The sequence below is a fragment of the Elephas maximus genome, chromosome X, assembly GCF_024166365.1.
Source record: "Elephas maximus indicus isolate mEleMax1 chromosome X, mEleMax1 primary haplotype, whole genome shotgun sequence".
Taxonomy (NCBI): domain Eukaryota; kingdom Metazoa; phylum Chordata; class Mammalia; order Proboscidea; family Elephantidae; genus Elephas; species Elephas maximus.
The window spans coordinates 93,528,234-93,816,591 of NC_064846.1; the positions used below are offsets into that span (position 1 = coordinate 93,528,234).

Sequence of the window (288,358 nt, forward strand, 5' to 3'; positions counted from 1 at the left end):
AAGAAATTACAATAGGCAAAAGCTGGGTGGTAAACCACTCTCGTCCAAAGGGAACCAGTCTACTCCCTTTACCCCCTCCCCACCCAATGTATGGCCATATGGAGATGGACTTCATTTGTACCTCTTGGGTTGCTGGCATTGGGTGGGCAGTAGGTGAGACCAGCTTTCCAAGCCCAAGACTGCATAAAGGCCTGGAGTGCTTGGAATGAGAAAATACCAAAAGCATATGTCGATCGAGGGGTGGAGGTAATGGTGAAGAGTTAAGGTATGCTAAAAGTCCGACTTTGCTCAGTTTTCATTTTTGCTCAAGGTTGGTACTGCTGACACCCTGTTGGAAATGGGCTCACTACATAGTTGTTGAATGAATCAAGTAGGCAAATCAATTTCCCCTCCTTGGGCCGGTTTCTTCATCTGTAAAATGAAGGGTTTGGAATGAACTGGAAATCAATTGCCTGAGTTCAGGTTTCAGCCTGCTCTTTCACTGATAAACTGTGTGAACCTGTGGTAGTTCTTTCCTCTCTCTGGGCCTCAGATTCTCCACTTAAACTCAATGCAGAGGATGAACAAGGAGATCTCTAAGGTTACTCCCAGCTTTGCCATTCTTTTGCATGTCTTTCTTTTGCATCACCCTCAATTCTAAGCTCTGCCACTGCCTGGATGTGTGACCCAACTACACCAGTCCTTTCAGAATCCCATCCATAACGTAACGGAGAGAAAAGGTGACTTGGATTGGATTATTGCTAAGGTCTTTGCCAATTTTCAACATGGCATATTTGTAACAAGGTGGTTGTCTTTTGGGGGCCTTTACTCTGACTCAACCAGTAACCATGTTTCTGTTTTGTGAAGTAATGGCTTTTCCACTTCAGAACTCCCTAAAAAAATCCAATCCCTACCAGCCCACCCAACTCCAATGCTCTGTATAACTTCTTTTCCAATTTCTGCTCTCACAGAGACTATAAAAAAAAAAAATGTAATGATCCTGACAAAATTTTGATTTGAAACGAGATTTCAGTCCTTATGCCAAACTTCTTGCAGTTAACCAGGTTAAGATCATTTCACCCTTATAAACAATGTACGTACAGAAACTAAATTTTTAGATTTTTAGATCAGTTTATTTTGTTCCAAACCCCTTGAGGATTTAAATGTCCCAGGTCTCGAGCTCCCAAATTTTGTTCATTCTCCTAGAATTCTTTATGGCGCATAAAAGGCTGCATCCTACCCTAAATATTAATACTGTGCCACTTTCACCAACCAGCATTCTTCAAAAGCACACAAGCCCACATGTGCACATGCACATGTACGGAAGAAGTAATGTGACATCCCGACATTATGTGACATCTGAATAGGCAGATTTTGAACCTGTGAGAATCTTTCCTTCATCTGGAGAGAAGTGGGTGGCAGTCTGATTCTTAAGAGCTATCTGCACCATGAACAACAAAAGAGGCCCAGGAAAACCACTCTCTGGTGACATAGTGGAGACGAAGCAGGGAGAAATGAAAGCAAGGGCTTTGCTGCTACAGCATTTTCAATGGTCTTTCCTGGGAGTTACAGGATTTATGGGGCCCAGCTTCTCCTGCTCCACTGTTGTTTAGGCTGACAGAATAGTAACTGGGCTCCCTTCTCATCCACAGAGCCAAAAACCAGTGAGTTTTCCTTTGAGGAGCTGATAAGAGCTGGACTGAGACCAATGTAGGGGCTCAGGACTTTGGCCTTGAATGAAACCATCAGGGACCAGCCATGCCCCAGCTGCCTGTTTGTAACGGAAAAAAACAAAAAACAAAAAAAACCATGGATGTGAACCATTGTCCTCTTTGGAGCCCCTTACAACCAACCTCATCCTCCTGATCCTAGGATGGCCCTGGCTTGGGGTGGCAAGTCATTGTTGCCTCCTAATGATAGCCAGGGATGCCTGGCAAAAAGATGATAAAATGTTGGGGTGACAGGAACACAAAAGACAAAGGGTCAGAGAAGGGAGAAAAAGACACAAAGATTCAAAGTGAATGAGAGGCTGAGCTCCTAATGAGCTGAGCTGTGCAAGTTGGATACAGTCTGGCAGTGCCTTCCGCCCCTAGCCAAGGGCACTGGGAATGCTCTTAAGCAAGACTGTTGCCCAGAGTGTAAGCACAGAAAAGGAGCTGGCACCTACTTCAGAGGGATAAAAGTGGCCTACAGTCCACCTTTCTGGCCCACTGGAGATGTGCCAACCTCCTAGGCAGAGTGGCACAGTGTGTTCAGTATTGGTGACACACTGGGGGTAAAGGCTGGGATGGCTTCCCTTTCCTAAAAGAAATTGTCCAATTCTATGTGCAGTTGCTGCCTGTACCTTTTTGGGACCAAGGTTGGGAATGAGATTTTTCCTAAAGTAGTCCCTTCCTTGACCTGACTCAGGTGGAAATATTGACATGTCATGAGTAATGAGAGATGGAGTAGTTGGTCCTTCACTATGTCAATAACTACTGCCCTTCCCCTCCTCCATGCCATTTCCCTGTCATCAGTCCTCCTCTGCCTGCTGAGATGAAAGGAGTTTCTTCACATATTGCACCCATGGATACAAGGTTAGAGAGCTGTGAGGGCCTCCGGGTTAACACATTGGCTTGGGAAGTCTATAAAATTGGTGAGCAGAACTCTATGCTGTTTAAGGCCCCTTCCCAAAATGATACTCTACTTTTCCAGTGTATTCTATCAGCTTGAGCCCAAAAGTGAGATGTGGTTCTGTCTGAGATGAGTGGGATTGATTCTAGTGTCAGGGGTGGGTTGGGCCAAGGTGAGGCTGATTGGTTTAAGCTCTGGGTCCCTCCTTTCTCCAAACACCCATGTGTCTATGACAGTCATAAAAAGAAATAGGGAAGAGAAGGGAGAGGAGGCAATAGAGGACAAAAGGAAAAAAGCAGAAGGAAACAGAGTATTAACCAGAAGTGTGATAGGGAGACTGCTTGTACACTTGTAAAGTGATGGCACGCACAGATCTTAGGAAGCCAAGGCCTTCAGAGACTCTGAGACTCCTTGTTTCATTTTGCTTCCCCAACATCTCCCTCCCCCTTGATAACAGCTTGCAAGGACAGATGGCAATAAACTCCTTGGAACATGGAGGTCTGGGTCTCCCCAGTAGGCTCCTAGGGACACAGTAGCACCTTTAGGAATTGCTTTTAGTAGGTGACTAACAAGTCAAAGCCAGGAGTTTCCATCCCCTTAGCCCCCCCCCCACAGGGGTTAGAAAATATATGGAGAAGTTCCAAAGGCCAAGCAAGGGATAATCCCAAGTTTCCCCATATCCTGGGAGGAGAAGGGCCCTGGCAAATTTAAAGGCATTCTTGGAAAAGTTTGGTTAGTGAGTTTGGAACACCTGGAGTTTTGGCTCCAAGGGGATGGTCAGGTGACTAAAATGCTATGTGCACAGGTTTGGGAACAAGTGTGCTGGTGGCAAAAATGTAAATGCTGAGCAGAGTGGAGTGAAGGAGAAGGGCTGGGGAGAATCACACAATGGCAAGAATGAGGCATTAGATGGGTTCCTCAGGGGTGGGGGAGCCTGGCAGCAGCTCCCCGTTGGGGTCTGGGTCAGGAGCCAACATCTTATCCTTGCTGGAATCCCTCTGCTCTTTCTTGAACATCCTTTGATGCATCAGAGGGACGAAGAAGAGGATTACAGCCCCAATGATGGGGGGCACACCGGCAAAGTAGAAGGCCACATGGTAGTCCCCAAAACAGTTGCGGAGAAGGCCTGCAATAGTCAAGAGAGACAAGTCAATCTCAGCTTTGCCTTACTGCTCAAAAGTGCTCTCTGCCTCTTGTAGGGGCCATTACAGTGTCTCTCCAGAGATCCTTGACCTGCACTGCCTTGACTCAGGAGCCCTCTCAATTCGAACACTCCTAGAAGGAAGAAATAAAGCCTCTATTACAAGGGCAGGTGGCCCCTCACTGAAGTACTAGGGCTGCAGACTCTTGGGGTTAATACTTATTATGAAAGAAGCTAATGAAACATCTCTTGAATTTTTTTTTCCTTTGTGACTTTCATAAAGCTACAGCTAACTTCCTGTCATTCCCAGGTGTGGAGTTAGGAGAAAATCTAGTTTAAAAGGACTCCACAGAAGATATATGGTATGGACTAAATTTTGTCCTCCCAAAATATATTAAAATCCTAACCCCTGTACCTGTAAAGCAGAAACCCTGGTGGCGTAGTGGGTAAGTGTTATGGCTGCTAACCAGAGGGTCAGCAGTTCGAATGCGCCAGGCACTCCTTGGAAGCTCTATGGGAGCAGCTCTACTCTGTCCTATAGGGTCGTCATGAGTCAGAATCAACTTGACAGCACTGGGTTTGGTTTTTTTGGTTTGGTACCTGTAAATATGACCTTGTTTGGAAATAGCGGTTTTCTTTCATTATGTTAATGGGGTCATACCAGAGTAGGGTAGGTCCTAAACTTAACCACTTCTGAATTATAAAGAGAGCAGAATAGATACAGAGACACACACACACAGGAGGGAAGACAGACACCAAGGAATGCCAAGAAGCATCGGGAATGCCAAGGATTGATGATCATCACCGGAAACTAGGAGAGGGACCCAGAGAAGGAATCGACACAGCAAAGACCCTGATTTGGACTTCTAGCCTCCAGAACTTTGAGAAAATAAGCTTCTGTTCTTTAAAGCACCCGCTTGTGGTATATTTGTTATGGTAACTAAGACAATGACTAAGTCTTGCCTTAGCTCATTGGGATATACCTTTCTCCCTGACCTCAACTTGCACTAGAATGTTCTTGTGGAACAATTCAGCTGAATTCACATTTGCTTGAAGGGAGGCTGTATGTGTACCCTTCCTTCCAGCTACAGAAATGTTTGGCCCCTCTGGGTTCCTCCAAGCTATCAATACCATGGATGTGATTGTCATGAGACACAGGCCTCCCCTGCTCACCTCTGGGAGCTAATATGGGGAGGATGAGCCAATAGATACTGGTCAGGAAAGGCAAGAAGGCCCTTGGGCTGCTCAGGAAGTAAGCAAAAGGGAAAGAGATGTGGAGATGGGCACTGTTGGGTCTAGGGATAGGTAGAAGCTCTTTTCCCCCAGTGAGCAGTGTTGCCTAAGGGAAAGCTCTTGACACTGTCATACAGAATGACCAGTGCCCTCACAAGACCTTGCACAGTATTTGTTGAGTTAGCACCATTGACCAGCCTAAGAGAGGCTAGCCAATGAATCAATATTTACAATAAATCATATAGAAAAGAAACGAAGTTCTGCTTTCATTGGTTTTTCCTTGTTTCCTATGTCCCCCTGGGATACCAACAATGTCCTTCTGGGACAGTGGAGGCAAAAACTGGGAGTTCTGAAAGATGCCAAGCCACCACTTAGTCTGCCACTTAATGGAGGTGAGAATCACTGACCCAGTCCTAGGGTCTGACCTTAGTCAAATCTCACCCACAGTTCAGAAGCCAGTAGAAGAGAGGAATGTCTCTAAATCTTAATATAACCAGGACCCACTTTCTCTTCTCTTTCTACCCTTGCAAATAATCACTTACCTGTGGAGAGAGAAAGAGGATGCTGGATCAATAGAATGGTCAAGAAGGCAAAACCCATTTCTTTCACTTACCCTCCTTGCAGCAGCCATGTTGTTTACAGTAAAACCCCATTGAAACAGATATACAACCATGCAAAACTCATTCCCTAAAATGAATTCATGCATGTATATTGTGCTTAGCCTCTTCCGCCAGTAGTGGTAAGGCATTTCATGCATTCTGATAAGGCTGCTTAAACAGAGAATAAGAGAAAAAAAGGCTTTAGGCAGAGGTGCTCAGGAGAACTAAAGCCCAAAGAAGACAGGACTCCCCCACTTATGCCCTCCCTAGAATATCAGCCTCACCTGCAATGGGGGGCCCAGCAATCATTGGCAGGGCCATCATGCCCAGAAGGTAGCCAATGGCCTGCGAGGCCTGCATTGGGCCCACCAGCTCAAAGGCGATGGGGGCCATGATGGTGATGAAGAAGCCATCACATAGGCCCAGGAAGAGGCAGACAACGATGAGGCCCCCAAAGCCCCGGCACAGAGGAATCATCATGGACATCAGGCCCAGGAGCAAGAAGGAGATGACCTGTGGGAGCAAGGGTCTGAGGTCATGCTGTGCTGGTCAGCCAAGGCCACATAGCAAATCACATCTCCTTTCTCAGCGCCTCATTTCTACCATCTATAAAATGGGGTAGGAAGTTGTCAACAAGGAGAGCAGTTGAACTAAATGGTGACTCGGGCCCCTTCTAAGTTTTGCACTGACAGATTCAAAGTCTTTAACAGAGTCCCTATTTGACTATGATGATGTCAGGATAAAAAAGGCGGGGGGGTTGGGGCATGGGCCCTGGTCTCAAGAAGTTTGTCTTTACATTGGACCATGAGATAAAGGGTGTGTCTGCTTTCTGATCCTGTGTTTGGCTGCCTCAGGAATCAGGGTCTGAAGACTAAGCCACGTTGGTGTTCTTAGATCCAAGTAAGGGATTGGAGGAGGAAGGGGGAGAGGGAGCGAAGACGTCTTGCATGATGAGTAGATGGGGGTTTGAATGAAAGGCACATCTTCCTGAAATGGGGAAGGAGCCAGTGCTCATTTTTATGGAGATCTGATTTTAGAAAACACCTTAGCATGAAGGAGACCATTGGGAGGTTCATCCAGGCTTCTTATGGCTCTGGGAGCCTCTGGGTTTGGCTGGGTACCCTGAGAGGGCAGCAAATGGGCCTTTCAGGAGAACCAAACCACTGGGCAGGTGTCTAGGCAGGCTGACTTACCGAGGAACACATGGAAGGAGGGGATGATCAAGGCTATTTCATACTGTAAGTATTTTCTGTGTTTTTGCTGGCCGTGAGTTTGTTAGGTTGATCAGTTGGTTTTTGGAGAGGAGAAGAAATGTCCTGGCCATACTATCTGAGGAAATTTCTTTGTTGGGAGGCCTTTGAAGTTGGGGTAGCTAGCCAGAAGCTAGGAAAAAGAACCCAGGCACCCCAAGCTTCTCCTCTAGGAGATTCATACCACACAACTATGAGATAAAACCAGACCCACCTATCGGCTAAGCCCATTATGGTAATTAAGAGTTAATACCATTATATAACACAAAGGACTGCCATTAACTGACTTTAACGGGCTCTAATTGCTACCTATTGTCCTAGCTGTTTCTTAACATCCTCCAGGGAGCCTTGCCAAGGTTCTGAAGTTGAAAATTCATCTTGGAACTGAGAATCAGTCCTCAAGAACTAGCCCAAAATGAGGCTGTCCTGCAGGTTGTCGCCATTTTCTTTTTGGACAGATAGGCAGACAGACTGTCCAGGAGCTCAATGCCAGACACATGTGCCTGTCCTTACCAATGGCAGGAACCACAGGGTCTAATGGATATGGGCTTGGTGTGGGTGGCTCTTCAGAACCTGGAGCTGTGTGCACTCCTTCTCTCCCCCAGGACTGTGTGCCTACATTTGACCCAGGGAGAGAGGGAGGTAGGGGTTATAAAAGGCCACCCCCAAATTCCTGTGATGGAATCTTAAGGAGTTCTAGAGAAAGAAGTTTATCCTTTGTCTTGTGCTCTCAGCCTGAGACACTCACTAGCAGGATGAGCTTGGACAAGTCACCTTCCCTTTCTGGGCCTCAGTTCTCCAATTTGTAAATGAGGGACTTAGACTACAAGTTGATGAAGATACATTTAAGCTATAATGTTCTAAGATTATTTTTATATTATTCTAAGTGGTAACACTGGGCCAAGTAAGAGTGCAAAAGGGAAGCAGGAGATAGGTGGGTGGGGGAGAAGCGGTCAGCAGAAGCACTAGGTCCTAAGCCTAGCTGATGCTTCCCCCTCCCTTGGAACACCTTCTGCACAATAGAAAGCAAAGATTGCTCAGACCCTACTTTCTGAGGGACCATTGTGAGAATCAGATGAGCTATATGGCTAAGCAGAGCCTTCTGTCTCTCCTTAAGATAAAGCCCTGGCCCAAGGCCAGCTTGCATTGATTTCTAGAACACTTTAGCATCTTGGAGCTGCTGACACTGGCAGGGGTGGCATGTAGAAAAGGCTCGCAAAGCCACAATTATGAACAAAGACATGCAGAAAAGGCATTTGCTGATATCTACGTAGAAATTCAAATGTTCATAGTTGGTTTGTCTCAATCACAGTTTCTTTGTTTGACCTAGGTCAAGTCACTTATCATCTCTGGGACTTGTCTCTGCTATCTATCACTTAGGGTTAAGTGGAATATGAGAAGAGTATCGCATGGGAACTCAGTTCTGCCATTACTGGCCGTGTGACCCTTTCCCTCTGTATCTCCATCAGGATAAGTAGAGGCTGAACTAGATGAGCCATAAGAGCTCCCCTAGCTTGCACAAAGCAGATTCACCAGCTCCTGCAAACTGAACACAAAGTTAAACACAAAAGAAAATCTTAATCATATCCTTGATTAAGACATCTGAGGGTTATTTGGGAAAGCACTTGGGGCTGCCAGAAGAAAGAGAAATCCCTGCTGTGAGTATAGTCAGGGTTCCTTGGAAGTGTTTTTATGGCTTCTCCAGCAGACAAGTGAGTCAGAACTCAACCACCTTCCTGATGGATTATTTGTGACCACTTGTTTTCTGGTAATGCCTTCACCTTTCCACAAGGTTCCACACTTGGTCACCTCCTGGTATGCCCGGCTGCAGGAGCAAAAAGCACGAGCCAGGTCAGAAAGGCAGTATTGCTGCCACATAGACAAAGACACAGTCTGAGCAGAAATCTATATTCAAAACCAGACTAGAGCCTAGTTCGCACATCCGTGTGGCTACTTCCCATAACATGAGGTTACCTGTCACCATCAGAAAGATTAAAGACTTGTATGGCTACAACAAATTTTACTTCCCAAAGTCTGCTCACACCTATATTTCTTTTGATACTTACCTATGAAGTGAGATAGTAAAGATAAGCATTATTCCCATTGAAAAATGAGGAAATAGGCCCAAAGAGGAGATGGGAAGTCTAGCCTCTTCTGGCAACTTTTTTGTGTCCATTGATAGCATGGTGTTTGGGAACCAATGCTTGGTGCCCAGTAGCACTGAAAGTATGATGATGGATCTGGACCTGGACCTAGAAGAGACAGACACTGGGCCACAGAGGGCTACAGATGTCCAAGACCCTCCAAGACAGTGTAGGATAGCAATGAGATCAGTTCTCACTGGAGACAGCATCTAGCTCCTGGCCTAAGTTTCCCCCTTACAGATGGAGGAGCCACTGTTAATAACTTCTTCTTTTTTTTTTTTTTGGTAATTTTTATTGAGCTTTAAGTGAACATTTACAAATCAAGTCAGTCTGTCACATATAAGCTTACATACACCTTACTCCATACTCCCACTTACTCTCCCCCTAATGAGTCAGCCCTTCCAGTCTCTCCTTTCGTGACAATTTTGCCAGTTAATAACTTCTTTTTAAAGTGTTCTAAAAGTGGATCTGGAGTCCCTGGGTGGCACAAATGGTTAAGAGCTGGGCTACTAACTGAAATGTTGGTGGTTCAACCCCCCGCCAGGGATGCCTCAGAAGAAAGGTTTGGTGATCTGCTTCCAGGAGAACTGTATGGAGGAAAGTTCTACTCTGACACACATTGGGTTGCCATGAGCCGGAATCAACTTGATGGCAACTAGTTTTGTTTTTAAGAGGTCCCATACACACTGCTCTCATTGGCTCCTCACTCCATCTTGGTGAGGGTAGGCTGAACAAAGATGATTGTCTTCATTTGAAAGCAGGAGAACCTGAGGCTCAGGTAATTTGATTGTCTTTCCCATGTCACACAACAAGCTGGTGTCAGAGCTGGGGCCTAGGGCACAGCAGTTGCACATCCTACCATGCTATCCCAAAGGCTGGCAATAACCTAACATCTGTGGCAGGCTGTTTCTTCCCACAGTGGACAGGATGGCCACACTCACCTGCAAGTAGATCTTCTTAAGTCCAGGAATGGAGTCGCTGATACGGCCCGACACAAGACGCCCGAGGCCTGAGGTAGCCCCAATACACACCAAGAGCACCCAGGTTTGCTTGATTTCCGAGAATTCCTCTTCCACATACTTCATCTGAAAAGCATAGCACCAGGCCCCCAAGGGCAGGAGAAGGAAGAGAAGCTAACTGGTTAACTGTTGGCATATCCAGAAGCCTCCACTGCTTACTTTCTAAGACCAGGGCAAGAGCCCTTTCCCCTGAAGCCCTAACTCCAGGACAATCTTTCTGGCTGCTTCCAACAGCCTAAAAGGTTGCATAGACCTCCCTTGGTTACCTGGATTCTGGGCTTCTGAGCAGCAGCTGAAAGGGGTGGTGTATCTCCAAGCCCCTTCCAAGCCCCAGCAGGACAGAACACAATCCTAACAGCTGAGAAAATCCAAGGGTTCCTCTACAATCTCCCTAATCTCCTAACCCGACTTGATAGTCTGGGGCAACAGCAAGTCAGCAGGGGATAAGGATCCACCAACTTCTAGGCAACTCTTCCAAAAGCATGTTCTAAGAAACATGAGATCTGTAGAGGACAACAACTGGGCTACAACCAAGAGTTCTGTGGCCACATAAGTTTAGTGGATGCTGAGTTAAACAAAGATTAATAGGTTCCTTTACTGCAGAATTTTTTAGAACATTTAATTGATTATTACACATTATGAGAGAGAGAGAGATCTTGTGTATGTTGTTTCCCAAACAAAATCATCTGACCACAAAGACCTTGGGAAAACTTGTTGTTGAGTCATCTGGGCTAGTCCTCTGCATCCAGACAATACTTATCTCCTCCTAAAAATCTATCTAGATTTATCAGTGGGGAAACCACAGCCCATTGGCCTTCCCTTGAGGAACTCCCTCCATTTCCCATTAAGGTCCTCCCTCAGCCTGTGCCTTCCCCTCCCTGGGTCTCTCCAACCACTGTTTTGTCCCCTTTTCCAAAGGTTTCAGCTCTGCCCTTTCAATATCCTCCACCCCCACGCTGTAGACTCCAGGCAGGTTGAGGGCAGCTCCCTGGGGCCAGGTGGGGTGGGCCCATGTTCATATTCCTCACCAGGTGTACATAGGGAATGAAGTAGCCAAGGGCAGCAGCAGCAATCCCGAAGGCCCAGATGCGGTAGGTACGTTGGCGGAACACTCGCATGTTGAAGTACTTCCTGAGCTGAGCCAGAAAGCGATGGCGCAGGGTGCGGACACCCCTCTTGCTTGGGGTGTCCTGGGAGCTGGGCAGGAGGGGCCGGTAGGTGAGTGAAAGCAGCATGAGAACAAACATAAAGGTACTCAGCACCTGGAAGGTTTGGGCCAGCTTGATCTTGTCCCCCAGCATATTGATGAGGAAGGGGAAAGACATGGAGAAGATGCTACTCCCAGCAGACACCACACCATTGGCCAGACCCAGGCGGCGTTGGAAATAGTGGCCCAGGATGACGAGGGATGGCTGAAAGGCGAAGGAACAGCCACAACCAAAGAGAATCCCATAGGTGAAGTAACGCAGGCTTAGGGAGCTGTGGGGGAGACACCAAGAGCTGTTCTCAACAGCCTGACCAGCAATCCACCTGCCCTTCTCCCTTCAGACCTCCCTCCCCCACCCTGAAACCCATAGCCCCACCTGCCACTGATCCTCAGAGAAGACAAGGAACAGGGCCATCTGATCCCCATTTTGCAGATGGTGAAGCAGAGGCTTAGAGAGGTAAAGTATTTGCCCAGGGTCACATAACCAAGGATAAACAAAGCTTGGACTTGAATCCAGGTCTCTGTGACTCTAGTATGCATTCCATAGTACCCCATCAAAGAGGATTGTTCAAAAGAAAGCCAGAACCAGCCTATGCAAAGGCCAGATGAGGTGCCTTAAAGAGAACAGTTTCACGTCACTGCTCACCTAGACTTGGATAAGCCATGGCCACAGCCACTATCCACCATGGATAGGCTGGTGGCCACAGGTTTATCAAAAGTAATAATAAAGGTTTGCAAATATCCAAGATCTTGGAAGGTTGAGACCCTCCGTAGGACTCTTCAGTGTCTGTCTCCATGCTCCGGGCTATTAATACTTAAGAAAAATGGCTGATGGTCTCTTCGGAGACACCCCCTTGGGGATCCTGAGGTGAGAAGTCCTTTTAACTTCCAGATTCCCTGCCTCTGATGCTGAACATGGTGTGGATTATCTCCCCAGAGTAGCCTGAGGTTGAGAGACCTAGGTTGGCTGCATGATGAGAAGTGAAGCCTCAAAGAAGTTGTGGGTCTGACCACTAAGACAGCTCCTGGCATAAAACTCTTACACCCTGCTGTGGCCATAAACCTCTGTAACAGAATGTAAAGTGTCAGAAGGGAAAAGGACATGTGAAGGTCAGCTTGGCCAGCCCTCTGCCCTGAGACAATATTGGTACAACCTAATGAATTCTGTCCTTTTGATGCCTCTGCATATTTTGCAATAGTCCTTATCTGCCCACTTAATTAATACTCTCCATGGTCAGGTAGTTGTACCCCATGGATAGACCCAGTCCTCCTACTAAAGAACTGAGCCTATGCTGCAGAGATGATGTGGTGCTAGCATCCATGTTTCTAAGACATCTCTTACCATCATTTTTCTCCATCTGCTAGCATTAACTGGACATAAGCAAGGGCCTTGATTTCAAAAATGTAGTCTCCACTTGGAACACAGAGATAAGTCAACTAATCCTCTCCTGTCAAGTTCCTTGGAGCCTTATCCAATTAGATTCTTGAAATACCCTTTGGGGTTGGCCTGGGCTGGGGCTTTGTCTAAGGAAGAGGAGTTAGAACTTTGGGAAGGTGGCTGGTGAGGACAAAGCATGGGATTCAATTAAGGGTGCTGTGTGGTGGATCTATTTCCAGCTGGGCTCCAGGGCAGGAGGCCCCTGAGTTGGGCTTGCCAGAGCCTCATTACCTCTGCCTGCACTCTGCCCCATTCCATGCCATCCAAAGGAACATAGAGCCCTGACTCAGACAACTGCAAGGATGACTTGGAGCACTAGCCACAGGCAGAATCACTTTTCCTCTGCATGTGAAGCCATCCAGAAAGCTTCTTGCCTTTGAAGATGTTCTTACAGAAAGAGAAAAGGGGATGAGGAGGGAGTTAGGGGCTGGAGAACAGAATGCCTACTCCAGTGTGTGTAGAGAAGAGTGTCAGAAGAAAATATATCTGAGTTCCTTCTCTTCCTGTAACTGACCCCATATGGATTGGCAGGAAAATGGGATCCATATGTTGCTAATTTGTTTACACTTTGCTCTGCTCAGCCATACAAAACAGGCCTCTGCTGTGTAGTGCTGGGACTGGAGACTCTTCTCAGGCCTAGCTCCTCCTCACAAGGAGCCAGGAACCAGCTTTGCAGAGGACAAATGAAACTGGCCACTAGAGCAGTCCTGGAAAGATTTTGAGCTGCTTGCCTGGGAGGGTTGAGCAGATTCTAGGTAGGACACTGGTTTTTCCCTCCTCTGTACCAGTCGACTCGACAGCAATGGGCTTGGTTTTGGTACCAAGCGAATGTGACAGCACCAAGAAATCATTGCAGGTCAAATCTAAGCTCTGCTGGAGGGTAGGCAGGGCAGCTGGAAATGCTTGAGTTATACAGAAAGTTGGCTTACCCTCACAGGACCCAGTTGTGGCAGGACATGACATTCTTCACTGTTAGGCCTAGATAATATAATCATGGTCCTTCTCTGGGAAGCCAAGCTCGAAAAGCAAGTCTCTGACAAGTTATCTCTGCCCTCATTCCAGACATGTCACTATGGTCACTCCCATGTCTCCAGGCCTGTATTTTCGTACACCAGCACAGGAAGACTGGAAGTAAAACCAAAACCAAACCTGTTGCCATCGAGTTGATTCCGACTCATAGAGACCCTATAGGACAGAGTAGGACTGCCCCATAGTGTTTCCAAGGAGCACCTGGTGGATCTGAACTGTGGACCTTTTGGTTAGCAGCCATAGCTCTTAACCACTTTGCCACCAGGGTTTCCAGATTGGAAGTAGGATGTACCAAAACTTCCAAAATGTCTTTGGCAGAGACTCAACAGAGTTTTTTTTTAAGGAATCCCACATTCCTCAGGCTGTGCTGTAGGATCTTCAATTATCCTCTCCCCTACAGACATGTTTCTGCAGGGCTGGCAGAAAAGAAAGCAGAAAAAAGAAACTTGTGGCCTGCTCCTCTCCTGACTCAACCAAGTTCTGCCAGTGGGACTAGGGATTAAGTTTAGCCTAGGCCTAGCTGGATAGCTGAGTTCTGGATCTGTACCTCAGTGGGGGACACTATTAAACATCCTTTTTCATGTCCAAAACGTGAATCTTTCTCCAAAATCATCCATGCATTGTCAGGTACATGTGCCTGGAAAAGGGCCAGAAATGCTAAACATCCTTAGGCTTAGCAGACTATTTTTCAGCATAAGATTCCCTCAGAATCCTGGAATGCTAGGTGTTCGAATAGGTGCCACTTGAGAAGGCTCGTTTCTGGGAAGGAAGGTGAGGTAATGAGGTGTGTGGCATATTGGAGAAGAATAGAATAGCAGGGCTGGAAAAGACCTGAAAAGATCAGCCGGTCTAATCCCCTCATGTTACAGATACAGACATAGAGTTCCAGAGAGGGGAATAAAAACCACCAAACCCACTTCCGTCAAGTCGATTCCGACTCATAGCAACCCTATAGGACAGAGTAGAACTGTCCCATAGGGTTTCCAAGTAGCGCCTGGCAGATTTGAACTGCTGACCTCTTGGTTAGCAGCTGTCACACTTAACCACTATGCCACCAGGGTTTCCAGAGAGGGGAATAGACTCATCAATTTTTCCATAGCCAAAACTGGTTTTAGGCCCAGTTGTATGAACTCCCAGTATTGGGCTCCTCCTAACACTTCGAAACTCTTGGGACTTCTCTGGGGATATTACCTAACAATGTATACTAAGAGCCCTATCTAGATGAGTCCCATTGAACACTGAATCCTGGAGCAGGGAGCCCTGGTGGCGTAGTGGTGAAGAGCTCGGCTGTTAACCAAAAGGTCAGCAGTTCAAATCCACCAGCTGCTCCTTGGAAACCCTATGGGGCAGTTCTACTCTGTCCTATAGGGTCGCTGTGAGTCGGAATCGACAGCAAGGGTTTTTTTTTTGACATGGCCAGGGCCACAGGGGATCTGCAATGAGAAGAGTGTCTCTAGCTGAATCCCAGAAAGAAGCCAACCCTCAGCCTTGGGGAAATGGCCAGCAACCCCTAGCCTTACCTGGTGAAGGAGCTGGTATGAAGGCCAATGAAAGCAACAGCAGCCCCTGCAGTCGCTGTGATTCGGCAGCCCAAACGGTCAGTGAATATACTCACAATGGGAGAACAGAAGAAGATCATGCCCATTGCAAGGGCTCCTACCCATGCTGTGGAGACAAGAAGCACAAAGACACCTTAGTTTAATGTGGTGCCTAGTGGCACGGCTGGTATCTGTTTTTCTTCTTTGGCATCTTGGAGGGAGCATTCCGTTGGGCTGACTTGCCAGATTGCTGATCCCTAAAGATCAGAGAGGTTAGGCGACTTTCAAACCACCTGAAGCAGGGCCATGTGAGAGCCAGAAGCCTAGTTCATAAATACACCTAGAATTTTAGAGCTGGGGCAGGGGGCCTTTAGAGATCATCAACTCTATGGCAGAGGCCTGTTTTGTGTGGCTGAGCAGAGCAAAGAGTAAACAAATTAGCTAGCCACCAAAATAAATTCTTTTTTTTTTTTTTAATCTGGCACACAGCTACAGTACATTTCGCAGCATCTTTAGAAGTTTGGTGTGACCATGTGACTGAAATCTGATCAATAGAATGTGGGTAAAAGTGATATGCACCAATTCCAGGTCTGGATCATAAAAAAACTCCCATGAGGTTTCTGTTCTCCTGTAGGCTACAGTTGTAGCTTGGCCTTGGAAGCCATGTATTGATACTGGCAGAACTGTCATCGGTCTGCCTGGGTCCTTGAATAACTACATGGAACAAAGTACCCCCTCTCTTGTTAATATGAAACCCCTACCCTGAATGTTACATGAGAAAAAGAAGTTTTTCTTGTTCTTTTAGCCACTGAATTTTTGAGGACTTTTTGTTATAGCAGCTAAACCAACAGAAACTAAAACAAAGAGACTCCTTCATCACCATCTTATTGATGAAGAAACAGGTCCAGAAATGTGAATGGACTTGTCAAAGATCACACTTAGTGACAGACTTGGGCAAACCCAGCTCTCCTTATTCCTAGTTCCAAGTTTTTTTCATTATATCTTCTATTGGGGGGAATAAAGCTTCTCATCACTGGAGGTGTGCAAGTAGAAATTAGACATAAAATGGAATTTAAGGCAGTGGAATCATATTTGGACTAGACAACAATGCAGGCCCTTTCAGGGACATTAAGCCAGCTCCATTGCCTTAGGCACTGGGCTACTTGGCTGCAGGGGCAAGGAATATGGAGGTTAAGCCTTCAGGAACTCAGGTCTGGCTTGTCTTAGACATTGGAACTGCTCTGTGAAGATGCTACAGGGAAAAGCCTCCTGGAATTTTACTAAGACAAAGGCTAGGTTCAGTAGCCACCCAAAATTTTCTAAGGACACTGGGCAGAAGGTCATGCTTAAATCCTTTACCAGAGGCTATACTTAGCAAATCCCTGACTCCAAATTAAAAAAAAAATTAAAAAACCCAAACTGCTGTGGAATCGATTCCAACTCATAGCGACACTATAGGAGAGAGTAGAACTGCCCCACAGGGTTTCCAAGGAATGGCTGGTGGATTAGAAGTACCCACCTTTTGGTTAGCAGCCGAACTCTTCACCACTGTGCCACCAAGAGTTTGTTCTGTTTTTTAAGGCTTTTAAGTGTCCATAGCAATCCTTACCAGAGAGAAAGAAATTTGCCCTCTTAGATTCTTCCAGCCCATTTCCCCTTGCTTAGCCCTCAGAAAGAAAGCTCAAGGCTTTTTATGTTTGAAGGCTGTTATCAAGTTTCATCTTGGGTCTCTTTTTTCTAGGCTAGATAATCTTAGTTCCCTTAACTTTTCTTCCTAACTTTAATTTCTAACCCTGTAATTACTTTTAGAGCTCTCCTCTGAACACTTTCCAAGTCTTCATCATCATCATCACCAAAAGGCATTTACTGAATGTCACCTGAGCAGAACGCCAGGCCAGCTTCTGGTTCCCTTAAGTTGTGGAGCTCCAAGCTGAGCCAGGGAATGCAGTCTGAGTGAGGTCAGGGCTAGTCCACCACCTGTGTCTGTTACCCCAGTGCCAACTAGGTTGGTACTCAGATTCTCACTGGGATATTGGCTTTCCTGGAGCCCCAACCTGAGCCCCAGCTCTCTGGCTCCAAAAATACTGGTGTGGGACGGCAAAAGACCTGGGCTCTCATCTTAATTTTACCTTGAACAAGTCACACAGCACTTTTTGATCCTCAACTTTTTCATCTGTAAAATGAGGATTAAAATTCCTGTTGTGCCTTCCTCAAAGTTTTTTTTAAACGATTATCAGAGGCAATTTTATATATAAGAGAGCTTTGTAAATACCAATAATCACAACCATATGTAAAAATTAACACAAAATGGATCATAGACTTAACTGTAAATTAAAATTATAAAACTTCCAGAAGAAAGCATAGAAGAAAATCTTTTAGACCTTTGATTAGGCAAAGGTTTCATAGATATTCATAAAAAGGAGGATCCATAAAAGAAAAAACTTGATTAAATAGACTTCATCAAAATTAAAAACTGCTTGCCTCAGTGAGTTTCTTATAATGGTGATGGGATGATTTAGAAAAACATAGTGGTGATGGTTGCACAACATGGTGAACATCATCAGTGTCACTGAAGTGTACACGTAAAAATTGTTGAATTGGCAAATGTTTTATTCTGTGTGTGTATATATATATAATCACATACATATACAATCTCAATTTAAAAAACAAAAAAAAAATTAAGAACTTCTGTTCTTTGAAGGGGACACTGGTGGTTCAGTGGTAGAATTCTCATCTTCCATGTGGGAGACTCTGGTTAGATTCCCGGCCAATCCACCTCATGTGCAGGCACCATCTGTCTGTTATTGGAAGCTTGCATATTGCTATGATGCTGAACAGATTTCAGCAAAGCTCTCAGACTAAGACTAGGAAGAAAGGCCTGGTGATCTATTTCTGAAAATCAGCCAGTGAAAACTTCATGGATCATAACTGTCCAATTCCTAGCTGCTCATTGGGATGGTGCAGGACCAGGCAGCATTCCATTCTGTTGTGCATGACTGTCAGAGACTGAGTTGCGTCCCTCCAAAATATCTGTCAACTTGGTTAGGTCATGATTCTCAGTATTATGTGGTTGTCCTCCATTTTGTGATTATAATTTTATGTTAAAGAGGATTAGGGTGGAATTGTAACACCCTTACTAAGGTCACATCCCTGATCCAATGTAAAAAAAATTTTCCCTGGAGTGTGGCCTGCACCTTTTATCTTACAAGAGATAAAAGGAAAGGGGAGCAAGCAGAAAGTGAGGAACTTATACCACCAAGAAAGCAGTGAAAGGAGCAGAGCACATCTTTTGGACCCAAGGTTCCTGCATGGAGAAGCTCCTAGTCCTGGGGAAGACTGATGACAAGGAACTTCCTCCAGAGCTGACAGAGAGAAAGCCTTCCCCTAGAGCTGATGCCCTAAATTTGGACTTCTAGTCTACTAGATTGTGAGAAAATAAATTTCTGTTTGTAAAAGCCATCCACTTGCAGTATTTCTGTTATAGCAGCACTAGATAACTAACACAATGACATCACCATGAGTTAGGGGATGGTTTGATGTCAGCTAACAACAACAACAACAACAGCTCTTCAGAAGACACTATTAAGAAATTGAAAAGACAAGCCATAAACTAGGAAAAATATTTGCAAAACTCATATCTGATAAAAGACTTGTATCCAGAATACGAGTTGACTGTCACAAATAAATAAGAAATTAAACAGACCAATGTTTTAAATGGACAGAAGACTTGAAAAGACATCTCTCTCTCTCTCACTCACATAATATGAATAGCAATTAAGCACGTGAAAAGATGCTCAACACCATTGTCTTAGTCATCTAGTGTGGCTGTAACAGAAATACCACAAGTGGATGGCTTTAACAAAGAGAAGTTTATTCTCTCACAGTCCAGTAGGCTAGAAGTCCAGATTTAGGGTGCTGGATCCAGAGGAAGGCTTTCTTTCTCTGTCAGCTCTGGAGGAAGTTCCTTGTTACCAGTCTTTCCTTGGTCTGGAAGTATCTCAGCACAGGAACCTCAGGTCCAAAGGACTGCCCTGCTCCCGGCACTGCTTTCTTGGTGGTATGAGGTTCCCATGTCTCTCTGCTCACTTCTGTCTTTTATATCTCAGAAGAGATTGGATTAAGACACTATCTAATCCTTTAGACCTCATTACTATAACTGCCACTAATCCATCTTACTACATCCTAGTGATAGGATTTATGACACATAAGGAAATCACATCAGAAGATAAAATGGTAAACAATCATACAAGGGAATCATGACCTAGCCAAGTTGACAGATTTTTGGGGGGACAAAATTCAATACATGACAACCATTAATCATTCAATAAATGTAAATTAAAACCACAATAAGATACCCCTACACACTCATTAAGAAAACTTTAAAAAACTGAAAATATCTAGTACTTTGGAAAACATATGGCTTCTTATAAAGCTAAACACACACTTACCATATATCTCACTCCTAGGCATTTACCCAAGATTAACAAAATCTTATATTACACAAAAACATGTACCCACGGAGGTGGGATCAAGATGGTGGAGTAGTCAGACACATCTGGTGATCCTTCTTAAAACAAACAAAAAAAAGACCCCCCAAAAATAAGTGAAACAATTATATTTATGACAAGCTAGAAGCCCTGAACATCAAAGACAAAGTTAGAAAATGGACTGAGAGGCAGGAGGAGGGAGAGATGGTTCAGAAGCGGAGAGGAGTTGCTGGACCTGAATCACTGGGAACCCTCAGGCACCATTCCCTGGAGTGACCACAGCGGGGCTGGTGGTAGCATCCTGGACTCGGTTTTCTAGGGTAGAGACAGCAAGCCGCACAGCCTGCTCACACCTCCGGAGCCAGAGAAGAACAGTGCTCTCGGCAAACGCTAAGTACTTGAGTTTATTTTACTGTGCCCCAGCACCCAAGCTGGTTTCAGTGGCTGTTGATTTCCCTGGGCCTGAGGCAGGCTCTGCTGAAAACTCTGAGCCATTCTCCCGGCCTTGGAGATGGAATAAATTCACAACTGGGGGAAAAGATAATCTGCCAGCTTCACTAATCTGGAGAGCTCAGGACAGAAGTGGCTCCTGTCCAGGCATAAAGGATCAATGGTCCTTGAACACCTTTCCCCCCTGCATGGACCTGTGTGGACCTATTACAGGAGAATAGGCCTTTATTGGCAGAATGCAAATGTATCAGAAGTGTGGTGGAGAGGGGGGTGTTTGATGTTTGAGAATGCTTTGCCAATTAAACAGGGCCCTCACCTGAAAAAAAAATTTAATAAGCTGCAAGAATCCATAGAGAGAGAGCAATCAGAAATTCAGAAGATTAACAATAAAATTACAGAATTAGTCAACTCAATAGAAAGTCAGAGGAGCAGAATTGAGGAAGTGGAAGGCAGAATTAGTGAGACTGAAGATAAAATACTGGGCACCAATACATATTCGAAGAAAAATCAGATAACTACAAGACACTACTGCAAGAAACAAAAAGAGACCTACATAAGTGGAAAAACACCTTGCTCATGGATAGGAAGAATTAACATTGTAAAAATGTCTATTCTACCAAAAGTGATCTATAGATACAATGCAATTCGGATCCAAACTCCAATGACATTTTTTAATGAGATGGAGAAACAAATCACCAACTTCATAAGGAAGGAAAAGAGGCCCCAGATAAGCAAAGCATTACTGAAAAAGAAGAACAAAGTGGGAGGCCTCACACTACTTATTAGAACCTATTATACGGCCACAGTAGTCAAAACAGCCTGGTACTTATACAACAACAGATACATAGACCAATGAAACAGAATTCAGAATCCAGACATAAATCCATCCACATATGAGCAGATGATATTTGACAAAGGCCCAAAGTCAGTTAAATGGGGGAAAAGACAGTCTCTTTAACAAACAGTGCTGGCATGACTGGATATCCATCTGCAAAAAAATAAAACAAGACCCATACCTCACACCACGCACAAAAGCTAACTCAAAATGGATCAAAGACCTAAATACAAAATCTAAAATGATAAAGATCATGGAAGAAAAAATAGGGACAACAGTAGGAGCCCTAATACATGGCATAAACAGTATACGAAACATTACTAACAATGTACAAACACCAGAAGAGAAACTAGATAACCGGAAGCTCCTAAAAATCAAACACCTATGCTCATCCAAAGACTTCACCAAAAAGGTAAAAAGATTACCTACAGACTGGGAAAAAGTTTTTAGCTATGACATTTCCGATCAGCGTCTGATCTCTAAAATCTGCATGTTACAGCAAAAACTCAACAACAAAAAGACAAATAACCCAATTAAAAAATGGGCAAAGGATATGAACAGACACTTCACTAAAGGTGACATTCAGGTAGGTAACAGATACTTGAGGAAATGCTCACGATCATTAGCCATTAGAGAAATGCAAAGCAAAACTACAATGAGATTCCATCTCACTCCAACAAGGCTGGCATTAATCCAAAAAACACAAAATAATAAATGTTGGAGAGGTTGTGGAGAGACTGAAACACTTATACACTACTGGTGGAAATGTAAAATGGTACAACCACTTTGGAAATCGATTTGGCACTTTTTTTTAAAAAAGCTAGAAATAGAACTACCATACAATCCAGCAATCCCACTCCTTGGAATATATTCTAGAGAAATAAGAGCCTTTACACAAACAGATACATGCACACCCATGTTCATTTCAGCACTGTTTACAATCCAAAAAGATGGAAGCAACCAAGGTGCCCATCAATGGATGAATGGATAAATAAATTATGGTATATTCACATAATGGAATACTAGGCATCGATAAAGAACAATGATGAATCCGTAAAACATTTCATAACACGGAGGAATCTGGAGCGCATTTTGCTGTGTGAAATTAGTCAGTTGCAAGAGGACAAATAATGTATGTGACCACTATTATAGGAGCATGAGAAATAGTTTAAACAGAGAAAAGAATATTCTTTGATGGTTATGAGAGGGGAGCGAGGGAGGGAGAGGGGTATTCACTAATTAGATAGTAGACAAGAACTATTTTAGGTGAAGGGAAAGACAACACGCACTATTGGAGAGGTCAGCACAACTGGACTGAACCAAAAGCAAAGAAGTTCCCTGAATAAACTGAATGCTTCGAAGGCCAGTATAGTAGGGGCAGTGGTTTGAGGACCATGGTTTCAGGGGACATCTAGGTCAATTGGCTTAATAAAATCTATTAACAAAACATTCCTCATCCCACTTTGGTGAGTGGCACCTGGGTTCTTAAACGCTAGCAAGCGGCCATCTAAGATGCATCAATTGGTCTCAACCTACCTGGAGCAAAGGAGAATGAAGGACACCAAAGGCACAAGATTATTGTGAGCCCAAGATAAATCAGAGACTACATCAGCCTGAGCTCAGAAGAACTAGATGGTGCCTGGCTACAACCAATGACTGCCCTGACAAGGAACACAACAGAGAATCCCTGAGGGAGCAAGAAAGCAGTAGGATGCAGACCTCAAATTCTCGTAAAAAGACCAGATTTATTGGTCTGGCTGAGACTAGAAGGACCCCGAAGGTCATGGTCCCCAGACCTTCTGTTAGCCCAAGACAGGAACCATTTCCAAAGCCAACTCTTCAGACGGGGATTGGACTGGCTCCTTGGAAACTCTATGGGGTAGTCCTACTCTGTCCTATAGGGTCGCTATGAGTTGGATCGACTCGACGGCACTGGGTTTGGTTTTTTTGGTTACGGGATAGAAAATGGTACTGGTGAGGAGTGAGCTTTTGGATCAAGTAGACACATGAGACTATGTTGGCAGCTCCTGTCTGAAGGGGAGATGAGAAGGCAGAGGGGGTTAGAAGCTGGCTGAATGGACATTAAAACAGAGGGTGGGGAGGACTGTGCTGTCTCATTAGGGGGAGAGCAACTAGGACTATACAGCAAGGTGTATATAAATTTGCATGAGAGACTGACTTGATTTGTAAACTTTCACTCTAAGCACAATAAAAATTTCAAAAGAAAGAGTACCCACATGTTCATAGCAGTTTTTCTTCATAATCACCAAAAAACTGACAGCAACCCAAACGTACTTCAACTGGTGAATGGATAAGCGAACGGGATTCATCAATACAATGGAATAAAACTCTGCAATAAACAGGAATGAACTATTGATAAGGCAACAACTAGGATGATTCTCAAAGGCATTACACTAAATGAAAGAAGCCAGACTCAGATGATTCCATCTATATGAAATCCTGGAAAAGGCAAAACTATGGGGAAAGAAAAACAGATCAATGGGTGCTGGGGCAGAGTGGAGGGAGAAGGTCAATTATAGAGGGGCACAAGGGAAATTTTGGGGCGATGGAAATTTATATATCTTAACTATGGTTATGGCATACTTTTGTCAAAATTCATAGAACTGAGCATATAAAAAGGGTGAATTTACCATATGTAAATTGTACCTCAATAAATTTAATGTTCTAAAAAAGGGACGAGGACAAGAAAGCATGAAATGTCAGTGAAAGATCTCATTTACAATGCATGGACTTTTATTCCACTAGATTTCCAAGAAAAGAGCCCTGATGTTTTGTCAAAGAGGAAAAAAAAATTAATCTAGTAAATCATCTTCCTGCCATCTATCAACTAGAACTAGCCATTATATGGCTCTTCTGCATATCTATGATACAATACGAACTGGCGATTAGGCTTGTAAGCCATCTTTTGTACAGTCAAGGAAAGTTTAAATATTTGTTATAGTTTTTTTAATTAATCTTTTTTTTTTGTTTTGTTTTTACTTTCAAATTTTGAAATAATTACAGATCCATGAGAAATTGGACATAGTCCTGAGAGATCCTATGTACCCTTCACCAAGCTTCTGGTTACATCTTACATAACTATAGTGCAATATCAAATCCAGAAAATTGGCATTGGTACAATGAGTGTGTGTAGCTGTTATTTTAAAACATGTATAGACTTGTGTAACCATCATTAAGATAAAACCAAACCAAACCGGTTGCTGTTGAGTTGATTCCGACTCATAGTGACCCTATAGGACAAAGTAGCACTCTCCCATAGGGTTTCCAAGGAGCGCCTGGTGGATTTGAACTGCCATAGCACTTAACCACTATGCAACCAGGGTATCCATTAAGATAATGATACAGAACGATTTCATCACCACAAAGGTTCCCTCTGTGCCACCCCTTTATAGTCATACCCAGCGCATTACCCCGCTCTTCCACCATCCCTTACTCCTGGCAACCACTAACTTGTTTCCGATCTCTATAATTTCATTACTTCAAGAAAGTCATATAAATGGAGTTATACAGTATATGACCCTGACATGTCTGTCAGTTTGTCACACTGTGGTGGCTCGCATGTTGCTGTGATGCTGGAAGCTATGTGTCTTAGTCATCTAGTGCTGCTATAACAGAAATACCACAAGTGGGTGGCTTTAATAAAGAGAAATTTATTTCTTCACATAAAGTGGGCTAAAAGTCCAAATTCAGGGTGTTAGCTCCAAGGGAAGGCGTTCTCTCTCTGTTGACCTTCTCATCAATCTTCCCAAGGACCAGGAGCTTCTCTGTGTAGAGACTCCAGGTCCAAAGGATGTGGTCTGCTCCCTGCACTGCTTTCTTGATGGTATGAGGCCCCTGTCTCTCTGCTGTCTTCTCTCTTTTATATCTCAAGAGATTGTCTCAAGACACAATTCAATCCTGTAGACTGAGTTCTGCCTCACTAACAACTGTTGCCCATCCTCCCTCATTAACATCATAAAGGCAGGATTGCTAGTATTTGAAATACTGGTGGCATAGTGTCATGGATTAAATTGTGTCCCCCCAAAAATATGTGTATCAATTTGGCTGGGCCATGATTCTCGGTATTGTGTGATTTTCCTCAAAAACTCAATTCAATCCATGACATTATGCCACCAGTATTTCAAATACTAGCAGGGTCACCCATGGTGGACAGGATTCATCTGAGCTTCCAGACTAAGACAGACTAGGAAGAAGGACCCAGTGATCTACTTCTGAAAAAATTAGGCAGAGAAAACCTTATGAATAGCAGCAGAACATTGCTAATATAGTACTGAAAGATGAGCTCCTCACGTTGGATGGAACTCAAAATATGATTGGGGAAGAGCTGCCTTCTCAAAGTAGAGTTGACCTTAATGACATGGATGTACCCAAACTTATGGGACCTTCATTTGCTGATGCAGCATGACTCAAAATGAGAAGAAACAGCTGCAAACATCCATTACTAATAGTAATGTGGAATGTACGAAGTATGAATCTAGGAAAATTGGAAATCATTAAAAATGAAATGGAATGAATAAACATCGATGTCCTAAGCATTAATGAGCCTAAATGGACTATTATTGACTATTTTGAATCAGATAATCATATATTCTATATGCTGGGAATGATGAATTTCATCCATCATCAAAAAGAACATTTCAAGATGAATCCTGAAGTACAACGCTGTCAGTGATAAGATAATATCCATATGCCTACAAGGAAGACCAGTTAGTATAACTATTATTCAAACTTATGCATTGATAATTACTGGTGATTGGAATGCAAAAGTTGGAAACCAAGAAGAAAGAACAGTAGTTGGAAAATATGGCATTGGTGATAGAAACGATGCCGGAGATCGAATAATAGAATTTTGCAACTCCAGTGACTTCATTGCAAATACCTTTTTTCACCAACATAGATGATTACTATACAGGTGGACCTCACCAGATGGAATATGCAGGAATGAAATTGACTACTACTATGGAAAGAGACAGAAACCCTACTGGCATAGTGGTTAAGTGCTACGGCTGCTAACCAAAGGGTTGGCAGTTCGAATCCGCCAGGTGTTCCTTGGAAACTATATGGGGCAATTCTACTCTGTCCTATAGAGTTTCTATGAGTCGGAATTGACTTGATGGCACTGGATTTGGTTTGGTTTTTTGGCTATGTAAAGAGATGATGGAAAAGCTCAATATCATCAGTCAGAACAAGGCGAGTGGCCGACTGTGGAACAGACCATCAATTGCTCATGGGCAAATTCAAGTTGAAGCTGACAAAAATTAAACAAGTCCATGAGAGCCAAAGTATGACAATCTTAGTTATTTAGTGCTGCTCTAACAGAAATACCACAAGTGGCTTTAAGAAAGAGAAATTTATTCTCTCACAGTCCCAGAGGCTAGAAGTCTGAAATCAGGGGGCCAGCTCAAGGGGAAGGCTTTCTGTCTCTGTTGGCTCTGGGGGAAGATCCATGTCATCAATCTTTCCCTGGTCTAGGAGCTTCTCAGTGCAGAGAACCCAGATCCAAAGAACACACTATTCTCCTGGCTCTTGTTTCTTGGTGGTATGAGGTCCTCATGTCTCTCTGCTTGCTTCTCTCTTTTATATCTCAAGAGATTGATTTATAATACAATCTAATCTTGTAGATTGAGTCCTCCCTCATCAACATAACTGCCTCTAATACTGCCTCATTAACATCACAGAAGTAAGATTCACAACATATGGGGAAATCACATCCAGTGACAAAATGTTGGACAGTAACACAATACTGGGAATCATGGACTAGCCAAGTTGACATATATTTTTTGGGGACACTATTCAATCCATGACAATGACCTTCAGTATATTCCACCTGAATTTAGAGACCATTTCAAGGATAGATTTGACTCATTAAATACTAATGACCTAAGACCAAACCAGTTGTGGAATGACATCAAGGACATCATACATGAAGAAAGCAAGAAGTCATTAAAAAGATAGGGAAGAAAGGAAAGACCAAAATGGATGTCAAAAGAGACTCTGAAACTTGCTCTTCAATGTAGAGTAGCTAAAGGGAAAGGAAGAAATGATGAAGTGAACTGGCTGAACATAAGATTTCAAAAGGGAACTTGAGAACACATAGTAAAGTATTATAATGAAATGTGCAAAGACCTAAAGTTAGAAAACTGTCTTAGTTATGTACTGCTGCTATAACAGAAATACCAAAAATGGATGCTTTAACAAAGAGAAATTTATTTTCTCACAGTCTATTTTTAGTAGGCTAGAAATCCAAATTCAGGCTGCCAGCTCCAGGGGAAGCCTTTCTCCCTCTAATGGCTCTGGAGGAAGGTCCTTGTCATCAATCTTCCCCTGGACTAGAGCTTCTCAGAGCAGAAACTTCAAATCCAAAGGACATGTTCTGCTCCTGGCATTGTTTTCTTGGTGGTATGAAGTCCCTCATCTCTCTGCTCACTTCTCTCTTTTATATCTCAAAAGAGATTGGCTTAAGACACAACCTAAACTTGTAGATTGAGTCGTCTCTCATTAGCATAACTGCCACTAATCCCACCTTGTTAATATCACTGAGTTAGGATCTATAACACATAGGAAATTCACATCAGATGACAAAATGGTGATTATCCACAATACTGGGAATCATGGACTAGCCAAGTTGGCACACATTTTTAGGAGACACAATTCAGTCTGTAACAAAAACCAAAAGGGAAGAACATGCTCAGCATTTATAAAGTTGAAGAAACTGAACAGAAAATTCAAGCATTGTGTTGCAATATAGAAGGATTCTACTGGGAAAATATTAAACAACAAAAGAAGATGAAAAGAATACACAAGTCATCGTACCAAAAAGAACTGGCCGATGTCCAACCATTTCAGGCGGTAGCATATGATCAAGAACTGATGTTACTGAAGGAACAAGTCCAAGCTGCGCTGAAGGCATTGGTGAAAAACAAGGCTCCAGGACTTGACCAACTGAAATGTTCCAGCAAATGGATGCAGCACTGGAAGCATTCACTCGCCTATGCCAAGAAATGTGGAAGGCAGCTACCTAGCCAACCAACTCAAAGAGACCTATATTTTTGCCCATTCCGAAGAGACAAGGCCCACCAGAATGGGGAAATTATTGAGTAATATCATTAATATCACACAAGTAAAATTTTGCTGAAGATCATTCAAAAGTGACTGCACCAGTACATTGGCAGGGAACTTCCAGAAATTCAAGCCAGATTCAGAAGAGAACCTGGAATGAGGGATATCATTGCTGATGTCAGATAAATCTTGACCGAAAGCAGAGAACACCAGAAAGATGTTTACCTGTGTTTTATTGACTACGCAAAGGCATTCTACTGTGTGGATCATAACAAATTATGGATAGTATTGTGAAGAATGGGAATTCCAGATCACTTAATTGAGCTCATGCTGAGCCTCTACATAGAACAAGAGGCAGCCACTTGAACAGGACAAGGGAATACTGAGTGGTTTAAAATCAGGAAGGGTGTGTATCAGGGTTGTATCCTTTCACCATAGTTATTCAATCTGTATGCTGAGCAAATAATCTGAGGCACTGGACTATATCAAGAAGAACAGGGCATCAGGATTGGAGGAAGACTCATTAACAACCTGGGATATGCAGATGACACAACTTTGCTTGCTGAAAAATGAAGAGGACTTGAAGCACTTACTGATGAAGATCGAAGACCACAGCCTTCAGTATGGATTACACCTTAACATAAAACAAAAATCCTCATAACTGGACCATTAACCAACAACATGGTAAAGGGAGAAAAGATTGAATTTGCCAAGAATTTTATTTTACTTGGATCCACTATCAACGCCCATGGAAGCAGCAGTCAATAAATCAAATGACATACTGCGTTAGGCAAATCTGCTGTAAAAGACCTCTTTAGACTGTTAAAAATCAAATATGTCACCCGAGGACTAAGGTGCACCTAACCCAAGCCATGGTGTTTTCAATTGTCTCATATGCATGTGGAAGCTCTTCAGTGAAAAAGGAAGACTGAAGAAGAATTGATGCCTTTGAATTATTGTGTTGGCAAAGAATATTGTATATACCATGGACTGCCAAAAGAACAAACAAATCTGTCTTGGAAGAAGTAAAGCCAGAATGCTCATTAGAAGCAAGGATGGTGAGACTTTGTCCCACATATTTTGGACATATTATCAGAAGGGACCAGTCCCTAGAGAAGGACATCATACTTTGTAAAGTAGAAGGCTAGCGAAAAAGAGGAAGGCATTCATGGAGATGGACTGACACAGTGGCTACAACAACGGGCTCAAGCATAAGAACAATTGTGAGGATGTTGCAGGACTGGGCAGTGTTTTGTTCTGTACATAGGGTCACTATCTGTCGGAACCGACTCAATGGCACCTAACAACACAGTATACGACCTTTTGAAATTGTTTTTTTCACTCAGCATAACTCCCTGGTGATTCATATTTGAAGTGAGTTTTTATAGACAGCATATAGTTGAGGCCTTTATTAATCCACTCTGCCAATCTCTATTTTTCAATTGATGTGTTTGTACCATTTACATTTAATGCAATCATTGATGTGTTAGGACAAGTCTGCCATTTTATTTTTGTTTTTTGTTTGTTCCATTTTTTGTTTCTCTGTTCTCTTTTTCTTGCTTGCCTGTGGGGTACTTTAACATATTTTAGAAATCCATTTAAATTTATTTTTAGTGTTTTTGAGCATATATCCCTTTTGTAGTAATTGCTCTTGGAATTAAATTATATGTATATATTTTCTCCACTACTCATATGTCAGTTTGTCATACTCTGGTGGCTCGCATGTCGTTGTATTGCTGGAAGCTTGTCATAGGTATTTCAAATAGCAGCAGGATCACCCATGGTGGATAGGTGTCAGCAGAGCTTCCAGACTAAGACAGACTGGGAAGAAGGACCTGGTGATCTACTTCTGAAAAAACTGGCCAGTGAAAATCTTATGGATGGTACTGGAACATTTTCTGAAATGGTGCCAGAAGATGAGCCCCTCAGGTTGGAAGGCACTCAAAATATGACTGGGGAAGAGCTGCTTCCTCAAAGTGGAGTCGATCTTAATGTGGATGGAGTAAAGCTTTCAGGACCTTCATTTGCTGATGTGGCATGACTCTAAATGAGAAGAAACATCTGCAAACACCCATTAATAATCAGAATTTGGAATGTATGATGTATGAATCTAGGAAATCTGGAAGTCGTCAAAAATGAAATGAAACACTTGAAGATTGATGTCCTAGGCATTCCACCACCACCACCACCCCATTGCCTAAGAGTCAATTCTATCTCATAGTGACCCTACAGAGTAGAACTGCCCCATAGAGCTTCCAAGTAGTGCCTGGTGGATTCCAACTGCCAACCTTTTGGTTTGCAGCCGGAGCACTTAGCCACTATGCCACCAGCGTGTCCTAGGCATTAGTGAGCTGAAATGGACTGGTGTTGGCCATTTTGAATCGGACAATCATATGGTCTACTACGCCAGGAATGATAAATCAAAGAGGAATGGTGTGTTCATCTTCGAAAAGAACATTTCAAGATGCATCCTGAAATACAAAGCAGCAAGTGATAGGATAATATCCATAGGCTTACAAGGAAGGCCAGTTAATACGCCTATTATTCAAATTTACACATCAACCACTATGGACAAAGATGAAGAAATTGAAGATTTTTTAACAACTACTGCAGTCTGAAGTTGATTAAACATGCAATCAAGATGCACGGATATGAAGAAGACTAAAGACGCAGAGGAAAGATTATTCCAAAGGACTAATGGACTACAACTACACAACCCCCACCAGACTGAGCCCAAAACAACTAGATGGTATCCTATTACCACAACTGACTGCTCTGTCAGGGATCGCAACAGAGGGTCCCAATAGAGTGGGCCAAAAATGTAGGACAAAATTCAAATTCACACACACACACACACACACACCAGGCTTTGGTCTCTCTGGTCTGACAGACACTGGAGAAACTCCAAGAGTGTGCCCCTGGACACACTTTTAACTCAGTACTGAAGTCACTCCTGAGATTTGCTCTTTGGCCAAAGATTAGACAGGTCTACAGGGCCAACAATAGCACGTGTAAGGGACTTGCTTCATAGTTCAATCATGTATACAAGACTAATGGACACACCGGGCCAAAAGCAAAGACAAGATGGCATGAAGGGACAGGAATACTGGATAAATGGAAACAGGGAACCCAAGGTGGAGAAGGGGAGAGTGTTGCCATATCAAGGGTTTGGCAGCCAATATCAGAAAACAATTTGTGTACTAAGGGTTTAGTGAGAAACTAATTTGGTCTGTAAACTTTCACCTAAATCACAATTTAAGAAAAAAATCACAAAAAAAGGATGAACTGATAATTAGTGTTGATTGGAATGTGAGCATTGGAAATAAAGAAGGATCAGTAGTTGAAAATTATGGCCTTGGTGACAGAAATGACACCAGAGATGGCATGATAGAAATTTTCAAGACCAACAACTTACTCATTGCAAATACCTTTTCTGAACAACATAATTGGTGACTATACATGTGGACCTCACTAAATGGAATATACAGGCATTAAATCCACTACATCTGTGGAAAGAGATGTTGGAGAAGCTCAATTTTATCAGTCAGAACAAGGCCAGGGGCTAACTGTGGAACAGACCATCAATTGCTCAAATTGAAGCTGAAGAAAATTTAAACAAGTCCATGAGAGCCAAAGTACGACTTTGAGTATATCCCACCTGAATTTAGAGACCATATAAAGAACTGATTTGACACATTGAACACTAATGTCCAAAGAGCCAATGAGTTGTGGGATGACATCAAGGACATCAAAAATGAAGACAGCAAATGGTCATTAAAAAGACAGGAAAAAAAGAAAACCAAAATGAATGTCAGAGGAGACTCTAAGGCTTGCTCTTAAATGTAAAATAGCTAAAGCAAAAAGAAGAAATGATGAAGCAAAAAAGTGAACAGAAGATTTCAATGGTGGCTAGAGAAGACAAAGTAAAGTATTATAATAAAATGTGCAAAGACCTAGAGTTAGAAAACCAAAAGGGAAGAACACACTTGGCATTTCTCAAGCTGAAAGAACTGAAGAAAAATTCAAGCCTCGAGTTGCAATTTTGAAGGATTCTATGGGCAAAATATTAAATGACACAGGAAGTATCAAAAGAAGATGGAAAGAATACATAGTCACTACCAAAGAGAATTGGTTGATGTTCAAACATTTCAGGCGGCAGCATATGATCAAGAACTGATATCACTGAAGGAAGAAGTCCAAGCTACACTGAAGGTATTGGTGAAAAACAAGGCTCCAGGAATTGATGGGATACCAGTTGAGATGTTTCAACAAATGGATGCAGTGCTGGAAGCACTCACTCAACTATGTGAAAAAATTTGAAAGACAGCTACATGGTCAACCAACTGTAAGAGACCCATATGCGTGTCTATTCCAAAGAAAGGTGATCCAATGGAATATGGAAATTATCAAACAATATCATTAATATCACATGCAAGCAACATTATGCTGAAGATAATTCAAAAATTGTTGTAACAATCCATTTACAGGGAACTGCCAGAAATTCAACCGAATTCAGAAGAGGACGTGGAATGAGGGTATCATGGCTAATGTCAGATGGATCTTGACTAAAAGCAGGGAATATCAGAAAGATGTTTATCTGTGTTTTATTGACCATGCAAAGGCATTCAACTGTGCAGATCATAACAAGTTATAGATAACATAGCAAAAAATGGGAATTCCAGAACACTGAATTGTGCTCATGAGGAACTTGTACATAGAACAAGAGGGAGTTGTTCAAACAGAACAAGGGGATAGTGCATGGTTTAAAATCAGGAAAGGTGTGCATCAGGGTTGTATCTTTTCACCATTCTTATTCAATGTGTATGCTGAGGAAATAAGTTGGACTATATGAAGGAGAACGTGACATCAGCATTCCAGGAAGACTAATTAACAACATGCAATATGCAGATGACACAACTTTGCTTGCTGAAAGTGAAGAGGACTTGAAGCACTTACTGACGAAGATTGAAGACTACAGCCTTCAATATGGATTTACCTCAACATAAAGAAAGCAAAAATCCTCACAACTGGGTATATAATCAACATCAAGATAAATGGAGAAAACGTTGATATTGTCAAGGGTTTCCTTTTACTTGAATCCATAATCAAGGCCATGGAAACAACAGTTAAAAAATCAAACAATATATTCCATTGGGCAAATCTGCTGCAGAAGACCTCTTTAAAGTGTTGAAAAGCAAAAATGTCACTTTGAGCACTCAGGTGCACCTGACCTAAGTCTCATATGCGTGTTAAAGCTGGACAAAGAATAAGGAAGACTGAAAAAAATTGATGCATTTGAATTATGGTGTTGGCAAAGAATATTGAATATACCATGGACTGCCACAAGAACGAACAAATCTGTCTTGGAAGAAATACAGCCAGAAGCCGCCTTAGAAGTGAGGATGGCATGACTTCATCTCACTTACTTTGGACATGTTATCAGAAGGGACCAGTCCCTGGAAAGGATATCATGCTTGGTAAAGTAGAGGGTCAGAGAAAAACAGAAAGGCCCTCAGTGAAATGGATTGACACAGTGGCTGAAATATTGGACTCAAACACAGGAACCATTGTGAGGACAGTGCAGGACTTAGCAATGTTTCTTTCCATTGTACATAGGGTTGCTATGAGTTGGAACTTATTGATGGAACCTAACAACAACAGTTGGATGGCTAACCCATACACCATAGCCTCTTGCTCCGATTTGCTATCATTTTATCATACTGTGCACCTTTTCAGGAAGAAGGGGCTCTTAATTGAACCCTCTCTGCTCCCGTCACCACTCTGTCCCATCTATGCCTTCCCCAGTTTTGGCACTTTCCTTTCGCTTTGTTCCATCATTCCCTTATTCAAACCAAAAAAACCCAAACCTGTTGCCATCAAGTCAATTCTGACTCATAGCGACCCTATAGGACAGAGTAGAACTGCCCCATAGAGCTTCCAAGGAGTGCCTGGTGAATTTGAACTGCCGACCTTTTGGTTAGCAGCCATAGTTCTTAACCACTACGCCACCAGGGTTTCCTACCTCATTCAAGCTTTTGTTATTCCCTCACAACGATAGGAATTTGTGAAAGCCTGTAATTTATTTGAAGAGTTTGGCTCTTGGAGTGCCCTCTCTCCCTTTCAACTCAGTGGGAGAGTTCAGAGAGGTTGGCTATTGGCAGCCAAGGAATGAGGAATCTTGTCTCATATTTGAGCTCTTTTCTGAGCAGTCTCCCTGCACTTCAAAGACATTAGCCTGAGAGCCTGGGTAAGAAAGCCAGGCCACTAATTGGGTACTTGAGTGAAAATACTTTGAGAATAAGGAATCTTAGGGATAACAGGCCCAGGACAGAGCTGGGAAGGCTAGTGTTCTGCCCTTGTACTGCCCAGGACCAACAGAAGCCCAACTGGCTGTATGTGGTGAATGGAGAATAGGAAGGAGTGCCTGCTGAATACACACATTGTGTTCACTCCCGGTACAGGCCTTTTGGGTCCAACTCTCTGGGAGTACTTCACTCACCTGGGCATAGTGGTTGAGACTGAAAAGAACCTTGGGAACCACTGAATGAAATTTGTAGATGGCATATTTATATAAAGTTTACCTTTAAACTCTCAGTGTGTAACCCCAAATACTCCCCAGCATGTTTTTTCCTATTTCAAAATGCACAACTGAGAGCTCTACATAAGTAATGGCATGATGAACCTGTAAGTTTTTCTCCTTCTTCTGCCTGCCCCCTCCTTCACGTACCTCTGTTAATGACTTTGTTTTGACTAAATGTTAATGACTTCGTTCTTTGTTTTAAACTGAGGCAAATAACCTTTTGTCATGTCTGACCACCTGTGGCACACAACCCCCAAGGAAAATTGGAGCCCAAGTATCTGATATGTATATCTTTAGCCTAATAAAGAAATGTCTGGCAGATATCTTTTGTCACTATCCTGTAACGAATAACTCCTCTTGAGCACACCTCTGGGCTGAGCCAAAGACACTTCTAACCCTTGTAAGATTCTATATAAGCGCTAATGTAAAATTGCTCTTTGGAACTCCATAGAGATAGCCTGTGTTGCTGCTGGGTCCCTGGTGATGTATGCATCTCCTTAATAAATGTTCTCACTCTTTCTGACTTGGAGTATGTTTCATTGGCTCGACTGCTCCAGGGCATGGGCCCTAATCAGGTAACAAATTTTTGGCATACAATGTGGGGCTCGAATTACTCAGGCCCTGGTTCCATCTCCCTAAGGACCGAGCTCCTGGGACAGACCCGGGAAGAGAGAAGATGCACCTTTCCTTGAATTGTGGAGGTCTCTCAACCTGTGGTGGCCCAGAGGTCTGGTGACAGGGAAGGACTCCACGGCAGCGAGCTCCAGACAGAGGGAGAAAGTTCCTGTTGGCCATGGTAGGTAACTGGGCATTGGGTGGTAAATCCTCTGTAAAAGTCACAGGGGTGTCGGTTCTCATAGACTCCCTCCAAGAACTGGTGACTAGGTCCTGTGAGGTTGGACGAGAGACTGGTGAGATTCCCCGTTGCTAGTGGGTACCCAGGAGGTAAGGTTCCGGCTGAGAGTCTGGATCTGGACTTATTTAGGATGGGATTCCCTAAGAGACATCTTAATATTTTGCTTAATCAAGTGTGGTCTGTAAAGGTTCTGGAGATTTTAGAGCTATTGTGAAGCTTAATCTGTTCTGTGCTCGAACTAATAAGTGAGAGGAAAAGCTGTATGTAGAATGTTTTATGACTTTATAGCATGAAAAAAGGATAAAGCCTCTGTTTTAGCCCCTCTTGTGCAGGTGAATGATGATGATGAGGTAAGAGATGAAGAGCCTGAGGATGTTCTTATTCTCCCACCTGGAAAATCCCCGTTTGTGACCCCTCCCGGATGGTATCAGAAGATGAGGACTGGAAGGTGTTGGGGGGGAGCAGAGCAGGTGGGACAGATATGGTTTCCTCATTCCACACTAGCAGTGGGGTACAATTCGGCCCAGTTCCCTCAGGAAGGCTTTACCCATTCCAGGAGGTGCCAGTCTCCTGTTGCAGAAAGGCCACCTGAGATAATGTGAGTCTATAATCTGTTCCCAGAGTCTGAATGCATTTAAGGTCTTTACCAACAGAGATGAGGTAAAAGAGGCTGAGAAAAAGGAAGGAAAAGACCAGGACATCAAGAAACAGGCCAATCTGCTGGCCACTGCTCTAAGATCTTCTGAAGAAGATGACGAGACCAAGGTAAGGATGGGCCCCGACTGAAAGAAAAACCAAAGTGCATTTTGCAAAGAGGAGAGACACTGAAAAAAAAAGAGTACCCCCAAAAGAAGAATAGAAAAGGGCCAGACAAGATTGAAAGGGGGGAAGAAGCTTTTTCAAGAAACTATGAAAGAGCAGGAGGAGGACAGCCAGTAGACTTTTTGGTTGATACCAGTGTAGCCTTCTCGGTACTCACCTAGAAGCCTAAAGGGACTGCCTCTACCAGCAGTACTTAAGTTGCTGAGTTGACTGGAAAAGAGGTGATTCGACCGTTTTTGCAGCCAACAGACTGTGAAATAAGAGAAACTAAGCTATCCTGCCAGTTTCTATACATGCCCAAATTCTCGGTCCCCCTTTTTGTGATGGGATTTCCTAAGTAAAGTGCATGCTGAAATCTCTTTTGATGAAAAAGGCCTGTCTATGACAGTGCCACCAGTGAACACCTGGAATGTACAAGCAGCTTTCAGCACTCACCCAACCAGTGCTATCCCACAATTCAAAAGGTGGCTGATGCTGTGGCCCTGTGGGTTTGGGCCAGTAGCCGGCCAAGACGAGCTCAGACTGTCTTCCCAGTGACTGTGGGGCTGTTATGCAATGTCATGCTTCCTAGGATCAAACAAGTTGAGGCTCACCTGGGGCTGCAGGGACTCACCACTGGATATCTAGAGTGAGGACTGTTGCAGGAGTGCCAATCCCCATTCAATACTCCTGTTCTCCAAGTGAAGAAGACATTGACTGGTGAGTACCATTTTGTTCAAGATTTGCAGGCTGTTAACAAAGTTGTGAAGACCTTATACCCAGTAGTCCTGAACCTACATACCCTCCTATCGACCCTTCCACCTTCCAGTACTCATTTTACTGTTTTGGATTTAAAAGACTTTTTCATTTGTATCCTGCTGACTGCAGAGAGCCAGCTAATCTTTGCTTTTGAGTGGGAAGGGGAAAAAAGAAAGAAAAATCTCTGTTAGACTGTGCTCCCTCAAGGGTTTTTAAGAACTCCCCACTAATTTTGGAACAGCGCTGGCCGGAGATCTAGAGCGATTAAAATTACCTCCCTTCAACTAAAGAATAGTCCTACAATATGTGTACCTCTTGATAGGGAACAAGTCTGAGAAAGACTCTTACAAATACTGTGACTGTCTTAAACTTTTTAGACCCAGTGTCTTTAAGAAAGTTACAAGCTAACCTCTATCAAGCTACTCAGGGGGCAGAGAGAGATGCTTTCAAATGGACTCCTGAGTGTCAGTGAGCCTTTTGTGATTTAAAGTCCCAGTTGAGGAAAGCCCCAGCCCTGGGGCTGCCAGATTATCAAAAACCTTTTTAATTATATATAAATAAAGGAAAAAGAGTATTAACCCACTTGTTGGACCAGGGGGAGGCCCTGTTGCCTATTTCTTCAAAAATCTGGACATTGTCTTAAAAGGCTGGCTGGCCTGCCTCCCAGCAGTTGCCAGAGCTAACATTACTGTTAAAGAAGCTAACAAATTTACTTTCAGACGTGATACTATCACTTTTGTCCCTCACGCAGTGACTGTAGTACTGGAACAAAGACAGACATTTGTGGCTCACCTCCAGTCGGCTAACACTGTATCAAACACAGATTTTGAGAGAAATCAAATTTAACTTTAGTGAAGTGTTCAAAACTAAACATTGGATGAAATATTTACCGGTGTGTGTAGATTCTTTTTCAGGATGGGTAGAGACTTTTCCCTGCTGGACCAAGACAGCTAGAGAGAGGTAAAACACGTTTCAACCACTTTAAGAATAAAGCAGAAACTCCACACAACATGGAGACCTCAATCTATCAGAAAAGGGTGAAAGAATGAATCAGGCCATAAAACGTCATCTTAGTAAACTGTGCCCTAGACAGACAGATGTTCTACCACTGGCCCTCCTCTGAATTCCATATTGCACCCTGGGGAAAACTTAAAATCAGTGTTTTTGAGATACTTTATGGGAGACCATATTGTTTCAACCAACTCTCTCTGCAATCCTACACCCAGCCCCTAACGTATGATATCTAAATATTTGCTTTCTCTAACGAAAATTCTTTCCCAGTTATATCGGGCAGAAGTTCCCTCTTGAGATAGCTGTGACCAGGTGCTTCTCCGAAAGTAGAAGGACTTCCCGTTATAGCCTAACTGGACTGGACCCTTCACCGCACCACTCAGCACTGACACAGTTGTAAAGCTTGCAGGAGTCAAACCATGGATCCATCATTCCAAGTCAAGCCCTGCCTGGTCTACAGTGACAAGGAATGGAAAGCCCAAGCCATCGACTGCCTGAAGTTAAGACTTTCTAGTGTTAAAAAGCAAAAAATGTTTTTGCTAACTTGGATGGGTCTACTGTTAGGGGCCAGAGAGACTTTTGCCCAGGGAATCTTTGTCCCTGAGAAAAATGTCCCCCAACCCCTTGTTAGAAGATAAAAATTTTAAGATCTATTTTGCTAGAGAAGTGTTAAACATTACTGATTTTGGTCTGGACAGAAGATTGCATGCCTAACTCAGCCCTCAAATCCTGTCTCATCAGGGTTTGTACTATTGTACACAGAGTTAAAATATTCTGATATTTATAACTGGGGGCCTGTTATTCATGAAAGATTTAATTTTTTTTGACTGACCTCTTGGCTGTCGGATTTTACCTGACTAAAAACCTTATTCATTGGTGGAATTGGATTTGTTGTTACAGGCCTGTTAATCTGCTGCTGTCTCCAATTTATGCCTATATGTGGGATGGCACTCTCTGTCCTGAGTCGAACTGTCCAATGGATGGCTCAAACTCGCAGCAGGCAGAGGGCCCAATCCTTTCTCCTGAGACTTTCTGACCTAAAAGAATAGGTTGAAACTTGGTACAGGTATATGTAATCATCCAAGTTTCAAAGGGGGAAATATGTGACCCCAAATACTCCTCAGCATGTTTTTTCCTATTTCAAAGTGCACAACTGAGAGCGCTACATAAGTAATGGCATGATGAACCTGTAAGTTTTTTTCCTTCCTCTGCCTGCCCCCTCCTTCACATACCTCTGTTAATGACTTTGTTTTGACCAAATGTTAATGACTTCTTTCTTTGTTTTCAACTGAGGCAAATAACCTTTTGTCATTTCTGACCACCTGTGGCATACAACCCCAAAGGAAAATTGGAGCCCAGGTATCCAATATGTATATCTTTAGCCTAATAAAGAAATATCTGGCAGGTATCTTTTGTCACTATCCTGGAATGAATACTTCCTTTTGAGCATACCTCAGGCAAGTCACAAAGACACTAATAACACTTGTAAGAGTCTATATAAGCTCTAATGTAAAATTGCTCTTTGGGACTCCAAAGAGTCAGCCTGTGTTACTGCTGGGTCCCTGGTGATGTATACATCTCTTTAATAAACTTTCTCACTCTTTCTGACTTGGAGTGTGTTTCATTGGCTCGACTACTCAAAGGCATGGACCGTAATCAGGTAACATCAGTCTTATCACATCTGTCTGATCAGAGCCTGGATGCATGGTTGTTGTCGTTGTTAGGTGTTGTCGAGTCGTTCCGACTCATAGCAGCCCTATGCACACCAGAATGAAACACTGCCCTGTCCTGAGCCATCCTTATAATTGTTGTTATGCTTGAGCTCATTGTTGCAGCCACTGTGTCAATCCACCTCGTTGAGGGTCTTCCTCTTTTCCACTGACCCTGTACTCTGTGAAGCATAATGTTCTCTTCCAGGGACTGATCCCTCCTGACAATATGGCCAAAGTATGCAAGATGCAGTCTCGCCATCCTTGCTTCTAAGGAGCATTCTGGTTGTACTTCTTCTAAGACAGATTTGTTCGTTCTTTTGGCAGTCCATGGTATATTCAATATTCTTCGCCAACACCACAATTCAAAGGCGTCAATTCTTCTTCGGTCCTCCTTTCACATGCCCAGCTTTCACATGCATATGATGTGATTGAAAATACCATGGCTTGGATCAGGTGCACCTTAGTCTTCCAGGTGACATCTTTGCTCTTTAACACTTTAAAGAGATCCTTTGCAGCAGATTTACCCAGTGCAATGCGTTTTTTTATTTCTTGACTGCTGTTTCCATGGCTGTTGATTGTGGATCCAAGTAAAGTGAAATCCTTGACAACTTCAATCTTTTCTCCGTTTATCATGACGTTGCTCATTGGTCCAGTTGTGAGGATTTTTGTTTTCTTTATGTTGAGGTGCAATCCATACTGAAGGCTGTGGTCTTTGATCGTCATTAGTAAGTGCTTCAATTCCTCTTCACTTTCAGCAAGCGAGGTTGTGTCATCTGCATAACACACATTGTTAATGAATCTTCCTGCAATCAAAATGCATTGATAACTACTGGCGATTGGAATGTGAAAGCTGGAAACAAAGAAGAAGGATCAGCAGTTGGAAAATATGGCCTTGGTGATAGAAACAATGCCGGAGATCGAATGATAGAATTTTGCAAGACCAACAACTTCTTCATTGCAAATACCTTGTTTCATCAACATAAACGGCGACTATACACATGGATTTCGCCAGATGGAACACACAGAAACCAAATGGACTACATCTGTGGAAAGAGTTGATGGAAAAGCTCAATATCATCAGTCGGAACAAGGCCAGGGGCCGACTGTGGAACACACCATCAATTGCTCATATGCAAGTTCAAGCTGAAACTGAAGAAAATCAGAGCAAGTCCTCAAAAGCCAAAATACGACCTTCAGTATATCCCACCTGAATTTATAGACCATCTGAAGACTAGGTTCGACGCATTGAACACTAGTGACAGAAGACCAGACGAGTTGTGGAATGACATCAAGGACATCATACATGAAGAAAGCAAGAGGTCACTGAAAAGACAGGAAAGAAAGAAAAGACCAAGATGGGTGTCAGAGGAGACTCTGAAACTTGCTCTTGAGCATCGAGCAGCAAAAGCAAAAGCAAGAATTGATGAAGTAAAAGAACTGAACAGAAGATTTCAAAGGTTTTTTTTTTTTATCTCGAGAAGACAAAGTATTATAATGACATGTGCAAAGAGCTGGAGATGGAAAACTAAAAGGGAAGAACACTCTCAGAGTTTCTCAAGCTGAAAGAACTGAAGAAAAAATTCAAGCCTCTAGTTCCAACCGTGAAGGATTCCATGGGGAGAATATTAAACGATACAGGAAGTATCAAAACAAGATGGGAGGAACACACAGAGTCACTATACCACAAAGAACTAGTCGACGTTCAACTATTTCAAGAGGTGGCATATGATCGGGAACCGATGGTACTGAAGGAAGAAGTCCAAGCTGCTCTGAAGGCATTGGTGAAAAACAAGGCTCCAGGAATTGATGGAATATCAATTGAGATGTTTCAACAAATGGATGCAGCGCTGGAGGTGCTCACTTGTCTATGCCAAAAATATGGAAGACAGCTTCCTGGCCAACTGACTGGAAGAGATCCATATTTATGCCTATTCCCAAGAAAGGTGATCTAACCGAATGTGGAAATTATAGAACAATATCATTAATATCACATGCAAGCAAAATTTTGCTGAAGATCAAACTGATGCCTGCTAGCATATAGAAAATAGCTTTTATTACATACAACAAGAAGCAGATAGCACACCAGAACAAATTCGAATCCACTTTTTAGTCCCCCCCCGAAGAAGGCTGTCTGGGTAGAGATGGTGATGCTTCCATGTGCACCCCACTCTGTGGCATAGGTTGGTGTTTTTGTTAGGTGCCATCCAGCCAGTTCTGACTCATAGTGACCCTATACACAACAGAACAAAACACTGCCCGGTTCTGAGTCCTCCTTACAATTGTTGTTATGCTTGAGCTCATTGTGGCTGCCACTGTGTCAATCCACCTCGTTGAGGGTCTTCCTCTTTTCTGCTGACCCTGTACTCTGCCAAGCACGATGTCCTTCTCCAGGGACTGATCCCTCCTGACAACTTGCCCAAAGTATGTAAGACAGAGTCTTGCCATCCTTGCCTCTAAGGAGCATTCTGGCTGTACTTCTTCTAAGACAGATTTGTTTGTTCTTTTGGCAGTCCACAGTATATTCAATATTCTTCGCCAACACCACAATTCAAAGGCATCAATTCTTCTTTGGTCTTCCTTATTCACTGTCCAGCTTTCACAAGCATAGGTAAGGTACTTAAAAAAAAGGGGGGCCTACCTTCTACTGGTCTCCCCCTGGCCAGGTAGGTTCAGTTAGTTGGACTGTAAGTTTATTCTATATGTTCCCAACCTGCATCATAGGTGAGGAGAGTACAAGGTCCCTCAGGCAGCCATTTTTATACCCCCAAGCCTATGTGCCATGCTACATGGGCAAACATAAGGCCTCAGGGGGAGTGTTGGATGCCTCACTTTCTGATGCTCATTGTCAAGGTGATGAGTTGGGAGCTTTCAATTCATTTACATATGTGTAAGTGTGGCCTGGCTGTTCTAGAAAGACAAAGAGGAGAGGACATCAGTTGCTTGGGTTATTTTCAGAAATGAAAGACAAAAGGCTAAACTTGGTTCTTTGTCCCACAAGCACTAATTTATCATCAACATGATTATGATTGCCATTATTATTATCATGACTATTGATTCCTCCTATTTAAATATAGACTTCACTTGATAATTTTTCTCTTACTAGATTTCCTCTGGTAATCTTTCCCACTAACAATCCTTTATGTCCTTTTTCTTATATCATGCTAATCTTCAGTCATTAATCTAGCTATTAATCTAGCCATTGGATTATATTTTTCTCCCTTAATATAGCAATTTTCTTTCTTTTGGAATGTCTGACTTCTCTGAAAATCTTTAAATAGGAAATTTTACTCGGTCATTAATGATAGAATTTATAGATATTAATTATTGCCCTATTTAAGAAAAAGTGTGTTTCCGCACCCTGCTATGAACTCCTTGAAGGCAATGAATATTGCCACTCATTTGGCATCTTCAGCACTTGTGCAATAGCCTGTTATCTGAACCAGAGAAGACGTTAAATAGTTGTTGAATAAATGAATACTATACATGGATAAAAATTTTTTAAAAATTTTTTATTTAGCTTCATTTAAAAAAATATATGTTTGACATTAAAACTGTATCAAGGTACTTTTCCCTATTTTTCCAATAAAAAAATACAGCTAAAAGAGCTGGACATGTATATAAAACAAATATAAGACTTAAAAGAAGGAGCAGAGCAAGATGTAAGGTATGCAGTAGTACATTCCCATCCTCCCACAACAAATCCAGAAGAAAATAAGCAAAAATTGGTTAAATCAACACTCTCAGAACTCTGAACACCAGTTAAAGGGTTAGCAGACCAAAATGAACACTTAATCAAGGAAAAGTAACATACAAATGGTGGAAGAGCAGTGGTTCTCCACATGTCCATTCCCCACCCATCTCCCCAGCTCAGCATCTCTCATGTTTTGGAGAGGCACAGTTAACACAGTGTGGGTCAGCACTCCTGAGATGGGTGTCTTGTGTTGAAGTGGCCCAATCAGTACAGTGTGGGCCAGCATTCCCCAGCAGAGAATTTTGTGTTGGGGTGGCACAGTCAGCATAGTGTGGGCCAGTGCTCCTGCGCAGAGAGTCCTGTGTGGAAGTGGCACAGTGAGCACAGCACAGGTTGGTGTTCCCAGGCAGGAATCTCAAGTTGGAGTGGCAGAATGTAAGCCAGCAGAGTGTGGGCAACCACTCATGAGTGGTGACTCTCAGGTAATGTAGCACAGCCTGCGCCTCCCGGGCAGGAAGCCTATTGGTGAAATAGCTACATCTGGTACTCCTGGCCAAGATTTCTGGTGTCAAATCTGCCACTCCCAGGTTGGGAGTATGGTGCTGGAGCAGCACAACTGGTACCCCCAAGTGGGGAGTCTTGTGGTGAGTTTGTAAGAGCTACAGCTCCCAGGTGGGTAGACTGGGATGTAGATTCACAGTCCATGCTTCCAGAAGGGGGAGTCATGTGCTTTAGCAATCAGCAACAACCTGTAATTCCAGACAGGGAGTCTGGTGCTGAAGTGGTACAGAAAACTCCCCCAGATGGGGTATCTGGTGCCAAGGTGCAGAGTCAGCATCCTCAACTGGGGAGCCTAGTGGTGAAGGGGCTACACCAGGTGTTCCAAGCAAAGAATCTGATGCTGGTGTGGCAAAGCAGAGGTGAAGCAGTGACAGCCAGTGCTCCAAGCAGGTAAGGCAATAGTGAAGTGGCCATAGTGGTGCAACAAGACAAGGAGTCTGGTGTTGAAGCAGAGAACTACATTCAATAACTTAAGCAATAATAATAATAACAATAAGAAGAAAAATAGCAAATCTTAGTAAAGGAAAAGAAGTTGTCATGGATTGAATTGTGTCCCCCAAAAATATGTGTACCATTTTGGCTAGGCTGTGATAACCCAGTATTGTGTGATTGTCCACCATTTCATCACCTATATGATTTTCCTGTGTGTTGTAAATCCTATCTCTATGATGTTGATGAGATGGGATTAGTGCCAGTTATGCTAATGAGGCAAGACTCAATATACAAGATTAGATTGTGTTTAAGCCAATCTCTTTTGAGATATAAAAGAAAAGCGAGCAGAGAGACGTGGGGACATCATACCACCAAGAAACAAGAGCCAGAAGAAGAGCATGCCCTTTAGACCCAGGTTCCCTGTGCTGAGAAGCTTCTAGTCCAGGGACAGATTGATAACAATGACCTTCCCCCAGAGCCAACAGAGACAGAAAGCCTTCCCCTAGAGCTGTCTCCCTGAATTTGGACGTCTAGCCTACTAGACTGTGAGGGAATAAATTTCTCTTTGTTAAAGACGTCCACTTGTGATATTTCTGTTATAGCAGCACTAGATAACTAAGATAGAAGCTTAGTAACCACAGTATAATAGCTAAATGTCCTGGTTTCACCAAAAGATCACAAGGCATATGAAGAGACAGGAAAAGGTGGCCCCATGCAAAGACCAAAATAAAGTGACAAAAACTGTCCCTGAGGAAGGACAGATAATAGACTTTAAATATGCTCAGAAGGTTAAAAGAAAATAACTAAAGGAAATCAGAAAAATGATACAAAAACAAAACAAGGATTTCAATAGAGACAGAAATACTAAAAAAAGAACCAAACGTCAAACACCTACGCTCATCCAAAGACTTCACCAAAACAGTAAAAAGATTACCTATAGACTGTAAAAAACATTTTTAGCTATGACATTTCCAATCAGCGTCTCATCTCTAAAATCTACATGATACTGCAAAAACTCAATAACAAAAAGACAAATAACCCAATTAAAAATGGGCAAAGGATATGAACAGGCACGTTACCAAAGAAGACATTCAGGCTACTAATAGATACGTAAGGAAATGCTCAAGATCATTAGCTACCAGAGAAATGCAAATCAAAATGACAAATGAGATTCCACCTTGCCCCAACAAAGCTGGCATTAATCCAAAAACACAAAAAATAATAAATGTTGGAGAAGTTGTGGAGAGACTGGAACACTTATACACTGCTGGTGGGAATGTAAAATAGTACAGCCACTTTGGAAATCTATTTGGCGCTTCCTTAAAAAGCTAGAAATAGAACTACTGTACGACCCAGCAATTCCAATCCTTGGGAAATACCCTAAAGAAATAAAAGCCTTCACATGAACAGATATATGCACATCCATGTTCATTGCAGCACTGTTTACAATTGCAAAAAGATGGGAGCAGCCAAGGTGTCCATCAACGGATGAATGGATAAATAAATTGGAGGCAAGAAGGTAATAGAACAGCATATCTAAAGTGCTGCAAGAAAAGAACTGTAAACTAAGACTACTAAACCCACCCCACTGCTGGGGGGTAGGTGGGTTTAGTACTCTTAGTTTACTATATGTGGTAAAAATTGTCATTCAAAAATGAGGGCGAAATTAAGACTTGCCCAGTTAACAATAACTGAGGGAGGGAATTTGTTAACTATAGGCTTGCCCCACAAGAAGTGCTAAATGGAGTTCTTTAAATGGAAAGGACAGAACATTAGGCAGTAACTTGAAGGCATACATAGAAAACAAAACAAACAAAAAAAGACCTCCATTAAAAGTAATTTCTCAGCAAGTATAAGTGCCAGATTTAAGATATTTTGGGTTGGCAAATACTGTTGTTATGTCTTTTGTGTTTTATAATGACAAATGCATAAAAAGTATAAATTTATGTTAAAGGGAACATGATGTATGAAAGTGTAATAGGTTATTAAAAACATAAACAGGGGAGAGGAAGAGGTAGAGCAGTACAGAAACAAAATTTTTGTATGTTATTGAAGTTAAGTTGGTATCAATTTAAACCGGGCTGTTATAAATGTAAGATGTAAAACATAGCCCTCATGGTAACCACAAGAAAATAACTAAAATATATACACAAGAGGAAAAGAGAAACAAATGATTCACTACACAGAATTTGGCAATACACAAATGAAGGCAGTCCTGGAGGAAATGAGGGACAAAGAAGGTATAAGACATACAGAAAACTAATAACAAAATGGCAGAAATAAGTCCTCCCTTATTGGTAATTACTGTGAATGTAATAGATTAAATGCACCAATCAAAAGGAAGACAGTAGCAAATTGGATAAAAAAATGGCCCAACTATATGCTGTCTACAAGAGAAAAACCTAAGTCATAAGGACACAAATAGATTGAAAGCTAAAGGATGGGAAAAAATAATTCATGAACATAGTAATCAAAAGAGAGCTGGCATACCAATTTAATATCACACAAAATAGACTTCAAGTAAAAACGCATTATAATTGGCAAAGAAGGTCATTATATAATGGTCAAAGGGTCAATTGATCAAGAAGATATAACAATTACAAATATATATGCACTTAACTTCAGAGTGCTAAAATATATAAAGCAAACTCTGACATAATTGATGGGAGAAGTAGGCAGTTCTACCATAATATTTTAGATTATAGTAATAATAGAAACATGGAATGTCCGAAGTATCAATCTAGGAAAATTGGAAGTTGTTAAAAAAATGAAATGGAATGCTTGAAGATTGATATCCTAGGTATTAGTGAGCTGAAATGGACTGGTATTGGCCATTTTGAATTGGATGACCTTATAGTCTACTATGCTGGGAATGACAAATTGAAGAGGAATGGTGTTGCATTCATTGTCAAAAAGAATGTTTCAAGATCTACCTTGAAGTACAACACTGTCAGTGATAGGATAATATCCATACACTTACAAGGCTAAAAGGAAGACCAGTTAATATGACTATTATTCAGATTTATGCATCAACTGCTAAAGCCAAAGATGAAGAAATTGAAGATATTTACCAACTTCTGCAGTCTGAAATTGATCAAACATGCAATCAAGATGCATTGATAATTACCGGTGATTGGAATGAGAACACTGGTAATAAAGAAGGATCAGTAGTTGGAAAATATGACCTTAGTGATAGAAACGACGTGGGAGATTGCATGATAGAATTTTGCAAGATAAATGACTTCTTCATTGCAAATACCTTTTTTCACCAACATAAACGGTGACTATACACGTGGACCTCACCGTGGAATATATTCAGGGAATCAAATCGACTACATCTGTGGAAAAAGATGATGGAGAAGCTCAACATTATCAGTCAGAACAAGGCCAGGGGCCAGCTGTGGAACAGACCATCAATTGCCCATATGGGAGTTCAAGCTGAAGTTGAAGAAAATTAGAGCAAGTCCATGAGAGCCAAAATATGACCTTGAGTATTTCCTACCTGAATTTAGAGACCATCTCAGGAATAGATTTGACACATTGAACACTAACGACCGAAGACCAGATGAGTTGTGAAATGACATCAAGGACATCATACATGAAGAAAGCAAGAGGTCATTAAAAAGACAGGAAAGAAAGAAAAGACAAAAATGAATGTCAGAAGAGACACTGAAACTTGTTCTTGAATGCAGAGAGTAGCTAAAGCAAAATGGAGAAATGATGAAGTAGAAGAACTGAACAGAAGATTTCAAAGGGTGGCTTGAGAAGACAAAGTATTATGATGAAATGTGCAAAGACTTGGAGTTAGGAAACCAAAAGGGGAGAACATGCTCAGCATTTCTTAAGCTGAAAGAACTGAAGGAAAAATTCAAACCTTGAGTTGCAATTTTGAAGCATTCTACGGGCAAAATATTGGACGACACAGGAAGCATCAAAATAAGATGGAAGAAATACACAGTCACTGTACCAAAAAGAATCGGTCGACATTCAACCATTTAAGGAGGTAGCATATGATCAAGAACCGATGATATTGAAGGAAGAAGTAGAAGCTGCACACAGGCATTGGTGAAAAACAAGGCTCCGGGAATTGAAGGAATACCAACTGAGATGTTTCAATGAACGGATGCAGTGCTAGAAGTGCTCACTTGCCTATGTCAAGAAATTTGGAAGACAGCTGCCTGGCCAACTGACTGGTATAGGTCCAGATTTGTGCCCATTCCAAAGAAAAGTGACCCAACAGAATGTGGAAATTATCAGACAATGTCATTAACATCACACGCAAGTAAACTTGTGCTGAAAATCATTTGAAGTGGTTGCAGCAGTACAGTGACAGTTAAAAAAAAAAATTTACAGTACACTGCTAGAAATTGAAGCCAGATTTAGAAGACATAGAACGAGGGATAGCGTTGCTGATGTCAGATTGAAAGGCTGAAAGCAGAGAATACCAGAAATATTTGTGTTTTATTGACTATGAAAATGCATTCAGCTATATGGATCATAAGAAATTATGGATAACATTGTAAAGAATGGGAATTACAGAACATTTAAATGTGCTTATGTGGAACCTGTATATAGACAAAGAGGCAGTCGTTTGGACAGAACAAGGGGATACTGCATGTTTTAAAGTCAGGAAAGGTGCGTGTCAGTGTTGTACCCTTTCGCCATACTTATTCAATCGGTATGCTGAGCCAATAATCAGAGAACCTGGACTATATGAAGAAGAAAGAGTCATCAGGATGGGAGGAAGACTCATAAAAAACCTGCGATATGCAGACGACACAACCTTACTTGCTGAAAGTGAAGAGGAGTTGAAGCACTTACTGATGAAGATCAAAGACTACTGTCTTTAGTATGGATTACACCTCAACATAAAGAAAACAAAAATCCTCACAACTGGACCAATAAGCAACATCAAGATAAATGGAGAAAATATTGAAGTTGTCAAGGATTTCATTTTACTTGGATCCATAATCAACACCCATGGAAGCAGCAGCCAAGAAATCAAATGACATATTGCATTGGACAAATATGCTGCAATAGATGTCACTTTGAGGACTAGGGTGTGCCCGATTCGTATGCATGCTAAAGATGGACAATGAAAAAGGAAGACCAAAGAATTGATGCCTTTGAATTATGGTGTTGGTGAAGAATATTTAATATACCACGGACTACCAGAAGAACAAACAAATCTATCTTGGAAGAAGTACAGCTGTAATGCTTCTTGTAAGTGAGGATGGCAAGACTTCATATCATGTATTTTGGACATGTTATCAGGAGGGACCAGTTCCTGGAGAAGGACATCTTGCTTGGTAAAGTAGGGGGTCAGTGAAAATAGAGGAAGAATCTCAATGAGATGGATTGACACAGAGGCTGCAACAATGGGCTCAAGCATAATAATGATTGTGAGGATGGCACAGGACCGGGCAGTGTTTCGTTTCATTGTACACAGGGTCACTATGAGTCAGAACAGACTTGATGGCACCTAGCAACAACACAATAATAGTTGGATACTTCAATATACCACTTTCAATAATGGACAGAACATCTATAAACAAGATCTATAAAGGAATAGATAACTTGAACAGTGCTATGTACCAACTAATCCTAACAGACATATAACACTCCACCCAACAACAGCGCAATAGACATTCTTCTCCAGTGCACATGTATCAGTCTCCAGTATAGGCCATACGTTAGGACATAAAGCAATCTCTATGAATTTAAAAAGATTGAAATCATACAATTTATCTTCTCCAACCATGATGGAATAGAAATAGGGATTAATAGCCAAAGGAAAATTGCAAAATACACAAATATGTGGAAATCACACACAAAAAAACCCCACATACTATTAAACAATGAATGGATCAAGGAAAAAAATCAAGAGAGAAGAGTTGAATAAAAATGAAAGCACAACATATCAAAACTTATGGCATGGAGAAAAGGCACTGCTCAGAAGAAAATTTATAGTTATAAATGCCTACACTAAAAAAGAAGAAAGATCTCAAATCAATGACCTAACTTTACTACTCAAGGAAGTAGAAAAAGAGGAGCAAACCAGTCCAAAAGCTACTAGAAGGAAGGAAATGATAAAGATTATGGCAGAGATAAATGAAACAGAGACTAGAAAAACAATGGAGAGAAACAACAAAACCAGAAGTTAGTTTTTGAAAAGATCAATAAAATCAACAAACCTTTAGCTAGACTGACAAAGAAAAAGAGAATAGGTAATTGTATAAAATTTGAAATGACAGTGGGGACACTAAAACCAACCCTACAGAAATAAAAAGGATCCTAAGAGAAAACTATGAGCAATTATATGTCAACAAAATAGATAGAGGAAATGGACATATTCCAAGAAATGCAAATTACCTATATTGACTCAAGAAGAAACAGATCTCAACAGACCCACAACAGGTGAAGTGACTGAATCAGTAATCAAAAACCTCCCAAGAAAGAAAAGTCCTGGATCAGATGGCTTCACTAAGGAATTCTACCAAACGCTTGTAGAAGAAATGACCCCAATACTTCTTAAAAGTTTCCAAAAAGTAGAAGAGGAGGGAACACATCTAACTCCATCTATGAAGCTAACAATACCCTGATACCAACCAGACAAAAACACCACAAGAAAACTACAAACCAATATCTGTTATGAATATAGATCCAAATATCCTCAACAAAATACTAATAAACCAAATTCAAAAATTAGTAAAAAGATTATGCACCATTATCTTAGTTATCTAGTACTGCTATAACAGAAATACCACAAGTGGGTGGCTCTAACAAACAGAAATTTCTTTTCTCTCAGTTTAGGAGGCTAGAAGTCTGAATTCAGGGTGCCGGCTCTAGGGGAAGTCTTTCTCTCTGTCACCTCTAGGGAAGGTCCTTGTCTCTTTTCAACTTCTGTTCCTTGGCTCCTTGGTGATTTTCATGCTGCACGTCATCAATCTTCCCTCATCTCTGCACCTCTCTGTACCTAATCTGCTGTCTTTATATCTCAAAGGCTTAAAACACACCTCACACTGATATGGACTCTTAACATAACAAAGAAAACCCATTCCCATACGGGGTTATAACCACAGGTATAGGGGTTAGGATTTACAGCACATATTTTGGGGGGATACAATTCAATACATAACAACCTTGATCAAGTGGGATTTATCCAGGAACGCAACATTAGAAAACCAATCAATGTAATATGCCCCATTAATAGAATAAGGAAAAGAACCACATGATCATCTCAATCCACACAGAAAGGGCATTTGAAAAAATGTCTTTCATGATAAAAACACTCACCAAGCTAGGAATAGAAGTGGAATTCCCTGATAAAAAGCAGTTACGTAAAGCCCACAGCTAACATCATAATGAGTAAAGCCTGAGAGTTTTCCCTTATTATCAGGAACAAGACAAGAATGCCCACTCTCACCATTGCTATTCAGCATTTTACTGAAAGTCCTAGCCACAGCAATTAGGCAAGAAAAAGAAATAAAAGATATTCAAATTAGGAAGAAGGAAGTAAATTGTTCTTTTTTGAAAATGATATGATCCTATATAGAGAAAATGCCAAAGATTCCACAAGAATGCTATAAATGAATTCAGCAAAGTGGAAGGGTACAATGTCAACACACAAAAATTGGTCAGGTTTCTGTATATCAGCAATGAACAAGCTGAAAAGGAAATTAAGGACATATATTTCCATTTACAATAGCATCTAAAAGAATAAAGTACCTAGGAATAAATTTAACCAGGAAGGTGAAAGACTTGTACACTGAAAATTATAAAATATTACTGAGACAAATTAAAGAAGACCTAAATAAACGGAAGCACATTTCATATTCATGTTGGAAGGCTTGATATCGTTAAGATGTCAATAATACCAAAAGCAATCTATAAATTTAATGCAAACCCCATCAAAGTTCCAACAACATTTGCAGAAATGGAAAAGCCAAACCTCAAATTTATATGGAATTGCAAGAGGCCTCAAATAGCCGAAGCAATCTTGAAGAATGAAGTAGGAGGACTCACACTTCTCGATTTCAAAACATACTATAAAGCTACAGTAATCAAAACAGCCTGGTACTGGTAGAATGATAGACATATCCACCAATGGGATAGAATGAAAAATCCAGAAATAAATCCATAAATCCATGGTCAATTGATTTTTGATAAAGGTGCTAAGTCCATTCAATGGGGGAAAGAAGCGTCTCTTTAATAAATGGTGCTTGGACAACTGGATATCTACATGCAAATCAAAACCTCAATGAGATACCATTTTACCCCCACTAAGGTGGCTATGATCAGGAAAATGAAAAACAACAAACGATGACAAAGATGTGGAGAAATTGGAACCCTCACCCATTGCTGGTGGGATTGTAAAGTGATACAACCACTACGGAAAACATTTTGGCAATTCCTCAAAAAGTTAAACATAGAATTACCATATGATTCAACAATGCCACTCCTTGGTATTTATCCAAAAGACTTGAAAGCAGGACTGCAAGCAGATACTTGTACACCAATGTTCATTGCAGCACTATTCACAATAGCCAAAACGTAGAATCAACCTAAATGTCCTCCAACAGATGACTAGATAAACAAAATGTAGCATATACTACAATGGAATATCACTCAGCTGATTAGGGAACTGACACTTTCACCATTGCTCAGCGCAGTGTCAGTTGGGGCATGTGGGAAGCTGTAACAAGGAACCTCTACCGCTCCAAGCCAGGAAGGTATTAGAGGAGGCCTGTTGGGGATCCTAAATACCTACACCTGCCCAGCAGTAACAAGATACCCTCATTCCCAGGGTGTCAATGAAGGCTGAACAGGGCACCCGGACTTCCATCCCATCTGGCAGTTATGAGTTGGTGCCTCACTGGCATGATGTAAGAGATCTGTTAAACACAAGATTTAAATAAGATTCAGAGATTCATTACATAAGGTCTGAAATATCCAGGATACAATAATTACTTGTCATATCAAGGGCCAGGGGAAATCTCAACTTTAATGAGAAAAGACAATCAACTGACAACAACACTGAGATGACACAAGTGTTGGAAGTATTTGACAAGGATTTTAAAGCAACCTTCATAAAAATGCTCCCTGAATAATTATGATCACACTTTAAACAAATGAACAAATATATCTCAGCAAATAAATAGAAGATTAAAAATATATATAAATTTTAGAGCTGAAAATTACAATAATTAAAAAAATTTTCAACTCACTGATCCACAGCAGAATGGAGTGGGCAGAGGAACGAATCAATGAACTTGAAGTTAGAACAAGAGAAATTATCCAATATGAACAACAGAGAGAATATAGACTGAAAAAATATGGACAGAGCCTCAGGGGTCTATGGGGCTATAAAAAAAATTCTAATGTTCCTGTCATCAGAGGTGTCCCAGAAGGAGAGGATAAAGAAAGTGGGGCTGAAAACGTATTCAAAGAAATAATAGTCTATACACAGAGTCCTCATGGGCACAATTAAGTGTTCTGGAGTTCCTATTCTTTGCAATGTTATCCATAATTCATTATGATCCACACAGTCAAATGACTTTGCATAGTTAATAAAAACAGGTAAATCTTTCTGGTATTCTCTGCTTTTAGCCAAGAACCATCTGACAACAGCAATGATATCCCTCATTCTACATCCTCTTCTATTTCTGGCAGTTCCCTGTCGATGTACTGCTGCAACATTTTTTGAAGAATCTTCAGCAAAATTTTACTTACATGTGATATTAATGATATTGTTAGACAATTTCCACATTCTGTTGGATCACTTTTCTTTGGAATGGGCACAAATATGGATCTCTTCCAGTAAGTTGGCCAGGCAGCTATCTTCCAAATTTCTTGGCATAGATGAGTGAGCACTTCAAGCATTACATTTGTTTGTTGAAACATCTCAATTGGTATTCCATCAGTTCCTGGAGCCTTGTTTTTCACCAATGCCTTCAGTGCAGCTTGGACTTTTTCCTTCAATATCATCTTTCTTGATCATATGCTACCTCCTGAAATGGTTGAATGTCGACCAATTCTTTTTGATACAGTGACTTTCTGTTTCTCTCATTTTATTTTGATGCCTCGTGTGTCATTCAATTTTTTGCCCGTAGAATCCTTCAAAATTGCAACTCTAGGCTTGAATTTTTTCTTCAGTTCTTTCAGCCTGAGAAATCCCAAGCGTTTTGTTTCCTTTTGGTTTTCTAACTCCATGTCTTTGCACATTTCATTATAATACTTTACATTGTCTTTTTGAGTCACCTTTTGAAATCTGTTCAGCTCTTCATCATTTCTTCCATTCACTTTAGCTACTCTATGGTCAAGAACAAGTTTCAGAGTCTCTTCTGACATCCATTTTGGCCTTTTCTTTCTTTCCTGTCTTTTAAATGACCATTTGCTTTCTTCATGTATGATGTCCTTTATGTCATCCAACTGTTGTACCCAACAATAAATTGGAGTCTTTGTTGCCAGAAATATTCTCCTGCTTCTTCCCCATCTCTACCCCTTTTCAGAGTCCCCAGAACCTTATTTAAACAAACAAACGAACCCATTGCCATGGAGTCGATTCTGAGTTGGGATAAGTGGGGGTGGTTGGAATTGCATAGGTAGGGCATGGAGACAGTGTGGAGTAAGCGGCAGGCAGCTTAAGACTATGACGACCATATGCTTGCCTAGCTTGATGGTCAGTAAACATTATTCAGCTGACTGAAAAAACTCAATGAACCCATTTAAAGGCAGGAAGTTGAAGGCAGTTCAGGGGTCAGCTGGAGAACTTTAGAGGGGAGAAACACAACACCCTGTTCTTCCTTGGTGACTGAGGCGTCAGGATCCTTGACCTCCATTTTCTCTCAGTGGCTGATCAGGACAGTAGCCTCCAGCTGAGCTTCATTTATTACCTATGTCTCTAGCCTTGTGCAGGGTCCAGAATAAGTGCTCAGTAGCTGTCCAGTGAACAGATGAAACATGCTTGTTCAGAAAAGCTGATTCGAACCTTTCCCTGTTTTCTGAGAAATGCTATATTGAAAAGCTCTTTATTCCAGCTGATCTCAGTCTCTCTAAGCCCATTTACACTGGGACCTACTCACCATCATTAACCCAACTACACTAGGTCCAAGATGAAGTCACTTATGCTAAGTTTCATGTCAGCAAACTGAAACCTAGCTAGTTTCCATTCCCTGTAAATGCCTGACATTCCCAGGAGCCAAAACCTAGCTCAACCAATCCCCTCTTGACACCTCAGCTATGGTACGACCTGGCTATGAAAGTTCCCAATATGCCATATAATGAAAGCAGTTTAGAACTAACCAACCACTTTTCGTCCAGTGTTACTTTCCTTTTCTTATACCACCTTGTCTGTATAATTTTGGTCTCTTCCGCTTGTCCTTCAGAGCTCTTGTCTGACTTCCAGACAAGACACTCCAATTCATGAATTGCAAATAAATCTTATAAGTTTGTACACAAATTTAATCTTGTGGATATTTTATTTTTAGCACTATCCACCCATTGTGCCAGTAACTCCACTCCATATTTGTACCATGCCTTTATTTTAAAAGTCCAAAACTACTTTCATGTTTGTCCTGGCATTGGACCCTATTATTTTCTTCATTAGAATGTGGTGGTGTTTTTCTAGTGTGGCAAAGCAATACTGTAAAACATTATTTTTTTATTTTAATTTTTTTGTGGTAAAATATATATAAAATTATATATAACAGAAAGTTTGCTATTTTAACCATTTTTCATGTACAATCCAGTGACAATAATTACATTCACCACATTATTCAATCATCACTGTTTTCATTTCCAAATTATTCCATCACTCTTACCAAAGACTCGGTGCCCCTTAAGCAATGACTCCCTTTTCCTCTCTCCTGCTCACCCCTAGTAACCACTAATGAACTTTGGTCTCTATGCATTTGCCCATTCTAGATATTTCATATAAGTGGGATCATACAATATTTGTCCTTTTGTATCTGACTTATTTCACTTAGCATAACGTTTTTAAGGTCCATCCATGTTGTAGCATGGATCAGAACTTCATTTCTTTATGACTGAATAATATTCCATTGTATGTATATACCACATTTTGTTTATCCACTCATCTGTTGATAGACAATTGGATTATTTCCACCTTTTGGCTATGGGGAATAATGCTACAATGAACACTGGTGTACAAGTATCTGTTGGCATGTTTGCTTTCAATTCTTTTGGGTATACATGTAAGAGTGGAATTTCTAGGTCATATGGTCATTCTATGTTTGACTTCTTGAGCAACCTCCAAATTGTTTTTCATAGTGGCTGAACCATTTTACAATCCCACCAGCAATGGATGAGGGTTCCAATTTCTCTATATCATCGACAACACTTGTTACATTCAGTTTCTCTGATAATAGCCATCCTAGTGGGGTTGAAGTGATTAGTGGGGTTGAAGTGATATCTCATAGTGGTTTTAATTTGCATTTCCCGTAGACCTTGGCTTGCTTACCTTCAACACATCATCAGAAAAGACCAATCTCTAGAAAAGGACATCAGTTCAGTAGATGGTCAGCGAAAATGAAGGAAACCCTCAATGAGATGGATCGACAAAACAGCCACAACAATGAACCCAAACATACAAATGATTATGAAGATGGCACAGGACCAGGCAATGCTCCGTTCTGTTATATATAAGGTCACCATGTGTCTGAGCCAACTCGATGGCAACAACAGCAACAACAATGACTAATGCCACCACCCATCTGTCAGTTCAATGTACTGTGTTGCTTAAGTGTTGCTGTGATGCAGAAAGCTATGCCACTGGTGTTTCAAATACCAGCAGGGTCAACTCTGCTGGACAAGTTTCAGTGGAGCTTCCACACTAAGATAGACTAGGAAGAAAAGCCTGGCAATCTACTTCCAAAAATTAGACAATGAAAACCCTATGGATCATAACAGAATATTGTCTGATATAGTGCTGGAAGATGAGCCCCCTAGACTGGGAGGCACACAGTGGCTACAACAATGGACTTGAGCATACCAACAACCATGAAGATGGAATGGGACCAGGCACCATTTGGTTCTGTTGTACATGAAGTTGCTATCTGTCAGGGTCGATTCAACAGGAACTAACAACAATAATGATGAGCATCTTTTCATGTGCTTATTCACTGTGTATCTTTGGTGAAATGTTAATTCAACTCTTTTGTCCATTTTTGGTTGAGTTGTTTATCTTTTTATTGTTGAGTTGGAAAAGTTCTTTATATATTCTAGATATCAAGCCCTTATCAGATACATGGTGTCTTAGTTATCTAGTGCTGCTATAACAGAAATACCACAAGTGGATGGCTTTAACAAACAGAAGTCTATTTTCTCACAGTCTAGTAGGCTAAAAGCCCAAATTCAGGGCATCAGCTTCAGGGGAAGGCTTTCTTTCTCTGTCAGCTCTATAAGAAAATCCTTGTCATATATATTTTCCTGGTCTAGGAGCTTCTCAGTGAAGGGGACCCAGCACTGCTTTCTTGGTGGTATGAGGTCCCCCCTTTTCCTAGTCCATCTGAGTGGTAACTCCACCCTTTGACACCCCAGAAGTCATGGCCCTACCCTTTGAGACTTAGGCAGCTCTGTTTCCTGTGTTCATTGTCTCTTCAGCTTCCTGTTTTTTTGGCCTCTCGGCCCCTCAGGCTTCACCATTTATGTCTGCCTTGCTGGGGCAAGTGTTCCAAAGCTCTTTAGCTCCACCAATATGTGCCGGGAGGCACCCCACTCCTAATAGCAATTGTCTCAGGCTGGGTTCTCTAGAGAAGCAAAACAAGTGAAACATATATAGAGAGAGAAAGAGAGAGAGAGAGAGAGATTTATATTAAGGAAATAGCTCACACAATTGTAGAGGCTGAAACGTCCAAAGTCCATGGGTCAGGATAGAAGCTTCTCCTGATTCACGTAACCACAGGGGCTGATGAACCCAAGATCGGCAGGTCAGACAGCAGGGCTCTTTCTCATAGGCTGCAAAGATCGTTGAATCCCAAGATCCGCAGGCAAGATGACAGGGAAACTGCTAGCTCAAGTCCCAAGAACCAGAGGTCAGATGAACAGGAGCCAGTTGCAGGATATAGAGCAAGCAAAAGCCCACGAGTCTTGCCCATGGGTCCACTTATATTTGATGCAGGCTGCACCCCCAAGAAAACTCCCTTTCAACTGATCGGCTACTCATAGCAAATCCCATCATGGAGATGATCACATTATATCAAATCTTATCATGGAAGTGATCACATTATATCAAATCTTATCATGGAAGTGATCACATCATCATAGGACTGCCAAACTACATCATAACTGTCAAACCACTGAGAATCATGGCCCAGCCAAGTTGACACAAAACCTTAATGATCACACATGGTTCTCAGATATTTTATCCCATTTGGTTGGTTGTCTCTTCACTTTCTTGATAAAGTTCTTTGACTCACAAAACTTTTAAATTTTGACTAAGTCCAATTTATCTATTTTGCCTTTTGTTCCTCATGCTTTTCATGTCATCTCTAAGAATCCACTGTCAAAACCAAGGGCCTGAAGCATTACTCCAATTTTTTGTTCTAATAGTTTTAGCTGTTTTTCATAGGTCATTGATCCATTTTGAGTTAATTTTTATATGTGATGTGAGGTATGGGTCCAACTTCATTCTTTTGCGTATGGAGATTCAGTTTTCCTAGTACCATTTATTGAAGAGACTATCTTTCCTCATTGAATGAACTTGGTGCCTTTGCTGAAAATCAATTGGCCATAGATGTATGGGTTCATTTATGAACTTCCAATTCAATTCCATTGGTTATATGTCTATTAATATACCAATATCTGACTGTTTTGATTGCTGTAGCTTTATGGTATGTTTTAAAATCCGGAAGTATGAGTCCTCCTACTTTGTTCTGGTATTTCAAGATTGTTTCAGCTATTCAGGGCACCTTGCAATACCATTTGAATTTGAGGACTGACTTTTCCATTTCTGCAAAAAAAGGCTGTTGGAATTTTGATAGGGATTACATTGAAACTGTAGATTGCTTTTGGTAGCATTGTTATCATAGTAATATTAAGTCTTCTAATCCATGATTATGGAATGTTTTTCCATTTATTTAGTTCTTCCTTTATTTCTTCCAGGTACCTTTATACTTTTCAGTGTACAAGTCTTTCACCAACCTGGATAAATATATTTCAAAGTATTTTATTCTTTTAGATGCTATTGTCTTTTTTAAAAATTATTACTGTGGTACATATATATATATATATGTATAACTAAAACAAATCTTTGCCATTTCAACATTTTTTACATATACAATTAAGTGACATTAGTTACATTCATCATGTTGTGCAACCATCACCACTGTTTCCAATTTTTTCCATCATCCTTAATAGGAACTCAGTGCCCCCGAGTCAAAGACTCCCTCTTTCCCTCTCCTTCCCACCCCTGGTAACTACTAATGGGCTTTGATCTCTATGCATTTGCCTATTCTAGATATTTCGTATCAGTGGGATCATACAATATTTGCCCTTTTGTGTCTGACTTCTTTCACTCAGCATAATGTTTTCAAGATTCCTCTTTGTTGTAGCATGTATCAGAAATTTATTTCTCTTTATAGCTGAGGACTATTCCATTGTGTATATATGCCACATTTTGCTTATCCATTCATCTGTTGATGGACATTTAGGCTGCTCTTACCTTTTGGCTACTGTGAATAGTGCTGCAATGAACACTAGTATACAAATATCTGTTTACATTACTGCTTTCAAGGCTTTTGGATATAAACCTCGGAGTGGAATTCCTGGGCCATGTGGTAATTTTATGTCTAATTTTTGAGGCATAGCCAAACTCTTTTCCACATTGGCTGCAGCATTTTACAATCCCACCAGTAATGGAAAAGAGTTCCAGTTTCTCCACGTCCTCGGTAACATTTTTGTTTTCCATTTTTCGCATCACAGCCATCCTACTGGGGGTGCATGGTATCTCACTGAGGTTTTCATTTGCATTTTTTTTCCATGACTAATAACATTGACCATCTTTTCATATACTTGTTGTCATTTGTATATCTTCTTTGGTGTAATGTCTATTCAAATCATTTACTCATTTTTTAATTGGATTGTTTGCCTTTTTTTTTTTTCCTGCTAAGTTGTAGGAGTTCTTTATATATTCTGGGTATTAAACTCTCATCTGATATATGGCTCCCAAATATTTTCTCCCAATCTTTATACTGTCTGTTCATTTTGTTGATAAAGTCTTTTTATGAACAAATTTTTTTAAGTCTGATGAAGTCTCATTTATTTTGTCTTTTTCTGCTTTTTGGAGCCATATCTAAGAATTCATTGTCAAAAACCAGATCCCAATGCAGTATCCCTAAGTTTTCTTCTAAGTTTTATGGTTTTAGTTCCTACATTTAGGTCCTTGATCCATTTTGAGTTAATTTTTGTATAGGGTATGCTGCATGGGCCCAGCTTCATTTTTTGGCATGTGGTAATCTAGTTGTTCCAACATCGTTTGTTAAAGACACTCTTCTTTTCCCATTTAATGGACTTACTGCCATTGTCAAAACTCATTTGACCATACATGTATATATGTTTTTTTTTGGGGGGTTATTTTTGAACTTTCAACTATATTCCATTGGTCTATATGTCTACCATTATACCAGTATCAGGCTGTTTTTATTATTATAGCTTTAAAATATGTTTTGAGGTCAAGAAATGTGAATCCTCTTAATTTGTTCTTCCTTTTAAATGTTGCTTTGGCTTGGGTTTTTCATTGCTGCAAAGAAAGTTGTTGGAATTTTGATAGAGATTGTACAGAATCCATATCAAGGGATAGCTTTACTTCTTCCTCCCCCAAATGGATACCTTTTATTTCTTTTTCTTGCCTAATTTCTCTGGCTAGGACTTCCAGTACTATATTTAATAGCAGTGGTGATAGTGGGCATCCTTGTCTCGTTCCTTAAGGAGAAAGCTCTTTCTCCATTGGTATGATTTTAGCTGTGGGTCTTTCATAAATGCCCTTTATCACGTTAAGAAATTCCCCTTATAGTCCTAGTTTGCTTCATGTTTTTATCATGAAAGGTGTTGGGTTTTGTCAAAGGCCTTTTCTGCATCAGTTGAGATGATCATGTAGTTCTTTTCCTTCATTCTATTGTTGTTGTTAGGTGCCATCAATTTGGCTCCAACTCATAGCAATCTTATATAACACATATTACAGAAAAAATATCGCCCCATCCTGCAGCATCCTCACAATTGTTACCATGTTTGAACCCATTGTTGCAACCACAGTGTCAATCCATCTCATTGAGAGTCTCCTCTTTTTCACTGACCCTCTGTTTTACCAAGCATGGTGTCTTTCTTCAGCGGGTGGTCCCTCTTGATGACATGTTGAAAGTGAGCAAGAGGAAGTCTCACCATCCTTGCTTCTAAAAAGCATTCTGATTGTGCTTCCTCCAAGACAGATTCATTTGTTCTTCTGGCAGTCCATGGTGTATGCAATATTCTTTGCCAACATGTATGTATGTAAAAAATACATACAATTGACTTGATCAAAATTTAAAACTTTTGCTCTTCAATTCACTTTTAAGAGAATTAAAACACAAGCCACAGACTGGAAAAAAATATTTGCCAAATGTACATCTAATAAAGGAGTTGTATTCAGAATATATATATATTTCTCAAAACTCAAAAATGACAAAAGAGCCCAATAAAAAAAATAGACAAAAGATGTGAACAGATACCTTCACCAAAGAAGATATGTGGATGGTAAATAAATGCGTGGAAAGAGGCTCATCATTAGTAATTAGAGAAATTCAAGCTAAAACCAAAATGCAATGACACTGCATACCAATTAGAATATGTAAAATTAAAAAAAGACTGACCAGACACGAAAAGAGAGAGTGGAGGGAAGGAGTGGGCTGTCTCATTAGGGCCAGAGCAATTAGGAGTATATAGCAAGGTGTATATTAATTTTTGTATGATAGGCTGACTTGATTTGTAAACTTTCACTTAAAGCACAATTAAAAAAAAAAAGACTGACCATACCAAGTGTTGGTGAGGATTTAGAGCAACCGTAACTCTCATGCATGGCTACTAACAATGTAAAATGGTGTAGTCACTTTGAAAAACAGCCTGGAACTTCCTCAAATGCTTAAACATAGAGTTACCATATAACCCAGCAAGTCCACTTCTAGGTATTTACCCAAGAGAGCTGAAAACATATGTTCATACCAAGATTATAGGTAAATGAATGTTATAACAGCTATATTTGTAATAGTCAAAAACTAGAAACAACCCAAAAGTCCATTGACATGTAAAAATGGATAAACCAATTGTGGTACATCCATACCAAGAAATACTACTCAGCAATAACAAGAAATGAGCTACTGATACATGCAACAACTTGGATGAATCTCAAAACAATTATGGTGAGTGAAAGAAGCTACATTAAAAGAGTACCTACTTTTTATTCCATTCACATAAAATTCTAGGAAATATAAACTAATCTACAGTGATAGAAAGCAGAGCAGGGTTGCCTTTGGCATAAACTTTTAAAGGTGATGGATATGCTCATTATCTTGATTGTGGTGTTAGTTTATGATGTACATGTATATCAAAACTTCACATTTTATACTTTAAATGTAGGTAGTTTATTCTGTCAATTATATCTCAATGTTGTTGTTCTTAGGTGCCGTTGCCATTAGGCTCATAGGGGCCCATGTGACAAAGTAAAATTGCCCCCATAGGATTTTCTAGGCTGTAATCTTTATGGGAACAGATTGCCAGGGCTTTCTTCTGCACAGCCAATGGGTAGGTTCAAACTACCGACCTTTGTCTTTCAATAAATGATGTTGGGAAAATTGGGTTTCCACATGCAGAAAAATGAAACAGGATCCATGCCTCATAGCATACACAAAAACAAATTCAAAATGGATTAAGTACCTAAATGTGCAAACTAAAACCATAAAATACTTAGAAGAACAAGCAGGGGCAATGCTGTCAGGCCTTGCTTTCAACAATGGATTATCTAATAAACCACAAACATCAAAAGACAAAATAAATAAATGGGACCTCATAAAATTTAAAAATTAAAAAAAAAAAACTTGTTCATCACAAGACTTTATCAAAAAGGTAAAAAGACAAGCTACCTACTGGAGAATATCTTTGGAAACCATATATCCAACAAAAATATAATAACCAAAATATATATGTGATGGTTAAGGTTGTGTTTCAACTTGGCTGGGGCTTGATTCTCAGTAGTTTGGCAGTTACGTAATGATGTAATCATCCTCCATTTTGTGGTCTGATGTAGTAATCCTCTTTTTTGTGATCTGATGTGACCAGCCAATCAGTTAAAAAGGGAGTTTCCTTAGGAGTGTGGCCTGCATCCAATATATATGATATTCTGGCAAAGCTCACACAGTTCAGATTCTGCAACCAACTTAAAATCCTCTGATCTCTGGTTCTTGGGATGTGAACCAGCAGCCTTCTGTCTGACCTGTGTATCTTGGAATTCTCCAGCTCCTGCAACCCCATAAGCCAGTAGCTTTCCACCTAACCTGCCAATTTGAGGTTCGTCAGTACCTGCAACCACGTGAGTCAGTAGAAGCCTCCAGCCTGATGCCTGACTCATGAATTTAGGACTTGCTAGTCTTTTTTTAGCCTCCACAATGACATGAGTCATTTCCTTCAGATAAATCTCTCTCTCTCTCTCTATGCTCCGCTAGTTTGCTTCTCTAGAGAGCCCAGCCTGAGGCATTTGGTACCAAGAGTGGTTTTAGGGGAACAAAATCATAAGAATGAATTTTCTGAATTGATTCTCAAGTCTGAATAGCCTTAAAGGCATTGATGACTCTGACTCTAGTAGTAAAGAGGGCACTGTTAATGGCATGAGATGGCAATAGAAAAATGCAAAATACCACCACCAATGGATCAAATATTTGTGAGAGACACGGCTGGAGTGATTGCATATTTGACACTTTTCTACAATTTTTCAGAATGAGAGGTATAAGAAAGTTGGTTGGTTGGTCTTGCTTTTGTTTGACAAAGTGGTATAAAGCAAGAGATGCCCTCAGGACTTCAGAGTCACAGCTCAAGCACCACATAAAAGACCTGAAAGTTCTCACTTGTGCCCTGAAAGAATGGATTTAGGACTTGCTAGCCTCCACAATGGAATGAGTCATTTCCTTCAGATAAATCTCTCTGTCTCTCTCTATATACATATGCTTCGCTAGTTTTGCTTCTCTAGAGAACGTAGCCTGAGGCATTTGGTACCAAAAGCCTCATTTCTTGTAGTAACAGAGCTAATTTTGTCGAAAACCAAACCCAGCATCTTATCGTGAGTGGCTGAATTACAATGCCAACTGAATTCCCAAATTTGAATGGTGTCTGAAGGTAAAGTGAGGGCATTGATTGGGAATAAATGGAATCCTGAAACTTGAGATAGAGACATACAGGCAGATAATCTGGAAACTGGGAATACTGAGCCCCTAAATTCTGTTGAATTGCTCCTACGAACAGAACCAGTCCTCTTAAACCCATCTGAAGAGATTACTACATCTTTGTCTGCTAAGCCACCCTCTCAAGTAAAACCATTATCTCTCCCACCCCCATCTGATTAGATTAACCCAGATGTGTCTCAAAAGCCTTTTTCAGTGATATTGCATGGTGCAGTGTCTGCGGCATTGCCTGGGGAATAACCTGAGGCAGATGCCTTACAAGGCATTCCTGAATGTCCCCAGAACCCACCCCAATCACCTATTACTGCTTGTAAATTTATAACTAGACTTAAGTCCCAGTGAGCCCCAAAAGGTGAAGTACAAAGTGTGACCCAGGAGGAAGTATGCTGCACTCCAAAAGAACATGGAGGGATAACAGAAAACAGAGAGAGAACTGTTGAAGATTGTTGGCACAAAACTTTCCTGATATTGTGAAAGATAAGAAGATGTCTATCCAGGATGCTCATCGAACTCCACATAAGGTAGATTTTAAAAGAAAGCCACCAACATATTATTTTCAAACTGGCCAAAACCAAAGATAAAGAGAGAATTTTAAGAGCCGCTAAGAATAAATGAAAAGTCACCTACAAAGGAGAGACAATAAGAATAAGCTCAGACTACTCGGCAGAAACCATGCAGGCAAGAGGGCAATGAGATGACTTATATAAAACATTGAAAGAAAAAAATTGCCAGCCAAGAATCATACATCCAGCAAAACTGTCTCTCAAACATGAAGGTGAAATTAGGGTATTTTCAGATAAATAAAAGTTTAGGGAATTCATAAAAACCAAACCAAAACTAGAAGAAACACTAAAGGGAGTTCTTTGGTAAGAAAATCAATAATATCAGGTATCAAGCCAAGACTACAGCACTGGACAGAGCAATCAGATGTCAATCCAGACAGGGAAATAGCAAAAATAAAGCAAGATAAAAAAAAAAAAGCTCAAAACACGGAAACAATGATATTATTCGGTAGAAGAAGACAACATTAAAACAGTAAGTAGGGACTAAGAAATATAGTCACAGATCTTTCATATGGAGAGGAAGACAAGGCAATACAAAGAAATAAAAGTTAGGTTTAAGTTTACAAAAATAGGGGTAAATATTAAGGTAACCACAAAGGAGACAAACTCTCCTACACATCAAAATAAAATACAAGAAAAAAATAGAGACTCAGCAGAAACAAAATCAACAGAAACGAACATCAGGAAAAGACAATATACAAAGATAATCTACTCAGCACAAAAAATTAAATGGGAAAAAGAAACTCTCAACAGCACACAAAAAAAGACCTTAAAATGACAGCACTAAATTCATACCTACCCGTAATTACACTGAATGTAAATGGACTAAATGTGCCAGTAAAGAGACAGAGAGTGGCAGAATAGATTAAAAACACGATCTGTCTATATGCTGCCTAGTAGAGACACACCTTAGACTTACAGACACAAACTAAAACTCAAAGGATGGGATAAAATATATCAAGCAAACAACAATCAAAAAAGAGCAGGACTGGCAATATTAATTTGTGACAAAATAGACTTTAAAGTTAAACCCATCATAAAGGATGAGGAAGAACACTATATAATGATTAAAGGGACAATATATCCATTTTTTTTTATTTCAAGAAGATATAACCATGTTAAATATTTATGCACCCAATGACAGGGCTACAAGTTACATAAAACAAACTCTATCAGCATTGAAAAGTGAGATAGACAGCACCACAATTATAGTAGGAAACTACAACACACCACTTTCGGTGAAGGACATCCAGAAAGAAGCTCAATAATGACATGGAAGATCTAAATGCCACAATCAACCAACTTGACCTCATAGACATATACAGAACACTCCACTAAACAGCAGCCATGTATACTGTCTTTTCTAGTACACATGGGACATTCTCTAGATCACATATTAAGTCATAAAGCAAGTCTTAGCAGAATCCAAAACATTGAAATATTACAAAACATCTTCTCTGACCATAAGGCCATAAAAGTAGAAATCAATAACAGAAAAAGCAGGGAAAAGAAATCAAACACTTGGAAACTGAACAATACCCTGCTCAAAAAAGACCGCATTATAGAAAACATTAAGAATAGAATAAAGAAATTCATAGAGTCCAGTGAGAAGGAACCCACTTCCTATGAGAAGCTTTGGGACACAGCGAAGGCAGTGCTAAGAGGTCAATTTATATCAATAAATGCACACATACAAAAAGAAGAAAGGGCCAAAATCAAAGAATTATCCCTACAACTTGAAGAAATAGAAAGACAGCAACAAAAGAAACCCTCAGACACCAGAAGAAACAAAATAATAAAAATTAGAGCAGAATTAAATGAAATAGAAAACAGAAAAACAATTGAAAGAATTAACAAGATCAAAAGCTGGTTTCTTGAAAAAATTCCCCAAATTGGTAAACCACTGGCCAAACTGACAAAAGAAAAACAGGACAGGAAGCAAATAACGTGAATAAGAAATTAGATGGGTGATATTACAACAGAACCAATTGAAATTAAAAAAAAAACTTGTAAGATTACTACGAAAAATTATACTCAAATTTGAAAACCTAGAAGAAATAGATGAATCCCTAGAAACACACTACCTACCTAAACTAACACAAAAGGAGGTAGAACAACTAAATAGGCCCATAACAAAAGAAGAGATTGAAAAGGTAATCAAAAAAATCCCAAGAACAACAAAAAAAAAGCCCTGGCCCGGATGGCTTCACTGCAGAGTTCAACCAAACTTTCAGAGAAGAGTTAACACCACTACTACTAAAGGTATTTCAGAGCATAGGAAAGGACGGAATACTCCCAAACTCATTCTGTGAAGCCAGCATATCCCTGATACCAAAATCAGGTAAGGACACCACAAAAAAAGAAAATTACAGACCTATATCCCTCATAAGCTTAGATGCAAAAATCCTCAATAAAATTGTAGCCAATAGAATTCAACATTATATCAAAAAAAATTCAGAACGACCAAGTGAGATTTATACCAGGTATGCAAGGATGGTTCAACATTAGAAAAACAATTAATGTAATCCATCATATAAATAAAACAAAAGAAAGGAATCACATGACTTTATCAACTGATGCAGAAAAGGCATTTGACAAAGTTCAACATCCATTCATGATAAGAACTCTCAGCAAAGTAGGAATTGAAGGAAAATTCCTCAACATAATAAAGGGCATTTACACAAAGCCAACAGCCAACATCATCCTAAATGGAGAGAGTCTGAAAGCATTCCCCTTGAGATCGGGAACAAGATATGGATGCCCTTTATCACCACTCTTATTCAACATTGTGCTGGATATCCTAGCCAGAGTTATTAGGCTAGATAAGGAAATAAAGGGTATCCAGATTGGCAAGGAAGAAGTAAAAGTGTCTGTATTTACAGATGACATGATCTTATACACAGAAAACCCCAAAGAATCTCAAGAAAACTACTGAAGCTAATAGAAGAGTTCAGCAGGGTATCAGGACACAAGATAAACACACAAAAATCAGTTGGATCCCTCTACACCAACAAAAAGAACATCAAAGAGGAAATCACTAAATCGATATGATTTATAGTAATCCCTAAGAAGATGAAATACTTAGGAATAAATCTTACCAGAGATGTAAAAGACTTCTACAAAGAAAACTACAAAACACTTCTGCAAGAAACCAAATGAGACCTACATAAGTGGAAAAACATACCTTGCTCATGGATAGGAAGACTTAACATTATAAAAATGTCTATTCTACCAAAAGCGATCTATAGATACAAGGCAATTCCGATAAAAATTCCAGTGACTTTTTTTTAGTGAGATGGAGAAACAAATCACCAACTTCATGTGGAAGGGAAAGAGGCCCTGGATAAGTAAAGCATTACTAAAAAAGAACAAAGTGGGAGGTCTCACTCTATCTGATTTTAGAACGTATTGTACCACCACAGTAGTCAACACTGCCTGGTACTGGTACTACAACAGATACATAGACCAATGGAACAGAACTGAGGATTCAGATATAAATCCATTCACATATGAGCAAATGATATTTGACAAAGGCCCCAAATCAGTCAAATGGGGAAAAGACAGTCTTTTTAACAAATGGTTCTGGCATAACTGGATATCCATCTGCAAAAAAATGAAACAAGGCCCATACCTTACACCATGCACAAAACCTAACTCTAAATGGATCAAATACCTAAATATAAAACCTAAAATGATAAATATCATGGAAGAAAAAATAGGGACAATATCAGGCAACCTAACACATGGCATAAACAGTATACAAAACATTACTAACAATGCAGAAGAAAAACTAGATAACTGGGAGCTCCTAAAAATCAAACACCTATGCTCATCCAAAGATGTCACCAAAAGAGTAAAAAGATTACCTACAGAATGGGAAAGAGTTTTTAGCTATGACATTTTTGATCAGTTCCTGATCTCTAAAATCTACATGATACTGCTAAAACTCAACTACAAAAACACAAATAACCCAATTAAAAAATGGGGAAAAGATATGAACAGGCATTTCACTGAAGAAGACATTCAGGTTGCTAACACATACATGAGGAAATGCTCACAATCATTAGCCATTTGAGAAATGCAAATCAAAACTACAATAAGGTTCCATCTCACTCCAACAAGGTTAGCATTAATCAAAAAAACACAAAATAATAAATGTTGGAGAGATTGTGGAGAGACTGGAACACTTATATGCTGCTGGTGGGAATGTCAAATGGTACAACCAATTTGGAAATCAATTTGCCACTTCCTTCAAAAGCTAGAAATAGAACTACCACATGATCCAGCAATCCCACTCCTTGGAACATATCCTAGAGAAATAAGAGCCTTTACACGAACAGATACATGCACACCCATGTTCATTGCAGCATTGTTTACAATAGCAAAAAGATGGAAGCAACCAAGGTGCCCATCAACGGATGAATGGATAAATAAATTATGGTATATTCACACAATGATACTCTGTGCATGGATAAAGAACAGTGATGATTCTGTGAAAGATTTCATAACATGGAGGAATCTAGAAGGCATTATGCTGAGTGAAATTAGTCAGTTGTAAAAGGACAAATATTGTTTAAGACCACTATTATATGAACTCAAGAAATAGAGAAGAAAATATTTTTTGATGGTTATGAGAGTGGGGAGGGAGGAAGGTTGAGAGGTATTCACTAATTAGATAAAAAAAATTAGATAGTATTCACTAATTAGATAGTAGATAAGAACTACTTTAGGTGAAGGGAAAGACAACACATAATACAGTAGAGGTCAGCACAACTGGACTAAACCAAAAGCAAAGAAGTTTCCTGAATAAACTGAATGCTTGGAAGGCCAGTGTAGCAGGGGCGGGGGGTTGGGGACCATGGTTTCCGGGGACATCTAAGTCAATTGGCATAATAAAATCTATTAAGAAAACATTCTGCATCCCACTTTGGAGAGCAGTGTCTGGGATCTTAAAAACTAGCAAGGGGCCATCTAAGATGCATCAATTGGTCTCAACCCATCTGGAGGAAAGGAGAATGAAGAACACCAAAGACACAGGGTAATTATGAGCCCAAGAGGTAGAAAGGGCCACATAAACCAGAGACTACATTAGCCTGAGACTAGAAGGACTAGATGGTGCCTGGCTACAACCGATTACTTCCCTGATAGGGAACACAACAAAGAACCCCTGAGAGAGCAGGAGAGCAGTGGGATGCAGACCTCAAATTCTCGTAAAAAGACCAGACTTAATGGTCTGGCTGAGACTAGAAGGACCCCGGTGGTCATGGCCCCCAGACCTTCTGTTAACCCAGGAGAGGGACCATTTCCAAAGGCAACTCTTCAGACAGGGATTGGACTGGGCAATGGGATAGAAAAAGATGCAGGTGAAGAATGAGCTTCTTGGATCAAGTAGACACTTGAGACTATGTTGGCATCTCTTATCTGGTGGGGAGATGAGAGGGCAGGGGGTCAGAAGCTGGCAGAATGGACACGAAAAGAGAGCCTGAAGGGAAGGAGTGGGCTCTCTTGTTAGGGGGAGAGAAATTAGGAGTATATAGCAAGGTGTAGGAAACCCTGGTGGCGTAGTGGTTAAGTGCTACAGCTGCTAACCAAGAGGTCAGCAGTTCGAATCCGCCAGGTGCCCCTCAGAAACTCTATGGGGCAGTTCTACTCTGTCCTATAGGGTCGCTATGAGTTGGAATCGACTCGACGGCATTGGGCTGGGTAGCAAGGTGTATATAGATTTTTGTATGAACGACTGACTTGATTTCTCAACTTTTATTTAATGCACAATAAAAATTAAAAAAAAATTCAGGCACCTTTCACCTCAGTGAAATGTCTAGGGGTCCAGTGGTGTGGGGCATGTCAAGACATTCCTTCTAAAGTGAAGAATAAATTGTTGCATCTGGCCCCTCCTACAATTAAAAAGCAGGCACAATGCCTGGTGTGCCTCTTTGGATTTTGGAGGCAATATATCCCTCATTTGGATATGCTAGTCTGGCCTATTTATCAAGTGACTCAAAAAGCTGCTAGTGTTGACTAGGGCCCAGAACAAGAGAAGGCTTTGCAACAGGTTCAGGCTACCATGCAAGCCACTCTTGCACTTGGGCCATATGATCTGGCTGATCCAGTGGTTCTTGAAGTGGCATTGGCAGATAGTGATGCTATTTGGAGTCTTTGGCAGGCCTCTATTGGTGAATCACAGCAGAGACCCTTAGGATTTCGGAGCAAAGCTCTGATATCCTCTGGAGATAACTGCTCTCCTTTTGAGAAACAGCTTTTGAGTTGTTACTAGGTCTTAGTAGAGACTGAACGCTTAACTGTGGGCCGCCAAGTCACCATGCAGCCTGAACAGCCCATAATGAACTGGATATTGCCTGACCCACACAGCCAAAAATTTGAAGGTGCAAAGCAGCACTCTATGATTAAATGGAAGTAACATAGATGAGATTGGACTCCAGCAGGAACTGAAGGTACAAGTAAGTTACATGAGGAAGTGGTCCAGATGCTCATGGTCTCCACTCCTGTCGCATTATCTGCCCTCTCCCATCTGCACCTGTGGCCTCCTGGGGAGTTCTTTATGATCACTTGACTGAGGAAGAGAAAATTCATGCCTAGTTTACAGATGGTTCTGCACGATATGCAGCCACCACTCAAAAGTGGACGGCAGCAGCACTGCAGCCCCTTTCTGGGATGTCCCTGAAGGACAGTAGTGAAGGGAAATCCTCCCAATGAGCAGACCTTAGAGCAGTGCATCTGGTTGTTCACTTTGATTAGAAAGAGAAATGGCCAGATGTGCAACTGTATACTGATTCATGGGCTGTGAGCAATGGTTTGGCTGGATCATCAGGGACTTGGAAGGAACATGATTGGAAAATTGGAGACAAGGATTTATGGGGAAGAGGTATGTGGATAGACCTCTCTGAATGGGCCAAAGAAGTAAAGATATTTTTGTCTCATGTGAATGCTCACCAAAGAGTGACCTCGGTAGTGGACGATTTTAATAATCAAGTGGATAGCACGACCTGTTCTTTGGAAGCCAGTTACGTTCTTTCCACAGCCACTTCTGTCTTTGCCCAATGAGCTCATGAAATGAGTGGCCATGGTGGCAGGGATGGGGGTTATGGATGGGCTCAGCAACATGGACTTCCACTCATCAAGGCTGACTTGGCTACAGCCACTGCTGAGTACCCAATTTGCCAGCAGCGGAGACCAACACTGAGTCCCCGATATGGTACAATTCTTCAGAGTGATCAGCCAGCAACCTGGTGGCAGGTTCACTACATTGGAATGCTTCCATCATGGAAAGGGTAGTGTTTTATTCTTACTGGGATAGACACTTACTCTGAATACGGATTTGCATTCTCTGTATGCAGTGCTTCTGCCAAAACTACCATCTGTGGACTTACAGAATGCCGTATCCACCATTTTGATGTCCCACACAGCATTGATATGGATTAAGGGACTCACTTCACAGCAAATGAAGTGTGGCAATGAGTTCCTGCTCATGGAATTCACTGATCTTACCATGATCCTCATCATCCTGAAGCAGTTGCTTTATAGAACAATGGAATGGCCTTCTAAAGACATGATTATGGTGCTATATAGGTGGCAATACCTTGCAGTTTTGGGGCAATGTTCTCCAGGAGGCTGTATACGCTCTAAACCACTGTCCAATATATGATGCTTTTTCTCCCATAGCCAGGATACATGGGTCCAGAAATCAAGGGGTGGAAATGGGAGTGGCACCACTCGCTATTAGCCCTAGTGACCCACTTGCAGAATTTTTGCTTCCTGTTCACACCACCCCATGCTCTGTGGGTCTAGAGGTCTTGGTTCCAAAGGGAGGAATGCTCCTGCCAGGAGACACAACACTGATTCCATTGAACTGGAAGTTAAGAATGCCACCTGGCCACTTTGGGCTCCTCATGCCTCTGGATCAACAGGCAAAGAAGAGAGTTACCATATTGGCTGGTGTGATTGATCCTGATTACCAAATGGAAATCAGAATGATATTACATAATGGAGGTAAAGAAGAGTATGTCTGGAATACAGGAGATCCCTAGAATGTCTCTTAGTATTACCATGCCCTGTAATTTAAGTCAATGGAAAACTACAACAATCCTATTCTGACATGAATACTAACAGCCCTGACCCTTCAGGAATGAAGGTTTGTATCATTCTCCAGATGAAGAACCACAACCACCTGAAGTGCTTGCTGAGGGTAAAGGAAATACAGAATATGTGGTGGAAGAAGATGGTTCTAAATACCAGCTATGACCACGTGACCAGTTGCAGAAATGAGGACTATAATTGTTTTTAGTATTTCTCCATTGTATTGTTATGCATGCATGTGTATAAAAACTGTTGCTGTCGCATCAATTCCAACTCATAGCAACCCTATAGGACAGAATAGAACTGCACCATAGAGTTTCCAAGGAGCGGCTGGTGGATTCAAACTGCCGACCTTTCGGTTAGCAGCTGTAGCTCTTAACCACTATGCCACCAGGGTTTCCGTGTGTGTGTGTGTGTGTGTGTGTATGTGTGTGTATGGTGGTGCAGTGATTAAAAGTTTGGCTGCTAATCAAAAGGTGAGTGGTTTGAATCTACCAGCCGCTCCTTGGAAACTCTATGGGGCAGTTCTACTCAGTCCTGTAGGGCCACTAACAGTTGGAGTCGACTCAACTGCAAGAGACTTGGTTATATATATATATACATAAAAAAAATACACACATATATATAACAAATATTTTTTGTTTTCTCACCTCCCTTAGTCCATTATTCCCTTACCCCTTTATAAAAGAGAAGTTGTAATGAGATAGTTCTTTTTTGGTTGTGCATGTGTTAGTTGTATCATGTTACATGGAAGTATGATTTTATAGTTGTCTTTATTTAGAGATTTTGTTTTAAGGAGGTGTGTACAGGTGCCAAGTTGAGAAGGGGTGGACTGTGATGGTTAAGGCTGTGTGTCAACTTGGCTGGTCCATGATTCTCAGTAGTTTGCAGTTATGTAATAATGTGGCTTGGCAGTTATGTAATGATGTAATTTAGCAGTTACGTAATGATGTAATCATGCTCTGATTTGTGATCTGATGTCCTCTCCCATTTGTAATCTGAAGTGCAATGAATTACTTAATATGGCCCTTCTAGCTGTGGTCTGGATACCCTGGTGGGGTAGTGGCTAAGTGCCACAGTTGCTAACCAAAAAGTCGGCAGTTTGAATCTACCAGGCAGTCCTTAGAAACTCTATGGGGCAGTTGTACTCTGTCCTATAGGGTTGCTATGAGTTGGAATTGACTCGGTGGCAATGGGTTAATGGGTTGGCCATGGTCTTTGTGATTCACACACGATGATTGAGTGGGACTATGTAAATAAGGTATATGAAACCTGTGACGATTGGGGTTATGTGTCAACTTGGCTGGGCCATGATTCCCAGTGTTGTGTGGTTTTCCTCCATTTTATGTGTTGTGAATCCTGACATCTGCATGTTGCTGAGGCACAAATGGTATAAGGTGTGTCTTGGGATGTAGCATTGCAGGAGGATGTGACTCAAGCCTCACCCTTATTCATGTTACACCCTTCCCTGGGGTGTGGCCTGCATCTAAGATATATGTGTGTGTCCTGGTGAGGCTCTATCTCTCTGCATCTGGATCCTATGCCTGGTTTGTGATCAGCTGACCTCCCCAGAGGCCTACTGTCTCATCTGCTGATTCTGGGATTCCCCAGCTTCCACAGCCCCTTGGGGCTATCATTGGCCTGATTTGCCTGCTTCCATAGCCTTGTGAACCAGCAGCCTGTGGTCTGAACTGCTGGTTTGGGTTCATCAGCTCCTGCAGCCATGTAGGCTGGGAGAAAACTACACCTGACCCATGAATTTGGGGCTTGCCAGCTTCCACGACCACGTGAGCCATTTCATTTATACGGTTCATGAGTTCTGTGAGAAGTTGCAACGAATTACAGAACCCAAAGACGGGTGGGAGAGTGCTGAGGGGAGAGAGAGTAGTTGATGTTAGAGATGTGGAGTGGTATATAGCAGCTTGGAAAAGTTGGACATTTGGGACAACTTTAATCTCCACCTCATAGGAACCAGCTTTGTGCTGAACCTTATAAAAGAAATTATTTGTTTAAATCTGATGTGATCAGCCAATCAGTCAAAAAGGGAGTTTCCTTGGAGGTGTGGTCTGTATCCAATATATATACATGTTCTGGCAAAGCTCGAGTGCTTTGGAACTTGCAACTGACTCATCATCCTTTGACATCCTGTTCTTGGGACGTGACCCAGCAGCCTTCCGCCTGACCTGCAGATCTTCAGATGCATCAGCTCTCATAACCCCATTAATCAGCAGCCTTCCACTTGACCTGCTGATTTTGGGTTCATCAGCCCCTGCAACCACATGAGTCAGGAGAAGCCTCCAGCCTGACTCCTGACCCACAGATTTGAGACTTGCCAGTCTCCACTACTGCGTAAGCCATTTTCTTGAGATAGATCTCTCTATCTATATATTTATATATATACACTTCACTGGTTTTGCCCCTCCAGAGAATCCAGCCTAAGAAAATATATAAAACTTTGACAACTTAACAACAAAAAGACAAATAACCCAATCATAAAATGGGCAAAGGACTTGAATAGACATTTCACTAAAGAGGACATTCAAATGGCCACCAAACATATGAAAAGGCGCTCAGCATCATTAGCCATCAGAGAGATGCATATCAAAACCACAATGAGATATTATTTCACTCCCTTTTTAGGATGGCTAAGATAAAAAAAAACAGAAAATAACAAATGTTGGCAAGAATGTGGTAAAATTGAAACCCTTTTCTATTGCTGGTGGAAATGCAAAATGGTACAGCCGTTGTGTAAAACAGCGTGGTGGTTCACACAAAAAAAATAGAACTATCATATGATCCAAAAATTCCATTTCTAGGTATATGTCCAAAAGACTTGGAAGCAGAGACTGAAACAGAGACTTGTACACCAATGTTCATTGCAGCACTGTTCACAATAGCAAAAAGTGGAAACAACCTAAATGCGCATCAACAGATGAATGGATAAACAAAATTCAGCACATACATACAATGGAATACTAATCAGCCAGTAGGAGAAATGAAGTCTTGATACATGCTACAGTATGGATGGCACTTGAAGACATTATGCTGAGCAAAATAAGCCAATTGCAAAAGGACAAATATTGTATGACCTTTTTATCTATATAAAAAGACAAGAAAAGGCAAACGTATAGAGACTAAAGCTTATTAGTGGGAGGGATGGTAGGGATAGAGAAAAGGGGGGTTAACCGTGGTGGAAACATTGCATTGATTAAGTGCAGGGTTGCACAGCTGATTATTACAATTGCTGTTAATAAGTTGTACACCTGTAAAAAGCTGAATTTGCAAAAGTAGTGATAGTTATATTTACAGCAATGACAAAAAAAATAAAAACAAGAGTAGCTGCTGAGCCTGCTTGCATACAACCAAACACCTCATGGGATTTGGTTCCTTGGCTTGGAGGTTTAGGGTCATGGTTTCATGGGACATCCCAGTTAATTGTTTAGTGCTTCTGTTTTATCTCTGAGTTTATTACGTAGTACCTGGGGTCTTAAAAGCTTGCAAGAGGACATCTAATACAACAATTGGTCTCTATTCACCTGGAGCAACAGAGGAAGAAGTACAGTCAGGAATAGGAGGAGGATATGGAATATGTGGCTGACTGTTTCTATGAACCACTGCTTCCTTTGCCACAAGACTAGAAGAACTGGATGGTGCCTGGCTACCGTTACTGAACATTTCAATCAAAGACTCTATAGAAGAATACTGATAAAAAGTGGGAAAATGCAGAACAGAATCTCAAATTCTCATCGAATGTAGACTTTCTGGAGTCATGGAGGGTGAATGAATCCCTGGAACTATTGCCCTGAGATAATCTTTAAACCTTAAACCAAAAATATCCCCTGAAGTTTTCTTAAAATAAAACAATAATTCCTGTAACTAGTAAAAAAGGTCTGCCTTTTAAGAACTATCTATGAGGGGATCAAATTGACAAGAGCAACTCGAAAGATTAGATAGGAAATTTAGGGGCAGTGAGTTCATGTTAATGAGAGAGAAACAACTCAGTAAAAGAGGATGAGAATGGCTGCACAAGTCAAAGAATGTAATCAAGGTTATTAAATTGTACATGTAGAAACTATTGAATTGATGTATGGTTTACTGTGTATATTCTCAATGACAATAACAAAATAAATTAAAATTTCTTAAAAAAGGCATTCATACCCAGGGCCAAGATGGCGGACTAGGTGGACGCTGCCACGGATCCCTCTTGCAACAAAGACTCGGAAAAACAAAGGAATCGATCACATACATAACAATCTATGAACTCTGAACAAGCACAGACTTAGAGACGGAAAACGAACAAATACGGGCAGACAGCGACTGTTTTCAGAACCAGGAGCCAGCGCATCAGGCAGGTGACCTTCGGAGCCCGATCTGGGGCAGAGCCCAGGGGGGCAGACGGCACAGAAAGGGGGCCCACCCCTTCCCCCCCCCCGAACCCATCCCGGGAGGAAGTCTAGCGGGTTGGCGCGGGAGGCATAGAGGCGCAGCCGGAGGGAGAAGCACCCGGGAGGCAGTGACTGATCTGGGAGGGGGGAGAACAGCATCCCAGCTGGGGTGCCGTCCCGGCGGGAGTTAGGCGAGAAGCCGACAGGGCGCGAGCGGGGTTGGGGTCAACTATATTTCCCTAAAGTGATCCCAGGGCGGGGCCCACACGTTCGTGCAGGAGGACGCACACCCAGTCCGCGCGTGTGGCGCGGCACACCAGAGGGAGAAATCCCCGGAAGTGTCTGGTCTCAAAGCAGGGAAAGCAGCATCCCAGACGGGGAGCCATTCCGCTGGGATCTGGGCGCGCACGCGGGCGCGGGCGGGGCATGAGCGCGGGGTCCATTTTTATTACCCTGAATTGACCCAGGGGGCGGGCCCACCTGGTCGTGCGAGTGACGCCCTCCCAGTTTGCGCGAGAGGTGTGGCACACCGGAGGGAGAAGCCCCCGGGAGGAAGTGATTGGTCCCGAAGCGGGGAAAGTAGTGTCCCAGATGGGGTGCCGTCCTGCTGGGACTTGGGGCGCGCACCAGCGGGGCGTGAGCGCGGGGTCCATTTTTATTACCCTGAATTGACCCAGGGGGCGGGCCCACCTGGCCGTGCAGGTGACGCCAACCCAGTTCGCGCGAGAGGTGTGGCGCACCCGAAGGAGAAGTCCCCGGGAGGAAGTGACTGGTTCCGGAATGGGGAAAGCAGCATCTCAACCCGGAAGTCATCCCGCTGGGATTTGGGTGCGCGCACGGGCGGGGCGTGACCGCGGGACCCAATTATAATAGCCTGAATAGACCCTGGGGGCGGGCCCACCCGTTCGTGCGGGAAAAGCCCACCCAGTGCCCACGAGCGGTACCGCGCACCAGAGGAAGCCCCCAGGAGGAAGTGACTGGTTTCCGAGCAAGGAAAGCAGTGTCCTAACCAGGGACCCGTCCAGCCCGGATTTTGGCGAACGGGGGCGGAGCGTGAACGTGGTGTTCAGCTCTATATTCTGTGGTGCTACACTCCTAGCTCTCAGATCCCTCCCCCACCCTCCCCAGGCGACCCCATTAACATCCGAATACCCGGAGCCAGAGAGAGAATTCAGATAGGGATCTGATTGCATTTTTTTTAGCCAACTACTTGGAAAATCTAGTATCCCAGTGATGGCTCGGAGACAGCAGTCCATATCAAACCACATAAAGAAACAGACCATGACAGCTTCTCCAACCCCCCAAACAAAAGAATCAAAATCTTTCCCAAATGAAGATACAATCCTGGAATTATCAGATACAGAATATAAAAAACTAATTTACAGAATGCTTAAAGATATCACAAATGAAATTAGGATAAATGCAGAAAAAGCCAAGGAACACACTGATAAAACTGTTGAAGAACTCAAAAAGATTATTCAAGAACATAGTGGAAAAATTAATAAGTTGCAAGAATCCATAGAGAGACAGCATGTAGAAATCCAAAAGATTAACAATAAAATTACAGAATTTGACAACGCAATAGAAAGTCAAAGGAGCAGACTCGAGCAATTAGAATGTAGACTGGGACTTCTGGAGGACCAGGGAAACAACACTAACATAGCTGGAAAAAAATCAGATAAAAGAATTAAAAAAAATGAAGAAACCCTAAGAATCATGTGGGACTCTATCAAGAAGGATAACTTGCGAGTGATTGGAGTCCCAGAACAGGGAGGGAGGACAGAAAACACAGAGAAAATAGTTGAAGAACTCCTGACACAAAACTTCCCTGACATCATGAAAGACGAAAGGATATCTATCCAAGATGCTCATCGAACCCCATTTAAGATTGATCCAAAAAGAAAAACACCAAGACATATTATCATCAAACTTGCCAAAACCAAAGACAAACAGAAAATTTTAAAAGCAGCCAGGGAGAAAAGAAAGGTTTCCTTCAAGGGAGAATCAATAAGAATAAGTTCAGACTACTCAGCAGAAACCATGCAGGCAAGAAGGGAATGGGACGACGTATACAGAGCACTGAAGGAGAAAAACTGCCAACCAAGGATCATATATCCAGCAAAACTCTCTCTGAAATATGAAGGAGAAATTAAGATATTTACAGATAAACACAAGTTTAGAGAATTTGCAAAAACTAAACCAAGACTGCAAGAAATGCTAAAGGAGATTGTTTGGCCGGATGACCAATAATATCAAGTACCAGCACAATACAAGGTCACAAAATAGAACGTCCTGATATCAACGCAACTCAAATAGGGAAAGCACAAAAACAAACCAATTAAGACTAATTCTAAAAAATAAATAAATAAACAAAATAATACACACAACAGGAAATCATGGAAATCAATAGATAAACGATCAAAATAATCAAAAAGAGGGACTAAATATAGGAGGCATTGAACTGCCAGATGGAGAGTGATACAAGGCGAAATACAAGGATACAAGTTAGGTTTTTACTTAGAAAAATAGGGGTAAATAAAAAGGTAACCACAAAAAGGAATATCAATCGCATAACTCAAGAAAAAAGCCAAGAAAAACGTTAACGACTCAATAAACACAAAGTTAAACATTATGAAAATGAGGATCTCACAAGCTACTAAGAAAAACGTCTCAGCACAAAAAAGCATGTGGAAAAATGAAATGGCCAACAACACACATGAAAAGGCATCAAAATGACAGCACTAAAAACTTACTTATCTATAATTACGCTGAATGTAAATGGACTAAATGCACCAATAAAGAGACAGAGAGTCACGGACTGGATAAAAAAACACAATCCATCTATATGCTGCCTACAAGAGACACACCTTAGACTTAGAGACACAAACAAACTAAAACTCAAAGGATGGAAAAAAATATATCAAGTAAACAATAAGCAAAAAAGAAGAGGAGTAGCAATATTAATTTCTGACAAAATAGACTTTAGACTTAAATCCGCCACAAAGGATAAAGAAGGACACTATATAATGATAAAAGGGACAATTGATCAGGAAGACATAACCATATTAAATATTTACGCACCTAATGACAGGGCTGCAAGATACATAAATCAAATTTTAACAGAATTGAAAAGTGAGATAGACACCTCCACATATATAATAGGAGACTTCAACACACCACTTTTGGAGAAGGACAGGACATCCAGTAAGAAGCTCAATAGAGACACGGAAGACCAACTTACAACAATCAACCAACTTGACCTCATAGACTTATACAGAACTCTCCACCCAACTGCTGCAAAATATACTTTTTTTTCTAGCACACATGGAACATTCTCTAGAATAGACCACATATTAGGTCATAAAACAAATCTTTGCAGAATCCAAAACATCGAAATATTACAAAGCATCTTCTCAGACCACAAGGCAATGAAGCTAGAAATCAATAACAGAAAAACTAGGGAAAAGAAATCAAATACTTGGAAACTGAACAATACCCTCCTGAAAAAAGACTGGGTTATAGAAGACATCAAGGAGGGAATAAAGAAATTCTTAGAAAAGCAACGAGAATGAAAATACTTCCTATCAAAACCTCTGGGACACAGCAAAAGCAGTGCTCAGAGGCCAGTTTATATCGATAAATGCACACAGACAAAAAGAAGAAAGAGCCAAAATCAGAGAACTGTCCCTACAACTTGAACAAATAGAAACTGAGCAACAAAAGAATCCATCAGGCACCCGAAGAAAACAAATAATAAAAATTAGGGCTGAACTAAATGAATTAGAGAACAGAAAAACAATTGAAAGAATTAACAAAGCCAAAAGCTGGTTCTTTGAAAAAATTAACAAAATTGATAAACCACTGGCTAGACTGACTAAAGAAAAACAGGAAAGGAAACAAATAACCCGAATAAGAAACGAGAAGGACCACATCACAACAGAACCAAATGAAATCAAAAGAATCATATCAGATTACTACATAAAATTGTACTCTAACAAATTTGAAAACCTAGAAGAAATGTATAAATTCTTGGAACAATACTGCTTACCTAAACTAACACATTCAGAAGTAGAACAACTAAATAGACCCATAACAAAAAAAGAGATTGAAACGGTAATCAAAAAACTCCCAACAAAAAAAAGTCCCCGCCCAGATGGCTTCACTGCAGAGTTCTACCAAACCTTCAGAGAAGACTTAACACCATTACTATTGAAGGTATTTCAAAGTATAGAAAAAGACGGAATACTACCCAACTCATTCTATGAAGCTACCATCTCCCTGATACCAAAACCAGGTAAAGACATTACAAAAAAAGAAAATTTTAGACCTATATCCCTCATGAACATAGATGCAAAAATCCTCAACAAAATTCTAGCCAATAGAATCCAACAACACATCAAAAAAATAATACACCCTGATCAAGTGGGATTTATACCAGGTATGCAAGGCTGGTTTAATATCAGAAAAACCATTAATGTAATCCATCACATAAATAAAACAAAAGATAAAAACCACATGATCTTATCAATAGATGCATAAAAGGCATTTGACGAAGTTCAACACCCATTTATGATAAAAACTCTAACCAAAATAGGAATTGAAGGAAAATTTCTCAACATAATAAAGGGCATATATGCAAAGCCAACGGCCAATATCACTCTAAATGGAGAGAACCTTAAAGCATTTCCCTTGAGAACGGGAACCAGACAAGGATGCCCTTTATCACTGCTCTTATTCAACATCGTACTTGAAGTCCTAGCCAGGGCAATTAGGCTAGACAAAGAAATAATGGGTATCCAGATTGGTAAGGAGGAAGTAAAGCTATCACTATTTGCAGATGACATGATCGTATACATGGAAAACCCTAAGGAATCCTCCAGAAAACTACTGAAACTAATAGAAGAGTTTGGAAGAGTCTCAGGATATAAAATAAACATACAAAAATCACTTGGATTCCTCTACATCAACAAAAAGAACACCGAAGAGGAAATAACCAAATCAATACCATTCACAGTAGCCCCCAAGAAGATAAAATACTTAGGAATAAATCTTACCAAGCATGTAAAAGACCTATACAAAGAAAACTATAAAACTCTGCTACAAGAAATTCAAAAGGACACACTTAAGTGGAAAAACATACCCTGCTCATGGATAGGAAGACTTAACATAGTAAAAATGTCTATTCTACCAAAAGCCATTTATACATATAGCGCACTTCCAATCCAAATACCAATGTCATACTTTAAGGGAATAGAGGAACAAATCACTAATTTCATATGGAAAGGAAAGAACCCCCGGAGAAGCAAAACATTACTGAAAAAGAAGAAGAAAGTGGGAGGCCTCACCCTACCTGATTTCAGAACCTATTATATAGCTACAGTAGTCAAAACAGCCTGGTACTGGTACAACAACAGGCACATAGACCAATGGAACAGAATTGAGAATCCAGATATAAATCCATCCATGTATGAGCAGCTGATATTTGACAAAGGACCAGTGTCAGTCAATTGGGGAAATCATAGCCTTTTTAACAAATGGTGCTGGCATACCTGGATATCCATTTGCAAAAGAATGAAACAGGACCCATACCTCACACCATGCACAAAAACTAATTCCAAGTGGATCAAAGACCTAAACATAAAGACTAAAACGATAAAAATCATGGAAGAAAAAATAGGATCTACCCTAGGAGCCCTAATACAGGGCATAAACAGAATACAAAACATTACCAAAAATGATGAAGAGAAACCAGATAACTGGGAGCTCCTAAAAATCAAACACCTATGCTCATCTAAAGACTTCACCAAAAGAGTAAAAAGACCACCTACAGACTGGGAAAGAATATTCAGCTATGACATCTCAGACCAGCGCCTGATCTCTAAAATCTACATGACTCTGTCAAAACTCAACCACAAAAAGACAAACAACCCAATCAAGAAGTGGGCAAAGGATATGAACACACATTTCACTAAAGAAGATATTCAGGCAGCCAACAGATACATGAGAAAATGCTCTCGATCATTAGCCATTAGAGAAATGCAAATTAAAACTACGATGAGATTCCATCTCACACCAACTAGACTGGCATTAATTCAAAAAACACAAAATAATAAATGTTGGAGAGGCTGCGGAGAGACTGGAACTCTCATACACTGCTGGTGGGATTGTAAAATGGTACAACCACTTTGGAAATCCATCTGGCGTTATCTTAAACAGTTAGAAATAGAACTACCATACAACCCAGAAATCCCACTCCTCGGAATATACCCTAAAGATACAAGAGCCTTCACACAAACAGATATATGCACACCCATGTTTATTGCAGCTCTGTTTACAATAGCAAAAAGCTGGAAGCAACCGAGATGTCCATCAACGGACGAATGGGTAAATAAATTGTGGTATATTCACACAATGGAATACTACGCATCGATAAAGAACAGTGACGAATCTCTGAAACATTTCATAACATGGAGGAATCTGGAAGGCATTATGCTGAGCGAAATGAGTCAGTTGCAAAAGGACAAATATTGTATAAGACCACTATTATAAGATCTTGAGAAATAGAAAAAACGGAGAAGAACACATACTTATGTGGTTACAAAGGGGGGAGGGAGGGAGGGAGGGAGAGGGCTTTTTATTCATCAATCTGTAGATGGGAAGTGCTTTGGGTGAAGGGAAAGACAACACTCAAAACAAGGAAGGTCAGCCTAATTGGACTGGATTAACAGTAAAGAGGTTTCCGAGATAAAATGAAAGCTTCAAAGGTCAGCGAAGCAGGGGCTGGGGTCTGGGGAACTTGGTTTGAGGGGACTTCTAAGTCAATGGGCAAAACAATTCTATTATGAAAACACTCTGCATCCCACTTTGAATTGTGGCGCCTGGGGTCCTAAATGCCAACAAGCGGCCATCTAAAATACATTAATTGGTCTCAACCCACCGGGAGCAAAGGCAAAGGAAAAACACCAAGGTCACACGACAACTAAGAACCCAAGAGACAGAAAGGGCCACTTGAACCAGACACCTACATTATCCTGAGACCAGAAGAACTAGTTGGTGCCCGGCCACAATCGATGTCTGCCCTGTCAGGGAACACAACAGACAACTCCTGAGGGAGCAGGAGACCAATGGGATACAGACCCCAAATTCTCATTAAAAGACCACACCTAATGGTATGATTGCGACTAGAGGAATCCCAGAGACAATGCTCCCCAGAACTTCTGATGGCACAGGACAGGAACCATCCCCGAAGACAAATCATCAGGCATGAAAAGGACTGGTCAGTGAGGGGGAGAGAGATACTGATGAAGAGTGAGCTAATTAAATCAGGTGGACACGGGAGAGTGTGTAGGCAACTCTTGACTGGAGGGGGGATGGGAAGATAGAGAGAGAGGGAAGATGGTAAAATTGGCAGGAAACGAGAGACTGAAAGGGCTGACTCAATAGGGGGAGAGCAAGTGGGAGAAGGGAGTAAGATGTATGTAAACCTACATGTGACAGACTGATTGGAATGGTAAATGTTCACTTGAAGCTTAATTAAAAAAAAAAAAGGCATTCATTATTTATTGACTCTCTGCTAGTATCTGAAGGCTGGAATAATGGACTTGAAATGTTTCACAAAACTTTGATGGACACATAGGGATTTAAAAATATTTTGTATAACAAAAAAGTTAAAATATTTTGAGAAAAATTACAAATTTAAGTAAGACTATCTTGAGAAAAGCTGGAATTCTTAATAATTTTGTTTTTCCTGAGTTTTCCAGGTTTTGTTTTTATGTCGTTGTATGTTTGAATGACAATTAGACAGGATTTAGGAAGAGAAATAGAGTTGGGGAGGAGAAATTGTGTTTTATTAAAAGGTAATTAAATTGTTTCAAAGGCAAAAAACAAACAAAAAAAGGCATGCATGAAAAATCCACATACTCTATGAAGAAAGACTGAAAGGTATCCCCTTAAGATCAGGAACAAGACAGGGATGCCCACTCTCACCTCTGCTATCCAAATCTTTCTGGAAGTCCTAGCCAGAGCAATTAGCCTAAAATAAAAAAATAAATAAAAGGTATCCAAATAGGAAAAAAGGAAGTAAAACTATCCCTTTTTGCAGACAATATGATCCTAAACATAGAAAACCCCAAAGAATCCACAAGAAAAATATTAGAACTAATAAATGAATTCAGCAAAGTGGCACTTCACAAGGTTAATATATAAAAATCAGTCAGGTTTCTATACATCAGCAGAGTATGCTGAAAAGGAAATTGAGGAATTATTATCATTCTCAATAGCATCTAAAAGAATAAAGTACTAAGGCATATTTTTTATTTTACTTTAGATGAAGGTTTAAAGGGCAAATTAGTACAATTAATACACGCATTGTTTTGTGACATTGGTTGCCAACCCCATGACATGTCAACACTCCCCTTCTCAACCCTGGGTTCCCCATTACCAGCTATCCTGTCCCCTCCTGCTTTCTCGTCCTTGCCCCTGGGCTGGTGTGCCCCATTTAGTCTGTTTTTGTTTTATGGGCCTGTCAAAAAAATTTTTTTTTTTTTTTTATGGCTGAAGGGTGAACCTCAGGAGTGACTTCAATACTGAATTAAAAGGGTGCCCAGGGGCCTTACTCTCGGGGTTTCTCCCTAGGAATAAATTTAACCAGGAAAGTGAAAGACGTGTACACAGAAAACTATAAGGCAGTACTTAAAGAAATTAAATAAAACCTAAATAAAGGAAGGACATTTTTTTGTGGATTGAAAGGCTCAGTATAGTTAAGATGTCAATACTACCCAAAGCGATCTGTAAATTCAATGCAATCACCGTCAAAATTCCAAGAGTCTTCTCTACAGTACTAGAGAAGCCAATCCTCAGATTTAAATGGAATGGCAAAGGACACCCCAAATAGACAAAGCACTGTTGAAAAGCCATAATAAAGTAGGAGGATTTGCATATCCTGATTTCAAAACATACTTCAGGCATACCTTGGAGATATTGTGCGTTCAGTTCCAGACCACCGCAGTAAAGTGAATATGGCAATAAAGTGAGTCACAGGAGTTTTTTGGTTTCCTGCTGTTGTTGGAGCCCTGGTGGCACAGTGGCTAAAAGCACGGCTGCTAACCAAAGGAAAGATAGTTTGAATCCACCAGCTCTACTCTGTTCTAGGGTCGCTACGAGTCAGAATCACCTCGACCGCAATGGGTTTGGTTTTAGATTTTGTTGTTGTTAGATGCCATCAAGTCAGTTCCAACTCATAGCAACCCTAGGTACAAAAGAACGAAACACTGCCTGGTCCTGCACCATCCTCACAATTGTTGTGCTTGAGCCCATTGTTGTTATGCTTGAGCCCATCTTGTTCAGGGTCTTCCTCTTTTTCACTGACCCTCTACCAAGCATGACGTCCTTCTCCAGGGACTGGTTTCTTCTGATAACATACCCAAAGTATGTGAAATAAAGTCTTGCCACACTTGCTTCTAAGGATCATTCTGGCTCTACTTCTTCCAAGACAGATTTGTTTGTTCTTCTGGCAGTCCGTAGTGTACTCAATATTCTTTGCCAACACCATAATTCAAAGGCATCAATTTTTCTTCTGTTTTCTTTATTCACTGTCCAGCTTTCACATGCATATGAGGCGATTGAAAACATCACGGTGTGAAGCTCTGGTGGCAAAGGGGTTAAGAATTATGGCTGCTAATCTAAAGGTACACCCAAGCAGTTCAAATCCACCAGCTGCTCTTTGGAAACCCTATGGAGCAGTTCTACTCTGCCCTATAGGGTTGCTATGAGTCAGAATTGACTCGATGGCAACGGATTTGGTTTTTGGTTTAGGTCAGGCACACCTTAGTCCTTAAAGTGATATCTTTGCTTTTGAACAATTGTACAGCGGACTTGCCCAATGCAATGCATCTCTTGATTTCTTCATTGCTGCTTCCATGGGTGTTGATTGTGGATCTAAATAAAATGAAATCCTTGAAACTTCAACATTTTCTCCATTTATCATGCTGTTGCTTATTGGTCCAGTTGTGAGGATTTTTGTTTTCTTTATGTTAAGGTATAATCCAGACTGAAGGCTGTGGTCTTTGGTCTTCATTAGTAAGTGCTTCAAGTCCTCTGCACTTTCAGCAAGCAAGGTCGTGTCATCTGTGTATCACAGGTTGTTAAAGAGCCTTCCTCCAATCCAGCTGCCGTGTTCTTCTTCGTATAGTTCAGCTTCTTGGATCATTTGCTCAGCATACCGATTGAATAAGTGTGGTGAAGGGATACAACCCTGATGCACACCATTCCTGATTTTAAACCACACAGTATCCCCTTGTACTGTTTGAATGACTGCCTCTTGGTCTATGTACAGGTTCCTCATGAGCACAATTAAGTGTTCCAGAATTCTGATTATTTGCAATGTTATCTATAATTTGTTACGAGCCACACAGTTGAGTGCCTTTGCAACGTCAATAAAACACAGGTAAACATCTTTCTGGTATTCTCTGCTTTCAGCCAAGACCCATGTAACATCAGTAATGATATCCGTCTTTCCAAGTCCTCTTCTGAATCCGGCTGGAATTTCTGACAGTTCTGTGTTGATGCACTTCTGCAACTGTTTTTTGAATGATCTTCAGCAAAATTTTACTTGTGTGTGATATTAATGATATTGTTCAATAATTTCCACATTCTGCCAGGTCACTTTTCTTTGTAATGGAAACAAATTTGGATCTCTTCTAGTTGGTTGGCCAAGTAGCTGTCTCTCAAATTTCTTGGCATTGACCACTGAAAGCGTCTAGCTCTGCATCCATTTGTTGAAATATCTCAGTTGGTATTCTGTCAATACCTGGAGCCTTGTTTTCTGCCAATGCTTTCAGCGCAGCTTGGACTTCTTCCTTCAGTACCATCAGTTCTTGATCATATGCTACCTCCTGAAATGGTTGAAAGTCGACCAATTCTTTTTGGTACAGTGACTGTGTATTCCTTCCATCTCCTTTTGATACTTGCCGGGTTGTTTAATATTTTTCCTGTAGAATCCTTCAGTATTGCAACTTGAGGCTTGAATTTTCTCTTCAGTTCTTCCAGCTTGAGAAATGCCAAGTGTGTTCTTCCCTTTTAGTCTTCTAACTCTAGGTCTTTGCCCATTTCTTTACAATACTTTTTTTAAAATAATTTTTATTGTGCTTTAAATGAAAATTTACAAATCAAGTCAGTATTTCACACAACAACCAATACACACCTTGCTACACACTCCCAATTACTCTCTCCCTAATGAGACAGCCCGCTCTCTCCCTCCACTCTCTCTTTTTATTCACCAACTTCTAAACCCCTCCACCCTCTCATTTCCACTCCAGGCAGGAGATGCCAACATAGTTGCAAGCGTCCACCTGCTCCAAGAAGCTCGCTCCTCACCAGCATCCCTCTCCAACCCATTGTCCAGTCCAATCCATGTCTGAAGAGTTGGCTTCGGGAATGTTTCCTGTCCTGGGCCAACAGAAGGTCTGGGGGTCATGACCACTGGGGTCCTTCTAGTCTCAGCCAGACCATTAAGTCTGGTCTTATGAGAATTTGGGGTCTGCATCCCACTGCTCTCCTGCTCCCTCAGGGGTTCTCTGTTGTGTTCCCAGTCAGGGCAGTCATCGGTTGTATCCAGGCACCATCTAGTTCTTCTGGTCTCAGGCTGATGTAGTCTCTGGTTCATGCGGCTCTTTCTGTCTCTTGGGCTCGTAATTACCTTGTGCCCTTGGTGTTCTTTACTGTCCTTTAATCCAGGTGGGTTGAGACCAATTGATGCATCTTAGATGGCTGCTTGCTAGCTTTGAAGACCCCAGACGCCACTCTTCAAAGTGGGGTGCAGAATGTTTTGTTAATAGATTTTATTATGCCAATTGACTTAGATGTCCCCTGAAACCATGGTCCCCAGACCCATGCCCCTGCTACACTGGCCTTCAAAGCATTCAGTTTATTCAGGAAACTACTTTACTTTTGCTTTAGTCCAATTGTGCTGACCGCCCCTGTATTGTGTGCTCTTTCCCTTCACCTAGAGTAGTTCTTATCTACTATCTAATTAGTGAATGTCCCTCTCCCGCCCTCCTTCCCTCCCTCCCCCCTCTTGTAACCACAAAAGAATGTTTTCTTCTCAGTTTAAACACTATTTCTCAAGTTCTTATAATAGTGGTCTTATACAATATTTGTCCTTTTGCAACTAATTTCACTCAGCATAATGCCTTCCAGGTTTCTCCATGTTATGAAATGTTTCACAGATTCCTCACTGTTCTTTATCGATGCGTAGTATCCCATTGTGTGAATATACCATAATTTATTTATCCAGTCATCCATTGATAGGCACCTTGGTTGCTTCCATCTTTTTGCTATTGTAAACAGTGCTGCAATAAACATGGGTATGCATATATTTGTTCATGTAAAGGCTCTTATTTCTCTAGGATACATTGCAAGGAGTGGGATTGTTGGATCATACGGTATTATTATTTCCAGCTTTTTAAGGAAGCACCAAAACTATTTCCAAAGTGGTTGTACCATTTGACATTCCCACCAGCAGTGTAGAAGTGTTCCAATCTCTCCACAGCCTCTCCAACATTTATTATTTTGTGTTTTTTGGATTAATGCCAGCCTTGTTGGAGTGAGATGAAATCTCATTGCAGTTTTGATCTGCATTTCTCTAATGGCTAATGATCGTGAACATTTCCTCTTATATCTGTTAGCTACCTGAATGTCTTCTTTAGTGAAGCGTCTACTCATATCCTTTGCCCATTTTTTAATTGGGTTATTTGTCTTTTTGCAGTTGAGTTTTTGCAGTATCATGTAGATTTTAGAGATCAGGTGCTGATGAGAAATGTCATAGCTAAAAACTTTTTCCCAGTCTGTAGGTAGTCTTTTTACTCTTTTGGTGAAGTCTTTGGATGAGCATAGGTGTTTGATTTTTAGGAGCTCCCAGTTATCTAGTTTTTCTTCTACATTATATATAATGTTTTATATACTGTTTATGCCATGTATTAGGGCTCCTAACATTGTCCCTAGTTTTTCTTCCATGATCTTTATCGTTTTAGATTTTATATTTAGGTCTTTGATCTATTTTGAGTTATTTTTTGTGCATGAAGTGAGGTATCGGTCTTGTTTCATTTTTTTGCTGATGGATATCCAGTTATGCCAGCACCATTTGTTAAAAAGACTGTCTTTTCCCCCATTTAACAGTTTTGGGGCCTTTGTCAAATATCATCTGCTCATATGTGGATGGATTTATGTCTGGATTCTCAATTCTGTTCCATTGGTCCATGTATCTGTTGTTGTACCAGTACCAGCCTGTTTTGACTACTGTGGCAGTATAATAGGTTTTAAAATCAGATAAAGTAAGGCCTCCCACTTCGTTCTTCTTTTTCACTAATGCCTTATTTATCTGGGGCCTCTTTCTCTTCCATATGAAGTTGGTGATTTGTTTCTCCATCTCATTAAAGAATGTCCTTGGGATTTGGATCAGAATTGCATTAAATGTATAGATCGCTTTTGGTAGAATAGACATTTTTATAATGTTAAGTCTTCCTATCCATGAGCAAGGTATGTTCTTCCACTTATGTAAGTCTCTTTTGGTTTCTTGCAGAAGTGTACTGTAGTTTTCTTTGTATAAGTCTTTTACATCTCTGGTAAGATTTATTCCTGAGTATTTAATCTTCCTGGGGGCTACTGTAAATGGCATTGCTTTGGTGATTTCCTCTTCGATGTTCTTTTTGTTGGTGTAGAGGAATCCAACTGATTTTTTTATGTTTATCTTGTATCCCGATACTCTGCTGAACTCTTCTATTAGTTTTAGTAGTTTTCTGGAGGATTGCTTAGGGTTTTCTGTGTATAAGATTGCGTCATCTGCAATTAGAGATACTTTTACTACTTCCTTGCCAATCTGGATGCCATTTATTTCTTTATCTAGCCTAATTGCTCTGGCTCGGACTTCCAGCACAATGTTGAATAAGAGTGGTGATAAAGGGCATCCTTGTCTGGTTCCCGATTTCAATGGGAATGTTTTCAGGCTCTCTCCATTTAGGGTGATGTTGGCTGTTGGCTTTGTAGAAATGCCCTTTATTACATTGAGGAATTTTCCTTCTATTCCTATTTTGCTGAGAGTTTTTATCACGAATGAGTGTTGAACTTTGTCAAATGCCTTTTTTGCCTCAATTGATAAAATCATGTGATTCTTGTCTTTTGTTTTATTTCTGTGCTGGATTACATTAATTGTTTTTCTAATGTTGAACCATCCCTGCATACCTGGTATGAATCCCACTTGGTCATGCTGAATTATTTTTTTGATATGTTCTTGAATTCTATTGGCTAGAATTTTGTTGAGGACTTTTGCATCTACGTTCATGAGGGATATAGTTCTATAATTTTCTTTTCTTGTGGTGTCTTTACCTGGTTTTGGTATCAGGGATATGGTGGCTTCATAGAATGAGTTTGAGAGTATTCCGTCCTTTTCTATGCTCTGAAATACCTTTAGTAGTAGTGGTGTTAACTCTTCTCTGAAAGTTTGGTAGAACTCTGCAGCGAAGCCATCCGGGCTAGTGCTTTTTTTGGCTGGGAGTTTTTTAATTTCCTCTTCAATCTCCTTTTGTTGTGGGTCTATTTAGTTGTTCTACCTCTGTTTGTGTTAGTTTAGGTAGGTAGTGTGTTTCTAGGAATTCATTCATTTCTTCTAGGTTTTCAAATTTGTTTGAGTATAGTTTTTCATAGTCATCCGATATGATTCTTTTAATTTCAGTTGGGTCTGTTGTAATATCACCCATCTCATTTCTTATTCAGGTTATTTGCTTCCTCTCCTGTTTTTCTTTTGTCAGTTTGGCAAGTGGTTTATCAATTTTGTTGAGTTTTTCGGAAAAGCATCTTTTGGTCTTGTTAATTCTTTCACTTGTTCTTCTGTTTTCTATTTCATTTAGTTCAGCTCTAATTTTTATTTTTTGTTTTCTTCTGGTGCCTGTGGGTTTCTTTTTTTGCTCTGTTTTTATTTGTTCGAGTTGTAGGGACAATTCTTTGATTTTGGCCCTTTCTTCTTTTTGGGTGTGTGCATTTATTGATATAAATTGTCCTCTGAGCACCGCTTTTGCTGTGTCCCAAAGGTTCTGATAGGAAGTGTTTTCATTCTCATTGGATTCTCTGAAATTCTTTATTCTATCCTTAATGTCTTCTATAATGCCGTCTTTTTTGAGCAGGGTATTGTTCAGTTTCCAAGTGTTTGATTTCTTTTCCCTGCTTTTCCTGTTATTGATTTCCACTTTTATGGCCTTATGGTCAGAGAAGATGCTTTGTAATATTTCAATGTTTTGGATTCTGCTAAGGTTTGCTTTATGGCCTAATATGTGGTCTATTCTAGAGAATGTTTCATGTGCACTAGAAAAGAAAGTATACTTGTTTGCTGTTGGGTGGAGTGTTCTGTAAATGTCTACGAGGTCAAGTTGGTTGACTGTGGCATTTAGATCTTCCATATCTCTATTGAGCTTCTTTCTGGACGTCCTGTCCTGCACAGAAAGTGGTGTGTTGTAGTCTCCTACTATTATTGTGGAGCTATCTATCTCACTTTTCAATGGTGATGGAGTTTGTTTTGTGTCTTAAAGCCCTGTCATTGGGTGCATAAATATTCAATATGGTTCTATCTTCTTGGTGTATTCTCCCTTTAATCATTATATAGTGTCCTTCCTTATCCTTTCTGATGGATTTAACTTTAAAGTCTGTTTTGTCGGAAATTAGTATTGATACTCCTGCTCTTTTTTCATTGTGGTTTGCTTGATATATTTTTTTCCATCCTTTGAATTTTAGTTTGTTTGTGTCTTTATGTCTAAGGCGTGTCTCTTGTAGGCAGCATATAGACCGATCTTGTTTTTTAATCCATTCTGCCACTCTCTGTCTCTTTATTGGTGCATTTAGTCCATTTACATTCAAGGTAATTATGGAGAGGTATGAATTTAGAGCTATCTGTAATGCTTTACTGTTTTTTCTTGAGGTGCCCTTTGAAATTTTCTGTTTAGCTTTTTTACTTCATCATTTCTTCCTTTCGCTTTAGCTACTCTATGTTCAAGAGCAAGTTTCAGAGTCTCTTCTAACATTCATTCTGGTCTTTTCTTTCTTTCCTGTCTTTTTAATGACCTCTTGCTTTCTTTATTTACGATGATGTCCTTGATGTCATTCCACAACTCCTCTTTTCTTCCGTCACTAGTGTTCAGTGAGTCAAATCTATTCTTGAGATGGTCTCCAAATTCAGGTAGAATATACTCAAGGTGATACTTTGGCTCTTGTGGACTTATTCTAATTTTGTTCAGCTTCAGCCTGAAGTCACATACAAGCAATTGATGTCTGTTCCACAGTCATCCCTGGCCTTGTTCTGACTGATGATATTCTGCTTTCCCATCGTCTTTCCACGGTACAATCAATTTGATTCTGGTGTACTCCTTCTGGCAAGGTGCATGTGTATAGTCACTATTTATATTGGTGAAAAAATGTTTTTGCAATGTAGAAGTCATTGGTCTTACAAAATTCTATTTTGTGGTCTCCAGCATCATTTCTGTCACCAAGGTCATATTTTCCAACTACTGTTCCTTCTTCTTTGTTTCCAACTTTCACATTCCAATCACCAGTAATTATCAATGCATCTGGATTGCATGTTTGATCAATTTCAGATCGCAGAAGTTGGTAAAAATCTTCAATTTTCTTATCTTTGGCCTTAGTGGTTGGTATGTAAATTTGAATAATAGTCATATTAACTGGTCTTCCTTGTAGGCATATGGATATTATCCTATCACTGAGAGCATTGTACTTCAGGGTACATCTTGAAATGTTCTTTTTGATGGTGCAAAAGCATTCCTCTTCAATTTGTTATTCTCAACAGAGTAGACCATATGATTGTCCAAATCAAAATGGCCAATAACCATCCATTTCAGTTCACTAATGACTAGGATATTGATGTTCATGCATTCCATTTCATTTTTGATGATTTCCAATTTTCCTAGATTCATACTTCATTCATTCCACATTGCTAATATTAATGGGTGTTTGCAGCTGTTTCTTCTCATCTTGAGTCTTGCCACATCAAAAAATGAAGGTCCCCGGTTGACTGCATGCATGTCGTTAGAGCTGACTCTCTTTTGAGGAAGCAGCTCTTCCCCAGTTGTATTTTGAGTGCTTTCCAACCTGAGGGGCTCATCTTTGTCACTACATCAGACAATGTCCCACAGCTGTGCATAAGGTTTTCACTGGCTAATTTTTTCAGAAGTAGACCGTCAGTTTCTTCTTCCTAGTCTGCCTTAGTCTGGAAGCTCAGCTAAGCCTCTCCACCATGGGTGACCCTGCTGATATTTGAAACACCAGTGGAATAGCTTCCAACATCACAGCAACGTGCAATCCACCACAGTATGTTAAACTGACAGACGTGTGAAGCTAGGACCAGGAAGTGGCATCCAGAGTGTACCAGCTGCCCCCTGTTAGTTTACCACCGTCCACACCTTCCTTGGAAACATGTGGCTGCTCTCGTGATCTGTATAGCCACCAGAAAAGGGGTGGCAGAGGGTCAGATGCCTAATTTTCCAAGCTCTGCTTTCAGGAAGCATCAGTGATAGTGACTTTGCACAGAACAACAAGAAACAAATGCAGAAAAAATAAGCCCCTTCCTCCCTGACACTGTAACTGGACGGGCCCCTCCCCTTACCTTTGAGGACACTTTTGGGCTAAGGAGGGAGACAGTTTTGGCAGTTCCTTCCAGAGGGCACTGCAAGAAGACAGGTGATCATTCTGTCTCAAAGAAGCTCTCCCCATATTTGCATTCCAGCCAACAGCATCAGGAAGGGAAACTTAGTTGGTCTGCCTGGGGCAGATGATATGTAATCAATCCAGAGAAGACTGGCTGCCAGGATCAATGTGGCTTTGATTCTCAGAGCTAAGCCAAGCACTAATGTTGTCTCCACAGTTAAGGGCCTGCTGTGGATATAGCTCATGAAGCATCAAAGCCCAGAGGAAATCTCAAGAGACACTTAGACCATGTTTCTGCCTCTGAGCAAGAATCTGATGACAATCTTTACCACCTCTGGATTTCTTGTCAGAGAAGAGGGATGGAGGTAGAGGTAAAGATGACAGAGAGAGGGACTGGAAAATATGGGTAGAGGTAATTTTTTTCAAATCTTAAATGCCTTTTCTAGGGAAACTGCCCCTTTCCATTAAGTGTTTTCTGAGAGAGATGGGAAAAATAAGGGAAACGGCAAAGGAATGAAAGCAAGGTTTCCTGCAAACCAGAGTATATTACACTGGTTTGCAACTTGCTTACAAGCTGAGAAATTCCCTTAAGCCTCAGCTTGGTCATCCTGGAACTAGACTGGCACCTCTGCCACTACAGGAAGGTTCTAGGTTGCCTTTCTATAATGTCTATATATTATAGCGGGCCCTGGAGTCAGTCAGACACGGGTTTAAGACCAAGATCTTCCACTTACTTGCTGTTTGACCTTGGCTAAATTATGACACAACTCTAAGCTTCAGTTTTCTCATCTGAAAAATGAGAAGTATTAAAGTACCAACTAAATGTTTTGTGAAGATTAAGTGAAGCAATGTAAAAGAGCTGGCATGTAGAAAATAATATCCTGGGGAAAGCATTCTTCTTGGGCTGCTACTGAAGTGAACCCCACTCTCACACACATTCATCCCTCCTTTGGCTAGCTCAGGTTTGCTGACTGGCCATCATACAAGGGTGTGGCTTCGTGAGCAGAAGTTAATGATTGCCCAGAGCAGTGGGTCCTAACAGCACCTATGGGCTCCAGCAGCAAAAACTTACCTACGCATTGGCAACCCAAAAGCCAGGCCCTCAGTATGGCAAAGGCAAGGTAAAGTCTGAGCCTTTCAGCCTGAGCTGAGAGCACTGATGACTTGTCTGAGTGGTACCTCTGCAGTAGGCGTGGGAGTAGTAGAGTTGGCAGAGGGAAGGATTTTAAGGTTTCTAATCCCTTCCTCCAACTCAAACAGACAGGAGGAGCAAATTATCATGATAGTAAAAATGGGTAGATGGGAGGGGAAGACAATAGCTACTCAGGTCAACACTGAGCAAACTAGAGCCCAGAGGCTCAAGATAAACCTCTCCGGGGAGGGAGGAGGTCCCAACACTTTTGTCATTTAATTTCAATCTTACCTCCCCTTTGAAGAGTCCTTTTATCTTCCAAAATTCTTCTCCAGCACTTATCTCCTTAAAGCCTCATAGCAATTGTGTAAGATAGATAGGTAGCAAATGTCCTCCCTCACATCTTCCTTCTAGTTGTCATAGCAGCAGCAGCAGCAGCAATAATTGAAGTAACACAAATAGCAACACTTACTATGTGGCAGGCACTATGTTAAAAGATTTACATGTATTATCTAAGTTATCTCATTTAATCCCCATGATACCCTCATAAGGTAGATACTATTAATGTCCCCATTTACTCACCCTCAAGTAAGTGAACAGACTTAGAGATATTTGGTGACTAGCCCAGGTCACTCAGCGAGTAAGTGGTAGAGCTGTAACTCAAACCCAGGTCTGTCTGACTTTAAAACACTTATTCTTAGTTATATACACCTTATTTTGCATAGGAATTAATCGGGGCCAGAGAGCTTGAAAGGCTTGCGCATAGACACAAAGCAAACTAGTGCCAGACAGGCCTAAACCTGGGTCTCCTGACCCCTATTCTAGTGTTCTTTCCCTTAATCCCAACTGTATCTCACATCTTCAATGCCATATTTTCTCTTCTGTTGGTAATATGCTCCAAGTATGCTGTGGTCACCATGTGCTTGGAATACCAGAGACTAGGTAAATATGCCATCTCCCAGCAATGTCAGAGTTTAATCTTTCATTATTTGTAATGCTTGCTCTGTAGATGAGGTAACCAGGGTGCAATGAAGACAAACAGCTTGCCTCAGGCTCCCCGCTGTACCAGGAACAGAGAAATTCCTCAGAATTCTTAACTCATGTCTGGGCTTGTTTCACTTGAATACCTAAGCATGTGCCCACAAGCAGCAAAGAAAGCAGTCTGGGTCAAAAGAAAATCAGACAAAAGCAACCCAGTATACTTCTTCTCCTTTTAATTGGGCCTGTGGAGCCCTCAGGCAAAAGGAAGCTGACACAGAAGTGAGGAGACAGAAGAGAAGGTTGAGGGACTGCAAAGATAGGAAAGGAGAGGTTTCAGTTGTAATTTGGGTAGAGGTGGAGGGAAGGCAATGTCAGTGTCTTGAAGGCTTGGAGTATCTATTTATAGAAGCTGTGTAGTGGCTCTGAAGGAGCTGAGAAGAAGACAGGAGCATAGGCAGAGTTGTAAACACATTTCTACCCTGATCCTCTGTCATGAAACCAATACTGACCAAAAATCTGTTGAGGCTTTTGCCTGGCACGAGGGGCTGAGTTGGCTATGGAGTGATGCAAGCCAAAGTCTGGCCAGTCTAAGCAGGAGACTAACACACAGGCAAAGGAAGCTTTTTCAGGGGCTCCCAAATGCCAGCCTGGGGACCATGCTTGGTTGGCTGCATGCACATCACCTGATAATTCAAGGACACTTTCAGGTTTGGGAAGCCCTATATTGGATCAAGTAGTGTTTGCCATTGTCAGGGTCCATTATCGGGAATGGTAGAGTAGGTTGAGGAAGTCAAAAGGACCATTTGGCTGGGGCTTCCATTCAGAAAAAGTCTGCAATGTAGACATTTTAAATCATGTATGTTGTTAAAAGTAAATATTTAAAAAGTTTCACAATTTCTGATATCATATTTTGGCATTTCTTCATTTTAAAATATCCAGAAAGCCTAAACAATGGACACGTCCTCATCCAAAAAGAAGAGAGGGCTAAAATAAAAGAATTATCCACACAACTTGAACAAATAGAAAGAGAGCAACAAAAGAAACCCTCAGGCACCAGCAGAAAGCAAATAATAAAATTAGAGCAGAATTAAATGAAATAGAGAACAGAAAACCAATTGAGTTAACAAGACCAAAAGCTGGTTCTCTGAAAAAATTAACAAAATTGATAAACCATTGGCAATCTGACAAAAGAAAAACAGGAAAAACCCAATCCAGTGCCACTACGCCACCAGGGTTTCCAGAAAAACAGAAGAGGAAGCTAATAAACCTAATAAGAGATGAGATGGGTGATATCACAACAGACCCAACTGATTAAAAGAATCATATCAGATTACTATGAAAAACTGTACTCTAATAAATTTGAAAACCTAGAAGAAATAGATGAATTTCTAGAAACACACTACCTACCTAAACTAACACAAACAGAGGTAGAACAACTAAATAGACCCATAACAAAAGAAGAGATTGAAAAGGTAATTAAAAAAACTCCTGACAAAAAAAAAAAAAGCCCTGGCCCTGACAGCTTCACTGCAGACTTCTACCGAACTTTCAGATAAGATTTAACACCACTACTACTAAAGGTATTTCAGAGCATAGAAAAAGACGGAATACTCCTGAACCCATTCTATGAAGCCATCATAACCCTGATACCAAAACCAGGTAAAGACACCACAAAAAAAGAAAATTACAGACCTATATCTCTCATGAACTTAGATGCAAAAATCCTCAACAAAATTCTAGCCAATAGAATTCAACACCATATCAAAAAAATAATTCAGCATGACCAAGTGGGATTCATACGAGGTATGCAGGGATGGTTCAACATTAGAAAAACAATCAATGTAATCCATCACATAAATAAAACAAAAGACAAGAACCACATGATCTTATCAATTGATGAAGAAAAGGCATTTGACAAAGTCAAACACACACTCATGATGAAAAATCTCAGCAAAATAGGAACAGAAGGAAAATTCCTCAACATAATAAAGGGCATTCATATGAAGCCAACATCACCCTAAACAGAGAGTGGCTGCAACCATTCCCGCTGAGAACAGGAGCCAGACAAGGATGCCCTTTATCACCACTCTTATTCAACATTGTTCTGGAGGTCCTAGCCAGAGCTATAAGGCTAGATAAAGAAATAAAAAGCATCCAAATTGGCAAAGAAGAAGTGAAGGTATCTCTATTTGCAGATGACATGATCTTATACACAGAAAACCCCTAGGGAATTGTCCAGAAAACTACTGAAACTAATAGTTCAGCAGAGCATCAGGGTACAAGATAAACATACGAAAATCAGTTGGATTCCTCTACACCAACAAAGAGAACATCAAAGAGGAAATCACCAAATCAATAGCATTTACAGTAGCCCCTAGGAAGATAAAATACTTAGGAAAAAAACTAACCAGAGGAGGCAGGACCAAGATGGTAAACTAGTCAGCGGCTTCCACTGATCCCTCTTACAACAAAGACCCCAAAGAACAAGTGAATTGATTATACATATGACAAGATAGAAACCCTGAACATCAAAGGAAAATTAAGGAATTGGTCTGAGTGACAGGGACGGGAGAGATGGTGCAGAAGCAGGGATGAGTTGCCATGCCCACGCAGTGCCTCAGCTCCAATTCCTTGGTGAGACAGTGGTGGGGCTGATGTAGTTTCCTGGGGTACAGCAGCTTCAGTAAAAGAAGGCAAGTGTGGGATGCAGCCCTAACCCTCTGGGGCAATCTCAGCGAGGTCCCATCCAGAGCACACAGGAAACCCACGCCTCTGGAATCTGAGATAAAACAGCACTCTCAGCACAAAATAACTGATTTTGTCTAATTTTCAGTGCAGATCTAATAGCTCCTTCTTTTGAAAGAACTCTTTCATATCTATCTGATCCCTCCTCCCTCTGCTGCAGCCGGCTTCGTTAACACTTGATTTCCCTCCATGAATAGGACCTGCTGTGCTCCTGAGTCATTCTCCTGGCCTGGGAGAAGGAACAAATTAACAAACAGGGGAAAAATACTCTGCTGACTCCCCTAATTGGGAAGCTTAGAACAGAAGACGCTCGTGTCCAGGCACAAGAGATCCACAGACTTTGTCTTTCACCCCTGCATGGATGCAGGTGGCCATTATGTTGCAAGGGTGAATCTGTTTGAGGTCTGACTGTAACTTTTTCAGCTGTGTGGTGGAGAGATCTGATACCACTCTGCCTGTAAAACAGGGCCTTCACCTACCCAGAGCAGGGGCCTGAGGTCTGGAGGATCCATCTGCACGACCTAGCCACCCTGGAAAGGGGTTCAAGGATAGTGGAGCCTAACAGTCCTTACAGCAATAAGTGTTGGGTGCCTAAGGTACAGCAGCAGAGCCCACCCACCAGCGTGCTCTAGAGAACAGAGATGCTCCTCAATCTCTGACACTTGGAGAAAGGCTGTCAGCCCCCTACCTTAGTCAGAGTGTGACCCCCTGCCATTACCAGAAACCAGTGCATACACCCATCACCACTGCTCCTCTAAGATACTAGGTGAGAGCCTACACCACACACTAGGTGACTGACTATCAGGACACCTGAGCTGAATCTATACAAGAATAATGAATGGACTCCTAGGCTCATATACCTGGTAACAGCTCTAGCCATCTGGCAACAGGACATTAGTGCTTCATAGGTTCCGATAATCAAGTTAGCTCACTCTAGTAGTCTATTTGGGTATATCAAAACAAAACAGAGCAAGAAACTAGGACATAGTGAGCAAACATAAAATAAATTAATACAATAACTTATAGATGGCTCAGAGACAACAGTCAATATAAAATCACACAAAGAAGCAGATAATGACTGCTTCAACAAAATCCCAAAACAGAGAATCAAGGACTCTCCCGGATGAAGATGTATTCCTGGAATTTCCAGATGTAGAATACAAAAGCTTAATATACAGAACTCTTCAAGACATCAGGAATGAGATCAGGCAACACAGAAAAAGCCAAGGAAAACACAGATAAAGCAGTTGAATAAATCAAAAAGATTATTCAAGAACATAATGAAAAATTCAATAAGCTGCAAGAATCCATAGAGAGACAGCAATCAGAAATTCAGAAGATTAACAACAACAACAAAAAAAAAACGGAATTAGACAATTCAATGAAGTCAGAGGAGCAGAGTTGAGGAACTGGAATGGTGAATTAGCGAGAATGAAGATAAAACACTTTGCAACAATATATTCGAAAAAAATCAGATTAAAGAATTAAAAAAAAATTAAGAAACCCTAATAATTATGTGGGACTCTATCAAGAAGGAGAACTTCTGAGTGACTGGAATACCAGAACACCAAGGGATAACAGAAAATACAGAGAGAACTGTTGAAGATTTGTTGGCAGAAAACATCCTCGACACCGTGAAAGATGAAAAGATGTCAATCCAAGATCCTCAACTAACCCCATACAAGGTAGATCCCAAAACAAAGACACCAAGACATATTACCATCAAACTTGCCAAAACCAAAGATAAAGAGAAATTTTAAGAGGAGCCAGACATAAGCAAAAAGTCACCTACAAAGGAGAATCAATAAGAAAACCTCGGACTAGTCAGCAGAAACCATGCAGGCAAGAAGGCAATGGGATGACATATATAAAGCATCGAAGGAGAAAAATTGCCAGGCAAGGATCATATATCCAGCAAAACTGTCTCTGAAATATGAAGGAGAAATTAAGACATTTACAGATAAACAGGAGCTTAGGGAATTTGTAAAAACCAAACCAAAACTGCAAGAAATACTAAAGGGAATTCTCTAGCTAGAAAATCAATAATATCAGATATCAACCCAACACTAGCACACAGAGCACAGCAACCAGATATCAACTCAGATCGGGAAATCAAAAAAATAAATGAAGATAAAAAATGCTCAAAACAGGGAATCAGTGATGTCATTATGTAAAAAATGACATTGAATCAATGAAGAGGGACTAAATAAAGTAGGCATAGATCTCTCATATGCAGAGGAAATCAAGGCAATATAGGGACATAGAAGCTAGGTTTAAACTTAGGAAAATAGGGGTAAATATTAAGGTAATCACAAAGAAAGCTAACTTTCCTACACTTCAAAATAAAAAACAAGATAAACATAAAGACTCAGCAAAAACAAATTCAACTACAATGAAAAATAGGAGCATACAATTTATGAAGAAAAAGTTCTCAGCACAAAAAAGTGGAAAAATGAAACTTCCAACAACACACAAATAAAGGCATCAAAACTACAGCACTAAACACATAGAAAAAAACCCCACATACTTATCTATAATCATGCTGAACATAAATGGACTAATGCACCAATAAAGAGATAGAGAGTGGCAGAATGGATAAAAAAAAAAATGATCTGGCTACATGCTGCCTACAATAGGCAAACTTAAGACTTAAAGACACAAACAAACTAAAATTCAAAGGATGAAAAAAATATATCAAGCAAACAACAGTCAAAAAAGAACAGGAGTGGCTTTACTAATTTCTGACAAAACAGACTTCAAACTTCAATCTACCACAAAGGATAAGGACAATATACCAGGGACAATATGCCACGAGGATATTACCATATCAAATATTTACGCATGCAATGATAGGGCTTAAAGATATACAAAACAAACTCTAACAGCACTAAAAAGTGAGAAAGATTGCTCCAAAATAATAGTAGGAGACTTCAACACACCACTTTCAATGAAGGACAGAACATCCAGAAAGAAGCTCAATAAAGACACGGAAGAGCTAAATGCTACAGTTAACAAACTTGACCTCAAAAACTTATACAGAACACTCCACCAAACAGCATCCAAGTATACTTTCTTTTCCAGTGCACCTGGAACAATCTCCAGAATAGACCACACATGAAGCCATAAAGCAAGACTTAACAGAATCCAAAACATCAAAATATTACAAAGCATCTTCTCTGACCATAAAGCCAAAAAACTAGAAGTCAATAACGGAAATATCAGGGAAAAGAAATGAAACACTTGGAAACTGAACAATACCCTGCTCAAAAAAGACTGGGTTACAGAAGACATTAAGGACGGAATAAAGAAATTCAGAGAATCCAATGAGAATGAAAACACTTCCTATCAGAACCTTTAAGACACAGCTAAAGCAGTGCTCAGAGGTAAAGTTATATTAATAAATGCACACATCCAAAAAGAAGAAAGGGCCAAAATCAAAACATTAACCCTACAACTTGAACAAATAGAAAGAGAGCAACAAAAGAAACCCTCAGGCACCAGAAGAAAGCAAATGATAAAAAATTAGAGCAGAATTAATGAAATAGAAAACAAAAACAATTGAAAGAATTAACAAGACCAAAAGCTGGATCTTTAAAAAGATTAACAAAATTGATAAACCATTGGCCAGACTGACGAACGAAAAACAGGAGAAGAAGCAAATAACCCGAAGAAGAAATGAGGTGGGTGATATTACAACAGACCCAACTGAAATTAAAAGAATCATAACAGAGTACTGTGAAAAGTTGTACTGTAAAAATTTGAAAACTTAGAGGAAATGAATAAATTTCTAGAAACACACTACCTACCTAAACTAACACAGACACAGAACAACTAAACCTACAACAAATGAAGTGATTGAAAAAGTAATCAAAAAACTCCCAACAAAGAAAAGGCCTGGTCCTGACGGCTTCACTGGAAAATTCTACCTAACTTTCAGAGAAGAGTTAACACTACTACTACTAAAGGTATTTCAGAGCATAGAAAAGGATGGAATACTCCCAAACTCATTCTATGAAGCCAGCAAAACACTGCTACCAAAACCAGGTAAAGACTTCACACACAAAAAAAAAATTACAAATATCCCTCATGAACTTAACGCAAAAATCCTCAACAAAATTCTAGCCAATAGAATTCAACACCATATCAAAAAAATAATTCACCACGACCAAGTGGGATTCATACGAGGTATGCAGGGATGGTTCGACATTAGAAAAATAATCAATGTAATCCATCACATAAATAAAACAAAAGACAAGAACCATATGATCTTATCAATTGACGCAGAAAAGACATTTGACAAAGTCAAACACCCATTCATGATAAAAACACTCAGCAAAATACTAATAAAAGGAAAATTCCTCAAGATTATAAAGGGCATTCATATGAAGCCAACAGCCAACATAATCCTAAACAGAGAGACTGAAACCACTCCCATTGAGAACAGGAGCCAGACAAGGATGCCCTTTAGCACCACTCTTATTCAACATTGTGCTGGAGGTCCTAGCCAGAGCTATAAGGCTAGATAAAGAAATAAAGTGCATCCAAACTGGTGAAGAAGAAGTAAAAGCATCTCTGTTTGCAGATGACATGATCTTATACACAGAAAAACCTAAAGAATCCTTAAGAAAACTACTGAAATTAATAGAAGAGTCCAGCAGAGTATCAGGATACAAGATAAACAAATATAAATCAGTTGGATTCCTCTACATCAACAAAGAGAGCCACGAAGAGGAAATCACCAAATCGATACCATTTACAATAGCCCCTAAGAAGACAAAGTACTTAGGAATAAATCTAACCAGAGACATAAAAGACCTATACAAAGAAAACTACAAGACGCTACTGCAAGAAAGAGAGACATACATAACTGGAAAAACCTACCTTGCTCATGGATAGGAAGATGTAACATTGTAAAAATATTTATTCTACCAAAAGCCATGTATAGATTTAATGCAATTCTGATCCAAATTCCAAAGACATTTTTTAATGAGATGGAGAGACAAACCATCAACTTTATATGGAAGGGAAAGAGGCTCCAGATAAGTAAAACATTACTGGAAAAGAAGAACAAAGTCGGAGGCCTCACACTACCTGATTTTAGAACATATTATATACCACCACGGAAACCCCGGTGAAGTAGTGGTTAAGGGCTACAGCTGCTAACCAAAAGGTGGGCAGTTCAAATCCGCCAGGTGCTCCTTCGAAACCATACGGGGCAGTTCTACTCTGTCCTATAGGGTCGGTTTGAGTCGGAATCGACTCGACGGCAGTGAGTTTGGTTTTGGGTTTATAACGCCACACCTCCACATGTCCGTCAGTTTGTCGTACTGTGGGGGCTTGCATGTTGCTGTGATATTGGAAGCTATGCCATTGGTATTCAGATACCAGCAGGGTCACCCATGGAAGACAGGCTTCAGCTGAGCTTCCAGACTAAGACAGACTAGGAAGAAGGACCCGGCAGTCTACTTCTGGGAAGCATTAGCCAGTGAAAACCTTATGAAGAGCAGTGGAACATTGTCTGAGATAGTGCTGGAAGATGAGCCCCCCAGGTTGGAAGGCACTCAAAAGATGACTGGGGAAGAGCTGCCTCCTCAAAGTAGAGTCAACCTTAATGATGTGCATGGAGTAAAGCTTTTGGGACCTTCATTTGCTGATGTGGCACAACTCAAAATGAGAAGAAACAGCTGCAAACATCCATTGATAATCAGAACCTGGAATGTACGAAGTATGAATCTAGGAAAATTGGAAAACGTCAAAAATGAAATGGAACGCATAAACATCGATACCCTACGCATTAGTGAGCTGAAATGGACTGGTATTTCTCATTTGAATTGGACAAACATATAGTCTACTATGCTGGGAATGACAACTTGAAGAGGAATGGTGTTGCATTCATCGCCAAAAAAGAATGTTTCAATATCTATCCTGAAGTACAATGCTGTCAGTGATAGGATAATATCCATACTCCTACAAGGAAGACCAGTTAATACGACTATTATCCAAATTTATGCACCAACCACTAGGCCAAAGATGAATAAATAGAAGATTTTTATCAGCTGCTGCAGGTGATAGAAACAATGCCGGAGATCGAATGATAGAATTTTGCAAGACCAATGACTTCTTCATTGCAAATACCTTCTTTCACCAACATAAACGATGACTATACACATGGACTTCGCCAGATGGAACACACAGAAATCAAATGGACTACATCTGTGGAAAGAGACGATGGAAAAGCTCAATATCATCAGTCAGAACAAGGCCAGGGGCCAACTGTGGAACACACCATCAATTGCTCATACGCAAGCACAAGCTGAAACTGAAGAACATCAGAGCAAGTCCTCAAAAGCCAAAATATGACCTTGAGTATATCCTACCTGAATTTAGAGACCATCTGAAGAAGAGATTTGATGCATTGAACACTAGTGACTGAAGACCACATGAGTTGTGGAATGACATCAAGGACATCATACATGATGAAAGCAAGAGGTCACTGAAAAGGCAGGAAAGAAAGAAAAGACCAAGATGGATGTCAGAGGAGACTCTGAAACTTGCTCTTGAGCTTCGAGCAGCAAAAGCAAAAGCAAGAATTGATGAGGTAAAAGAACTGAACAGAAGATTTCAAAGGGCCTCTCGAGATGACAAAGTATTATAATGACATGTGCAAAGAGCTGGAGATGGAAAACCAAAAGGGAAGAACACGCTCAGCATTTCTCAAGCTGAAGGAACCGAAGAAAAAATTCAAGCCTCAAGTTGCAATAGTGAAGGATTCCATGGGGAAAATATTAAACGAAGCAGAAAGCATCAAAAGAAGTTGGAAGGAATACACAGAGTCATTATACCAAAAAGAATTAGTCGATGTTCAACCATTTCAAGAGGCGGCATATGATCAGGAACAGATGGTCCTGAAGGAAGAAGTCCAAACTACTCTGAAGGCATTGGCGAAAAACAAGGCTCCAGGAATTGATGGAATATCAATCGAGAGGTTTCAACAGACAGATGCAGCACAAAAGGTGCTCACTTGTCTATGCAAAAAAATATGGAAGACGGCTTCCTGGCCAGCTGATTGGAAGAGATCCATATTTATGCCTATTCCCAAGAAAGGTGATCCAACCAAATGTGGAAATTATAGAACAATATCATTAATATCACACGCAAACAAAATTTTGCTGATGATCATTCAAAAACGGCTGCAGCAGTATATCGACAGGGAACTGCCAGAAATTCAGGCTGGTTTCAGAAGAGGACATGGAACCAGGGATGTCACTGCTGATGTCAGATGGATCCTGGCTGAAAGCAGAGAATAGCAGAAGGATGTTTACCTGTGTTTTATTGATTACGCAAAGGCATTCGACTGTGTGGATCATAACAAATTATGGATAACATTGTGAAGAATGGGAATTCCAGGACACTTAATTGTGCTCATGAGGGACGTTTACATAGATCAAGAGGTGGTTGTTCAGACAGAACAAGGGGATACTGATTGATTTAAAGTCAGGAAAAGGTGTGCATCAGGGCTCTATTCTTTCACCATACCTATTCAATCTGTGTGCTGAGCAAATAATCCGAGAAGCTGGACTATATGAAGAAGAACGGGGCATCAGGTTTGGAGGAAGACTCATTAACAACCTGCGTTATGCAGATGACACAACCTTGCTTGCTGAAAGTGAAGAGGACTTGAAGCACTTCCTAACGAAGATCAAAGACCACAGCCTTCAGTACGGATTACACCTCAACATAAAGAAAACAAAAATCCTCACAACTGGACCAATAAGTAACATCATGATAAATGGAGAAAAGATTGAACTTGTCAGGGATTTCATTTTACTTGGATTCACCATCAATGCCCATGGAAGCAGCAGTCAAGAAATCAAAAGACACATTGCATTGGGCAAATCTGCTACAAAAGACCTCTTGCAAGCGTTAAAAAGCAAAGATGTTACCTTGAAGGCTAAGGTGTGCCTGACCCAAGCCATAGTGTTTTTCAATCCTTTCATATGCATGTGAAAGCTGGACAACGAATAAGGAAGACTTAAGAAGAATTGAGTCTTTTGAACTGTGGTGTTTGAGAAGAATATTGTATATACCATGAACTGCCAAAAGAGCAAACAAATATGTCTTGGAAGAAGTACAACCGGAATGCTCCATAGGAGCAAGGATGGTGAGACTGTGTCTTGCATACTTTGGACGTGTTGTCAGAAGGGATCAGTCCCTGGAGAAGAACATCATGCTTGGCAGAGTACAGGGTCACCAGAGAAGATGAAGACCCTGAACAAGGTGGATTGACACAGTGAATGCAACAATGAGCTCAAGCATAACAATGATTGTGAAGATGGCTCAGGACAGGGCAGTGTTTTACTCTGTTGTGCATAGGGTCGCTATGAGTCAGAATCGACTCAATGGCACACAACAACAACATACCGCTACAGTAGTCAAAAGAGCCTGGTACTGGCACAACAACAGATACATAGACAAATGGAACCCAATTCAGAATCCAGACATAAATCCATCCACACATGAGCAGCTGATATTTGAAAGAGGCCCAAAGCCAGTTAAATGGGGAAAAGACAGTCTCTTTAACAAATGGTGCTGGCATAACTGGATATCCACCTGCAAAAAAAAAAAAAAGAAACAAGACCCGTAATTCAGACCATACACAAAAGCCAGCTCAGAATGGATTAAAGACTAAAATATAAAATCTAAAATGGTAAAGTTTATGGAAGAAAAAATAAGAACAGTGCTAAGAGCCCTAATACATGCCATAAACAGTATACAAAACATTACTAGAACTGCACAAACAGCAAAAGAGAGATTAGAGAACTGAAAGCTCCTAAAAGTCAAACACCTAGGCTCATCCAAAGACTTCACCAAAAGAGTAAAAAGACTACCTACAGACTGGGAAAAAGTTTTTAGCTATGACATTTCTCATCAGCGCCTGATCTCTAAAATCTACATGATACTGCAAAAACTCAATAACAAAAAGACAAATAACCCAATTAAAAAATGGGCAAAGGATATGAATAGACACTTCACTAAAGGTGACATTCAGGTAGTTACCAGATACCTGAGGAAATGCTCACGATCATTAGCCATTAGAGAAATGCAAAGCAAAACTACAGTGAGATCCCATCTCACTCCAACGAGGCTGGCATTAATCCAAAAAACACAAAATAATAAATGTTGGCGAGGTTGTGGAGAGACTGGAACACTTCTACACTGCTGGAGGGAATATAAAATGATACAACCACTTTGGAAATCGATTTGGCGCTTCCTTAAAAAGCGAGAAATAGAACTACCATACATTCTAGCAATCCTGCTCCTTGGAATATACCCTAGAGAAGTAAGAGTCATCACATGAGCAGATGTATGCACACCCATGTTCACTGCAGCATTGTTTACAATAGCAAAAAAATGGAAGCAACCAAGATGCCCATCAATGGATGAATGGATAAATAAATTACGGTATATTTACACAATGGAATACTACTCATCGATAAAGAACAACAATGAATCTGTGAAACATTTCAGAACCTGGAGTAATCTGGAAGGCATTATCCTGAGTGAAATTGGTCAGTTGCAAAAGGACAAATATTGTATGAGACCAGTATTATAAGAACTCAAGAAGTAGTTTAGACAGAGAAGAAAATATTCTTTGATGATTACAAGAGGGGGGAGGGTAGGAGGGAGGGAGACGTGGATTCACTAATTAGACAATAGATAAGAAGTAAGTTAGGTGAAGGGACGGACAACACACAATACAGGAGAGGTCAGCACTAGTGGAATAAACCAAAAGCAAAGTTTCCTGAGTAAACCAAACACTTCGAAGGCCAGTATAGCAGGGGCGGGGGTTTGGGGACCATCATTTCAGGGGACATCTAGGTCAATTGGCATAATAAAAACTATTAAGAAAACATTCCATATCCCATTTTGAAGACTGGCATCTTGGGTCTTAAACGCTAGCAAGTGGCCCTCTAAGATGCAACAATTGGTCTCAACCCACATGGAGCAAAGGAGAATTAAAAACTGCAAAGACACAAGGTGAGTATGAGCCCAAGAGTCAGAATGGGCCACATAAATCAGGCACTACATCAGCCTGAAACTAGAAGTAGATGGTGCCTGGCTAAAACCAATGACTACCACAACAGGGAGCACAACATAGAACCCTTGAGGGAGCATGAGATCAGTGGAATGCAGACCCCCAATTCTTGTAAAAAGACAAGACTTAATGGTCTGACTGAGACTAGAGGGACCCCGGGGGTGATGGACCCCAGACCTTCTGTTAGCCCAAGGCAGGAACCACTCCCAAAGCCAACTCTTCAGACAGAGGTTGGACTGGATTGTAGGACAGAAAATGAAACTGGTGAGGAGTGGCCTCCTTGACTCAAGCAGACGCATGAGGCCATGGGTGCAGCTCCTGTCTGGAGGGGAGATATGAAGGCCAAGGGGGACAGAAACTGGCTGAATGGACACGGAAACATAGGATGGAGAGAAGGAATGTGCTGTCCTGTTATGGAGAGAGCACCTAGGAGTACACAGTAAGGTGTATATGAGGTTTTGGATGCCCTGGTGGCGTAGTGGTTATGTTCTACGGCTGCTAATCAAAAGGTCAGCAGTTCAAATCCACCAGGTGCTCCTTGGAAACTCCATGGGGCAGTTCTACTCTGTCCTCTAGGGTCTTTATGAGTCGGAATTGACTTGACGGCAGTGGGTTTTGGTTTTATATAAGGTTTTATATGAGAGACTGACTTGATTTGTAAACTTTCACTTAAAGCACAATGAACATATATAAAGGAAAAAAAAGAACTATCTACATGGGATCAAAGTGATAACAACAACTGGAAAGATTAGATAGGAACCTTATCGGGCAGTAAGTTTATGTTAATAGGGGAGAAATGACTCAGAAAAGGAGGGTTCCACAACTCAAAAAATGTAATGAATGTCACTGAATTGTACACACAGAAACTGTTGAATTGGTGTTTGTTTTGTTGTTTATTCTCAACAACAAAATAAAATTAAAAAGAAAAAAATCTAACCAGAGACGTAAAAGACCTATACAAAGAAAACTACAAGACGCTGCCACAAGAAACCAAAATAGACTTACGTAAGTGTAAAAACATACCCTCCTCGTGGATAGGAAGACTCAACACTGTAAAAATGTCTATTCTACCGAAAGCCATCTACAGATACAGTTCAATCTCGATCCAAATTCCAATGACTTTTTTAATGAGATGGAGAAACAAATCACCAACTTCATATGGAAGGGAAAGAGGCCCCAGGTAAGTAAAGCATTACTGAAAAAGAACAAAGTGGGAGGCCTCACACTACCTGATTTTAGAACCTATTATACCACCACAGTAGTCAAAACTGCCTGGTACTGGTACAACAACAGATACACAGACCAATGGAACAGAACTGAGAATCCCGACATAAATCCATTCACATATAAGCAGTTGATATTTGACAGAGGCCCAAAGCCAGTTAAATGGGGAAAAGACAGTCTCTTTAATAAATGGTGCTGGCATAACTGGATATCCAACCGCAAAAAAAAAAAAAAAAAAAAATGAAACAAGACCCTTACCTCACACCATGCACAAAACTAACTCAAAATGGATCAAAGACCTAAGTATAAAATCTAAAATGATAAAGATTATGGAAGAAAAAATAGGGACAATGCTAGGAGCCCTAATACATGGCATAAACACTGTACATTACTAACAATGCACAAATACCAGAAGAGAAACTAGATAACTGGTGGCTCTGAAAAATCAAACTCCTATGGTCATCCAAAGACTTCACCAAAAGAGTAAAAAGATTACCACAGACTGGGAAAAAGTTTTTAGCTATGACATTTCCAATCAGCGTCTGATCTCTAAAATCTACATGATACTGCTAAAACTCAACAACAAAAAGACAAATAACCCAATTAAAAAATGGGCAAAGGATATGAACAGACACTTCACCAAAAAAGACATTCAAGCACCTAACAGATACATGAGGAAATGCTCATGATCATTAGCCATTAGAGAAATGCAAAGCAAAAATACAATGAGATAACATCTCACCCCAAGAAGGCTGGCATTAATCCAGAAAACACCAAATAATAAGTGTTGGCGAGGTTGTAGAGACACTGGAACACTTACACACTGCTGGTGGAAATGTAAAATGACACAATCGCTTTGGAAATTGATTTGGCGTTTCCTTAAAAAGCTTTCGCTAGAACTACCATAGAACTACCACAGGATCCAGCAATCCTACTCCTTGGAATATACCCTAGAGAAATAAGAGCTTTTACACGAACAGATATATGCGCACCCATGTTCATTGTAGCACTGTTTATAATAGCAAAAAGATGGAAGCAACCAAGGTGCCCATCAACAGATGAATGTATAAATAAATTATGGTGTATTCACACAATGGAATACTAGGCATCGATAAAGAACAATTATGAATCTGTGAAACATCTCATAACATGGAGGAATCTGGAAGGCATTACGCTGAGTGAAACTCGTCAGTTGCAAAAGACAAATGTTGTACGAGACTACTACTATAAGAATTTAAGAAATAGTTTAAACAGAGAAGAAAATATTCTTTGCTGGGTACGAGGGTGGGGAGGGAGGGTGGGAGAGAGGTACTCACTAATTAGACAAGAACTATTTTAGGTGAAGGGAAAGACAACACACAATACAGGAGAGGTCAGGATAACTGGACTAAACCAAAAACAAAGAAGTTTCCTGAATGAACTGAATGCTTCGAAGGCCAGCATAGCAAGGGCGGGGTTTGGGGACCATGGTTTCAGGAGACATCTAGGTCAATTGGCATAATAAAGTCTATTAAGAAAACATTCTGCATCCCACTTTGGAGAGTGGGTTCTGGGGTCTTAAATGCTAGCGAGCGGCCATCTAAGATGCATCAATTGGTCTCAACCCATCTCGATCAAAGGAAAATGAAGAACACCAAAGACACAAGGTAATTATGAGTCCAAGAGACAGAAAGAGCCACATAAATCAGAGACTACATCAGCCTGAGACCAAAAGAACTAGATGATGCCCAGCTACAACCAATGACTGCCCTGACAGGGAACACAACAGAGAGTCCTTGATGCAGCAGGTGAGCAGTGAGATGAAGACCTCAAATTCTCATAAAAAGACCAGACTTAATGGTCTGACTGAGTCTAGAGGGACCCCAGAGGCCATGGTCCCCAGAGCTTATGTTAGCACAAAACTGGAACCATTCCCAAAGCCAACTCTTCAGAGAAAGACTGGACTGGACTATAGGCTAGAAAATGATACTGGTGAGGAGTGAGCTTTTGGCTCAAGTAGACACATGAGACTATGCATACAGCCAGCTCCTGTCTGGAGGGGAGATGAGAAGGCAGATGGGGACAGAAGCTGGTTGAATGGATACGGAAATAGACAGTGGAGAGGAGTACATAGCAAGGTGTACATAAATTTTTTTTTGTATGAGAGACTGGCTTGATTTGTAAACTTTCAGTTAAAGCACAATAATAATAATAATAAAATGATGTGTCCTGAGTCTCCAACTCCACATGTTAAGAGCATTGGATGATAAGGTCAGGAATGGACTTGGATCTTTGGTTATTAGAGAATCCACAAAAGGTCCAAGTGGAAAGTTAAAAAGATGGCTGTGGTCATTGTGTTCGTAAGGTGTGGAAACCACCACTGAGAAGCCTGGTAATAAGAGATTTTAAGGATGGTAGATGGGAGCCTGGAATGGGGCCCTGACAATGGAAGAAGAGATAAGACTGAATCACATACACAAGACTTTGGAATAACAACAGTTTGTGCTCATCTAGACCAACCTCCTCATTTAACAGATGGAGAAACTGAAGCCCAGAGAGATTAAAGTGTACTGCCCAAGGTCACCAATCTGTTAGTGCCAGAGCCTGAAGTAACATGTTGTGTTTTTTCTACTACACAAAGACTTCAGTCATTCAGAGAGGCAGAAGGGGAAGAAGAAAGCTGGGGAGGGCTCCAAGGTTTCAAGCCTGTACCTGTATTCCAGATACTGCTTGGACGTAGGACCCCACAGATGTTCCCTGGACCCTGCCTACCTTTTTGTGCATTTTGGGGAACACTTCAAAAAAGAGTAGCTGAGGTCTTACCCTCAGGCCCAGGTGTCTTTTCCACACAGTGGGCCTGGAGCTGCTCTGGGCTCTGGCTTGGGTTCCTACCTTCTGTGTTTTGGTGGAGCAGCAGGTATTATTAAGAGCCAGGCTGCCCAGATCCCACTGTAGCCTGTTCCATTCTTCTATGCGGGTGGCATTACCTGGGGGCTAGGGTGGGGGCAGGGGTGAACAAGCTAGGAAGTATCGAGGTGAAGAGGAGGAGCAAGATCTGTTTGTTAAGACATGTGCTCTTTGGAGGGGTTGCCTCTTTGCCAAGACAAACTCCTTCAGAAATAAATATTTTACGTAAAAGACTAATTATGGGTTTGGTGTATAGTATGAGAGAATTTGGCTCTGTTCAGGATGAACTTTCACAGTCTGCAGTGCCAGGCTACAGCAGGGGAACTAATGGGGATGGGAGTGGGAGAAGGCAGGGTGGGAGGTGGGTGTCTCCAGTATCCCCCAGTACTCCCCTCTGGCAAAGAAGTGATTTTTATCTAGGGAGAGGTAGTTTTCCAAAGTTGCATTGCTTGGCGATTGAAACCAAAGGGAGTCAGAGCAGAGGTAAGGCTTACCAGAGATGGAGCAGCGGCATCTGGTTCTTGCCCCTTGCCCTACCTACTTGCTCGAGGGGATGTGGCTGTACACTCTACAACCTCCCTACTCTGCTGATTTGTGCTATTGTCATCAGCTGCCACTAAGGCTCTTCACCACCGGGCCTAGGGATAAACAAAAGGCCAAACCCATTATGTTGAGTTGATTTCGACTCATAGTGACCCTATAGGTCAGAGTAGAACTGCCCCATAGCGTTTCCAAGGAGCAGCTGGTAGATTCAAACTGCCAACCTTTTGGTTAGCAGCCATAACTCTTAACCACTATGCCACCAGGGCTCCAGGCCTAGGGATAGTAGCCCTCTATCTCTTCCTGCCCTAGACTGCTTTCTCTCTGCATTGTCTGCCAAGTGCAAGTAAATAACATCTCCACAGGGCACAAGCTGAGACCAAGCATCTTTTTTATGCCCAGCCCAGGCCTTGGAGTTGCATCTCATCTCTGGTGATAGCTTGGTCTGCAGACAGTAAAGAATAGCGTGGCAATTGAGTACCCAGTTCTAGCTTCAACAACCTGAATTTGAAGCCTAGCTTCACCATTTACCTTCTATATACCTTCAGACAAGTAAGTTAACCCCTTTGAATCTCACTTATCTACTCTGTAAAACAGGGGTAATGGTACTGACCTTATAGGGTTATTGTAAGTATTCTATAAAATAGCTGAACTATATGAAGAAGAACGGAGATTAAGGATTGGAGGAAGATTCATTAACAATCTGTGTTATGCAGATGACACAACCTTGCTTGGTGAAAGTGAAGAGGACTTGAAACACTTGCTGATGAAGATCAAAGACTGCAGCCTTCAGTATGGATTACCTCTCAACCTTAAGAAAACAAAAATCCTCACAACTGGACCAATAAGTAACATCTTGATAAACAGAGAAAAGATTGAAGTTGTCAAGGATTTCATTTTACTTGAATCCACAATCAACAGCCGTGGAAGCAGCAGTCAGGAAATCAAATGACGTATTGCATTGGGCAAATCTGCTTCAAAGGATCTCTTTAAAGTGTTGAAAAGCAAAGATAGATGTTGCCTTGAAGACTAAGATCTGTGCCTGACCCAAGCCATGGTATTTTCAATCGCCTCATATGCATGTGAAAGCTGAACAATGAATGACGAAGACTAAAAAAGAATTGACACCTTTGAATTGTGGTGTTGGTAAAGAATATTGAGTATACCAAAAGAAAAAACCCCAAACCTGTTGCCGTAGAGTCGATTCCAACTCATAGCAACCCTGTAGAACTGAGTAGAACTGCCCCATGGAGTTTCCAAGGAGTGCCTGGTGGATTCAAACTGCCGACCTTTTGGTTAGTAGCCGTAGCTCTGAAACACTAGGCCACCAGGGTTTCCATGGACTGCCAAAAGAATGAACAAATCTGTCTTGGAAGAAGCACAACCAAAATGCTCCTTAGAAGCAAGAATGGCAAGACTACATCTTACATACTTTGGGCATGTTATCAGGAGGGACTGGTCCATGGAGAAAGACATTATGCTTGGTAGAGTAGAGGGTCAGTGAAAAAGAGGAAGATCCTCGATGAGATGGATTGACGCAGCGGCTGCAACAATGGGCTCAAGCATAACAAAGATTTTGGGGATGGGGCAGGACTGGGCAGTGTTTTGTTCTGATGTACATAGGGTCACTATGAGTTGGAACTGACACGATGCAACCTAACAACAACACTGTATAAAATAATGTGTATGTATCGATTGGTCTCAACCCACCTGGATCAAAGGAGAATGAAGAACACCAAGGTCACACGATAACTATGAGCCCAAGAGACAGAAAGGGCCACAAGAACCAGAGACTTACATCATCCTGAGACCAGAAGAACTAGATGGTACCTGGCTACAACCGATGACTGCCCTGACAGGGAGCACAACAGAGAACCCCTGAGGGAGCAGGAGACCAGTGGAATGCAGACCCCAAATTCTCATAAAAAGACCAGACTTAATGGTCTGACTGAGACTAGAGGAATCCCAGCAGTCATGGTCCCCAAACCTTCAGTTGGCCCAGGACAGGAACCATTCCCGAAGACAACTCATCAGACATGGAAGGGACTGGACAAGGGGTAGGTGAGAGATGCTGATGAAGAGTGAGCTATTTGTATCAGGTGGACACTTGAGACTGTGTTGGCATCTCCTGTCTGGAGGGGAGATAGGGTAGAGAGGGTTAGAAACTGGCAAAATTGTCACAAAAGGAGAGACTGGAAGGGCTGACTCATTAGGGGGAGAATAAGTGGGAGTATGGAGTAAGGTGTATATAAGCTTATATGTGACAGACTGACTTGATTTGTAAACGTTCACTTAAAGCTCAATAAAAATTATTTTAAAAAATGTGTATGTAGTAAAATGAACGCCACATGTATAGAATGGGTACATAATTTATACTCCAAACCATGACAATTTTTGGAGTTAAAAAGAGCACTTTTAAAAATTAGAATGGGACTACATGTATAACTAGGACACAGAGTCATTCTCTCTCCCCACACTAAGCCCCACCACTGTTAGAGTTTGGATGAGAGAGACAGCACAGATGTGGGACTTACTGTGGGGAAAGAGAAGAGAGGTAGAGCCCTTGGGCCCCAAAGGGCTGGAAACCCACTGAGATCACTCTTTACTGTTAGCATAAGCCCCTTACCAAGGCCAGCAGCAAAGAGAGCGCATCCCCAGGTGGATGGGGAGTCTGGGGGAGGAGGAGGGTGGGAGTACCAGGGACCAGGGGGCCCTTTCTCTTTTCTTCCAAGAAAACATACAACTCCTCAATAGATCAGTACTTACAAAACACCTGGAAAATAAGACTCTGAAATAAAACAATGTGAGTAACCAGGCAGCTAAAATAAGGCATTTCCTTATTTTTTCCCTGAAAGTTTCACTTAAACATCTCTGCATTTCACTGAGCTCCATAAATATAGAATCCCCAAGAAATTTTTCCTTGCTTCTTCCCGCTTCCTTCCTGTGTCATTCCCCCAACCCCATCCCCCCCACCCCACACGTACATAGGAGAAGAGCAGCAGGGATGTACAAAAAGGGGCAACTTTGCTCAATGATCTTTATGTTAATTGTCAAAGTCAATGGAAGCTAAATCACAAACACAAGTTTAAGGAAGGAAACATCTTGGCCCTCTGCATCAGTGGGGAAGAAAACTTTTTTTGAGAACAATTAAATTTTGCTGTTTTTTGAGGATCCACAACCCACAACTCATCACCACAACCAACAAGAGAAAGGGCGCCCAGCTCATATGCAACTACTGCTCAAGGAAGCCATTGAGGCCTCAACAGTGAACTTTGGGGTACCAACCCACTATTTGGAGAACCCCTGGTCTAAAGAAAGGGAGTCTCATCTCTTCTACAAGCCCCAGAATCCACCCAATTTTCACTGAGATGACCAAAAGTTCCTGAGGTTCTTCACACCCTCGACCTTCTTTGCCTTACCTGAAGAGGGAAGACAATTAGTTCCCCAAGGCTACCTTTCCCAACCACCCAGGACTGACTCTTCAAGAAATGGTCACAGCCAGGACAATGCCTGCAGCACAGGACTGTCCCTGAGCCACTGAGATGGGATCCGGTGGGCTCCCATATCGCCCTGGGTTTACATTAGCCTGGGGAAGCTCCCTAGGCTGGAAATACCTCTTGAGCATCTGCCTCCCTCATTAGGCTGCAAGCTTCAAGAGCACAGGGACTATGTCCCTCTTGTTCACTGTTCAATTCTGTCATTACTTGTTGAATAAATAAAGCTGCCAAGAGACTCAGTTCTCCTGGTTGGGGTGGTCAAGTTAGAATCTCAGCTCAGGCACTCAGTAGTCAGACATGCTTGTGGCCTCTTCCCCTGTGATGTGTGTATGTGAGTATATGAGTGTGTGTGCCTCTGTGTGTGTGTGAGAGAGAGAGAGAGAGTGAGTCTTGTCTTTCTGCCTCACAACCCAGGAGCTCCCTGAGGGTGGGCTTCACAAGCTGGTTTTAGTTCATGCCCCAACTCTGTTCTTTAGGTGACCCATGCTGGCCAGGGACTGGCTCTCCTCCTTACCATTCCCACCCTTGCCCAGGAAAGATCCCTCCTGAGGGAGTCCTCAGCTGCTCCCCACCTCAAGTTGCTTCTTGCCCCAGCATTGTGTGACCTTGGGCAAGTCCCTGTTTGCTTGTCTGGAACATGGGAGAGTTGGGTTAATAGAAGGGCAAGGAGCCAATCAATTTTATGATTGTTTATCTGAACACTGCTACTTTCCACACACCTCAGAGACCAGGACCCATGACTTCAGGTGTTTAAAGCCCACTCTCCGCCACGCGTCTCGTACAGTGGTGGTTTGTGTGTTGCTGTGATGCTAAGAAGATATGCCACTGGTATTTCAAATATCAGCAGGGTCATCCATGTTGGACAGGTTTCAGTGGAAGTTCCAGACAAAGACAGACTATAAAGAAGGATCTAGTGGTCTACTGAAAAGAATTGGCCAGTGAAACCCTTATGAATAGCACTGGAACATTGTCTGATATAGTGACAGAGGGGAGCCCCTCAGTTTGGAAGGCCCTCAAAATATAACTGAGGAAGAGCTGTATCTTCAAAGCAGAGTCGACCTTAATGATGTGGAAGGAATAAACCTTTTGGGGCCTTTATTTGTTGTTGCGGCAAGACTCAAAATGAAAGAAACAGCCGTAAACATTCATTAATAATCAGATTGGAAAATGTACGAAGCATGAATCTAGGAAAACTGGGAGTTGTCAAAAATGAAATGGAACACATAAAGACCAATATCCTAGGCATTAGTGAGCTGAAGTGAACTGATATTGGCCATTTTGAATCAGACAATCTTATGGTCTACTGTGCTGGGAATGATAAATTGAAGAGCAATGCTGTTGCATTCATCATAAAAAGGAACATTTCAAGATCAATCCTGAAATGCAATATTCTCAGTGATAGGATAATATCCATATGCCTACAAGAAAGACCAGTTAGTACAACTATTATTCAAATTTACATACTAACCACTAAGGTCAAAGATGAGGAAGTTGAAGATTTTTAGCAACTTCAGCAGTCTGAAATTGATCAAACATGCAATCAAGATAAATTAATAATTACTGGTGATTGGAATGGGAAAGCTAGAAACAAAGAAGATGTAGTTGGAAAATATGGCCTAGGTGGTAGAAATGAAGCCAGCGATTGCATGATCGAACTTATTCATTGCAAATACCTTTTTTGAACAACGCAAACAGCAACTATACATACGCATGAGCCTCACTGGATGGAAAACACAGGAATCAAATCGACTACATCTGTAGAAAGAGACAATCGAATAGCTCAATATCATCAGTCAGAACATGGCCAGGAAACTTCGGAACAAACTATCAATTGCTTCTATCCAAGTTTCAGTTGAAGCTGAAGAAAATTAAAACAAGTCCATGAGTACGAAATATGACCTTGAGTATATCTCGCCTGAATTTGGAGGCCATCTTGTAACCCAACCCTACCAATGCCAGTAAATTTCCATTAGTCCTTAAAATAGCCCAAACCAAATTTGGCCTACCCCACATGTGCAGAAAGGACAGCTGTGACCGCTAATTGACCTCAAAAAAGGACGAAGCAACAGGAGGAACGAATTAGAAGGAAAATCATCACCGGACCCTATTCCAAAGCAAGAGATCCGACAAGAACCTCATCACCCCCTGTTTTCTGCCCACCTTCTAGAATTTTCCCTCCCCAGTATACCTTCACAGCCACCACCTTGCTGCCCAAATCACATATAAGCCCTACTTCCCTGTAGCTCAGGGTGTCAGATCTGAGGAACTTTATCCCGGCTCCTCACTCTGTGCATTGCAATAAAGTTACTTTCTCCTTCTCAAAGACTGGCTTCCAAATTATTGGCAAGTCTGAGTGCCGGACAAGGACCCACCTTTCTAGGCCTGGTAACAATCTCAAGAATAGATTTGATGCATTGAACACTAGTGACCGAAGGACAGACCAGTAGTGGGATGATATCAAGGACATCATCCATGAAGAAAGCAAAAAGTCATTAAAAAGACAGAAAAGAAAGAAAAGATTAAAATGGATGTCAGAAGAGACTCTGAAACTTGTTCTTGAATGTAGAATAGCTAAAGGAAAAGAAGAAATGATGAAGTAAAAGAGCCGAACAGAAGATTTCAAGTGAAGATTGAGAAGACAAAGTATTATAATGAAATGTGCAAAGACCTGGAGTTAGAAAACCAAAAGAGTAGAACACGTGCAGCATTTCTCAAGCTGAAAGAATAAATTCAAGCCTCGAGTTGCAATTTTGAAACATTCTATGGGCAAAATATTGAACACTACAGGAAACATCAAAAGGGGATGGAAGGAGTACACAGAGTCACTGTACCAAAAAGAAGTGGTCGACGTTCAGCTATGTCAGGAGGTGGCATATTATCAAGAAGTGATGGTACAGAAGGAAGGAGTCAAGCTGAACTTCTTAGACTTTCACTGAAAGCACTGATGAGAAAACAGGCTCCAGGAATTGAAAGAATACCAGTTGAGATGTTTCAACAAACAGATGCAGTGCTGGTGGTGGTCACTGATCTGTGCCAAGAAATTTGGAAGACATCTACCTGGCCAACCAACTGGAAGAGATCCATATTTGTGCCTATTCCAAAGAAAGATGATCCAACAGAATGTGGAAATTATAGAGCAATATCATTAATATCACATGCAAGTGAAATTTTGCTGAAGATCATTCGAAAAGGGTTGCAGCAGTACATCGATAGGGAACTGCCAGAAATTCAAGCCAGATTCGGAAGAGGATGTGGAATGAGAGATATCATTGCTGATGTCAGATAGATCTTGGCTAAAAGCAGAGAATACCATAAAGATGTTTACCTGTATTTTATTGACTATGCAAAGGCATTTGACTGTGTGGATCATAACAAACTATGGATAATATTTAAAAGAATGGGAATTCCAAAACAACTGTGCTCATGAGGAACCTGTACATAGACCAGCAGAGCAACAGAACGAGGGGGAACTTCGTGGTTTAAAATCAGGAAAGGTGTGTGTCAGGGTTGTATCCTTTCACCATACCTGTTCAATCTGTATGCTAAGCAGATAATCCAAGAAGCTGGACTATATGAAGAAGAACGGGGCATCAGGATTGGAGGAAGACTCACTAACAGCCTGTGTTACATAGAGGACACAACCTTGCTTGCTGGAAGTGAAGAGGACTTGAAGCCCTTACTGATGAAGATCAAAGACTATAGCCTTAAGTATGGATTACACCTCAACATAAAGGAAAAAAAAATCCTCACAAGTGGACCGATATGCAACATCATGATAAGCAGAGAGAGAAAATACTGAAGTTGCCAATGATTTCATTTTACTTGGATCCACAGTCCATGCCCATGGAAGCAGCAGTCAAGAAATCAAACAACGTATTGCACTGGGGTAATATGCTGCAAAAGACCTCTTTAAAGTGCTCAAAAGCAAAGACATCACTTTGAAGACTAAGGTGCACCTGACCCAAGCCATGGTATTTTCAGTCGCCTCACATGCATATGAAAGCTGGACAATGAATAAGGAAGACCAAAGAACTGATGCCTTTGAATTATGGCTTTGGTGAAAATATTGATTATACCATGGATTGCCAGAATAACAAAGAAATCTGTCTAGAGAGAAGTAGAGCTAGAATACTCCTTAAAAGCATGGGTGGTGAGACTTTGTCTCACATACTTTGGATGTGTTATCAGAAGGGACCAGTCCCTGGAGAAGGACATCCACATCGTGCTTGGTAAAGTGGAGGGTCAGCAAAAAAGAGGAAGTCCCTCAATGAGATGGACTGACACAGTGGCTGAAACAATGGTCTCAAACATGGCAATGACTATTAAGATTGCGCAGGACAGAGTAGTGTTTCATTCTGTTGTACATAGAGTCATTTGAGTTGGTACCGACTCAATGGCACCTGACAACAACAACAAATCCTACCATGGTGACTTCAATTATGGCGATGAAAATGCCTGCCACCCACCCAGGTAGCTCTGTGACAATCAACATGCTTATCCAGACATAAGCTAGAGGAAACAATGATCAGGGACAGTAGGAAACAGGCAGAAGACCCTCCTGACTGTAAAGAGAATTAAGACCAGAAACCATTTAGCAAGGAATGTTGTAGGTCTCTCCTTCCTGGAGATTATAGAAACTTGGAAATTAATGGGCCCCTAGAGATCATCTGGAAACCCTGGTGGCATAGTGGTTAAGAGCTACGTCTGCAAACCAAAAGGTCAGAAGTTCGAAATCACCAGGCGATCCTTGGAAATTCTATGGGGCAATTCTACGCTGTCCTATAGGGTCGCTATGAGTTGGAATTGACTCGACAGCAAAGGTGTTTTTTTTGGGGGGGTTAGAGATCATCTGGTCTAGCCTCTTCAGAATCACAGAGAGGAACCTGCCTGCCCAGCCTCACAGAGCAGCATAACGAAAGAGCAGAGACAAAGACCTGCTGGCCTAGAACTTTTGGGCCAGAGTGGTTTCTACTAGCCCAAGCTGACAGGCCTCCTTCAACTACAGGACAGCCTGGGCCATTCTCTGGAATGTCTTCGCTGTACAGATGAGGACTACCTGAGGTCCTCAAAGTGTAAATGGTCTGTATGAGAGGGAGGGGAAAAGTCAAAGACATATCTCCCTAGGATGCCTATATCCAGGCTATTCCCTGGACTCTTTGTTGCCACCTCTAACAACAAGAGGGAACATTATCACCCTGAAGTGTCTGATGGCTGGGTCCTGTCTAGAGGCTGAGATCTCATCCCAGAGACCACCTGTACTTCCAGCTGACCCACCCTCCAGAAGCCCCCTCACTCAGTCAGTCGACCACCCTTTGGGAGCACTTTCAAAATGGCTGTGGCTGAGGCTCAGTTGGGGGTGGGAGTGGGTCACAGATGTCAAAAGGAGCCAAGGTTCCTGCCCCCAGGAGCTTCTAGGTGAGGGGAAACTGAGGTACATACACCCAAGGGCAAACACTTGGGAGGAGAGAAATGGGCCAGGGCAGTCCGAGCAGGTGGGATTGCATTGTTTTTTTGTCATTGCTGGGTAGAACCTGGACTAGTTTAGGGGTGGGAGAGATTCTGGAGGGGGGGCAGGGAGGGGTGGCAGACTATGGTAGACAGTACATAGACTGTTAGGACTTTGGACTCCGACATGTGCTCCCGGCCTGGCCCAGTCACTCAGTAGCTGGGTGACCTCGAGCTAGTCATTTCATTGCTCTGAATCTCAGTTCCCTCATCTCAAATCTGGGAAGCAATAATGCCTCACATATCTCAAAGCTGGAGCACACAGAAGGTCTCAGGAAGAGCCCGGGGTCGGTGGTTTCTGGGACTATTTCTACCAGTTGCCCTGGAGTCTATTAGGACACCATGTGTGTCAGATTGGAACTGTGCTCCATAGGGCCTTCAGTGGCTGATTTTTTGCAAGTAGATGGCCACGCCTTTCTATCAAGGTGCCTCTGGGTAGATTCCAACCCCCAACCTTTTGGTTAACAGCCAAGCATGTTCACTATTTGCAACAACCAGAGACTCTTGGACAATTCCAGTTCCTTGTAATTTCAATATATTCAGGAGAGGGGGTCTATAGATTAATGTGTGGACTCTATTTAGACCCTGATTCAAATAAATTGCAGAACAAAAAGTCCTTCATGATGCTGACGAGACACTTAAGCATTTGAAGTTTGAACACCGACTGGATATTTGATGATCTTATGGAATTAATGCTAATTATTTTAGGTGTTATAATGGCACTGTAGTTATGTTAAAAAAGAGCTGTTATCTTTCAGAGCTACATACTAAAATAGTTGGGAATACCACGTCTGGCCGGGAATTCATAAGATTGGCCAGAAGTTGATGACTGTTGAAGCTGGGTGATGTGTATATGAGGGCTTATTGTGCTATTCTGCCTACTTTTGTATAAAACCAAAAAACCCAAACCCAGTGCCATCGAGTTGATTCCGACTCATAGTGACCCTATAGGACAGAGTAGAAGTGCCCCATGGAGTTTCCAAGGAGTGCCTGGAGGATTTGAACTGCCAACCCTTTAGTTAGCAGCCCGTAGCACTTAACCACTACACCACCAGGGTTTCCTACTTTTGTATAGGCTTGAAATTTTCCATAACAAAAAGTTTTAAATATGAAATAGTGGAGGGTGGCTCGAGAAGGTGTTTAACCAAATATGGCTCATTCTATTTGCCTTTGGAAGCATGTTCATATAGAGAATTACATTAAATTTTTTGAGAAAAGCTTTGTATCTGATTTGTGAACACCAGTGGCTTTGCTGGCAGCCGGCTTATGCCTGGAGACAGAGAATTCGCCCCCTCGTTCGGCAGCATCTGTGTTGCTCCTCTCAGCCTGTGGCAGTCGGTTTGGTTGCCAGGCAATGGAAGACAGAGGCCAGAAGCCCTTTTCATGGGAGGGATAAAGGGAAGAAAGAGGGGTGAGAAGTGAGAAGGGAGGGAAGGTAGAAAGAGGCTGCCCAGAGGAAGGCTTATCCTTGCCTCAGAGCCTGGCCCAGAAGGAGAGATGGGGATTATAGAATTCTGATTAGATGCTGGTTTCCTACAGCCCCCACTTTCCTGGTTTACACCTGGGGGGTGGGGGGCAGTTCCACTGTCAAAGCTTGAAGCCTTACAGAGAGTTCCTCCTGTGATGACTGAAGGAGATCTGTGATTAAGGAAGATCCAGTTAGCACCCATTCACAGACTCAGGATTCAGGACAGGCCTCTCCTGGAGAACACTTCTGAACTGCTAATAAATTTAAAAATTCTAGAAAAGCAGCTTATCAAATGGAAAATATGTACTGGTGATTACCCTGAGCTGGGACCACCCCAGAAGGCAGGATGGCAGGGGGGCTTCCTCTAAGGGGGTGGAGAAACCTCTCCCGGTTGTCCTTTGGGGAGGGGTGGCAGGAGCCTCTGGCACTGCACAGTGCCTTGGCAGTCTCATGGATGCTGTGTTGCGATCTCTGCTTTCTGGCATTGGTTCAGACCCAGCTGTCACTGAACGGTTGTGTAGGCCTGAGCTGGTCTCCACCCTGTTTCCTGATCTGTAGAAGTTGGGAGTTACCCTATATGGTCCCTCACATCCCTTCAGACTCAGATAGGCTAGGATTATAATGCACTCCCCACCCCCCCTACACACACCTATGGCTGAAGTTGCTCTTAGTGGAGCCTGGCTCACCCCACCCCCATCCACCAGGCCACACTGAAGGAAGAAACACAGCCAGTGACCTGTCTCCATTCTCAATGAGGGCAGTTCCTAGAACCACCCTGCTGTGGTCACAAGCTACCTCCTGCCTGCCTTGGAGGCAAGATGGGGACTGAGGTCAGGTAGCTGCCTCAGGGATCAGCCTTTTAAGACCTGACATCTGAGAGAGGAAGGGTGTGTGTCCTCGATGAAAAAAACACTGAGGAGGCCAGCAGTCAGGAGCTGGTAAAAGCAGGGCCCAGACAGCCCCCTCTTTCTGCAGCATCTTTGTGGCTTCCGGTTGCTAGGAGCTAGTGCTTCCGTTGCTAAGCAACTAGAGCCTGGTGGATTAAAACCAATTTCCTGAGTCTCTGGAAGGGGTAGGGAGAGAAGGTGGAATGCAGCTGTCCTGGTGGGAAGCTCATCCCTGCTTCCAGGCTTAGCTGGGTGGTGTGAGTTGGGAGGTGAAGGGAGGGTAAGGCATAGCTGGAAGCTGAACTCCAGGGATGCGGGGGGGGGGAGTGGGGGGGCTATTACCAGGTATTCAGTATAAAGACCATCTGAGTGAGACTGGCAATTAAGATGCTGATTAGAGCACTAATGAATGCTAATACCGAATCTTTTCAAAACTTCCTGAAAGGCCTACAGTCTCTGGGGGGAGCCCTGGTGACACACTGGTTAAGAGTTCGGCTGCTAACCAAATGGTCAGCAGTTCAAATACACCAGCCACTCCTTGGAAACCCTATGAAGCAGTTATACTCTGTCCTATAGGGTCGCTATGAGTCGGAATCAACTCGATGGCAATGGGTTTGATCACGCAAGATAGGACTTGGCAGAGTTTGTCCCCCAAAGACAGAGGTACAGGATTTTAGGGTCATTGGGTCCCCAAGGTTCCTGGGGTCCAACTTCTCACCAAATGCCAGAGCCCCCTGGATGCATGACCTTCTTCTTTCCTCTGCTTAAATAATAGGCCCAGTGATGACAGGACACTCACATCCCCCGAGGCACCCCTTTCTGTGTTTTACCCTTAGAAAAGAGCCTTTTCCTGTGGAGCTTTGTCCTGTGGCTCCTTCTCCTGGGGCCAAGGGAGCTAGTTCAATTTGCCTTTGTATGGGGGTCCTGTAGCCTCCCAGGCCCTTCCTCCTGACTGAACTCCACTTCCAGCCAGCTCTCAGGGATCAGGCTTCTGGGCCCCTCACCATCACTTACTGCTCTCTGATCCTCCAGCCCACACCTAGTTAGCCCCCTTAAAGGACAAGCCACTGGGACTGACAAAGTGGCAAAGAGCATCCAGGATCCAATTCCTGCCCCAGAGCTTCTCCCACTGCCCTGCTTAAGTAGGGAACTCCTGGCTCAGGGCAGGGTCAGTGGGCAGGCCCTCCTTCCTCTGGTGGAGTATCTATTTTAGGTTGGGCTGGCTTTTCAGGAGGTGAAGGGCAATGGGGTCTTTTCCTGCTGGGTATCTGTCTCCTAAACCTGAAGCCCTTCAGGCCTTGTCTCCTGCTTCCTGAACAGGGCCACTCCCTGCTCTTGAGCCTGGCCATACAGCCTGATGAAAGTAAATGATATCATTAAAGAGTGCACAAGTAAAAGGACCTTTTGGTAATTGCTATCACATATATGGAAACCCTGATGGTGTAGTGGTTAAGAGTTTGGCTGCTAACCAAAAGGACGGCAGTTTGAATCCACCAGGTCCTCCTTGAAAACTATATGGGGCAGTTCTACTCTGTCCTATAGGGATGCTATGAATTGGAATCAACTTGACAGCAACTGGTTTGGTTTTGGTTTTATGGTATATATAATTTTGAAACAGCAGCAAAAACAACTAAAAAATATATGTGAGGGTATATATGTATGTAGGCATATATGCATATAGGTATGTATGTATGTGTGTATATACAGGGTGTATGCATATGTATATCTGACTGTATGCACATATATTCATATATATAATAAAGCACATAGTAGGCACTGTTACAGACACTTCTTAGACATAACCAAACACCTAACGGGATTGGATTTCTGGGTTTGAAGGATTAAGACCATAGTCTTGTGGGACATCTCAATCAACTGGCATAATATAGTTCATAAAGTTATATTCTACATCCTAGTTTGGTGAGTAGCATCTGGGTCTTAAAAGCTTGCAAGCAGCCATCTAAGATACAACTATTGGTCTCTACTCATCTGGAGCAAAAGAGAAAGAAGGAAATTGAAGACTCAAAGATGAAACTAGCCTACAGGACAAATAGTCCACACGAACCACAACCTCATCTACCCTGAGACCAGAAGAACTATATGGTGCCCAGCTACCACTACCGGCCATTCCAATCAGGGCCACAATAGATGAATCCTGATAGAATGGGAGAAAAATGTGGAACGGAACCTCAAATTTCTAAAAAGAAAGAAACAAAAAAACAGACCTACTGGACTGGTTGAGAATGGAGGACTCCCTGAGACCACTGCCCTGAGGTACACTTCAAACCTTGAACTGAAACTAACCCCAGAGGTTGCCTTGCAGCTAGATAACAAATTGGCTAAAAAATATCACCTGTAAGAACTGTGCTCCTTTAAAAAATCACCTATATGTGTCCAAACAATTAACAATTACTTCAAAACACAAGACAAGAATGTAATGGGGCAGGGAGACTAGATTAACAGAAATGAAACAACCAAAACTGAAATAATGAGAATGTTCATGTATTGTGAAGGATGTAACCAATGTCACTGAACAACTTGTGCAGAAATTGTTGAATGGGAACCTAAACTGTTGTGTAAACCTTCACTGAAAATACAATAAAATATTAAAAAATAGTGATGGGTCAACTGGATATCCACACACAAAAGAATGAAGTTGGAGCCCTACATCATACCATATAAAAAAATTAGCTCAAAATGGAGCATAGATCTAAATGTAAGAACTAAAACTATATTCATAACCTTAGAATAGGCAATGTTTTCTTAGATATGACACCAAAAATACAAGCAACAAAAGAAAAGAAAGAGATAAACTGGACTTCATCACAATTAAAAACTTTTGTGCTTCAGAGGACACCAGCAAGGAAATAAAAAGACAATCCATAGTATGGGAGCATATTTTTGCAAATTATATATCCGGTTAGACACTTTTGTCCAGAATATATAAAGAACTCAGTAAAAAAAGACAACCCAATTTTAAAATGGGCAAAGGATTTAAACAGACATTTCTCCAAAGGAGACATAGAAATGGCCAACAAGCACATGAAAAGATGCTTAACATCTTTGGTAATTAGGGAAATTCAAATCAAAACCAAAATGAGATAGCACTTCACATCCAATAAGACGGCTATAACTTTTTTTAAAAATGCAAAATAAATGTTAGTGAAAATGTGATGAAATAGGAACTCTCATCCATTGCTGGTAGGAATGTAAAGTGGACAGCTACTTTAGAAAACAGTTTGGCAGTTTCTCAAAATGTTAAACATACAGTTACTGTATAAGGCAACAATTCTACTCCTAAGTATATACCGAAGACAAATGAAAACAGATGTCCATGAAAAACTTGTACATGAATGATCATAATAGCTAAAAGTGGAAACAACTGAAATGTCCACCAAGTGATTAATGGATAAACAAAATATGGTTTGTCTATAAAATGGAATATTCTTTGGTAATAAAGAGGAATAATAAGATAATATCCATATGCCTTCAAGGAAGGCCAGTTAATAGGACTATTATTCAAATTTATGCACCAACCACTAATGCCAAAGATGAGGAAATTGAAGATTTTTACCAACTTCTGCAGTCTGAAATTGATCAAACATGCAATGACGATGTAGTGATAATTACTGGTGATTGGAATGGGAAAGCTAGAAACAAAGAAGAAGAATGTGTATTTGGAAAATATGGCCTTGGTGACAGAAAAGTTGCCAGAGATTGCATGATAGAATTTGGCAAGACCAAAGACTTATTCACTGCAAATGCCTTTTTTCAACAACACAACTGCGACTATACACGTGGGCCTCACCAGACGGAAAACACAGGAATCAAATCAACTACATCTGTGGAAAGAGACAATGGAATAGCTCAATGTCATCAGTCAGACATGGTCAGGGGCCAACTTCAGAACAGACCATGGATTGGTGCTAGGGAAGTTTAAGCTGAAGTTGAAGAAAATTAAAACAAGTCCATGAGTACAAAATACGACCTTGAGTTTATCCCACCTGAATTTGGACATCATTTCATGAATAGATTTGATGCATTGAACACTAATGATTGAAGGCCAGACCAGTTGTGGGATGATGTCAAGGACATCATACATGAAGAAAGCAAGAAGTCGTTAAAAAGGCAGGAAAGACACCCTTCAAAGACTGGACAGACCCTTAAATAAAAGAAGACAAAAGGGGCAAACCAGCCCAGGGGCAAGAACTAGAAGGCAGGAAGGAACAGGAAAACTGGTAATAGGGAACCCAAGGTTGAGAAGGGAGAGTGTTGTCATGTCATGGGGTTGTTAACCAATGTCATAAAACAATATGTGTACTAACTGTTTAATGAGAAGCTAGTTTGTTCTGTAACCTTTATCTAAAGTACAATTAAAAAAAGAAAAGAAAGGCATGTAAAATAAAAAATCAGCCAAAAAAGGACAGGAAAGAAAGAAAAGACCAAAATGGATGTCAGAAGAGACTCTGAAACTTGCTCTTGAATGTAGAGTAGCTAAAGCAAATGGAAGAAATGAAGTAAAAAAGCTGATCAGAAGATTTCAAAGGGCGGCTCGAGAAGGCAAAGTATTATAATGAAATGTGTAAAGACCTGGTAGAAAACCAAAAGGGAAGAACACACTCAACATATTTCAAGCTGAAAGAAGAAAAAAGTCAAGCCTTCAGTTGCAATTTTGAAACTTTTTGTGGGAAAAATATTGAACGACCCAGGAAGCATAAAAAAAAAAAAGATGGAAGGAATATACAGAGTTATTGTACCAAAAAGAACTGGTCAACATTCAATCATTTCAGCAAGTAGCATATGATCAAGAACCGATGGTACTGAAGGAATAAGTTCAGGTTGTACTGAAGTCATTGGTGAAAAACAAGCCTCCAGGAATCGGAGGAATACCAACTGAGATATTTCAATAAATGGATGCAGTGCTGGAGGTGCTCACTCATCTATGCCAAGAAATTTGAGACAGCTACCTGGTCAGCCAAGTGAAAGAGATCCATATTGATGACCATTCCAAAAGAAAGGTGATCCAACAGAATGCAGAAATTATCAAACAATATCATCAATAACATACAAAGTAAAATTTTGCTGAAGATTATTCAAAAACGGTGGCAAGGAACTGCCAGAAATTTAAGCCGGATTCAGAAGAAGATGAAGAATGAGGAATATTATTGCTGTGTGTCAGATGGATCTCGGCTAAAAGCAGAGAATACCAAAAAGATGTTTACTTGCGTTTTATTGACTATGCAAAGCCATTTGACTGTGTGAATCGTAACAAATTATGGATAACATTGCCAAGAATGGGAATTCCAAAACACTTAATTGTGCTCACAGGGAACCTGTGCATAGACCAAGAGGTTACGTTCAAACAGAACAAGGGGATACTGTGTGGTTTAAAATCAGGAGAGGTATGCATCAGGGTTGTATTTTCTCACCATACTTATTCAATCTGTATGCTGAGGAAATAATCCAAGAAGCTGGACTATAGAAAGAAGAACGTGGCACCAGGATTGGTGGAAGGCTCATTAGCAATCTACAATATGCAGATGACACAACCTTTCTTGCTGAAAGTGAAGAGGAAGAAGTGCTTACTGATGAAGATCAAAGACTACAGCCTTCAGTATGGATTACACCTCAATGTAAAGAATACAAAAATCCTCACAACTGGACCAATAAGAAACAACATAATAAGTGGAGAAAATATTGAAGTTGTCAAGGATTTCATTTTTCTTGAATCCACAATCAACGCCCACAGAAGCAGCTATCAAGAAATCAAATGATGTATTGCATTGGGCAGATATGCTGCAAAAGACCTCTTTAAAATGTTTAAAAGCAAAGATGTCACTTTGAGGACTAAGGTGCACCTGACCCAAGTCATGGTATTTTCAATTGCCTAATACGCATGTGAAAGCTGGACAAAGAATAAGGAAGACTGAACAAGAATTGATGCCTTTGAATTATGGTTTTAGCGAAGAACATTGAATACACCATGGACTGCCAGAAGAACAAACAAGTCTGTCCTGGAAGAAATACAGCCAGAGTGGAAGCAAAGATGATGAGATTTCATCTCTTGTACTTTGGGCATGTTATCAGGAGGGACCAGTCCCTGGAGAAGGACATCAAGCTTGGTGTCATGGATTGAATTATGTCCCCCCAAAAATGTGTGTATCAACTCGGTTAGGCCATGATTCCCAGTATTGTGTAGCTGTCCTCCATTTTGTGATTGTAATTTTATGTTGAGAGGATTAGGGTGGGATTGTAACACCATGCTTATGCAGGTCACTTCCCTGATCCAAGGTAAAGGGAGTTTCCCTAGGGTATGGCCTGCACTACCTTTTATCTCTCAAGAGATAAAAGGAAAGGGAAGCAAGCAGAGAGTTGGGGACCTCATACCACCAAGAAAGCAGCACTAGGAGCAGAGTGCATCCTTTGGATACGGGGTCCTTGCGTGTGAGAAGCTCCTTGACCAGGGGAAGATCGAGGACAAGGACCTTCCTCTAGAGCTGACAGAGAGAGAAAGCCTTCCCCTGGAGCCAACACCTTGAATTTGGACTTGTAACCTACTAAAAGGGTGAGAAAATTGATTTCTCTTTGTTAAAGCCATCCACTTGTGGTATTTCTGTTATAGCAGCACTAGATAACTAAGACAGAATTTGGTACCAAGAGAGTGGAGTGCTGCTCTAACAGATACCTAAAATGTGGAAGCAGTTTTGAAACTGTGAATGGATAGAGTTGCAACAGTGGTAGAGGACCAGCGCAGCAGAGAATCGTCCAGAGAAGCGCCAGAGCGAGAGAGCTGAGTGCCTCTGCACAGGAGGCTTCCTGGCAGAGTGGAGTGTCTCCAGGCACTTATCGGTGGCGCTAGGCTTGCCAACCCACGGAACCAGAGAGCTGAGTGCCTGTGTGCAGGAGGCTTACTGGCAGAGTGGGGTGCCTCCAGGTACTTAATGGTGAAGCTACAGAGCTTTGGAACCCTTGCCCCAGCAGAGCAGATGCGGGTATGAGGCCCTAGGAGCCAAGAGGCCAAGAAATCAGGAAGCAGAAGATGAAGAGACAAGGAACACAAGAAGCTGAACTGCCTCAGTCTCAAAAGGTATGGTCATGACTTCAGGGGTCTCAAAGGGTGGAGCCATGGCCTCTGGCTTTCTGAGGGTGGAGTTGCCACTCAGCTGGGTGAGGAGAATGGTGCGCCAAAGCTGAGGGGGCAGAGTTTCCATCCCAGTGGGCCTGGAAGGTGGAGACGAAGCCCAGGGCCGAGGGGCCTCCACTCAGAATTCAGAGAGTGTGGCCGATACCTAGAGTCTTAAGGGCAGGACCATGGTGTAAATTGCCTCAGAGAACAGGGGATTATTTTCAAAGCTTTGAGGGCTAATGTAATGTGTTCTGCTGACTTTCTTGGTGCTGTTATCCCTTCTTTCCCTCCAGTTTCTCTCATTTGTAATGGAAATGTCTAGCTTCTGCCTGTTCTGCCATTGTAGCTTTGGATGCAAATAACTTGTGTTCTAGATTTTACAGATGAAGAGGAATTTTTGGATTTTGGACTTGGAGTTAAGACTTTTGCTATGATATGATGGGGTGAATATGTTTTGCATGTTGCAAGGATGTGGTTTTTTGGAGGCCAAAGGGTGGAGTGTCAGGGATTGAATTATGTCCCCCCAAAAATATGCATGGCCATGATTCCCAGTATCATGTGGTTGTCCTCCATTTTGTGATTGTAATTTTATGTTGAGAGGATTAGGATGGAATTGTAACACCACCCTTACTCAGGTCATCTCCCTGATCCAGTGTAAAGGGAGTTTCCCTGGTGTGTGGCCTGCACCACTTTTATCTCTCAAGACATGAAAGGGAAGCAAACAGAGAGATGGGGACCTCATACCACCAAGAAAGCAGCACCAAAAGCAAAGCGTGTTCTTTGGACCTGAGGTCTCTGGACCTGAGAAGCTCCTCGGCCAGGGGAAGATTGAGGACAAGGACCTTCCTGCAGAGCCAACAGAGAGAGAAAGCCTTACCCTGGAGCCAACTACCTGAATTGGGACTTGTAAACCTACTAGAGGGTGAGAAAATAAATTTCTCTTTGTTAAAGCCATCTACTTGTGGTATTTCTGTTATAGCAGCACTAGATAGCTAAAACACTTGGCAAAGTAGAGGGTCAGCAAAAAAGAGGAAGGCCCTCGACAAGATGGACTGACACAGTGGCTGCAACAATAGGATCAAACATAGCAATGATTTTGAGAATGACACAGGACTGGTAGTTTTTTGTTCTGTTGTACATGGGGTCACTATTAGAAAACCTCAAGAGCACCTAACAATGCTACAACATATCTGAACCTTGAAAACATGCTGACTAAAGAAGCCAGTTACAAAGGATTACATATTGCATGATTCCATTTATATTACATGTCCAGAATATGCAAATCTATAGAAGCAGAAAGTAGATTAGTGTTTGACTAGGGCTGGCTGGGAGGGGAGGAGAGGGGCATGATGTGGAATGGGGAAGTGGAGGGATGATAGCTAATGGGTACAAATGTCTTTTTGGGTGATGACAAGGTTCTAAAATTGATTGTTATGATGTTTTCACAACTCTGAATATACTGAAAACCATTTCTTTTTTTTTTATTGTGCTTTATGTGAAACTTTACAAATCAAGTTTCTCACACAAAAACTTATATACACCTTGCTACATACTCTCAATTGTTCTCCCCCTAATGAGACAGCCCGCTCCCTCCCTCCACTCTCTCTTTTCATATCCATTTCCCCAGCTTCTAACCCCCCCTACCCTCTCATCTCCACTCCAGGGAGGAGATGCCAACATAGTCTCAAGCGTCTACCTGATCCAAGAACCTCACTCCTCACCAGCATCCGTCTCCAGCCCACTGTCCACTCCAATCCCTGTCTGAAGAGTTGGCTTTGGGAATGGTTCCTGTCCTGGGCCAACAGAAGTTTTGGGGGCCAAGACCACTGGGGTCCTTCCAGTCTCAGTCAGACCATTGAGTCTGGTCTTTTTTACGAGAATTTTGGGTCTGCATCCCACTGCTCTCCTGCTCCCTCAGGGGTTCTCTGTTGTGTACCCTGTCAGGGCAGTCATTGGTTGTAGCTGGGCACCATCTAGCTCTTCTGGTCTCAGGCTGATGTAGTCTCTGGTTTATGCGGCCCTTTCTGTCTCCTGGGCTCGTAATTACCTTATATTCTTGGTGTTCTTCATTCTCCTTTCCTCCAGGTGGGTTGAGACCAAATGATGCATCTTAGACAGCCGCTTGCTAGAGTTTAAGACCCCAGATGCCACTCTCCAAAGTGAGATGCAGAATGTTTTCTTAATAGATTTTTTTTATGCCAATTGACTTATATGTCGCCTGAAAACATTTTTCCCAAACTCCCGCCCCTGCTTCATTTCCTGATGTGGTGAGACTAAAAATGAGAAGAAACAGCTCAAACATCCATTAATAATCAGAACCTGGAATGTACGAAGTATGAATCTAGGAAAATTGGAAAACGTCAAAAATGAAATGGAACGCATAAACATTGATGTCCTAGGCATTAGTGAGCTGAAATGGACTGGTATTGCTCATTTTGAATTGGACAAACATATAGTCTACTATGCTGGGAATGACAGCTTGAAGAGGAATGGTGTTGCATTCATCGCCAAAAAAGAATGTTTCAATATCTATCCTGAAGTACGATGCTGTCAGTGATAGGATAATACCCATACACCTACAAGGAAGACCAGTTAATACGACTATTATCCAAATTTACGCACCAACCACTAGGGCCAAAGATGAAGAAGTAGAAGATTTTTATCAGCTGCTGCAGTCTGAAACTGATCGACCATGCAATCGAGATGCATTGACAATTACTGGCGATTGGAATGCGAAAGTTCATATATTTTGCCCACTTTTTAACTGTATTATTTGTCTTTTTGTACTTGAGTTTTTGAAGCATCATGTAGACTTTAGACATCAGGTGCTGATCGGAAATGTCATAGCTAAAAACTTTTTCCCAGTCTGTAGGTAATCTTTTTACTCTTTTGGTGAAGTCTTTGGATGAGCATAGGTGTTCGATTTTTAGGAGCTTCCAGTTATCTAGTTTTTCTTCCGCATTGTTAGTAATGATTTGTATACTGTTTATGCTATGTATTACGGCACCTAATGTCCCTATTTATTCTCCATGATCTTTATTGTTTTAGATTTTATATTTAGGTCTTTGATCCATTTTGAGCTCGTTATTGTGCATGGAGTGAGGTATGGGTCTTGTTTCATTTTTTTTGCAGATGGATATCCTGTCATGCCAGCACCATTTGTTAAAAAGACTGTCTTTTCCCCATTTCACTCTTTTGGGGCCTTTGTCAAATTTCAACTGCTCATATGTGGTTGGATTTATGTCTGGATTCTCAGTTCTGTTCCATTGGTCTGTGTATCTGTTGTTGTACCAGTACCAGGCTGTTTTGACTTCTGTGGCCGTACAATAGGTTCTAAAATCAGGTAGTGTGAGGCCTCTCACTTTGTTCTTTTTCAGTAACGCTTTACTTATCTGGGACCTCTTTCCCTTCCATATGAAGTTGGTGATTTGTTTCTCCATCTTATTAAAGAATGTCTTTGGAATTTGGATCAGAACTGCATTAAACCTAGAGATCACTTTTGGTAGAATAGACATTTTTTAATGTTAAATCTTCCTATCCACGAGCAAGGTATGTTTTTCCACTTACGTAGGTCTCTTTTGGTTTCTTGCAGAAGTGCTTGTAGTTTTCTTTGTATAAGTCTTTTTCACCTCTGGTAAGATTTATTCCTAAGTATTTTATCTTCTTGGGGGCTACTGTAAATGGTATTGATTTGGTGATTTCCTCTTCGATGTTCTTTTTGTTGGTGTAGATTAATCCAACTGATTTTTGTAAGTTTATCTTGTATCCCGATACTCTGCTGAACTCTCTTATTAGTTTCAGTAGTTTTCTCGAGAATTCCTTGGGGTTTTGTGTGTATAAGATCATGTCATCTGGAATAAAGATAATTTTAATTTTCCTTGCCAATCTGGATGAACTTTTTTTCTTTATCTAGCCTATTTGTCCTGTCTAGGACCTCCAGCACAATGTTGAATAAGAGCAGAGATAAAGGACATCCTTGTCTGGTTCCTGATCTCAAGGGGAATGGTTTCAGACTGTCTCCATTTAGGATGATGTTGGCCGTTGGCTTTGTATAAATGCCCTTTATTATGTTGAGGAATTTTCCTTCTATTTCTATTTTGCTGAGAGTTCTTATCATGAATGGGTGTTGAACTTTGTCAAATGCCTTTTCTGCATCAATTGATAAGATTGTGTGGTTCTTGTCTTTTATTTTATTTATATGATGGATTACATTAATTGTTTTTCTAATGTTGAACCATCCTTGCACACCTGGCATGAGTTCTGCTTGGTCACGGTGCATTTTTTTTTTGACATGTTGTTGAATTCTATTGCCTAGAATTTTGTTGAGTAGTTTGGCATCTAAGTTCAGGAGAGATATAGGTCTGAAATGTTCTTTTCTTGTGGTGTCTTTACCTGGTTTTAGTATCAGGGATATGGTGGCTTCATAAAATGAGTTTGGAACAGCTTCTACAACCCCCCAAACAAAAGAATCAAAATCTTTCCCAAATGAAGATACAATCCTGGAATTATCAGGTACAGAATACAAAAAACTAATTTACAGAATGCTTCAAGGCATCAGGGATGACCTCAGAAATGAAATAAGGCAAACTGCAGAAAAAGCCAAGGAACACACTGATAAAACAGTTCAAGAACTCAAAAAGATTATTCAAGAACATAGTGGAAAAATTAATAAGTTGCAAGAATCCATAGACAGACAGCATGCAGAAACCCAAAGGATTAACAATGAAATTACAGAATTAGACAACACAATAGGAAGTCAGAGGAGCAGACTCGAGCAATTAGAATGCAGAGTGGGAAATCTGGAGGACCAGGGAATTAACACAAACATAGCCGAAAAAAAATCAGATAGAAGAATTAAAACAAATGAGGAAGCCCTGAGAATCATGTGGGACTCTATCAAGAAGGATAATTTGCGTGTGATTGGAGTCCCAGAACAGGGAGGGAGGACAGAAAACACAGAGATAATAGTTGAAGATCTGCTGACAGAAAACTTCCCTGACATCATGAAAGACGAAAGGATATCTATCCAAGATGCTCGTCGAACCCCATTTAAGATTGATCCAAAAAGAAAAACACCAAGACATATTATCATCAAACTTGCCAAAACCAAAGACAAACAGAAAATTTTAAAAGCAGCCAGGGAGAAAAGAAAGGTCTCCTTCAAGGGAGAATCAATAAGAATAAGTTCAGACTACTCAGCAGAAACCATGCAGGCAAGAAGGCAATGGGACGACATATACAGAGCACTGAAGGAGAAAAACTGCCAGCCAAGGATCATATATCCAGCAAAACTCTCTCTGAAATATGAAGGTGAAATTAAGATATTTACAGATAAACACAAGCTTAGAGAATTTGCAAAAACCAAACCAAAGCTACAAGAAATAGTGAAGGAAATTGTTTGCTCAGAAAAACAATAATATCAGATACCAGCACAACACAAGGTCATAGAACAGAACGTCCTGATATCAACTCAAATAGGGAAATCGCAAAAACAAATTAAGATTAATTAAAAAAATGCTCATAACAGGGAATCATTGAAGTCAATATGTAAAAGATCACAATAATCAAAAAGAGGGACTAAATACAGGTGGCATAGAACTGCCATATGGAGAGGGATGCAAGGCGATATAGGACAACAGAAGTTAGGTTTTTACTTAGAAAAATAGGGGTAAATATTAAGGTAACCATAAAGGAGTATAACAACTCCTTAACTCAAAATAAAAACCAAGAAAAACGTAACGACTCAGCAAACATAAAGTCAAATACAATGAAAATGAGGATCTCACAATTTACAAAGAAAAACGTCTCAGCACAAAAGAGTAAGTGGAAAAATGAAATTGTCAACAACACACATAAAAAGGCATCAAAATGACAACACTAAACACTTACTTATCTATAATTACATTGAATGAAAATGGACTAAATGCACCAATAAAGAGACAGAGAGTCTCAGACTGGATAAAGAAACACGATCCGTCTATATGCTGCCTACAAGAGACACACCTTAGAGACACAAACAAACTAAAACTCAAAGGATGGAAAAAAATATATCAAGCAAACAGTAAGCAAAAAAGAAGAGGAGTAGCAATATTAATTTCTGACAAAATAGACTTTAAACTTAAATCCATCACAAAGGATAAAGAAGGACACTACATAATGATAAAAGGGACAATTGACCAGGAAGATATAACCATATTAAATTTTATTTATGCACCCAATGACAGGGCTGCAAGATACATAAATCAAATTTTAACAGAACTGAAAAGTGAGATAGACACCTCCACAATTATAGTAGGAGACTTCAACACACCACTTTTGGAGAAGGACAGGACATCCATTAAGAAGCTCAATAGAGACACGGAAGACCTAATTACAACAATCAACCAACTTGACCTCATTGACTTATACAGAACTCTCCACCCAACTGCTGCAAAGTATACTTTTTTTTCTAGCGCACATGGAACATTCTCTAGAATAGACCATGTAAAGTTAGGTCATAAAACAAACCTTTGCAGAATCCAAAACATCAAAATATTACAAACCATCTTCTCAGACCACAAGGCCATAAAAGTGGAAATCAATTCCAGAAAAATTAGGGAAAAGAAATCAAATACTTGGAAACTGAACAATACCCTCCTGAAAAAAGACTGGGTTATAGAAGACATCAAGGAGGGAATAAGGAAATTCATAGAATGCAACGAGAATGAAAATACTTCCTATCAAAACCTCTGGGACACAGCAAAAGCAGTGCTCAGAGGCCAATTTATATCAATAAATGCACACATACAAAAAGAAGAAAAAGCCAAAATCAGAGAACTGTCCCTACATCTTGAACAAATAGAAAGTGAGCAACAAAAGAATCCATCAGGCACCCGAAGAAAACAAATAATAAAAATTAGAGCTGAACTAAATGAATTAGAGAACAGAACAACAATTGAAAGAATTAACAAAGCCAAAAGCTGGTTCTTCGAAAAAATTAACAGAATTGATAAACCATTGGCCAGACTGACTAAAGAAATACAGGAAAGGAAACAAATAACCCGAATAAGAAACGAGATGGGCCACATCACAACAGACCCAACTGAAATTAAAAGAATCATAACAGTTTATTAAAAAAATTGTATTCTAACAAATTTGCAAACCTAGAAGAAATGGATGAATTCCTGCAAAAACACTACCTACCTAAACTAACACAATCAGAAGTAGAACAACTAAATAAACCCATAACAAAAAAAAGAGATTGAAACGGTAATCAAAAAACTCCCAACAAAAAAAAGCCCTGGCCCGGACGGCTTCACGGCAGAGTTCTACCAAACTTTCAGAGAAGAGTTAACACCACTACTACTAAAGGTATTTCAAAGCATGGAAAATGACAGAATACTACCCAACTCATTCTATGAAGCCACCATCTCCCTGATACCAAAACCAGGTAAAGACATCACAAGAAAAGAAAATTACAGACCTATATCCCTCATGAACATAGATGCAAAAATCCTCAACCAAATTCTAGCCAATAGAATCCAACAACATATCAAAAAGTAATTCACCACAACCAAGGGGGATTTATATCAGGTATGCAAGGCTGGTTTAATATTAGAAAAACCATTAATGTAATCCACCATATAAATAAAACAAAAGACAAAAACCACATGATCTTATCAATTGATACAGAAAAGGCATTTGACAAAGTCCAACACCCATTTATGATAAAAACTCTCAACAAAATAGGAATTGAAGGAAAATTTCTCAACATAATAAAGGGCATCTATACAAAGCTAACAGCCAACATCACTCTAAATGGAGAGAGCCTGAAAGCATTTCCCTTGAGAACAGGAACCAGACAAGGATGCCCTTTATCACCGCTCTTATTCAACATTGTGCTACAAGTCCTAGCCAGAGCAATTAGGCTAGACAAAGAAATAAAGGGCATCCAGATTGGCAAGGAGGAAGTAAAATTATCTCTATTTGCAGATGACATGATCTTATACACAGAAAACCCTAAGGAATCCTCCAGAAAACTACTGAAACTAATAGAAGAGTTTGGCAGAGTCTCAGGTTATAAGATAAACATACAAAAATCACTTGGATTCCTCTACATCAACAAAAAGAACATCGAAGAAGAAATCACCATATGAATACCATTCACAGTAGCCCCCAAGAAGATAAAATACTTAGGAATAAATCTTACCGAAGATGTAAAAGACCTATACAAAGAAAACTACAAAGCACTACTACAAGAAAGTAAAAAGGACATACTTAAGTGGAAAAACATACCTTGCTCATGGATAGGAAAACTTAACATAATAAAAATGTCTATTCTACCAAAAGCCATCTATACATACAATACACTTCCGATCCAAATTCCAATGTCATTTTTTAATGTGATAGAGAAACAAATCCCCAACTTCATATGGAAGGGAAAGAAGCCTCGGATAAGCAAAGCATTACTGAAAAAGAAGAAGAAAGTGGGAGGCCTCACTGTACCTGATTTCAGAACCTTTTATACAGCCACAGTAGTCAAAACAGCCTGGTACTGGTACAACAACAGACACATAGACCAGTGGAACAGAATTGAGAACCTAGATATAAATCCATCCACATATGAGCAGCTGATATTTGACAAAGGCCCAGTGTCAGTTAATTGGGGAAAAGATAGTCTTTTCAACAAATGGTGCTGGCATAACGGGATATCCATTGGCAAAAAAATGAAACAGGACCCATACCTCACACCAAGCACAAAAACTAACTCCAAGTGGATCAAAGACCTAAACATAAAGACTAAAACGATAAAGATCATGGAAGAAAAAATAGGGACAACCTTAGGAGCCCTAATACAAGGCATAAACAGAATACAAAACATTACCAAAAATGACGAAGAGAAACCAGATAACTGGGAGCTCCTAAAAATCAAACACCTAATGCTCATCTAAAGACTTCACCAAAAGAGTAAAAAGACCACCTACAGACTGGGAAAGAATTTTCAGCTATGACATCTCCGACCAGGGCCTGATCTCTAAAATCTATATGATTCTGTCAAAACTCAACCACAAAAAGACAAACAACCCAATCAAGAAGTGGGCAAAAGATATGAACACACACTTCACTAACGAAGAGATTCAAGCAGCTAACAGATACATGAGAAAATGCTCTCGATCATTAGCCATTAGAGAAATGCAAATTAAAACCACAATGAGATTCCATCTCACTCCAACAAGGCTGGCATTAATCCAAAAAACACAAAATAATAAATGTTGGGGAGGCTGCGGAGAGATTGGAACTCTTATACACTGCTGGTGGGAATGTAAAATGGTACAACCACTTTGGAAATCTATTTGGCATTATCTTAAACAGTTAGAAATAGAACTACCATACAACCCAGAAATCCCACTCCTCGGAATATACCCTAGAGATACAAGAGCCTTCACACAAACAGATATATGCACACCCATGTTTATTGCAGCTCTGTTTACAATAGCAAAAAGCTGGAAGCAACCAAGATGTCCATCAAAGGATGAATGGTTAAATAAATTGTGGTATATTCACACAATGGAATACTACGCATCGATAAAGAACAGTGACAAATCTGTGAAACATTTCATAATGTGGAGGAACCTGGAAGGCATTATGCTGAGCGAAATTAGTCAGAGACAAAAGGACAAATATTGTATAAGACCACTACTATAAGATCTTGAGAAATAGTATAAACTGAGAAGAACACATACTTTTGTGGTTACGAGGGGGGGAGGGAGGGAGGGTGGGAGAGGGTTTTTTACTGATTAATTTGTAGATAAACTGCTTTAGGTGAAGGGAAGGACAATACTCAATACATGGAAGGTCAGTTCAACTGGACTGGACTGGACCAAAAGCAAAGAAGTTTCCGGGATAAACTGAATACTTCAAAGGTCAGCGGAGCAACGGTGGGGTTTGGTGACTATGGCTTAAGGGGACTTCTAAGTCAATTGGCAAAATAATTCTATTATGAAAACATTCTGCATCCCACTTTGAAATGTGGCATCTGGGGTCTTAAATGCTAACAAGCGGCCATCTAAGATGCATCAATTGGTCTCAACCCACCTGGATCAAAGGAGAATGAAGAACACCAAGGTCACACGACAACTAAGAGCCCAAGAGACAAAAAGGGCCACATGAACTAGAGACTTACATCATCCCGAGACCAGGAGAACTAGATGGTGCCTGGCTACAACCGATGACTGCCCTGACAGGGAGCACATCAGAGATCCCTTGAGGCAGCAGGAGATCAGTGGGATGCAGACCCCAAATTCTCATAAAAAGACGATACTTAATGGTCTGACTGAGACTAGAGGAATCCTGGCGGTCATGGTCCCCAAACCTTCTGTTGGCACAGGACGGGAACCATCCCCGAAGACAACTCATCAGACATGAAAGGGACTGGACAGTGGGTAGGAGAGAGATGCTGATGAAGAGAGAGCTAATTATATCAGGTGGATACTAGAGACTGTGTTGACATCTCCTGTCTGGAGGGGCAATGGGAGGATAGAGAGAGTTGGAAGCTGGCAAAATTGTCACGAAAGGAGAGACTGGAACGGGTGCTCATTAGGGGGAGAGCAAGTGGGAGTACGGAGCAAGGTGTATATAAACTTATATGTGACAGTCTGACTTGATTTGTAAACGTTCACTTGAAGCTCAATAAAAGTTAATTAAAAAAAAATGAGTTTGGGAGTATTCCGTCCTTTTCTATGCTCTGAAATATCTTTAGTAGTAGTGGTGTTAACTATTCTCTGAAAGTCTGGTAGAACTCTTCATCGAAGCCATCTGGGCCAAGGCTTTCTTTTTTGTTGGGAGTTTTTTGATTACCTCTTCAATCTCTTCTTTTTTATGGGTCTATCTAGTTGTTCTACCTCTGTTTGTGTTAGTTTAGGTAGGTAGTGTGTTTCTAGGAGTTTATCCATTTCTTCTAGGTTTTCAAATTTGTTAAAGTACAATTTTACATAGTAATTTGATATGATTATTTTAATTTCAGTTGGGTTTTTGTTCTGTTGTAATATCTCCCATCTCATTTCTTATCCGGGTTATTTGCTTCCTCTCCCGTTTTTCTTTTGTCAGTTTGGCCAGTGGTTTATCAATTGTGTTAATTTTTTCAAAGAACCAGTTTTTGGTCTTGTTAATTCTTTCAATTGTTTTTCTGTTTTCTATTTCATTCAGTTCAGCTCGAATTTTTGTTATTTGTTTTTTTCTGGTGCCTGAGGGTTTCTTTTGTTGCTCTCTTTCTATTTGTTCAAGTTGTAGGGATAATTCTTTGATTTGGGCCCTTTCTTCTTTTTGGATGCTTGGATTTATTGATATAAATTGACCTCTGAGCACTGCTTTTGCTGTGTCCCAAAGATTCTGAGAGGAAGTATTTTTATTCTCACTGGATTCTATGAATTTCCTTCATGTGTTCTATAATCCAGTGTTTTTTTGAGCAGGGTATTGTTCAGTTTCCAAGTGTTTGATTTCTTTTCATTGCTTTTTCTGTTATTGATTTCTACTTTTATGGCCTTATGGTCAGGGAAGATGCTTTGAAATATTTCAATGCTTTGGATACTGTTAAGGCTTGCTTTATGACCTAATATGTGGTCTATTCTAGAGAATGTTCTGTGTGCACAAGAAAAGAAAGTGTACTTGGCTGCTGTTAGTGGAGTGTTCTGTATATGTCTATGAGGTCAAGTGGGTTTATCGTGGCATTTAGGTCTTTCATGTCTTTATTAAGCTTCTTTCTGGATATTCTGTCCTTCACCAAAAGTGGAGTGTTAGTCTCCTACTATTATTGTGGAGCTGTCTATCTCACTTTTCAGTGCTGATAGAGTTTGTTTTATGTATCTTGCAGCCCTGTCATTGGGTGCATAAATATTCAATATGGTCATATCTTCTTGGTATAAAAAACCCTTGGTATATTCTCCCTTTAATCATTATATAGTGTCCTTCCTTATCCTTCATGATGGATTTAACTTTAAAGTCTATTTTGTCAGAAATTAATATTGCCAATCCTGATCTTTTTTGATTGTTGTTTGCTTGATATATTTTTTCCATCCTTTGAGTTTTAGTTCGTTTGTGTCTCTAAGTCTGAGGCATGTCTCTTGTGGGCAGTGTATAGACGGATCGTTCTTTTTAATCTACCCTACCACTCTCTGTCTCTGTCTTGGCACATTTAGTGCATTTACATTCAGCGTAATTATGGATAGGTATGAATTTAGTGCTGTCATTTGATGTCTTTTTTTTTGTGTTGTTGACAGTTTCTTTTTCCCACTTCATTTTATGTGCTGAGTAGATTATCTTTAGATATTGTCCTTTCCCCATATTTGTTGTTGTTGATTTTGTTTCTGCCGAGTCTATTTTTTTCTTGTATTTTATTTTGATGTGCAGGATTGTTTGTCTCCTTTGTGTTTACCTTATTATTTACCCCTATTTTTCTAAATTTAAACCTAAGTTTTATTTCTTTGTATCACCTTATCTTTCTCTCCATATGGAAGATCTATGACTACATTTCGTAGTCGCTCTTTATTGTTTTCATGTTGTCTTCTTTTCCGTGATAACATCCATGTTATTCTGAGTGTTGTTTTTTTTTTTAATCTTGTTTTGTTTTTTTGGTTTCCCTGTCTAGGTTGACTTCTGATTGCTCTGCCCAGTATTCTAGTGTTGGGTTGATACCTTATAGTATTGATTTTCTAACCAAAGAACTCCCTTTAGTATTTCTTGTAGTTTTGGTTTGGTTTTTACCAGTTCCCTAAACTTCTGTTTATCTGGAAATGTCCTAATTTCACCTTCATATTTTAAAAAATTTTTTTTTATTGTGCTTTAAGTGAAAGTTTACAAATCAAGTCAGTCTTTCACACAAAAACCCATATACACCTTGCTACACATTCCCAATTACTCTCCCCCTAATGAGAGAGCCTGCTCTGTTCCCTCCACCCTCTCTTTTTTCCTACAGTCTTAGAGAAACAGGGGTGATTTGTGTAGGTACTGTTATCTGGTTGCAGCAGGGGGTCACACTCTGAACAAGGCAGGTGGCTGAGAATTTTCCCCCACATGTCTCTGAGGAAAGTGTGTCCCTGATTCCCAGAGAGTACAGGTAGGTGGGTTTTGCAGACAGAGCATGGGCACCAAATGTTTTTGGTTGTAAGACCTGGGAGGTACCATTTATCCTTGGTCCCCTGTCAAGGGTGGCTGGGTGACCTGACTGGAGCTACCAGTCCTTAGGCCCCTGATGTGGGTAGGTGAGGACCGTATTTAATAGGCAAAGCAATGTCAAACATCAAACACACAACTCTCCACCGCACAGCCGAAACAGTTGTAGCCTGCCAACAAGGGCTTATTCTCCTGAAATAGGCCCACAGAGGTCCATGCAGAGGGGAAAGGTATTCTAAACCAATGGACCATTTATGCCTGGACAGGAGCCACTTCTGTCCTGAGCTCCCCCACTTAGTGGAGCTGGCGAATTGCAATTTTTTTTTCCTTTTCCAAGGCTGGGGGATGGCTCTAGGTGCTCAACAGGGCCTATCTCAGGCCCAGGGAATTCAGCAGCTGAAGCGGCTTGGGGAGTTGTTAAAACATTCAGAAGTACTTAGCTTTTGCTGAGAGCACCGTTCTTCTCTGGCTCTGGAGGTGTGAGTAGGCTGTGTGGCTCGCTGCTTCTCCCTAAGGAAACTGTGGCCGAAAGCTAGTACCAGCCTGGCGCTGCTCCCAGGAATGGTGCCTGAGGGCTCCCAGCACTTCAGGTCCAGCAACTCCTCTCCGTTTCTGAACCGTGTCTTCCTCCCCCTGCCCCTCAGTTCGTTTTCTAAGCTTGTCTTTGATGCTCAGGGCTCCTAGCTTGTCATAAATATGCTCATTTCACTTATTTTTTTTTTGGTCTTTGTTGTAAAAAGGGCTCACTGGAAGCGTCTGTCTGTTCCACCATCTTGGCTGCATCTCCCAAAACCATTTCACTGTACACTTTAAATGGGTGAATTGAATGGTATATGAATTGTCTCAGTAAAGCTATTATTAAAAAAAAATTTACAGAAGGCCATCTTTGAGTTAAGCTCTGAAGGATAATCAGATAATTCCAAAGCAGAGAAAGGTATTTCAAATGATGGAGCATCATGAACAATGGTTTGGAGGCTTGAAATGTGAATGATATTGTGTGAATGATATGTTGTGAGTGAAGAAGGTATGTGTGAGTGGATTAGGTAAGGGTATGGTGGGAGAAGATGAGCTTCAGAACATATCCTGGGAAGTTAAATGGTATGCTTGGTGTCCTAGTTATCTAGTACAGCTGTAACAGAAATACCACAAGTGGATGGCTTTAACAAAGAGAAATTTATTCTCTCACAGTCTAGGAGGCTAAAGGTCCAAAAATTCAGAGTGCCAGCTCCAGGGGAAGGCTTTCTCTCTCTTTCAGCTCTGGGGTAAGGTCCTTTCGTCAATCTTCCCCTGGTCTAGGAACTTCTCAGCACAGGGACCCTGGTCCAAAGGACTCACTCCACTCCTGGTTCTTCATTCTTGGTTGCATGAGGTCACTCTGTCTCTCTGCTCAGTTCTCTCTTTTATATCTCAAAATAAATTGAGATTGAGTCCCTCCTCATTAACATAAGCGTCTCTAATCCCGCCTCATTAACATCATAGAGGTAGGATTTACAACACATAGGATAATCATTTCAGATGACAAAATGGTGGACAATCACAAAATACTGGGAATCATGGACTAGCCAAGTTGACACATTTTGGGGGGACACAATTCAATCCATGACACTTAGGAACTTGGATCTAATCTCACCAAGTTAATGGGGATTCATGAGTGGCTTCTGGGTTTGTGACTGAAAAAAATCAGCTTTCCATGTTATGACAACAGTCTATAGAATATATCAAAGGAGGCAAGGAGACCAGTTAGGGTTTTGTAAACTGTGTAGTTTGCAAAAGCTGTCATTGAGGGCTTTCTCAATTGCCTTCTTTGAGTTTTCTCTCTCAGGGTCTGCTCTGAGCCTTGATTCCACAAGCCGTTGCCTATACTAGGATTTTATTAAGTGTGCCAAAAGAATTACTTAGAGGTGGCATTTCTGTTTCTGAGCAATACTTTGGGCACCAGTGCCAGAAGCCTACCAGATAACCTTCAGACCAACCCTAGGTATGGCCACAAAATCCAGGTTATGGGTCTTGACCTCCTTTTTGCACCCCCCCCCCAGTTAACCTAAGATTTCCTTTTTGTTTTAGAAGCTACCCTTCCACCTTCAGCCCTAGGCCTTAGTTACAGCTATACCACTAACATGCTGTGTGGCCTTGGTGAAGTCCCTTACTCTGTCTGAGCCTTTGGTTTGTTTGTGAAAATTACCAGGCGTTCTTAAAAGATTATCTCTAAGGGCCCTTCCAGTTTAGCTTTCTCTAGAAGGATCTAGGCCAAAGTAGAAAAATGAAGGGCAGAAAGATGGAGAAGGGAAGGATGATGGAGGTGAGGAGTAGGCCTTAGAGGGCCTTAGACATCTCTCTTTGGCTGAGAGCTGTCTGGGCATATGGTGACCTAATCAGCCTGGGAAACGTGGGGGGGTGTCTCCAAGGCAAACAAGCTCCCCTTAACCTGGCATCTGCCCCTAGAAGCATCCCACTTTTGCATCCAAAATACACTCATATTTTCCAAAGCTCTATGTGTTCCCAAATCTCAGGAGAGCATATTGTTTCAGGTATGGTAGGAACCCATAGGAAGCTTACCCTTCATTAACAACCTGAACAGTTCACTGAACAATGACAGGCAGACCAAAAATGCCTTGGAGCTTGGGATTAACTGAACTGTAGTGAGGATCCATGCCCTGGTCCCACTCTTCTGCCTTAAGGGGTTTCTAGGCTCTTGCCCATGCTTCACACAGGCACTACAGCTGGGGAGAAACAACCAGAGAAAAATGCCTACCAGTTCCACAAGGGAGCCAGAGCTTGGAAGGCTGGTATGGCAGTGCCAAATTTCAAGGCAGCAAGTGGGAGTAGAGCAGGCACGAGAACGGGAATTCCATGGGGGCATTCACAGGGCTGAGGGGAGCTTAGATACCATCTACTGAAGCATCTTCTAACTGAGAGTGGTTTGTTGTTAGGTGCCATCCAATCGATTCTGACTCATGGCGGCCCTATGTACAACAGGAGGAAACACTGCCCAGTCCCATCCAATCCTCACAATCCTTGCTATGTTTGAGCCCATTGTTGCAGCCACTGTGTCAATCCATCTCATTGCGGGTCTTCCTGTTTTTACCTGACTTTCTGTTTACCAAGCATGATGTCCTTCTCGAGGGACTGGTCTCTCCTGATAACATGTCCAAAGTAAGTGAGATGAAGTCTCTCCATCCTCACGTCTAAGGTGCATTCTAGTTGTACTTCTTCCAAGACAGATTTTTTTGTTCTTCTGGCAGTCCATGATATATTCAATATTCTTCACCAAAACCATAATTCAGAGGTATCAATTCTTTATTCATTGACCAGCTTTCACATGCATATGAGGCTATTGAAAATACCATGGCTTGAGTCAGGCACACCTTAGTCTTTAAAGTGACATCTTTGCTTTTTAACAGCTTAAAGAGATCTTTTGCCACATATGTGCCCAATAAAATACATCATTTGATTTCTTGACTGTTGCTTCTGTGGGTGTTGATTGTGGATCCAAGTAAAATGAAATCCTTGACAAATTCAATATTTTTTGCACCACTTTTCTGTCAGTTTGTTGTACTGTGGTGGCTTGGTGTTTCTGTGGTGCTGGGAGCTATGCCACCAGTATTTCAAATGCCAGCAAGGTCACCCATGATGGACAGGTTTCAGCGGAGCTTCTAGACTAAGAAAGACTAGGAAGAAGGACCTGACAATCTATTTGCAAAGAGAAATTAGCCAGTGAAAATCTTATGGATAACAGTAGAACATTGTCTGATATAATGCTGAAAGATAAGACCCTCAGGTTGGAAAACACTGACTCAGCATATGATTGGGTAAGAGCTTCCTCCTCAAAGTAGAGTCAACCTTAATGACATGGACAGAGTAAAGCTTTTGGGACTTTCATTTGCTGATATGGCATGACTGAAGATGAGAAGAAACAGCTACCTGAGAGCTCCAAAATCGAGGCACTTGTCTCTGTCAAACTGATTGGCCTGGGACTGAGCCCTGACTCCATCTTAAGATTGTGCTTGCTTTCCCAGAACCATTAAGCTTTGAACAGACTTGGTCATGCAGCTAAGGAAATGTTTTTCTCTGTGATTGAACTAAGAAGAGATGTCGACAGAACTTTCCCAGAGGATCTTGATGCAAATGGCTCATCAGAAATCTCCTGCCCAAGCTACCCCCAGGAAATGGTTTGCTTGAGAATGCTATTTCAACAGAATGTCTTCAGAAAGAATGTTCTGTGATTGTCTTGCAGCCACCCTATAAACACCCCCATAGTCATGTACCTCTGCAATTTTCAATAATAACCAATCTAAAGAGCCCACATATCTCCCTTAAGCCAATCACATTATTATCCCCACTTCAAATTATCCTGCCTCCCACTTCTTTAAATGTTTGAAAATCAATAAGAAAAATTGTATTATGTCATTTATTCCATTATATAAATATGTCGCTATGAGTCGGAATTGACTCGACGGCACTGGCTTTGGGTTACATTTGACTTCAGTTCCTTGGAACATTTGGTTTCATTTTTTTGCGAGCTAGTATTTCCCCAGTCTGAACTATCTCAAACCTTCAATAAATTTATTTTAACATAGTACTCTTTCTTTACTATTTGACATTTCTGGTGTCAGAAGTGGGATCTGAAGGTGCATTTTCTTTGGCAGCACCTGGGACACTGAGGACCTGGAAGCTTTGGTACTGGCACAGTTTCCTTCTTTCCATCTCCATGGATTCCTAGGAGTCATCCCAGGTAAAAAGCCTTTTGAATCGAGCCCTGCTTCCTTGCATGATGCTCTTTGGGATTTATTGTTGGCTTTCCTTTTTGTACCTTCCTTTTCAGTTTATGTTCTGAATGTTTTGATGAGTTTGTTGCCACATTAGGTTTGGCAAGGCTGATATCTAGCAGAAAATCCCTGATAAAACTCTGCTCTGATCTAGGGAAAGCCAGAAGGTTCACTCACTAAATTTGAACTCTTCTTCATTGCACATTCAGATTTCATTGCAAATTTCAGCCTTGGTACACATTCAGGTTTTAAGTAGCACGTGTGATTCACTGTTTCAAAAAAATGGGGAACGCCAGTTCCAGAGATTCAGAAGGGCCACCTCTGGGCTCCCCAGCTGCTTATATGAACAAAAACTTTGGCCCTTGCACTTGCATGTTTTTGAATTGCTGGCATGCCTTTATGAATGACAGTCTAGAAAATCAATGTCTGCGAGGGGGCTCTTTTATCCTGGACAAACTAGTTTTTCTGCACAGTAAATTAGAAAAGACATTGCTCCCAAATTCAGCAACTGCAATAGGATCCCTATTTTTATTGGTATCTGAAAATCTCTAAAAGACATCAGGAAAATAAACGTCTAGTAAAATGTCTTCTATGCAAGAAAGGATTCCTAAATTGAATAAACAACAAAAGGAAATGCTTCCATTTCCTCTGCTCCTCTGCTGGCTGGCTCTTCTTTATAGCCATCTCTGCCTTCTTATTCCCCCAATAACACCCTCTCTGAATTCCCTTTTTATTCTGAAGAGGCTACAACAGAACAACTAGATAAACCAATCACTACAGTTCTTCCTGAAATGCTCTTTAAAACAAAATACCTGGAGAACCCAAACAAGCCTCCACAAATGACCTTTTCCCCTTGGTCTAAAACCAAGCTTCATGCTATAATAAAAGAATTCCCCCACTCCATGTGAAGACCCTAAAAATTTAGGACTGAATTCAGGATTCTAATAGAAACCTATGAACCTGGGTTGTCAGATTTATATCAATTAATATATATATTAGCATGACCTGCGGAAGCCCAATTATGGATGAAAGAAGCCCGACGGAGAAACCTTGAAAGATCTTTAGCTATGGGAGCAAATACTTCTGGAATTGAAACAGTAAATTGGCAAAGACTATATCTAAAGACATTTTAGATGCAATACCCAAAGTGTTTCACAAGAAAATAGACTGGAAAAAGGCTTAAAGGTGCAAACAAGAAAAAGATGAAAGCATTTACAATTACCAAGATTGGTTGAGTAAAATTTTTGCTGAACGTTTTGGTTTGCTTATGGAAGAAGAAAGAGCTGAGATAGCTACTAACTCTATATTTATAAATAGACTACTCCCAGAGTTGTCTGACCTGGTCAAACTCTGTAGATTAGACTGAGAGACTGCTCTCATCTCAGAATTAATTAACCTGACTTATAAGTTAGCTGAAACATTAGTGTCTTAGTCATCCAGTGCTGCTATAACAGAAATAACACAAGCGGATACCTTTAACAAAGATAAATTTATTCTTTCACAGTCTAGGAGGCTAGAAGTCCAAATTCAGGGTGCCAGCTCCAGGGGGAGGCTTTCTTTCTCTGTCAGCTCTTGGGGAAAGTCCTTGTTATCAATCTTTCCTGGTGGAGGAGCTTCTCAGCACAGGGAACCCAGGCCTGAAGGATGCACTCCACTCTTGGCTCTTGTTTCTTGGTGGTATGAGGTACCCAGGTCTCTCTGTTGACGTCTGTCTTTTATATCTTGAAAGAGACTGACTTAAGACACAACCTAATAGTGTAGATTGAGTCCTGGCTCATTAATATAACTGTCACTAACCCCACCTCATTAACATTATAGAGGTAGGATTTACAACACATAGGAAAATCACATCAGGTGACAATCACACAATACTGGGAATCATAGACTAGCCAAGTTGACACACATTTTTGGGGGGGACACAATTCAATCCATGACAATTAGAAAAAAAGAAACAGGCATTAGAACTACCACACAAGCTAACAAATTAATGACACTGAAGTTGTAGCAGCTACAAACCCAAGGCCAAAAGAAAATCCCAAGAAATAATGAGTCCAGAACTATTGTCTGCTACTATTTTAAGAAGTCTGGACATTTTAAGAAAGGTTGTATAAAATTAAAAATTAAATTGAACAGTTCCCCAAAGCCCAACCTAAACTGAAATGAAGGGGCTCCAGGGACAATACGGGGGCTTTTCCAATGGTGGCTATACATTCTCAAGGAAAAATGATTATTAAAGTTAATGGAAAATGCTGCATATTCTTAATTGACACAGGTACCACCCTGTCAGCAATAAACCCCATATGTCTTACAGACGACTCTGCCGTGGAGTACCAAAACGTCCAGAGTTCTGGTTGCTAATAAAAAGCAGACTTTAATCCATGCTAAACCTGTTGTCCCCCCACGTGTCTGTCAGTTTGTCGTACCGTGGGGGCTTGTGTGTTGCTGTGATGCTGGAAGATATGCCACCGGTATTCAGATACCAGCAGGATCACCCATGGAGGACAGGTTTCAGCTGAGCTTCCAGACTAAGTCAGACTAGGAAGAAGGACCCGGCAGTCTACTTCTGAAAAGCATTAGCCAGGGAAAACCTTATGAATGGCAGCGGAACATTGTCTAATATACTGCTGAAAGATGAGCCCCCCAGTTTGGAAGGCACTCAAAAGATGACTGGGGAAGAGCTGCCTCCTCAAAGTAGAGTCGACATTAATGATGTGGATGGAGTAAAGCTTTTGGGACCTTCACTTGCTGATGTGGCAAGACTCAAAATGAGAGGAAACAGCTGCAAACATCCATTAATAATCAGAACCTGGAATGTACGAAGTATGAATCTAGGAAAATTGGAAAATGTCAAAAATGAAATGGAACGCATAAACATTGATATCCTAGGCATTAGTGAGCTGAAATGGACTGGTATTGGCCATTTTGAATAGGGCAATCATATAGTCTATTATGCTGGGAATGACAACTCAAAGAGGAATGGTGTTGCATTCATTGTCAAAAAGAATGTTTCAAGATCTATCCTGAAGTACAATGCTATCAGTGATAGGATAATACTCATACACCTACAAGAAAGACCAGTTAATATGACTATTATCCAAATTTACCCACCAACCACTAGGGCCAAAGATGAAGAAATAGAAGATTTTTATCAGCTGCTGCAGTCTGAAATTGATAGAACATGCAATCAAGATGCGTTGATAATTACTGATGATTGGAATGCAGAAGTTGGAAACAAAGAAGAAGGACCAGTAGTTGGAAAATATGGCCTTGGTGACAGAAACAATGCCGGAGATCGAATGATAGAATTTTGCAAGACCAATGACTTCTTCATTGCAAATACCTTCTTTCACCAACATAAACAGCGACTATACACATGGAACTCACCAGATGGAACACACAGATATCAAATTGACTACATCTGTGGAAAGAGATGATGGAAAAGCTCAATATCATCAGTTTGAACAAAGTCAGCGGCCGACTGTGGAACAGACCACCAATTGCTCATACGCAAGCACAAGCTGAAACTGAAGAAAATCAGAGGGGGTCCACGAGAGCCAAAATATGACCTTGAGTATATCCTACCTGAATTTAGAGACCACCTGAAGAAGAGATTTGACGCATTGAACACTAGTGACCGAAGACCAGACAAGTTGTGGAATGACATCAAGGACATCATCCATGAAGAAAGCAAGAGGTCACTGAAAAGGCAGGAAAGAAAGAAAAGACAAGATGGATGTTAGAGGAGACTCTGAAACTTGCTCTTGAGCGTTGAGCAGCTAAAGCAAAAGCAAGAATTGATGAAGTAAAAGAACTGAACAGAAGATTTCAAAGGGCCTCTCGAGATGACAAAGTATTATAATGACATGTGCAAAGAGCTGGAGATGGAAAACCAAAAGGGAAGAACATGCTCGGCGTTTCTCAAGCTGAAAGAGCTGAAGAAAAATTCAAGCCTCGAGTTGCAATAGTGAAGGATTCCATGGGGAAAATATTAAATGATGCAGGAAGCATCAAAAAAAGATGGAAGGAATACACAGAGTCATTATACCAAAAAGAATTAGTCGATGTTCAACCATTTCAAGACATGGCATATGATCAGGAACTGATTGTACTGAAGGAAGAAGTCCTAGCTGCTCTGAAGACATTGGAGAAAACAAGGCTCCAGGAATTGATGGAATATCAATTGAGATGTTTCAACAGACAGATGCAGCGCTGGAGGTGCTCACTTGTCTATGCCAAGAAATACGGGAGACAGCTTCCTGCCGAACTGACTGGAAGAGATCCATATTTATGCCTATTCCCAAGAGAGGTGATCCAACCGAATGTGGAAATTATACAACAACATCATTAACATCACACGCAAGCAAAATTTTGCTGGAGATCATTCAAAAATGGCTGCAGCAGTATATCGACAGGGAACTGCCAGAAATTCAGGCTGGTTTCAGAAGAGGACGTGGAACCAGGGATATCACTGCTGATGTCAGATGGATCCTGGCTGAAAGCAGAGAATACCAGAAGGATGTTTACCTGTGTTTTATTGATTATGCAAAGGCATTTGACTGTGTGGATCATAACAAACTATGGATAACACTGCGAAGAATGGGAATTCCAGAACACGTAATTGTGCTCATGAGGAACCTTTACATAGATCAAGAGGTGGTTGTTCGGACAGAACAAGGGGATACTGATTTGTTTAAAGTCAGGAAAAGTGTGAGTCAGGGTTGTATTCTTTCACCATACCTATTTAATCTGTATGCTGATCAAATAATACGAGAAGCTGGACTATATGAAGAAGAATGGGGCATCAGGATTGGAGGAAGACTCATTAACAACCTGCGTTATGCAGATGACACAACCTTGCTTGCTGAAAGTGAAGAGGACTTGAAGCACTTACTAATGAAGATCAAAGACCACAGCCTTCAGTATGGACTACACCTCAACATAAAGAAAACAAAAATCCTCACAACTGGACCAATGAGCAACATCATGATAAACAGAGAAAAGATCGAAGTTGTCAAGGATTTCATTTTACTTGGATCCACAATCAATGGCCATGGAAGCAGTAGTCAAGAAATCAAAAGACGCATTGCATTGGGCAAATCTGCTGCAAAGGACCTCTTTAAAGTGTTGAAGAGCAAAGATGTCACCCTGAAGACTAAGGTGTGCCTGACACAAGCCATGGTATTTTCAATAGCATCATATGCATGTGAAAGCTGGACAATGAATAAGGAAGACCGAAGAAGAGTTGATGCCTTTGAATTGTGGTGTTGGTGAAGAATATTGAATATACCATGGACTGCCAAAAGAACTAACAGGTCTCTCTTGGAAGAAGTACAACCAGAATGCTCCTTAGAAGCAAGGATGGCGAGACTGTGTCTTACATACTTTGGACATGTTGTCAGGAGGGATCAGTCCCTGGAGAAGGACATCATGCTTGGCAGAGTACAGGGTCAGTGGAAAAGAGGAAGAGCCTCAACGAGGTGGATTGACACAGTGGCTGTAACAATGAGCTCAAGCATAACAACGATTGTAAGAATGGCGCAGGACCGGGTAGTGTTTCGTTCTGTTGTGCATAGGGTCGCTATGAGTCAGAACCAACTCGATGGCACCTAACAACAACAACAAACCTGTTGTCATATCCCTTGGTCCTGTAGAGGATTTATAACCCTTTTTACTCAGTAATGATAAAAAAAAGAAAAGATTTGTTATTTAAATGGAATTGTTATATACAATTTAGTGAACAAGAGGAGATGTTATTAGAGCTCCCTAGCAACCATCACAAAGTTGAGAAGATCTAAAAAAAGAAGCTTTTTGCTATTTACAAGCACTTATATTCTCCTGCAGGTATGTGAGTCTATTGCCCCACCCACTCATTTAGACTGATTTCCTTAGTGGCAGAAACTCTCTGGGCCTCCACCTCTCCAGATGTTGGCTGGATACAGTCTGCAGATCCCATTAAGATTCAAATTGATACCTTCATGCCTTTGCTAAAACTTCTCACTACCTCTTAAAAAAGGAAGCAAAGGGAGGGCTTGTTCCTATAATCCAAGATTTCCTTGCTAAGGGTTTAATTATTCCTTGCACTAGCCCTTGCACTACCGCTGTTTTCCCAGTAAAATAGCCCCACAACCAGAGATGGAAGTTTGTGCAAGACTTGCATGCCATTAACCACATTGACATCCCTAGATTCCCCGTAGTCCCCAATCCACATTTGCTCCTTTGTAACGTCCCATCTGAGGCTACTTCTTTTACAGTTGTCAATTAGTGAAGTGCTTTTTTAGTATCCTGGTACATCTTGACAGAAGCCCTGGTGGTGTAGTGGTTAAGAGCTATGGCTGCTAGCCACAAGGTCCGCAGTTCGAATCCACCAGGCATTCCTTAGAAACCGTATGGGGTAGGTCTACTCTGTCCTATAGGGTTGCTATGAGTCAGAATCAACTCGATGGCAATGGATTTGGGTTTTTTTTTTCCGTACATCTTGATAGCTAATATTTGTTTGCCTTTACTTGGGGTGACCAGGAGTATACCTGGACTGTGATGCCTCAAGGCTTCACTGAATCTCCCACTTAGCTTTCTCAGATTTTACATGCAGATTTGCAGCCTGTGCAATTTGCCCACAGATCTACAATATTACAATATATAGATGACTTACTCGTCTGCTCTAACTCTCAGCAAGCTTGTCTTGAAGACAACATTCTCTTATTGAACTATTTGGCCAGTGGTGAGCACAAACCCTCTAAAGAGAAATTGCAATTGGCCCAGAGACAGTTAAATATTTAAAACATATAATCTCAGCAAAGGGGATCACTACTGATCCCACAAGAAAGGAAACCATCTTAGCTTTTCCTGTCCCTAACACAAAGATAACAATTGAGAGGGTTTTTAGAACTTCATGGATATTGCTGAACTTGGATACCAAATTTTAACTGCTGGCACAACCATTGTATCAATACTTAAAGGTTTCAGAGCTTGATCCTTTTCAATTTTCAAAGAATGGTAAAGAGTTCATATTAAAACTAAAAGAATCACTAATCAACATACTGACCTTAGGATTCCCTAATTATAATTTGTATTTTTCACTTTTTGTTCATGAGGTATATGAGAATGCCTTAGGGGTCCTCACTCAGAAACACGGAAGACAACAGAGACCAGTTGGCTACTATAGCCTCCAACTAGATTTAGTTGCCAGTGGTTATCCTCCTTGCCTTAGAGCAGTTGCTGCCATTGCCCGACTAGTGGGAACAACAGCAGATATAAAACCCAAACCAAACCCGTCGAGTTGATTCTGACTCATAGCAACCCTATAGGACAGAGTAGAATTGCCCCATAGGGTTTCCAAGGAGTGCCTGGGGGATTCAAACTGCCGACCTTTTGGCTAGCAGCTGAACTCTTAACCACTATGCCACCAGGGTTTTCAACAGCAGATATAGTTTTAGGAAATTTCCTGTGTATTTATGGTCCTCATGCAGTATCTGCTATTTTAAGCTCCACTTTAACACATTGTTTGTCAGCTAGCAGACTGACTTCTTACAAGGTCCTCCTCCTCTGCCTCTAACATTTGGCTACATACTGTAGCCTGTTTAAATCCTACCACTCTTTTCCCCTCCCTAATGATGATAACCATCCCTCTCGTGACTGTTCAGATTTAAGAGAACAACTTTTGTCCCCAGGAGAGATTTACAGGAGACTCCTCTTGTTAACCCAGATCTGGTTCTATTGGTAGATGGGTTATATTTGAGACCCGACCCCCAGTTATAATTACCAGGGAGGATACACTGTCACCGTTTCCACTGAGTTCTTGAAAGCAGTTCCCTCCATGAAGTTAGTTTGGCTCAGCAAGTTGAATTAATCTCACTCATGAGGGCTTGCAAATTGGCTTCTGAATGATCAATAAATATTTACAAGGACTTCAGGTATGGATTCAAGGTTACTCATGAGTTTAGCATGTTATGGAAACAGAGGGGATTACTCACCTCTTCAGGGACTCAAATTAAAAGTGGTCTTTTAGTGGCAGACCTCTTAGAAGCCATTTTGCTTCCCTCTGAGATCGCTGTGATTAAAATACAAGCCCATCAACCTAAAGGGATACCCCAAACAGGAAATTAAGGGAAACAACATAGCCAATAGCACAGCCAAACCAGCTGCTTCTCAATGGCTTCTTGCTTTAAATGCACCCCACAATGTCTTCATCCAAAATTGCAATGTTTCTAACCTCAATCGTGATGAAAAGGAGGAATATAATTCACCAAAAACCACGAAATACAATCATGACATTCATGCAGTTTTAGAGCCTCTTTTCAGGCACCAGCAAATAGCCCCAAAGGATGAAACTGAGACTTGGGGAAAAGCTGGCTTCTACCAAAACCCAGTAACAAAGTTGTGAATAGGGCCTGATAATACCATTATCCTACCAACATTTTCGCATGTTGTCATGATTCAAAATTTACATGAACAGGCATATTTAGGACAAGATGAGATGATTATTACAAAAGTCTTGGTCAGATGAATTTTCTGGAGCTACAGAACACATTGTTTCTCTTTGTCCTACCTGTTCTCAACATAATATTTTAGCTCCTGTAATTTGAGGCACTTTATCTCATGATCATGATAAAAAGGATCCTTCTTATTATCCTTCTCAATTACTCATAGAAGATGACTGTACTCCAGGCAGAATTTCTTTTGAACACCTTTTTGTAAATCAGAGATTAGCTTCAAAAGATGAAACTGATATGTGGAAAAAAGATGATTGCTTCCAAGAATCTACTTCAAAGATATGGATGGGACCCAATCACCTGCTCGTCCTTCCCAAATCTCTCCAAATTCCCATGATGAAGGCATTACACATGAACTCCCATTTGGGAAGAGATGAAATGATGGAGACATTATAAAAATACTGGTGGGGGCACTTCGTTGAAGCAGCAGGCTATTTACTTCAAATTGTTCTATTTGTTCACAATTTAACTCAGGCAAACCTTATCAAGTCCCACTTGGAAGATATCCTTACCCTCAGGGCCTGTGCTTGAATCGCAAATTGATTTTATTCAATTTCTACATTCCAATGGTTATAAATTTGTATTACTAATGATTTGTAGATTTTCCCATTGGATGGAAGCCTCTCCCAGTCATTGGGCCACTGCAACCTTTGTAGCAAGGAAACTTTTTGAAAATATTATTCCCACTTGGGGAACTCCTAAAACTCTCTGCAGTGACTGAGAAACCCATTTTACTGGACAAGTAATCAAGCAAATATGTAAAATTTTCCCTATTTTTCAAAGACTCCATTGTCCTTATCATCTTAAATCATCAAGCCTTGTGGACAGGACCAACAGAATCATAAAAACTCAGTTAGCCAAACTTTCCACATCTTTACACTTGTCATGGGTTCAAGTACTCCCTCTCATCCTTTTGAATTTAAGATCTACTCCATTTGAGCCCCACAAATTGATTCCACAAAAAATTATTGCTGGGTGGCCTATGGCCCTCCCTTATTGGTCAGCCTGGACTGACTATAATTTAATTCAAACCAACCTGATGAAATATTGTCAGTCCTTAGACCAGTACCCTAAGTAGTATTCCTCACAAATAAGAGCACTTTTGATAATCAGAAAGTAGATTTATCCCATTTACCTCCTGTTAAACCTGGAGATTATGTCTATTGGAAAAGACATCACTTAAAAGACTCTCTAGAGCCTCACTGGAAAGGACCATACCTGGTCCTTCTCACTAACGCTTGTGCCACTAAATTACAGGGTGTTAAGACTTGGATTCCGCTGTCTCCACTGAAGAAGACCAGAGCTTCTACCTGGACTGTTCATCCTAGAGAGGGGCTAAAGTTGAAGTTCAAATGCCCTTGTGGCCAGGGCAGATGACTTCAGAAGCAGATAGTTCCTCCCAAAATCATGGGACAAGACTTCATGCAAGCTATTGAAGTTGTTGGGCTTTGTTTAATACTTATTGCATTTCAAGTTGCCTTATTTTACAAACTTGGGTTTATTAATTGGTAAGAGCTTTCCATGCAGGCCATTGATATTTTTGCACTTTGTTCATACTCTTAGCTATTCTGTTGTTGATTGTAGTTCTACATTTTGTTGGCATTATTGCCTGTTTTAATATCCTCTTTTTCCCATGCAAATAACTGAAGGAGGACCTTGTTTCATTACAACCATTATTTTTATGACATTTGCCTGGTTATACTATTTTTGGTTTGTCTTCTGCCATTAAGAAGCCTATCTCAGGAATCCTCTTATTGTATATCATGACTCTCACTAATGCATGGCAGGAAAATGCCTTCGTCAGATTATCCCAAGCAGTGGCTAGTGCCAGTATTTGACCGACTGCCGAATTTGGCATCAGATTCCAAAATCTGGACATCAAAATTCAGATTCATTAGTGTCCCCTATATTGAATTATAATTTTATATCCAGTACAAACCCATTGCTGTCAAGTCTATTCTGACCTACAGGGTGGCTATGAGTCAGAATTGACTTGATGGTAGTGGGGTTTTGAACCAATGCTACTGTTAACCTCAACATCATCTTTAAGCAAGCTATACATGTTAGACTATGGCATCCTCCTGGATTGTCAGCCCAATCTTAGGTATCATGCTTTAATTTAACCCAATCCATAACACCCAACCAGGTCGTGGAATGCTTGAGAGCTTGTTTTGTAAAATGCAGAGGTGTTCATGTTTGCCAAATTAGCTATTCATGCTAACATGGAGAATTCCCTAGATACGTTGGGATTTTACCAAGTAAGACAAAGGAATTATCTGACTGCATAAAGAATGACTCATCCCCACTTCGTACTAGACTCTGGAACCCTCTAAAATAGGAACAGGTATCTATTTGCAACAATTGTTTAATAGAACATTGGCTTGAGCAGGTTAATCAAAACATTCCTTTCCCACACAATTATACCAGAAATAACATGATCTGCGCTCCTTATGGATATATATTTTCATGTGGAGGATTGGAGCATCCCACTAAAAAAAAGACCAAACCCAAGTAATGAACCCTATGCTTGGATATTACCCTGCCTAGATGAATGGAACATGATGGCCCAATGTACTTTAGGCCTTGTAGAGGTTCCTTTAAATATTAATTCCTGTGATGAAAGTGTTTATTGAACCAGTAACCTAAAACTCTTTCCTCAGTACAAAAAAAAATTATGAGAATGCTATAATGGATGTATGGGTATTCCTTTGAGGTCTTCTACCACTTGTAAGCATCCCTGAGCTTGAGAAATTCATTCACAATTTATCTGCTACTATGCTACAAATAACTAATGAACTAGCTGATAGCATAGAAGCCCAACAGAAATCTTTAAACTCTCTTGTTAAAGTTGTATTAGGTGATAGAATTGTCCTTGACTTTCTGTTAGCCCAGCAAGAAGGAGTTTGTGCAATGGCTAATACATCTTGTACCTGGGTGAATACTTCAGATGAAGCAGAGCAAGACCTCGAACAAGTCCACCAAAAGGCTGCATGGCTTCAACTGCCCCCTATGTCACACTCCCCTTTTCTTGATGTTTTTTTTTGGCTGCCTTCTGGAATAGGATCTTGGATTAGATCAATATTGCTAATGGGTTAATGACACTTATTGTTGTAATTATTATTGGAACAATCAAATATTGTCTGAAAGTTACATCCAATGTTTTGACTCAAAGAACCAATTCAATGCTTATGAGGATAATTATGTATATACATAAATCTCATTTCCCTGATGAACTCAAACTCACACCCTGACTGCTCTTTTAGTTGTCAAGTTGTTCCTCCAATGTGACCAATACTGCACACAGACCTCCACTTAAGATCAAAGAAGCTGAATGTTAAGCTATGCCTGCGTGAAGAGTTTAGATGTTTCCTAACTACTAAACGGTAGTGTCTGGGGCCTTGAAGGCTTACTTAAGTAAGCAGCCATCTGAAGGATAATGTACCAACATTGCAAGTTCCTGCAGAAGAAAGCATTCATATAATGTGATTGAAGTATGTCAATGAGAAGAGGGGATGTGTGAGAGCTCCAAAATTGAGGTGCTTGGCTCTGTCAAAGTGACTGGCATGGGTCTAAGCCCTGACTCTGTCTTAAGATTGGGCTTGCTTCCCCAACAATCATTAACCTTTGAACAGACTTATTCATGTAGCTAAGGAAATGTTTTTGTCTGTGATTGAGCTAAGAATGATGTCAACACAACTTTCCCAGGGAGTCTTGATGCAAATGGCTTATCAGAAATCACCTGCAAAAGCTACCCGCAGGAAAAGGTTTGCTTGAGAAAGCTATTTTAACAGAACGTCTTTGGAAAGAATGTCCTGTGATTGTCTTGAGACCACCGTGTAAACCCCCCTATAGTCACGAACCTCTGCAATTTTCAGTAATAGCCAATCTACGAAGCCCACATTTCTCCCTTAAGCTAATCACCCTAAGATCTCTGCTTTGAATTATCCTGCCTCCTACTTCCCTAAATGTTTGAAAACCAATCATAAAAAAATGTATTGTAAGTCCCTGATTCCATTATATAAATATACCTATTTGCTTTCAGTTCCTTGGAACATTTGGTTTCACTTTTTTTGTGAACAAGAGTTGCCCCAGTTTGAAGTGTCTCAAGCCTTCAATAAATCTCTGCTTTTATTTTAACAGAGTACACATTTTTACTCTTCAACAGCTGCAAACATCCGTTAGTAATCTGGAAGGGGGAATGTACAAAGTATGAATCAAGGAAAATTGGAAGTTGTCAAAAATGAAACGGAAAGTTTGAAGATTGATATCCTAGACATTAGTGAGCTGAAATGGGCTGGTATTGGACATTTTGAATTGGACAATCATATGATCTACTATGCCAGGAATGACAAATTTGAAGAGGAATGGTGTCACATTCGGAAACCCTGGTGGTGTAGTGGTTAAGTGCTACGGCTGCTAACTAAAAGGTCAGCAGTTTGAATCCACCAGGTGCCCCTTGGAAACTCTATGGGGCAGTTCTACTCTGTCCTATACGGTCGCTTTCAGTCGGAATCGACTCAGTGGCACTGGGTTTGGTTTTTTGGTTTGGTGTCACATTCATCATCAAAAAGAACATTTCAAGATCAATCCTGAAGTATAACACTGTCAGTGATAGGATAATATCCATACACCTACAAGGAAGACCAGCTGATATGACTATTATTCAAATTTACACACTGTGATTGTTAAGGTAGTGTGTCAGCTTCGTTGGGCCATGATTCTCAGTGGTTTGGCAGTTATGATGCACTTTGGCAGTAGTATGATAATGTGATCACTTCCATATAATGTGATCACCTCCATGATGGATCTGCTGTGACTAGCCAGTCAGTTGAAAAGGAATCACCTTGGGGGTGTGGCCTGCATCCAATATAAGCCAACTTTCTGGCAAGGCTTGTGGGCTTTTTCTCACTCTGGATCCTGCACAGTGACCTCCGGTTCTTGGGACTTGAGCTGGCAGCTTACCTGCTATCTTCCCTGCCAATTTTGGAATTTGATGGTCTTCACAGCCTGTGAGCAAGAGCCCTGCTGACTCACCTGCTGATCATGGGTTTGCCAGCCCCTTTGGCTATGTGAATCAGGAGAAGCCTCCAGCCTGACCCACAGATTTGGGACATTCCAGCCTCTACAGCTGCGTGAGCCATTTCCTTCAAATAAATCTCTCTCTATAGATATTTATATGCTTTATTAGTTTTGCTTCTGTGGAGAACCCAGCCTAAGGCACACACCAACAGCTAATGCCAGAGATGAAGAAATTGAAGATTTTTACCAACTTCTGCAGTCTGAGATTGATCAAACATGCAATAAAGATGTATTGATAATTACTGGTGATTGGAACGCAAAAGTTGGAGCCAAAGAAGGATCTGTAGTTGAAAAATATGGCCTTGGTGACAGAAATGACACTGGAGATCCCATGATAGAATTTTGCAAGACTAATGACTTATTCATTGCAAATACCTTTTTTCAACAACATAGACTACTGTACACATGGACCTCACCAGATGGAATACACAGAAATCAAATAGATTACTTCTGTGGAAACAGACAATGAAGAAGCTCAAAACCATCGGTGAGAACAAGGCCACGGGTTGACTGCAGAACAGACCATCAATGGCTCTTATGCAATTTCAAGTTGAAACTGAAAAAATTAAAACACGTCCATGACAGCCAAAGTACTACCTTGAGTATATCCCACCTGAATTTTGAGACCATCTCAAGAATGGATTTGACTCATTGAACACTAATGACCGAAGGCCAGACAAGTTGCAGGATGGCATCAAGGACATCATACATGAAGAAATCAAAAGGTCATTAGAAAGACAGGAAAGAAAGAAAAGACCAAAGGAATGTCAGAAGAGACTCTGAATCTTGCTCTTGAATGTAGAGTAGCTAAAGTGAATGGAAGAAACTGAGAGTGGTAGAGAGTAAAGTGGGAGTGGAGGGAGGGAGAGAAGTCTTTGAGTAAATCCAAAACCCTCAAAGAAATTCTAGGTTGACCCAGGATAAGGTGGCACATGATCAATAAATTGCAAGGTTTCTTTCTTTTTGGCCCTAAAAGTTATCTTTTACTGATCAGAAGTTCCAATTAGCAGTTATGTCTCTGGCTAATAAGATGAAGAAATGAATTATCATGTAAGCATATATTGATTAGCCAAAAAAAAAAACTTGTAAAATACATGCCCCGGGGGGGGGGCGTGAATATTTTATAGGGTAAAATACATGGGGACCGCTAATCAAACCCAAACTTTTCATTTTACTATTGAAGAAATAGACCCAAGGAGGAGGAGCAACTTGTCTAAAGTTACACATTGAGTGGTCCAGTAAGAACTGGAGCCCAGGTCTCTTAACTACCAGCCAGAATCCTTTTTCTTCTACTTCACTAAACTCTAGGACTGCCAATTCTCCCACAATAAAGTAACTTTTCAGGAAAGATCTGTTGAACTGAATGTAACCCATTAGTTTTGTCAGGAAAATATCTGGCTCAGTTAGTTCCATGGCTGTAAAGTGATCTAATTTGTCAGAACTAGGTCAAAATAAAATGGAACTTGGGCAAAAAAAGCCTAAAACTTCTCTAGGGCCACATCACTAAGTACTGAGTATTGTGACAATAAAGTAACTGCTCAGAAAAGGTTTGTTGAATTGAATGAAACCCATTAGTTTTGACAGGAAAATATCTAGCTCAGTTGGTTCCATGGCTGTAAAGTGATCTAGGCTGTCAGAACTAGGCCAAAATAAATGGAACCTGGGCTAAAAAGCCTAAAACCTCTCTAGGGCCACATCACTAAGTATCAAGTATTGTGAAAAAGCTGTGGTCTTCTGGACCATGCTAAACTCATGGCAACCCTAACTTAGATCAGTACGATATCATGGTCTCCACAAAAAACACAGGTTCCAGAATTCCCAGACCCTTTTACCAGGTTAGTGTTTTATTGTGCCCCTAACACTTGGGTTGGAGCTCTGGTGGCACAGTGATTAAGCATTCGGCTGCTAACCAAAAGACGGGCAGTTCGAATCCGTGAGCTGCTTCTTGGAAACCCTATGGGGTAGTTCTACCCTGTTCTATAGGATCACGATGAGTCGGAATCGACTCGATGGCAATGGGTCAGGCTTGGTTTGAGTTTAACACATGGGGTCACCATGAGTTGGAATCAACTCAATGCTAACTAACAACAATGCCGTCACTAAACTGGGGCTCAGGGTGGCTGTGGCTGGGATGTAGCTTGGTAAAGTAATTCAGGGAAGAGCAACTTCTTTGCAGCAAGAAGAGACAGAGGATGAGAGCCCTGGAAGAAGTATGTGTCTACAACAGATCACAGATAAAATGCATCCCCATGAGAGAGAATGGCAAGTAGGAAGTCAAGGAAAAGGGTAGAGAATGCAGTAGCCTGAGCAGCTGTTTGTCTTTCATAGCTTTTTAAGGACCATGTCTAGAAAAAGCTCGTAAACAATGAAAGTAAAAAATTCACAATAGCCACAAGCAGCAGGACTTTTAAACATCCCAGGGAGAGCATGGAGTCTGAATACACCACCCATCCATCACGGCTCCCTTGCCCCTTTTTCCTAGGCTTCCCTCAAGAATGGCACCACCTTCTTCCATTATCTACCTCTCCTTGGAGGTGGTATTGACCAGCCCACTCCCACCAGATAAGAACTTCAAGTTCTTCCGGATCTAGGAGAGCAAAACAGCTCGCATTCCCTGGGGGCTGGGAGGGCCGGGGAGGGGAAGTTTTGATGTTTGTAAGTAGATCACTCAGCAGGACACGGCAGCCCTGGGAGCTCCTGGTCCCTATATCTTCTACCACATCCCTAACTGTCCCTTCCCCATCTTTATCCTTCCCACTCACATAGCCTTTGACTATCTGTTCACTGCCCAGAGACCCCACAAGCAAAGAACAATGCATCCTATTTCCCTAGAAATCCCATCCCAACACGGGGGTTGGCTGGTGAAGAAAACTGCAGTGTGCTTTTCACTAGACCTCTCTTCAACTCTCTAGTCCTTTCCTGCCTGTCAGGAGGGACACCCCTGGTGCACAAATGCTGTCTCCAGCCTACAGAATGTGCTGAGCACCACCACCACCCCCTGACCACCCAATGCTGTTCAAGCTGGTCTGAGTGGCCTCCAGGCCCAGGGGAAAAGTTCAAAGGGTGTGCAAGGGCAGCAAGGACCTGTGGGGTTGCAGCAGCTGATGGGTCAATGCTTTCAGAAAATTTCTGCTTCTGCCTTTCTCTGCAGTAATATATTCTCAAGGACATGTCCAGGGATTCCAGAGTCTAGGGCAAAGTTTTTGTGTTTGAATTCCTTAATGCAGGCTTCCTCTTCCTGCACTGGCAAAATCTACTCAAGTTACACCCTCCTCACTGTCCTGAAGAGTCACCCTTGAATTCCAAATAGCCCCATGGGGCCATTTTAAATTTTATTTAGGAAAAATAAAATACAAATGAAATAAAAGTATGGCAATTTCCTTGGGGAGGCCTGGAAGGAAAATATTACATGGATCTCACATTCCACTATATTAACAGTTTTCACACCATGAAATCTCTCCCTGAACTCCTCTACTGAAACACCAGCTGTTTGCTGGCCATGGCCCAGCCCAGCCCTGGAGGTCAGATTCCTCTTTGTTGCCATATTCCTTGACTCAATACTGGAGCACTAGGTCTGAAATTATCTTAGAAATGTGTCTCCTGTCCCACTCATGAACTTCTTATCTCTCCTAGTTGGGTGAAGATTCTGGCCAGTGGTTTAAAAAAATTAATGCCTTCTTTATTAGGTATTGTATTTATTGGTGTATTTTAGTAATTATAAAATATTTACTAGGACTTTTGCCTTTCATTCCTCCCACCCAGTACAACTTTTTATAGAGTCCCTGGGTGGTGCAAATGATTAACACACTTGGCTATTAACCAAAAGTTTGGAGGTTTGAGTCCACCCAGGGATGCCTAGGAAGAAAAGCCTGGTGATTTACTTCTGAAATATCAGCAATTGAAAACCCTATGGAGCACAGTTCTACTCTGACACACATGGGGTCGCCATGAGTCAGAGTTGGCTTGATGGCAACTGGACTGAACAACTTTTTATAGTGAAGCCTTAACTTTTTCAACTGCAATTCTTCCTTCATGGATTTTCTGAAACCCCATGCTTGAGGAGGTCCTACTGTTAGAATCAACAAAGCGTAATAACATCAAAAGGATGTAAAACATCAATAACAACAAAAACAACCAAAAATAGCCTTGAGTACAAAAGAGAAACACAAATGCAATGTTTGCCAAGTCAGTTTCTGCCAAAAACATTTTGAAAACAGAACTCATCAGTTAAATAAAAAAAATGCTTGTAAGTGACTTGTGCACAAATGTTCATAACAGCTTTATTTGTAATAGCCAAAACCTGGAAACAACACAAATATCCACCAAGAGATGAATGCATACTTCGGGCACCCTTATAACCCAGTAATGAAGTCATTCCTGAGGTTCAACCTTCAGCCAAAGATTAGACACACCCATAAAACAAAACAAGACTCAATGGGCACACCAGCCCAGGGGCAAGGACAAGAAGGCAGGAGGGGACAGGAAAGCTGGTAACCAGGGACTCAAGATTATGAAGAGGAGAGTGTTGACATGTCGAGGGGTTGGCAACCAATGTCAAAGAACAATATGTGTATTAATTGTTTAATGAGAAACTAGTTTGCTCTGTAAGCCTTCATCTAAAGTACAATTTAAAAAATTTTTTTTAAAAAGAAGTGAATACATAAACAAACTGGAATATATACATTTTAACAATAAAAACCAAAATATTAATACACATACTATTTTGAACTTCAAAATAATTATACCAAGTGAGAAAATCCAGACAAAAAGAGTACATACTACATGACACCATTTATATAAAATTCTAAAAAATGCAAACTAATCTATAGTGACAGAAAGAAGGTCAGTGGTTACCTGGTGTTGGTAGTGGAGGAAGAGATGGACTGCAAAAGGACACGAAGAAACTTTTGGGGGTTATGGATATGTTCATTATCTAGATTATTGCAATGGCTGAATGGGCATATACATTTGTCAAAATTTATCAAATTATACACTTTAAATACGTGTTGTTTATTTTATGTCAATAATGCCTTAATAAAACTATAAAAAAGTAATTAGATTTAGAGCAAAAATACTAATCATAGTAGATGCTGTTGGGCTAATTTAACATACATTTACAACTCTCTTCTCTATTTCTGCCACCATTATAGAAACTACAAAAGCTAAATGGTTACTTTTCTATACTCACTTGAGGCTAGAGATTAGAAAATTTAAAACCTTTCTAAATTCATGGAACCCCTTTTCCTTTCTAGTTGTAGTAGTTCACTGAGGCACATTGTATAAATCAGATAAAAGTCAGGCTGTTTTGGTTCTATTGGAGGGCTTGTCAGGGTACTAAAACCTCCACTGACATTTTGTTTTCATTTACTCTCCCCCCTGCCTATGCTCCCTGGTCCACAGTGGTTCCTAAAGGGTTCTGAATAATCTCAGATCTCCTCTTTTCTAGGCTAGCTACTGTCTCACTATCTGTCCTAAAAGATGATATAGTCCAGTCCCTCATTTTATATGTGGAAAAATTGAGGCAGAAATTGGTGAAGAGATCTGAGCTTGGCCCCAGAAGACAGAAGCCAAATTTGGTGTGCCATGTGTTTGGGAAGTCCCAGGCCAGGTTTTCTCCTTGGCCTTGTGGGTGGTGTTTCTGAAGGGCTTTTATTTTGAAGGTATTTTATCTTAAGTTTCTTCACCGGTGTCTTGAACTCCTACTGAATTCCTGCTATACTAGTCCTAAGCATAACTTTTTCTCTGTTCCCTGCTCAGTCCTCTTTCTCTTTGGTCACGGTCTTCCAGGCCAAACCTTTGAAGGTCTCCCTTCCTGTCTCCATTCTCCACGGGTCTGCAGTAGTAGGCATGGTAAAAAAGAAAAAAAAGTTGCAACATGCTGGGACAAGAACATCAAACCAGAACCAAAAGCTCTGGGTGAAACATTAGCAGTCAGGAGGCTAACCTTGAAATAAATACCTCAGACCCACCTCAAACGAAGAGAACCTCAAATCTCCAAAGGAGCCTGGGAAGCACAAACAACCTCAACTCCCAATCTTACTCTGGATGCCTGCAAGGGACTCCACCCAAACTCAGAGGGGCAGTTCAGTACCTTCTTCAAAGATGCTGGGTCAACAGAGGTGGGGTTTCCGGTATTATAGGGAAGAGGAGACAGGAAAAGGTAGTTTAGGGGAGGGGCAGCTGTTAAAGGAGCTGGCCAGGGTTGAAGGGCTCAATAGGAGACTCTCCACTGAGGTGTGAGAGAGTGGAGGCCACTGCAGGGGAGACAGTTAGATTTAAAGGAGTCAGGGGCTTGGAAAAAAGCATTCTGGCCTCTCCAGACAAGGCTGAAGATGGAATTAAACCTGAGTCCCTCTTAGGAGGAGTTGGAAGTGATTAAGTTTCAAATCTCTTGGGTGCTTTCTCGCAACAAAAAGCTAAGAGCTGCTAAAGGTTTTGCAAGAAAATATAGGGACTTAAAATTTTTCAAAGATAGATTATCAAACACAAAATGAATGCATGAGCAGCAGAAAACAAAATAGATCACTAGGACCTCCAAACCCAAAACCAAGCCCATTGCCTCTGAGTCGATTCTGACTCATAGCAACCCTATAGGCCAGAGTAGAATTGCCCCATAAGGTTTCCAGCTGGTGGATTTGAACTTCCGTCCTTTTGGTTAGCAGCCAATCTCTTAACCACTCTGCCACCAGGGCTCCAACTAGGACCTCGTAAAAGTTAAATACTTATGTTTATCAAAAGACTTTATCAAAGAGTAAAGAGACAACCTATAGACTGGGAAAAAATCTTTGGGAATGCTATAACTGATAAGGACCTAATATCTAAAATACATAGAAAATTTCTACAACTTAACAACAAAAAAACAAATAACCCAATCAAAAAATGAGCAAAGGACATGAACAAACACTTTATCAAAGAGGATATTCAAATAGCTACCAAATACATGAAAACATGCTCAATCTCATTTGCCATCAGAGAGATGCAAATCAAAACCACATTGAGGTACCATTTCATCCCCATTAGGATGGCTGAATAAGGAGCCCTGGTGGCACAGTGGTTAAGCACTCAGCCACTAACTGAAAGGTTGGCAGTTCGAGCTCACCAGCTATTCCACAGGAAAAAGATGTGACAGTTTGTTTCCATAAAGATTTACAGCCTTTGAAACCATATGGGACAGTTCTACTCTGTCCTTCAGGGTCACTATGAGTCTGTGTCTTAGTTATCTAGTGCTGCTGTAACAGAAATACCACAAGTGGATGGCCTTAACAAACAAAAGTTTGTTCTCTCACAGTTTAGGAGGCTAGAAGTCTGAATTCAGGACACCAGCTTCAGGGGAAGGTTTTCTCTCTCTGTTGGATCTGGGGGAAGGTCCTTGTCATCAATCTTTCCCTGGGTCTCAGAGCTTCTCTGTGCAGGGACTCTGAGTCCAAAGAGTGCACTCCACTCCTGGCTCTTCTTGCTTGGTGGTAAAGAGGTTCTCTGCTCAATTCTTTCTTTTATATCTCAAAAGAGATTGATTCCAGATACAACCTAATCCTGTATATGGAGTCCTGCCTCATTAACATATCTGCCACTAATCTCGCCTCATTAACATCATTAACATCATAGAGGTTAGGATTTACAACACATAGGATAATCACATCAGATTACAAAATGGTGGACCACCACACTATACTGGGAATCATGGCCTAGCCAAGTGGACACACATTTTTTGGGGATGCAATTAATCTATAACAGTCGGAATTGACTTAATGGCAGTGGTTTTAAAATGGCTAAGATTTAAAAAAAAATGGAAAATAACAGCTGTTCAAGGGGATGTGGGGAAATTGAAACCCTCATCCATTGTTGGTGGGAATGCAAAATGGTACAGCAGTTGTGGAAAACAGTCTGGTGGTTCCTCAAAAAAACTAGAGGTAGAGCTACCATATGACCTAGCAATTCCACTCTTAGTTATGTATCCTAGGGATCTAATAGAAGTGACACAGACATATGCAGCCCTATGGTCATTGCAGCACTCTTCACAATAGCAAAAAGAAGGAAACAACCTAAATGCTCATCAACGGATGAATGGATAAGCAAAATGTGGTACATACATGCAGTGGAATACCACTCATCAATGAAGAAAAAATGAGTTCCTGAAACATCTTACAACATGGATGAACCTGAGAGACATTGTGTTGAGAGGAATAAGTCAATCACAAAAAGACAAATACTGTATGTTCTCACTTGTATGAAATGACATGAATAGGTAAATATATAGAAACTAATGTTCTTTAGAGGTTTCCAGAGGTGGGGGGAGGGAAAAAGTACTCCCTAGGTAGTAGTCACTTTTTGTTTATAGTAACAGGAAAGGTGGTACCAAATGTGGGTGAAGTTTGCACAGCATGACTGATGTAAGTGATATCAATAAACCGTACATAAGGAAAAAGGATGGTGGGCAAATGCTAGGTTGTATATGGTTTTGCAAAAATAATAACCAAAAAAAGGGGGTGGCTACAGATGCTGATACTAATTAGAGATAACCAATCACCTCATGAGATTAGTCCTCTTGGTTTGGGGGCCTAAGGCATAATATAGTCAATTGGCATAATATAGTTAAAGTTTATGTTCTACCTCCCAGTATGGTGAGTAGTGTCTGGGGTCTTAAAAACTTTATGAGTGGCCATCTAAGATACAACTATTGGTCTTTATTTGTCTGGAACAAAAGAGAAAGGAGAAAACCCAAGAATCAGAGAAGGAGCTGGATTACAGGACTGATTTTCTCCATGAACCACTGCCTTCTCTACCGTGAAATCAGAACTAGATGGTGCCTGGCTACCACTACTAAATGTTCTGATCAGGGACACAATAGATGAATCCTGACAAGATGGGATAAAAATATGGAACAGAACTTCAAATTCTCAAAGGATCCAGACTTACTGAACCTTTTGAGGCTGGAGGAGTCCTCCAGACTATGGCCCTGAGTTACTTTTCAAACCTAGAATTGAAATTACCCCTGAAGTTGCCTTTAAACTAGGTAACAGTTTAGCCCAAGGAGTAAAGAGTGTCACCCTTGAGTATTGCATTTTTTGGTTTGTTTTGTTTTTAATTAGCTATATGAGACCTCTATGAGTCGAGTTGACTTGACGGCAAAGGGTTTGGTTTTGGTTTGGTTATATGAGACCAAGGAGCCCTGGTAGCACAGTGGTGGAGAGCTGGGCTACTAACCAAAAGATCGGCAGTCCAAGTCCACCAGCTGCTCCTTGGAAACCCTAGGGGGGCAGTTCTACTCTGTCCTACAAGGTCACTATGAATCAAAATAGACTCGAAGGCACCTGACAACAACAAATATGAGACCAAAGAAAGGGTCAACAGTCATTTTAAAGCATAGATGTGAGATAGAAAGTTTAAGTAAGAGAAACAACTAGAACAGAAATAAAGAGAATGTCCACAAAAAGTGAAGAATGTAACCAATGTCACTGATCATTATATCTAGAAACTGGAATGGGAGCTGGTTTTGCTGTGTACATTTTCACCAAAAATGAAATTAGATATTTAAAAAAAATTGTAAGGACAAATATTGTATGACCCCATTATATGAAATATCTAGAATAAGCAACTGTATGGAGACCAAAGTTTATTAGTGGTTACCAGGCAGGAAGGAGGGGGAAAGGGGAACTCATTGCTTAGGTGACACTGAGATTCTTTTAAAGGTGATGAAAGAATTTGGAAACGGATAAGGGTGATGGTTGAACAACATGATAAACAATTAATGTTATTGAATTGTACATGTGAAGGATGTTGAGATGACAAATGTTTTGTTACATATACATTTGCTACAATAAAAAAAATTCTTTTTAACAAAAGCTAAGAGCTGGAATGCCTTTCAACCTTGTAATTTCTTTAATTTGATAATGACACCCAGGGCCACAGGTCCTCTACTTCTTACATCTATATCTGTTGTTTAGTGCCAGATCCAAACCAGGTCAGTATCAAGGTAATGAAGACCGTAACTCCAAAAAGAGCCTTCTTATAAAAGTAAGGTTACCATGTGTGTTGTCTAGTACTGCATGTGAGGGAACCATCAAGCAAAGCTGGAAACAACTGCATTGAAGGGATGCCTCATTTGCTCACCCTCTCTGTTACACACACACGCCTTCTCTTTCACACATACACACACACAGACACATAAACACACACTGCTTTTCCAACACACTGCTGTCCTTTAGAAGAACTTAAACATATAATTTGCATAAGAAAAGACTGAGGAAACAGAAAAAGTGTTAGTCACAGAAAATGAGAGCTGAGGCCCAGAAAGGGAAGGTGATAGAGAGTGTAGGGACTTGTCCAAGGTGACACAGTTTGTCAGTGGCAAATCTGAAGCTAGTTTCCATGACCCCCAGTCCAAAATGGAGAACAAGAGGAAATGAGTGCTTTTTAGGCAGCACTATAGTCAGACTAAAGAAAGATACTCCCTCATAAGAAAGCACATAAAACACTGAATTGGAACAATAAAAAAAAACTTATTTGTCTGAGATATTGATGCAGAATAATGATGCACGGCAATAAATTTTGATCACTCACCAACTCTAGGGATTCTTCTCCAATGTTTAGAAACCTGCTGGCTGTTTTCTAATGGAGTGTTGTGGCTTCTTGTTACACAGGACTTGGGTCCAGGTCCAGACTCCAGGCCAATACTTTGATTTCACATTGGTCAGAACTTAGATTAGTCTGGGGCCTCCAAGAAGCAGGTGATAAAACAGGATTAAACATAAAAGAATTTATTAAGGGAAATGAGAGAAAATGGGAAGGGAACCTGGGAAGGCTACAAGAGCCATGAGACTGCAATGCAAGTCTGACCCTGAGTGAAGGAGAGAGGGAGGGAAGTGTCCTAGTCTGCCTTGCACTCTAAAGAAAGTTTGGCAAGGTCATTAGGGAGTCATGAAGCCAAGGTCAGCAGTCAGAGGAGTTCTGTATCTCCCAGGAATGGGCCTACCTTATTATTCCATGCTTTGTAGGAGATAATGGCCTTAGCACAAGCACTGGGATGGATTTCAGAGTACAGCAGTAGGTGGAATATGCTCCTTTCATTTGGAGGTCTGCAAAGCATATTCTCTTGGTTGCAACAGAATTCCACCTTTAGCTTCTACTGTACCTCTTCCTTGTCTAGCTGCAGCCGCTTTCTCCTACCCACATGCCCAGCTAGGGCCTTGAGTCTTTAGGAGGCAGAACAGAAGACGAGGACCGGACAGTCTCTGCCTGAAGCACTGAAGCCAGCTCTGCCTTAAGCCATGACTCTTTCCTTCCAAGGCCCTCACCACCCAGTACTTGCTCTGTCATGGGCTAACATGCTCATATGACCCATGCTAGCTGTCGATCAAAGCCATTCAATTACAGTATCCTTTCTAGGTACCCTGTAGATACAGATCTTCCATGTTCCAGTCACGCCTTATCCTTCCTTTCCCTGTCCTCCTAATCACCTTGGTCTGGAGCACACAGAGTAAAACAGAAGAATGTTCAAGGAGGCGGGGTGGGAATTGTGGAGAGCATCAGATGCACCTATTTTCTTCCAACAGTGGGTGTGGCTATTGGGACCAAAATAGGGAAAAAAGTTAGGAAACTAACATTTTGTTGAGACTCCAAAGTGAGTAAAATAGTGTGCTAGGTCCTTTATATACCTAATCTGCATTCTGCAAAACAACAGCACTGATAGGTATTAGTGTACCTGCTTGATGGATGAGAAAACTGAGAATACATGTTAAGCCACTTGCCTACTGTTGCACAGCTCTAAGTGACAGGGTGCCAAAGCACAATGAACTGAAATCCTGGAGGGGGGACTCAAATTTTGCTCTTCAGTGAATGTTCCCTCTTCCAGAACCCAAGAGAATGGCATAGGTGCAGCCCTCTCTGCAAGCTGCTTCCACTGGAGACCACCACCAGTCTGCATTTCTGTCTGCTGATTGCCATGCCTTCAGCCCAGTTCCAATGCCTAGGGGGGCTACGCTTCAGGGTCACCTCCTCAGGATCTCAGCTTCTGGCCTTGATAGGAGGTAAAGGAAAGCCTTGGTTAAGATCAGAGTCAAGGCTCAGTTACACGTAGAAGCCAGAGAAGAGGTCTGTAAGTGGCTTGAGGAGATCCAGGCAGGGCTCTGGTGAGGCAGGGATTGGAGCCCAGCTTGGCTTTCGAAGAACCCCAGCCCACTCACCACCCACTACATTGAATAAAACAAGCTATTATCCCACAACACTGGCCCAAAGCGGTTTCGCTCTTGCTCTACCTTTGATTTTACATTTAAAAAGACCACAGAACACCAGTCCAGTAGATTTAATAAGCACATTCCTGGGCATTGACTCATAGGTGAAAGGAGGTAGAGGATGGAGCAGAAATCTGACCAAGGAATGGCATCAAAAGATTACTGAAAAAAGCAGAGCGACTATATGTTGCCAAAGATTATTGATAATCCCTTCCAGCCTGATTATTTGAGGATTAGCGTATGTAGTATGTTGAAGAGTATGTCTTATTTAGTAATACAAATGTTTAATTTTATTAATGGAATGTTTCAATAAATCCTATTTTCTGAAAAAAGGAAGACCACTTGGTGGTGTGGAAAAAGATACACATCTCTGCCTTCTCATCCCCAAGTGAGTCAAGTTTGCACATAACTATGGGTTTAGAGCCAGCAAGACAGCACGCAAAGAGCTGAATAGACATTGGGGATTTCAGTATCTCACTTCTCCCTGCTCTGTGTTGGCTCTCCCTAAAGGTCTTGTGCTTAGGAAGCAAGCTTGATGTAAGGGAATTGCAAATATATGTGCGTGGCGGTTGGAGGGTGGTTCTAAACACTTAGCATGAGATGCTAGGAGGGAGCCAGAGAAGAGACTTGCCTTTTGAGGGGGCATCCAAGAAATGTCAGAAACTGGGGCAAATTGTTTGTGGGCTCCCCACAGGAGGCAGGCAGTCTACTCAGAGGTCTTTGTGATGGATAAAGAAAGAATAATGAGGCTGGAAGTAAAATACTTCTGAGCCAGGAAGAGGGAAGAGGTGATGGCAAAAGGGTCAGTGGGATTCAGAGCAGTATCAATGACCCCAAAACCCATACTTCTGGACTCCTAAGCCCTAACATACCAGGGTTGGGGGGCTTGATAAGGTGCAGGGTGGCCCAGAGTCATTAGAGCAATGGCTAGGAATTCTGCTTCACTGGGGGTCTGTCCTTCAGGTTTTGTCACAGATGTGAGGCTTGTTTTCTCTAGAACTGTGATTCTTGGTCTTGACTGCACATTAGAATCACCACCCCTACCCCACCCACACTCCTGTTCCCACCCAGATGGTGATTCAATTGGTCTGAGGTAGGGCCAGGACATCAGTATTTTTTTAAAACCTCCCAGTGATTTTTATGGGCTCCTGAGGTTGAAAACCACTTCTCTAGAGGAAGTGATGGTCTCAGTCTGATGCCAGCTTGGGTGACAGGCCAAGGGACAGGAAGTTGGTGGAGGTAGAGGTATAGAAAGTAGATGAATGCTGTGGAAAGTGCATAATGGCCTTCAAGCCAGGAACTCTGTTTCTACCAATTATTTACTATGTGACCCTGATCAAGTCCCTGTTTCTCTGAGCACCTGTCTCCAAAAAGGGTTCGGACTTGATGGCCTCTAAGGGTCCTTCTGACTTCTTCAGTATTCTAGCAATTTACCAGGCAGGAAGGGAATCCCTGGGTGGTGCAAATGGTTAAGCTCTTGACTACTAGCTGAAAGATTGGCAGTTCAAACCCACCCAGAGGCATCTCAGAAGACAGGCCTGGAAATCTGCTTCCAAAAAGTCACAGCCTAGAAAACCTTATGGAACAGTTGTACTCTACATACATGGGATCAGCATGGTTTGACTTGATGGCAACTAAGAACAACACCAAGCAAGAGAGGGAACTGGTGGCTTTGCTACCCTACACGTGAAAGTTTGGCCTAGAGAGTATACAAAAGAGCACCATTAGCCTAGCCTACTGGGAAGGGCTGGTCTCACAGAACTGCCTATCCAGGATCCAGATTGGAAGACATATAAACAGTCCTCAGGTTCTCCTCAATTGTGAGCCCACTGGGCAGGGGCAGTGCTCAAGTACAGGCTCTTCAGGATGGTGGTAGTGTTGCCAGCACCACACACATTTTATTATTATTATTATTAATGATATTAATGATAATGATCTTAATTTGACATCCTTCTTTTCCATCGCATAATAATGACAGTTTAAATGTATGTGCAGTAGCGTACCAAGGAGTTTTTTTTTTCACCTATATTCCCTCTTTCATTCCTACTATCTCCCCACTGGGGAGATAAAGGGCCAGAGAGCTGAGGTAGAAGGGTACATGGTAACTCATGTTTTCAATTCACTGTTTTTCAAGCTCAGGCTTGGCCAAGATTCTCATCCCATACTTTGGACTCTAAGGCTGGCTTGCTGCCCATTTGGGGAGAGAGCAAAGTGTCTTCCCCCACCTCCAACCCAACTCTTAATCTTTCATCTCAGCACTCCTCTTCCAGCCAGTCCCCTCATGCCACCTGGAAATTTCTTCATGCACTTCTTGCCTCCCCACATAGCTCTACTCATTAATTACAGAAGGCAATCAATTAAATAACAATTTCTCCACACAACAACCACAGTTCATACATAACTACAGTCAGTTACCTAGACTGAAAGCTCCTTGGGAAAGAGACCTTGCTTCCTTGTTCTCAGTCCCCCACAGCTTAATATAGAACTGGGAAGACAGTGGGTACCTCTCATAAGAGATCAGCTGGCTCCTCTGATAAATTTGCCAGGGCTAATCAATCAAAGACTGTAAGAGCCCAATGCAGTAGCCAGATATTCATGGATTTTGCTAGTAGGTATTTTGGAATAAAGGTCCAAAGTCTGGATTGTCACTGCAAGCTCTCCTCTACCTTCTCCCACACAGTACACTCTTACCCATGCCACAGAATTAATTACTCCTGGCTGCTTCTCACATGGCTGCCATGCCCTGGTGTTTCCAATTCATATTTCTTCTCCTCCTGCCTCTGAACTAAGTCTTCTATACTAAAGGTAAAAAGTAGGAGGAGCCAAACACCACCTCCTCCACTACCTCACACCCAACTTGGGCACCCTCTGCCTGGAATGATATTTTCTACTATAAACCAAAAAACAAAACTCATTGCCATGGAGTCAATTCTAGCTCATAGTGACCCTACAGGACAGAGTAGAACTGCCCCCATAGGATTTCCAAGGCTGTAAGTCTTTATGGAAGCAGACTGCCACATCTTTCTCCCATGGAGCAGCTGGTGAGTTTGAATTGCCAACCTTTCAGTTAGCAGCAGAGTGCTTAACCATTGCACCACCCCTCCAATAACCCCAGGACACCACACTTGTTATATAAACTTAGACAAGTCACTTAACCTCTCAAGCTTTAGTTCCTCACCCATAAAATGGGCATGACAATCCTCACTCTAACCTCCTCCCAGATCTAATGAGATAAAATATGTGAAAGCAGATAACATATAATAATAATTAGTATTTATTTTTATTTATTGAGTGCTTATATGTTCCAAGCACTGTTCTTAGTAAAAAAATTCTTAGTACTTCACATATATTAATTAACTTAGCACTCCAAGCAACTCTATGCAATACACACTACTATTATCCTGATTTTGAGGAAACTGAAGCACAGAGTGATTAAGTAATTTGCACAAGGACACGAAACTGGTAAATTGTAGAACTAGATTTGAGCTCAGGCAGTCTGGCTTTGGTATGTATATATATATATATATGTGCATATATACACACACACATATATATTCTTATGTAACAGTAAGTATGAAGTGTTACAGGAAATGCAATAGAAATTTAAAAAATCATAGGAAAGATCAGTATGATCTGGAGCTGTCTAAGAAAGCATCATGGAAGATGTAGTGACTTAAGTTGGGCCATGAAAGATGGATTAGAGCACGGAGGGTATCACAAGATGAGGGCTTATCATGATCAAAAGTCCAGAGGCAGAAGTATGTCTGGTATACAGGGAAGAAAACAATGAGGAGACTAGCTTGACGGGGGTGGGAACATCATGGTAGTCAGACACAGAAAGGATAAGTAGCAAAAGAAATAGTCTAGAAAAAATAAATATGACCTGCTGAGTGAAAGCTACATGAGGTTTGAACACAGCTTTCCTGAGCCAATGAAATCAGATTTAAATATGCATGAAGATGGTCATGGATGGGATGTGTAAGTGAATTAGAAGAAGGTGAGTCAAGGTAAAAGACAAACTGTAATGAAGATAAATTACAGGTTCTATACTTGAATTAAAAAGTAACCTGCACAGAAAAACGAGTTCCTGAAACATCTCGGAACACGGATGAACCTGGAAGTCATCATGTTGAGCAAAATAAGTCAGTCACACACACAAAAAAAATTGTATGTTCTCACTTTTATAAAATGACATAAACAGGCAAATATACAGAAACTAATGTTCATTAGGGAGCTCTGGTGACATAGTGGTTAAGAACTCGGCTGCTAACCAAAATGTCAGCAGTTCGAATCCACCCGGTGCTCCTTGGAAACCCTAAGGGGCAGTTCTACTCTGGCCTATAGGGTCGCTATGGGTCGGAATTGACTTGATGGCACCTAACAACAACAACAACAATTTTCTTTAGTCGTTATCAGGATGGAGGGGAGGAAGGGGATTCAGTCTCTAGATAGAAAAAAAAAAAACCAAACCCATTGCGTCCAGTTGATTTCGACTCATAGTGACCCTAAAGGACAGAGTAGAACTGCCCTACAGGGCTTTCAAGGAGTGCCTGGTGGATTCAAACTGCTGACCTTTTGGTTAGCAGATATAGCTCTTAACCAACAATTGTTATTTCCAGTGATGTGAAAGGCAACACCTAATGAGGGTGAAGTGTGTACAGCCTGGTGAAGGTAAACAATGTCACTAAAATGTACACAACAAAAAAGGACCTATTGGTAATTGTTATGGCGTATATAATTTTGAAACAACAGCACCAACAACCAAAAAATATATGTGTGGATGTTTATGTTGTATATGTATATAGGTATGTGTATGGGAGTATATATGTGTGTATAGGCGTATGCATACATATATGCATGTACATGACTATATGCACATATATTCATCTATATAATAAAGCACACAAGTGGCACAGTTACAAATACCTCTTAGACATAACCAAATACCTTAAAGGATTGGTTTCCTGGGTTTGAAGGATTAGGCCCATAGTCTGGTGGGACATCTCAGGCAATTGGCATAATATAGTTCATAAAGTTTATGTTATACATCCTAGCCTGGTGAGTATTGTCGGGGGTCTTAAAAGCATGCCAGTGGCCATCTAAGATACAACTACTGGTCTCTACTCATCTGGAGCAAAAGAGAAGAAGGAAACCAAAGACTCAAAAGAACTAATCTATAAGACTAATAGTTTACGTGAATCATGGCCTCATCTACCCTGAGATCAGAAGAACTAGATGGAGCCCAGCTACCACTACCAACCATTCTGATTAGGGCCACAATAGATGGACCTTGACAGAGTGGAAGAACAAATGTGGAACAGAATCTCAAATTCCTAAAAGAAAAAACAAAACAGACTTACCAGACCAGCTGAGACTAGAGTACTCCCTGACACTATTACCCTGAGACACCCTTTAAACCTTGAACTGAAACTAGCCCACAAGGTCATCTTTTAGCTAAATAACAGATTGGTTTACAAAATAAAGACTATCACTTGTAAGTATTGTGCTCCTTTAAAAAATCATCTATATGAGACCACCCACCCACTGCCATAGAGTCTATTCTGACTCATAGTGACCCTATAGGACAGAGTAAAACTGCCTGATAGAGTTTCCAAGGAGTGCCTGGCAGATTCAAACTGCCGACCTCTTGGTTAACAGCCGTAGCACTTAACCACTACGTCACCAGGGTTTCCATATGAGACAAAGTGGTCAACAATTACTTTAAAACAAAGATGAGAATGTAAGGGGGCAGGGAAACTAGATAAATGGAAAAGGAACAACCAGAACAGAAACATTGAGAATGTTCACCCATTGTAAAGAATGTAACCAGTGTCACTGAACAATTTGTGTAGAAATTATTGAATGGGAACCTAAACTGTTGTGTAAACATCCACCAAAAATGCAATAAAATATTATTAAAAAAAAAAAAAGGCCAGCCTGGTGTTTGACTATGATGTATAGTTGGTATGAGGATGGAGACTTGTATTTTCTCACTTAAATATTTAAAAAATAAATAAGTAAACAGCAAAAAAAAAAAAAAAAAGTAACCTGCCAAAGGGAGGATAGGGAGCTAGGGTTTAGCAGAGATATGTAGGAGAGACACCTAGAGGTTTTAGACAACAGTAAGTCCAATAGGTATCAAAGTTGTGATGTGCTGTCTTATTGGAAATCTTGGACTGAATTTTTAAAAATGTACCGGGCAGAAGAAAGGAGGAGATAGTTGTGCTTTCCTCTGCTCTGGGCAGGTAACACGTGGAGGGCTGCTGCAGCTCTGGGGTGCCACACTTTAAAACCAACTGGAGAGTAGACTGTAGACTGAGGACACTTGAAACTATGTCATATGGGCATTAGTGAAAGAAGACATGTGTGTATTCATATCTGTGTACATTTATATAGGCAAACATATATAAGTGTTGTTGCTGTTAGTAGCCATCAAGTCATTACAACTCATGGTGATCCCGATGTGTGTAGAGTAGAACTACTCCATAGGGTTTCCAAGGCTGTGACCTTTCAGAAGCAGATCACCAGGCTTGTCTTCCAAGGCACCTCTGGGTGGGTTTGAACTGCAAATCTTTTGGCTAATAGTTGATGCTTTCTTCGACAGCTCCAGATTACACTGATTTTTCCTCTGATTTTCTAAATTTCTATCATATTTTATATATATATATCACTTCACAGTTAATGTTATATAAGAATATATGTGTGTGTGTGTGTGTGTACATTAGAGACACATGACCAAGTCATACAAGTGGAATTCCATATATGTATTACACATGCATATGTGTATATATATATGTATAACTGATACATAATTGAAACCATATATGACATTTATAAATACCTTAAAAATTTTCACAAAACAGTAACTAACCCTACTCTGTGTGACAAACTCCAATATTTTCTAATGTACTTTATTTTTTTAAAATGCAGATTGTTCAGAACCTACTATACAGATATAGTAGTCAAAAAAGCCTGATACTGGTACAATGACATGCATTGACCAACGGAACAGAATGAGACCCCAGATGTAAGTCCATCCACCTACGATCAGCTGAACTTCAACAAGGGCTCGAAGTCCATCAAACGGGAAAGATAGTCTTTTTAAGAAATGGTGCTAATAAAAATGGGTATTCACCTGCAAAAAAATGAAACAGGATCCATACCTCACACCATACACAAAAGCTAATTCAAATGGATCAAAGACTTAAATATAAAACAAAAAAATATAAAGATCATAGAAGAAAAAACAGGATCAATGCTAGAGGTCCTAACACACGGCATTAACAGGATATAAACCATAACTAACAACACACAAACTCCAGAAGATAAGTTAGATAACTGGAATCTTCTAAAAACTAAACACTTATGCTCATCAAAAGACTTCACCAAAAGAGTAAAAAAAGAACCTACGGACTGGGAAAAAAAATTTGGCTATGGCAAATCCTACAAAGGTCTAATCTTCAAAATCTACAGGAAAATCCAATGCCTCTACAACAAAAAGACAAATAATCCAATTTAAAAAAGTGGGCAAAGGAAATGAACAGACACTTCACCAAACAAGACATTCAGGTAGCTAACAGACACATGAGGAAATGCTCTTGACCACTAGCCATTAGAGAAATGCAAATCAAAACCACAATGAGATACCATCTCACCCCGACATTAATGCCACAAATCAAAAAAACAGAAAATGACAAATGTTGGTGAGGCTGTGGGGAGATTGGAACTCTTATGCACTGCTGGTGGGAATGCAAAATGGCAGAACCATTTTGGAAAACGATATGGTGCTTCCTTGGAAAACTAGAAATAGAAATACCATTTGATCCAGCAATCCCACTCACTCCTAGGAATATATCCTAGAGAATAAGAGTTGTCACACAAATAGACATAAGCACACCCATGTTCATTGCAGCATTATTCACAATAGCAAAAAGATGGAAACAACCTAGATGCCCAACAACAGATGAATGGATAAACAAACTATGGTACATGCACACGATTATAGATAAATGGAGTCCTACAAAACAATAAAGCACAATGATGAAATTTGCAAAGCATCTCACAACATGGATGAATCTGGAGGGCATCATGCTGCGTGAAATAAGTCAATCATAAAAGGACAAATATTGTATAAGACCACTACTATAAAAACTCATGAAAAGGTTTACGCACAAAAAGAAACAATCTTTGATGGTTACGAGGGACGAGAGGGATGGGGATGGAAAAACACTAAATAGACAATAGATAAGTGGTAACTTTGGTGAAGGGTAAGACAGTACACAATACTGAGGAAGCCAGCACAACTTGTACAAGGCAAGGTCATGGAAACTCCGTAAATACATCCAAACTCCCTGAGAGACTAAATTACTGGGCTGAGAGTTGCGGGGACTACGGTGTTAGGGAACATCTAGCTCAACTGGCATAACATAGTTATAAAGAAAATGTTCTATATTCTACGTTGGTGAGTAGTGTCTGGGGTCTTAAAAGCTTGTGAACAGCCATCTAAGATACTCCACTGGTCTCACCACGTCTGGAGCAGGAAGAACGAAGAAAACCAAAGACATAAGTGAGATTAGTCCAAAGGACTAATGGACCACAACTACCACAGCCCCTGACAGACTGACTCCAACACAACTAGATGGTGCCCAGCTACCGCCACTGACTGCTCTGACAGGGAACACAATAGAGGGTCCTGGACAGAGTTGGAGGAAAATGTAGAACAAAATCGTAACTCACAAAAAAAGACCAGACTTACTGGCCTGACAGAGACTGGAGAAACCCAAGAGTATGGCCCCTGGACACATTTTTAGCTCAGTAATGAAGTCATTCCTGAGGTTCACCCTTCAGCCAAAAATTAGCCCCATAAAATAAAACAAGACTAAAGGGGCACACCAGCCCAGGGGCAAGGACTTGAAGGTAGGAGGGGACAGGAAAGCTGGTAATAGGGAACTCAAGGTTGAGAAGGGAGACTGTTGACATGTCATGGAGTTGGTAACTAATATCACAAAACAATATGTGTACTAATTGTTCAATGAGAAGCTAGTTTGTTCTGTAAACCTTCACCTAAAGTACAACAATGAAAAAACAAAAAAGAAACCTGGATCTCAGACAGATCAGAGGCCAGGTCAGAGCACGTCAGCAAGAACACTCTACAGATACTCCAGAAATAGCTAAGAGAAAGCGTCTTTGGGGTTTGTTTAATCACTCTGTTCCAGTTGTAGGAGTAATAATAAAAAAATAGAAATGATACATTAATAATAATAAAAATGCAGATTGTGATCCTTTAAATTAATTTCATGACCCACTAATTGGGCTGTAATACATATTTTGATAAACACTGTATCAGATGATCTTTGGGGTCTCCACATGCTCTAGTTCTTCACCCTTCTGTGTTGCTCATTGCTTGCTCCATAACTCAAAATGGCACCTGAGCTGTGAGCATGCTCCTGCTCCTCTTTCTTAGAATAGGAGCTGTTAAGACTGTCCCCAGCAGGAAAAAAGGGGAGGCCTGCTACCCTCCAAGTCAATTCCCAAGTCTACCCTGCTGATAGCAGTTGTGGTAATGCTCCAACGAGGAGAGCAGACAGGCAGTTGGAAGAGTGGTGGGAAGGGGTTGGCCCAACCTCAACAAATGTCCAGTCTGGAGAGTGCCGGGAGAGCTTGGCCAACTCTATTCTTGTCATTTTGCCATGATACATGGGGGTCAAGGACCAACCTGTTACTTGTCATTTAGCTCAAATTGTGCTCTGACAATGTACAGGGAAATTGAACTTTGTCATTCTTGAAATAGAGGACTTCCTTTGGCTCTTTTCTAACTATGAGATCCTCCAAGCCCGTTACTAATGGTAACACATGCCTTCCTTTCTGACAGTGGATGACATATTTGAATCCAGGCTTGTCACCTCCTATTTATAACACCAGAGAGGCTGAAATACACCAAAAGGGAGTACATCAGAGAGGTATATGATCAGTGTGGCACATCCACTGTCACATACTTCTATGAGACTTGTACCATGACAGGGGGATGATATTTCAATGTAAATAGGAACATCACTCAATCCATAAGAAATCCCTCATCATATATATCCACATACTTCATTTATGATCCATTCTTGAGCTACTGGGCCCTGAAGGTCCAAAGCATTCTCCCTGTCTCATAGCTCACCCTCATCACCAACCACCAACCACCCATGTAACTTCACATTCAAGCTCACCGAGGTCTAGCCATGTGACGTGCTCATTAGTTCTTTGCATAGAATAAAACATTGAAAATAACCACAGGGTAGTCATTAGCAAAGTGCATTTCAAGTCTGAATTATGTCATAGAATTAGACAATAAATACCTGAACTGAACAACCTTCATAGATTATCTAGCCTAAACCTGGTGTTTGGTCATGGAGCCTAACTGTATGTACGAGGGAAGGAGCTATGGGTGACCAGCTTCTCAAATTATCAATTACAGTTTTCAGGCTGCATACATTCATTGTCTGATAAATACGCTTTGCCTTTCCTGAAACAGTAGCTTCTACCTCCCTCTGAAACTCACCATATATCCGCATAGCCACTGCCAACGCCAGCTCTAGCCTGGCTCACCATACTTAAAGAACATACACAAAACACACCACCTTAAAACTGGTTACGTATTTGGAATCAGAGAATCATAGATTTTCGGGATTGCAAAGTCTCTTAAACGGCATCTTTTTTTAAAAAGAGTCTTCAAAGTTCATGTGTTTCATCCACAGAACCCCATGGAAACACAATCCAGAGGGAGAAAAAAGGGAAGGCTAAGTAAGAAAGATTCTACCTTTTCTGGTCTCCTGCTTCGTTGCTTTCAATCTCAGGCAGGTAGGCCTATGTGTATTTTTATGACTGGAAGAGACTTTCAAAATCAAGACCTATTGTTTGCAAAAAGGGGCAAAGATTTTGTTCTGCCATCACTAAGACTCCCAGATTTTCAGTAGCCTGCGCATTCCAACCACCACCAGAGTCCAAAGGACATGTTTTGCCCGACACACTTCTCATGGGACATCAAAGACCGAGCAGAGGAGGTGAGAAAGGGCAGACATTAAATGTTGTACATTTAAGTTATGGAATCAAGAGGACACAACCAGGCTTCCCCATTGATGGGGACTACACTGAAATTGGCTTGGCCCTAAACCCAGAGTTTTGTTCCTTTTTTTCCCATCAGCATGAACCAAATACTCTCTGATGACTAAATGGAGTTTTCTTTCATTTTAGGAGGGAGGTTGGACAGGAGTACAGATCACAGAGTCATCAACTGCCAGAGATGGAAGGACCCCTAAGGGATCACTGAGCTTTACAGCATCCAATTCTACAGGGGAAGAGATTCAGACCCACAGAAAGGAAAGGATATGCCCAAGCTTGCAAAATGGATTAGTAGCTGATCCAGGTCTCCTGACTTGGCTAGCACTATTCCCTTTGACTTTTAGGTCTGTTTGCTCTTTATTTTTTCAGTCACCATTCATTTAACAAATGTTTATTGAGTATGTACTATGCACCAGCCAAGCCTTGTGCTGGGGGATACAATAAAACTAAACCAAAGCTGTTCCAGTCGAGTCGATTCTGACTCATAATGACCCTATGGGACAGAGTAAAACTGCCCCATAGGGTTTCCAAGGAGCAGCTGGTGCATTGAAACTGCCAACCTTTTGGTTAGCAGCTGAGCTCTTAGCCACTGTGCCACAGTAGGGGGTCCATAATTTCTCAATAGGAAGGGCTTAGGGAAAGCAATTTGGTTGGAAAGAGATGGCTAGAGGGCTTGTCTTGATGTTGGTTTGCATGACAAGCAGATGAGTTTTGCTTGGGTTATCTGTTTACTAGACATGGCTTTGGGGAATGTTAAAGTTCCCTGAGCTAACCCTTGCTTCTGTCACTACTGGTGGAGAAAGGGTGGATCTTTCCAGTAGTTCGGAATGCCCTGCTTCAAGACAAAGACCATTCTATTATCCTTTGGGATTTGGGGAACAGGAGGAGGAGGGAGGTAGGAAAGTTGGGAGGAGAAGGGTTAGGCAGGGGAGAAATTCCCAGGGGAACACAGTTGCCAAACCCAAGAGTTCCCCACAACAGGATGAATCAAGGCCTTTCCAGTCAAAGAAACCACAGGCTTTTGGAGCTATGCCTGCACCAGCAGGTGACCTAGTTAGAGGAGTGTGTAGCTGAGGGAGTCAATGTACTGAAAAGCCCCATAGGATGTTGCAGAGCATGGCAAAAGAGAACTGTGGGGAAGGGATCCTGAAAAGCAGAGTTAGCTACAAACTTGGACACGCACATCCAGTGGGAAAAGCAGCCTTCATCTGGCTGCATTTAAGAAGCTGAAATATTCAGAGTGCAGTGGAGCCAGGCTGTGCTGAGGCACTCGCTGCTCAGCTGAAGCCCACTCAAGCCAGCACAGAAGGGCATGAACATATTATGCAAATTGCTTTAGAGGTCATATGTTGGGACTTCGGGGTAATAACACATCTCCAAGAGTAAACTCATGGTGTGGGATAAATAGGTTATCACAAGGCAGGGATTGGGCATCACCCATTAGGTGTTCATTCGCTGAAACTATAACTTGGCTCTTGAATTAGCACTACTCAATCAGAATCTGAGTTCAATCTACTCACACAGGTGGGGAAAGTGAGGCTTAGAGGGTCTGGTATACAGTCACATAGCAAGTGAATATGACAGCAAAGAGGCTAGAACCCAAGTCCAATGACAGTCGGTGCTCTTTCCACTATACTCCCCTACCAAGTTTCACACTGAGCATATCTCAATGCACAAAAATGCAAACTACTGTCAGCCCTTCCTTGCCTCCCACCAGAAATCTTTCCATTCCACTTCCTAACCCAGCCCAGAAGAGTAGCAGGCCGAGGCTCTGTGCAGCCGCACAGACTCAGACAGGGTGAAACACAGTGCTGTGAGAATGATAAGCATAGCTAAAGATGTGGACATGAAAGAACAATTCCCATGGGTTGTCTTAATGCTAGGTAATTGACATTTGAGGCATTTTCCAAAGCACGTCATTATCCTTGCACTTAAGGCCCCCGCCGGCGATAGTGTGATGGGAGTGAGGCCAAAATTCCCCAAGATAAACAAAGAGACACTCAGCCCCAACCCGAGCTTCAGGCAACCTGCTGCCAGTAGACATTCTGGCTCCCTCAGCTCAAGAACTGGGCTCCCAGGTCCCATATAGCTCTGGACTGATGATCTCTGCCAGCATAACACTTGAATCTTTGCAGCCTGCGCTGCTTTTTTTTTTTTTTTTTTTGTGGTAAATATATTGGTAACAAAACATCTGCCATTTTGATAATTGTCACATGTACAAGTTCAGTGACATTAAATATGTTCATCATGTTGTTCAACCATCACCATTAACGGGTCACAAATATTTCAATCACCATTAACAGACACTCAATGCCTCCTAAGAAATGACTCTCACCCCCTCACTCTCATTCTTGGAACAGGATGGAGAATGGTTCGAAAAGGGAGAGATGCCAGTTAAGAAATCATTGTACTAATTGAGGCAAGGCATAAACCCTTTGCCATCGAGCTGATTCCGACTCATAGTGACCCTATAGGACAGAGTAGAACTGCCTCATAGGGTTTCCAAGGAGTGGCTGGTGGATTCGAACTGCTGATCTTTTTTTTTTTTTTTTTGGTTAGCAGCCGTACACACGCTCTCTCACTCAGCGATCCTATAGGACAGAGTAGAACTGCCCCATAGAGTTTCCAAGGAGTGCCTGGCAGATTCGAACTGCCGACCCTTTGGTTAGCAGCCGTAGCACTTAACCACTATGCCACCAGGGTTTCCCCTCACTCCTAGTAACCTATAATAAACTTTGGTCTCTATACATTTGCCTATTCTAAATATTTTGTGTAAGTGGGATCTTGCATATTTGTCATTTTATGACTGACTTATTTCACTCAGCATGTTTTTAAGGTTCATCCATGCTGCAGCATATATCAGGACTTCATTTCCCCTTAAGGCTGAGTAATATTTCATTGTATGTATATACCACATATTGTTTATCCATTCATCTGCTGGTGGACATTTAGGCTGTTTCCATCTTTTGGCTATTGTGAATACTGCTGCAATGAGCATGGGTGTACAAGTATCTGCTTTTGATCCTGCTTTCAATTTCTTTTCAATTTTATTTATTTTAATGTTGTTGAGAATATACACAGCAAAACATACACCAATTCAACAGTTTCTACATGTACAATTCAGTGATATTGAGTTGTGCAACCATTCTCACCCTCCTTTTCTGAGTTGTTCCTCCCCCATTAACATAAATTCACTGCCCACTAAGGTTCCTATCTAATCTATCAAGTTGTTGTTGTAAATTTGATCCCATATAGATAGTTCTTAAGAGACCATAATGCTCAAGGCAGATATTTTTTACTAGTTAAGTTAAACTATTGTTTGGTTTTAAGAAGACTTCAGGGGATATTTTTGGTTTAAGGCTTAATGATTATCTCAAGGCAATAGTTTCAAGGGTTCATCCAACATTCATGGCTCTAAGAAGTCTGTAGTCCATAACGATTTGAAATTCTGTTCTGCATTTCCTTCCTTTTGATCAAGATTCTTCTGTAGAATCTTTGATCAAAATGTTCAGTAATGGTAGCTGGGCACCATCCAGTTCTTCTGGTCTCATGGCAAAGGAGGCCGTTCTTCATGGAGGCAATTAGCCACACATTCCATATCCTCCTTCTATTCCTGACACTCCTCCTTCCTCTGTTCACTTCTAGGTGAATAGAGACCAGTTGTTGTGACTTGAATGGCCACTTGCAAGTTTTTAAGGCTCCAGGCACTACGCAATGAATTAGGAGGTAGAACAGAAGCACTAAATAAGTTATTAGGTCAATAAACTGTGATGTCCCATGAAACCATGACCTTAAACCTCCAAACCAAGAAACCAAACCCCATGATGATTCTGGTTGTACATAAGCAGCCTCAGCAGCTACTCTTTATTTTATTTTATTTTTTTAATTGTTGTTGTAAATATATTTATCACACCACTTTTTCCAATTCAACTTTTTACAAGTGTACAACTTATTGACAGCAATTAAAATAATCAGCTGTGCAACCCTACCCTTAATCAATGTGATTTTTCCACCATGGTTAACCCCCCTTTCCACCTCCCTCCTGCTCCTGGTAACCACTAATAGACTTATACATTTGCCTTTTCTTGTCTTTTTATATAAGTAAGGTCATAAAACATTTGTCCTTTTGTGATTGGCTTATTTCACTCAGCATAATGTCTTCCAGCTCATCCATATTCTGGCATGTATCGAGCCTTCGTTTCTCTTACTGGCTGAGTAGTATTCCATTGTATGTATGTACCACTGCTTTTAATTCTTACAAGAGTTAGTTAGTGATATACCTAGAAGTGGAACTGCTGAATCATATGGTCATTCGATGTTTAACTTTTTGAGGAACCACCAGAATGTTTTCCCACTGGGGCTGTGCCATATTATGATCCCAGTAGCAATGGATGAGTGTTCCAATTTCTCCACATACTCACCAACACCTGTTGTTTTCCATTTTTAAAATCAGTGTGCTGCCCGGCTTTTTGAAGGAAAAGGGGCACTGTGGCTCCTGATGCAACTCCTTATCCCTGGAGAAACAGGCACAGAGGCTAAGAAAGTGCACCTACCCAGCAACTTGGGAGCCTGGCTTCAAAAATCAAGCTCAAGGACTTGGAAGCCTCAGAGATAGATTTGGACATGGTCCCACTATCAAGGTACTCACAATCCTGGAAACGTGAAAAGATAAGTAATGTGATCAGGCAGGATGAGGGAAAGTAATATGTGTGTTCTAAGCAAAAAGGGGATGGTGAGAACCAAGGAAAATGTGCTGTGCTCTTATTTTCCTGTGTGGCCAGGTTGCTACAGGCCTGTCCCCTCTTTGAGCAACAGTTTCCTTATCTAAAAAAACAAAAACTAAGGACTCCACCAGACAAATGGTTTCCAAACCTGGCCTATTATCAAAACTACTTGATGAGATTATTTAAAATAAATAAGTTTTTCTGAATCCACCCCAGGAATTATGATTCAGTATGTATATTACAGCCCCCAGAGAAGCTGTATTTTTAACACCCTTCTTAGATGATTTTGATTGTCATCTAAGGTTAGGAACTGCTGCACTAGATGACCACTGAGGACCTTCTAGCCTCAAACTTCTATTAAGTCTCAGGCAAGTTTGGACCAAATACTTGTCATCATTATCAACGTCACCATCCAAAAAGCCTTTATCATGTAACTACCTTCACATGACTCAGGTCTAGGCATTTCACACAGGGAGTTAGCAGGTCACTCTGAAAATTCACAAAGATTGTAACTGACCTTGTGTTCAGACCCATAGCACTTTCCCTAAGGTCTCTTCAGCACTGGATGACCATTTATTTGGATAAGTTAGTCAATAACTTAATAACCTTGTTTAGGAAGAGAATGGCAAAAGCCTATCATGGGGTGGCAAAGGAAGAGGTATTCAATTACATGTTGGGGCAGGAACAAGTAGGGAGGAATGTATTCTCTGTTGCAAACAGTTAGATAACTGTCATTCTGTCACCCTCATCTTCATCCAGGCCCTAGGGGAAATCTGAACTTCCAACAGTAAGAAAATAGGGGCCTTCATCCCTTTGGCATGACTGGAGGCTCAGGGAGAACCAAATCTGTCACAGTGTCCTGAAATTCTCAAAGTTGAGACGTTTTCTTTTGCTGCAAGCTTACCTCACCAGTACTCTGGTATTTGTATGAGAGTTATGCAAGCTTAAGTCACCAAGCCTGGGAAGATTATGTGTCCGAATCCACTCTTACCTGGGATATTATCTGCATGCTCCATCTAAAGGTGAAGCTGGGCTGGCAAGAGAGGAGCTTGTTTCCTCTGCCAACTTTTCTCATGAAAGAGAAACATGGCAGGGAATTTGTCCAGGTTAGTCTAGGACCTGGGGAAGACCAGGCTGCTCTGGGGAAGACAGCACAGGTGTCCAGGAAATTAATTCTGTCCAACTGCACCTGGAGTGCAGACGAAGTGGACCATGCTTTGGAAATTCCAGATTCAGACAGAGGATGGACGAGAGTGTGGCTGTACTCTGGAATTCAGAAACTTGATAGGTCCCACGGGAAGGAAGAGAGAGAAAAACTCTTGGCCCCCACAACCAAAATTGAAGTCTATAGACAGGGCAAGGAAATGGAAGAGTCATTTGCAGGTATCCAGGAGCAGAGTGAAGCTTGGAGGCTTCCTGTGGGATTTCTTAGGCAGAGGGACATGCTCAGCTGTCAAAGGAAAAGCCAAAAAGTCCAACCTTGATTGCTGTCTTAGTCATTTATGCTGCTATAAAAGAAATACCACAAGTGGATGGCTTTAAAAGAGAAACTTATCTTCTCACAGTCAAGTAGGCTGGAAGTCCAAATTCAGGGTGTCAGCTCCAGGGGAAGGCTTTCTTTGTTGGCTCTGGAGAAAGGTCCTTGATGTCAATCTTCCCCTGGACTAGTAGCTTCTCTGCACAGGGACCTTGAATCCAAAGGACGTGCTCTGCTCCCAGCACTGCTTTCTTGGTGGTATAAGGTCCCCAACTTTCTGCTTGCTTCTCGTTCCTTTTGATCTCTTCAGAGATAAAAGGTGGCGCAGGCCACACCCCAGGGGAACTCCCTTTACTTGGCTTAGAAATGTGACCTGGGTAAGGGTGTTTCAATCCCACCCTAATCCTCTTTAACATAAATTACAGTCACAAGATGGAGGACAACCACACTATACTGGAAATCATGGCCCAGCCAGGCTGACACACAATCTTAACCATCATAGCCCACCAGAAGATAGGATGACGCATTCTGTGGAAACCACTCATCCTCTCTCCCCAATTACTCCCGTCATTGCTCAATGGGTTCATGAACAAAGTGGCCATGGTGGCAGGGATGGAGGTTATGCATGGGCCCAGCAACACAGACTTCCACTCACCAAGGCTGACATGGCTACAGCCACTGCTGAGTGCCCAATCTGCCAGCAGCAGAGAACAACACTGAGTCCCTGATATGGCACCATCCCTCAAGGCGATCAGCCAGCAACCTGGTGGCAAGTTGATTACACTAGACCACTTCCATCATGGAAAGGGCAGTGTTTTGTCCTTACTGGAATAGACATTTACTCTGGACATGGATTTGCCTTCCCTGTATGCCACGCTTCTGCCAAAACTACCATCCACGGACTTACAGAACACCTTATGTATAGTCATTGTATCCCACACAGCATTGCCTCTGATCAAGGGACTCACTTCACAGCAAATGAAGTACGGCAGTGTGCCCATGTTCATGGAATTCACTGGTCTTACCATGTTTCCCATCATCCTGAAGCAGCCAGTTTGATAGAAGGATGGAATGGCCTCCTAATGACAGAATTACGGTGCCAGCTAGGTGACAATACCTTGCAGGATAGGGGCAATGTTCTCTAGGAGGCTGTATATGCTCTAAACTACCATCCAATATATGGTGTTGTTTCTCCCATAGCCAGGATTCATGGATCCAGGAATCAAGGGGTGGAAATGGGAGTGGCATCACTCTCTATTACCCCTAGTGACCCACTTGCAAGATTATTGCTTCCTGTCCCTGTAACCTTATGCTCTGCAGGTCTAGAGGGCTTAGTTCCAAAGAGAGTTATGCTCTCATCTGGAGACATATCACTGATTCCATTGAACTGGAAGCCAAGAATGCCACCTGGCCACTTTGGGCTCCTTATGCCTCTGGATCAACAGGCAAAGAAGGGAGTTACCATACTGGCTGGTGTGATTGATCCTGATTACCAAGAGGAAATTGGACTGATATTACATAATGGAGGTAAAGAAGAGTATGTCTGGAATGCAGGAGATCTCTTAGGGCATCTCTTAGTACTACCATGTCCTGTGGTTAAAGTCAATGGAAAACTACAGCAACCCAATTCGACATGACTGCTAATAGCCCAGACCCTTCAGGAAGGAAGTTTGGGTCACCTCACCAGGCAAAGAACCACGACCAGCTGAGGTGCTTGCTGAGGGCAAAGGGAATACACAATGGGTGGTGGAAGAAGGTAGTTCTAGACACCAGTTACGGCCACGTGATCAGTTGCAGAAACAAGGACTGTAATTGTTATGATTATTTCTGCATTGTATGTGTGCATCAGATATTTTTGTTTTCTTCACTTATAAAATATGAGATGTAAACAGGGCTAGTGGATTTTCAGTTGTATGTGTGTTAGTTGTATCATGTTAGGTGCAAGTATGAGTTTGAAATTGTGTTTATTCAGAGATTATGTATGGTTTGGGAAGATGTGTACAGGCGCCAAGTTGACAAGGGATGGATTCTGATGGTTAAGATTGTATGTCAACTTGGCTGGGCCATGATTTTCAGTGTTTTGGCAATTGTATAATGTTCTGATCACTTCCCTGTTGAAATTTGATATGTGATCACCCGCATGATAGAATCTGCTGAGTGGTACCTCCGGTGATGGGACCTGTGGCAGCTCATGGCCCCTTCAGCCTTCATCTCTCCACCCTCTGCCACCTACTTCCTTCCTGCTCACCTTGCCAAAGCTTTTGGCTTATTCTCGATTTAGCAGCTGTCTCTTGTCGTCTGACCTCCAGTTCTTGGGACTTGAGCTAGCAGCTTACCTGTTGATCTTGGGATTCATCAATCTTCACAGCCTGTGAGCAAGAGTCCTTCTCTATAGCCTGCCAGCCTTAGACTCGCCAGCCCCTGCAGCTACATGAATCAGGAGAAACCTTGTGGTCTTGCCTGCTGACCTTGGGATTTGTCAACTTTCACAGCCTGTGAGTGGGAATCCTGTTCTCCAACCTATCAATCCTGGGTTCACCAGCTTCTGTGGCCATGTGAATTGGGAGAAGCCTCTATCCTGATTCATGGACTTGGAGCATTCCAGCCTCTACAACTGTGTGAGGTATTTCCTTGATATAAATCTCCCTATATACATACTTATATGATTTACTTCTCTAAAGAACCCAGCCTAAGACAGTTGCTAAGAATAATGAAAACAAATCCAAACACATCACACGTTTCAAGTAGCATTGCAAATAAGGCCTGAGAAGTCATCGGTAGACCCTGGCTATGGCTACCATGTCTAGAGTGAGAAGCATGATCCACTTGAACCTTCTTGCCTACAGTGCATTAACCTTCCCCCAAACATGCCCAAGTTCTCCCACCTCTGGCCCTCATTTCATTTCACTACTCATTTATCAAGCACTTAGTAAATATAGTGCATTGCATTAGGTGCTAGAATCACTATATCCCTCATACAACACGTTATACTCAATTGTTAACTTTCATTCTACCTTAGATTTGAGTCTGGTATGTGTGTGTGTTTGTATGTCTGTATATGTTTGTCTCTTTACTTAGTTCTCTATTTCCCTTGGACCCTCTCATCATAGCACCTAGCAAAAATGTGCTATATTTGTGAAATGAAATAAGGCACACACTGTGGTCTTCCCGCAGGAAGCCAAGCCAAATAGAAGAGGTGGAAAAGCAGTACACAGTATCTTTTTGGTCTACTACCTAAATTTTATTAGGCTTACTGCCTGATTTTATTTGATTCCTGGAGACTGATGGTTATCTTAATAGCTAATCCATATTCTTCATCTCTCATATGCTTCTAGATAAACTTCTACCCACCCACACACACACACACAGAGCATATAAGCTGTCACTTATTATCTATGTGCTCTTCACTTTAGCTTCGGTTTCCTCATCTTCAATAATGAGCTAATTTGCCAGGTGTCCAGGAGCAGAGTGAACATTGGAGGCATCATAGCATCCTGAGACAAGCCACATCTGCCCAAATAGATCTCTCTTACTTGAGTGGTTTGACTCAAGGTTGCCACTGCTCCTATGGATGAGATGAGAAGGCCTTTCTGTGGAGAAAAGCCCAACTAAGTTTTGTCCCTGGGATGGGAAAGAGAACCCTGTAAACCTGTTGCCATTCAGTTGATTCTGACTTATAGCAACCCTACAGGACAGAGTAAAACTGCCCCATAGAGTTTCCAAGGCTGTAGTCTCTGTGGAAGCAAACCACTGCTCCTGACGAGTGGCTGGTAAGTTCACACTGTTGACCTTTCGGTTAGCAGCCGAGTGCTTAACCACTGTGCCACTAGGGCTCTTCACCCTGTAATTATCTGCCATAGACATAGATCTCAGAGCAAATGACCACCTAGTCTTCACAGTAAAAACTGGAGGTGGATGAGACACTAGTCAGGCTGGGTAATTTTGAATTATTGTGTATATAGAAGGCCAGCCTGGAAGCAGGGAATATTAACAACAGCAACTCCACCCGTGTGAACAGTACTTCAGGGCTCACAAAGTATTTCCAATTCATTCTCTCATTTGATCCTCAAAACAAGCAACAGGAGAAAAGAAAACAAACAAAAAAACTAACATTTACTAAGTGCTTAATATGTCCTAGATGTTTTTGAATACTTTTTTTTTTTCATTTAAACCCTACATCAAACCTTAAAAACAGGCTGCTTTTTGCCTATTTTAAAATAGGGGAAACTGAGGTTCAGGGAGGTAAAGCACCTTTCCCAAAGTCACACAGGAAGGTAGTAGTGAAACTGACAGATAGTGGTACAACCCATGTTTTCTGACTTCTTGTGGAGTGTTCCTTCCCCCGTACAAATAACAAGGGTAGAGGGAGTGAGGTGCAGCACATGGTGCCAGGGCACCAAGGATTGAAGAAGTCACTATGGAGGAGGAGGGCAGAGAGCATCAAAATAAGGGAAGGTGAAGGGGTAGAGGGGAGGTTTCTGAACCAACCCCCCACCATCGTAATTTTCCAAGTGCTACTCAAGGCGCTCCTAAGGAAATTCCCCTCCCCCAGGTGTTACTTCCATAAGCAACTTGGCTGATCCCAGGCCCTGACCACTGGGCATAACTGGGTAGTCCTCTGCCGGGGCCAGCTCAATACCACCACCTTCCTCACACACACACACACACACACACACACACACACACGCATACATACACATAGGGTGCCAAACCCTGACCAATTTCATTTTGTGAACCAAATCGCCTTCCTCTTCTGCATGAGGTCCTGAAGGGTATGGAAAATTCAGCAGTAGCATCTGAGAGGAAAAAGTCTGACAGGGTGGCAAAGAAGTAAATATTCATCTTGACCTGCTAAAGAGCTCCTGTGGACAATGCAGAATCAAGGCTGACCTCTGTCCGCAACTCCACCTGGGCATTACCATGCACCCAGAGAAGCAAGCACACAGACATGGACATAGTTACACAAGGCATGGAGCCAGCTTTCCTGAGCCCCTTTTGCAGTGTTTTCTTATTTGCCAATTTAAGGAGATGTTTCCTGTTTTTCACAGATGGAAAGAGTTACAAAACCCAGATCTAGAGCCCAGAGGAGCTTCTGGATACTGTTACAGAAAGAGCCTAATCTGGGGTTTGGGACCAAGAGTGGAGGAGCTGAGTCAGAGCCCCAGACCAGCTCAGACTTGTCTGCTCTGCCTCTGTCCCACAAGAAGAGACACTAGTGGGGAGGGAGGCATGACAAGGGATCATAGCCAAGTGACCCAAGTCTTCTTGCGTCCACGGGGGAGGGTTACCATAGAGTTGCTGACCTCTAGAATGTCAAAGCTGGAAGGGGCTTTATGAATCATTTAGATGGAGAATCTGATGCCCATGGAAGAGCAGGGAAAAGACGGCCCTAGCCTTGAGAATGAAACAGACTTGTATCTGAATGCTGGCTATACTGCTAGTACTAACACTTGACCTTAGACAAGTTACTTAACATTTCTGTTTTTCAATACCCTTGTCTATTAAAAATGGAGGAGTATCCCCTATAGGGCTATTTTGAGGATTAAGTGAGATAATCAATGAAAAATTCTTACATAGTACCTGGCTTGCAGTAGGCTCCCAACAATTTTTTATTTTCTTTTAATGTAAAGTGGTTTTGGTACCACTAATTAAGTAAAGTTGTGATTGATTTCTGACTCGCCCCTTACTACCTGTTTTACCTTGAGCAAGCAACTTTACCTCTTGGAGTGTATTAATAGGACTAATCCTACTTCATAGGGCTGTTATGATGATTAAATGAGATAATACATGTAAAAGCCTAGCATGGTAAATGCTCAATAAATATTGGCTTAATCTAAATTGAAATATCAAGAAAACATGAGACTTGGGTTGTTTTCTCAGAGCTGTGCTGCATCACCCCACACTCTGTTTTCCTCATCCTTCTTGCGGCTGGTAATGTAAATGGGTGCAGCTTAAACAGAGGCTTAAGCAAGCTGAATTTGTTCAGATGAGAACTAAACACAGTTTTGGGCTCTGGTTTCATTAGCACTGGGTTGTCCTCATGTGTACAGCTAACACATTAGCCAGAGATAGGTAGCCACCCACTCTTCTCCTAGGGGCACAATTTCTCATTACAACAGCCAACGTTAACACTCCTTGGGCCTCTCTAACCATTTCTCTTGCCCAGAGCCCAAAGTGGTGAGGGCAGGAGCAGAAGGTTCAGGGATTTGCAGGAGGGATAAGGTGGCCCTTTCTGTCTCTTATTGCCCAGTCTGGGGGCACTTTTAGTTTATGTCTGGCCTGCACCCTGTGAAGGCCTCCAGTGGATCTTTACTGGGGAACAAGGTTTGCCTCCAAGGTAAACTACATCCACAGTTTGTGTGTGTGTGAGGGGGAGGGAATCAGTTGAACAATGTTCAAAACACAGGGACGTTTCCATTGCTTGACAGGGTCCTTGCAGATAGGACGTCTAGAGACGTGGCCATCTGTCAAAGCTAACCCTTGTGCTCAAAGCTAGGTCTTACAGGCACCTCAAGCTCACTTTTCAGTAGCTTCTTTCCCTATATGCCAAGCGCCAATTGTTGCACAAACCTTAAAGAAATAGCAGGGCTTTTGCTCCAACACATGGATTGACAGCTAGCTCCCAGTCAAGATTATTGTGACTGCTGCTATTCTACCCTCAATGACTACCAAGCAAATAGTAAAAATGTGCAGGTCTCATTACACAAGCCTCATTTTCCTTGCGTGTAAAATGAGGCGGTAGGTCTATGTGTTTGATCTCTGGAAGTTAAGGAGTCCATAGCTCAGTGAATCAGAGATCTGGCCTGGTTCTGCCCTGCATGTGCTCATGTGTGCATGTCTGAGCACACACACATGTACGTACCCTCATTCACCCTCACCATATCCCATGTTCACACCCACACACATTCATATATACACATATTCATAGTTACACGTGATTACATGTACCCACATTCCCACTCACACTCAAAACATATGTTCACAACTTTGACACAAACACATACACACAATGCACAAAACCTCATTCATTTGCACACACACACACATGCTCCCTCTTTTTCTGAAGCTGACCAGAAAATAGACACACTTGGGAAGGGACCCCCATTATATACTCATGGACAACAAGAAAAAGAATTCATATTCAGAGTAAACAATCCTCAAGCTCACGGCTCAATCTCCCTGCCCTACTCCTCATACTCAATACCAACACACACATGCACACACACACACATTTTGCAAGCCATCTTGTGAGGAGCCTTTACATTTTGTTCATTCTTGGAAAGCTGGAGCAATACGGCCTAAACTTAGAGTGAACATACATTTGGACCTGCCTGGAACAATCCTGGTTTATGCTTGTAATCCCAGCATAATATTACTTTCACTCTTAAAAGTATTCCAGTTTGGATAATAAATCATATGATAACCTTACCTAAACCTCTACTCACCCTGGGCCGTGGCTGGGCCTCCTAGAATGGGACCGATCACATCAGACCCAGGTCTCCTTTCTTCCTGGGAAACCATCTTACTCTCTAACTATACTTAACTCTTCAATCCCATCACTAGGGATTTTTTGTTTTCCAACTTTACAAATAAGCAAAACAGTTTACCTGCCCATATCCCAGTGATTAATAGGAAGCTGTAGAGCTATGCCGTTTGGTTTGAGAAGTTTCCAGTCACCCATATTCTAATTGGCCTCAAACTAGCCATTAGCCCCCTCCTTTAGGTCTCATCCCATTTAATTCCCCAGCTATGCTCCTCCTGCTTATAATTCTGGAGAATCTTACTTTTTCCCTCTTTTTCTTCCTCCTCCTCTCTCGCAAAACATTAGGTTCTTATGACCTCAGCTCTCCCTGAAACAAATACACTCCATATCACACCCTACCCTAGGCTCAGAGAGGCTTGAGATAAAAAGGAGTAGGAGAGAGAGAGATTCAATCTCATTTAGACTCTATGATTAATTCTCATTAGGCCTGCTGCCTAATTTCTTTTATCTTCAGGGTATGTGAGCCAGTGACTACTTTTGTGGCTGGATTAACTGTGTTTTTTTAAAAAAATCTGAAAATGCTGTCAGCTCTTTGCAAACATGACTAAAAATATATTGTGCAAGATAGAGTCGTAATGCTATTCACAGAGCAGCTGGACAAGGGTCTATGTTCTCCAGACATGCGGATACCACATATTGCAGCTTGAGTTTTGGCAGCAGCTGTGCTAATCTGCAAACAAGATGAAGGTAGAGAGGAGGACCCAACAAGGATAAAAGGAATATCATCAGCATGACATAGGGGAATCTACAAGCAGGGCCTTTCTCAGACCCCTAGAAAACTGAATAGTCTGGGGAGAAGCTGGAAGGTATGGTGCTGCTCATTTGTACAGCTATGGAGCTGTCCATATACATACATACACATATACATATGCCTGTGTGTAGGTATGTGTGTGAGAAAGAGAAAAACGGTATCCACGTAGATAAACTTACATGCATGTGCCTATCGCTATGCGCTTTTAGTTGTTCATGTCATGAGTTCAGGTTTAAAGTCAGATGCTTATGTGTGGTTTTGTATGCACAAGTAGTTGCTTACACATGTGTACATCAGGGTTCATGACTCAATTCATCTAAACGTGACTGTGAACATGTTTACAGATGTGCAAATCTACAGATAAACTTACGTACATGGCAGCCATGATGATAATTCATATGTAAGGATCAAATGAGTTTTCAAAGGACTGTCACATCCATCTCTAATTTGAATCTCATAACAAAACTGTGAAGTAAGGATTATGGACCCCCATTTTTTAATAGGGAAAGTAAGGCTCAGAAGGGCCAAATGACTTGCCTAAGTTTGCAGATCTGTAAATAGCAAAGCCTGGGCACATAGAGAAGTGAGACAAAGAGGAGGTGAGCTTTAGGGTCTTCTTTATTGCTTCTCATTTCCTAGGCCATCTTTTCTGTTAGTATTGAAACAAATTACATGAAAAGGTAGAGGGCCTCAGGGCCAGTGCTGTTCTCTGTTGAGTCATGGCCTGGAAAGTGGCCTACAGGTTGTCTGGTCTTGCCTGGAGACACTAGTCAGGTCCTCTCATGGAACAGAGATAAAGCATGGTGTACTTGAGCAGCTGTTCATTGGTGATACTCTGGAGCCCATGGGGGGCTTCCTGGGGTTAGAAGTGGGGATAATCGGTTTGTTCCTGCCCTGTTCTTCTTTCTGTCACTCTTTCTTTTCCTAAAGCCACAGATTCCCAACATCTGATCTGACCAGTTCCACCTGAGTCTTCCATGTTTGAAACATGTTTGAAACAGCCTGTGTTGTGCCTGGTAGTCTTGAATGTGAGTGATGCCACCCCTGGGCAATGCAGTAAACAAATCCATCTGGGGTCCCACTGACCTCCCCTACCCTGGCTGCCAGGTACCTCCAGCTGGTTAGCCAATAGATCTAAGGAAAACTTGCTGTTGGCTAGTCTTTCCATAGACAAAATCTAGGTCAGGGGAAAAAACACTGCGGTTCTCAGAATGCACAACTGTCATTTTGATAGTTAGAACCTGGTCAAGCTACATAGAGTAATGGATAGTGACTCCAAGGTGTCCAGGATCACTGATCTGAAGTACTTGGAGGAGTCAGGGCTTGGGAGAAGGAGGTTGGTCTCCTAGTCAGCTGGTGCAGAAGATCCTTACCATTCCCTTTCTTTACCATGAGCCTGCTCAGCCATCCCAACTTGTCACTGGAACTTTAATTTGCTAATGTTTGGTGTTTCATGCAGAGGGACCTCTTGGGACTTCCAAGCATTTGTCCTTCCCATGACCCCAGAAGATAAGCCTTCCTTCCAAGTGACAGAGTGGTAAATCCCAACCAGCAAGGAAGTGATGGGGCTTGGCAGGGTAAGGTCATAGGAGCTGGGGTGTAAAGCATCCTTTAGTGGATGGAGCTGCTCCAGTTCAAAACTTTTTTTTTCTTATAGATGTGTAGATCACCCGCAGTCATTGGTTCCCTTGAGAATTTATGAAGGAGTTTATAGACTGGCGTGGCCAGTGCAGGATTATGCAACAGGTAGACTATACATGAGCTTAGAGCACCAGTGAAATGAGGCTACTCCAAAATGAGAAAAGCATAGATTTAATGAATTATGTCAGAACTTGGCAGTCATAAAAATAATGCTTACAGCCTATAAAGGCCTTAATCTGGCCCTGCGCATGACCAACATCAGAGAAGCCCAGATGGTGCCTTCACCACTTCCTTGCCCAACCCCATACCCCAGAATTCTCAACTGAGTAATCCTGAACGCCCATGAGTTCATCTGGGATCACGTATCCTCTCTGAGGTCCAGCTAGATAGACTGCATGAGCTATAGCTTACTAGGTAGATAATAAGAACAACAAACACTTATATAGCACTTACCATTTGCCAGACACTGTTCTAAGTACTTTACATATATCAATGTATTTAACAACCCATGTGCAATGGTTAAGCACTCAGCTGCTAACCAAAAGGTCAATGGTTCAAACCCACCAGCCACTCCACGAGAGAAAGACATGGCAGTCTGCTTCTGTAAAGATTTTCACCCTTGGAAACCCTACCGGGCAGTTTTATACTGTCGATTCAGCATCGACTCATTGGCAATGGTATGTGGTAAGTACTCTTATTATCCTCCTTTCATAAATGAGGAAATGGACACAGAGAGGTTAAGTACCTTGCCCAATACACACAGCTAGTAAATGGTGAAGCCTGGATTTAACCCACTTTGGCTCCAAGGTCAGTGCTTATTCAAGAGGGCTCTATGAAAGGAGGACTCTCAGTGGTACTCCACCCATAAGACATAAACTCTTTTTAAAAATAAAATTAAGATCATAGTAGAAAAGTGATCTTAAAGGAGAAATTACTCAGAAGAACTTTCCAGAGATGTTGACTTAGCATCTGTTTTAGTTATCTAGTGCTGCTATAACAGAAATACCATGAGTGGATGGCTTTAACAAAGAGGAATTTATTATCCCACAGTTTAAGAGGTAGAGGTCCGAATCCAGGGGGCTATCTCCAGGAGAAGGCTTTCTCTCTCTGTCGGCTCTTGGGGAAGTTCCTTGTCATCAATCTCCCCCTGGTCAAGGAGCTTCTCAGTGCAGGGACCAGAGTCCAAAGGTTGGGCTCTGCTCCCAGTGCAGCTTTGTTTGGTGGTATGAGGTCCCTGCTCCAGTCTCTCTGCTGGATTCTCTCTTTTATATCTCAAAAGAGATTGACTCAATATACAACCTAATCCTGTAGATTGAATCTTGCCTCATTAACATAACTGCCTCGAATCCTGCCTCATTAACATCATAGAGGTAGGATTTACAACACACAGGAAAATCACATCAGATGATAAAACGGTGGACAATAACACAATACTGGGAATCATGACCTAGCCAAGTTGACACACATTTTAGAGGGACACAGTTCAATCCATAACACAGTCTATCCCACCAAATCTCAGCCTTACGTTGAGGTACTTGCCCACTTGCGCACACACGTTCTCTCTTTGCCTCTCTTGGATGGAATTGTTGAAGGAGACAGGATAGAGACCATGGGATAGCTATCCTTTTCAAAACTCATCATTGCTCAAATTTGGATCTGTTTTTCATTTCCATAAGAGAAACTGTTCTCTTACACTCATCACCCCACCACTCCCCACCCCCTACCTTGCCAGAAAGTACCCAAAGTCTCCTTGGTTTCCAGAAATCTTTGGTTCTAAGCACCACTAAGTCTCCAGGAGGTGCAATTTTCTCCTTGCATAAGTGGAGAAACTGAGGACCAGAAAGAAGGGACTTTACAAAGACAGCCAGTAACAGAGCCAGAACCAGACCCAGATCTCCTGAATCCAAATCCAGCCAGCAGGCCATACGTATACCAGAAAAAAAAAATTTTTTTTTTGATCATTCCCTAATTGACCCCCATTTCCATCTCCCTGTACTTCTTGACTCCCAATTGTTTTTTCCCCATCATATCACACTGTGTCTTATCCCCACATTTAAACTTTAGGCTGCCACAAAGTTTAGGAAAAACTCTATGTTAGCTCTCAGAGAACTCCTATATCTCTGCCCCAATGAAACACGGAAATGGGAGACCTGGGTTCTAGTCCCAGCTCTGCTAAATATTAAGCATGTGACCTTAGGCCACTCAATTGCCCTCGATTTGCTCCCCATTTTCTGCAATGGTGAAATGGAAATATGGGTCTCTGCATAGCCCTTCCCTGCGGTGAACTTTTCCGTAATTAATATAAACCACGTTGACCTTTTATTTTCCAGAATCCCCTAACATAGTACTTGTTGTGACCAAAGATACTAGCACATGATGAGATTCAACTGATTATTTGATTTCATAACTGTCTCTGTTGCAAGGATCAACATCAACTGAGATATGAACTACCATGTGCCATACACAGAGGGCATTATTTTCACTCAAGAGTCAGCCGTCTCATAGGGCTCACAAGATTTGAAGGTCTGTTTGGGACTCAGGGTGAGAGACTGAGAACTGCTGCCATTTATTCTGTCAGGCCCTTTCCCCTTCCCCTTTGAAAAAAGTGTCTCTTTGAAAAAGTGTCTGAGCTTCTGACATGGAATAGCAGGTGGTGTAGGCTAGAAGGGCTGTGCCACAGCCATTTGCAGGCACCTCATTCTATGGCCCAATGCCCAGACAGCCCTCCTCCCTGTGCCCTTCTCTCCAAATATCTTCAGTAGCTTCTTTTCCTTGTGCCCCTCCACCCTATTCCACCTGCTGGGCCAGGGGACTAATGGGGAACAGTGATTCACTTGGCTTCCAGAGGACAAAGACCCAGAATCTGAGCAACTCCTGAACTGTCCACTTCTCAATCCTCATCTCACCCCTGCACAATTCATAGGTTCCTCTCCATTTAGATAAGCCCCATTTCAAGTTCCAGCTCTACCAGCAAAACTTCCTTGGTTCCTCTGGCCCTCACACTCATCTCTCCTTTTCCACCCTACCACACTAAAATTGCACTGAATTTAATATATATACCTTTTTATAATTTGGCAGTGATCTGTAGTTTTTTGTTATGTTATGTCTTCTCAAAGACATTATAAGCTCTTTGAGGGACTCCTTTTCTTCTCTGGTTAATCCAAGGTTCAGCCTAGCACATAATAAAGATCTATTGACTTGAATTGAACCAACATGAATTGAATTGGAGGTGGAGGAAATGGGGAGGGCTTGTGAGCAAGGAGGGGAGTAACATTTATTGAATACTTAGTATGTGCCAGGCTGTATGCTAAATGTTTTACATACCTCATCTCATTTAATTGCTTCATTAATAATGACAGATGTTAGTATTATCCCTATATGAAAAAACTGAGACCGAAATTAGTTAAAAATCTTGTCAAGACCAGCCATGTGATAAGTAATTTGAATCTAGCTCTGTTTGACTCCAAAGCCAATATTCAAAGATTGGTAACAATTTGAATGCCCATTAGTAAGATTTGATTAAATACATTATTATGTACCCATATAACAGAATACCAAAAAAAAAAAACCCTTTGCCTAGAATTGATTCTGACTCATAGTGACCCTACAGGGAAGAGTAGAACTGCCTCATAGGGTTTCCAAGGGGCGACTGGCAGATTCAAACTCCCGACCTTCTGGTTAACAGCAAGCTCTTAACCACTGTGCCAGCAGAGCTCCAAGTGGAATACTAAAAAAAAGGTTGTTTTTTTTTTAGGCAGTTATAAAAAAACAATGAGAACGTTCTTTATGGATTTATTTGTAACAATATTCAAGATATATTGCAAAGTATAAAAGGCAAGGTGGAGAAAAGTGTGAATTACAGGCTACCATTTGTGTTTAAAAATCAGGGTATACATATACACTTGTATGTATGTATGTATCTGCTTGTATATGTACAGGATATCTTTGGAAGTATACACCAGGTAACACCGGTTGCCTCTAGGGAGGGGAACAGGGTGGCAGGTGACAGGGGTGTGAGAGACTGTTCGCTGTTGTACCTTTTGAATTTTGTTTCACGTTAAATAAATAACATTAAAACGCACACATACATATGCTAATAGCAGTCTCTTTCCACAATGTGTTGCCTTGGGATTGAACTTGGAAAAATTCAGGAAGAGAGGAGGGGAGGCAGTGATTGAGCTGGGGAACACCCAGGATGACAGGAGCTCTGCCCTCTGCACTCATTCCCCAACCCTCTTACAAATCAACCTCCACTAAAAGCATCTGCCCACATGTTGACTGAGATCACATCATTCCAGATCTCATTTCTATACCAGCAAAATTGGAATTAGATGGAGTAGGATTAGGTGGTCTCTAAAATGCCTTCCAAAAGAATGAACAAATCAGTCTTAAAAGAAATAAAACCAGAATGTTCCTTAGATGCGAGGCTGGTGAGACTTTGATTTACTTTGGACATGTCATCAGGAAATACCAATCACTAGAAAAGGATATCATGTTTGGTAAAGTACAGGACCAACAAAAACAATGGAATCCCTCAATGAGGTGGATTGACACAATAGCCTCAACAATGGACTCAAACATACCAACGATTGTGAAGATGGCGCAGGATGTGGCAAGGTTTCATTCTGTTATACATAAGGTCGACATGAGTCAGATCCAACTCAATGACAACTAATAACAACAAAAATGCCTTCCAGCTCATATATTTAAATAACTGAACATCAAAATGATAAATCCTAGTAGATTTGAAGCTTTAGTCTCAAAGAAGGGCTTAGGGGTTTTGTTTTGTTGTTTGCAACAAAAAAGAAAAACTTTTTTATTTTGATTTGCCTGCTCTATGGACTTAATGGAGGCTCCCTAAGTGATGATTGAGTGCTTGGTCAAAACTGCTATTGCAGTCCTCCTTCAGGCCTCTGGCCTTCTGTGGCCTCTGTTCTCAGTACTATCCTGTTTAGAACACAAGGAAAGGAGTGGCAACAGGCCCACTCCAAAGTTGAATACAAAGGAGCAAGGTCTCTTCTATGCTTAATGCTTCCTGGCCCAGACCTTCTGACCCTAAATATCCCTTTCCTTTTCCTCACTACCTGCAGGAGAACAGAAGCTCTGTGAGAGACCCTCAAGGGAAAGTGACATCCTAGCCCCACTCCACTATCCTCCCACTCCCTAGCAATTCTTACCAAAATAACTCAGTCCTTGACTTGTAGGGAGGTTTGTGAGCTCCTGCCAAGTGCTGTAAATATTTCAACATTCCTTGTTTCCTTGAATGTATATAAGACCTAGGATCTGGCCCCTCCTCTCCCTGAGCTCTTGAAGAACTGAGGAACAAAGAAAACCCAACCAGGCCTTAGCCATAGGACGCCCAAGTCAAATTGCAGAAGCATCGAGAAGTGAGATGGGAAAGAGATGGAGTGGGAAGGTGGGATGGCAGGGGGTGGGGAGGTTGATTTTTCTTCTAGTATTGTTTAGAGAAGGGGGCATTGGTGGTTCAGTGGTAGATTCTTGCTTTCCATACGAAAGACCTGGGTTTGATATCCAGCCAACACACTTCACATGCAGCCACCACCTGTCCTTCACCGGAGGCGTGATGCTGAACAGGTTTCAGCAGAATTTCCAGACTAAGACAGGCTAGGAAGAAAGGCCTGGTGTTCTACTTTTGCAAATCAGCCAATGAAAAGTCTATGAATCAAAACAGTCCGATCCCCAACTGATCATGGGAATGGCGCAAGAGCAGGTAGCAATTTGTACCATTGTGCGTGGGAGTCAGGCCAACTCGATGGCCACTAACAATAAAAATATTTAGAGAAAGTATAGTGACTTCATTTCTAAGAGAATTTGGGGGCAGTTATGCACAGAGGCAAAGGCTGGAAATGGTGACTGGATAATAGTAATAAAAACAACACCAACTCCTTCACAATTTACAAAAGTCTTTTACATACACACCCTCTTTAACCCTTCATAATTTTTTTAATCCTGTAAGAGTAGATATTGTTAGTCCCATTTTACAGATGAGAGCACTGAAGCCCAGAAAATGGAAATAAACAACTAGGACAGACAGAGTTTGTCCCTTTTTGTACCCAAGGATTATGACCCTCTGCCTATAGATTCTGGGTAGAGTGAGATGGGTGGTTAGGAGAGTGTGCTATGTATCTCAAGACTGTCATTCTTCTGTTTATCGGTTCCATTCTTTGTCATCTCTTTTTATCCCTTAGTCATAAGGACGCCCTGAAGCTACAGGAGTGAAAACCCCTGCAGAAGACCTCCTTGGTAACTGTCTCCCCCATTTGAACTATTTATCAAGTGATGTCTAAAAGCAGGAGCTCTGGACTCAGACTGTCTAGGTCCAAATCCTTACACTGCCAGTATTATAGGCACAGGCATTAAGTAACTTAACAGCTGTGCCTCAGTCTATCTATCTGTGAAATAGGGGAAATGAGCGTACCTACCTTATAGGGTTGCTTGAGAATTATAATGAGCTCGTATACTTAAAATGCTTAGTATAGTGCCTTGTACAGAGTTAATTGCTAAATAAATGTTAATTATTATTATTATTGTTATAAAATATGATGATAATGATAATGCTTGGTGGAAGTAAGGAACTAGATGTCAAAAAAATCACACTGGAATGCTATGAAGCAGCCATCTCTAGGATGTGTATTTTGCATCTTTTTCATAGTACTAGAGAGGGCCTATGGGGAGTCATCACTATACTTCTACCCTGTCCACCTTGGGATTAGTAGCAACTCATGTGAGGGGCATGGGCTGTGGACAGAAGACAGAGCTCTTCTCCTTGTAAAAAGCTCAGTAACCTGAGCAAGTGAGTGAATCTGTAATCTCAGTCTCATAGGCATCGTGTTTTAAGAAACTGTGCTAATTGGCCCAGATAGCCACCACACACCCAGCTATACACATGTACACACGTCTGGACACATGGGTTATGCCCATACCCTTCCAGCCTTGATGAGAGGGTAGGTGGGTAGATCTGCAGCAGGAGTTGGTCAAAGAGATCTTGTGGGTACTACTTGTTTAGAAACATTCTCCTTCCCCTTCTCCCTTCAGCCCCACAGAAGCGGGGAAGCAACTACCTTAGGAGCTTCACTCCCTCCTTCCCCTCCCTCCCTAAAGGCACTTTTGACTCTAGTTAGGACTTGAGTATCTGCCTTCTCCCTTCTCTGATCCCCCTAAAACCAATTCTGCAATACTTTTGACAGGAAAAGAGGAGATGCTAGAGGCTAAAAATAGAATGAAGACTTCTGTTGTATTCAGAGCCCCTGAAGCTACTTATGACCAATCTGAAATCTCTGGGGGTTCAGTTTGCCCAGGAGATGACAGAGAGTGGTGGTGAGAATTTGAAGACAAAGGGGTACAACTGACAGGACATTTGTTGACTATCACTAAGATCCTGCTATGATACTATTTCCTGGGATTGGATCCTAGGGCTGTGAAAAGAGGAGGTGTGGAAGTGACAAAAAAGGTTTTATAGCAGATATTTTACTCCAAAAATCCAGAGGTGATGGCTTCCATACTCTTGAATGCTTCAAAAAAAGTCATCCTTCACCCAGAAAGTGCAGATCAAGAGGGGGAAGAAAGGGTAAAAGGGAAGGGATTATGCCTCTGTGGATTGTTTAAGGGTTTGCCTGAGACCCAGGCTTGAGTTGGGCCTGTAATGCATTCTAAACTCCAGCTGTTCCTCTAATTGAGCAAGGGAGGGAGAGACAATAACAAACCAATACTGGGAGGAAAAGGGGTGACATATCTTCTGAAAGAGTTGATTAAAAAATGCACCATGAAAATAGAAGGAATTAAGACAATATGTGGTTGGTACATCCAGTTTCATCCCTTCCTCTCCACTGAACCCCAGAAACTATAGCAAAGCAGAAGACAGAGGAGCACAAAACAGCCAGGGTGAAGAGGAATGAAATTCCTCAAGCCACCAAACTACCCCATGTTCCCCATTCACAAGTAGGTGCCAAATGATTTCACATTAGCGACCACTGTACCCACCTTCAGGGCAGGCAATTAAATGCTTCTAGGCTTAGTCCTCTGTCCACCCTGGAACAGGAGAGGGCTGGGATGGTATAAACCCTCCCCTCCAGTAACCTTTGACAGCATAAGGTGAAGATGGACACAGAAAGAAACATGCAGCAATCTTTCCCAGCTCTAATGTTGGGTGTTGGAAAGGGTTCCAGTCCAGGAGGTATAACCCAGACTGGCCAGATTCTCTTTTAGCCTCGCCTAGCAAGTTTCCCAATCTGGATCCTTGCACTTGTCCCCCACAAATCCTATAGAATTCTCTGGTACATTAAACCTGATTCCATAGACAGATGGGAAAAGACTCCTTTCAGATGGAAATTCATAATTCCTGGCATGGGGGTATAGAGTGTGTGTGCGTGGTGCGCGTGTGTGCATGCGTACGCACATGCGCCCGCTCATGTGTGCACTCATGCACATTTTAAGAACAAATCCTTAGAGTTTTACTAATTCAGTCCTCTCAAGACAGGAAACCTCACTTCATTTTTCAGAGTCCGAAAATAGTAAATGATTTTTTTCTTTTCAAAATGCAGCAAAACAGAAAGGATGTTGGAGGGAGAAGCAGTTCACCCTACAGGGAAGCTGGTCTCCTCAAGAGGTTGAGATGGCATCCATTACATCTACAAATGTAGATGCTCCATCTGCTTGTTTACTCTTCATGGGACTTGAGGAAATAATGCCAATTATAAGAAAGTATAAATCCAAGGAAAAGGAGGGAGTTCTGTGCCTGCTATTTCAGTAGGCACACTCTTAGCTAAGTCTTGAATAAGGCTGAACTTGACCAACAATGATGAACACCCAACGGGGCCTTCTCCAGGATAGCAAACAGCAGCCCTCCCTATTCCCACCACAGTGGGATACAGGCAGCAGCCCTGAGCCAGCTATAATATGCCCTCTCTGAAGCCCCCTGAAGGCAACCTCTGTATTGCATGTAAGAATCTTGGTTTACTCTTCGGCCTGAAGTATCAGCAAACCAGGGTCACAACGATCATGCATTTCTGAGACATGAGAGTGAGCTATGGGAAATGAAGTACTAGGAGAAGGGTCCAAAGAGAGGCCTAAGGGAATACACGCAGTTTAATACATTTTTAGGAACAGGCTTAAATGTAAGAAACAGCAGGATCAGACCCATATTGCTAGCCTGCAGAAGGCCAAGTTGAGCGGGTTCTCTTGGAGTTCCAGCTCTATCCTGAGCAGGGCATTCTGGAAGAAGCACCTGCACACTCAGAGCTGACCTTGCATACTGGGTGAAAAGGAGTGGGTCTTTTCAACCACACCTGTACCTATGAGCAGCCCCATAGTCTCCCGGTCTCATCCCACCCCATCCTCACCCTCATTCGGACAGCTTAACAAATTTTCATTTACCTGCATCAGTCAAAATTTATGCCAGGTGAATAGTAGAGAATAAGATACCACATAATTCTAGAAAAATAGAATGGCAGAGTTGTAACACTCATCTAGTCAAACTCTTCCATTTTAGAGATAGGTAAATTGAGGTACAGAGAGGTGAAGTTCCTACTTAAAGTCATGCAGCATGGTAGGGGTACAAGTTGCCTAACTCCTAGTTGCAGCCTGGCTGGTGTCACTGAGATCATCAGTATTTTGGGGTTCATATTTGGTCTTGAGCCTTGCTTTTTTAGACTTAAAATGAGCACCTGAGGCTACTGGACAGTGAGCCAGGGATCTAGCCTCCAGACTCAACTAGTTATCCCAGCTCAAATAAGTGTTCTTCTTGTTGGCTTCCAAATGCCCCAACCTCTCATACTCATGTCTTCCAGTATGAGTCAAAGTCCCAGTTCGGGACCCCGTTTGATTGGAGAGGAGGCAGGGGAATGATGCCTGGCCAACAGCCCTGTGACCTGGAACTCCACAGCAGGCTCTGAGTCAATGAGATATTGCTCATCTGGGCAGCAGGCAAAAGCCTTCAGCTGAAGGCAAGAGATCAGCAGATTTGCTCAAAAGATAACTGGCTCCCAAAGTCAGCAATTGTGGTGAGCTCAGTGAGCCACTAACCCAAGCAATGAAAATCCCTAATCTGGGGAGGAAAAAGACAGCCTCCTCTGCTCCTAGACTCACTCATTTTTGGGATTCTGGAGTTGTTTGACCAAAGGTAGAGTGTACCATTCTTCCCCATGCCTAGAAAATTCTGTCTCCATCCAAGTGGAGAATCAGCCTGAACCATCTTGTGCCCAGCAGTGAACCTTCCAGAGCATTGTCCCTCTTCCCTAATGGTGAGAACCCTAGGCTGCCCCCTGACCTGGGAGCCTAGAAAGGTCAGGCCTATAAACTTCCCAATAAAAGTTACCTCCCATCATATGTTATGGAAACCCTGGTGGTGTAGTGCTTAATTGCTACAGCTGCTAACCAAAAGGTTGGCAGTTTGCATCTACCAGGTGCTCCTTGGAAACTCTATGGGGCAGTTCTACTCTGTCCTATACAGTCACACATGAGTCGGAATCAACTCGACGACAATGGGTTTGGTTTGGTTTTTTTGGATCATATGTTATGGCTCAATGCTAAACTAGAAGTCGAGGTGGAAATTTCAGGGTAATGGTTTACTCTGGAGGATTTTCAAAAAAAACCTAAGCTTGGAGCTGATGTTAACAACTCTAGCTTGTTCTGCCTTGTCCCTTGAACCCCCGACCCCAACCCCACCCCAGCTCCAATTCACTTACGGTTCTTCTAATAATGAACTGGGACCTGCAAGCAATGTCACCTTGTTCGTCTTTCCCTAAAAAGGCTCTCCTATCATTCCAGGAAGCCATATGGGGGCTGTACTTTCCAGAGAATTGCCTGGTTGCCCATTGTCCTGTCTGCTGCATGGCCTGGCCTGATGGATTTCCAAATTTCCCACAAGCTCTGCGAAAAGTATAGGGTCATTTCTCTCCTAATCTTTTAATTTTTTCCTCCAAACCAAAGCCCCAAGGAACCCTGTTGGCATGGTGGTTAAGTGCTAGGCTGCTGACCAAAAGGTCAGTGGTTCAAACCCACCAGCCACTCCACAGAAGAAAGATGTAAAGATTACAGCCCTGGAAACCCTATGGAGCAATTCTACTCCTACTCAGTCCTATAGGGTCACTATGAGCTGGAATCGACTTGATGGCAATTTTTTTTTAAACCAAATCCCAGTCACTTGTCTCTAGCTCAGGAACCTTTTGCCTACCAGTCCTCCCATGCTTAGGATTCAGGAAAAGTAGGGTTCCCTTCCAAAACAGGTGAAGAGAGAGAACAAGATATACTGCTGGTGACACCACAGAACTCTACACATCACAGATTCCACAAAGACTGCACAATGCATGCTTTAGTATGGCCTGAATTTCACTCCTGTTCTGCCCCCTGTGGCTTTTTCCAGGTCCAGAGGCCCCTCTGATGCGGAGTTAGCCTCCAAACATCAAAACTACCTTTCTTTGGAGCTCCTTCACAACAGTCCCAATCATCTGCAGAACCTTAAATCCATTAAGTCAATTGGTACAGCTTTAGGGCTGTGAAAATATGAGGGCTAGCCAAAGAGAATTTGGGTGGTGGGGTGCCTACAAACATTAAATTCATAGATTTTTAGAGAGGGGAGACATGTCAGACAAGAATAGAAATGGATAATGTACCACATTAATAGAAATGGACAATGTACAAACCTCCTGAGTGTGAGGGTATATGTTCCATGTCCCCCAGCATGGCTAATAGACAAATATTGGCCAATAAAGATGACAGCAAGCTTCTTCTAACTTCATCTATCCCTTTGAGACATAAGTTGTTTGGAAAATTTGAGTACACTTCAAGAAAGTATCTGCAGGCAGAGACACATTTGGAATTTCAGGATCCGAATAGTTGCTTGGGAAAGCCGAGAGGCTCAAGGAAAGTACTGCTGAGGACAAGATTTTCTAGGAGCTTGGAAATGGGGTGAGGTGTTCCTGACTTTTCAAAAATAAAAACTGAGGTGTTTCTGAGAGCCTCTAGGATCAAAAATAACTTTAGTGTATTCAAGATACTCTGCTGAAAAGAATAAAGCCAAAGTATTCTGAGATCCTGGGGATATACCAAATTCCTTTTTGTCCCTTCCTGACCAATACTCTACAAAATTTGAACCATTAATCTCAGCCCTTATGGACCCAGTATATGTCAGAGTACACACCAACCACATCTTTTCATAGCCACCCCCACCAGCTGCACTGTGAGGTCTTGACCGGAAAGTCCCACCAGCCCTCCCTCTGAGTCCCCTATGATCACCTACTTTGAAGTCTGTTCCCCAGCAGTGAACCTTTTCCTGGTAAAATAGTGGTTTTTCCAAGTTTTATTACATACTCCTCAGGTTCCAAGTCTAGGCCTGCTAACACCGTACAAACGCCAAGGCCTAGTTTAAGCCCAGACCTCACTGCTTCCCATAAAGTTTCACCCAGGCTTTGTTGCAGATCCTGAGGGCCAACAACTTTCCTTCAACCACAGGGCAATACTCAGCAGGTGTCCTCTGAGGTAACCTAGGCAACAGCCAGAGGCCCTATACTACCTGCTTTCCCAAGAGCCCCTGAACTGCATCAAAGCAGGGAAAAGGTAGTCCCAGGGGTGAGTGTGGCAGCAATCTTCTCCCTCCTGTCCCTCCCAAAGTTGTTCCACACAGTCTAGGGCCCCACTGCCAAAGAGGTCTGGGCATCCTGAGACTCTCTTTTCACTGTCCACTATGGCACACTGGAGCTTTCTTCACGTGCCTCCCTACCCCCCACCCCACCCCATACACTCTGCCCCTGTGCAAATGGGCCACAAGGTCAGAAACACCAAGAGTCCTAAAACCCTTTCTGCAGATACAGCCAAGGGAATCTGCAAACTAAAAAACTGAAAGCTGTGGGAGGGGCTCTGCAAGAGCCAAGAGAATCCGCAGGTGGACGCCCCAGAACTCAAGGTTTCTGTGCTGGCTTCCCCTCCTCAGATGGCAGCAGAAGAGTGTGTTGGAGTGGTGAGAGAAGGGCACACCTCAGCCTTAGGGCAACACTGCTAAAAGCCACTATCCTGTGTCGGAAAATTTTGGTGGGTGGCTGGAGCTGTCCTGAGGAGCTACCACAGGAAGGAAGCCCTGAAGGAGAGGGCGTCCCAAGCCCCGGGCTCTATTCAGAGATTCCCCCAAAAGAACAGCTGGGGGTCTTCGCCGGCGACTTGCTGGGGTCCTGTGGGTGGGTGGCTTGTTCCACTTCTCCAAGTCCACAGGCGAGATAGATGCGAAGAAAGTGCTCGCCTGGGGTCCTGCAGCCACAGACCTGGACAGCGAGGGCTATCCTGCTCTGCTTGCCTTAGCGAAGGAGATTAAATCTGCCAGCCTCAAGCTTAAGCGAGAGTAGTGGGGCGGGCTTTCCAGTTTAAGGCCAAACGAGGCACCCTGCGGATAGCAGAGAGGCGAGGGGCACCAGTTAGGGCATGGCTGAGGTCGAGGGCAGAGCGGAGTGAACCAGGGCATAACCTGCCCGCCGCCTCATGCCTCACTGGCAAGAGAGGTTCGGCTCTGGGGTTCGGCTCAGAGGGCAAGGAGATCCGCTAGCTCCCCTACGGCAGCAGAGCACTGACGGGCCAGCTGGGCTGTAACAACCTCGAGGCAAAGAGACCGGCGCGCACCCCCACTCACACACCCTCCCTCCCTTTCTCTCCTGTGGAAACATACGCCTGCCATGTGTTTGGCTCTTTTTCGCTTACAATCACCAAAATTCCTAAGTGTTTTTAACAGAAAACTCCTCCACAGGAACCCGGGGTGCTGCGGAGAACCGCTGTACCTTATTTCTCTAGAAGCCCGCCCCGCCTCCCAACTCTCTCCTCTCTTCTTGACCCCCCTCCCGCCGTAAAACAAACAAAAAACTCTGCATATATTGCTCCTTTTCCCCCCACCCCCAGCACACACAGGCGACAAACAAACCCAAAAGGTGCTTCTGGATTTTTCTCTGGGCAAAAAAGTTCATTCCTTGCCTGTGACCAATGAATGTACCAGTTGCCACCCCCGGGACGTCTTTCGCCACAGCCAGGGCTACCCGGAGCCCGCAATCCGCGCCTTAGTAAGGCCACAGGCAGGAGGAGGGGTCACAGAGGCTCGTGGTAGGGGCTCCTGGGACCAAGAGACAGCGGGAGCCGACACCACTGCCCAGAATGCCAGGTGGGGGCGCGCGGGGCCACTCACCTGCTTGGAACTCCACTTGGCGATTTTTCTCTTTTTCCTCCTGCAGCAGCATGGAGTAGAGGATCCCAAAGGAGTTCTGGATGCCGAAGATGGAGCCGTTGCACCAGGTGGCAGCGAAGACCACCAACCAACCGAAGCCACCCTCGGGGGGCTGGAAGCCGCGCGCTGTGCCGCGAGTCTCCACCGTGGGCGTGGGCTCGCGTTCATGCACAGGCTCAGGCTCAAACTCCAGCTCCGGCAAGGGTGCGGGGTCCGGTGGAGCCTGGAGTTCTGATTGGGTTTTAGGTTGGGGCATCGGCAAGGACTCGGGCTCGGGTTCAGGGCGACCCACCGGCTCCTGCTGTTCTTGCTCTGTCTCCTGCGAGGGCCCCTTGGCTTCCTCGCTCTCCGGGTTTTGCAGCGCCATAGCGGCGGGGGGACTGAGGCTGCTCGGGCCGCAGGAGCCGCTGGGTGGCTGATACTTGTTTCTTCTTCTTCTGCTGCTGCTGCTGCTCCGAGCGTTGCTGCTACTGCTGCTACCTCCTCCTCCCTACTCCGCGCCCCAGCTGGCCAGCCTGTCCCGCGACAGACGGTCCCTCGAGCCTTCTCCTCCTCCTCCAGCGTCCAACCCCCCTCCTCCTCTCCCCATGTCATCTCTCTCTCCTCCCCCTCCTCCTCCTCTCCCCCCTCCCCACCTCTTCCTCCCTCAACAGGCAGCCGCTACAGCCTCGCTGTTCTTACCAGCTCTTCCTTCTCCTCATACTCGCCTACCTACTCTGACCACAGCTGCCTCCCCCAACTCTCTTTCCAAACTACTGAATCCTGTTCTTTTTTGCCCAGATACCCAGTAGAGTGTTAAAATGGAAAAAAAAAAAGAGCACAAACTGTCTTGTTCTCCTGTCCTCTCTTCCCCACAGGCTTCAGAACCGGCATTGATCAACCCCGAGTTCCCAGGGAAGACTTCCCTGCCCTTTGCTCCCACTTCCTCCTTCCTTACAAACAGCCTGCAACTAGGGTGGCCCTGGGACCCCCCAGGACAAGAGCTGACCTGCGAGGGACCCCACCCTGCCCTCGGGAGTTCCTCCTATGTCCCCTCTTGGGCTTGAAGGGGGGCGACCTGCGGGAAAGAGCCCGGGTCTCTGACAGAGAGTGGGTACAATTTTCTCGAGTCCCGGGGCTCAGCCCCCCACAGTCCCGAGCACTCCCGAATCCCCTCTCTCCCCCTCCCCCGCCCTTCCCAGAAAATCCCTGGCGGGGCTAAGAGGGGAGGAGGTGGCCCCACAGAGAGGCCCGCCCCTTTGGGCAGTCAATCAGGGCTTTGTTTGCGCCAACCTGGAGCCCAGAGAAGCAGCAGAGGGCCGGGTCTGGGCCCGGCCAGGGCCGGGTCGGGACCAGCGGCAGGGCCAGGAAGGGAGGGAGGTGCGGTGGCACCGGAGGGGGCCGGGCCCGGGCGGGGGCGGGAGTCAGAGCTCAGAGTAAGCTCCTCCCCCTCCCAGTCCTGGACTGAAGAGCTGGAGCCTGGGTGGGGTCGGCAACCAGTTGGGCAAGGGCCGCCCCGCCCCCGACATCCCGGCTGTGCTGGTCCCTCCGGCCTCTGCAACCGCTTTTCCGGCTCTCTGGGCTCTGTGGAGCTGCAAGCCGAGGGGTGTCTTCCCAGCCCCCACTGTCCCTGTCCGCCCCAGAATGGGGCACTGGGGCATCCAGACGTGGGAGTTCCGCTGAATGCCTCAGGCTCTGGCCGCAGCCCCGCGAGGGTAAAGAAAAGTTTGCTCCCTGGGGAGCGGGCGAAAAGGGAGGGGGGAGCCATCTGCACTGTGGGCGGCGGGGCTCCCACCAGAAGTGGTGGCTGTGCCCAGCCTTAGCCCTTTGGGCCAGCCGGGCTATCCTGGGAAGCTCTGCCTCCCCTAAGGGCTAGCGAGTCTACTGCACTAATCATGGGGGCGCCGTGTGGTTACCAAGCACTGGGCTTCTCATGAGCAGCGGGTGGGAAAGCGCCAAGCCCTTTCTCCCCAGAATCTCATTAACCCCCCTGCTCGGTAAAAAAGAAAAAACTGCGTGGCTAGTGGAAGTGGAGCACAAGGCTGCCTGGCTTCCCCTGATGCCAAGGAACATAGTCATTAAGCACCTGAGGGAGAGCTGAGCTGGGCAGGAGGATAAAAGCATCCCCCTGAGGTGCTTATGGTGACAAGAGAGAAATCAGACAAATTTACAAATCATGGGGGTTGTGCCAGTCAGCAGAGTGGACATTGCCTGAGCAAGTACAGCACGTCCTTTATTGCCCTGAGATAAGTATTAGTATCTCCAACTTTTTGCGGGTGCCAAAACTGAAGCTCAGCAAGGTCAAGGCATTTATTTGCCTCAGGTCATGGGGCAAGTCAGGGATAAGCTGGAATTCAAAGCAGATCTCCAAACAGCAAAGCCTCATGCTCCCTGCTCTCCACCACAGGAATCTAGGGCTCCTGTGGAGGGAGGCAGAGGAAGGAAGGCAGGATCCAGCTGAGCTATCACAGAAGGTATCTGAGGAGGTGGTGGCTAAGATGGGCCCTGAATACTGAGTCGGATTTGAACTGGGGGGTGAGAGGATGGTTGCCTAGAACATGCCCTGAGCTCAAAGCACAGAGGCATAGAAGGACTCTGCTCATAGAAAGAGGGAAGTGAAAGTTAATCAGGCCAGAAGGTTAATATGCATGCTGCCTCTCCCAGGACACATTTGCATTTTAATAAGAATCCACAATACTTCAGCAACTAGGAGTGACTAATCATGGACATTATGGGCACCAGGGCTTAAGATTTACTTTTATAGTCAGGGGTCTCACCATACACATGGCCAACTACTGTGCCAGGGGAACACTGGCTTTGGTTTCCACTTGGAAAGAACTTGATTGAGACACTGAAAAGGGTTATTTCCAAGGCGGGGCCAAGATGGCAGAGTAGTCAGATGCTTCCGGTGATCCCTCTTACAACAAAGACCTGAAAAAAACAAGTGAATAAAAAAAGATTACATATATGACAAGCTAGGAGCCCTGAACATCAAAGGCAAAGTAGAGAAATCAGACTGAGCGGCAGGGGGAAGGAGAGACAGTTCAGAAGCATTGAGGAGCTGCCAGACCTGATTCACTGGGAACTGGCGCCCCCTCAGGCACCATCCCCTGAAACGACTGCGGTGGGGCTGGCGGTAGTGCTCTGGATGCGGTTTCCTCAGGGAGAAGGAGCCAGCTGCACAAAGTCTACTCACACCTCCAGAATCAGCAAAGAACAGCCCTGTTGGCAAAAGATAAGTGCTGTTGTCTAATTTACCACGTGGATCAAATAGCATCACTTGTGAAAGAATTCTCTACCATTTATCTGATCCTCCCTTCCTCTGCCCTAGCCCCCAAGCTGGCTTCAGTGGCTGTCAATTTCCCTGGGCCTGAGATAGGTCCTGCTGCATACCCTGAGCCAGTCTCCTGACTTGGAAGAGGTAACAAATTAACAAATAGGGAAAAAATAACCTGCCAGCTCCCCTAAGCTGGGAACTGGGGGCAAAAATGGCTCCTGTCCAGGCACAAATGGTCCACGGACTTTGAATGCCTTTCACCCCTGCGTAGACCTGTGTGGGCCCATTTCAGGAGCTTAGGCCTGTGTTGGCAGAGTACAATGGAGTATGTGCCTGAGGCCTGACTTCAACTGTTTCAGCTGTGCAGTAGAGAGGCAGGTTTTTGATGTTTGACACTGCTCTGCCTATTAAGCAGGATCCTCACCTACCCACATCAGGGGCCTGAGGACTGGCGGCCCCACCCACCTCTCCTAGCCACCCATGACAAAGGCCCAAGGATAAGTGGTGCCTTCCAGTCCTTATAGCCAAAAACATTGGGTACACATGGTCCAGATGCAGAGCTCACCCACCTGTGTGCTCTAGGGAACAGGGACACTTTCCTCACAGACACTCAGGGGATGGTTGTCAGCCCCCAGCGTTGCTCAGAGCATGACCCCCTGCTGCAACCAGATACCTGTGCCTACACCAATCACCCCTGATCCTCTAAGACTGTAGTGAGAGCCTGCACAACACACTTGGTGACCAACTACCTGGACACCCAAGCTGAATCCATGCAAGGAAAGTGAATGGACTCCTAGTCTCATATACCTGATAACAGTGCTAGCCATCTGGAGACAGGGCATTAGAGCTTCAAAGGCACAAGTAATCAAGCTAGCTCACTCAAGGAGCCTATTTGGACATATCAAAACAAAACAAAGCAAGACGCTAGGACACAGTAAGCAACATAAAATAAATTAATACAATAACTTATAGATGGCTTGGAGACAACAATCAATATCAGATCACATAAAGAAGCAGACCATGATCTCGTCAAAAAGCTCTTGAATCAAGGAATCTTCCAGATGAAGGGATCTTCCTAGAATTACCAGAGGTAGACTACAAAAGATTAATATACAGAACTCTTCAGCAGATCAGGGAGTAGATCAAGCAAAATGCAGATGAGCCAAGGAACACAAAGATAAAGCAATCAAGAAAATTAAGAAGGTTATTCAAGACCATAATGACAAATTTAATAGGCTGCAAGAATCCATAGAGAGACAGCAGTCAGAAATTCAGAAAATTGACAATAAAATTTCAGAATTAGGCAACTCAATAGAAAGTCAGAGGAGCAGAGTTGAAGAAATGGAAGTCAGAATTAGTGAGATTGAAGACAAAACACTTGGCACCAATATATTTGAAGAAAAATCAGATAAAAGAATTAAAAAAATGAGGAAACCCTAAGAATCATGTGGTACTCTATCAAGAGAAATAATCTATGAGTGACTGAAGTACAGAACAGGAGGGAGAACAGAAAATACAGAGAGAAGTGTTGAAGATTTGCTGGCAGAAAACTTTCCTGATATCATAAAAGATGAGACAATATCTATCCAAGATGCTCATCAAACCCCACATGAGGTGATCCCAGAAGAAAGTCACCAAGACATAATCAAACTTGCCAAAACCAAAGATACAGAGAGAATTTTAAAGAGCAGCTAGGGATAAATGAAAAGTTGCCTACAAAGGACAGTCAATAAAACTGAACTCGGACTACTCAGCAGAAACCATGCAATGGGATGATGTATAAAACCTTGAAAGAAAAAAATTGCCAGCTAAGAATCATATATCCAGCAAAACTGTCTCTCAAATATGAAGTGAAAATCAGGACATATCCAGATAAACAGAAGTTTAGGGAATCTGGAAAAACCAAACCAAAACTACAAGAAATACTAAAGGGAGTTCTCTGGTTAGAAAATCAATAACATCAGATAAAAAACCAAAACTAGAACACTGGACAGAGCAACCAGATATCAACCCAAATAAGGAAATCACGGAAATAAATCAAGATAAAAAAACACTCAAAAGAGGGAAACAACAATGTCATTATGTAAAAGATGACAACATTAAACCAATAAAGAGGGACTAAAAAATGTAGTCATAGATCTTTCATATGGAGAGACAGTCAAGGCGATATAAAGAGATAAATGTTAGGTTTAAACTTAGAAAAACAGGGGTAAATATTTAGGTAACCACAAAGGAGATGAACAATCCTACACATCAAAATAAAATACAAGAAAAACTTAAAGACTCAGCAAAAACAAAATCAACAACAATGAAAAAGAGGAAAAGACAATATATAAACAAAAACTGCTAAGCCCAAAAAATTAAGTGGAAAAAAGAAACTGTCAACAACACAGAAAAAAAGACATCAAAATGACAGCATGAAACTCATACCTATCCATAATTATGCTGAATGTGAATGGACTAAATGCACCAATAAAAAGACAGAGAGTGGCAGAATGGATAAAAAAAATGATCCATCTATATGCTGTCTACAAGAGACACACCTTAGACTTAGAGACACAAACAAACTAAAACTCAAAGATGGAAAAAATTTATATCAAGCAAACAACAATCAAAAAAGAGCAGGAGTGGCAATATTAATTTCTGACAAAATAGACTTTAAAGTTAAATCCACCACAAAGGATAAGGAAGAACACTATATAATGATTAAAGGGAAAATATACCAGGAGGATATAACCATAATAAATATTTACAAACCCAATGACAGGGCTTCAAGATACATAAAATGAACTCTAGCAGCATTGAAAAGAGAGATAGACGGCTCCACAATAATAGCAGGAGACTTCAACCACCACTTCCAGTGAAGGACAGAACATCCAGAAAGGAGCTCAGTAAAGATACGGAAGATCTAAATGCCACAATCAACCAGCTTGACCTCATAGATATTTACAGAACACTCCACCCGACAGCAGCCAAGTATACTTTCTTTTCCAACGCACGTGGAACATTCTCTAGAATAGACCACATATAAGGTCATAAAGCAAGCCTTAGCAGAATCCAAAACATCGAAATATTACAAAGCATCTTCTCTGACCATAAGACACAAAAGTAGAAATCAATAGCAGAAAAAGCAGGGAAAAGAAATCAAACACTTGGAAACTGAGCAACACCTTGCTCAAAAATGACTGGGTTATAGAAAACATTAAGGATGGAATAAAGAAATTCATAGAATCCAATGAGAATGAAAACACTTCTTATCAGAACTTTTGGGACACTGCTAAAGCAGTGTTCAGTTGCCAATTTTTATCAATAAATGCACACATCCAAAAAGAAGAAAGGGCCAAAATCAAAAAAATTATCCCTAAAACTTGAACAAATAGAGAGCAACAAAAGAAACCCTTGGGCACCAGAACAAAGCAAATGAAAAGGGTTATTTCCAAGCCCAGAACTAATAATAGGCCCTGGAGTCTTGCTCCCCATTTCAGACCCCTTCTATCTAAATTCTATTATTCTCATTGTTTAAATGGGTTTTTAGTTCACTGGAGTGGGGGTGAGGGTGGGTGATGACATTTATTGAGAATCACCTGTGAACCTAGGCCTTTTACATACATGATCTCATATAATCTTCATAACAACCCTATAAGGTTGGGATGATTTGTCTCCATTTTATAAATGAGGAAAGAGAGGCTCCAAGAGCTTAAGTCAGTTTTTTAAGCCTACAAAGCCAATAAGAGGTAGAACTGGGATTTTTTGCTCATTTGTATGTGCTTCAAAGTATATGCCCCACCCAGGAAACAGGATTGTATAACCTCCATCCCACCATTCTAACAACATGTGCAGTACCTATCATTTCTCTCCTCTTTAGAAGTACTTTATAATGGCTAGAACACTGGTTTCAGGAGACCTGGGTTCTAATCTTGGTTCTACCATTGTATGTGTGATCCTATGCAAGTTGTTTTCCCTTTCTAAGCCTGTTTCTTTACAAGCAAAATGAGGTTGATATCTGCTTCACAGAGTTATTCAATCTCATGACAAGATGTATAGGCTTTATTTTGGATATACATGGGAGCCACTGAAGATTTTCGAGTAGGAGAGTAATATCAGGTCTGCATTTTAGAAAGAAAACTGAGGTGACAAGCTGGAGGATGGCTTGAAAGAGAAGAGTTAAGAAAACCAGTTTGGGGGCTTTTGCGGAGAACCAGGTAAAAATGTTGATTATCTGAAATAGGGCATTGACTATGGGAGACAGAGTGATGGCTTCATGAACCATTGTTTTGGTAGGGCTGACAGAACAGATTCAGGTAGTGAGGGAAAAGGAAGAAGCAAAGAGGATGCTGACATTTTTTGCTTGAGTGAAAAAAAGGATGTTAATACTGTTAATGGAGATTGAGATTTAGGACCAGAAGCAGGTCTGAGGTGCCTGTGGCTTCCTGTCTCCTCCGCCTCTAAACCGTCTTATAAATTATAGCTTTAATATATGATTTTAATCACAGCGCTTCTCTGCTTAAAAAACCTTCAGTGATTCTCTGTTTGACTCTTAAGTTTAAATTCTTCAGCCAGGCATAAAAGGCCCTTTTTGGTTTGGGATTGGCCTCATTCATTCATTCAGCAAACATTTACTCAGATCCTCTATGTGCCAGGATCTGTACTAAATACCAAGGACACAAAAATAAAAGACCTGGTACCAGTTTTTGAGGAGTTCATATTCAACCTGTCTAGCACCACTTTCTGTAATTTTCTCCCATCCTTTCTCCCATTCATACCAGACCCCAACCACACTGGATTACCCACCATTCCATGACTAACGGGCACCTATTTCTCTTTCAGCCCTGACCATCTATTCTCTTAACTATCCTCCTGTTGAGATTCTACACCTTTCCTTAATCTCCAGGAAGGGCAGGAGAGAATGGGTTCAACAAAGTAGATAGCAGGGTTGGTCTTAAACTGGACAGGCATGACTCTTGCTTTTGCCATACCATTCAGTCATTCACTTCACAAGTAATTGTTGAGCAACATTGTGTGCCAGTCATCACTGTGCTAGGCATTGGCGAGATACTATGGTTCTTATCCCCATGGAGATTACATTCTTGTGGAAAATGTATTAATAATTATAACTACAAGTTATTGAATTTGACTCCACTAGACTGGGTGAAGACAGGAAATTTTGAGATTGATGAGAAGGAAGGGAAGGATGTAAAGGATGAGGCAAAGTTGAGAGTGGCATGGTAGAAGTCAGGTTAGGGTCTTGAGTTGAAATGACATTTTCTCTATAAATTTCCTCTAAGTGAGATTTGGTCAACAAACATCATCAATACCAACACACCTTTAGAGAGCACCTACTTTGTGTAGAGTATTATCACTCAGTTAACTTTGCTAATGCTCAGGACAATAGTAAGTGAAGTGTGGTCTATGTAGCCCTTTAAATTATTTTACTTGTCTGACTGTGGGCTTTGGGGAAATCCCAGTGGAGGGAGAATGTTCTTTCTTTCTGTCCCCAAGAGAAATGAGCCCACAATGGAATCATTCTAGTTACTTATATCTTTGGTTGCTTATATGGGGAGTGGAGCAGAGCAGTGGTTCCCTAAACTGGTTGCACATTAGAATCACCTAGAGAGTTATGTAAAAGTAATGACTCCTGGGATCCCACTCCACATTTGCTGAATCAGAGTATCTGGGGGTGGGAGCCAAGAATACATATCTTTAGCAGTCCATTGCCGTCAAGTCGATTCTGACTCATAGCAATCCTATACGACAGAGTAGAACTGCCCCGTAGTGTTTCCGAGGAGTGGCTAGGAGATTTGAACTGCCAACTTTTTGATTAGCAGCCAAGCTCTTAACCACTGTACCATTAACCACAATTACCACAGTAACATTGATGTACTGACATGTTTGGAAACCAATAGACTAAAATAATAATTTCTCAAATGTTCTATCTCAAAGACTAATAAAATTTCTCCCAGAGCTTTGGGTACCAACATAAGCATGTCAACTTTTAATGTTGCCATGTAAGGACAAGTATCGTAGCTATAAAATTATTAAAGAAATGAAAAAAATATTAAGAAAATTATATTTCAACACCAAAAATGTAGAAAGGAATAGTCTTTTACTGGAGAAAGTTTTTCTTAAGAAAATTTTCTCATGTGTCAGCAGACTGATGAAAATGTCACAGACTGTCATGGCTCTGTAGACTAGTGCTTGGGATTCACTGGACCAGATGACCTCTGAAAACCCTTCTATCCCTGAAGTTCTCTATTTTAGGCCAAAGGCACTTTCTTGCTTTGAGCCTCTTCTGTTTTCCAATAGAATTTTTTTTGCTAGAATGAAAATCAATAAATCATTTGTGTCATCCCCCTGCCCTGTGCCTGAACTCATCCTAACTGCTTAGGAATGGATGACATAGTGAAAGCTTTCTCAAGAAGATGAGTACATAATCTTTCCTTCTTTTACTCACTTTTCTTTATTTATTGCTGATAGGGTAATTTAAGAGTTTTGATGACACGATGTCACTTTGGATCCAAGAGCCAAGTGGGATTGATTGTGCAAAGGAGCCAAGGTGCTCTAGCAGTGGTGAAAGAAGTCCAGAGGTGGAGAAGAAGGCTGGTTTTATTATCCGTAATTGAGAAAGAGTTCTAATGGGAACCCACATTACTGGGAAATGAATTTGAATGTTGACACCTTCTAATGACCAAAGTGGAGGCATGGAAGGGAAAAGGTGTTGGACATGGCCTGATTTCGGCTTGAACCAGAAGTCTATCCATAATAATAAACCAAACCAAACAGAAACTCTATATCCATTTGGCAATAATTCACCATTCCCCTTTCCCCCCAAACTCTGGTAATCTTTGATCGACTTTCTGCCTCTATGAATTTTCCTATTCTAGATATTACATAAAAGTGGAACCATACAGTATTTGTTCTTCTGTGTCTGGCTTATTTCACTTAACATAATGTTATTGAGGTTCATCGATGCCATAGCATGTATCAGAATTCCATTTTTTTTTTAACGGTGGAATAGTTTTCCGTTGTATGGATATACAACATTTTGTTTATCCATTCATCTATTGATGAACGCTTGGGTTGTTTCCACCTTTTGAGTACTGTGAATAATGCTGCAAAGAACGCTGTACAAATATTCTGTTGGAGTCCCTGCTTTCAAGTTTTTTGGATATACACCTAGGAGTGGCATTGCTGGGTCATATGATATTTCTATGTTTAACCTTTTGAGGAATCACCAAACTATTTTCCACAGCAGCTGCACCATTTTACATTTCCACTAGCAATGCAGGAGAGTTCAAGCTTCTCCACATCCTTCATCAATACTTGTTATTTTCCATTTATTTATTTTTTTATAATAGTCATCCTAGTGGGAGTGAATTGGTAACTCATTGTGGTTTTGATTTATTATTTTTCAATGACTAACAAAGGTCCCCTGGTGGAGCAGTTGATAATGTGCTCAGCTGCTAACCCAAAGGTCGGTGGTTAGACCCACCAGCCACTCCAGGGGAGAAAGATGTGGCAATCTTCAGCAATCTACTTCTGTAAAGATTGAAAACCTTACGGGATAGTTCTACTGTGTCTTATTGGGTAAATATGAGTCGGAATCAACTTGATGGTACACAACAATGACTAATGATGTTGAGCATCTTTTCATGCACTTATTGTCCATGTCTTTTTTGGTGAAACGTCTATTCAAGTCTGTCTTAGGCTGGGTTCTCTAGAGAAGCAAAACCAGTACAGTGTGTAAATATATAGATAGACAGATTTATATCAAGGAAATGACTCACGAGGTTATAGAGGCTGGAAAGTCCCAAGTTCATGGGTCAGGCTGGAGGCTTCTCCTGACTAACATAGCTGAAGGTACTGCCAAATTCAAGATCAGAAGGTCAGATAGGAGGCCTCTGGCTCACAGGCTGTGGAGGCTGATGAATCTCAAGATCATCAAGTAAGACAGCAGGTAACCTGCTAGCTCAAGTCCCAAGAACCTGAAATCAGATGAACAGGAGCCAGCTGCAGGATCTAGAGCAGACAAAAGCCAGCAGCCTTACCAGAAAGCCCACCTGTATTGGATGCAGGACACACCCCCAAGGGAACGTCCTTTGAACTGATTGTCTACTCACAACAGAGCTCATCATGGAGGTAATCACATTATATGAGATCTCATTATGGGGGTGATTACATCATTAAAAAGCTGACAAACTACATCATAACTGCCAAACCACTGAGGATCATGGCCCAGCCAAATTGACACAAAACTTCAATGATCACAGCCCACACCTTGTCAACTTGGCACCTGTACACATCTCCTTAAACCATACATAATCTCTGAATAAAGACAATTATAAAGTCATACTTGAGCTTAACATGATACAACTAACATGCGTACAACCAAAAACACACTAGCCCTGTTTACACCTTATATTTTATAAGTGAAGAAAACAAAAATATCCGATGCATACATACAAGGAAGAAATATAATAATTACAGCCCTCGTTTCTGCATCTGGTCACATGGTCATAACTGGTATTTAGAACTACCTTCATCCACCACCTATTCTGTATTCCCTTTGCCCTCAGAAAGCACCTCAGGTGGTTGTGGTTCATTGCCTGGTGGGATGACCCAAGCCTTCATTTCTGAAGGCTCTGGGCCATTAATAATCAAGTTGGAATTGAGTTGCTGTAGTTTTCTATTGACTTTAATCATAGGGCATGGTAGTACTAAGAGATGCCTAAGGGATCTAGTGTATTCCAGACATAGTCTCCTTTACCTCTGTTATGTAATATCACTCCAATGTCCTCTTGGTAATCAGGATAAATTAGTCCAGCCAATATGGTAACTCCCTTCTTTGCCTGTTGATCCAGAGGCATAAGGAGCCCAAAGTGGCCAGGTGGCATCCTTAACTTTTAGTTCAGTGGAATCAATGATGTGTCTCCAAGAGGGAGCATTCCTCCCTTTGAAACTAAGAACTCTGGAGCTGCAGAACATAGCATGGCAGAGACAGGAAGCAAAAATTTTGTGAGTGATCACTAGGGGTACTGGTGAGTGATACCACTCCCATTTTCACCCCTTGATTCCTGGACCCATGAATCCTGGCTATGGGAGAAACAGCACCATATATCGGATGCTGGTTTAGAGCATATACAACCTCCCGTAGAACATTGCCCGAACCTGGCTAGGTATTGCTACATAGGTGACACTGTAATTGTGTCTTTAGAAGGCCATATCATCATTCTGTGAAGTCAGCTGCTTCGGGATGATGTGGGACGTGATAAGACCAGTGAAGTCCATGAGGATGGGCCCATTGTCGAATTTCATTTGTTGTGAAGTGAGTCTCTTGATCTGAGGCTATAATGTGTGGGATACCATGACAGTGGATAAGGTATTCTATAAGTTTATGGATGGTAGTTTTGGCAGAAGCATTGCATGAAGGGAGGGAAAATCCATATTCAGAATAAGTGTCTATTCCAGTAAGAACAAAACACTGCCCTTTCCATGATGGAAACAATTCAATGTAATCAACCTGTCACCAGGTTGCTGGCTGATCCCCTTGAAGAATTGTGCCATATCGGGGACTCAGTGTTGGTCTCTGCTGCTGGCACATTGGACACTCAGTAACAACTGTAGCCAAGTCAGCTTTGGTGAGTGGAAGTCCATGTTGCTGAGCCCATGCATAACCTCCATCCCTGCCACCATGGACACTTGGTTCATGAACCCATTGGGCAATGACAGGAGTGGCTGGGGAAAGAGGATGACTGGTTTCCACAGAGCGCGTCATCCTATCCACTTGATTGTTAAAATCCTGCTCTGCTGAGGTCACCCTTTGGTAAGCAGCCACATGAGACACAAATATCTACACTTCTTTGGCCCATTCAGAAAGTTCTATCCACATACCTTTTCTCCATAAATCCTTGTCTCCAATTTTCCAGTCACGTTCTTTCCAAGTCCCTGACCATTCAGCCAGCCCATGAACCAGTATATGATCGTGCATCCAGCCATTTCTCCTTCCAAGCAAAGTGAACAACCAGGTGCACTGCTCAAAGCTCTGCCCATTGGGAGGACTTCCCTTTACCACTGTCCTTCAAGGAGATCCCAGAAATGGGCTGCAGTGCTGCCACTGTACTTTCAAGTGCTGCCTGTATATCATGCAGAACCATCTGTAAAGGCACGAGTTCTCTCTTCTTCAGTCAACTGACCTTAAGGCCATAGGTACCATGAGGCCATAGGTACAGACCAGGAGATGGAAGGTAATGTGACAAGAGTGAAGACCGTGGGCATTTGGGCCACTTCCTCACGCAACTTACTTGTGTCTTCAGGTCCTGCTTGAGCCCAATCTCGTGATACCACTTCCATTTAATGATGGGATGCTGCTGTGCACATCCAACTTTATAGCTCTGTGGGTCAGACAACATCCAGTTCATCATGGGCAGCTCAGACCTCATGGTGACTTGGTGGCCTGTGGTTAAGTGTTTAGTCTCTACTAAGGCCCAGTACCAAGCCAAAAGCTGTTTCTCAGAAGGAGAGCAGTTATCTGCAGAGGATGGCTGGGCTTTGTTCCAAAACCCTAAGGGTCTACCTGTGATTCACCAGTAGGGGGCTGCTGAAGGCTCTGTCTTAGTTATCTACTGTTGCTATAAAAGAAATACCACAAGTGGATGGCTTTAACAAAGACAAATTTATTCTGTCATAGTCTAGGAGGCTAGATGTCTGAATTCAGGGTGTCAGCTCCAGGGAAAGGCTTTCTCTCTTTTGGCTCTGGAGGAAGGTCTTTGTCATCAATATTCCCCTGGTCTAGGATCTTCTCAGTGTGGGGACCTTGGGGCCAAAGGACGGGTTCCTCTCCTGGTTCTTCATTCTCGGTGGCACGAGTTCCCCTCTTTGCTCGGTTCTCTCTCTTATGTCTCAAAAGAGATTGACTCAATGTACAACCTAATCTTGTAGATTGAGTCCTGCCTCATTAACGTAACTTTCTAATCCTGCCCCATTAACATCGTAGAGGTAGGATTTACAACACATAGGAAAATCACATCAGATGACAACATGGTGGACAATCACACAGTATTGGGAATCATGGCCTAGCCAAGTTGACACACATTTTGAGGGGACACAATTCAATCCATAACAGGTTCCAAACACCATCTTTATCTGCCACTGACAATTCAAATACCTTTGGATCAGTTGGATCATATGGCCCAAGTGACAGAGCCACTTGAATGGCAGCCTGAACCTGTTGCAAATCCTTCTCTTGGTCTGGGCCCCAGTCAAAACTAACAGCTTTTTGAGTCATTTGCTAAGTAGGCTGGAGTAGCACAACCAAATGAGGGGTATGTTACTTCCAAAATCCAAACAGTCACACTACATATTGTGCCTCCTTTTTAGTTGTGGGAGGGACCAGATGCAATAACTTATCCTTTGCTTTAGAATGAATATCTCCACATGCCCCACACCACTGGACCTCTAGAAATTTGACTGAGGTGGGAGGTGCCTGAATTTCTGTTGGATTAATTTCACACCCTCTAGCATGCAATTGGAAACCCTGGTGGCTTAGTTGTTAAGAGTTGGGCTGCTAACCAAAAGGCGGGCAGTTCAAATCCAACAGGTGCTCCTTGGAAACCATATGGGGCAGTTCTACTCTGTCATACAGGGTTGCTACGAGTCAGAATTGACTCGATGGCAAAGGGTTTGGTTTTGGTTTTTTAGCATGCGATTGTTTTTAAGTCCTGAGTCATTGACACTTCTTTCTTATTCAGTCCAATCAGCATAATGTCATCAATGTAATGGACCAGTGTGATGTCTTGTGGAAGGGAAAGGCAATCAAGATCCCTGCAGACTAAATTGTGACATAGAGTTGGACAGTTGATATAGTTTTGAGGTAGGACACTGAAGGTGTATTGCTGGCCTTTCCACCTGAAGGCAAGCTGTTTCTCATGGTCTTTCGAAACAGGTATGAAGAAAATCAATAGCTGCATACCAGGTGCCAGGAAATACGTTAATTTGCTCGAGCAATGAAGCCACGTGTGGAACAACAGCTGAAATTTGTGTCACCACCTGGTTAAGTTTTCAGTTTGTTGAGGGAGTTCCCTTTATTCCTAGTTTGCTGAGCTTTTTTTTATAATCATAAAATGGTGTTGGATTTTGTCAAATGCTCTTTCTGCATTAATTGAGATGATCGTGTGGTTCTTTTCCTTCATTCTATTAATGTAATGTATTACATCGATTGATTTTCTAACGCTGAACCATCCTTGCATTCCTGGTGTAAATCTCCATGGTTAATGAAGTGTCTAAAAAAAACAAGCCCATTGCTGTTGAGTCAATTCCAACTCATAACAACCCAGTAGGACAGAGTAGAACCGCCCGTACGGGATTCTGAGGTTGTAAATCTTTACAAAAGCAGACTGCTGCATCTTTCTCCCATGGAGCAGCTGGTGGGCTCAAACCACCGAACTTTCTATTAGTAGCCGGGCTCTTAACTACAGTGTCACCAGGGCTCCTTATGATGTATAATCCCCTTATATATCCTGCTGGATTTGGATTCCTAGTATCTTGTTAAGGATTTTTTCTTCAAGATTTGTAAGGGATATTTGGGTGTAGTTTTTTTTTTTTTTTTTTTTTTTTTTTGGTGATGTCTTTATCTGCTTTGGTAACAGGGTAATGCTGGACTCAGAGAATGAGTTAGGAAGTGATCCTTCCTCTTTTATTCTTGGAAGAGTTAAGAAAGATCGGTGTTAATTCTACTTTGAATATTTAGTGGAGTTCACCAGTGAAGCCATCTGATACTTTTTCTTTTGGGGATATTTTTGATAACTGACTCAATCTCTTTATTTTTTATAGGACTGTTGAAATTTTCTATTTATCTTGAGTCAGTTCACATAGTTTGTTAGTTTCTAGAAATTCGTACATTTCATATGGGATATCTAATTTGTTGGTGTACAATTGTTCATAGTATTCTCTTACAGTATTTAAGTTTATTTTTTATTGTGGGAAATATAAATGTAACAAAATACTTGCCATTCCAACAATTTTAACAGGTAAAGTTCAGTGACAATAATTATGTTCATCATATTGTTCCACCATTACCTTTATCCATTCTAAAAATTTTCCTTCACCCTTGACAGAATCACAGTGCCTCCTAAGCATTGGATCTTCCCCCCCCCCACCTAACCCTGGTAACCACTAGTAAATTTTGGTCTCTCTACACCTGTTCATTTTAGATATTTCTTATAAAAAAAAGTGGGCTCATATAATGTCTGTCATTTTGTAAATGGTTCATCCATGCCGACATGTACTAGGAGTTCACTTTTCTTTTTGGCTGAGCAATATCCTATTGTAGGTAAGTACCACATTTTGTGTATCCAATCGTCTCTTGATGGGCATTTAGGCTGCTTCCACCTTTTGGCTATTGTGACTAGTGCTGCAATGAACATTGGTGTACAAATATCTGCTGGCATTCCTGCTTTCAATTCTTTCGGGTATATACCTAAGAGTGGAATCACTGGATCATATAGTAATTCTAAGCTTTTTTGAGGAGTTGCCAAACTGTTTTCCACAGCAGCTGCACCATTTTACAATCCCACCAGCAATGGATAAGGCTCCTATTTCTCTACATCCTCTCCAACGCCTGTTGTTTTCCACTTTTTTAATCATAGCCACTCTAGTGTGTTTGAAGAGTTAACTCACTGTAGTTTTGATTTCCATATCCTTAATGACTGATGACGTTGAGAATCTTTCCATTTGCTTGTTGACCACTGGTATTTCTTCTTTAAGGAGATGTTTATTCAATCCCTTTGCCCATTAAAAAAATAATCTGTATTATTTTATTGTTGTTGCTGTTGAGTATATACGCAGCAAAAACAGACACCAATTCAAGTTTCTACATGTACAATTCAGTGACATTGATTACATTCTTCAAGCCGTGCAACCATTCTCACCCTCCTTTTCTGAGTTGTTCCTCCCCCATTGCCATAAACTCACTGTACCCTAAACTTCCTATCTAATCTTTTCAGTTGCTGTTGTCAATTTGATCCCATATAGATAGATCTTAAAAGATCATAATGTTCAAAGCAGGCATTCTTTACTAGTTAAGATAAACTATTGATTGGCTTTAAAAAGACTTTGGGGTATTTTTGGTTTAAAGTTTAAAGATTATCTCAGGGCAATAGTTTCAGGGGTTCATCTAGCCTCCATGACTCCAGAAAGTCTGGATTCCATGAGAATATAAAACTCTTTTCTGCATTCTCCACCTTTTGATCAGGATTCTTCTATAGACTCTTTGCTCAAAATGTTCAGTAATAGTGGCAGAGCACCATCCAGTTCTTCTGGTCTCATAGCAAAGGAGGCAGTTATTCATGAAGGCATTTAGCCACACATTCCATTTTCTTCTTCTCTTCCTGACTTCCCTTCTTCCTCTGTTGCTCCAGGGAATAGAGACCAATTGTTGTGCCTTGGGTGGCCTCTTGCAAGCTTTTAAAACCTCAAACACTATGCAATGATCTAGGAGGAAGAACAGATGCACTAAACAAGTTATTAGGCCAGTTCACTGGAATGCTCCATGAAACCATGACCCAAAACCTCCAAGCCAAGGCACAAAATCCCATGAGGTGTTTGGTTGTATATAAGTGTCCTCAGCAGCTACTGTTTTTTTTTGTCATTGTTGTAAACATATCTATTACATGACTTTCAACAATTCAACTTTTTACAAGTGTACAACTTGTTGATGGCAATTACATTAATCAGCTGTGCAAACTTACCCTTAATTAATGCAATTTTTCCATCATTGTAAAATTAAACTCAGTACTCCATAAGCAATAACCACCTCTTTTCCCCCCATTCCTCTCACCCGTGGTAGTCACTAATAAATTTTGGTCTTTATACATTTGCCTATTCTTGTATTTTTATATAAATGAGGTCATATAATATTTGTCCTTTCGTGATTGAATTATTTCTTCACTCAGCATAATGTTTTCAAGCTTCATCTATATTGTAGCATGTATCAAGACTTCCTTTCTCTTGCTGGCTAGGTAGTATTCCATTGTATGTATGTACTACATTTTGTTTATCCATTCATCTGTTGATGGGCATTTTGGTTTTTCCACCTTTTTGGTATTGTGAATAGTGCTGCAAGGAACATTGGTGTACAAGTATCTGTTTGAGTCTCTGCTTTCAAGTATTTTAGGTATATACCTTTAAGTGGAATTGCTGGGTTATATAGTAGTTTTATTTTTAGTTTTCTGAGGAGCTGTGACACTGTTTACCACAACAGCTGTACAATTTTGCATTCTTACCAGCAATAGACAAGGATTCCAATTTCCCCAGATCCTTGCTAACACTTGTTGTTTTTATTTTATTTTTTTTATCTTAGCCAGCCATTCTAATGGGAGTTAAATGCAATCTCATTGTGATTTTGATTTCCATCTCTCTCATTTGTTTGGTTGGCATTTGAATGTTCTTTTTGGTGAAATGTCTATTTCTTTGGCCATTTTATGACTGGGTTTTTTGTCTTGTTGTTAAGTTGTCAAAATTTTATATATATTTTGGTTATTAGATTCTTATCAGATACATGGTTTCTGAAGATATTCTCCTAGTGAGTAGCTTGTCTTTTCACTTTTTTGGTAACATTTTTTGATGAGTGAAAGTTTTTAATTTTTATGAGGTCCCACTTACCTATTTTGTCTTTTGCCATTTGTGCTTTTGTTAGTATATTACATAATCCACTGTTAAAAGCTAGGTCCAGCAGCAATTTCCATTAAGAATTTTACAGTTTTAGATACAGGGAGGTGGAGCCAAGATGCCAGAATAGCCAGACGCTTCCTGTGAACCCTCTTACAACAAAGACCTGAAAAAACAAGTGAAACGATTATATTTATGACAACCTAGGAGCCCTGAACATCAAAGGCAAATTTAGAAAACGGACTGAGTGGGATGGAGAGAGATGGTTCAGAAGCAGAGAGGAGTTGCCAGACCTGAATTGCCAAGATTCCTCAGGCACCATTCTGGGGAGTGGCTATGGCGGGCTGGTAGTAGATTCTGGCTGCAGTTTCCTCAGGGAAAAGCAGCCAGCTGCACACCCTACTCATACCTCAGGAACCAGAAAAGACCGGTGTTCTTGGCAAAAGCTAAGTACTTGCATATATTTTATGGTCCCCTCGTCCCCCTAGCCGGCTTCAGTGGCTGTTGATTTCCCTGGGCCTGAGATACACCCTGTTGAGCATCTGGAGCCGTCCTCCTGGCCTTGGAGAGGGAATAAATTCACAACTGGGGGAAAAGATAATTCACCAGCTCCAATAACCTGGGGAGCTCAGGACAGAAGTGGCTCCTGTCCAGGCATAAATGGTCCATGGACTTTGAATACCTTTCCCCACTGCATGGACCTGTGTGGGCCTATTTCAGGAGAATAGGCCCTTGTTGGCAGACTACAACTGTTTTAGCTGTGTGGAGAGGTGGGTGTTTAATATTTGGTGCCACTTTGCCTGTTAAACAGGGTCCTCACCTACCCACATCAGGGGCTAAGGACTGGAGGCTCCACTCAGGTCACCCAGCCACCCATGACAAGGGTTCAAGGACAACTGGTACCTCCCAGTCCTTACAACCAAAAACATTGGGCGCCCATGGTCTGTCTGCAGAACACACCCCCCTGTAAACTCCAGGGGAAAGGGACACGTTTTCCTCAGAGACACCTGAAGGATGATTCAGAGCCCCTGCTTTGTTCAGAGTGTGACCCTGTGCTGTAACCAGATACCAGTACCTGCACCAATCACCCCTGCTCCTCTAAGACTGTAGGACAGAGCCTATACCACACACTTGATGATCAGCTACGTGGACAACTGAGCTGAAGTCATACAAGAAAAGTGAATGGACTCCTAGACTGATATAACTGATAACAACTCTAGCCATCTGGTGACAGGACATCAGAGTGCCCAAGGCAAAAATAATCAAGCTAGCTCACTCAAGCAACCCGTCTGGCCATATCAAAACAAAACAAAGCAAGAAGTTAGGATACAGTAAGCAAACAAAAAATAAACTAATACAATAACTTATAGGTGGCTTGGAGACAACAGTCAATATCAAATCACATAAAGAAACAGACCATGATCGCCTCAACAAGTTCTCAAAACAAAGAATCAACAAATATTCTGCATGAAGGTGGCTTCCTAGAATTACTGGGTGCAGAATTCAAAAGATTAATATACAGAACTCTTCAAGATATCAAGAATGAGATTAGGAAGGAGATCAGGCAATATACAGAACAAGCCAAGGAACACACAGATAAAGTAGTTGAAGAAATCAAAAATGTTATTCAAGAACATAATGAAAAATTTAATAAGCTGCAAAAATCCATAGAGAGACAGCAATCAGAAATTCAGAAGACTAACAGTAAAAGTACAGAATTAGACAACTCAGTAGAAAGTCATAGGAGCAGAATTGAGGAAGTGGAAGAAAGAATTGGTGAGAATAAACATAAAGCCCTTGGCAGCAATATATTTAAAGAAAAATCACATGAAAGAATTTTAAAAAATGAAGAAAACTTAAGAATCATGTGGGAATTTAACAAGAGAAATAACATACGAGTGATTGGAGTACCAGAACAGGGAGAGATAACAGAAAATACAGAGAGAATTGTTAAAGGTTTGCTGGCAGAAAATGTTCCTGATATTGTGAAAGATGAGAAGATATCTATCCAAGATGTTCATTGAACTCCACATAAGGTAGATTTAAAAAGAAAGTCACCAAGACATATTATAATCAAATTTTCTAAAACCAAAGATAAAAAGAGAATTTTAAGAGCAGCTAGGGATAAACAAAAAGTCATCTACAAAGGAAAGCCAATAAGAGTAAGCTCTGACTACTCAGCAGAAACCATGCAGGCAAGAAGGCAATGGGACGACTTATACAAAATATTGAAGGAAACAAATTGCCAATCAAGAATCGTATATCCAGCAAAACTGTCTCTCAAACATGAAGATGAAATTAAGACATTTCCAGATAAACGGTTGTTTAGGGAATTTGTTAAAAAAAAAAAAAAAACTACAAGAAATACTAAAGAGAGTTTTCTGGTTAGAAAATCAATAATATCAGGTTTCAACCCAAGACTGGACAGAGCAATGAGATGTCGACCCAGACAGGGAAATCACAAAAACAAATGAAGATAAAGAAAAACACTCAAAACAGGGAAACAGCTATGTCATTATGTAAAAAAAGCCAACATTAAAACAACAAAGAGGGACTAAGAAAAGTAGGCATAGACCTTTCATATGGAGAGGAAGACAAGGCAATACAAAGAAATAAAAGTTAGGTTTAAATTTAGAAAAATAGGGGTAAATATTAAGGTAATCACAAAGGAGACAAACTCTCCTACACATCAAAACAAAATACAAGAAAAAAATAGAGACTCAGCAAAAACAAAAACAACAAATATCAGGAAAAGACAATATACAAAGATAAACTACTCAACACAAAAAAAATAAATGGGAAGAAGAGACTGTCAAAAACATAAAAAAAGACATCAAAATGACAGCACTAAATTCATACCTATCCAGAATTATGCTGAATGTAAATGGACGAAATGCAATAATAGAGAGACAGAGAGTGGCAGAATGGATTAAAAAACATGATCCGTCTATATGCTGCCTACAATATACACACCTGAGACCTAGCGAAACAAACTAACTAAAACTCAAAGGATGGAAAACAAACATATCAAGCAAACAATTATCAAAAAAGAGCAGGAGGGGGCGGGGCCAAGACGGCAGACTAGGTAGACGCTACCTCAGATCCCTCTTGCAACAAAGACTCGGAAAAACAAGTGAATCGATCACATGCATAACAATCTACAAACCCTGAACAACAAACACAGATTTAGAGATGGAGAACGAACAAATACGGGGAGGCAGCAACTGTTTTCGGAGCCTGGAGCAAGGGTCCCAGTCAGGTAACCTTGGCGCCTGGCTTAGGTCTGGGCCCAGGGGAGCTGACGGCGCAAACAAGGGGAGCAGCCATACCCCCCTGAACTCACCCCGGGAGGGGGCCCAGCTGGTCTGCACGGGCGGCATGGCGACGCAGCTGGTGGGAGAAGTCCCCGGGAGGCAGTGACTGGTTTTGGAGCCAGGAGTGCAGCGTCCCAGCCGGGGAACCTTGGCGCCGGGCTTTTGACTGGACGCTGTCATGGCGCAAGCACGGGGCGCAGCCCTACTCCCCTGAACTAACCCCGGGAGGGGGCCCAGCCAGTCCGCGGGGGCGGGACTGTGATGCGGCTGGCGGGATGAGAAGTCCCCGGGAGACAGCGACTGATTTTGGAGCCGGGAGTGCAGCATCCCAGCAGGGGAACCTAGATGCTGGGCGTTGGACTGGCAGCAGAGGATCTGACCGCGGCTTCAGCGGGCCAGACCCTCGGGGGCAATCTCCACACAACCAGCACACATAGGCGACACGTCCCTTGGGAATCTCAGATAAAATAGTAATTCCAAGCAAAAAAAGCAACTTTGGCTATATTCCGAGGTGCTACTCTCCTATTTCTCTGAACCCTCCCCTACCCTTCGCAGGCGGCTTCATTAACATTGGAATTTCCTGAGCCAGAGGGAGAACGGCTCCGGCTCCAAGGCAGCTTTGCTTCCCCCACCCTTTTTTTTTTTTTTTTGGTCTTTTCCTAACCCATTCTTCCAGCCTGAGAGAAGGAACCACAAAAAGCCCAGGGACCAAAAATCCATCCCTAATTGGACTTAAAACACAGAACCAGCTACAGCCAAGCATATATGATCCAAATCTCGGACTTTCATCCTTACAGGGAACAAGGTGGCAGTTATAATCCAAAGGCAGTTCTGATAGGGATCTGACTGCATTTTTTTTAGCGGATTTTCTGGAAAAACAAGTTTCCCAGGTCTGATATCTCTGCTTATTCAACAGAGCCCTCACTGACCCACAACAGGGAACTGAGGGCTGAAGGTCCCCCCAGACCACCTAGCCTCTTGCCTTAGGGGTCTAAGGAGGGTGATATCTACCAATCAGTAGAGGTACTTGCATTGGGGTCTAAGGTACAGCTGCAGTGCCCTCCCACCAAGGTGCTATAGGAATAGAGACACACCTACCTCACTGACACATGGGGGAACATTGTCAGCATCCTGCCCCCCCTGGAGTGTGAACCCCAGCTGCTAATAGAATCTGGTGCACACAACTATCACCACTACTTCTCGAGGTGGATAGGAGTTAGGGTGCAGCACACACTTGATGACACAAAATCAGATTCTACTCAAGAAGAGTGAACAGACTCAGGCATATATATCTGGCAACACCCCAAACCAGCTGGTAATAGGTCATAAGTAAGTCAAGGGCTACAACAAACAAGACAGCACAATCTAGTAGCCCATCCACGTATATTGAAAGAAAACGAAACAAGGATAAGACTCAGTGAGCAATTATAGAATAAATCACTACTAGTTCTTTTTTTTACATCGTAGTGATGGCTCGGAGACAGCAGTCGATATCAAACCACATAAAGAAGCAGACCATGAAAGCTTCTACAACACCCCAAAAAAAAAAAGAATCAAAATCTTTCCCAAATGAAGATACAATCCTGGAATTATCAGATACAGAATACAAAAAACTAATTTACAGAATGCTTCAAGACATCAGAAACGAAATAAGGCAAACTGCAGAAAAAAACAAGGAACACACTGATAAAACAGTTGAAGAATTCAAAAAGATTATTCAACAACATAGTGGAAAAATTAATAAGTTGCAAGAATCCATAGAGAGACAGCATTCAGAAATCCAAAAGATGAACAATAAAATTACAGAATTAGACAACGCAATAGGAAGTCAGAGGAGCAGACTCAAGCAATTAGAATGTAGAACTGGGAAATCTGGAGGACCAGGGAATTAACACAAACATAGCTGAAAAAAAATCAGATAAAAGAATTAAAAAAAATGAAGAAACCCTAAGAATCGTGTGGGAATCTATCAAGAAGGATAACTTCCGTGTGATTGGAGTCCCAGAACAGGGAGGGAGGACAGAAAACACAGAGAAAATAGTTGAAGAACTCCTGACAGAAAACTTCCCTGACATCATGAAAGACGAAAGGCTATCTATCCAAGATGGTCATCGAACCCCATTTAAGATTGATCCAAAAAGAAAAACACCAAGACATATTATCATCAAACTTGCCAAAACCAAAGATAAAAAGAAAATTTTAAAAGCAGCTAGGGAGAAAAGAAAGGTCTCCTTCAAGGGCGAATCAATAAGAATAAGTTCAGACTACTCAGCAGAAACCATGCAGGCAACAAGGCAGTGGGAAGACATATACAGAGCACTGAAGGAGAAAAACTGCCAGCCAAGGATCATATATCCAGCAAAACTCTCTCTGAAATATGAAGGTGAAATTAAGATATTTACAGATAAACACAAGCTTAGAGAATTTGCAAAAACCAAATCAAAGCTACAAGAAATACTAAAGGAAATTGGTCAGAAAACCAATAATATCAGATACCAGCACAACACAAGGTCACAGAACAGAACATCCTGATATCAACTCAAATAGGGAAATCACAAAAACAAATTAAGATTAATTTAAAAAAATGCTCATAACAGGAAATCATTGAAGTCAATATGTAAAAGATCACAATAATCAAAAAGAGGGACTAAATACAGGTGGCATAGAACTGCCATATGGAGAGGGACACAAGGCGATATAGAACAATACAAGTTAGGTTTTTTCTTAGAAAAATAGGGGTAAATATTAAGGTAACCACAAAGAGGTATAACAATTCCATAACTCAAGATAAAAGCCAAGAAAAGCCATAACAACTCAACAAACATAAAGTCAAACACTACGAAAATGAGGATCTCACAATTTACGAAGAAAAACGTCTCAGCACAAAAAAGTAAGTGGAAAAATGAAAAGGTCAACAACACACATAAAAAGGCATCAAAATAACAATACTAAACACTTATTTATAATTACGCTGAATGTAAATGGACTAAATGCACCAATAAAGAGACAGAGAGTCTCGGACTGGATAAAAAAACACGATCCGTCCATATGCTGCCTACAAGAGACACACCTTAGACTTAGAGACACAAACAAACTAAAACTCAAAGGATGGAAAAAAATATATCAAGCAAACAATAAGCAAAAAAGAAAAGGAGTAGCAATATTAATTTCTGACAAAATAGATTTTAGACTTAAATCCACCATAAAGGATAAAGGAGGACACTACATAATGATAAAAGGGACAATTGATCAGGAAGACATAACCATATTAAATATTTAGGCACCCAATGACAGGGCTGCAAGATACATAAATCAAATTTTAACAGAACTGAAAAGTGAGATAGACACCTCCACAATTGTAGTAGGAGACTTCAACACACCACTTTCGGAGAAGGACAGGACATCCAGTAAGAAGCTCAATAGAGACACGGAAGACCTAATTACAACAATCAACCAACTTGACCTCATTGACTTATACAGAACTCTCCACCCAACTGCTGCAAAGTATAACTTTTTTTCTAGCGCACATGGAACATTCTCTAGAATAGACCACATATTAGGTCATAAAACAAACCTTTGCAGAATCCAAAACATCGAAATATTACAAAGCATCTTCTCAGACCACAAGGCAATAAAACTAGAAATCCATAACAGAAAAACTAGGGAAAAGAAATCAGATACTTGGAAAATGAACAATACCCTCCTGAAAAAAGACTGGGTTATAGTAGACATCAAGGAGGGAATAAGGAAATTCATAGAATGCAACGAGAATGAAAACACTTCCTATCAAAACCTCTACGCAAAGCCAACAGCCAACATCACTCTAAATGGAGAGAACCTGAAAGCATTTCCCTTGAGAACGGGAATCTGACAAGGATGCCCTTTATCACCGCTCTTATTCAACATTGTGCTAGAAGTCCTAGCCAGAGGAATTAGGCTAGACAAAGAAATAAAGGGCATCCGGATTGGCAAGGAGGAAGTAAAATTATCTCTATTTGCTGATGACGTGATCTTATACACAGAAAACCCCAACAAATCCTCCGGAAAACTACTGAAACTAATAGAAGAGTTTGGCAGAGTCTCAGGTTATAAGATAAACATACAAAAATCACTTGGATTCCTCTACATCAACAAAAAGAATATCGAAGAGGAAATAACCAAATCAATACCATTCACAGTAGCCACCAGGAAGATAAAATACTTAGGAATAAATCTTACCAAGGATGTAAAAGACCTATACAAAGAAAACTACAAAGCTCTACTACAAGAAATTCAAAAGGACATACTTAAGTGGAAAAACATACCTTGCTCATGGATAGGAAGACTTAACATAGTAAAAATGTCTATTCTACCAAAAGCCACCTATACATACAATGCACTTCCGATCCAAATTCCAATGTCATTTTTTAAGGGGATAGAGAAACAAATCACCAACTTCATATGGAAGGGAAAGAAGCCTCGGATAAGCAAAGCATTACTGAAAAAGAAGAAGAAAGTGGGAGGCCTCACTCTACCTGATTTCAGAACCTATTATACAGCCACAGTAGTCAAAACAGCCTGGTACTGGTACAACAACAGGCACATAGACCAGTGGAACAGAATTGAGAACCCAGATATAAATCCATCCACACATGAGCAGCTGATATTTGACAAAGGCCCAGTGTCAGTTAATTGGGGAAAAGATAGTCTTTTTAACAAATGGTGCTGGCATAACGGGATATCCATTTGCAAAAAAATGAAACAGGACCCATACCTCACACCAAGCACAAAAACTAACTCCAAGTGGATCAAAGACCTAAACATAAAGACTAAAACGATAAAGATCATGGAAGAAAAAATAGGGACAACCTTAGGAGCCCTAATACAAGGCATAAACAGAATACAAAACATTACCAAAAATGACGAAGAGAAACCAGATAACTGGGAGCTCCTAAAAATCAAACACCTATGCTCATCTAAAGACTTCACCAAAAGAGTAAAAAGACCACCTACAGATTGGGAAAGAATTTTCAGCTATGACATCTCCGACCAGCGCCTGATCTCTAAAATCTATATGATTCTGTCAAAACTCAACCACAAAAAGACAAACAACCCAATCAAGAAGTGGGCAAAGGATATGAACATGCACTTCACGAAAGAAAATATTCAGGCAGCTAACAGAGAGAAAATGCTCTCAATCATTAGCCATTAGAGAAATGCAAATTAAAACCACAATGAGATTCCATCTCACTCCAGCAAGGCTGGCATTAATCTAAAAAACACAAAGTAATAAATGTTGGAGAGGCTGCAGAGAGATTGGAACTCTTATACACTGCTGGTGGGAATGTAAAACGGTACAACCACTTTGGAAATCCATCTGGCGTTATCTTAAACAGTTAGAAATAGAACTACCATACAACCCAGAAATCCCACTCCTCGGAATATACCCTAGAGAAACAAGAGCCTTCAAACAAACAGATACATGCACACCCATGTTTATTGCAGCTCTGTTTACAATAGCAAAAAGCTGGAAGCAACCAAGGTGTCCGTCAACGGATGAATGGGTAAATAAATTGTGGTATAGTCACACAATGGAATACTACACATCGATAAAGAACAGTGACGAATCTCTGAAACATTTCATAACATGGAGGAACCTGGAAGACATTATGCTGAGCCAAATTAGTCAGAGGCAAAAGGACAAATATTGTATAAGACCACTATTATAAGATCTTGAGAAATCCTATAAACTGAGAAGAACACATACTTTTGTGGTTACGAGGGGGGGAGGGAGGGAGGGAGGGAGAGGGTTTTTTACTGATGAATTAGTAGATAAGAACTGCTTTAGGTGAAAGGAAAGACAACACTCAATACATGGAAGGTCAGCTCAATTGGACTGGACCAAAAGCAAAGAATTTTCCGGGATAAAATGAATGCTTCAAAGGTCAGTGGAGCAAGGGCGGGGGGTTGGGGACCATGGTTGAAGGGGACTTCTAAGTCAATTGGCAAAATAATTCTATTATGAAAACATTCTGCATCCTAGTTTGAAATGTGGCGTCTGGGGTCTTAAAAGCTAACAAATGGCCATGTAAGATGCATCAATTGGTCTCAACCCACCTGGATCAAAGGAGGATGAAGAACACCAAGGTCACACAACAACTAAGAGCCCAAGAGACAGAAAGGGCCACATGAACTAGAGACCTACATCATCCTGAGACCAGAAAAACTAGTTGGTGCCCGGCCACAATCAATGACTGCCCTGACAGGGAGCACATCAGAGAACCCCTGAGGGAGCAGGAGATCAGTGGGATGCAGACCCCAAATTCTCATAAAAAGACCATACTTAATGGTCTGACAGAGACTAGAGGAATCCTGGTGGTCCTGGTCCTCAAACCTTCTGTTGGCACAGGATAGGAACCATCCCCGAAGACAACTCATCAAACATGAAAGGGACTGGACAGTGGGTAGGAGAGAGATGCTGATGAAGAGCAAGCTAATTATATCAGGCGGACACTTGAGACTGTGTTGGCATCTCCTGTCTGAAGGGGGGATGGGAGGATAGAGAGAGGTGGAAACTCACAAAAATGTCACGAAAGGAGAGACTGGAAGTGCTGACTCATTAGGGGGAGAGCAAGTGGGTGTACGGAGTAAGATGTATATAAACTTACATGTGACAGTCTGACTTGATTTGTAAACGTTCACTTGAAGCTCAATAAAAGTTAATAAAAAAAAAGAGCAGGAGTGGCAATATTAATTTCTGACAAAATAGACTTTAAACTTTAATCCGCCATAGAGGATAAGGAAGGACACTATAAAATGACTAAAGAGACAATAAACCAGGAGGATATAACCATACTAAATATTTATGCATCCACAGGAATGGAAGATACATAAAACAAACTCTAACAGCATTGAAAAGTGAGATAGACAACTCCACAATTATAGTAGGAGACTTCAACACACTACTTTTGGTGAAGGACAGGACATCCAGAAAGAAGCTCAATAAAGACACGGAAGATCTAAATGCCACAATCAACCAACTTGACCTTATAGACATATACAGAACACTTCACCCAACAGCAGTCAAGCCTAATTTCTTTTCTAGTGCACATGGAACATTCTCTAGAATAGAACACATATTAGGTCATAAAGCAAGCCTTAGCAGAATCTAAAACATAGAAATATTACAAAGCGTCTTCTCTGACAATAAGGCCGCAAAAGTAGAAATCAATAACAGAAAAAGCAATGAAAAGAAATCAAACACTTGGAAACTGAACAATGCCCTGGTCAAAAAAACTGGGTTATAAAAGACATTAAGAATGGAATAAAGATAATTCATAGAATCCAGTGGGAATAAAAACACTTCCTATCAGAACCTTAGGGACACAGTGAAAGCAGTGCTCAGAGGTCAATTTATAGCAATAAATGTGCACACCTAAAAAGACGAAAGGGCCAAAATCAAAGAATTATCCCTACAACTTGAACAAATAGAAAGAGAGCAACAAAAGAAACCCTCAGGCACCAGAGGAAAGCAAATAATACAAATTAGAGCCGAATTATATGAAATAGAAACAGAAAAAAATTGAAAGAATTAACAAGACCAAAAGTTGGTTCTTTGAAAAAATTAACAAAATTGATAAAGCATTGGCCAAACTGACAAAAGAAAAACAGGAGAGGAAGCCAATAACCTGAATAAGAAATGAGATGGGCGATATTACAACAGACCCAATGGAAATTTAAAGAATCATATCAGATTACTATGAGAAATTGTACTCTAACAAAACCTAGAAGAAATGGATGAATTCCTAGAAACACACTACCTACCTAAAATAACACAAACAGACGAAGAACAGCATAATAGACACATAACAAAAGAAGAGATTGAAAAGGTAATCAAAAAAACCCCATCAAAAAAAAAGCACTGGCCTGTGGACACTTGAGACTATGTTGGCATCTCCTGTCTGGAGGGGAGATGGGAAGGTAGAGGGGGTTAGAAACCGGCAAAACGGTCATGAAAGAAGAGACTGGAAGGAGGGAGCTGGTTGACTTGTTAGGGGGAGAGTAAGTGGGAGTATGTAGTAGGGTGTATATAAGTTTTTATGCGAGAGACTGACTTGATTTGTAAACTTTCATTTAAAGCACAATAAGAATTATTAAAAAAAAAAGTTGAATTGATGAAACTTGTGTGATAGATATATTTACAACAATGACAAAAAAAAAACAAACAGTAGCCACTGATGCTGCTTGTGTACAACCAAAAACCTCATGGGACTTGGTTCCTTGGTTTGGAGGTTTATGGTCATGGTTTCATAGGACATTCGAGTTAACTCACCTAATAATGTGTTCAGTGGTTCTGTTCTACCTCCTTGGTCATTCATTAGTGCCTGGGGTCTTAAAAGCCACCCAAGGCACAAAAATTGGTCTCTATTCACCTGGAGCAAGGAAGAGTCAGGAATGGGAGAAGGATATGGAATGTGTGGCTAATTGCCTCCATGAACAACTGCTACCTTTGCCCTGAGACCAGAAGAGATAGATGGTGCCTGGCTACCATTATTGAACATTTTTATCGAGGATTCTATAGAGAAATCTTGATCAAAAGGGGGGAAAATGCAGAACGGAATTTAAAATTCTCATGGACTCCAAACCTTCTGGAGCCATGGAGGCTGGATGAATTCCTGAAACTACTACCCTGAGGTAATCTTTAAACCTTAAACCAAAAATATCCCCTGAAGTCTTTTTAAAACAATAGTTTGAGAAGCAATAGTTTAGCTAGTAAAAAAATGTCTGCCTTGAACATTGTGCTCTTAAAAGAACTATCTATATGGGATCAAATTGATAAACCACAACTCCCTGTTGCTGTTGAGTTGATTCCGACTCACCTCGACTCTATAGGACAGAGTAGAGCTGCCCCTTGGGGTTTCCAATGAGCACCTGGTGGATTCAAACTGCCCACCTCTAGGTTAGCAGCCAAACTCTTAACCACTATGCCACCAGGGCTTCCAAATTGACAACAGCAACTCAAAGGATTAGACAGGAACCTTAGGGGGAAGTGAATTTATGTTAATGGGGGAGCAACAGCTTGGAAAAGAAGGGTGAGAATGGTTGTAGAACTTGAAGAATGTAATCAATGTCACTGAACTGTACGTGTAGAAACTGTTGAATTGGTGTATGTTTTGCTGCGTATATTTTCAACAACGACAACAAAGTAAATACAATTTTAAAAGAAAAAAAAAAGCCCTGACCTGGACTGCTTCACTGCAGAGTTCTACCAAACTTTAAGAGAAGAGTTAACACCACTACTACTAAACGTATTTCAGAGCATAGAAAAGGACGGAATACTCCCAAAGTAATTCTATGAAGCCAGTGTATCCCTGATACCAAAACCAGGTCAAGACACAACAAAAAATAGAAAATTACAGACCTATATCCCTAATGAACTTAGATGCAAAAATCCTAAACAAAATTCTAGCTAATAGAATTCAACAACACATCAAAAAAAAAAAATCACCATGACCAAGTGGGATTCATACCAGGTATGCAGGGAAGATTCATCATGAGAAAAACAATTAATGTAATCCATCATATAAAACCAAACCCACTGCCGTCGAGCCAATTCCAACTCATAGCGACCCTATAGGACAGAGTAGAACTCCCCCATAGAGTTTCCAAGTAGCACGTGCCGTATCTGAACTGCCGACCTCTTGGTTAGCAGCTGTAGCACTTAACCACTACGCTAGCAGGGTATCCAATCCATCATAAAAATAAAACAAAAGACAAGAATCACATGATTTTATCAATTGATGCAGAAAAGGCATTTGACAAAGTTCAATACCCATTCATGATAAAAATTCTCAGCAAAATAGGAAAAGAAGGAAAATTCTCCAACATAATAAGGGGCATTTATACAGTCAATAGTCAACATCATCCTAAATGGAGAGTGTATGAAAGCGTTCCCCTTAGGATCGGGAACCAGAGAAGCATGTCCTTTATCACCACTTTTATTCAACATTGTGCTGGAAGTCCTAGCCAGAGCAATGAGGCTTGAAAAGAAATAAAGGGCATCCAAATTGGTAAGGAAGAAGTAAAAGTATCTCTATTTGCAGATGACATGATCTAATACACAGAAATCCCCAAGGAATCCTCAAGAAAACTACAGAAACTAATAGAAGAGTTCAACAGAGCATAAGGATACAAGATAAACATAAAAAAAATCAGTTGGATTCCTCTACACCAACAAAAAGAACATCGAAGAGAAAACCTCCAAATCAATACCATTTACAGTAGCCTCCAAGGAGATAAAAAACTTAGGAATAAATCTTACCAGAGATATGAAAGACTTATACAAAGAAAACTGCAAAACACTTCTGCAGGAAACCGAAAGAGACCTGCATAAGCGGAAAAACATACCTTGATGATGGATAGGAAGATTGAACATTGTAAAAATGTCTAACAAAAGCAATTTTGGATACAATGGATTCTGATCCAAATTCTAACGACATTTTTTGAAGAGGTGGAGAAACAAATCAACAACTTCACATGGAAGAGAAAAAGTCCTCGGATAACTAAAGCATTACTGAAAAAGAACAAAGTGAGAGGCCTCAGTCTACCTGATTTTAGAACCTATTTTACCACCACAGTAGTCAAAACAGCCTGATACTGGTACAACAACAGACACATAGACCAAAGGAACAGAATTGAGAATCCAGACATAAACCCATCCACATGTGAGAAGTTGATATTTGACAAAGGCCTCAAAACAGTTAAATGGAGAAAAGACAGTCTTTTGAACAAATGGTGCTGGCATAACTGGATATCCATCTGCAAAAAAAAAAAGAAACAAGACCTATACCTCACTCCATGCACAAAAACTAACTCAAAATGGATCAAAGGCCTAAATATAAAATCTAAAACGATAAAGATCATGGAACAAAAAATAAGGACAATGTTAGGAGCCTTAACACATGGCATAAACAGTACACAAAACATTATAAAGAATGTAGAAGAAATACTAGATAACTGGGAGCTCCTAAAAATCAAACACCTATGCTCATCCAAAGACCTCACCAAAAGAGTAAAAAGAACACCTATAGACCCGGAAAAAGTTTTTAGCTATGGCATTTCTGATCAGTGCCTGATCTCTAAAATCTACATGATACTGAAAAACTCAAGTACAAAAAGACAAATAACCCAATTAAAAAATGGACAAAAGATATGAACAGACACTTCACTAAAGAAGGCATTCAAGTACCTAAAAGATACATGAGGAAATATTCACGATCATTAGCCATTAAAGAAATGCAAATCAAAACTGCAATGAAATTCCACCTCACTCCAACAAGGCTGGCATTAACCCAAAAACACAAGATAATAAATGTTGGAGAGACTGTGGAGAGACTGGAACACTTATACACTGCTGGTGGGAATGTCAAATGCTACTACTACTTTGGAAATCGATTTGGCACTTCCTTAAAAGCTAGAAATGGAACTACAATACAATCCAGAAATTGCACTCCTTGGAATATATCCTAGAGAAATGAGAGCCTTTACACAAACAGATATATGCACATCCATGTTCATTGCAGCACTGTTTACAATAGCAAAAACATGGAAGCAACCAAGGTGCCCATCAACGGATGAATGGATAAATAAATTATGGTATATTCACACATGGAATACTACGCATCAATAAAGAACAATGATGAATCCATGAAACATTTCATAATGTGGAGGAATCTGGAAGGCATTATGCTGAGTGAAATTACTCAGTTGCAAAAGGATAAATATTGTATGAGACCACTATTATAAGAACTCAAAAAATAGTTTAAACAGAGAGGAAAATATTCTTTGATGGTTACGAGAGGGGGAAGGAGAGAGAGGGGTTTTCACTAATTAGATAGTAGATAAGAACTACTTTAGGTGAAGGGAAAGACAACACACTATACAGGAAAGGTCAGTATAACTGGACTAAACCAAAAGCAAAGAAGTTTCCTGAAGAAATTGAATGCTTCGAAGGCCAGTATAGCAGGGGCAGGGGTTTGGGGACCATGGCCTCAGGGGACATCTAAGTCAATTGGCTTAATAAAAGCTATTAAGAAAACATTCTGCATCCCACTTTGGAGAGTCGCGCCTGGGGTCTTAAATGCCAGCAAGCAGCCATCTAAGATGCATCAACTGGTCTCGACCCACCTGGAACAAAGGAGAATGAAGAACACCAAAGACACAAGGTAATTATGAGCCCAAGTGACAGAAAGGGCCTCATAAACCAGAGACTACATCAGCCTGAGGCCAGAAGAACTAGATGGTGCCTGGCTACAACCAATGACTGCCCTGACAGGGAACACAGCAGAGAACCCCTGAGGGAGCAGAAGAGCAGTGGGATGCAGACCTCAAATTCTTGTAAAAAGACCAGACTTACTGGTCTGACTGAGAATAGGACCACTCCGGTGGTCATGGTCCCCAGACCTTCTGTTAGCCCAAGACAAGAACCATTCCCAAAGCCAACTCTTCAGACAGGGATTGGACTGGACAATGGGATAGAAAATGATGCTGTTGAAGAATGAGCTTTTTGGATCAAGTAGATACTTGAGACTAATTTGGCATCTCCTTTCCGGAGGGGAGATGAGAGGGCAGAGGGGGTTTGAAGCTGGCGGAATGGACACAGATAGAGAGTGGGGGGAAGGAGTATGCTGTCTCATCAGGGGGAGAGCAATTAGGAGTATATAGCAAGGTGTATACAAATTTTTGTATGAGAGACTGACTTTATTTGTAAACTTTCACTTAATGCACAATAAAAAAAATTTTTTTATAACTTTTATTGTGCTTTAGGTGAAAGTTTACAAATCCAGTCAGTCTCTCACACATAAACCCATATACACCTTGCTTGCTACACACTCCCAATTACCCTCCCCCTAATGAGACAGCCCACTCTCTCCCTTTGCTCTCTCTTTTTGTGTCCTTTTCGCCAGCTTCTAACCCCCTCCACCCTCTCATCTCCCCCCCAGGCAGGAGATGCCAACATAGTCTCAAGTGTCCACCTGACCCAAGAAGCTCACTCCTCACCAACATCCCCCTCCAACCCATTGTCCAGTCCAATCCATGTCTGAAAAGTTTAAAAGCACAATAAAATTAAAAAAAATTTTTTAGTTTTGGTTTTCACATTTAGGTCCTTAATCTATTTTTAAATTTTTTTTTTGTGTATGGTGTGAAGTATGGATGCAGTTTCATTTTTATGCATGTGATAATCTAGTTTTACCAACTGTATTTATTGAAGGGAAACCCTGGTTGCATAATGGTTAAGTGCTACAGCTGCTAACTAAAATGTTGGCATTTCAAAACCACCAGGCACTCCTTGGAAACTCTATGGGGCATTTCTACTCTGTCCTATAGGGTCGCTATGGGTTGGAATAGACTTGATGGCAATGTTTTTTTTTCTTTTTAATTGAAGAGACCCTTCTTTTCCCCCATAGAATGGATCTAGCACCTTTGTCAAAAATCAGTTGACCATAGATGTGTGGGTTTATTTCTGGACTCTTAATTCTATTCCATTGGTCTATGTGTCTATTGTTATACCGGTACCAGCCTGTTTTGATTACTGTAGCTATATATTATTAAATCAGAAAGTGTGAGTCCTCCTACTTTGTTCTTCTCTTTCAACATTGCTTTAGCAATTCCGGGCCTCTTCTCATTCCATATAAATATGAGCATTGGTTTTTCCATTTCAGTAGAGAAGGCTGTTGCAATTTTGATCAGGATGACGTTGAATGTATAACCATTTTGGGTAGTGCTGACATCTTGACAGTATTCAGTCTTCCAATCTATAACATAGGACATTTTTCCATTTATTTAAGTCTTTTAAAATCTCTTTCAACAGTGCTTTATAATTTTTATTGTATAACCCTTTCACATCCCTGGTTAGATTAATTCCTAGGTGTTTTATTCCCTTAGATTCTACTGTAAATGGATTCATTTCCCTAATTTCCCTTTCAGATTTCTCATTGCTGATGTATAGAAATCTAACTGATCTTTTAAAAAACATTTTATCATAACTTTGGTGATAGTTTCCACAGTAAAATAGGTTCCCATTTATCAATTTCTACATAATTTGTTTGGTGACACTGGTTATTTTTTCACAGTGTATCAAATTTCTCATTACTTCCTTTCTGGTTGTTCCATTTTCAGTAATCTAGTTTCCCGGCCCCCTTGCCTTCTGATCCTTGCTTTTTAGTAAATGCTGACCATTTGGTCTCATATACACAATTTTTTAAGACAGTACAGTACTCACAGATGCTATAGTATATTGTATGAGCCAATTGGTTATTCAGCTCAAAAGAGGAATTCATGGAATAGTTTTGGTTCAAGGTATCTCAGGCCAATGGTCTCAGGGAGTCCTTCAGTCTCAGCCTGTCAAGTAACTGTGGACTTTTTTTTCTTCTTTTCTGAAATTAAAAAAAAAAAATTAATGTGCTTTAAGTGCAATTTACAAATCAAGTCAGTATCGCATACAAAAATTTATATACACCTTGCTGTATACTCCTAGTTGCTCTCCCTCTAATGAGACAGCACACTCCTTCCCCCCCACTCTCTATTTTCGTGTCCTTTCAGCCAGGTTCTGACGCTATCTGCCCTCTCATCTCTCCAGACAGGGGCTGCCCACATAATCTAAAGTATCTTCTTGATCTAAGAAGCCCACTCCTCACCAGTATCATTTTCTTTCCCACAGTCCAGTCCAATCCCTGTCTGAAGAGTTGGCTTTGGGAATGGTTCTTGTCTTGGGCTAACAGAAGGTCTGGGGACCATGACCACCGGAGTGGTCCTATTCTCAGTCAGACCAGTAAGTCTGGTCTTTTTACAAGAATTTGAGGTCTGCATCCCACTGCTCTTCTGCTCCCTCAGGGGTTCTCTGCTGTGTTCCCTGTCAGGGCAGTCATTGGTTGTAGCCAGGCACCATCTAGTTCTTCTGGCCTCAGGCTGATGTAGTCTCTGGTTTATGAGGCCCTTTCTGTCACTTGGGCTCATAATTACCTTGTGTCTTTGGTGTTCTTCATTCTCCTTTGTTCCAGGTGGGTCGAGACCAGTTGATGCATCTTAGATGGCTGCTTGCTGGCGTTTAAGACCCCAGGCGCTCTCCAAAGTGGGATGCAGAATGTTTTCTTAATAGCTTTTATTAAGCCAATTGACTTAGATGTCCCCTGAGGCCACGGTCCCCAAACCCCTGCCCCTGCTATACTGGCCTTCGAAGCATTCAATTTCTTCAGGAAACTTCTTTGCTTTTGGTTTAGTCCAGTTATACTGACCTTTCCTGTATAGTGTGCTGTCTTTCCCTTCACCTAAAGTAGTTCTTATCTACTATCTAATTAGTGAAAACCCCTCTCCCTTCCTCCCTCCCTCCCCCATCTCGTAACCATCAAAGAATATTTTCCTCTCTGTTTAAACTATTTTTTGAGTTCTTATAATAGTGGTCTCATACAATATTTATCCTTTTGCAACTGAGTAATTTCACTCAGCATAATGCCTTCCAGATTCCTCCATATTATGAAATGTTTCATGAATTCATCATTGTTCTTTATTGATGCGTGGTATTCCATGTGTGAATATACCATAATTTATTTATCCATTCATCCGTTGATGGGCACCTTGGTTGCTTCCATGTTTTTGCTATTGTAAACAGTGCTGCAATGAACATGGATGTGCATATATCTGTTTGTGTAAAGGCTCTTATTTCTCTAGGATATATTCCAAGAAGTGGGATTGCTGGATAGTATGGTAGATCTATTTCTAGTTTTTCAAGGAAGCACCAAACCATTTTCCAATGTAGTCGTAGCATTTGACATTCCCACTAGCAGTGTATAAGTGTTCCAGTCTCTCCACAGTCTCTCCAACATTTATTATTTTGCGTTTTTTGAATTAATACCAGCCTTGGAGTGAGATGGAATCTCACTGTAGATTTGATTTGCATTTCTTTAATGGCTAATGATCGTAAGCATTTCCTCATATATCTGATAGCTACCTGAATGTCTTCTTTAGTGAAGCTCCTGTTCATATCCTTTGCCCATTTTTAATTGGGTTATTTGTCTTTTTGTACTTGAGTTTTTGCCGCATCATGTAGATTTTGGAGATCAGACGCTGATCGGAAATGTCAGTCTGTAGGTCATCTTTTCACTCTTTTGGTGAAGTCTTTGGATGAGCATAGGTGTTTGATTTTTAGGACCTCCCAGTTATCTAGTTTCTCTTCTGCATTGTTAGTAATGTTTTGTATACTGTTTATGCCATATATTAGGGCTCCTAGCGTTGTCCCCATTTTTCCATCCATGATCTTTATCATTTTAGATTTTATATTTTGGTCTTTGATCCCTTTAGAGTTAGTTTTTATGCATGGTGTGATATATGGGTCTCTTTTTATTTTTTTACAGATGGATATCCAGTTATGCCAGTACCATTTGTTAAAGAGACTGTCTTTTCCCCATTTAACTGACTTTGGGCCTTTGTCAAATATCAGCTGCTCATATGTGGGTGGATTTATGTCTGGATTCTCTATTCTGTTCCATTAGTCTATGTAACTGTTGTTGTACCAGTACCAGGCTGTTTTGACTACTGTGGAGGTATAATATGTTCTAAAATCAGATAGAGTGAGACCTCCACCTTGTTCTTCTTTTTCAGTAATGCTTTACTTATCCGGGGCCTCTTTCTCTTCCGTATGAAGTTGTTGATTTGTTTCTCCATCTCATTAAAAAATGTCTTCCAAATTTGGGTCGGAGTTGCATTGTATCTATAGATCGCTTTTGGTAGAATAGATATTTTTACAATGTTCAGTGTTCCTATCCATGAGCAAGGTTTGTTTTTCCACTTATGCAGGTCTCTTTTGGTTTCTTGCAGTAGTGTCTTGTAGTTTTCTTTGTATAGGTCTTTTACATCTCCTGGTAAGATTTATTCCTAATATTTTATCTTCTTGGGGGTATTGTAAATGGTATTGATTTGGTGATTTCCTCTTCATTGTTCTTTTTGTTGGTGTATAGGAATCCAACTGATTTTTGTGTGGTTATCTTGTATCTTAATGCTCTGCTGAACTCTTCTATTAGTTCCAGTAGTTTTCTAGAGGATTCTTTAGGGTTTTCTATGTACAAGATCATGTCATCTGCAAATAGAGATACTTTTATTTCTTCATTACTAATCTGGATGCCCTTTATTTCTTTATCCAGCGTATTTGCTATGGCTAGGAAGTCTAGGACAATGTTGAATAAGAATGGTGATAAGGGACATCCTTGTCTGTTTCCTGAACTCAAGAGGAAGCTTTCCATTCCATTAGGATGTTGCTGGCTGTTGGCTTTGTATAAACTCTCTTTACCATGTTGAGGAATATTCCTTCTATTTCTATTTTGCTGACAGTTTTTATCATGAATAGGTGTTGAACTTTGCCAAATGCCTTTTCTGAATCAATTGATAAGATCATGTGGTTCTTGTCTTTTGTTTTATTTATATAATGGATTACATTAATTGTTTTTCTAATGTTGAACCAACCCTGCATACCTGGTATGAATCCCACTTGGCCATGGTGAATTATTTTTTTGATATGTTGTTGAATTCTATTGGCTAGAATTTTGTTAAGGATTTTTGCATCTAAGTTCATGAGGGATATCAGTCTGTAATTTTCATTTTTGTGGAGTCCTTACCTGGTTTTGGTATCAAGGATATGCTGGCTTCATCGAATGATTTGGGGAGTATTCCGTTCTTTTCTATGCTCTGAAATACCTTTACTAGTAGTGGTGTTAACTCTTCTCTGAGTGTTTGGTAGAACTCTACAGTGAAGCCGTCCGGACCAGGGCTTTTTTTTTGTTTTGAGTTTTTTAATTACCTTTTCAATTTCTCCTTCTTTTAGTATGGGTTTATTTAGCTGTTCTACCTCCGTTTGTGTTAGTTTATGTAGGTAGTGCATTTCTAGAAATTCATCGATTTCTTCTAGAGCTTTAAATTTGAGTACAATTATTCATAGTAATCTGATATGATTGTCTTAATTTCCTTTCGGTCTGTTGTAATATCGTGCATCTCATTTCTTATGCGGGTTACTTACTTCCTCTCCTGTTTTTCTTTTTTCAGTTTTGCCAATGGTTTATCAATTTTTTCAAAGAAACAGCTTTTGGTCTTGTTAATTCTTTCAATTTTTTTTCTGTTTTCTATTTCATTTAATTCTGCTCTAATTTTTACTATTTGATTTCTGCTGGTGCCTGAGGATTTCTTTTGTTGCTCTGTTTCTATTCATTCAAGTTGTAGGGATAATTCTTTGATTTTGGCCCTTTCTTCTTTTTGGATGTGTGGATTTATTGATATAAATTGACTTCTGAGCACTGCCTTAGGTGTGTCCCAAAAGTTCTGATAGGAAGTGTTTTCATTCTCACTGGATTCTATGAATTTCTTTATTTCATCTTTGATTTCTTCTATAATCCAGTCTTTTTTGAGCAAGGCATTGTTCAGTTTCCAAGTGTTTGATTTCTTCTCCCTGCTTTTTCTGTTGTTGATTTCTACTTTTATGGCCTTATGGTCAGAGAAGATGCTTTGTAATATTTCGATGTTTTGGACTCTGCTAAGCCTTGCTTTATGACCTAATACATGGTCTATTCTAGAGAATGTTCCATATGCGCTAGAAAAGAAGGTATACTTGACTGTTGTTGGGTGGAGTGTTCTGTATATATCTATGAGGTCAAGTTGGTTGACTGTGGGACTTAGATCTTCCGTGTCTTAATCGAGCTTCTTTCTGGATGTTCTGTCCTTCACCGAAAGTGTTGTGTTGAAGTCTCCTACTATATTTGTGGAGCCATTTCACTTTTCAATGCTGTTAAAATTCTTTTTATATATCTTGAAGCCCTTTCATTGGGTGCATAAATATTGAATATGGTTATATCCTCCTGGCATATTGTCCCTTTAATCATTATATAATGTCCTTTCTTATGTTTTGTGGTGGATTTAACTTTAAAATCTCTTTTGTCAGAAATTAATATTGCCACTCATGCTCTGTTTTGATTTTTGTTTGCTTGATATATTTTTTTTCCATCCTCTGAGTTTTAGTTTTTTTTTTATATCTCTAAGTCTAAGATGTGTCTCTTGTAGGCACCACATATACGGGTTGTGTTTTTCATCCATTCTGCCACTGTCTGTCTCTTCATTGGTGCATTTTTTCCATTTCGTTCAGCATAATTATGGATAATTATGATTCTAGTGCTGTCTTTTTGATGTCTTTTTTTGTGTGTTGTTGACAGTTTTTTTTCCCAGTTAATTTTTTGTGCTGAGTAGTTTATATGTTGCCTTTTCCTCTTATTCATTGTTTTTGATTTTTTTTCTGTTGAGTCTCTATTTTTTCTTGTATTTTATTTTGTAGGTTTGAGCAGGATTGTTAGTCTCCTTTGTGGTTAGTTTAATATTTACTCCTATTTTTCTAAGTTTAAACCTAACTTCTATTTCTTTATATCACCTTGTCTTCCTCTCCGTATGAAAGATCTATGACTACATTTCTTAGTCCCTCTTTATTGTTTTAATATCTCTTTTACATAATGACATCGCTGTTTACCTGTTTTGATTGTTTTTTTATCTTGATTTATTTTTGTGATTTTCTTGTCTGTGTTGTTATCTGGTTGCTCCATCCAGTGTTCTAGTCTCCGTTTTTTATCTGATGTTATTGATTTTTTAACCAGAGAACTCCCTTTAGTATTTCTTGTAATTTTTTGTTTGTTTTTACAAATTCCCTAAACTTCTGTTTATCTGGAAATGTCCTAGTTTCTCCTTCATATTTGGGAGACAGTTTTGCTGGATATGTCATTCTTGGCTGGCAATTTTTTTTCTTCAATGCTTTATATAAGTCATCCCATTGCCTTTTTGCCTGCATGGTTCCTGTTGAGTTGTCTGACTTTATTCTTATTGACTCTCCTTTGTAGGTGACTTTTCATTTAACCCTAGCTGCTCTTAAAATTGTCTCTTTATCTTTGGTTTTCCATGTTTGATTATAATATGTCTCAGTGACTTTCTTTTACTATGTATCTTATGTGGAGTTCGATGAGCATCTTGGATAGATATCTTCTCATCTTTCATGATTTCAGGGAAGTGTTCTGCCAAGAAATCAACAGTTATCTCTGCATTTTCTGTTATCCCTCCCTCTTCTGGTACTCCAATGACTCGTAGGTTATTTCCCTTCATAGAGTCCCACATGATTCTTATGGTTTCTTCATTTTTTTAATTTTTTTATCCAAGTTTTCTTCAAATATATTGATGCCAAGGGCTTTATGTTCATTCTCACCAATTCTACCTTCCATTTGCTCCATTCTGCTCCTCTGGCTTTCTATTGAGTTGTCTACTTCTGTAGTTTTATTGTTAATCTTCTGAATTTCTGATTGCTGTCTCTCTATGTATTCTTGCAGCTTATTAAATTTTTCATTATGTTCTTGGTCGCTATGAGTTGGAATTGACTCGACGGCAGTGGGTTTGGTATTTTTCTTGAATAGCCTTTTTAATTTCTTTAACTTCTTTATCTGTGTGTTCCTTGGCTTGTTCTTCATATTGTGTGATATTCTTCCTGATCTTGTTCTAGGTGTCTTGAAGAGTTCTGTATATTAATCTTTTATATTCTGCATCCAGTAATTCCAGGGAGGCACCTTCATCCAGAAGATCCCTTGATTGTTTTGAGAGCTTGTTGAAGCAATCATCATCTGCTTCTCCATGTCATTTGATATTGACTGTTGTCTGAGCCATCTATAAGTTATTTTATTAGTTTATTTTATGTTCGCTTACTGTATCCTTGCTTCTTGCTTTGTTTTGATTTGATATGCCCAAATAGGGTGCTTGAGTGAACTAGCTTGATTATTTTTGCCTTTGAAGTCCTAATATCCTGTCACCAGATGGCTAGAACTGTTAACAGATATATAAGCCTAGGAGTCCATTCACTTTTCTTGTATGGATTCAGCTCAGGTGTCCAGATAGTTCGTCATCCAGTGTGTGGTATCGGTTCTGTCCTACAGTCTTAGAGGGGCAGAGATGATTGGTGTAGGTACCGGTATCTGGTTGCAGCACAGGGTCACACTCTGAACGAGCAGGGGGCTGACAACCATCCCCCTAGTGTCTGTGAGGAAAGTGCTTCCCTGTTCTGTAGAGTGCAGAGGTGGGTGTGTTCTGTAGACAGACCATGGGCACCCAGTGCTTTTTATTGTAAGGACTAAGAGGTACCAGTTATCCTTGGACCCCTGTCGCGGGCTGGGTGACCTGAGTGAAGCCACCAGTCCTTAGGCCTCTGTTGTGTGTAGGTGAGGGCACTTTTTAATAGGCAAAGCGGTGTCAAACATCAAACATACACCTCTCCACCGCACAGCTGAAACAGTTGCAGTCTGCTTACAAGGACCTATTCTCCTGAAATAGGCCCACACAGGTCCATGCAAGGGGGAAAGGTATTCAACGTCCATGGACCGTTCATGCCTGGACTGGAGCTGCTTCTGTCCTGAGCTTCCCAGGTTATTGGAGCTGCCATATTGTCTTTCCCCCTAATTGTGAATTTATTCCTTCTCCTAGGCTGGTCAAACGGCTCAGGAGGTGCAGTAGGGCCTATCTCAGGCCCAGGGAAATCTACAGTCACTGAAGCCAGCTTGGGAGCTGGGGGCATGGTAAAATATAGTCAAGTACTTAGCTTTTGCTCAGACTGCCATTCTTCTCTCATTCTGGAGGTGTGAACATGCTGTGCAGCTGGCTGTTTCTCCCTGAGGAAACTACAGCCAAAATGCTACTACCAGCCTGACGCAGTCTTTCCCAGGAATGGTGCCTGAGGGCTCCGGGCAATTCATGTCCGGGAACTCCTCTCACTTCCGAACTGTTTCTCCCTCCCCTTTCCTCTCAGTTCATTTTCTAACTTTGCCTTTGATGATCAGGCTCCTAGCTTGTTATAAATATAATCGTTTCACATGTTTTTTCAGGTATTTGTTATAAGAGGGTTCACCGGAAGTGTCTGACTATTCTGCCATCTTGGCCGCGCCTCCCAAGTGTGGACTTTTTCAGAATTTGAGTTCTGTTCCATATTTTGCTCCCATTCTATCAGGATCCGTGTATTCTGTTCCTATCAGAAAGGTTGGCAATGGTAGCTGGGCATTTCCTATTTCTTCTGGTCTCGAAGTAGATGAGGTTGTGGTTTGTGTAGACTCCAGTCCCATGGACTGGCTTCTTCTTTGTCTCTGGTTTCCTTCTTTCTCTTTTACTGTGGAAGTGTAGAAACCAATAACCCCAACTGATTTTTGTTTGCTGACCTTGTACCTTGCAACTCTGCTGAATTCCTCTATTAGCTCTAGAAGTTTTATTGCGGACTCTGTGGGATTTTCTATATATAGAATTATGTCATCTGTGAGTAGAGATACTCCTCCTTTTTTAATTTGAATACCATTTCTTTTTTTTTTGTCTTATCGTTCTTGGTAGGACTTCCAATACAATATTGAATAGAAATGGTGAGAGCCGACACCCTTGTCTTGTTCTTGATTTCAAGGAGAAAGCTCTCAATCTTTCTTCATTAAGTGTAATGTTGACTATTGGCTTTTCATATATGCCCTGAATTATATTGAACAATTTCTTTTCTATTCCGATCTTATTGAGGGGTTTCATAAAGTAAGGGTGTTGAATTTTTGTCAAATACTTTTTTCTGCATCCATAAAGATAATCATGTGGTTCTTTTCCTTTGTTCTATTGATGTGGCATATTACATTGATTTTTTTTCTAATGTTGAACCATTCCTGCATTCCTGGAATAAATCCGACCTCACTGTGTGTATTACTGTTAATATGCTGTTGGATTCTGTTCATTAGTATTTTGTGGAGGATTTTTGCATTCGTATTCATAAGGTATATAGGCCTGTGGATTTCTTTTCTTACGGTGTCTTTGTTGGTTTTCATATATATCAGGGTTATGTTTGCTTCATAGAATCAATTAGGGAGTGGTACTTCCTTCTCTATCTTTTGGAAAGTTTAAACACAACTGGCGTCAATTCTCTAAATGTTTGGTAGAATTCTCCAGTGAAGCCAGCTGATCAAGGACATTTTGGGGAGGGGGGATAGGGTAGGGGTGATCACTCATTCAATCTCTTCACTTTTTATGGGTCTGTTGAGACTTTCTATTTCCTCTTGAGTCCATTTGGGTAGGTTGTGTGCTTCTAAGAATTTGTCCATTTCATGTAGCTTATCCAGTTTGTTGCCATACAGTTGTTTAAAATATTCTGTCATAATTCTCTTTATTTCTATTGGGTCAGTTGTAATGTCTCCTCTTTCATTTTTTATTTTGCTTATTTGAATCCTTTCTCTTTTTTCCTTTGTCAGTCTAGCTAAGGTTTGTTAATTATATTGATCTTTCAAAGAGCTAAGTTCTGGTTTTATTGATTCTATTGTTTTAGATTTTATTTCTGCTCTAATCTTTGTTATTTTCTTTTTTTCAGAGGTTTATGCTTAGTTTGCTAGTTCCTGAAGTTGTCGAGTTAGACTGTTGCTTTGAGATCTTTCTTCTTTTTTCATGTAGGCATTTATTGCTATAAGTTTCCCTCTGCATATTGCCTTTTCAGCATCTAAATTTTGGTATGTTTTGCTTGTTTTCACTTGACTGTAAGAAATTTGTAATTTCTTTTTCTCATTGGTAGTTTAATAGTGTGTTGTTTAATTTCCATGTATTTGTATATTTTTCAGGTTTTTTTCCTGTTATTTATTTCTAACTTTACTCCATTGTGGTCAGAGAAAATACTTTATATGATTTCAATCTTTTTAAATTTATTGAGCCTTGCTTTGTGACCTAACATGTGATCTATCCTGTAGAATGATCCATGTGCACTGGAGTAGAGTGTATGATGTGCTGTTGTTGAGTGGAGTGTTCTATATATGTCTGTTAAGTCTAGATGGTTTATAGTATCATTCAGGTCCTCTGTTTCCTTGTTGGTCTTCTTTCTAAATGTTCTGCCCAGTATTGAAAATGGTTTATTGAAATCTCCAACTATTATTGTAGTGCAATTTCTGCCTTCAATTCTATCAGTGTTTATATAGTTAGGTGCTCCAATGTTGAGTGCATATATACCTACGATTGTTAAATCTTCTTGATTAATTGGCCATTTTATCACTATATAATGTCCATCTTTATCTCTTCTAACAGATTTTGTCTTAAAATCTACTTTTACTAATATTAAGATTGCCACATGTCTTGGTCATATAGTGCTGCTATAACAGAAGTACCACAAGTGGATGACTTTAACAAAGAGAAATTTATTCTCTCACTGTTTAGAGGCTACAAGTCCAAATTCAGAGCATTAGCTCCAGGGGAAGGCTTTCTTTCTCTGTTAGCTCTGGAGGAAAGTTCTTGTCATCTATCTTCCCCTGGACTAGGATCTTCTCCACACAGGATCCTCAGGTCCAAAGGATGTGCTCTGCTCCTGACACTGCTTTCTTGGTGGTATGAGGTCGCCAACTCTCTGCTTGCTTCCTTTTCCTTTTATCTCTTGTAAGATAAAAAGTAGTGCAGGCCACACCCCAGGGAATCTCCCTTTACACTGGATCAGGGATGTGACCTGAGGAAAGGTGTTACATTCCACCCTAATACTCTTTAGCCATAGGCAGAGATTATGACTTATAACACACAGGAAAATCACAAAATGGAGGGCATACACACAATACTGGGAATCATGGCCTAACCAAGTTGACACATATTTTGGGGGGACACAGTTCAATCCATGACACCACTCCAGCTCTCTTTTGGTTATTATTTTCGTGGAATATTTTTTTTCATTCTTTCACTTTCACCCTATTTGTGTCCTTGGGTCTAAAATGTGTCTCTTATAAAGGGAATATAGTTTGGTCATTTTTTTAAATCCATTCTGCCACTCTCTGATTTTTGATTGGAGCATTTAGTTCATTTATATTCACTGTAATTACTAATAAGATATGACTTACTTCTGTTATTTTGTTATTTGTTTTTTTGTGTGTCTTAAGCCTTCTTTCTCTTTGTCCTTCACTACTCCTTGCTATTGTGTTTTGTTGGTTTATTGTAGTGAAGCCATTTTGGTTCCTTTCTCCTTTCCTTTTGTGTATTTTTTAAGGTATATTCTTGGTGACTACCATGAATATTACATTTAATATCTTGTATCCATATTTTTTATCCATAACATCCTAAGGTAACTTGGTGTCAATTTAACTGCAAAAATATATTGGAAATTCTATACCATTCATTCCCCTCCACCATTTTGTTGTTGTTATCATTAATTACGTCTTTATATTTCATGTGCCCTGCAACATAATTTTATACTTGCTTTTTATATATTTGTAATTAAAAAGCATAAAGGACAGAACAATTAGAATTTTCAAGCATGGTTACCTTATTACCAGCCCTTAAACTAGTTCATGTTATTCTCTCTATTAGGGATCTTTCTTATTATGTATGGCTTTGAATTACTGTCTAGTCTTTTCCCTTCCTTCTGCAGAACTCTCATTAGCATTTTTTTGTAGGGCGGGTCTGGTGGATATAAAGTCTTTCAACTTCTGTTTGTTTGGAAATGTTTAAATTTCACCCATGTTCTTGAAGGAGATTTTCTGGGTATAATATTCTTGGTTGACAGTTTTTTTTCTTTCAGTACTTTAAATGTCATTCCACTGTCTTCTGGTATCCAATGTTTCTGAGGAAAAATCAGCATTTAATCTTATTGAGGATCTTTTATATGGGGCTGTTTGCTTCTCTCTCACTGCTTTCAGGATTCTGTCTTTATCTTTAAATTTTGAGAGCCTAACTATTATGTGTCTTGTTGTAGATCTCTTCTGGTTTATCCTCCTTGGGGTTCTTTGAGCTTCTTGGATTTGTAGATTCATGTCCTTCACTAGATTGGGGAAATTTTTTGTCCTTATTTCATTAAATATTCTTCCTGTCCCTTTCGCTCTCATCTTCTAAAATTCCTATTATGCATTTATAGGCATATCTCATTTTATTGTGCTTCACTTTACTGGGCTTCACAGATATTGCATTTTTTACAAACTGGAGGTTTGTGGCAGCCCCATTTTGAGTATGTCTATAAGTGCCATTTTTCCAACAGCATGTGCTCACTTAGTGTCTCTGTGCCACATTTTGGTAATTATATCAATATTTAAAATTTTTTCATTATTATGATATCCGTTGTGGAGATCTGTGAATTTTGATGTTATTATTGTAATTGTTTTGGGGCACCATAAACCATGTCTGTATAACAGTGAACTTAATTGATAAATTTTGTGTGTGTTCTGACTACTCCACTGGCCAGCCTTTCCCCTCTGTCTCTCCCTGTCCTCAGGCTTCCTTATATCCTTATACTCTTAGACATTACAATATTGAAATTAGGCCAGTTATTAACACTATGATGGTCTCTAAGAGTTCAAGTGAAATGAAGAGCCTCAAGTCTCTCAATTTAAATCAAAAACTAGAAATGATTAAGTTTAGTAAAGAAGGCATGTCAAAAGCCAAGACAGGCTGAAAGCTAGGCCTCTTGCAACTAATGGTTAGCCAAGTTGTGAATGTGAAGGAAAAGTTCTTGAAAGAAATTAAAAGTGCTACTCCAGTGAACACAGGAATGGTAAGAAAGAGAAACAGCCTTATTGCTGATGTGGAGAAAGTTTTTGTGGTCTGGATAGAAGATCAAACCAGCCACAACATTTCCTTAAGCCAAAACCTAAGCCAGAGCAAGACCCTAACTCTCTTCAATTCTATGAAGGTTGAGAGAGGAGAGGAAGCTACAGAACAAAAGTTTGAAGCTAGCAGAATTTGGATCATGAGGTTTAAGGAAGAAGCTGTCTCCATAACATAAAATTGCAAGGTGAATCAGCAAGTGCTGATGTAGAAGCTACCATGAGTTATCAAGAAGATCTAGCTAAGATTTATATATATATACAGTGTTTTAAGTGAAAGTTTACAAATGAAGTCAGTCTCTCAAACAAAAATTGATATGCACGTTCCTATGTACTCCTTGGAAACCCTGGTGGTGTAGTGGTTAAGTGCTATAGCTGCTAACCAAAGGGTTGGCAGTTCAAATCCACCAGGTGCTCCTTGGAAACTCTATGGGGCAGTTCTACTCTGTCCTATAGGTTCGCTATGAGTCGGATTCGACTCAATGGCACTGGGTTTGGTTTCTGGTTTTATGCACTCCTGGTTGCTCTCCCCCTAATGCCACAGCACACTCCTCTCCCCCTAATGCCACAGCACGCTTCTCTCCACCCTGTATTCCCCGTGTCCATTCAGCCAGCATCTTTCCCACTCTGCTTCTCATCTCCCATCCAGACAGGAGCTGCCCACATACTCTTATGTGTCTACTTGAGCCAAGAAACTCACTCCTCACCAGTATTATTTTCTATCTTATAGTCCAGTCCAATCCCTGTCTGAAGAGTTGGCTTTGGGAATGGTTACTGTCTTGGGCTAACAGAAGGTCTGGGAACCATGACCTCCGGGGTGGTCCTATTCTCAGTCAGACCATCAAGTCTGGTCTTTTTATGAGAATTTGAGGTCTGCATCCCACTGCTCTCCTGTTAACTCAGGTGTTCTCTGTTGTGTTCCCTGTCAGGGCGGTTATTGGTGGTAGCCGGGCACCATCTAGTTCTTCCAGTCTCAGGATGATGTAGCCTCTGATTTATGTGGCCTTTTCTGTCTCTTGGGATCATAATTACCTTGGGTCTTTGGTGTTCTTCATTCTCCTTTGCTCCAGGTGGGTTGAGAACAACTGATGCATCTTAGTTGGCCACTTGCTAGCATTTAAGGCCCCAGATGCCACTCACCAAAGTGGGATGCAGAATGTTTTCTTAATAGATTTTATTATGCCAATTGACTTAGATGTCCCCTGAAACCATGGTCCCCATAACCCCCGCCATTCAGTTTATTCAGGAAACTTCCTTTGCTTTAGTCCAGTTATGCTGACTTCTCCTATATTGTGTGCTGTCATTCACTTCACCCAAAATAGTTCCTGTCTACTATTCAATTAGTGAATACCCATCTCACTTCCTCCTTCCTTCCCTGCACTCTTAACCATCAAAGAATATGTTCTTCTGTTTAAACTATCCCTTGAGTTCTTATCATAGTGGTCTCATAGAATATTTTTGCTTTTGCAACTAACTAATTTCACTCATCATGATGCCTTCCAGATTCCTCCATGTTATGAAGTGTTTCATGGATTCATCATTGTTCTTTATCGATGAGTAGTATTCCCGTGTGTGAATATACTATAATTTATTTATCCATTCATCCGTGGTTGGGCACCTTGGTTGCTTCCATCTTTTTGCTATTGTAAACAATGCTGCAATGAACATGGGTGTGTATGTATCTGTTCTTGTAAGGACTCTTACAAGGAATGGGATTGCTGGATAGTATGGTAGTTCTATTTCTAGCTTTTTAAGGAAGAGCCAAATTGATTTCCAAAGTGGTTGTAGCATTTTACTTTCCCACCAGCAGTGTATAAATGTTCCAGTCTCTCCACAACCTCTCCAACATTTATTATTTTGTGTTTTTTGAATTAATGCCAGCATTGTTGTAGTGAGATGGAATCTCATACTTTTGATTTGCATTTCTCTAATGGCTAACGACTGTGAGCATTTCCTCACGTATCTGTTAGCTACCTGAATGTCTTCTCCAGTGAAGTACCTGTTTATATCCCTTGCCCATTTTTTAATAAGTTTATTTGTCTTTTTGTAGTTGAGTTTTTGCAGTATCGTGCAGATTTTAGAGATCAGATGCTGATCAGAAATGTCATACTAAAAACTTTTTCCCAGTCTGTAGGTAATCTTTTTACTCTTTTGGTGAAGTCTTTGGATGAGCATAGGTGTTTGATTTTTAGGAGGTCCCAGTTATCTAGTTTCTCTTCTGGTTGTGCATTGTCTGTAATGTTTTGTGTACCGTTTATGGTATGTAGGAGGGCTGCTAAAGTTGTCCCTATTTTTTCTTCCATGATCTTTATTTTTAGATTTTATATTTAGGTCTTTGATCTATTTTGAGTTAGTTTTTGTGCATGGTGTGACGGTATGGGTTTTGTTTCATTTTTTTTGCAGTTGGATATCCAGTTATGGCAGCACCATTTGTTAAAGAGACTGTCTTTTCCCCATTTAACTGACTTTGGGCCTTTGTCAAATATCACCTGCTCATATGTGGATGGATTTATGTCTGGATTCTCTATTCTGTTCCACTGGTCTATGTATCTGTTCTTGTACCACTACCAGGCTGTTTTGACTGCTGTGGCAGTATAATAGGTTCTAAAATCAGGTGGAGTGAGGCCTCCCAATTTGTTCTTTTTCAGCAATGCTTTACTTATCCAGGGCCTCTTTCCCTTCCATATGAAGTTGGTGATTTTTTTCTCCATCTCATTAAAAAATATCATTGGAATTTGGATTGGAATTGCATTGTACTATAGATCGCTTTTGGTTCGCTTTTGGTGGAATAGACGTTTTTACAATGTTAAGTCTTCCTATCCTTGAGTGAGGTACGTTTTTCTACTTATGTAGGTCTCTTTTGGTTTCTTGCAGTAGTATCTTGTAGTTTTCTTTGTATAGGTCTTTTGCATCTCTGGTTAGATTTACTCCTAAGTATTTTATCTTCATTTTCTTCGGATTCTATGAATTTCTTTATTCCATCCTTAATTTCTTCTATAACCCAGTCGTTTTTGATCAGGGTATTGTTCAGTTTCCAAGTGTTTGATTTCTTTTCCCTGCTTCTTGTGTTATTGGTTTCTACTTTTATGCCCTTATGGTCAGAGAAGATGCTTTGTGATACTTCAATGTTTAGGATTCTATGAAGGCTTGCTTTATGACCTAATATGTGGTCTATTCTACAGAATGTTCCATGTGCGCTGGAAAAGAAAATATACTTGGCTGCTGTTGGGTGGCATGTCCTGTATATGTCTATGAGGTCAAGTTGATTGATTGTGGCATTTAGATCTTCTGTGTCTTTTTTGAGCTTCTTTCTGGATGTCCTGTCCTTCACCAAAAGTGGTGTGTTAAAATCTCCTACTATTATTGTGGAGCTGTTTGTCTCACTTTTCAATGCTGTTAGAGTTTATGTATCTTGCAGCCTTGTCATTGGGTGCATAAATATTTAATATGTTTATATCCTCTTGGTGTATTGTCTCTTTAATCATTATACAGTGTCCTTCCTTATCCTATGTGGTGGCTTTAACTTTAAAGTCTATTTTGTCAGGAATTAATTTTGCCACTCCTGATGTTTTTTGATTGTTGTTTGCTTGATATATTTTTTTCATCCTTTGAGTTTTAGTTTGTTTGTGTCTTTAAGTCTGAAGTGTGTCTCCTGTAGGCAGCATATAGAGGGATTGTGGGGTTTTTTTTTAATCCATTCTGCCACTCTCTTTCTCTTTATTGGTGCATTTAGTCCATTTACATTCAGCATAATTATGGATAGGTATTAGTTTCATGCTGTCACTTTGATGTCTATTTTTGTGTGCTGTTGACAGTTTCTTTTTTCCGCTTAATTTTTTGTACTGAGTAGCTTGTCTTTATATATTGTCTTTTCTTGCTATTCATTGTTGTTGGTTTTGTTTTGTCTGAATCTTTATGTTTTTCTTGTATTTTATTTTGATGTGTAGGATTGTTAGTCTTGTTTGTGGTTACCTTAATACTTACCCCTATTCTCCTAAGTTTAAACCTAACTTTTATCTCTTTATATCGCCTTGAGCTCCTGTCCATATGAAAGATCTCTGACTACATTTTTTAGTCCCTCTTTATTTTTCTAATGTTTTCATCTTTTACATAATGACATCCCTGTTTTGAGCTTTTTTTTTTCTTTATCTTGATTTATTTTTGTGATTTCTGTATCTGGGTTGATATTTGATTGCCCTGTCCTGTGTTCTAGTTTTGGATCGATATCTGATATTATTGATTTTCTAACCAGAGAGCTCCCTTTAGTATTTCTTTAAGTTTTGGTTGTTTTTTTACAAATTCCCTCAACTTCTGTTTATCTGGAAATGTTCTAACTTCACCTTTATATTTGAGAGAGTTTTGGTGGATATATGATTCTTGGCTGGCAAATTTTTCCCTTCAATGCTTTATATAAGTCATTCCATTGCCTTCTTGTCTGCATGGTCTCTGCCAAGGGTTCCGAGCTTATTCATATTGACTGTCCTTTGTAGGGTACTTTTTGTTATTCCCTAGCAGCTCTTAAAATTCTCTCTTTATCTTTGGTTTTGGTCAGTTTGAATATAATATGTCTTGGTGACTTTCTTTTGAGATCTACCTTATGTGGGGTTCAATGAGCATCTTGGGTAGATATCTTGTCATCTTTTATGATATTAGGTAAATTTTCTGCCAATAAATCTTCAACAGTTCTCTCTGTATTTTCTGTTCTCCCTCCTCATTCTGGTACTTCAATCACTCGTAGGTTATTTCTCTTGATAGAGTCCAACCTGTTTCTTAGTGTTTCTTTTTTTTTTTTAATTCTCTTTCAGATTTTTCTTTACATACATTGATGCCACGTGTTTTATCTTCATTCTCACTAATTCTGCCTTCCATTTCTCCAATTCTGCTCCTCCGAGTTTCTACTGAATTGTATAATTCTGTAATTTTATTATTATTCTTCTGAATTTCTGATTGCTGTCTCTGTATGGATTCTTCTAGCCTATTAAATTTTTCATTATGTTCTTGAATAACATTTTTTATTTCTTCAGCTGTTTTATCTGTGTGTTCCTTGGCCTGTTCTGCATTTTGCCTGATCTCTTGAAGGGTTCTGTATATTAATCTTTTGTATCCTACATGTGGTAATTACAGGAATACATCATTATCCTGAAGATTCCTCAATTTTTTGTTTTGAGAGCTTGTTGAAGCGATCATGGTCTGCTTCTTTATGTGATTTGACAATGACTGTTGTCTCCGGAACTCTGGTGGCATAGTGGTTAAGTGCTATGGCTGCTAACCAAAAAGGTCAGCAGTTAGAATCCACCAGTGCTTCTTGGAAACCCTATGGGGTAATTCTACTTTGACCTATAAGGCCACTATGAGTTGGAATCGACTCAACAGCAATAGGTTTTTGGTTGTCTCCGAGCCATCTATAAGTTATTGTATTAAATTATTTTATGTTTGCTTACTGTATCCTAGCTTCTTGCTTTGTTTTGTTTTGATATGCCCAAATAGGCTGCATGAATTAGCTTAATTATTTTTGTCTGTGACGTTCTAATGCCCTGTCACTAGATGGCTAGAGCTGTTACCAGGTATATGAGCCTAGGAGTCCATTCTTTTCTTGTATGGATTTAGTTCAGCTGTCCCAGTAGTTGGTCATGAAAAGTGTGGTACAGGCTCTGTCCTATAGTCTTAGAGGGGCATGGATGATTGGTGTAGGCACAGGTGTCTTGTGGCAGCGGGGGGTCACTCTCTGAACAAGGAAGGGGGCTGGCAACTGTCCCCTGAGTGTCTTTGAGGGAAGCACTTCCCTGTTCCCTAGAGCTCACAGGTGGGTGGGTTCTGCAGCCAGACCATGGGCACCCAATGCTTTTAGTTGTAAGGTCTTGGAGGCACCACTTACCCTTGAACCCCTGTTGCAGGTGGCTAGGTGACATGGGTGGAGCCATCAGTTCTCAGGCCCCTGATACGGGTAAGTGAGTACCCTGTTTAATAAGCAAAGTGGTGTCAAATATCAAAACCCCACTTTTCCACCACACAGCTGGAACAGTAGTATTCATATCTCAAACACATACACCGTTGCAGTCTGCCAACAAGGGTCTATTCTTCTGAAACGGGCCCACATAGGTTCATGCAGGGGTGAAATATATTCAGAGTCCATGGACCTTTTGTGCCTGGACAGGAGCCACTTCTGTCCTGAGCTCCCCAGCTTAGTAGAGATGGAAGATTACCTTTTCCCCCAAATGTTGATTTATTCCTTCTCCAAGGCCAAGAGAATGGCTCAGGGTGTGTAACAGGGCCTTTCTCGGTTCTGGGAAATCAACAGCCACTGAAGCCAGCTTGGGGGTTGGGGGCATGGTAAAAGAAACACAAACACTTAGTTTTGCTGAGAGCACTGTTCTTCTCTGGTTCCAGGGGTGTGAGTAGACTTGTGACTCAGCTGTCTCTCCCTGAGGAAATCACTTCCCAAACACTACCACCATCCCTGCTGTGATCACTCCAGGGAATCGTTCCTGAGGGTTCCCACTGAGTAAGGTCCAGCAACTCCTTGCTGCTTCTGAATTAAGTCTCCTTCCCCCTGCCATTTAGTCCAATTTTCTAACTTTACCTTTGATGTTCACGGCTCCTAGTTTGTCATATATATAATCATTTCACTTGTTTTTTCAGGTCTTTGTTGTAAGAGTGTCTGACTGCTCCACCTCCTTGGCACCACCTCTAGCTGAGATAATTGATGAAGGTGTCTACACTAAACAAGATTTTCAGTGTAGACACAACAGCCTTGTCTTGGAAGAAGATATCATGTAGGACTTTCATAGCTAGAGAGGAGAAGTCAATGTCTGGCTCCAAAGGACAGGCTGACTCTCTTGTTAGGGGCTAATGCAGCTGGTGACTAAGTTGAAGCCAATGTTCAGTTACCATTCTAAAAATCCTACGGCTGTTAAGAATTATGCTAAACCAACTCTGCCTGTGCTCTATAAATGGAACAACAAAGCGTGGATGACAGCACATCTGTTAAAAAATGCTTTACTGAATATTTTAAGCCCACTGTTGAGACCTATTGCTCAGAAAAAAGATTACTTTCAGAATATGCCTGCCCATTAACAATGCGCCTGGTCACTGAAGAGCTGCAAAGGAGATGTGCAAGAGTTTATTGTTTTCATGCCTGCTAACACAACATTCATTCTGCAGCCCATAGATCAAGGAATTATTTTGACTCTCAAGTCTTATTTAAGAAATACCATTTGTTAAGGCTATAGCTGCCATAGATAGTGGTTCTTCTGATGGATCTAGACAAAGTAAATTGAAAACTTTATGGAAAGGATTCTCCATTCTAGATGCTATTAAGAACATTCATGATTCATAGAAGGAGGTCAAAACATCAACATTAACAGGGGTTTGGAAGAAGTTGATTCCAACCCTCATGGATGACTTTGAGGGGTTCAAGACTTCAGCGAATGAAGTTTAACTGAAGATGTGGTGGAAATAGTAAGAGAACTAAAATTAGAAGTGGAGGCTGAAGATGGGACTGAATTGGTGCAATCTCATAAAACTTTAATGGATGAGGAGTTGCTTCTTACAGTTGAGCAAACAAAGTGATTTCTTGAGATAGAAACTTCTGGTGAAGATCCTGTGAACATTTTTGAAATGACAGCAAAGGATTTCAAATAGTACATAAACTTAGTTGATAAGGCAGCAGCAGGGTTTGAGAGGATTGACTAATTCTGGGAGGAACTTTACTGTGGGTGAAATGCTATCAAATAGTATCGCATGCTAGAGAAAACTTTCGTAAAGAGAAGAGTCAATCAATGCAGCAAATGTCATAGTTGTCTTATTTTAAGAAATTGCCACAGCCACCCCAACCTTCAGCAATCAGCACCCCGATCAGTCAGCAGCCATCAACATCGAGGCAAGATTCTCCACCAGCAAAAAGATTTTGACTCACTGAAGGCTCAAATGATGGTTAGCATTTTTTTAGCAATAAAGTATTTTTTTAATTAAGATATGTACTTTTCTTTTTAGACGTAATGCTGTTGCATACTTAATATGTTACAGTATAGTGTAAACATAACTTGTATATGCACTGGGAAGCCAAAAAACTCCTGTGACTCACTTTATTGCCATATTCACTTTATTACAGTGGTCTGTAACCAAACCCGCAATTTGTCTGAGGTATGCCTATACTGGGTCTCTTCTTGTTGTCCAATAATTCCATTAAACTGTGCTCAGCCTTCCTGAGCCTCCATTCTTGTTGCTCTTCAGCCTCTGTAATTTTACTATCTTATCCTCTAATTCATTGATTCATTCTTCTGCCTGATTAAATCCGTTGTTCAATTCTTCCAGTATTTCTCATTTCTGTTACTGTCCCTTTCAGTTGCAATATTTCTGTTTGGTTTCTTTTTATCTCTCTTGTTAATCTTCATTTTGTTCTTGCATTGTTTTCCTTATTTCTTTTAGATCTTTGCCTATGTTTTCCCTCAAATCTTTAATTACGTTTTATGTTGTTTTATTATATTCTTCCACTCTTTTCATTACTTGGTCTTCCACAGATGTACTTTCACTCCCTTTGTCATGTTCGTTTGAATGGGCCGTTATTTCTTCTTTGTGTGTCTTGTGATTTTATATTGGCACAATGAGATTTCTGGTTGCTAACTTTCTGAGTTCCTCTCAGTATTTGATTTTTTTTGCAGGCACTACTTCCTGAAAAAACTTTTAGGCAGGCAGAGCCTTCAGCTTTTTCTTACCGTTTCCTCTCCCTCTCTGTGATAGCTTCTTCTCTCTCCCGGGTTTAATTAGGATTTGGAAGTTCCAGATCTCTGTTTTCAATTTGCAATGTTTCCCAAACACCCCAGAGAATATGCCCTAGCCAGTCTGTCAACCAGTGAGAACCACCATTCAAGTAAGATATCACATGCTAATCAATCTACCAGGGGTGCAGTCTTCTCTTTCTCTGTTTATTACTCCCTTCCCTTTTCAGTTTGTGCAACGTCATTTTCAATCAGAAAACCCACACCCAGCAAGCCCCCTTTTGGGGTTGGTGTTGCCCTCTGGTTTTGCCTGAGGCTTTCTTCCCTGCTCTGTGGGGCTGCTTATATCTGAACTGCAGTCAGGGAAAGCATAGGCAGACTTTCTTCTGTTTCAGGAGGAGGAGGGGCTGGCAGTTCCCAGAAGGACTTCCGAGAGATATTTCTTGTTGGTTTCAGAGCCCCAGTCACCCTGTGGTAGTTGGGGGAGCAGTCTCCACTTTGGTGACCTGCTTCCTGAGTCCACTATAGGGATCCTTCTGTAGGAGTTTGTGTCAGTTCAACAGTTGACACTTACCGGATGGGGGAGAGATTGTCATGCTCTGTACAGAACTCCAGGGAGGTCTGCTTTGTTGCTATCAGATCCTGCCTTGTCGTATGTTGACTGTGGGTGTAGCCTCCACTCTGGAAGCCTACTTCTTAGCACATAGCAGCCTCATTCAGAAGTCCTCAGTGCTGACCACAAAGGGGAGGAAACAGACCTGAAGTGACCCACAGGGAAGTCTCTCTTGTTTGTCTCAGTGCCCTGATCTATGGGGTGAGCAGGGAGGCATGTAGAGTTCTGAATATGGGAGCAGACTCCACTCCAGGGCACCTTCAGTAGCAATTCATAGCAGCCTTGCAGCTGACAGAGTCTTGGGGGGGAGGAGAGGGGCTCTCATACTTTAAACACACCCTCAGAGAGGTCCGCCGTGTTGCTATCAGAGAGCCCTCCCCTCCCATACTATGGCTGTGGATGTAGCCTCTACTCAAGATGTCTGCTTCCTAGTACACAATAGCCACAGTCAGCAGTCCTCTGCACCAACAAGAAGGGGGAGCACACAGATTTGAACTGACACCCAGGGAGGCCTTTTCTGTTGGTTTCAGAGGCCTGAGCTATTAGGGGTGCAGGGAGGCAGGTAGAGTACTGATTATAGGATCAGACTTCATTGCAGGCGCCTTCTACAGCAGTTTGCAGCAGCCTGGCAACCAACACTTACCGGCTGGTGGAGGGGGCATCACGCATCAATTGGATCCCAACAGAGGTCTGCCTTGTTGCTATAAGAGGCCCCCAATAGACTGCTGACTGTGAGTGCAGCCTTTTCAAGATGCCTGCTTCCTAGCACACAGCAGTCTCAGTCAGCAGTCAGTAAAAATTTAGATGAAAAGTTTAGGGGGCAGTCAGTTTGTATTAATGATGGCACAAATAATTCAAGAAAGGACATTGAGAAAGGCAGCATAACGAAAAATGTAATCAATGTCACTGAATTGTACATGTAGAAACGGTTGAATTGGTGTATGTTTTGTTGTGTATATTTTCCCGAAAAGAATTGTTTTAAAAGATTGCTTTTCGCTATTCGGTGCCCCTTGCAGTTCTATGTAAATTTAAGAATTTACTTTTGCATTCTTGCAAAAAAGGCTGCTGGGATTTTTATGGGTATTGCATTAAATTTATAGATTGTTTCAGATAGAATTGACATCTTAAAAATATTAAGTCTCCTGTTCCAGGAGCATGGGATATGTTCCTCTTTAGTTGTTGTTAGTTGCTGTCAAGTTGATTCTGACTCATGATGGCGCCATGTATGGAGTAGAACTGATCCATAGGGTTTTAAAGTCTGTGGCCTTTTGGAACCAGATCATCAGGCCTGTCTTCTGAGGCACCTCTGGGTGGATTCAAATCACCAACCTTTCAGCTTAACTGTTTGCATTATTAAGGTCTTCTTTAATTTCTTTCAATAGTATTTTATGCTTTTCAGTATACAAGTTTTCCACTTCCTTTGCTATATTTATTCCTGCTGTTGTTGTTAGATGCCATCAAGTCAGTTCCGACTCATAGCAGCCGCATGTGCAACAGAATGAAACACTTCCTGGTCCAGCACTGTCGGGGGACAGCCCCTTGCTGTGTGTCCTGGCAAATAATCTGAAGAACTGACTCATAGCCCTTTCCAGATTCATATGTTCAGGGAAACTTACTGATGTGGGCAAGCAGCTGCTCTCCAGTGGTGGCTGGCTGGAGTATTTTCAGCAGCCACCTAGCAAGGGACCCAAGCTTATATACCATTCCAGCTGGGACCAAGGCTTATCGTTTTCTCCCACGTGCTTGGGCAGTCAGTGTTCCCAGGGACTTCACATGCGGGCCCAGATGTTTTCCTTCTTGTTGCTAAGGCATTCTTCAGCTTTGGCTGCTGGCCCAGTCATGCCATTCCCGGCCTCGTTCCTTAGCCCGAGTCCATCCTGAATTCATCACCAGCATGGTTCGGGGAAGAGCAAAGCTGATTCCATTAGGGAGGGGATGAATATAGACGAATAGCATTACCCTACAAGCACCATCCTCACAGTTGTTGCTAGGCTTGAGCCCATCGTTGAAGCCACTGTGTCAATCCATCTCATTGAGGATCTTCCTGTCTTTTGCTAACCCACTACCTTACCAAGCATGATGTCCTTCTCCAGGGACTGGTCCCTGCTGATAACATGTCCAAAGTATGTGAGATGAAGTCTTGCCATCATCTCCTCTAAGAGCACTCTGGCTGTGTACTTCTTCCAGAGTTGTTTGTTCTTCTGGCAGTTCGTTGTATATTCAATATTCATCATCAACAGCATAATTCAAAGACGTCAGTTCTTCTTCGGTCTTCCTTATTCATTGTCCAGCTTTCACATGCATATGAGGTGATTGAAAGCACCGTGGCTTGAGTCAGGCACACATTAGTCCTCAAAATGATATCTTTGGTTTTTAACAGGTTAAAGAGGTCTTTTGCAGCAAAAGTTATTCATAGGTATTTTACTATTTTAGATGCCATGACGATTGGAATTGTCTTCTTAGTTTTCTTTCTATATTGTTCGTTGCTGACATATAAAAGCCTGACTGATTTTGCGTGTTGATCTTGACCTCGCCACTTTGCTGAATTCATTTATTAGCTCTAGCAGATTTCTTGTAGATTCTTTGGTCTTTTTGTCCTAGTTCTGAAAGTAGAATCCCACCTGAGGCCAATGAGTGGGGGCTAACCTGACTAAGAGGCATCATCTGGTGGCCTGAAGCTGCCTAAGCCTCAGGAGGTGTAATAAGGCCAATAAAGATCTTGGAAGATGGAGGCTCACTGGAGCCTCCCGATTTGGATAGTGTAAACTTTCTGCTCTTGGAGTAGGGGTGAGCATATCCCCTGGGGGCATGGAAGCTCTGTGCTGAAGAGCCCTCCCTCCCCCCTCCCCCCAATCCTTGTCTTAGAGTTGAGACATCAGCCTGGGAAATAAGAGATTGGAAATTTCATCAGAAGAGACTGGCACCAGTAATAGCAGAAACGCTGGACATGGTAAAAGACAAAGCCGGGATAAATAGCAGCAGAAGCAGAAGCTGGCATCTGCTAAACAGAGAAGTGGCAGCAGAGCAGTCTGAGGGGATGGGCCAAGAGCTGTAACATGCTTATGGCTGCAGTAGCAGCCATAAGCAGGCCCGAGCAATAGCAGAAATGTCACCCGAAGTGCAAGTGTGAGGGAGCCTATCCAAAAGTGCAAGGGGGGCTGTCCAAGGTGCAAAGGAAGCCTGTCTAAGGTGCAAGGATGCCTGTTCAATGTGCAAAAGGGGGCCTGAATGAGGCACAAAAGGAGCCTGTCTTGTATGAAGCACAAACCGGGGCTTGTCAGAGGCACAAAGGGGGCCTGTCCCAGGCGCAAAAGGGGTCTGTCCAGTGCTCAAGGGGGCCTGTCTGCAGAGTCTGGGTAACCCTGCACAGAAGGTACCCTCAGAGCAGTTCTGCTTCAAGAGCTGTTGTGACACTGGTCCAGGTCTGTTTCAAGGCTGCTAGTTGAGAGTTGGCAAAACAGAAAATGGGCAGAGCCAGCAGCCAAGAGACGTGCCAGTCCAGTGACGTAATAGTAAACATCGATTTCTCATCATGAAACTGTTATTTAGAGTGAATATTGGTTTCTATTTATTGTTTGCTATCTACTTTCCATGTGCTAATGCTCTGAGAGTGTCTTATGTGTTTTAGCTCTGATTGGATGAATGTGATAGTTATGGAGGGCTCACTATTAGTGAACTATCTGTGTGTGCACCACAATAATAAATTTGTATTGTTTAAAAAACCTACGAGTGAATCACATTTTACTTCTTCTTTCCTGATTTGGATATTTTTTATTTATTGGATATTTATTCATTTATTTGTTTATTTATCTTTTCTTATTGCTCCAACTAGGACTTCCAGTACAGTATTGAACAGTAGTGGTGAGAATAGTAGTGTCTTCCTCCTGATCTTAAGGGGAAAGAGCTCAAACTTTCTCCATATGATGTTGGCTGTTGGTTTTTCATAAATGCCCTCTATCATTTTGAGGAATTTCCCTTTTATTCCAAGCTTGTTGAGTGTTTTTATCATGAAAGGGTGTTGGATTTTGTCAAATGCCTTCTCTGCATCAATTGAGATGATCATGTGGTTCTTTTGCTTTATTCTATTAATGTGGTGTATTACATTAATTAATTTTATAATGTTGATCCACCCTTGCATCCCTGGAATAAATTCCACTTTATTATTGTGTAAGATATTTTTAATATGCTTTGAATTTGGTTTGTTAATATATTGTTAAGGATTTTTCTTCTATATTCATAAGGGATAGTGTCTGTAGTTTTATTTCCTTGAGTCATCTTTGTCTGGCTTTTGTATCAGAGTAATGCTAGCCACACAAAATGAGTTAAGAAGTGCTTCTTCCTCTTCTATTTTTTGAAAAAAGTTTAAGAATTAATGGGGTTACTTCTTTTTATAATTGTTTGGTAGAATTCCCCAGTGAAACCATCTGATCCAGGACTTTTGTTTATTGGGAGGTTTTAGATTATTGATCCCATTTCTTTGCTTGTTATGGGTTTGCTGAGATCTGTTTCTTCTTGAGTCAATGTAGGAAGTTTGTGTGTTTCTACGAATTTGTACTTTTCATCTGGAGTATCTAATTTGTTGGCATACAATTGTCCATAGTATTCTCTTATGATCCTTTTTATTTCTGTGGGATTGGTTGTAATGTTTTTACTTTCATTTCTGATTTTAGATGTTTGCAACTCCTCTCTCTTTTTCTTTGTCAGCATAGCTAAAGATTTGTCTTTTTTTTTTTGCTTTTCAAAAAACCAACTTCTAGTTTCATTGATTCTATTGTTTTTGTTGTTCTTTATTTCATTCATCTCCGCTCTGACCTTTGTTATCTTTTTTCTTTTCTGTTTGCTTTAGGTTTGGTTTGCTCTTCTTTTTCTGATTCCCCAAGTTGTAAAGTTAGGTTATTGATTTGTGATCTTTCTTCTTTTTTTTAATATAGGCATTAATAGCTATAAATTTACCTCTGAGCACTGCTTGTGCTGCGTCCCATAAGTTTTGAAATGCCGTGCTTTTGTTTTCATTCGACTCTAAGCGTTTTCTGATTTCTCTTTTGATATCTTCCTTGACCCATTGGTTGTTTAATAGCCTTGTTTAATTTCCACATATTTGTGTATTACCTAGGTTTCTTTCTGTTATTAATCTCTAATTTCACTCTACTGTGGTCAGAGAAAATACTTTGTATGACTTCAATCTTTTTAAATTTATTGAGACTTGCTTTATGACCTAATATATAGTCTATCCTGGAGAATGATCCATGTGCACTGGAGAAGAATGTATATTGTGCTGTCATTGGGAGGAGTGTTTAATATATGTCTGTAAGAGTTGGTTGGTTTGTGGTGTAGTTCAGATCCTCTATTTCCTTATTTATCTTCTTTCTAGATGTTCTATCCATTATTGAAAGTGGTGTACTGATGTCTCCAATCATTATTGTAGAGGTAGTTATTTCTCCTTTCAAGTCTATCAGTGTTTAAGTTGTCCTTGTCAAATACTACATATTTAAACATTGCGTACCCAGTAACATAGATTTATAGTTATTTTAGGCCTTTGTCTTTTAAATCATCTAGGAAACAAAAAGTGGCATTCCAAACAAAAAATACAATAATATTAGATTTTATATTTGCTCATGTATTTACCTTTACTGGAAATCTTTATTTCTTCATATGGTTTCATGTTCTTACTAGTGTCCTTTCATTTACACCTGAAGAATTCCCTTAATCATTTCTTTTAGAGCAGATCTAGTGGTAACAAACTCCCTTCGCCTTTTCAAAATCTGGGAATTTCTTAATTTTGCCCTTATTTTGCAAAATTCTTGGTTAACAGATTTTTTTCTCTCAGCATTTTAAATATGTCATCCCTCTGCCTTCTGTCCTCCATGATCCTGATTAAAAATCCACTATAAATTATACTGAGGATCCCTTGTACATGACGAGTCAATTCTCTGTTGCTACTTTAAAGATTCTCTTTGGCTTTCAACAGTTTGACTATAATATGTTGCAGTGTGAATGTCTTTGAGTTTATCCATACTTGGAGTTTGTTGAGATTCTTGGATGTATAGATTCATATCTTTCATCAAGTATGGGAAGTTATTGGTTGTTATTTCTTCATATGTTCTTTCTGCCCCTTCTCTTTTTTCCTTCTGGGACTTCCATAATTCATATGTTGGTCAACTTTAGGAAGTTTCACAGGTCCCTTACGCTTTATTATCTTTTCCTCATTTTTTTCTTTCTGCTCCTCAGATTGGATAATTTCAATTGCCCTGTCTTCAAGTGTGTTGATTCTTTCTTCTGTCTGCACGAATCTTCTGCTGAATTTTTCATTTCAATTATTTGTAATTTTCAGCTTCAAAGTGTCTGTTTGGTTCCTTTTTTACAATTCTACCACGTTATTTATATTTTCATTTTGTGTATAAAACATTTTTCTGATTTTCTTTAGTTCTTTTTTCCATGTTTCCTTTAGCTCTTTGAGCATATTTTAGACAGCTGTTTTAAAGTCTTTGTCTAGTAAGTCCAATATCTGGGCTACCTCAGGGATTGTTTTTATCACTGTATTTTGCCCTTTTCCCTGGGTTATCCTGATTTTTTGTATGCCTTCTTATTTTTTGTTGAAAACTGGACATTTGCATATTATAATGTGGTAACTCTGGAAATTAGGCTCTCCCCCTTCCTCAGGATTTCCTCTTTTTTAAATTGGTAAGGGGTGTAGTACCCTGTTTAGTGGCTGTTTCAAACTATTTTTCCTTTTTTTACTTAGACTGCATTCCTTGCCATGTGTGATCACTGAAGTCTCTGTCCCTTTAGCTTGTGTTCAGCTCGTGTTTTGACAGAGATTTCCTTGAATACCTAGAACTAAAAAGTAGAAGGAAAGAAAAAGACACTTTTTGCAGTCTTTGCAGATTGGCTTTTTACTAGGGTACTCTTTAAACACTTAACCATCCTTGTACTGAAACTATGGATAAGCCCAAGGTGAAATTTTAGGTTTTTTCCAGGTCTTTTTCTGGTCATGCATTTTGCCCTGGATATGAGTGTGGTTTTCTAAATTCTCCTGTATACATGAGTGCTTTTGAATACCCTAATTTCTCAAAGTAACTCTCCTGATCTTTTTCTCCTGCACTTTAGGTGGTCTATTGTATGTCTCAACTGTAATCTTTTACCCTAGGTGTCTGTTTTTAAGCAATGCCTGCTGGTTTTCTGGCCTGAATGAGTTCTGAGTTTGGCAAAACAAAGACAAGTCCCTTGTGTTCATCATTCACATAGCTTTCAGACAGGTTAGAGCAAACACACAAAAATTTGTAAACTAGGTTTATTCTTCGCCTTCTGGAACCAAAGACCAGGGTCCCACGCTAGGAACACGAGTCTTCAAGACTGCTGCTAAGTTGGGGAGAGGATGGGGCAAGGGCGAATAAAAGCACCACAAAGCTTTCCTACAGTTTTAAGTTGCCCTTTTTTTTTTTTTGATTCAGCATACATTTGATTGCTGTAAACTGTTTTTTCCCTAGGGTTCTGACAATGTTGCTTCTGACAGTTTCTGCCTGATTTTCAGTGTTTCCTTGGGGGGTGGAGATGGAAACTTGGAGCTGCCTGTTCCAACATTTTGCCGATATCACTCCCAGTTTTTTTTTTTTATTTCATTCTATTTTAGTAGCTTTGGTTTTCAGTTGAGATTTTCTATCTTCCCATTTATTTCAAGAATATTTGCCCTTCCTTATAGGAGCATGGTTAAAGTAGCTGCTTTAAAACTATGTCTGATAATTCCAAAATCTTTATTATCCCAGGGTTGGTGTCTGTCAAATGTCTTTTCACTTGCTAGTTGTGTGGAATTTTCCTTTTTTTTCTTCCTTCCTTTCCTTTTTATGTTGAGTAATTTTTGGATTGTATATTGAACATTTTGAATATTATTTTTAAATCCTAGAGATAATGTTGATCTTTTTGCTTTAGCAAGTAATCGACCTGGTTAGTTTCAACTCTCAAGTTCCAACCCACATTCTGTAGGCTGCAGTTCTAATGTCAGGTAAGTTTTCAAAGCCTTTGTGTGTTCTTCAGATCTGTCCCATGTGTGCACCACCCAGGGGCCAGTCTGGAACCTGGGCATTTGTCTACCTCATAGTTCAACTCTCAAAGCCTTTGCTGTGCTATTTAGAGTCAGATGCATACATGCACAGCTTGGGGAAGAACCCATGAATTCATACACAAACTGGTGAGGTTCTGTTCCTGAGCTTTCTCTTCCCTGCAATCTCTCCTACACTCTCTTGTTTCCAGCTCCCCATCCCAACCTTCTTTCTAGAAAACAGGGGCTTTATTGCACCCTTCCTACTGCGCACTTCTTGTTAATTGGCCTTCCTCTGGTGCCAAGCAGTGGGAGGATAAAATCAAAACCAAGCCAGTTGTCAATGAGTCAATTTCAACTCATGGTGACCCCATATGCTTCATGGTAAAATTGTGCTCCATAGGGTTTTTATGGCTGTGAGTTTTTGGAAACAAATTGCCAAGACTTTCTTCCAGTGCACCTCTGGGTGGGTTAGAACCACCAACTTTTCAGTTAGTAGCCAAGCACTTAACTGTTTGTGCTACCATGGGACTCTGATGGGAGGATAAGGAGAGAAGTAAAGCAACGGGGATTCCCCCAATACTTGTCAGACTATAGTTCCTATGGTCAGAGAGAAAGATATCCCCTTCATCAGTTTTAGGAGATTTCCTGGGTGTTGTTGCCACTGCTGCTGTCACCACAGGGTTGCAGCTTTGACACTAAGGCTTGCCTGGGGTCCGTGGTGGGAGAGAAAAGGAAAAAAAAAAGGATTTTTCCCAGTAGAGGTCTCCCTTCCCACTACAGTACTAGGACCAGAAAAAGAGGTCTTCGCGTGGAGCTCTTTCTGTCTACAGCTGATGTGCATTTCTGGGATTTGCACTGCCTTTGGATTTAGGATGGAAGATATGAGAGAAAAAAAATACAGATAATTTATTGCTGGATTGTTCGCACTTTGAGTTCTAGTTTCTCTCCCCAGCCTGCCTGCTACTACTTATTTTTTCAGTGTCCTCAGAAACCTGTTTCATGAATTCTGTCCAGGGTTTTTACTTTTATTTTGTGGTAGGGACTTGCTTACTCTATTTTAACTAGATTTGGACTATAGTCTCCCTTCATTTTTATTTTTTAATGCCAAAACCAAACCCACTGCCATTGAGTCGATTCTGACTCATAGCAACCCTATAGGACAGAGTAGAACTGCCCCATAGAATTTCCAAAGAGCGCCTGGTGGATTTGAACCATGAAACTTTTGGTTAACATCTGTAGCTCTTAACCATTATGCTACCAGAGTGTCCATTTTTTAATGCAGATAGGTGCAATTCACTTCTTTCTCTTGACCTTGGAGCTCCTTTAACATTGATACTCCTATGTCATTCTTTATAAAGCTAAAAAACTCAGTTAAATGGTCCTTAGGCAAGTACAGGTTAGTTGAGTTCAGATGTGTGAGAAGGACCACTTACCAACTATGTGGCTGGACCTCAATTTCCTTTTGTAGAGGTAAAATGGACTGTCTTTCTCAACCTCCTTATAACCAGTCTTCAGGGTAGCTGCTAAAGCTAAACATCACACGTTAGGGCTGTTCCCCAGGCTACAGGCCAGGCCCTCCTGCTCACAGGTCTTTTCATTTTGAAACAGTACAAAATATTTTCTAAGCTCAATTGTTATTTATTTATTTATTTAGATCTATAAATTAGATGTGTGCTCTTTAATGTCCAGAAATTTGGAGATTTTCCAGAGGTCATTTACATATTTTTCAGGACAACTTTTTTTTATGCTTTTTTTTATTGTGCTTAAAGTGAAAGTTTATAGTTCAAGTTAGTTTCCTATGCAAAAATTTATACACACATTGTTATGTGATCATAGAGCTGCCCACTTAGTCTCACGTGTCTACTTGAGCTAAGAAGCACACTCCTCACCAGTATCATTTTATGTCTTATAGTCCACTCTAATCTTTGCCCAAAGAGTTGGACTCAGGAATGACTTTAGTTCTGGGTTAACGGAGAGTCTGGGGGCCATGTCTTCTGGAGTTTCTCCAGTCTCAGTCAGACAGTTAAGTCTGGTCTTTTTACTAGAATTTGAGTGCTGCACCCCACTTTTGTCCTGTTCCATCAGGAACTCTCTGCCGTGTTCCCTATCAGGGTGGTAGCTGGGCACTATCTAGTTCTTCTGGTCTCAGACTGATGGAGTCTCTGGTTTATGAGGCCGTTTTTGTCTGTTGGGCTAATATTTTCCTTGTGTCTTTGAAGTTCTTCATTCTTTGCTCCAGGTGGTTTGGGACCCATTGATGCATCTTAGATAGCTGCTTGCTAACTTTTAAGACCCCAGATGCACTCACCAAAGTGGGATGCAGAACATTTACTTAATAAACTTTGTTAAGCTAATTGACCTAGATTTCCCCTGAAACCATGGTCCCCAGAACCCTGCCCCTGCTACTCTGTCCCTTGAAGTGTTCGGTTGTATTCAGGAAACTTCTTAGATTTGGATTAGTCCAATTGTGCTGATTTCCTCTGTATTGTGTGTTGTCCTTACCGTCACCTAAGACAATTCCTGGCTACTATCTAGTTAGTGAATTCCCCTCTCCCTCCGTCCCCACCCTCGTAATATCAAAGAATGTTTTCTTCTATGTTTAAACCTTTTCTTGAGTTCTTATAATAGTGGTCTCATACAATATTTGTCCTTTTGTGACTGACTAATTTCACTAGCATAATGCCTTCCAGACTCATCCATGTTATGAGATGTTTCTCGGATACATCCTTGTTCTTTATCATTGCATAGTATTCTATTGTGTGAATACACCATAATTTATTTATCCATTCATCCGTTGATGGGCAACTTGGTTGCTTCCATCTTTTTGCTATTGTAAACAGTGCTGCAATGAACATGAGTGTGCATATATCTGTTCATGTAAAGGCTCTTATTTCTCTAGGATATATTCCAAGAAGTAGTATTGATGGATTTCATGGTACTTCTATTTCTAGCTTTTTAAGGAAGTGCCAAATCGATTTTCAAAGTGGTTGTACCATTTTACATTCCCACCAGCAGTGTATAAGTGTTCCAGTCTCTCCACAATTCTCCAACATTTATTATTTTGTGTTTTTGATTAATGCCAGCCTTTTGGGGTGAGATGGAATCTCATTGTAGTTTTGATTTGCATTTCTCTAATGGCTAACGATCCTCAGCATTTCCTCATGTGTCTGTTAGCTCCCTGAATGTCTTCTTTGGTGAAGTGCCTGTTCATATCCTTTGCTCATTTTTTAATTGGGTTATTTGTCTTCCTGTTGTTCAGGTTTTGTAGATTT

At 41.2% G+C, this 288,358-nt stretch overlaps 1 protein-coding gene across 1 annotated transcript; it reads right to left on the reverse strand.

Annotated features, from left to right (window-relative positions):
- Nucleotides 1–1,110: 1,110 nt before the first annotated feature.
- Nucleotides 1,111–219,443, reverse strand: SLC16A2 (solute carrier family 16 member 2). Its single transcript, XM_049873302.1, has 6 exons — nucleotides 218,844–219,443; nucleotides 15,173–15,317; nucleotides 11,007–11,457; nucleotides 9,901–10,044; nucleotides 5,850–6,078; nucleotides 1,111–3,718 (listed from the first exon to the last, which is right to left on the reverse strand). Exons 1-6 carry the CDS (start codon nucleotides 219,247–219,249, stop codon nucleotides 3,498–3,500), a joined length of 1,596 nt encoding a protein of 531 aa, XP_049729259.1. The 5' UTR covers nucleotides 219,250–219,443; the 3' UTR covers nucleotides 1,111–3,497.
- Between the last annotated feature and the right edge of the window lie 68,915 nt (nucleotides 219,444–288,358).

Bases quoted from the DNA above. Each gene is read 5' to 3' on its own strand.
- SLC16A2 (XM_049873302.1), bottom strand. From the start codon at position 219,249: ATGGCGCTGCAAAACCCGGAGAGCGAGGAAGCCAAGGGGCCCTCGCAG. The intron at 11,458-15,172 runs GTAAGGCTAGGG...TCTCCCCCACAG, and splicing joins CATACCAGCTCCTTCACCAG to CTCCCTAAGCCTGCGTTACT. The intron at 10,045-11,006 runs GTGAGGAATATG...TATGCTTTTCAG, and splicing joins TCATTCCCTATGTACACCTG to ATGAAGTATGTGGAAGAGGA.